Source organism: Suncus etruscus, chromosome 18, assembly GCF_024139225.1.
Source record: "Suncus etruscus isolate mSunEtr1 chromosome 18, mSunEtr1.pri.cur, whole genome shotgun sequence".
Taxonomy (NCBI): domain Eukaryota; kingdom Metazoa; phylum Chordata; class Mammalia; order Eulipotyphla; family Soricidae; genus Suncus; species Suncus etruscus.
Genome location: NC_064865.1, coordinates 34610982 through 34886937, shown reverse-complemented (window position 1 = coordinate 34886937; position 275956 = coordinate 34610982). Strand labels below are relative to the sequence as shown.

Here is a 275956-nt window from a genome sequence, read left to right as displayed (position 1 = left end):
ATTTGTTCCGTTTTGTTTCTTCACTTCAAAATAAGATATATGCAGTGTGCATAGGAATTTGTTCATAGTTTTATTTTTTTTATTTTATTTTGGTTTTTGGGCCACACCCAGCATTGCTCAGGGGTTACTCCTGGCTGTCTGCTCAGAAATAGCTCCTGGCAGGCATGGGGGACCACATGGGACACTGGGATTCGAACCAACCACCTTTGGTCCTGGATCGGCTGCTTGTAAGGCAAACGCCGGTTGCTATCTTGCCGGGCCCAGTTGTTTTATTTTTTAACTATAGTCCAGCCCTCCAACGGTCTAAGGGATATTGAACTGGTCCCCTGTTTAAGAAGTTTGAGGACCACTACTAGAGGTCTATGTTTGACCCCTGGCAACACATGGTCCCCTGAGCTCTAAGGGAGTAATCTGGATCTGACATGCATACCACGTGAGGACCTTAAACTAAAACTACAAGCCCCCCCAAAAAACATAAAAATTATTTTTCATTGATGTAAAATACATATAACATGAAATTTGGGGGGTTGGGTCACACCCGGTGGTGCTCAGAGGTTTCTCCTGGCTCTGCACTCAGAAGTCGCCCCTGGCAGGCTCAGGGGACTATTTGGGATGCCAGGATTCAAACCACTGTTCATCCTGGACTAAGCATGTAAGGCAAACGCCCTACCGCTGTGCTACTCTCCAGCACATAACATGAACTTTACCATATTAATAATTTTTTTTTTTTTTTTTGGTTTTTGGGCCACACCCGGTAATGCTCAGGGGTTACTCCTGGCTATGTGCTCAGAAGTTGCTCCTGGCTTGGGGGACCATATGGGACACCGGGGGATCGAACCGCGGTCCGTCCTAGGCTAGCGCAGGCAAGGCAGGCAGGCACCTTACCTTTAGCGCCACCGCCCGGCCCCATATATTAATAATTTTGAAGGATTTGTTAAATAGCAAATCCATTCACATTATCCAAACAAGGGGCCGGAGAGGTGGCGCTAGAGGTAAGGTGTCTGCCTTGCAAGCACTAGCCAAGGAAGGACAGCGGTTCGATCCCCCGGCATCCCATATGGTCCCCACAAGCCAGGGGTGATTTCTGAGCGCTTAGCCAGGAGTAACCCCTGAGCATCAAATGGGTGTGGCCCCCCCCAAAAAAACAAAAAAATATCCAAACAATTTCCTGAACTCATTATTTTTGAGAAACTGAAATTGTATACCCATTCAACTATGTCCCGTATCCCTCTCTCTGCAGCCCAATTCCCATTATTCTTTCTGCTGCAATGATTAGACTACTCTAGATACCTAATATTAGTGTATTATTCATGTTTTTTTCTTTTCTTGTTTTTTCTTTTTTTTTTTTTTTTTTTTGGTTTTTGGGCCACACCCGGTGACGCTCAGGGGTTACTCCTGGCTATGCGCTCAGAAGTCGCTCCTGGCTTGGGGGACCATATGGGACGCCGGGGGATCGAACCGCGGTCCGTCTCCTAGGCTAGCGCAGGTAAGGCAGGCACCTTACCTCCAGCGCCACCGCCCGGCCCCCTTTTCTTGTTTTTTCATTGTTGTTGTTTTTTGGGCCACACCTGGCTGTGCACAGGGGTAACTACTGACTCTGCACACAAGAATCACTCCTAGTTGGTCTGAGGTTTGTGTGTTATTGTTAAACTGTTTAACATTGTCTCCTGCTCACACCCAAGTTTGACTAACTGGGAAAAAAAAGGAATCACTCCTGGCTGGCTAAGGGGATCAATATGGAAAGCTGAGGATTGAATCTGGGTCTGCCACAAGCAAGTTTCCTACTCCCTACCTGCTTGACTCTCGCCAAAGCCCCCTACATGTTTTTAGATTTTTTTACTCTTTCTTACCACTTAACCTAATAACTTCAAAAAGGCATCAAAGATATAGCATGTGCTAGAAATTTCTTCCTTGAAAAAAAAAAAAGTCTTCCTTGGACGAGGACTGGGACAAAATGGTAACATTTGTGCCTTGATTAAACCTGAGCACACACACCCCTCCAAATTCATTTCTTCTAAGGGATGAGCAATATTTATTGACTGGAAATACCACATTTTGTTTATTCATTCAGTCCTGTTTGTACATTTACACTGTTTCCACCTTGTGACTATTATAAATATTATTGCCATTAACCTAGTATCTATGTCCCCTTTATAAAAAATAAAAATGAGCCACACCTGGCTATGCTCAGAGCTTACTACTGGTTCTGTACTCAAGAATAACTCCTGGGGGCCAGAACAGTGGCACAGCGGTAGAGTGTTTGCCTTGCACACGGCTGACCTAGGACAGACTACAGTTCGATCCCCCAGCGTCCCATATGGTTCTCCAAGCCAGGAGTGATTTCTGAGCGCATAACCAGGAGTAACCCCTGAGCATCACCAGGTGTGGCCCACACAAATAAAGAATAATCACTTCTGGCAGGGCTTTGGAGAACATATGCTATTAAACCACTAAGTCATCCACATGCAAGGCAGGTACCTTAATGCTGTACTATATCCTAACCCAACTGTCCCCTTTTCTTTTTCTCTCCCTCTGTCTCTCTGTCTGTCTGTCTGTCTGTCTCTCTCTCTGTTAACAACCAGCAGTACTCAGAAGTTACTCCTGGCAGGCTTGAGAGACTATGTGGGATGCCAGAAATTGAATCTGGGTTGGCTGCATGCAAGGCAAATGACCTACTCACTGTATTATGGCTTCAGCACCACACATTCCTTTTTAATGTGCTATGGACACAGAGATAGAAAAAGAGCAAGTGTGGATTTTTTTTTTTTGGTTTTTGGGCCATACCCATTTGATGCTCAGGGGTTACTCCTGGCTATGCACTCAGAAATCGCTCCTGGCTTGGGGGGACCATATGGGATGCCAGGGGATCGAACCACGGTCCTTCCTTGGCTAGCGCTTGCAAGGCAGACACCTTACCTCTAGCGCCACCTTCCTGGCCCCTAGTGTGGATGTTTTGCATGCAAGAGGCCTGAATTTCAACCTCCACACCACAAGCTCCCCCAAACACAAAAGAGGGATCCCTAAACAATATTCTAGGAGTAGCCCTACTAGGGCTATTAGGTATTGGCCTAAAGTTTATGTTTTGCATGTAGGAACCCTAAATTCCTGGCACCTCATGCCCCCCCCCCCCCAACAAGCATTAAGAGCAACCACTAAGAACTATGCTGGTAATAGCTTCTTGAGAATAGCCCGATGTGGTTCCAAAAATTGAGACTAGGGGCCAGAGTTGTGGCGCAGTGGTAGGGGATTTCTCTTGCAAGCGGTTGACCTAGGACCGACAGCATCACCGGGTATGGCCCCAAAAGCAAAAGCAAAACAAACAAACAAACAAAAGAAACCAACCAAAACTTGAGACTGGAGGGGCTGGAGAGTAATACAGTGAGTAGCGTGCTTATTATGCATGTAGCCAACCCAAGTTTCATCCCCAGCATCCTGCAAGCACTATAGGACTGATCTCTGAGTGCAGAGCCAGTAACTTCTGAGCATCTCCAGGTGTAGTAAAAAAAAAATTACAAAACTAAAAATTGCAGATGGGGGGCCAGAGAGATAGCATGGAGGTAAGGCATTTGCCTTTCATGCAGGAGGTCATCTGTTCAAATCCCGGCGTCCCATATGGTCCCCCATGCCTGCCAGGAGCAATTTCTGAGCCTGGAGCCAGGAGTAACCCCTGAGCACTGCCAGATGTGACCCAAAAACCACACACACACAAAAAATTGCAGATGGATATAGCTCAATAGTCTGAAGAATATACTTAGTATGTGGGAGGCCTATATTTGTTCCCTGGGTCAAATCGTTTCCCTAAGCATAGAGCCAAACCAGTACCTGAGCACCATCTAGCTGTAGGCATGGCCCCAAAAGTAACAAAGGCTATAAGAGGGCAGGGGGCTTTCAATTTCTTTTTATTTTCATTTTTTTTGGTTTTTCGGGCCACACACATTTGATGCTCAGGGGTTATTCCTGGCTAAGGCTCAGAAATTGCCCCTGGCTTGGGGGGACCATAGGGGACGCCAGGGGATCGAACCGCGGTCCTGGTCCTTGGCTAGCGCTTGCAAGACAGACACCTTACCTCTAGCGCCACCTCGCCGGCCCCAGCTTTCAATTTCTAATAAGTCAGACTCAACTGCCCAGTTCCTATATGTTATAAATATATTAATTGGGGGCCAGAGCGCGAGTAGAGTACTTGGCTTGTACATAGCTGACCCATGTTGTGATCTCTGTCTCTCCATATGGTCCCCTCAGCCTCACCAGGAGTGATCTCCAAGTACAAACCAGGAATAAGCCCCGAGCACTGTGAGTGTGGCTCAAATTTAGGAACATAATAAATACATAGATATATAAATTGGGAAAAGGGTATGCCTGAGGGACCAGAGAGATAGCATGGAGGTAAAGTGTTTACCTTGCATGCAGAAGGTCAGTGGTTCGAATCTCGGCATCCTATACGGTCCCCTGCACCTTCCAGGAGTGATTTCTGAGCAGAGCCAGGTGTAACCCCTGAGCGCTGCCGGGTGTGACCCCCCAAAAAACCAAAAAACCAAAAAAACAACAAAAAAAGGGTATGCCTGACAGAGGGGTTGTTATTCCAGGCTCAGTGTTCAGGGATTGCTTCTAGTAGTGTTCAGGTATTTACATGCAAATGAAGTGCCTTATTTTTGTTTGGGAGCCACACCCAGGGGTGCTCAAGGGTTACTTCTGGCTCTGTGCTCAGGAATTATTCCTGGTGAAACTTGGGAGACCATGTGGGATGCCCGGGATCAAACACAAGTCAGCTGCATGCAAAGCAAATACCTTACCCGCTGTACAATCACTCTGTGCCCTATTAATCTGGTCCTTATATATTTTTAATTATGAAATTGCACAGGTCTCCTGCTAAACTCAGGATTCATTATGCTCTAGTCATTTTAGGAGACAATCTCGGGTGAACTATCTTCCTGGACTCATTGCCCTCCATTAAGGATGTATGATAGAACTCAAATATGTCATGAACGTGGCTGCTTAAAACTTAATAACCTGGGGCTGGAGAGATAGCATGGAGGTAAGGCGTTTGTAATGTAATTAGGCCTTTTACCCTGAACATTGGCATAATGATTTGGCTCAGGTCTCAGAAAAATGGGCATAGCTCACACACACCTGAACTATGGAAACAACCACAATTGTCTTTAACACTCCCAGGATCCAAGCCTCTACAAGAGAAGACCTACCACTGCTTTGGCATTGACTTACTCCAAAGAGTACTCCCAACACCCAGGCGACTCAGCAACAGTCTGCATGCAGGGCAGATCGCTCTGCATTTAATGATATGCTGAAACTAGAGGATGCTCCACATCAGCCTGACATCGACGAAAGAAATGCACAGAATCCAGAGTCTTTAAATATAAAAGTCTGATACCAACTATAGCTAAAGTGTGCAAAAGTTTCACTGGGACCTTGAGAATGACTGGAGTTGGATAGACTGGTATGCCTGGAACCCAGAGTCTGTCTTATGCCAATAAACTTCTGGGGTAAGGCCTTTTTGTAATCAGGTCAAGGAGTTTTTTTCCATTTTCTTCATTTTTCTGGACCTATGCAAACATTGGCGATTGCCACTACCACACCTTTACTCTATTTTTTTACTCTTGTCCTTTAAGGAAAAAAATACAACTTACTGAACTTAAAAACAAATTACTGTACAGGTAGGGGATGGGAAGGGGGGAGGGGTAATGTTGCACTGGTGAAGGGGGGTGCTCTGGTTATGACTGTAACCCAAATATGATCATGTTACTTAAATAAAAAATATATTTAATAATAAAAAAAACTTAATAACCTGGGGCCGGAGAGATAGCATGGAGGTAAGGTGTTTGCCTTGCATGCAGGAGGAAGATGGTTCGAATCCCAGCATCCCATATGGTTCCCCCCCCCCCCAGCTTGGAGCGATTTCTGAGCATAGAGCCAGGAGTAGCCCCTGAGCACTGCCCGGTGTGACCCAAAAAACCAAAACAAACAAAACAAAAACAAAAACTTAATAACCCTCCTAAATTGCTCCGGCAATTGTTCCAAGCAATCTCTTTCTCTCAAATGAAGTTCTTTAGTGACGAATCATGGACAGACTAGTACATCAGGCAGAGCAATGGCCTGGCACAACGCCAACCCAGATGCTAGTAGTAGACTACCTATATAAACCCCAAAACCCCAACAGGAGTGATCTCTGAGAGCAGAGCCAAGAGTAAGCCCTGAACCCAGTTGGCTGAGGCAAAAAAATCCAAAAAAACAAAAAAAACCTATTTTTATCGAGCTCCCGACATGAAGCTCACTACAGAGATTGTTGGGTGCAGTCACAGAAATAATTTCACTGAGAACTATCATAACAAAATGTGACTGAATGAGGGAAGTAGAAAGTTTGTCTAGTACAGGCCTGTGTGGGGTGGGGAGGAGGGACGCTTGGGATATTGGTCATGGGAATGTTGCACTGGTGAAGGATTAAAAAAAAAAAAAATATATATATATATATATATACTATATCAGCACATGAAAATATAAAAAAAATCATATGATCATGTGAATATAAAAAAAGAAAAAATATTTTTAATTGAAAGAAAGAAAAAGGGTCGTTTGGTCTTTTACCAGGATGGAGGTTGGAGGTGATATGGATGAAAGAAGTAAGATGCAGGGCTAGCTAAGAATGTCATGCGAAAATGGTTAGCAGCCACATCTGTTGGCCAGGGTAATAAAGATGTTATCTCTCTGGAGAAAGAAAGAAAGAAAGAAAGAAAGAAAGAAAGAAAGAAAGAAAGAAAGAAAGAAAGAAAGAAAGAAAGAAAGAGAGAGAGAGAGAGAGAGAGAGAGAGAGAGAGAGGGAGGGAGGGAGGGAGGGAGGGAGGGAGGGAGGGAGGGAGGGAGGGAGGGAGGGAGGGAGGAAAGGAAGGAAGGAAAGAAGGAAGGAAGGAAGGAAGGAAGGAAGGAAGGAAGGAAGGAAGGAAGGAAGGAAGGAAGGAAGGAAGGAAGGAAGGAAATAACTGATTCCTCCACCGTAATCTCACAGTTCTGAAAAGTCCAGGTCCCTTTGCAGGACTGGCAGGCCCACTCAACACTTCTATTAAAATGGAGACCTTGGGTTTTTTCCTACTGTTTCCCTCCCACGCCTGACTCACCTGTTCTCTCTACGCCTGCGATCCAGTTTGAAAAGTTATGACTTTGGAGCCCCCCGGAAGCAGGGCCCCCCCTTTACTAGTAGTACCAACTGAGCAAGCCGGTGTCCCCCCCCCCCCCCTCCCTCCCTCCCTCCCCTCACAACTTTGAGCCGGCGACTGTCCGTCCAGTCGTCGTGACTCGATACAGGGCGTGAGGTCAAACAGCGGGTCCATTGTAACGCAAAGGGCTACGGCAGCAGGGCCCGGCCCCGCCCCGCCCCGCCCCGGTGCGCGCTTTCCTAGTTGAACCTCGACCTCCCTCCTCACCGCCTTCAAGGGCTGGCAAGTTCCAGAACAGTCAAGTGCAGGGAGGGTGAACACATAGAAATCTGGAAAGGTCAGGAAGAGGTCACCCCGAAGAACTAGTTAGTTACTAGCCGGTCTGCAGCGGACCAAAGCGAAACCGCTGGAATATTCCGGAGCCAGCCGCCCCACCGAGCTCGCTGATTGGCTGAGAAGAAAAAGGGGCGGGGCTGAAGGCGTGCTTAAAAGAGCGCGCGCGCCCCACTGCTGCCAGTCGGCCAGACTGGAAGCTGGGAGCAGTTAACGTCAAACTCCCCGTCAAGCCAGCAGCCTCTGCAGATTCTACATCGCGTTCATCTTGCCCATAAGGTCCCTCTTGGTGATTCCTGGCAGAAGAGAGAGGCGAGACAGCGACCATGTCTAAGGGTCCGGCGATCGGCATCGACCTGGGCACCACCTACTCGTGCGTGGGGGTGTTCCAGCACGGCAAGGTGGAGATCATCGCCAACGACCAGGGCAACCGCACCACCCCCAGCTACGTGGCCTTCACCGACACCGAGAGGCTCATCGGCGACGCGGCCAAGAACCAGGTGGCCATGAACCCGCAGAACACCGTGTTCGACGCCAAACGGCTGATCGGCCGCAAGTTCCACGACGCCGTGGTGCAGTCGGACATGAAGCACTGGCCCTTCCAGGTGGTGAGCGACGGCGACAAGCCCAAGGTGCAGGTGAGCTACAAGGGGGAGACCAAGGCCTTCTACCCCGAGGAGATCTCGTCCATGGTGCTCACCAAGATGAAGGAGATCGCCGAGGCCTACCTGGGCCACCCCGTGAGCAACGCGGTCATCACCGTGCCGGCCTACTTCAACGACTCGCAGCGCCAGGCCACCAAGGACGCGGGCGTGATCGCGGGCCTGAACGTGCTGCGCATCATCAACGAGCCCACGGCGGCCGCCATCGCCTACGGGCTGGACCGCAGCGGCAAGGGCGAGCGCAACGTGCTCATCTTCGACCTGGGCGGCGGCACCTTCGACGTGTCCATCCTCACCATCGACGACGGCATCTTCGAGGTGAAGGCCACGGCCGGGGACACGCACCTGGGCGGGGAGGATTTTGACAACAGGCTGGTGAGCCACTTCGTGGAGGAGTTCAAGAGGAAGCACAAGAAGGACATCAGCCAGAATAAGAGAGCGGTGAGGCGGCTGCGCACAGCCTGCGAGAGGGCCAAGAGGACCCTGTCCTCCAGCACCCAAGCCAACCTGGAGATCGACTCTCTGTCCGAGGGTATCGACTTCTACACTTCCATCACCAGAGCACGCTTCGAGGAGCTGTGCTCTGACCTGTTCCGGGGCACCCTGGAGCCGGTGGAGAAGGCTCTCCGAGATGCCAAGATGGATAAAGCCCAGATCCACGACCTGGTCCTGGTGGGGGGCTCCACGCGCATCCCCAAGGTGCAGAAGCTGCTGCAGGACTTCTTCAATGGCCGTGACCTCAACAAGAGCATCAACCCCGACGAGGCTGTGGCCTACGGGGCAGCGGTGCAGGCGGCCATCCTGATGGGGGACAAGTCTGAGAACGTGCAGGACCTGCTGCTGCTGGACGTGGCTCCCCTGTCACTGGGGCTGGAGACGGCCGGAGGTGTGATGACAGCACTGATCAAGCGCAACTCCACCATCCCCACTAAGCAGACCCAGATCTTCACTACCTACTCCGACAACCAGCCAGGCGTGCTGATCCAGGTGTATGAGGGCGAGAGAGCCATGACGAGGGACAACAACCTGCTGGGGCGCTTTGAACTCAGTGGCATCCCTCCGGCCCCCAGGGGCGTGCCCCAGATCGAGGTGACCTTCGACATCGATGCCAATGGCATCCTGAACGTCACCGCCACTGACAAGAGCACGGGCAAGGCCAACAAGATCACCATCACCAACGACAAGGGCCGCCTGAGCAAAGAGGAGATCGAGCGCATGGTGCAGGAAGCCGAGAGGTACAAGGCCGAGGACGAGGTCCAGCGTGACCGGGTGTCGGCCAAGAACGCGCTGGAGTCCTATGCCTTCAACATGAAGAGCACCTTGGAGGACGAGGGGCTCAAGGGCAAGATCAGCGAGAGCGACAAGAAGAAGGTGCTGGACAAGTGCCAAGAAGTGATTTCCTGGCTGGATGCCAACTCTCTGGCGGAGAAGGAGGAGTTTGAGCACAAGAGGAAGGAGCTGGAGCAGGTGTGTAACCCCATCATCACTGGACTGTACCAGGGGGCAGGGGGCCCCGGTGCTGGTGGCTTTGGGGCCCAGGCCTCCAAGGGGGGTTCTGGGTCTGGCCCCACCATTGAAGAAGTGGATTAGGTGTAGTCACTACAGAGACTGCAGGCACTTTGCCTTATACATCTGCCTTCATTCTCTCAACTTTGCAAGTTGTAAAGATAAATTATTTCTCTTTTTGGTAATGTTATGTATTTGTCTTATATCCTTGAGAGTTAAATTTGTGTTAGAATATTTTTTAAGTTTCCCTTTTTGTAATATGCATACCATATTTGGGGAAACCATTTAAATGATTCCTCAAAGTAAATAAACGAAAAATAGTTTCTGTTTTTTCTGCTTCTGTGTTTTATTTTGGCTACAAAAATAATAATACATATTGTCTTATCTGTTGATTTAAGGCAAATGATACCCTTTGGAGAATTTGGAATGGCAGAATTTGGCCACCAGTATTCAGGGACTATTTTGAGTCCTGTATTTAGAAATCAAATCAGGGTCATACTCATGCAAGTTCCTTGCCTTAATCTTTTACTCTCTCTCTCTCTCTCAGGATCCTTTGTGGTGAGAGCACAATAGTCCTATGAAGGGTTTACTCCTGTCTCTGAACTCAGGTGTCACTCCTGGCAGTGCTCAGGGGACCTTATGTGGTGCCAGGGTTCAAATCCGGGTAGGCCATGTATAAACTAGTGCTCTACCCACTGTGCTTCAGCAGCCAGAGATTGTATAGCATCAGGAGTGCACTTGCTTTGCATTCCTGGCTGACCCAGGTTCAATCCCCAGCACTCCATATGGTTCCCTGAGCCCTTCCAGGAGCCCCAATGATGGATGTACCCCACAACAAAAACTATTTTGCTGGCCAAAGCATGTACAGAGGACAAAGCCCTGAGCCTACCAAGATTGATTCCTGAGCACAGCTGAGTATGCCTTCCCCTCAAAAAGTGTTAAGGGGGTGGGTGAAAAAAAAAGTATTAAGGGATATTCACATGGTAACTTCGAAGTGGGCAAGGAGTTGACCACTTTGTAAGAATAACTTCAAGAAATGGATTTGGTATGTACCTAGAAAAGTAAGCCAAAAGTGAAAAGCAGATAGATGGAAATGGGGATTATTCATTCTTATAAGTACACTTGACATTTCAGAGCACAGTATGTAAACTAGACTCAAGATAAGTCCAAAATTGTTAGTAAAAATATGAGTTCAAGCACTGGTTTGCAAGTGATACATAAGTATATAAGTACTCTAATCCCTGATATCTCCTGCTTTTGTTTCTATTGATATTTGGATCACACTATCTGCTGGGGGAACTGTGCAGAAAATGTGTTCCAGACCTTTGAGCTCATCCAGCTTTGAAAATGCAACCTTATTTCTTTTTTGGGTGGGGGTTATTTCTGGCTCTGAGCTCAGGAATCTTGTAGTGAGTTTCAGAAACCATATGGGATGTCAGGGATAAAACCCAGGTTGGCAGTTTGCAAGGCAAGCGCCTATCTGCTGTGCTATCAGTTTGGCCCTTTGACCTTATTTCTAAGTTTAGTTTATAATTTTTTTTTATGAAAGGATGCTGAGATAGAGATGCCACATTCTGTGCCTGTAGCAATAGCACAGCTGGTAGAACATTTGCCTTGCATACCAGGCTAATCCCCAACATCCCATATGGTCCCCTAAGCACTGCCAGGAATGACCCCTGAACACAGACCCCCTGAGCACTGCCTGGTGTGACCCAAAAACAGAAAACAAGCAAAATAAAAATGCCAAAACAAAATTTTGTCTTGCTTGCTTTCTTCTTCCAAACCCATGTTCTCTCTTGAACACTTGAGCATTTCTTTCTCTTCTCTGCTTTCCTCCTTTCCCCTTATGAGAAGTTTGTGTTCTTTCTTTTCTATTTGTTTTTGGGTCACACCCAGCAGCGCTCAGGGCTTACTCCTGGCTCTGTGCTCAGCAACAGCTCCTGGCAGGCACGGGTGGGTTGGGGGGGACATACCATATGGGATGCTGGGATTCGAACCACCATCCTTCTACATGCAAGGCAAACGCTTTACCTCCATGCTATCTCTCTGGCCCCAAGAATGGGTAATTTTTCTTTTATAAGTGCAGGGCTTACTCCTGACCCTGCACTTAGGGATCATCCTGTCGATGCTCAGGATTATATGCAGTGTCAGGGATCAAACCTGGGTCAGCCATGTGCAAAGCAACTGCCCTGACCACTGAATTATCGCCCCAGCCCCCAGAATCAGACTTTTTATTCCAGAGCCTCCCTGTTTGATTTTAGCCTTTTATAGGGCAACTCTAGGCAAGTGTGCAAGAAATATGAACTAAAGTTGGAACCTTTGGGGAGATATATTTATTTGACTTAAATTTCTTTTTTAATATTCTGGTTTGAGGGGCATACCCAGTGAAGTATTCTTTTCTATTGTTCTTTATTTGGGGAGGGGGCACACCGAGCAGTGCTCAAGGATTACTTTTGGCACTATGCTCAAAAGGATCAGTCTTGATGGGGCTTGGTGTGGATGGGATGCTGGGGATCAAACCTGGATCTGCTTCTTCAAGGCAAATGTCCTACCTCTTGTACTATTGGTCTTGCCCCTCCTTGATTGGATTTTTTTGATAAAAGTATGTGTCAGGGGCTGGAAAGATAGTGCAGCGGAAGGGTGTTTGCCTTGCATGCAGAAGGACAGTGGTTTAAATCTCCGCATCCCATATGGTCCTCTGAGCCTGCCGAGGGTGATTTCTGAGCATAGAGCCAGGACAGGAGTGGCCCTTGAGCGCTGCTGAGTATGACACCAATACAGTACAGGAATACAAGTGTTGCCCCTCCAATCTATCCCCACATTAAATATGGTCCTTAGCACCAGTAGAAGTAGTCTTTGAGTGCAAAGCCAAGAGTAAATTAAGCACCACTGAGTGTAATTCCCTCAAAAAAGACACCCCAAAACTTAACATTAAAATGTGTGTATACTCCTGAGAGGGAGAGGCTCTCAATTTTATTATTTTTTTAAATTTAATTTTTTTCTTTAAGCACTCTCATCACAAACATAATCATAGTTGAATCTCAGCCACAAAAAGAACACCCTCCTTCACCAGTTCAACATTTCCACCACCAATGTCCCCAATTGCCCTCCTCCCTTCACCTGCTTTCGAGACAGGCATTCTACTGCTCTCACTCATTGACATTGTCACCATAGTTGTCAGTGTAGTCACTTCTCCAAATGCACTCACCACTCCTTGTGATGAGCTTCACATTGTGAGCCGGTTCTTCCAGCCCTCATCTCCACTCTTTGGGCATTATTAAAATAATATCTTTCACTTTTCTTTGGGGGGGTTTGTTTGTTTTGGGGGCATCACACCCAGCGATGCTCAGGGGTTACTCCTGGATCTGTGCTCAGAAATCGCTCCTTGCAGGCATGGGGGACCATATGGGTTGCCGGGATTCAAACCACCTTCTATCCTGGATCAGCTGCATGCAAAGCAAACGCTCTACTGCTGTGCTATCTCTCCGACCCCTATCTTTCACTTTTCTCAAAACGACTGAGACTATTCTGTTTCTATCTCTCTCCCTTTGACTTATTTCACTCAACATAATAGATTCCATGAACATCATGTATAGGAAAATTTCATGACTTCATTTCCCCTGACGACTGCATATTTCATTGTGTATATGTACCGGTTTCTTTAGCTATTCATCTGTTGAAGGGCATCTTGGTTGTTTCCAGAATCTGGCCATTGTAAATAGCGCTGCAATGAGTACTGGTGTGAGGAATGGATTTTTGAATTGTATTTTTGAGTTCCTAGGGCATATCCCTAGGAGTAGTAAGCTGGAACATATGGGAGCTCAATTTCCAGTTTTTTTGAAGAATCTCCATATTGTTTTCCATAAAGGCTGGACTAGACGGTATTTCCACCAGCAGTGAATGAAAGTTTCTTTCCACATTCCCACCAGCACTGATTGCTCTTGTTCTTTGTAATGTGTGCCAGTCTTTGTTGGCATGAGATGGATACTCAGATTTGCATCTCCCTGATGATTAGTGATGTGGAGCACTTTTTCATGTGCCCTTTGGCCATTTGTATTTTTAATTTGAGGAAGTGTCTGTTCATTTCTTCTCCCCATTTTTTGACGGGGTTAGATGTTTTTTCCTTGTTAAGTTCTGTCAGTACCTTGTATATTTTCGGTATTAGACCCTTACCTGATGGGTATTGGGTGAATAGTTTCTCCCATTCTGTGGTGGCTTTTGTATCCTAGGGACTGTTTCCTTTGAGGTGCAGAAGCTTCTCAGATTAATATAGCCCCATCTGTCATCTGTTTATTTCTGCTTCTACTTGTTTGGAGAGTGCTGTTTCCTCCTTGAAGACGCCTTTAATTTCAGTGTCATGGAGTGTTTTAACTTCGTGTTGTTCTATATACCTTATGATTTTGGGTCTGATATCCAGGTCTTCAATCCACTTGGATTTGACCTTTGTGCATGGTGTTAGATGGAGGTCTGAATTCGTTTTTGTGCAAGTGGCTGACCAATTGTGCCAACACCAGTTGTTGAAGAGGCTTTTCCTTCTCCGTTTTGCATTTCTTGCCCCTCTCTTTTCCTTTTAGTGCTGGGTCTCAAGGTGTGCTCTCAAGGTGCGCACTTTGACAATAAGCCACACCCCTAGCCCTTAGAAAACAAAAACTAAGTGTAACATAGGTTGAAAAAGTGTAGAAAGGGACCGGAGTGATAGCACAGTGGTAGGGCATTTCCTATGTATGTGGCTGACCCAGGATGAACCTGGGTTTGATTCCCATGATCCCATGTGGTCCCCTGAGCCTACTAGGAGCAATTTCTGAGCACAGAGGCAGGAGTAATCCCTGAGCACTGCCGGGTGTGGCCCTCAAAACAAAACAAAAATGTAGGAACACCCTGTGGGCTCAGTGGCTGCTCTGGGATAAATCTGGGTCTATCCCAAGCAAGAAATCCCCCATACTATTTTTGTTTTATTTTTGGGTGTAACATTCAGCAGTGCTTAGGGGCTACATGCAAGATGCCTTATCTGGCCCCATCAAAACTGAGTTTTCATAAACTTCCTGAGAGGGGGCCTACCCACAGTGGGTAGGGCATTTACTTGGCAAGCAGCCGACCAGGGTTCAATTCCCAGCATCCTATGTGGTCCCCAAGGCTGCCAGGAGTGATTTCTGAGGCTGGAGTAACCTCTGAATGCCACTGGGTGTGGCCAAACCAAACCAAACCAAACTAAACCAAAACAAAAAAACTTTTTTGGGGTGATGGGGGGAAAATGGGAAAGGTGATGTAAAGGAAGAGCTGGCTGGGCCAGAATGATAGCACAGACAGCACAGCAGGTAGGGCGTTAGCCTTGCAGGCTACAGCATCCCATAAGGTTCCTAGAGCCCACCAGGAGTGATTCCTGAGTGCAGAGTCAGGAGTAACCCCTGAGTACTGCCGAGTGTGATTCAAAAAAAAAAAAGAAAAAGAAAAAGAAAGAAAAACAAAAAACAGGGCCGGGAAGGTGGCGCTAGAGATAAGGTATGTATGCCTTGCAAGCGCTAGCATAGGACGGACCGCGGTTCGATCCCCAGGCGTCCCATATGGTCCCCCCAAACCAGGGGCGATTTCTGAGCGCCTAGCCAGGGGTAACCCCTGAGCGTCAAACGGGTGTGGCCCCCCACCCCCTCCAAAAAAAACAAAAACAAAAAAAAGGAAGTGCTGGGTGGAAAGATAGCAGAATGGTATAGGACGCTTGCACGTGAGCAACTGGGGTTCAATACCCAGCATCTCATCTGATCCCCCCAGGAATGATTCCATGTACCCAGAGGTACTCCTGTATTCCAGCTCCGCCAGGAATGATCCAGGAGCATCGCTGGGTGTGGCCCCAAAGGGGGAATAGAAAAATAAAAAAGAAAATGCTCTGGGCTTCATGTCTTGCCCTTCCCACACTCTTAGTAGGAAGTAGCTGTAGGGTGTGAACTATCATGCTATGGATTTGCACGGTCACAAGAAACGACCAAAACTCCAAGATGATTAAAATAAAGTTCTTTGCCAATCCTCCCTCCGATTCCCTAAACCAAAGTACAAGCAAAGCAGCTGCAAGTGAAAAGCCCCACAGACTTCAGGGCGGGAGCCGGGCTGCGCCTGCGCAGTGGGAGTCTCGCAGCGCGGAGCCAGTGGCGAATGGGAAAGCCACGCCCACTTCCGGGCCCTGCCCGGGTTCCACCCGCCCATCCCTGCTAGCCCAGCCTCGCGTGCGCGCCGGTTCTTTCCTCTGCGCCTGCGCGAGCCCGTCTCGCCCCGCGCGCGGGTTCGTGCTCGGGTTTCCGCGCGGCCTCTGGCCTGCGCCCCCCGGCCCACTTCTTGCAAGTCTGGCCTGCACTGCGCGGCGCGAGCACCATGGTGAGTCCCGCAGCGTCCTGGCGGTTTTGACAGTTGGGGGACAAGACGGGGGTCGCGGCTTTGTTCTTGGTTGGGGCCTAAGTTCCTCTGCCGCAAGGTTATTTATTTATTTATTATTTTTTGTTTTGGGGTCACACCCAGTAACACTCAGGGGTTACTCCTAACTCTACTCAGAGATCACTCCTGGTAGGCATTGGGGGAGACCATGTGAGGATGCTGGGATTCGAACCACCATCCATCCTGGACGGGCTCTTTGCAAGGCAAATGCCCTAACGCTGTGCTATCCGGCCCTGCACAAGCTTTTTGAGAAAAGCAGATGGGATTTTCCTTTCAGGGGGGAAAAAAAAAGTCCCCGAGAGATTTCGAGGGGGGGCTGAAACTGCTAGACCTGCAGGAGGTCTACGAGGTAGGGGTGGGGGATTTTCTGCCAGGGGCATGGACCCAGGGGCTCCTGGAGAGGAGGGCTGCAGGCTTAGGGCTTTTGGGCGCAGATGCTGGAACCAAGTGTGCCAGAGGCATGCTCTATGGCTGAACTGCCACCCGACCCCTCTTTTTTTATTTTTATTTTTTCCCCGGAGGTTCAAGAAAGTACGGAATTTTTGGGGCTCCAGCCCTTCTTACCTATTATCGACTGGAAGGCTCTGAAACTGGAGCACTGACTGGAGCCCAGCATCATTTGCTAATATTGGCTGGGGGACCGGCCTCCCTGGCATGTCCCTTCCCATATGATGGTTTTTCCCCCCTTTTTGCTCTTTAGCTCTTCTATTCCTTTTTCAAGTCTCTTGTGGGCAAGGACGTGGTGGTGGAACTCAAGAATGACCTGAGGTAGGTACTCACTGTTAAAAACAGCCTATCGTGCCCAGAGCTTTGCAACCACTTTAATTTGACGAGTATTTGGGGGCTGAGCAAGGTGGAAGAGAGGAGTAACATTTATGCCCTAAGTTTACAGATCAGCCGGCAGTTGTATCTTAAAACAATACAGAGAAGTGGATAAAGATTATTAAATACTAAAGAAGATAGAAGCAGCATATTTTTAATAGAAATGAGGTTTCCCCCTGATTAAATGATATACACCTTTGATCTAATTTCTAAAAACTTGTGAAAGATGTTTGTGCTTTTGTTTGGAATAGCTCCAGACTGGAAAGAAGGGGCCAGAGTGATAGTACAGCATATAGGATATTTCCCTTGCCTATGGCTGACCAGGGTTTGATCCCCAGCATCCCATAGGGTCCCCAAGCCTGCCATGAGTGATTTCTAATGCAGAGATAGGAGTAACCCCTAAGCTTTGCCAGGTGTCACCCAAAAACCAAAACAAAAACAGATGGGAAAGAAATGACCACCAATGGGAGTATATTAATATAAGATGCTTCCCTTTTTTTTCTTTGGCCACACCCGCTTGACACTCGGGTTACTCCTGGCTATGCACTCAGAAATCGCCCCTGGCTTGGGGCAGGTGCATGTGGGATGCCAGAGGATGGTCTTAGGCTAGCACTTGCAAGGCAGACACCTTACCTCTAGCGCCACTTCTCTGGTCCCAGATACTTCCCTATTTTTAATTTGCCACATAGATGTTGCAGACTATTACTTAAATCATATAATCTCCCTTTTAAAGAAAATGTAAAGATAGGGGTCAGAGCAATAGTACAGTGGGTACGGTGTTTGCCTTGCATACAGCATACCCGGGTTCAATCTCTGGCATCCCATATGGGTCCTAGAGCCTGCCAGGAGTGATTCTGAGTGCAGAGTCTGAAGTAACTCCTGAGCACTACTGGGTGCAGCCCTCCCCCCAAAAAATGGGTCAAAAATTAAGAAAAGAAAATGTAAAGCTAGCACCAATGAAGCTCCTCTGCTCTGTTTATACATTACCTGCCCCCATGTATCTTAGTTTCTAATCATTATGACTTGGATTGAATATTAAGTTCTTGGAGAGATCTTGTTTTTTTAACTCAAGTAATCCCAATGAGGACTTTGTTTGTTTTTCTGCCACACGTGGCAGTACTCCTGGCTAATTCCTGGCTCTGTGCTCAGGGATCACTCCTGGTAAGGTTTAGGGACCACATGTGCCTGGCTCTGTGCTCAGGGATCACTCCTGGTAAGGTTTAGGGACCACATGTGCTGGGGATCAAACCTGGGTCTGCCATATGCAAAATAAGTTCTCTTTCTTTCTTTCTTTCTTTCTTTCTTTCTTTCTTTCTTTCTTTCTTTCTTTCTTTCTTTCTTTCTTTCTTTCTTTCCTTCCTTCCTTCCTTCCTTCCTTCCTTCCTTCCTTCCTTCCTTCCTTCCTTCCTTCCTTTTTTTTTTGTTTTTGGGCCACACCAGGTGACGCTCAGGGGTTACTCCTGGCTATGCGCTCAGAAGTCGCTCCTGGCTTGGGGGACCACATGGAATGCCAGGGGATCTAACCGAGGTCAGTCCTAGGCTAGCGCTGGCAAGGCAGACACCTTATCTCTAGCACCACCACCCTGGCCCCACAAAATAAGTTCTTTACTATCACTCTGTTCCCAACTTTACTATTATATCTATACTTGCTCCAGGCTAAAAATCTTATTTGTTTTATTTACTTTTTGTATGTTGCTGGGGATCAAACATGGTCTCACACATACAAGACAAGTGCTCTGTGGCTACCAGCATTCTTGGCTCTCAGGATCAAAAGTTTACCGTAGTTTACCTAATAACTTGCATACCGTAACTTAATGTGGAGTTCAATAAGTCTGGGCTGAAGAAAGCAGTTGCAAGTACTTAAGAACCTCCTATTGCTGCTGCTTTGTATACTTCGTATTAACAACTTTAGTTCCCATCTATATGACGAATATTGTTCTTTTACACAGCGGAATGTGAAACATCAGAAAATTGCTCAGTGGAAATTATACATTGTTCACTTTCAGGGAATGATCTTACATTTTGTGAGACAGGAAGAAACTCCCAAAGTAGTGCTCAGTGGCCCCAGGTCCACCCTGATTATACTCAGCCAACAGGCCTGTTAGGTCCTGTGTCTTTGGGGAACCTCCAGGTCCACAATTCTGCCTGGAGAATCCGACGTTCTCCTTAAATTTAGTTTTCTCCCTCAATCAAAATACTTTCAAGTATATACATATTATTATGTAATATATATATATATGTATATATTTATTTTATTATTATTATTTTTTTTGGCTTTTTTGGGTCACACCTGGCTGCGCTCAGGGGTTACTCCTGGCTCTATGCTCAGAAATTGCTCCTGGCAGGCTCAGGGGACCATATGGGATGCTGTGATTTGAACCACAGTACTTCTGCATGAAAGGCAAACACCTTACCTCCATGCTATCTCTCTGGCCCTGTAATGTATATTTTTATACATATGGGGATTAGAGTAATAGTACAGCAGGTCAGGCTTTTGCCTTGCACATGGTATACCGTTAATGGTATTTCTACTACATGGTTAAAACTAATTTAACCTGAGCTGGAGAGATAGCACAGTGGTAGGGCGTTTGCCTTGCACGCAGCTGATCCAGGACAGACAGTGGTTCAAATCCCAGCATCTCATATGGGTTTTTGTTTTGTTTTTGTTTTGGGGTCACACCTGGCAGCATTCAGGGGATACTCCTGGCTCTACGCTCAGAATTTGTGCCTGGCAGGCTCGGGACCATATGGGATGCTGGGATTCGAACCACCGTTCTTTTTTTTTTTTTTTTTAATAATTATCTTTATTTAAACACCATGATTACAAATATGATGATAGTTGCATGATTACAGTCATGTAAAGAACACCAGTGCAACATTCTCACCACCAATTTTCCAGATTCCCTCCTCCCCACCCCACCCCACACCTGTACTCAAGACAGGCTTTCTACTTCCCTCATTCATTCACATTGTTATGATAGTTTTCAGTGTAGTCATCTCTCCAACTGCACTCATCAATCTATGTGATGAGCTTCATGTCATGAGTTGCACCTACCAGCCCTCATCTCTCTTGTCTCTGAGATACTGTTAAAAATGTCTTTCATTTTTCTTAAAGCCCATAGATGAGTGAAACCATTCTGCGTCTTTCTATCTCCCTCTGACTTCACTCAGCATAATAGATTCCATGTACATCCATGTATAGGAAAATTTCATGACTTCATCTCTCCTGACGGCTGCATAGTATTCCATTGTGTATATGTACCACAGTTTCTTTAGCCACTCATCTGTTGAAAGGCATGGTTGTTTCCAGAGTCTGGCTATTGTAAATAGCGCTGCAATGAATATAGGTGTAAGGAAGGGATTTTTGTATTGTATTTTTGTGTTCCTCGGGTATATTCCTAGGAGTGGTATAGCTGGATCGTATGGAAGCTCAATTTCCAGTTTGTGAAGAAATCTCCATATCGCTTTCCATAAAGGTTGTACTAGACGGCATTCCCACCAGCAGTGAAAAAGAGTTCCTTTCTCTCCACATCCCCACCTTTTTTGTTTTCCTTTTTTTTTTTTTTTTTTTTTTTTGGTTTTTGGGCCACACCCGTTTGACGCTCAGGGGTTACTCCTGGCTATGTGCTCAGAAATCGCCCCTGGCTTGGGGGGACCATATGGGACGCCGGGGGATCGAACCGCGGTCCTTCCTTGGCTAGCGCTTGCAAGGCAGACACCTTACCTCCAGCGCCACCTACCCGGCCCCGTGTTTTCCTTTTTTGTGATGTGTGCAAATCTCAGTGGCGTGAGGTGGTACCTCATAGTAGTTTTGATTTGCATCTCCCTGACGATTAGTGATGTTGAGCATCTTTTCATGTGCCTTTTAGCCATTTGCCTTTCTTCTTTTTCAAAGTGTCTGTTCATTTCTTCTCCCCATTTTTTGATGGGGTTAGTTGTTTTTTTCTTGTATAGTTCTGTCAGTACCTTGTAAATTTTGGATATTAGTACTTTATCTGATGAGTATTGGGTGAATAATTTCTCCCACTCAGTGGGTGGCCTTTGTATTCTGGGCACTATCTCCTTTGAGATGCAGAAGCTTCTCAGCTTAATATAGTCCCATCTGTTTATCTCTGCTTCCACTTGTTTGGAGAGTGCTGTCTCCTCCTTAAAGATGCCTTTAGTCTCAATGTCCTGGAGTGTTTCACCTACATGTTGTTCTATATACCTTATAGTTTCAGATCTGATATCAAGGTCTTTAATCCATTTGGATTTTACCTTTGTACATGGTGTTAGCTGGGGGTCTGAGTTCGCTTTTTTGCAAGTGGCTAACCAGTTGTGCCAACACCACTTAGAACCACCGTTCTTATGCATGCAAGGCAACCCCCCCTAACTCCATGCTATCTCTCTGGCCCCCCAAAAAGTAATTTAACCAAGACTAGCTAGAATCTCAGACTTTTTCTAGTTCTTAATGTCCTTAATAGTAAGGATATTAATATGCTGTACTTACATGCTTGTCTATATGTTTCTGTACATATGTGATCATATCTTTAGGAAAAATCCTTTCAATTGTGCATGTTTTTCTTTTGGGCCACACCCAACACTGTTCAGGGCCCACTCCTGGCTCTGCTCAGGGATCACTCTTGCCAGGGCTTGGGGACCACATTTGGTTATGAGGTTAGGTTGGTCATATGCAAGGCAAGTGCCCTACCTGCTTACTGTCTCAGTCCCTGCATTCTCTCTTGAATGCTTTACTCTCCCTCTCGCGGAATTTCCTAAGTTTGTGTACTACCTGCATACTCACCCACCCACCCTGGCACCTCATGATAATAGTACCTCTTGAGAATAGTCCCTGTCACTTTATGTAGCCCTAAAAGAGGTACCTACAGAAATCAAAACAATGCAACCTCACAGACCAGGGATACAGCTCAGCCATAGAACATCTGTCTTCCATGGGTGAAGCACTCATTTCACAACACTGCAAGACAACAGTGTCAGCTACTTAACAAATGGAACTCTGGTTCCCAAACAATAAATAGCTGATGATTCCAGTGGTCAGACAGACCTGGACAGGAAACCCTGATTTATCTGTTCAAAACTTGGGGCAACACACTGTAATCTGGTGGTGGTTTTATTTTTTTGGTGAAGTTTTATAAAGATTATAAATATTGGGATGTGTGAGATGACTTAAGAGTTGGTATGTATGGGGCTCCGTGTGTGCAGGAGCTTTTGCATACATGAGGTGGTTCTGTCCATGGCACCACACAAAACAAAAGTTGGAGGGGGCCAGAGCATAATATAGTATGTAGGGCACTTGTCTTGCACCTGGGTTTGATTCTTGGCATCCCATATAGCTCTCTGAGATTCCTGGGTGTAAAGCTAAGAGTGACTCCTAAACATTAGTGTGTGTGGCCCAAGAACCAGGACAAAACAAAAACAAAAATGTTGAGAGAACAAGGTGAGATCTTTTTTTTTTATTTGTTCGTTTTGGGGCCACGCCTGCTCAGGGGTTACTCTTGGCTCTGCGCTCAGAAATGTGTAGGGCAAGTAAGTGCTCTACTGCTGTGCTATTGCTCCAGCCCCTGTGATGTGAGAGCTAAGCATCATACTTCAAGCACCATCTTTTCAGCTCCAGGGTTTAAGGTTGTCTCAGTCTGGTGCCATTTCTTTTAACCTGTTTGTTTTTTATTTGTTTTTGGTTTTGGGTCACACCTGGGCAATGCTCGGGCTACTCCTGGTTCTGCGCTTAGGAACCACTCCTGGTGGGCCTAGGGGACCATATGGGATGCCAGAGATTGAATTTGGGTTAGCTTGTGTGGAAGGCAAATGCTCTACTCCCTGTACTATTGCTCTGGCCCTGTGAAATGTGATGACTTTGATATAAACTAATTTCTCCTTCCCTTTGACCCTGGCAGCATCTGTGGAACTCTCCATTCTGTAGATCAGGTAAGATACAACAAAGGCCCAGTGTCTGATCTTGGGGAAAAAAGGGGAGGGTTTGTTTGTTTGTTTTTCAGGGAGTAGGGTAGGGGTCATACCCAGGACCCAAGGGTCACTCCTAGCCATTCTGAGGCACAGTATATTAATAAGACCAGCGATTAAATCAGGCCAGGGATGACTGCATGTAAGGGTCGGTGCCTTACTGTCCATCTTTTGGCCGCAGGGAAGGAGAGCTTAAGACTTGTTTCCATGTGTCCTGTCCTTAGAGCTCATGGTGTTTTCTTTCTTTTCTTAGTATCTCAACATCAAACTAACTGACATCAGTGTCACAGACCCTGAGAAATACCCCCACATGGTGAGTTGTTGGGATGATAATGCTTAAGGAACCCCTCTAAAAGCCAGAGGTTTTTAAAGTTTTTATTTTCACATTTTAATTTTATTTAGTTATCGGTGAAGAACTGCTTCATCCGGGGCTCTGTGGTCCGGTATGTGCAACTGCCAGCGGATGAGGTTGACACACAGTTGCTACAAGATGCAGCAAGGAAGGAGGCGCTGCAGCAGAAACAGTGATGATCCTCTGCATCAGTGCCCTTTAACCTCATGCCCCAGGCAGGACCCTATTCCTACAGATTTTCCTACATATTTGAGGTGCTGTGTTTGATTCAGTAGAGAACGCTTTTTTAAAAAGGAATGAAGAAATGAAAGGAATAATAGTAGGGTGGGAGAAACTATCCTCTGTTGAGAAGGGGAGGATTGATCTAATGGGGTGGGGGGCTATAGTGCCTGCCCTATCCCCAGCACCTGCCCTTCTCGTTCTTCCTCTGGAGAAGGGGACGTTTCCCCTAGATCTCTTCAGGGCAGGAGGTGATTCATTTTTGGGGATGGAAAGAATCTGTCTCCCGCATCGGGAATAAAATTTATGATGCAAATTTGAGTTCTGGTTTGGAGTGTGTTTATGGAGTGAGGCTGAAGGGTGGGAGAGGAATGTTGAGTTCATCTAATAAACCCTCAGTAATTCAGTCAAAAAAATGCAGCTTATCCTAGCTTATCTGCCATGCTTTGTTGTATAAAATCTCAACTGAACTATACACATTTTTTTTTCTTTTTAAGTTATTTTTATTGTACTTGGGCGATATTATAGCAGGTGGGGCTTTTGTTTGGTATGTGGCCAATCTGGGCTCAATCCCAGCTTCCCGGTAGCCCCCAAGCACTGCTAGGAGTAATTCCTGAGTGCAGATCCAGGAGTTACCCTGAGCATCACTGAACATTTAAAAAATGTTATTTTTGCCTCTTTCCCTTTCCCTTCATAGATGGTATGGTTCTGGAGTGGAGTGTGAGGAGGGGTGGACATCACAGTCATGCTGAGTTGTGTTCACTTGGCTGTTGCACATCAAGTAGTAATGCTCTCGCACACAACTGGTGCTCACCACAGGTCACACTCTTCACGAACATTCTAATAATGCTCACACATCTTTTAGTTCTGACCAGGGATTGCGTGTGCGCACACACACAAACTGGCTGAGGGGTGGCCTGAAGTTGCTTATAATTTAGAAATTGTAGACTAGAGGATCAAGCAGATGCCTCAGGCTTGCATCCAGAACGTGTTGTACCAAGGATTGAACTCTCGGCTTCAAGCTTGCAAGGCAATATCCTAAGCCATTGAGCCACTCTCCTGGGCTTCCACTATGCTTCTTGAATACAATCTGTTCCTTATAGTTAATAACACCTGCTCAGTGTTTGCTGTCCTATCTGATGATGTTATGGAACACCAGTGAGTATTTGATGCTGGGTTAACCCTACTAGACAAATCAAATTTTGGGCTGGGTTGGAGGATGCTGGCAGAGTCACAGCAGGCAGTGCTTAGGACTTACTCCTGAATCTGTAGTCTAGGATCGATTCTGGTGGTTTTGAGAGACTATCAGGGGTGCCTGGGATCAAATCTGTCAGCTATTTGCAAAGCAAGCAAGTACTTTAACCTATTGTTTAAGGTTATTTAACCCCAATGTGACTTTTGTTTTGTTTTTGGGCCACACCTGGCAATGCTCAGTGGTTACTCCTGGCTCTGCTCAAGAGTCACACCTGGCAAACTTGGGTACCATATGGGATACCTGGGATCAAACCTAGGTCAGCCACACCCAAGGCAAATTGTCCTACTCACTATACTATGTCGCTCTGGCCCCCCATATGACTTATCTTAACATTGTTCGGGGCCTGAGAGATAGCATGGAGGTAAGGCGTTTGCCTCTCATGCAGAAGGACGGTGGTTCGAATCCCTGCACCCCAGATGGTCCCCCCGAGCCTGCCAGGAATGATTTCTGAGCGTAGAGCCAAGAGTAACCCCTGAGTACTCCCGGGTGTGACCCAAAAACCAAAAAAAAAAAAAAAGAAAACATTGTTCAGGGCCAGAGGAGTAGTACATACAGTGGGTAGGGTGCTTGCTTTGCACATAGCCATCCTGAGTTTGATCTCTGGCATCCCCAAGGCCCTGCCTGGAGTAATTCCTGAGTAGAACCACAATTAACCCCCACTGAGCATGTGTGGTAGGTGTGACTTAAAAACAAAAGAGCTCTAAGGTAAACTCATTGGGACTATAGCAATAGTACAGCTGGTAGGGCATTTCCTTTGGAGGCAGGTGACCTGGGTTCTGCATTCCCTGTGCTTCCCCAAACCTTGCCCAGTGCAAAGCCAGGAGTAACCCCTGAGCATCACTGCATCTCCCCAAAAGCCAAAAGATTACCAAAAAACATTGTTCATTGAGAACCTATGGTATACTAAGTATTGTTAGACATTATGGTAGCTGCTAAACACAACTGGCAATATCTGACATCAGGTTACTTAAAAAATGGGATGAAGTGTTCAGGGGGGGCCGAAGAGATAGCATGGAGGTAGAGCGTTTGCCTTGCATGCAGAAGGTCGGTGGCTCAAATCCCGGCATCCCATATGGTCCCCCAAGCCTGCAAAGAGCAATATCTGAGCATAGAGTCAGGAGTAACCCCTGAGTGCTGCCGGGTATGGCCCAAAAACCAAAAAAAAAAAAAAAAAAAAAAAAGAAGTGTTAAGGGGGAGCCAGAGAGATAGCACAGCGGTAGGGTGTTTGCCTTGCACGTAGCCGATCCAGGATGGGTGGTGGTTCGAATCCTGGCATCCCATATGGTCCCCGGAGCCTGCCAGGAGTAACCCCTGATCAGGCGCTGCTGGATGTGACCCAAAAACCAAAAAAAAAAAAAAAAAAAAAGGGTTTTAAGGGCAGGGCAGGGGATTATGGGAGAAATTTACTGCAACGAGTTTGCAGCAGTAGTGGGAAAACTTGCAGAAATATGCCACATAGCTGATCTGGTTGAGGAATGGGTGGTCTTCAGACAGGAGGAGGTGTAAAGACCCCGAAATGAGAAGGGGTAAACTGGGATAGGGAAGTATAAATATAGGAAATCTGGACTGCAAGGGACTGTAGCGATAACACAGTGGTATTGTGCTTGCCTTGTACTTGGCCAACCCAGAATGGACCTGAGTTTGATCCCTGGCATCCCATATTGTCCCCCTAAAAGTGGCTCCAAAACCAAAAATAAATAAGGTGCCTTCATGGGGCTGGATAGCACAGTGGCCTTGCACTTGGCAGACCCGGGTTCAATCCTGGCAATCCATATGGTGCTCCAGGCCTGCTGGGAGTAACCCAAGTGCCACGTGTTGTGGTCCAAAACTAAAAATAAAAAGGTGCTTTGGGGTGGATCGGTTACGGTATGTGCCTTGCATGCAGCTGAACTAGATTCAATCCCCAGCTTCCCATAGGGCTCCCCGATCCCCAGAGCCTGCCAGGAGTAATTTCTGAGCGCAGAGCCAGGATTAGGCCCTGACCAGCACCCTGTGTGACCCCAAAACAAAAAACCAAAAATACAAAAAGAATCCTGATTGCAGCCACAGTGAGTGAAATAAGTTTACTGGCGGGAACTCTCAGGCCAGAGCAAAGAATCCACATCATTTTTTAAAATACATTTTAATAAGCAAGTAACATTCTTACATAAAGGAAGTGGCAGCCAAAGCTAGGGTGGCCCTGAAAAACAGACATTCTTACACAAAACGAGTTCTCATGTGGCTGGCCTTGAGGAACTCTAAAGGGCTCTGTATTAATCGGGCTGCCTCAGGTGCCTTCATGCCCAGGAGAATGTCGTCGTCTCACGGCCCAGTTTTTCCTCAGTTTCCCTCAGAACACTGGCGGAGGGAAGCAGACACTGACAGTCTGCTGGAACTTCGTAGGCCTGCAACTCAACCATGAAGAGATTTGTAAAACACGGTGCTTTATAACAAAATAAAGTTAAATATAGAAAATGAGGCCTGTCAGAGAGATAGCATGGAAGCAGGGCGTTTCCCTTGCATGCAGAAGGACGGTGGTTTGAATCCCATGTGGCATCCCATATGGTTCCCCCGAGCCTGCCAGGAGTAACCCCTGAGTGCTGCTGGGTGACCCAAAAAAATAAAAATAAAATAAAAAAAAAATGAGTTCTCGATTCTGGGGTAGGCTAGACCCCTATTTCTTTCCTTCCCCTTCCTCCCTCCCTTCCTCCCTCCCTTCCTCCCTTCCTTCCTTCCTTCCTTCCTTCCTTCCTTCCTTCCTTCTTCTTTCCTTCCAATTTATTCGTTCATTCATTCATTCATTCATTCATTCAGGAGGTAGGAGTTCCCGCTACCATGGCAAGCGTGTGTCTCCACTGGGTGACCCAAAAAAACAAAAAAAATTAAAATAAAAAAATGGGTTCTCGATTCTGGGGTGGGCTGGACCCAACTTCCTCCCTTTTTTCCTCCCTCCCTTCCCTCCCATTCGAGTTCCCGCTACCAAGGCGAGCATGTGTCTCCACTGGAGGAGAACAAGGCTCTGGGCGGGGCGGGGCCTACAACTTCCGCCTCCAGAGCCCGCTCCGGACGCTTGACCCCTCCCGCGCCCCCGCCGCCGCCGGCCGCCGAGGACCCCACGCGGGTGCCCGCGGCGGTGCCTGACGGACATTCCGGGGTCCGGGCCGGGCTGCCCTTCGCCGCGCCGCGAGCAGGCGGAGCGCGGCCGCCCGAGCCAGGACCCGCCGACCCGGAAACGCTCCTGTCACAAAGGGGGAGGAACACGTGGGCACCGACGGCCCCAGTGGCCGGTGCTGGAATCTGGGGGTTGCCGGGAGGACCATCACCCCCCACGCCTGCCTGCCTGACTCCAACACCCCGGCCACTCGGCCGGCGTCCGGCTCGGCCCGAACTAACCTCCAGTACGTACCTGAGGCCGGACGCCGGGGACTCCAGGGCCGTGATGAGAAGCTTCCATCAACGCCCATATGCGACCCCAGGATGACCTCTCACCTCTGACCCCCCCTGGCCTAGATGCTGATTGTCATTCCATCACAGCGGGGGCTCAAGTGTCTATGGCAGTTAAGATCCCCTTTAGCACACATCTGAACCATTGAGGCAACCCGTTCTCTCTCCCCTGCAGGTCTTGGCCACCTGGTTCAGACCCCATCCATAGCCATGTCCATCCTCTACGTCTCCCCGCACCCGGACGCCTTCCCCAGCCTCCGAGCTCTCATCGCTGCGCGCTACGGCGAGGCGGGAGAGGGGCCCGGCTGGGGGGGAGCCCACCCCCGCATCTGTCTCCAGCCGCCCCCCACCAGCAGGACGCCTTTCCCCCCACCCCGCTTGCCTGCTCTGGAGCAAGGAGGGCTCGGGGGGCTCTGGGTGTGGGGAGCCACAGCTGTAAGCCAGCTGCTGTGGCCGGCAGGTTTGGGGGGCCCCGGGGGAAGCCGGGCCGCAGTGCTTGTCCAGCAGTGGGTCAGTTACGCCGACACCGAGCTCATCCCAGCTGCCTGCGGAGCCACCCTGCCAGCCTTAGGACTCCGGGTGTCTGCCCAGGACCCCCAGGTGAGTGGTGAGAAAAGCAGAGCAAGAATGGGGGGAGATTTAGTAGGGAGCAAAACTTGCTTGTCATTGGTATGGGAATTGGGCAGATCAAATTTCTAGATTGTCACCTGCTGTTGTTTAAAACTCTCAGGGTTTGTGGATTCCGCCATTGAGAACTTTCATTTTTCTCTGGAGATGAGATAAAATGATATGTGCAGGACCCGGAGAATGTACTGTTGTTAGTGCTCAAGCTTAGCATATGCCCGATCCATTCAGTCCTCAGCACCACATGGCCCCCACCTGCCAGTTGGTTGCCCAAGTAGTGCTGGAATGGCCCCCCGGATTCCGCAAGCTCAAGTTGGAAGGAGAAAGAGAAGAAGACACATCATTTATTATAGTCGCCTTTTGGTAGGGGCAACACCCAGCAGCACTCAGGGGTTATTCCTGGCTCTGTGCTCGGAAATCACTTCTGGTAGGCTCAGGAAACCATATGGGATGGCAGGAATTGTACTTGGTTGAATGCGTGCAAGACAAACGCCATACTATGATTCTGCCCCCTAGTATAGTCTCTTTAAACAGAAGTTTGTAGGAATTCAGAATCATCTGGAAACGATTTGAAGGATACATGCAGAGCATTTTATAGTAGTACCAGGCCCCTTACAGTAAGTCCCTGGAATTTTGTAAATCTAAAATTGATGAGGATAGAGGTTCCTGTGAATTATAGAAAAAGTCTACCCAAAGTAGAGGAGAAGCAGGTCCACCTGGAGAGATGACAGTGACTGGGAGATGAGGAGAAATGAAATGAGGATGGAATGGAGTGGATGGGTTAGGAAAAGGAATGATAATCCCCTCCACCCATTGTAATTCTATATCCTTCCAGAATGGAGCTGTGCTTCAGGATTATTCTAACACTGCCTCCTTGCAGAATACTGACCGCATGGCAGATGCGCTCTGTGAATGAATACATGAATGAAACATGTGACTTAGTTCCTTGCTTCCTTGTATCTTGATTACCCTATTTGACCGAAGCCCCTTTAAAATCCTTTTGCCCCCCTCAGCCTGGAGACTTCATAACACCTACAGAGAAAACTAGGACAGTGCATTGTAGGTTTGCACATCCATTGTCTCCTTTCCTAGAAAGTAAACTAGACCAGGGCAAAAGCTCCATCTGTTCAGTTATCTCCTTATTCCTGACTTGTACTTAAAAAGTATTTGTTAAAGGGCCGGAGCGATAACACAGCAGTAAGGCATCTGCCATGCACATGGCTGACCCAGGATAGACCTTGGTTCGATCCCCAGCATCCCATATGATCCCTGAGCCAGGAGCAACTTCTGAGCACATAGCCAGGAGTAACTCCTGAGCGTCACTGGGTGTGGCCCAAAAAAACAAAACAAAAAGTATTTGTTGAGCAATTACTATGATACCTCTTATTATCTTTATTCTACCTTCTTGTGCTTAATATCTTATACCTGATACATAGCAAATTTTCAGTGTCCTTTATTGAATGAATGGGAAAGTTGTTTTTTTGTTTTTGTTTTGTGGGGGTACACCTTGTGGTGCCCAGGTTTACTCTTGGCTCTATGTATACTCACCATTCCTGGCAGAGCTTGGGTGACCATATGGGGTGCCAGCAACCAAATCTAGATCAGCTGTGAGCAAGGAAAAGCCCCTTACCTACTATACTCTCTCCAGCTCCTGAATGGGAAGTGGTTGGTTTTTGGGGTTTTTGTTTGTTTGATTTTGGTTTTTGGCCACACATGCTCAGGGGTTACTCCTGGCTATGCGCTCAGAAATTGCTCTTGGCTTGGTATAGGATGCTGGGATTGAACCCAGGTTTGTCCAAGGCAAACACCCTACCACTGTGCTATTGCTCTGGTCCCTGAATGGGAAGTATTTTTATTTAATATATTTTAGTGAAGAATAAATTGGCCTCAAAGATAGTGATTATAGAAATAGAGTGAAGCTGGGCATGGTGGCTGGCATGCACCTGTAGTCCCAGCTACTCAGGAGGCTGAGGCTGGAGGATAGCTTGAGTCCAAGAATTCTGGGCTGCAGTGTGATATGCCGATCGGGTGTCCGCACTAAGTTCGGCATCAATATGGCGACCTCCCATGAGCGGGGGACCACCCGGTTGCCTAAGGAGGGGCGAACCGGCTCAGGTCGGAAACAGCAGGTCAAAGCTCCCATGCTGATCTGTAGTGGGATCGCGCCTGTGAATAACCACTGCACTTCAGCTTGGGCAACATAGTGAGACCCTGAAAGAAAAAGAAAGAAAAGAAAAAGAAATAGAATGGAAAAAGGCCACACAGTGGGGGCTAAGGGCCTGAGGGGGACCAAGCTATGCCTCTTACCCATTTGGTTCTTTCTAGGCCGCGCTGGGGGCCCTGGGTAAGGCCCTCAGCCCCTTGGAAGAGTGGCTTCGGCAGCACACTTACTTGGCTGGGGAGGCCCCCACTCTGGCTGACTTGGCAGCTGTCACAGCCCTGCTCCTGCCTTTCCGATACGTGAGTCATTGGGTCCTCGGGGAGGAGGGCAGCTCCCTTCGGCTCCCTACTGTGGAGTAGGGTGACCAAGGACAGTTCTTATCTGTTCCCCATCCTAGGTCCTGGACCCTGCTGCACGTCGGATCTGGGGTAATGTGACCCGCTGGTTTACCACTTGTGTCCAGCAGCCAGAATTCCGGGCAGTCCTGGGAGAAGTAGTTCTGTATTCAGGCACCAGGCCTGCCTCACAACCGGCAGGTGAGGATGGTGGGGACTGGAGCAGGGTGGTCCTCTAGGACTTATATAAATGCTCACTTCCTTTTCCTCTTAGGGATGGAGAATTATGAGTCTAGGGTTTAGGGATACTTGGGACAGGTTTGGGAGACCCTAAAGTTTGAAATAGCCTGTCAGAGTGGTTAACACCCCTACATTAGGTTCTAAGCAGTCTGTGCTTCTGCATCTCCAGGCCCTGAGGGTTCTGCACCCCCAAAGACAGCTGCTCAACTCAAGAAAGAGGCAAAGAAACGGGAAAAGCTAGAGAAATTCCAAAATAAACAGAAGATCCAGCAGCAGCAGCAGCCGCCTTCAGGGGAGGTAAGTGGCTCAGGGTGAAGCTAGGTGCAAGGGCCCCGGTAAATTGCCCCTTACTGGGCTAATAATTTTCTCTTCCAAGCAGAAGAAACCAAAACCAGAGAAGAGGGAGAAGCGGGATCCTGGGGTCATTACCTATGACCTCCCAACTCCACCTGGGGAAAAGAAAGGTACTAGGGCTGAAGCGATAGTATAGCAGACTGGGCCCTTCCCTTGCACAGGGCTGACTCGAGTTCGATCCCTGAGCAGAAAGCCAGGAGTAAGTCCTGAGTACTGCTGGGTGTGACCCAAAATCAAAACCAATCAAAAAGGTACTAGGAAGGGAAGCCCCCCCCCCCCTTTACTGAGTGAGGATTTGCAGCACCCTTCAGTCTTCCAGGGCAGCTTGTGATGTGTGCCCACAAGTCTAGGCCTTTCTCTATTGGCCCAGATCCCTTTTGCCACCTGTCAGCCATGGCATGAACCTCCCTGTTTTCTCTCTCAGATGTCAGTGGCGCCATGCCGGACTCTTACAGCCCTCAGTACGTGGAGGCTGCTTGGTACCCGTGGTGGGAGCAACAGGGCTTCTTTAAGCCAGAGTATGGGGTGAGTGGGCAATGTCCTTTGGGTCTGGCGAGGGAATGGGCAGGGTAGAGCTGCGGGCCACATGGCCAGGAGCAGCCTGGCTGAAGTGACAGGAGACCTTTGCATGCATCATCCTTCTCCCCTCACCAGCGTTCCAGCGTGTCAGCACCAAATCCCCGGGGCATCTTCATGATGTGCATCCCACCCCCCAACGTCACAGGCTCCCTGCACCTGGGCCATGCACTCACCAACGCCATCCAGGACTCTCTGACCCGATGGTGAGCCTCTGTCCCCACACCCTGCAGTTCCCTCTGCCCTCTCAGTTCTCTCCTGTTGCACCCTTCTTTTTTCTAGCCTCCCTTCCTTGTTGGCCCTCAGCTCTGACCCCTAGTGGTGGCAGATCTTTCCCCAGAGCAGTGGTCCCATCAGCTTTTTTTCCCTAATCAAGGAACTAGAATCCCATATGAAATCTCTCTTGCTTAGTAGCAAGATTGACACTTTGAATTAAGTAAGAAATCCGTAAATATATTCTTGTAAGAAATTAATGTCAGGCCTGTAGATGTAACTTGAGGTACTTGCCTTGTATGCAGTGATCTGATTCATCAGCACTGTGTAAGATCCTCCCACTCACTGTCAGGGGTCACTTATGAGTACCACCAGTGTACTTCCCCCAAAAAAAGAGGGAAGAAAAAGAAAAATTAAGGCCAGGTAGCTACACAGGAATTATCTTACTGTGTATGTGATTGACCCAGTTTTGATTCTTGGCACTGCTATATAATGTGTCCTTTTTTTATTTTTTCCCGTTTGACCCCTGGCAATGCTCAAGGCTCACTCCTGAGCATTACTCCTGTACTCAGAATTATACTTTGAATTATTTCTGGCCATGCTTAGGGTTGACCCAGATTGGCCGCATGCAAGGCAAATACCCTGTGTAGCTTCACTAGATGTGTTTTACACACACACACAAACTTGAAGTTTCCTGGTCTGGAACTGTCACACAGTGGGTAAGGTGTTTGCCTTGCACGAGGCCAACCTGGGTTCGATCTCTGGCACCCATAATGGTCCCCTGAGCCATTTTATTCCCTAGCATCCCAGTTTCCCAAGTACCATCGGGAATGATTCCTGAATGCAGAGCCAGGAGTAACCCCTGAACATAGCCATATATGACCCAAAAACAGAGAGGAGGGAAAAGGAGGGAAGAAAGGAGAGTGAGATATAAGAGAGGGACAGTTTATCTGGGCTGACAGAGAGAGAATTAGTTTATCTTAGCTTTCTTTCCTTGTTTCTATGCCTAGACTCACTTCCTTTGTTTTCACTGCTTTAATTATTTCAGTGTGAAATATAATACTATAATGGAGTCTTTTTATTTCTGTTTTACTTAAACCCTTCCCAGTGTACTGATCTTTCTCTTGCTAATCTCTTACTAATCTCCTAAACAAAGAAGTTGTATCTGGTTTTTTTTTTTTGTTTGTTTTTCGGCCACACCCGTTTGATGCTCAGGGATTACTCCTGGCTAAGCACTCAGAAATCACCCCTGGCTTGGGGGGACCATATGGGACGCCAGGGGATCAAACAGTGGTCCTTCCTTGGCTAGCGCTTGCAAGGCAGACACCTTACCTCTAGCGGCCCCTGTTATTTCTTTTTCTTTTTCTTTTTTTTTTTTTGTATCTGTTATTTCTGATAACGAGCAAACCTGTGTCATATTTATTTTTTTGAAGAGTTGGTTTTATATTTTCCTAATGCCTCATACTCTAAGGTGGGGCTGCTTGAAGGGGCTGCGGGGAACACTTGGTTCTTAGTACCCAGCCTAGGGCCTCTCACATTCAGGATGGGTGCTCCTATTCCTGAGCCACAATCCCATCCCTGTTGTCTTTTCTTTTTTTGTTTGTAATGTTAGGGTTTGGGGGGGGGGGGAACATCTCATGGTGCTTGGGGTGTTCTGCTGTGGTGGTCAGGGATTGCTTGGCTGGGCAGCCAGGTGGTAGATTCAGGTGGACCCAGCCATTGAACTCTCTCCCCGACCCCAGTACTTATTTTTATTCTTTTTGTGTTTTTTTTTTTTTTTTTTTTTTTGAGCGTTTGGGGGGTGGGTAGCACTGCTGGTGCTCAGGGCTTACTCTTGGATTTTTTTAAATAAATCTTTATTTAAGCACCATGATTACAAAAATGTTTGTAGTTGTTTCAGTCATAAAAAAGAACACCCTTGGGGCCGGGCGGTGGGGCTAAAGGTAAGGTGCCTGCCTTGCCTGCGCTAGCCTTGGACGGACCGAGGTTCGATCCCCCGGTGTCTCATATGGTCCCCCAAGCCAGGAGCAACTTCTGAGCACATAGCCAGGAGTAACACCTGAGCGTTACCGGGTGTGGCCCAAAAACCAAAAAAAAAAAAAAAAAAAAAAGAACACCCTCTTTCACCAGTGCAACATTCCCACCACCTTCCTCCTCCCCATCCCCTGCCTGTTTCAAGACAGGGATTTTACTTCTTTCATTAACATTGTCATGATAGTTGTTTGTATAGTTATTTCTCTAACTGCACTCATCACTCTTTGTTGTGAACTTCATATTGTGAGCCAGTCCTTCTTGCCCTCATCTCTGTTGTCTGGGCATTATTACAGTAATGTCTTTTATTTTGCTTAAACCCCATAGATAAGTGAGACTATTCTGTGTCTATCTCTCTCCCTCTGATTTATTTTACTCAGCATAATACCTTCCATATCCATCCATGTATAGGAAAATTTCATGACTTCACCTTTCCTGATTGGCTGCATAATATTCTGTTGTGTATATGTACCATAGTTTCTTTAGCCATTCAGCTGTGTTTTTTGTGTGTTTTTTGTTTTTTGTTTTTTGGGCCACACCTGGTGACACTCGGGTTACTCATGGCGATGTGCTCAGAAATTGCTTCTGGCTTGGGGGACAGTGGTCTGTCTTAGGTCAGCCACTTGCAAGGCAAATGCCCTACCGATGTACCACCACTCCTGCCCCGTTTTTTTTGGGAGGGTGGCCACACCCAGTGACACTCAGGGGTTACTCCTGGCTATGTGCTCAGAAATTGCTTCTGCCTTGGGAGATCATATTGGATGCCAGGGAATAGAACCATGGTCCATCCTAGGTTAGCATGTACAAGGCCAACACCTTACCACTTGTGCTCCAACTCCGGCCCCTGTACCACGGTTTTTTTTTTTTTTTTTTTTTTTTTTTGTTTTTTTTGTTTTTGGGCCACACCCGTTAGATGCTCAGGGGTTACTCCTGGCTACACGCTCAGAAATTGCCCCTGGCTTGGGGGGACCATATGGGACACCGGGGGATCGAACCGTGGTTCTTTCCTTGGCTAGCGCTTGCAAGGCAGACACCTTACCTCTAGCGCCACCTCGCCGGCCCCTGTACCACGGTTTTTTTAGCTATTCATCTGTTGAAGGGCATCTTGGTTGCTTCTAGATTCCAAGTACTGTAAATAGCGCTGCAATGAATATAAGTGTGCAGAAGGCACTTTTGTATTGCATTTTTGTGTTTCTGCTCTAGCTTTGTTATTTCCTTTTGCCTACCTATTTTTTATTCCTTTTGTTGATCATTTTCTAATTTTATAAGCTGTGTCATTAAGCTATTTATGTAAGCCTCGGGGCCTACTCTTGCCTCTTGCTTAGGTATCACTTCTGGCAGGACTTGGTGTTGTTCAAACTTGGGTTTGCCACATGTAAGTGTCCTCCCTGCTGTTCTATCACTCTAGATCCAACTTTTTTTATTTTTGAAAGAAGCAGGACAATGCAGCTGGAGAGAGAATAGTGGAGAAAGTGCTTTCTCATATGCAGCCCTCTGTGTTTGGTTCCTAGTACCACATAAGCCCTGCCCAGAGTAATCCTTGAGCATAACCAGGAATAAGCCCTGAGCATTGTAGAAAGAGAAAAAGAAAATAAAAGAGAGAGCATTTGATTTGTACGTGGGAGCCCCAAGTTCAGTATCCTTCATTGAATGTAGCCCAAAATAAAAATATTAAGTATATTTATTTAAAAGCAAATGAGGTTTTCTTTTGGGGTCTACACTTAGTGGTGCTCAAGTGCCACCTCTGGTTCTTTACTCCCAGACTTGGGGGGCCATATATCGGGCTAGCGATTGAACTGGGGTCAGCCGCATGGAAGGCAAGTGCTTTAACTTCTATACGGTCTCTTTGGCCCAGAAGTATTTTGGGGGGCCAGAGCAATAGTATAGCAGATAGGGCCCTTGCCTTATATGTGACCAACCTGGGGGTTCAATTCCCACCATCGATCCCTTAGCACAGAGCCATTAGTAAGCCCTGAGTATCACTAGGTATGTATGACCCAAAACCCAAAAGGGTAGGTCTTTTTTTCCCATTTTAAGTCATTAGTACCTAACTTACATATATGATGCCCCAGGTTTGATCCCTAACACTATATAAAAGTATTATAAACAAGTTTCTGTCTTTAGAAATCAGAGTTTTGGGCCCGGAGAGATAGCACAGTGGCGTTTGCCTTGTAAGCAGCCGATCCAGGACCAAAGGTGGTTGGTTCGAATCCCGGTGTCCCATATGGTCCCCTGTGCCTGCCAGGAGCTATTTCTGAGCAGACAGCCAGGAGTGACCCCTGAGTACCGCCGGGTGTGTCCCAAAAAAAAAAAAGAAAAAGAAAAAGAAATCAGAGTTTTTTATATTTTAATTTACTTTTTGTACCACCTAGTTGGTGCTTGGGACTCTAGTTCCATACGTAGTAGTGCTCAGAGAACTATTTGATGCTGAGGCTGGGACTCCAGACCTCATACTTAGAAGCTTGTGTTCCAGCTCTTTGAGTGCTCTGCCTAATTTTTTGTTAGTGTTTTACTAGATTGGGTTAGAAAATCTTACCTGGATATCAGTATATCACCTATTCTTGGCATTGGAGGGATAAAAGGTCATATTTAGATTCTGAAAGGAACTAGGGGAACAGATCCCCTCTTGGATATACTCTTGAGTCCCATGCAATGTAAGAGAACAAATGGGAATCCTGTTTGCAAAGCATGTGCCCCAGACCTTTTAGGCTACTCCAGGCCCTGAATTTTGCATTTTGCAAGGAATTTGAACCATTTGAGTACAATTATTTACATGAGAAAATCATCTTACCAAAGTCTTAAAGTAACAGTCGTTAAAAAAGATGTTAGTGAAGTGCTAGAACAATAGTACAGCAGATAGGGCATTTACCTAGCACGTGGTCAACCTAGGTTCAATTCCTGACATCCCATATGGTTCCCTGAGCTTGCCAAGAGTGAGCACAGAGCCAGGAATAACCTTTGAGCGCCAACAAGTGTGGTCCAGGGAGCCAAAAAAAGAAAGAAATTTGTAAGTAGGGCCTGAGAGATGGCACAGCAGATATGGCATTGCTTTGCACACAGCTGATCTGAGTTTGATCCCCAGCATCCCATATTGTCCCCCAAGCCTACCAGGAGTAATTTCTGAGTGCAGAGCCAGGAGTAACCTCTGAGCACCACTGGGTATGTCCCAAAAATACACTCCTCCCCCACCCCCCAAAAAAAAGTTAGAGCAGGAGAGAGCTCAATGGACTAAGCACATGCATGCAGAGGGCCTGGTTCCATCGCTGGCACTGCACCTGGTCCCCTGAGCACTACTAGAATATCTCCTGAGCACTAAATTGAAATAGACCCTGATAATGACCCAAAAACAAGCTAAAAAGCTCATTACTTAAATGAAACCTATTAGAAACTCATTACTGAGCTGGAGAGATAGCATAGATTCCTGTCTTTGCACTCAGGAATCACTCCTGGTAGGCTTGGGGGACCATATGGGATGCTGGAGGTCGAACCTGGGTGGTCCAGGTGCAGGGCATGCCCTACTTGCTCTGTCTTCACTTTTTAAATAGCAACACTTTGTAAGTAAAAGTAACATGAATTGGGGCCGGTGAGGTGGCACTAGAGGTAAGGTGTCTGCCTTGCAAGCGCTAGCCACGGAAGGACTGCGGTTCGATCCCCTGATGTCCCATATGGTCCCCCCAAGCCAGGGACAATTTCTGAGCACTTAGCCGGGAGTAACCCTTGAGCATCGAACGGGTGTGGCCCGAAAAACCAAAAAAAAGTAACATGAATTGTCTCCAACAATGGAATATTATAGTGACATATTTCTTTTTTCAATTTTCTTTTTGTCAAAGTTATATAGGCCCCAAAAGATAATTTATAGTGAAACAGGGCTGGAGAGAGTACAGCAGGCAAGGTACTTGCCTTTATATGAAGCCAACCATTGAACTTTACATGAGTTCAAGCCCACCAAGAATGACTGTTTTCTTATTGAAACAATTTTTGTTTGGAGGCCACATCTGGCTGTGTGCCACTATTTCTATCCCAGTGCTTGAGAATCACTCTCTGAGGTCTCAGGACCATGAGCACCAGATCTTTTTTAGTTTTTGTTTTTGTTTTGCTTTTTGAACCATACCATTGGTGCTCAGAAGTTACTCCTGGCTCTGTGCTCAGAAATTGCTCCTGGTATACTCAGGGGACCATATGGAATGCCAGAGGTCAAACTTGGGTCAGTCCTGGGTTGGCCACATGCAAGGCAAACACCCTACCACTGTGCTATCGCTCTGATAGCAACAGAGCAACAGATCTTTGAGTATATCTCTGGCTCTATCTTTATTTCCTATGCTTCCTTGGCAACATCTTTATAAAACATGTTCTCCTTAGGACCCAGAGAGATTTTTCGGTGGTATCACTGTTAGTACATTATTGTCCCTAAGGAGCCTTGAGCCCAGAGCTGGCAGTTACTAAGCACTGTTGGGTGTGTCCCTAACCCTCACCGACCCCAAAAAAAAAAAAAACAACAGACATGTCTATATGTTCTTGTTCATTACGACACGTAAACCACAATTCTGAGTGTCTTTGTCTGCAAGAGAATACAGTTTCTATGATTTCTGTCCCCTAGGAGATGTGAACATCATGGGGATAAACAAAATCTCCCAAGTAATGAATCCTGTACAGTTTGATGAGTCATTGAAGATAATTTATTAATACATCATTGTTGCATTTCTGTAATAATTTTCTCTCACCTGTATTAACATGTCTAGCGGTTCTAAAAGATCACAAATGTTGATTCATGTTTATTAGGGATTGTTTTGGGGGGAGTGTTAGGGCCACACTCAGTGGTACTCAGGACTTACCCCTGACTAAGTTTGAGGACGTTGGACAGAGACCGTATTAGCCTTTTATTTCTTGAGCCCCATGTGTTTTATTGCTTTATGTGCCATTTAGGATAAAGCTGAAGAATAAACTGTATTCGTTGCCCCCAAATGTGGCATTGGAGACTCATTCATCTCTGATTCGTTCCCCAGGGTAGTACCAGCTTCCAGTCAATTTCTCCAAAATAGTGTCTCACTTCTTTTATTTTTCACTTTTTTTTTTCACTTGTTGTTTCACTTTTGTTCTTTTATAATTTTGTTTGTTTTTGAGCCACACCTGGTGGGGCTCAGGGATTAGTCCAAGGATCATTCTGGTGGGACTTGGGGAACCATATGTGGTACTGGAAATCAAACCTAAGGCAGTCATCTTACTTACTGTGCTGTCTCTCCAGCCCCTTACTTGTTTTGTTTTCTGTTTTATTGTTGCTTATTTGTTTGGTTTTAGAGCCAGTGGTGCTCTGAGGTCATTCCTGACAGTGCTCGGAGAACCCTATGGGATATTGGGGATTAAATCCGAGTCAGCTGCATGCAAGGCAAATGCCCTACCTCCATGCTATCTCTCCGGCCCCAGAGCTTGTCCTTTTTTTAGTGATAGAAGTGTCATCTATGTGTCTCTCTCTGGCCCCTTTTTGCTCTCATGCCAGATTGTCTTGGCCTTTCTTGCACATATTCCTCCCATACAGTGAATTTAGATTTAAGAAGATCAGGGCCAGAGCCATTGTATAGCAAGTAGGTGCCTTGCATGTGGCTGGCCCAAGTTCATTCCTCAAGCACCACATATGGTTCCCTAAGCCCTACAAGGAATTCCCTGAATGCAGAGCCAGGAATAAGCCCTAAACTCTGCAGGATGTACTTCTCCCCAAAACAAAGCAACCAGAGTCAGGAAGGTCCCTTTCTTCCACCCCTATCTTTCCTTCATTGTGGACCCTCTTCCCAGAATCTCCACCCTTTGTGCGAGCTCCACAGGGCTGATCACTGTGCTCCTTTATGCTTCCCATAGGCACCGCATGCGTGGGGAGACCACTCTGTGGAACCCTGGCTGTGACCATGCGGGCATTGCCACGCAGGTGGTGGTGGAGAAGAAACTCTGGCGTGAACAGCGTGTGAACCGGCACCAGCTGGGCCGAGAGGCCTTTCTGCAGGAGGTCTGGAAATGGAAGGAAGAGTGAGTCTGGCATCCCTGAGGCACTAGGGCCCTTCCAGATGCGTGGCCGGTCCCCTTGCTGCCCATCAGACACCCTCGGTCTCCCTCTGGCCCGTGCCTGAGCATTGACCCTTCCTGTCTGGACACTTGTAGGAAAGGTGACCGAATTTACCACCAGCTGAAGAAGCTCGGCAGCTCGTTGGACTGGAATCGAGCCTGTTTCACCATGGACCCTGTGAGTTGGCCAGTCTTAGGCAGAGTAGAGGCATCTGGGCTCATAGGAAGTGACCTCTCAGACCCCACTTCCCTCCTTGTCTTCCTGGCTATCTGCTCAGATGCTGATACCCCTCCAGACAGCAGTGAGGGGCCTTCTGTCCTGTGGTGTCTGAGCTTCCAGATGTCTCTGCCAAGGGACTTGGGACTGTTGCTTCTGGCCCCCATTTCCCTGTCCTGAATAGCCATGGCCTGCACCCCTGTGAGAAGTTCTCTCCTTTAGCTTAAGAATGTGTATATTGGGGGCTGGAGAGATAGCATGGAGGCAGGGCATTTGCCTTGCATGCTGAAGGTTGGTGGTTCGAACCCTGGCATCCCATATGGTCCTCTGAGCCTGCCAAGAGTGATTTCTGAACGTAGAGCCAGGAGTAACCCCTGAGCACTGCTGGGTGTGACCCCAAAACAAACAAACAAACAAAAACAAAGAATGTGTATGTTGGGTAGGGGCTTCACACAGGCACCACCTCACCACTCTTTTGTCCCTCCTTCTCTGTATGACTCCCCTGCACTCCCAGAAACTCTCAGCAGCAGTGACAGAGGCCTTCATCCGACTCCATGATGAGGGCGTCATCTACCGTAGTACCCGTCTTGTCAACTGGTCCTGCACCCTCAACTCTGCCATCTCTGACATTGAGGTGTGTACCCACACCTATGCCTGACTCAGCCCCAGCCCCAACACCAGCCCAGAGCTGCTTCCAATAACCTCTTCTCCAGGTGGATAAGAAGGAGCTGACAGGTCGGACCCTGCTTACCGTGCCTGGCTACAAGGAGAAGGTGGAGTTTGGAGTCATCATCTCCTTTGCCTACAAGGTCCAAGGATCAGGTGAGGGCCGGGGCACCAGCATTCTGATCTGGGGGGTATGTGGAGGGATGGCGCCAGCACTCAGACCACAAGCCTCCTGTCACCCCAGACAGCGATGAGGAAGTGGTGGTGGCAACAACTCGAATTGAGACCATGCTGGGAGACGTGGCTGTAGCTGTGCACCCCAAAGATCCCAGATACCAGGTATGATGAGGATCCCCACAATTAGGGAAAGGTCATGGGCTAGGGTAGGCAGCGGCTCAACACAGGACACACTCGTCTCATGTGTGAGGCCCTAGGACCTGTTCCTGTAACTCCCAAAAGAAAAGAAGTTCATGGTTTGTGAGAGTGGATAGGAGGGGAGGATGTGCATCAGCATCTTTGAACTCTTCTATTCCTCGAGAAAGAATTGGGGTGCTTGGACATTCTGAGTCCTGACCAGGAGGAAAAAGGGCCCACCCCACCCCTCTGCATATTTGTAGCTCTTTTGGGGGACTACATCCTGCAGTGCTCAGGGGTTAGTCCTGGCTCTGCACTCAGGAATCATTTCTGGCGGATGTCAGAGATCGAACTGGCCCTATCCACTGAATTAATGCTCCAGCCCCTTTTGTAGCTTTTCTGTTGTGGTTATGGAGCCCACACCCTGGGCCTTACTCTGTGCTCTGCCCTGGCCCCACTTTGTGCGTCTTTGTCATCTGCCTTTTTCCCAGCACCTGAAGGGGAAGAGCGTGGTGCACCCATTTCTGTCACGGAGTCTCCCCATCGTCTTCGATGACTTCGTGGACATGGAGTTTGGCACGGGTGAGCCTCTCCAATGGCCAGGGGGAGAGGGTCTGCGGCAGGTCATCTTCCTTTCCAGAGGGAGGCGGGGAGGTTAGGGGGAGGTGGACTCTGTTGGAGGCTTGAGAGCCACATCCTTGACCTCAGTAGGGGGGGGTTTGCATGTGGAAGGGCACCTCACAAAGTCCCTTGTGTTCCCGGTACCCCACGTGCACCCCAGGTGCGGTGAAGATCACACCTGCACACGACCAAAATGACTATGAGGTTGGCCAGCGGCATGGACTGGAGGCCATCAGCATCATGGATGCCCGCGGGGCCCTGGTCAACGTACCTCCCCCTTTCTTGGTGAGACCTATGGCACAGGACCCACTCTGAACAGAGCAGGGCAGGGTGCATGGGCAGCCATGATAGGCCTGTCTCCTCCAGGGCCTGCCCAGGTTTGAGGCCAGGAAGATGGTTCTGGCAGAGCTGAAGGACCGGGGACTGTTCCGTGGCATTGAGGACAATCCCATGGTGGTGCCCCTTTGCAAGTAAGCTGGGAGGCACCTGGGTTGGAGGGGCTGGCTCCCTAGGCCCTAGGGCACTCATCAACTGGCTTTTCTTTGCTCATGGAACCTGCAGTCGGTCCAAGGACGTGGTGGAGCCGCTGCTGCGGCCACAGTGGTATGTGCGCTGTGGGGAGATGGCCCAGGCTGCCAGTGCTGCTGTAACTCGGGGTGACCTCCGGATCCTGCCTGAGGCCCATCAGCGGACGTGGCACGCCTGGATGGATAATATCCGGTGCGTCAGACTGCTCAGGGTGGCGGGAGGTAATGAGGGTTGAGCTGACACAGGCCTGCGCTGACCGCTCTGGCCACCCCTTTCTGCAGGGACTGGTGCATCTCCCGGCAACTGTGGTGGGGCCACCGCATCCCAGCCTACTTTGTCACTGTCCATGATCCGGCTGTACCCCCAGGGGAGGTGAGAAGTTGTCTCCAGGATCTGGGGGTTGGAGACAAGTAAGGCCGAGATACTCTTGTATATTGACTCTACCTTATGGCAGGACCCTGATGGCCGGTACTGGGTGAGCGGGCGCAGTGAGGCTGAGGCCCGCGAAAAGGCAGCTAAAGAGTTTGGAGTGTCCCCAGACAAGATCACTCTCCAGCAAGGCAAGGCGGGGCCTGGGTGTGGACCTACGTGAGCTCTGGTTCATACCACTATGTCCCCTGAACTCTAAACTTTGGCTTCAGATGAGGACGTATTGGATACCTGGTTCTCCTCGGGTCTCTTCCCCTTCTCCATCCTGGGCTGGCCCAACCAGGTAACTGTAGTGGCCTGCCTGGGGAGGCTAGAGATGTTAGAGGGGAGAGCCTGGCCCCCCCATCTCACCTGCTTTGTCCACAGTCAGAAGACCTGAGTGTGTTCTACCCGGGAACGCTGCTGGAGACCGGCCATGACATCCTCTTCTTCTGGGTGGCCAGGATGGTCATGCTGGGCCTGAAGCTCACAGGCAGGCTGCCCTTCAGGGAGGTGCGGACAGACATGGGGCTGGGAGTCTTAGGGATTTAGATTTAGATTTAGGGATTTAGTCTTTAGGGATTTAGTGTGTCCCATCACTGTGGATGTGTACTTAGTTTCCAGAGGAGAGGCGCATCCAATCACTTGAAGACGGTGGATGGGCTGGGCTGGCAAGTCTCTGAGAGACCTGAGGTTCAATAGGGGCAGACCAAATGCTATTGGGTCACAACTTCCTTTCTTGCATTGCAGGTCTATCTCCACGCCATCGTGCGAGATGCCCATGGCCGGAAGATGAGCAAGTCTCTGGGCAACGTCATTGATCCCCTGGATGTCATCCATGGGGTCTCTCTGCAGGTAGTGCAGGGGCTTGGTTGGGCAGAGCTGGAAAGGGATGTGGGGCCATGGCCACGGCCCCTGACCACCCCACTTTACCCTCAGGGCCTCCATGATCAGTTGCTGAACAGCAACCTGGATCCCAGTGAGGTGGAGAGGGCCAAAGAAGGGCAGGTACGGGGCAAGGGAGGCCAACCTGAGCTGGGGTGTGGGCAGTAGGGGTGGGTCAGGTTGGCTCAGGATGCTCCCCTGACCCCTCCCTGCAGAAAGCTGACTTCCCAGCAGGGATCCCCGAGTGTGGCACTGATGCCCTCCGCTTTGGACTCTGCGCTTACACATCTCAGGGTACAGATCCCCCATTCCTCTTAACTCTGCCCTTCCTCCATCCCTGACACCCCTACCTCCAAACTGATATAGATCCAAGGGATAATGAGGGAGACTCACCCTTTACCCCTACCCAGGTCGAGACATCAACCTAGACGTGAACCGGATCCTGGGATACCGGCACTTTTGCAACAAGCTCTGGAATGCCACTAAGTTTGCCCTCCGTGGCCTTGGGAAGGGCTTTGTGCCCTCATCTACCTCCAAGGTAAAGTCCTGGGCAGTGGCAGCCACATGAACTGCACCCCACCTTTCACATCATACATGTCCTTGACTGCTTCAGGCTTTCTTGACCATGGGACCAGGCCAATTTCTGCCCTCAGGAACCTTCATGTAGTTAGTTTGGGATTGCAGGACAAGTCCAGGGTGTGGACTATGCTCCCCAGAAACCTGGCTCTCCCTCACCCCCCTGCTTTCCCTTCTTCCCACAGTCTTAGAGCTGTGGTAGTTGCTTTGGACTGTCAGGCCCCATTAGTTCTGATTTGCCCATGGTTCCTGCCCCTGTGCAGTTCTCTCATGGCCCCCAGTTCATCTGTCCCCTTTCCTCAGCCTGGAGGTCACGAGAGCCTGGTGGACCGCTGGATCCGGAGCCGGCTGACAGAGGCCGTGAAGCTCAGCAATCACGGGTTCCAGGCCTACGATTTCCCAGCTGTCACCACTGCCCAGTACAGCTTCTGGCTCTATGAGCTCTGTGACGTCTACCTGGTGAGGAGGAGTCGCAGGGTGTTGAGCACAAGATTTGAGCCTTCTTGGACATGGTGAGGGTCAGAGGCTGGGACTCTTGCCTTCCTGAGCCATATGCCTGCCCTCCCAGGAGTGCCTGAAGCCCGTGCTGAATGGGGTAGACCAGGTGTCGGCCGAGTGTGCCCGCCAGACCCTCTACACCTGCCTGGATGTTGGCCTGCGGCTTCTCTCTCCCTTCATGCCCTTCGTGACTGAAGAGCTGTTCCAGAGGTTGCCCAGACGGACTCCACAGGCACCGCCTAGCCTCTGTGTTACCCCCTTCCCAGAGCCCTCAGAGGTACGGATATGGCCAGTGGACGCTTTCTGTAGCCCATTGCCTCTGCCTGTCTCACCCTCTCCTCCACCCCACAGTGCTGCTGGAAGGACCCTGAGGCAGAAGCCGCTATGGAGCTGGCCCTGAGCATCACACGAGCTGTGCGCTCCCTGCGAGCTGACTACAATCTCACCCGGATCCGGCCCGACTGTGAGCCTTCCCCTCCGCCCATCCCCACCGCTGTCCAGTCCTGTCTGCCGGGGACCAGGCCTCACTCTCCTTCCCCCACAGGTTTTCTGGAAGTGGCTGATGAGGCCACCGGCGCCCTGGCCTCGGCAGTGTCGTGCTACGTGCAGGCACTGGCCAGTGCAGGAGTGGTGGCCGTCCTGGCCCTGGGCGCTCCCGCCCCCCAGGGCTGCGCTGTGGCCGTGGCCTCTGACCGCTGCTCCGTCCACCTGCAGCTGCTGGGACTGGTGGACCCGGCCCGAGAGCTGGGCAAGCTGCAGGCCAAGCGTGGTGAGGCACAGCGGCAGGCGTTGCGTCTGCGGGAGCGCCGTGCTGCCTCAGGCTACCCTGTGAAAGTGCCCCTCGAAGTGCAGAAGGCAGATGAAGCCAAGGTGGGTGGGCATGTCCTGCCAGTCCTCAAACCCCCAGCTCAGACCTTCCTGGGAAACACGGAACCTTGGGACCCTTGAGCAGGAGTATAACCCCCACCCCCCCAGGCCTGGGGTCACACAGCAGGTGGAAGACGGTAGTCCCAGACCAGGTATCCACCCTCCTACCTAGTACCTGGAGCTGCTCGGACATTTCAGTCAGGGACTCATCAGGGAGGAACAGTGGGACTCACGAAGGCAAAAAATTCAAGTTGGGGCAAAGTTAGTTTTGGCATCTGAAGGCAGCCTCCTGGGAGGCTCAGGGGCAGGCAGTCTGTACCCTTAGTTTACAGAGTAAGGCCTAGGGCCTAACCCTGTGTCTCCTGCTCAGAAAGGAGCTGGTGGGGTTCCAGAGCATATAGGCTCTGGTGTCCTTGTGTCCTTGGGGACTGAGAGCTCTGGGAAAGGCAAGACCCTGGAGACCAGAGATACTGGAATAGAAGCTGGGGAGGGTTGTGGAGAATGGGCCAGCTAAGCACACCCTCCCCAAACTGTTCTTCCCATGACCTCCACCAACATTTCCATCTATCATTATGGGCATTTGGGGATTCTCACTATCTGTCATCCTTTATATGCCCCCAGCTCCAGCAGACAGAAGCCGAGCTCAGGAAGGTGGATGAGGCTATCGCCCTGTTTCAAAAGATGCTGTGATTCGCCCGACTCCAACCCTCATAATCCCCATGTCCACCAGGGGGATGGCAGCAATAAAATATTTTGCCACAAAAGCATCTTTCTTGTCTTATTCGTGTGTGTTGAGGGTGGGGAGGGGTGCGAGGGGTCGTGTTCCTGAGTTCTCAGAGAGGGCCAGTATAGGACGCAGGTCCTGGTGGGCAGAGAGGTGCCTGTGACTGGGTCTGTCCCTGGCACCTAGCCAGGCCTGAGTCACGCTGCTTGCTTGCTCCCTCCTCCCAGCTCTTCACTTACCTCTGCACTGCGCCCAAGGGAGGCCCGCCCTGCTGCAGTGCTGCCTGTGGCCTTGGACAGGCATGATCCGGGGGTCTAGGGCACTTGGCCTGCCACCCCACCACCCTGCAGGCCTCCCTCCCTCCGCTCAGTCCTGCTTAGGTTAATAATAACTCTGACCTAAGTGCCCTCTGACGCTACGCCTCGGCCCTACCGGAGACCCGGACACCAGGTAGGGGAGAAGCCTGGGAAAACTGAGTCTTCCTGTGCTGGGGTGTCACCCTGGGTGTGTATGGAGGGGTCTTGAGGGAGGAGCTTGAGCTGTTCTTGCAGGTGCCTGTTTATAAACCTGATAAGGCCTGAGATTGTTTGACAGGGGAGGGAAGCTGGGCTGGAGCACTTGAGCTTTCACGCAAAGGGAAAGAAGGGGCCAGAGCAGGTTGCCATGGAGACTAAGAGCCAAGCCTCTGACATCTGTCCCAGGTCCATGTCCCAGCGATGCTCCTGGAGCATTTGTCCCTGTCCCACCTGGGCCCCTCAGTTCTGCTGCTGCTGCTGCTACTGCTCCCCACATCTGCATTCTTTCCCAACATCTGGAGCCTCTTGGCTGCCCCTGGCTCCATCACACACCAGGATCTAACTGAGGAAGCAGCACTCAATGTCACCCTGCAGCTCTTCCTGGATCAACCACCTCCAGGGCGGCCACCCCTTCACCTTGAAGACTTCCTGGTGAGCATCCCTGCATCCTGTTACCTTCCAGTGTGATTCCCCATTTCCCTGGAACCTCTACAGGGGCCCTGCTTAGCAAGAGAATGGTCTCCCCACAATAGCCAGAGATCCTACCCTGAAACTGGGTCCATTCCTGAGAAAGGTTCAGGAATGACTTCACCTTACAGGGCTCAGCACTCTTGATTCTTTGGAGCCTTCCAGTCTTTTTAACTTAACATTTTGGTTTTGGGCCACACCAGTGATACTAAGAATGGTTCTGTGCTCAGGGATCATTTCTAGGGGGTTACCAGATAGAATCTGAACTAGGATGTGCAAGACAAGCACTTTACTCCTATACTATCTCTCTGTACCCCTTACCAGCAAAAGACCAGTAAAAAAATATTTTTAGATTATTTTCATCTTGTGTGTGTGTGTGTGTGTGTGTGTGTGTGTTTGGTTTTGCTTTGCTTTTATGTTTTTATTTGAGGGGCTATACCCAGCTATACTTGGTAGTTACTCTGTCTGTACAATTAGGAATGGGTCCTGGGAGGCTTGAGGGATCATATGGGATGCCGAGGATGTACCCTACTGGTTCTACTATCACTTTGACCCCAGTAAAATACTTTTAATTTAAAAATTAATATTGTTTTTCATTTTTTTGTTTTTGTTTTGGGGCCACACCCGGCAGTGTTCAGGGGTTACTTCTGGCTCTGCACTCAGGAATTACTCTTGATGATGCTTGGGGACCACATGGGATGCCAGAGCTCAATCAGGGCCGGAGCAATAGTACAGTGGTAAGGCGTTTGCCTTACACGCGGCTGATCCAGGACGGACCTGGGTTCAAACCCCGGCGTCCCATATGGTCCCCAAGCCAAGAGCAATTTCTGAGCACATAGCCAAGAGTAACTCCTGAGCGTCACTGGTTGTGGCCCAAAAATAAAACAACAACAACAATAATCAGGATTCAGAATGATAGAATAGTGGGTAGTATGTTTTTCTTACCTGTAGCTGACCCAGGTTCAATCCCTAAGCAAACAATAGGAGTGATTCTTGAATGTAGAACCAGAAGCATTGCCAAATGTGGTCCCAAAACTTAAAAAAAAAAAATCTCAATACCAAAAATCTGGTTTGGGGGGGTTGCATCCGATACTATTTGGGGGCTACAGCTGGCTCAATACATGTAGTACTGGGATTCAACACTAGTCCTAATTTTCAGTTGTTGAGGAAGTTAGGTATGGTCTGGTCCAAGGTATTTCCCTGGAGACCCTGTCTCCCCAACAACTCTTGACAGGGCCACACCCTTCTTGCTGATGACCTCTTTGCCGCCTACTTTGGGCCCGGTTCTCCTTCCCGACGATTCCGAGCGGCCTTAGGTGAGGTGACTCGTGCCAATGCTGCCCAAGACTTTCTGCCAACTTTCAAGAATGACCCTGATCTGCATTTTGATGCTGAGCGGCTGAGTCAGGGGCGCACACGCCTGGTGCAGACCCTGCGGGAGAGTCTGGCTGCAGCCCGTGCCCAGGACTACAATCTGGCCCGCCAGCGTCTTGGGGCTGCCCTGCATGCCCTGCAGGTGAGAACTGGGGTCGTGGTGAGAGGGTTCTTCATGTCTAGTCTCCCTGCCCAAAAGAATATTATGTTCCCCTCCTCTGAAGGGATTGAGGCACTGCCTGCAAATGGCCTGAGACCCTTGTTGAGTTTCCCACATGCAAACTGGCAGTACAGAGAAGTGGAGAGAGGGAGGCACCAAGCTCAGAGATGGTTCGGGAATGTCACTGAAAGACCTGGAGGGATCCCAGTGAGTCAGCAAGGAACATGGGCGAGTTCCTACTTGTGTTAGTTTGTGCTGGGCCCTGAGGAGAGCTGGGAGTGGTCTGGGGTGATTGACAGGAATGGGGGTAGGAAGAGCGTTTTAAGATGAGAAATAGGGATAGAGAGTCAATGCATGAGAGAGAACTGCAGGCAGTGTTCTTTTCTTGATGCTGCTGGCCTAGGTTTGATTGATTAATCCTGGTACTCCATATGGTACCCCAAACCCCGAGTGCAGAGCCAGGAGTGATTCCTGAGCCAGTAGTAAGTCCTGAGCAATGCTAGATGTGGCTCTAAAATAAAACAAAATGAATAAAGATGGAGAAGAATCAGACTAATGCCTTCCTCTTCTCCTGGAACCAGGATTTTTACAGTCACAGCAACTGGGTGGAAATGGGGAAGCAGCAGCCACACCCTCACCTCCTCTGGTCCAGGCAGGAACTCCAGAACCTGGCACAAGGTAAAGCCCTGGGTTCAGTGTGCTAATCACATGCCAGGCAAATATGCTTATTCTGGCCCCATGAACTCCAAATTATTATTTTATTTTGTTTTGGAGCTACACCTGGTGGTGCTCAGGGGGTTACTCCTGGCTCTGCACTTAGAAAGTACTCCTGGTAGGCTCAGGGACTTTATGGGATACCTGAGATGGAACTTGGGTAGGCCACATGCAACAAGCACCTTACCCACGGTGTTATGGCTCCAGCCCCATGTTTTTTCCTTTTTTGAACTGGAAGAGAAAGCTGAAGAACTTAGTCCTATAATGAATTTCTTCCCAACTGGGTGTTTCTTTTCCTTTCCCTTCTGCTTTTTTTTTGGGTGGTGAAGAATTGGGGGCTTGTGTGCTGCACCTGGCAGTGCTCAGGACTTATTCCTGGCTTTTCACTCAGGGATCACTCCTGGCAGGCACCCTACCCACTGTACTATTGCTCTGGCCCATGCCTTCTAATTTGTTTGTTTTGTTTTGTTTTGTTTTGGTTTTTGGGCCACACCCAGTAACGCTCAGGGGTTACTCCTGGCTATGTGCTCAGAAGTTGCTCCTGGCTTGGGGGACCATATGGGACACCGGGGGATCGAACCGCGGTCCGTCCAAGGTTAGCGCAGGCAAGGCAGGCACCTTACCTTTAGCGCCACCGCCCGGCCCCTGTTTGTTTTGTTTTGTTTTGTTTTTTTGTTTTTTGTTTTTTGGGTCACACCCGGCAGCACTCAGGGGTTACTCCTGGCTCCATGCTCAGGAAGTGCTCCTGGCAGACTAAAGGGACCATATGGGATGCTGGGATTCGAACCAATGACCTGCATGAAAGGCAAATGCCTTACCTCCATGCTATCTCTCCGGCCCACCTTCTAATTTCTAATATACCTTTCTATTTCAAAAGAAATAAAAAACACTGAAGATGTTGGAGTAGAGTGAGGATATTAGAATTATGGGTTCCAGATCTCAGCTTCTATTTTCCTTCTCTTCTTTTTCTTTTTTAAACTGATTCTTGATTTGAAGGGCTCACAGTGCTCAGAGACTCATTGCTGGAAATGCAAATTGCTCCTAGAGATGCTTAGAGAACCACATGGTGCTAGAGATCAACCCAGGTCTCTAGCATAGAAATATGTGCACTTGTTTGCCCTTTAAGCCATCTCCCCAACTTTGACCTTTGAACATGGATTACAACCCCATATGAGGCTATGGAACTGAATATGGAAGTCATGAAAAATTTGCCAACAGTAAAAATGTTTTGAGCACACAAGAACCCATAACTTATTAAGATCAACTGTGAAAGAGTCCAGAAAGCTAGTTAAAGCACTTGCCTGGCATGTGGCCCCCCCCAACCATGTGACTGGACCTGGCACCACATGGTTCCCTGAGCACTGCTGGGTGAAACCTCCAAGCATAGAGCTAGTATTGAACCCCAAATAATACTCCCACATCCCAAAATCAATCATGTAATGATTCAGAGGTGTTTCTGGTTGCAATCATCTGGGTTGATTTTATTTATTTATGTATTTATGTATGTATTTATTTATTTATTGGTTTTGGGGCTACAACGGTCAGTGCTCAGGAGTTACTCCTGGCTCAGCACTCAGAAATAGCTCCTGGCAGGCTCAGGGGACCATATGAAATGAATGCTAAGTTGGCTGCATGCAAAGCAACCCCTACTGCTATGCTATAACCCCAGCCCCTGCGTTGCATTTTTGTTTGTTTGTTGTTTTTGTTTTTTGGGTCACACCCAGCAGCACTCAGGGGTTACTCCTGATTCTGCACTCAGAAATCACTCCTGGGGCCAGAGAGATAGCATTTGTCTTGCATAAAGCTGATCCAGGACTGTTGGTGGTTGAATCCCAGTTTCTTTTTGTTGTTGTTGCTTGTTTTTTTGTTTGTTTTTGGGCCACATCTGGTGACTCTCAGGAGTTACTCCTGGCTCTGTACTCAGAAATTGCTCCTGGTAGGCTCGGGGAACCGTATGGGATGCCGGGAATCAAACCAGGCTCCATCCTGTGTTGGCCATGTGCAAGGCAAATGCCCTACTGCTGTGCTATCGCTCCGGGGCCCCCCTGGGTTGCATTTTTTAAGTGAAAAGGGATGAATGGGGCCCGGAGAGATAGCACAGCGGTGTTTGCCTTGCAAGCAGCCGATCCAGGACCAAAGGTGGTTGGTTCGAATCCTGGTGTCCCATATGGTCCCCCGTGCCTGCCAGGAGCTATTTCTGAGCAGACAGCCAGGAGTGATCCCTGAGCACCGCCGGGTGTGACCCAAAAACCAAAAAAAAAAAAAAAAAAAAAAAAAGGGATGAATGGGGCCCGGAGAGATAGCACAGCGGTGTTTGCCTTGCAAGCAGCCGATCCAGGACCAAAGATGGTTGGTTCGAATCCCGGTGTCCCATATGGTCCCCCGTGCCTGCCAGGAGCTATTTCTGAGCAGACAGCCAGGAGTGATCCCTGAGCACCGCCGGGTGTGACCCAAAAAACCAAAAAAAAAAAAAAAAAAAAAGAAAAGGGATGAATGAAAAATATTTAAGAAGCTCTGCTCTAGACTCATCCTTTGTCCACAGTGGGTGATCCCACCTGCTCCGACTGTGAAGAGTTAAGCTGTCCCAGGAATTTACTGGACTTCACACTCCTCACCTCTGGCTACTTTGGAACTCACCCTTCCAAACCTCCAGGTACTGACAGGAAGGCCTTTAGAAATAGTGGGGAAATACACTTCCTTTCCTTGCACCTTTCATGGCCATTTCAGTCTTGTAGGTTCCTTTGTCATATACCATTGCTCCTTGGAAGGAGAGGGTATTGGGAAAATGAGTGGGATGATAGATGGAAGGAGCTCACAGAAAGGCCATAATTATTAGGGTAGGGGCTGCAGCTTTGGAAGCTGGCAGAGGGTTCAGGACATCCACCATGTGCTGCAGGGACTGACTCTTCAGGCTCAACACAGATTTATCCTCTGCAAAATGCCACTGTTTCTTCTTGTTTTCTGGATTTCTGCCCATATATGATGGCGCAGTGCTGATGTACTCAAAATAACTCTCAGGAGTGCTCAGGAATTGAATTCGGTCTCCATGTACAAACATGTGCTTAGTCCATTGAGCCCTCTTCTCTCAAACTTTGTAATCATTTCTTATTAATACTTTGCTGAGGAGTGAGAGAACTAGGCAGGGAAGAAGGAACCTCCCTTTCTTAGGAGGCAGTGGGTTTTTTACCTCCACCCTCCAGATTCCTTTCCCCAACCCAGGGAAATGTAGCCATGGGGGCCATTTTGACCAGAGCAGCACTCAGCCACCACGGGGAGGCATTAATAAGGACAGCACAGCTCCAGGCTTCTCCCCGCACCATATGCTGCACCTCCAGGCTGCAAACTTGGCCCTTCTGGCATCCATCCAGGCCTTCAGCTTCCTGCGAAGCCACCTGGGAGACAAGAATTTCTCTAGGTAAGTGGTTTTCTATCAGTGAGCTTTGGGGTTGCTGAGAAACTAGGGGCTCAGGACAGAAGTACAGACCATTGATTTTCTTCCCAGGCTGCTGGACATCACCCCAGCCTCTGGCCTGAGCTTTGTTCTGGACACCACAGGTAGTATGGGTGAGGAGATCAATGCTGCCAAAATTCAGACTCTCCGCATTGTGGAACAGCGCCGGGGCAGCCCTATGGAGCCCAGTCACTATGTCCTGGTGCCTTTCCATGACCCAGGTAACTGGCTCTTCTGAGACAGTGAAGGTTTTAAAAGAAAGTCTTAGTCAAGTAATAAATGCCATTGATGATGAAGTGGGTCTCAGAATTGTACTTCCTTAACAAAATGGCAATACAGTTTATGGTTCAGAGGGAGCCTTTATTGATATTGAGATGCATCTAGGTCCTAGATTCTAGGAGATCATTAGCTACTTCTCCCATTTCCAAAATGATAGCACCTACTATAAGAGTTTCATCATAATTAATGTTTAGGTAAAGGTCTCTGCTTTCTTAGATTTCCATGCTAATAGCCATTTTCATTATCTCCATTTTCTGTATAATAATGATGGGGTGAAGGTAGATTCAGGTAACCATAACTGAAACATTCGATGACATTATTTTCCTTTCCCAACTAAAGTTTGATCTCTGGCCTAGATTTACAGTCTATTTTGGCTGTGTGTATGAGGGGGCCACACCCCATAGCCCCCTGGCTCTGTGCTCATAAATTCCCCTGGGCAGGTTCCAGGGACCATATGGGATGACAGATCAAACCTTGGTTGGCCACATGCAAGGCAAACACCCTACTTGCTGTGCTATCACTCTGGCTCCTGGGTTTATAGTCTTCCTATAGTTACCCAAACTCTACCTCAATTTCATCATTTGTGTAATGGTTCACTTACTTTATCCTACCTGTCTCCCAGGTTGAAATCATGATCAAATAAAAGATCTACTAAAGGTTGGAGAGATAGCACAGGGGTTAAGGTATGCTTAAGCCTTGTATGCTGCTAACCCTTGCTAGATCCCTAGTACCACATATGGTCCCTCAAGTACTGCTAGGAGTGATCCCTGAGCTCAGCTGGATGTGTTACCAGTTAATATTAGATGAAATAAAACAAAACAAGTACTATTATTTTTGTGACTTTTATGGTGAAGTGACAGATCCCAGGTGTTTTGCTTGTTTGACTGGTTTTGGTTTTGGGGCCACACCTGTTGGCGCTTAGGGGTTACTCCTGGCTCTTTGCTCAGAAATCGCTCCTGGCAGACTTCGGGGACCATATGAGATTCTGGGGATCGAACACGGATCCATCCCGGGTTGGCTGTGTACAAGGCAAATGCACTACTGCTGTGCTATCTCTCCAGCCCCCAAAGGCTTACTCCTGACTCTGTGCTCAGGAATCACTCCTATTAAGGCTCAGGGGACCATAGGTGGTAGCAAGGATCAAATCCATGTCAGCTGCATATAAAGCAATCAATCACTATGTTACATATACTTTCAAGAAGTATTGCCTTTTTGTTAAGGAAATTAAGTCTACATTCCCACTGAAGGCCTTGATTTTTCCTGATCAAATTGATATAAAGGAATTGTGTTATGTTGATGTTTTTCTACTCAGGAGTGCATGGACCTTGATTGAGGGGGTAGGCCTGGGTCAGGAGAACCTCTTCTTATTCATTTCAACATCCTTTTCTTCTCCCCAGGGTTTGGTCCTGTCTTTACAACCAGTGACCCTGACAACTTCTGGCAACAACTCAATGAGATCCATGCCTTGGGGGGTGGAGATGAGCCTGAGATGTGCCTGTCAGCCCTGGAGGTCAGCCTGCTTGCCTCTTCTCCCCTTCCCAGGCTTCACCTTGAAGGGAAGCTAGAGGTCTCTAACTTGGATCCCACTTTCCATTCTGCCTCTGGATCCTATCTCCACTAGCTTCACTTCAAGATTCCAGGCCCTATCTATACCTTTTCTGCCCTCCTTTCTTTCTTTACCCATGTCCCCACTATCAGCATTTTTATTTAGTTATGGCTCACCTGGGTCAGCACTCATGGTTTTCCTAGCTCTCTGCTCAGGAGTTCCCCCTGGAAATGCTTGGGTGCTGGGGATTTGAACCAGGGTTGGTCACGTACAAGGCCAGTATCTTACCTCCCATTCTATATCTCCAGACTGCTACCACCATGTTTAACATCAGCTCTTTCCCTCCCTGTCAGCTGGCCCTGCTGCACACACCTCCACTCTCAGACATCTTTGTCTTCACTGATGCCTCTCCCAAGGATGCCTTTCTCACCAACCGAATAGAATACCTGACTCGGGAGCGGCGTTGCCGAGTAAGCATTGCTGGGGGGGGGGGGGGGGGGACAGGGGCCCAATGAGCTGCCTAGGGATGTGAGAGTCATATACCAGAGTCCAAACAGTTTGGGAATGGGCAGAGGTGACTGATGAGTATAACATTCCCTAATCTAACAATACTTAATAATGCTGAACTTGTAGTTCAACCTGCTTCTGGTAAACCATTGACAAACTAGAGATCTCTAGTATCAAGTTGCTAATAATCCGCAATATAGATGCAATAGAATGAGCTACTGCTCTCTCAGACTGGAAAGCTGTGTCAATGGGAGTTGCTCCAGTTACATCCAGAGGGAGGACTTACCACTAATAATCAGCAATGCAGAAAGCTTAGGCACAGGAAAGCTTCGTCTACAACAGTCCGTAGCCTCAACACTTGCTAGCCTCAAGCACTGTTCTTCTCTTCTTGGGCACAGGTAACATTCCTTGTGACGGAAGACCCATCAAGATCCATCCAGGGCCGAGCTCGACGTGAGGTCTTGTCCCCTTCCCGTTTTGAGCCTTATGAAGCAGTGGCCATGGCCTCAGGAGGAGAAGTGATCTTCACCAAAGACCAGTATATTCAGGATGTGGCAGCCATTGTTGGGGACAGCATGGCTGACCTGGTAAATGTGGATCCAGAGACCTATGTCTTCAGCTCAGAACTGAGGCAATGGGTGATTGTATAGGAAATTCATTACTCTGTTGTCATTCTGGTCAGAAGGGTGGGAAGGAAGTTTTGTCCCCTCTACAGTCCACAAACCACCTTAACTTTGCTCCGTATTGGTACCATTGTATCTGTGTTCTGTTCCAGGGCTAGCACAGGAAGTTCTACCTTCATTTTTTTTTTATTTGTTTGTTTCTAATTTGTTTTTGAGCCACACCTGGTGGTGCTCAGGTGGTGCTTCTGTGCTCCAAATTACTTCTGGAAGAGCTCAGGGAACCATATAAGATGCCAGGGCTAGAACCCAGATTGGCTGTTACTTTTAAGGAAGACAGAATGATGACCTAATTAATCCCTTACCTTCAACTTTAACATTAATCATAACTTCATTCCTGTTCTGGTGCCCCTCATTCACTGGTATTCCTTAACCAGTTTCTTCTCAGTCTCACCTTTTTCCTATCTTTGTTTGCTCCTACCTAATCCCATACTTTATATTCTCTCCCAATTTCTGATCTTTTCACATCCCTCAAGGTGATCCTTCCCCTGGAACCTCCTACTGTGGTATCTAGGAGGCCACTTGTGTTCAGTGTGGATGGACTGCTCCAGAAGATCACAGTTCGAATCCATGGAGAAGTCAGCAGCTTCTGGATCAAGAACCCTGCAGGTATTTCCATGTGGCAGGGGGACAAACAGTGAATGGGGACTGGAGAATGAGGGTGAGTACAAAGGAAAGAGAAAGTTGTGTTCTATAACTTCTCTTGCCCCTTGCCCAGGAGTTTCTCAGGGCCAAGAGGAAGGACAGGGGCCTCTAGGTCTTACTCGCCACTTTGGAAAATTTTGGATGGTGACCATGAATGATCCTCCACAAAGGGGAGCCTGGGAGATAGTGGTTACAGCTAAGGGCACCCCTCAGGTGAGAGTGCAAGGTAAGGAGGTAAATCATCCTGGGAAGGGAAGAGGAGACTGCAAAGCTCAGAAATCAATATTCGTAAGCTCTTAGAATGATTTCTTTTACTTTTTATTTTTGGGAAAGGAGAGGATGTGGGTTGGGACACATTTAGTCATGCTCAAGTCTTATTCCTGGCTCTGCACATGGGGATCACTCTGGTAGGGTTTGGGGGATCATATTGGATGCTGGGGATCAGCCACATGCAAGGCAAATGCCCTATCCCCTATACTATCTCTCTAGCCCCTTGAGATGATTTCTGACTACCGTCATCTCCCCTCAGCTCAAACCTCCTTGGACTTCCTGTTCTACTTTGGAATTCCCATGGATGATGGCCCCCATCCTGGCCTCTACCCACTGACTCAGCCTGTCGCAGGTATATCTGTTTATTCCCTCCTGCATGCACATGATTCATTATATATATTTAATTTTTGGGTTTTAATTTATTTTTGGTTTTGATTTTGGGCTACACTCACCCAGTGGTACTCAGGGGTTACTCCTCACTCTGCACTCAGGAATTACTCCTGTGGTACTCAGGAGCCATATGGAATGCCAGGCATTGAGCCCAGGTTAGCCACATGCAAGGCAAATACTCTACCCACTGAACTATTGCTCCAGCCTCAATAAAGATTTTCTAGGGGTTGGTTCTGGGGATGGAATTCAGGGTCATAGATGTGCAAGATGTGCTCTCTACCACTGAAAGCAGTAAAATGTAATACAATAAAGCATTAAAATTTAAGTGTACTGGGCTGAAGCAATAGCACAGTGGGTAGGGTGCTTGCCTTGCATTTAGCTGATCTGGGTTTGAGCCCCAGTATCCCATATGGTCCTCCAGTCTGCCAGGGGTAATTTTAATTTCTGAGTGCAGAGCTAGGAGTATCCCCTGATCACTACTGGGTATGGCCTACAAACAAAAAAATATTAACTGTACAGCTAGATGGATTTTATTTAATAAACTATATAACCATAAATCAGTTCAAGATAAAGAACATTTGGGACTGGAGCAGGTAGAGAGTTTGCCTTGCATACAGCCTACCCAGTTTCAATCTCCGCCACCACATGTAATTCTCTATGCCTATGCCCTGCCAGGAGTGATCCCTGATTACAGAACCAGAGTAAGTCCTGAGCACTGCTAGGCATGCCCCCAAACAAACAAACAAACAAAACAGATTAAAATGAAGTATATTTATGGTGTCTCCTTTCTGATCCATCAATATCACTTAAGTATGACCCTATTTCCCTATCCATAGTCCCGGAAGTTAATCTAATCCCCATTCTGAAAGTCATCTATTCTCCTGTCTTTAACTGACTCTTATGTATCTCCCTTCATCCCTCAATTTCTGGTCCAGGTCTGCAGACCCAGCTCCTAGTAGAAGTGATTGGGCTTCCATCCAGAGGCAACTCTGAAGAGCCTCTGCCACATTTCTCCCATGTCATCCTTCGAGGGGTACAAGAGGGGGCTGAGTTGGGCAGAGTGTCTTTAGAACCCATCGGACCCAGGGAGCAGGGTCTCCTCGTGGCCTCGCTACCACTTCTGCCCACCCAGGAAACCTTCTCACTTGAGCTGACAGGCCAGGATGGCAAAGGGCGGGCCCTACACCGGGCAGCACCCCAGCCCTGCACTGTAGTTCCAGTCCTTCTGGAGGTGAGACAGTAATATGATATGTGCTGAGATACTCTGGCTGTTTCGGGGAGAGAACTGGAATAGCTCCTGCCCTGACCAACACTTCTCCACAGCTCTGTGGCCCTCAGGGTTTCTTGGCACCAGGCAGCAAAGCCCCACTCAGTCTCCGTATTGCCAGCTTTTCCGGTCCTCAGGATCTGGATCTTAATGCTTCAGTCAACCCTACCTTCGCTCTCACCTCCAACATCTCCAGGTGTAACCCCTGCTCCCTTCCTGCCCCATCTTTAGGGGGAGGGTAATCTGATTCTGTTCCTTAAATCCTGCCTCTTTCCTATTCTGATTGGATTTCAGATCCCTCACCTTTGGGACCTTCCCCCCCCTCCCAATGCTTGGCAGGGGCAGTTTGTCTCTAGTTTCTTAGAAGACTAGAACTCGAACAAGTTGTCTGTCTACTCCTTAGGGTTTTCCTAGAACCAAATGAATCTGCCTGGGGGCGCCTATGGCTGGAGGTCCCGGACTCAGCCACCCCAGGTTCTGTGGTGATGGTGACTGTTATTGCCACTAGTCGCAGCCCAGAGTCCCAGACGCATGCCTTCCTCAGACTCTTGGTGTTGATCCCAGCCCCACAGGTGAGGTGCACCAGTTTAAAATGTGGGGTATAAATAAATAAATAGAATAAAATAGAATAAATTCAGGGGCCAGAGAGATAGCACAGCGGTGTTTGCCTTGCAAGCAGCCGATCCAGGACCTAAGGTGGTTGGTTCGAATCCTGGTGTCCCATATGGTCCCCTGTGCCTGCCAGGAGCTATTTCTGAGTAGACAACCAGGAGTAACCCCTGAGCACCGCCGCGTGTGACCCAAAAAACTAAAAAAAAAAAAAAAAAAAAATGAATAAAATAGAATAAATTCAGAGTAGAGGGGAGAAGTGGAAATAAAATAAAATGCAGTTTTAGATCAGAGAGATAGTATGGTGGGGAGGGCATTTGCCTTGCACTTGGTCAACCTGGATCCTCTGAGCTCTGCCAGAAGTAGTCCATAAGATCAGGGTCAAAGTAAGCCCTGAGTAGTGCAGGGTATGCCCAAGCCCCCACCCTCAAAAATAAATAAAGTGCAGGGCTGGAGCAATAGTACAGAGGGTAAGGCTCTTGCCTTGTATGCAGCCTTCCTGGGTTCAATCCTCAGCACCCTACATGTCTCCAGAACCCACCAGGAATGGCCCCAAAATCAAAATTAATTAAGTGCAGGGTAGGAGGGCTAGAGAGATAACTCAAGGGACTAGAACAAATGTTTTGCATGCAGACAGTTGAGGTTTTGATCTCTGCTATTACATGATCTGCTACTATGTAGGCAAGGCCACAGGAGAAAGCAAGTTTAATTTGGCTTAAGCAGAATTAAGCTTAAGCAGACATATGTTTTTGTTTTTTGTTTTGTTTGGGCCACACCTGGTGATGCTCAGGGGTTACTCCTGGCTCTGCTCTCAGAACTCACTCCTGGCAGGCTCGGGGGACCATTGGGGGACAAATCCGGGATGCTAGGGATCGAACCCAGTCGTTGTGTGCAAGGCAAACGCCCTACCCACTGTGCTATTGCTGTTTCAAAGATACAGGCACCTCAACAAACTCTCCTTCCTCCCCAGGACCAACTTGCTATCTTGCCCCACTCACGTTTTCCTGCCCTCACCACAGCTAGCCCAGCATTTGGTCCTTCCTCTTTGGTGACTCTGGACAGGGCTGAAAGAGGACTAGCAGGCAATCTCTGGTGGAGCATAGCTGGAGGAGTGCTGCTGTTACTTGGCCTGGCCTCCTGGTGATACTACAGCCTCATTGTGCTGCCTCCAACACTATTTCCAGTCTTGCCCTATTGGTGAGAAGGTAATATGGGTCTCAGGAACCTTCCAGCTAGGATGGAGATGTCCCTTCTCAATAACTCATTCTTCTCTTCCTCAACAAAATTGGGACAGGGAGTAATGGATTTCCCACAGTGCACTTATCCTGACCTTTATAGGAACCAAGCCAAAGACTCATTCTTCGAGAAAGCTGCCTTCTATTTCTCTGGAGCATCTTTATTCCACTAATGTTTCATACTCTCTGAAGCTCAAGTAGATGGGGAAGAAGATGTGGCCACTGAGACTGGGAGTTGTGTAGGAAGTATCATTTATAGAACTGTTTTAATTTGTAATGCTGGAAAATTTATTTTATTTTTGTATTTAAAATTAAGGGACAGTTTCAATAAACATGTCTTCTCCCCAGGGATATTTAAAAATAAGATCTCTTAGGCACATCATGTTAGAAGAGTGAGAGTGGGGCCGGAGAGATAGCATGGATGTAAGGCGTTTGCCTTTCATGCAGGAGGTCATCGGTTCGAATCCCGGCGCCCCATATGGTTCCCCCGTGCCTGCCAGGAGCAATTTCTGAGCCTGGAGCCAGGAATAACCCCTGAGCACTGCCGGGTGTGATCCAAAAACCACCAAAAAAAAAAAAAAAGAAGAGTGAGAGCATAAAACACTGAGAAGATGAAATGAAAGTTTCAGGAGGAGGGGCTAGAGAGATAGTACAGTGGCAGGGCTTTTGCCTTACACACACCCAACCTGGGACAGACCCAGTTCAATTCCCAGCATCCCATATGGTCCCCCAAGCATGCCAGGGGCAATTTCTGAGCACAGAGCCAGAAGTAACCCCTGCGTACCTCCGGGTATGACCCAAAAAACAAAAACAAAAACAAAAAAGACTAGCTGACCCATCACATGGAGTCATGTAGCTGTTGAGTCAAGAAGTAGAATAAGGGGGCCGGCAAGGTGGCGCTAGAGGTAAGGTGTCTGCCTTGCAAGCGCTAGCCAAGGAAGGACCTTGGTTCGATCCCCCTGGCATCCCATATGGTTCCCCCCAAGCCAGGGGCAATTTCTGAGCACTTAGCCAGGAGTAACCCCTGAGCATCAAACGGGTGTGGCCCGAAAAACCAAAAAAAAAAGAAGTAGAATAAGGAGGCTGGAAGTTCTGTTTCAGACTCCCCAAATTATCATCTACAGGAAATGAGAATAGGCCTTAGACTTGCATTGGGATCCTCCTGTGATGGAGCCATCTTCCCTTTTGTCTACTGCCTTGACAACTCATGGAGATGAGAGTTAAACAATCTGAAAATTTGCTTCTCTGTCCCTCACAGGGCAAGGGCTTCTCCCCACCCTCTCATCCCCACTCCTACACTCCTCTAACCCCCACCATCTAAACATATAGTTTTCCTGTTACTGCCACAATTCTTCTTCCTTGCCTTATCTTTCAGTTCTGATGAGATAGAACTGGCAGTGTTTAAGAGAAGTGGAGAGCACTGGGAAGAAATTTCTGTTTTCTGTTATATAAACCAATGCTGACCCCCTCTCTGGCCCCACTTCACTAAAGTCTAAACTAAAACAATAAACTTACCTTTTGCTGAATCATATGTTCATATGTTGGTATTGACTGGAATTTAACTGCTTCTGAGTACAAATCTTTTAGAAAATTTAGAGGTTGGGGCTGGAGTGATAGCACAACAGGTAGGGCATTTGCCTTGCATGCGACCAACCAAGGTTCAATCCCTAGCATCCCAGATGTGTTCCCTGATGGTCCCCCAAACCTGCCAGGAGTGATTTCTGAGCCCAGAGCCAGGAGTAACCCCTGAACACCACCAGGTGTGGCCCAAAAACAAAAACAAAAAAAGAAAGAAAATTTCTAGAAATATTAAGGTATATATATTCTGATTATATATATATCTAAGGTAGATATATCTATATATAGAGAGAGATATAAGGTAATGCAGGCATAGGTCCCTCCTTCCATTCTTCTCTGGTCATCACAATCTATTCCTCCCTCCTGGATTTCTACATCTTAATACCCTTCAAGTGAAAAAAAAAAAAAACTACCACTTTACCTACATTTCTTCGTTGTTGTCTTGGGGATATAATGGCACTTCTCAGTAACCATGTAGTGCTAGGAATTGAACCTAAGCCTCCTGTATGCAGAGCTGCAAAATGTTCTCCTTTTTTTTTTTTTTTTTTGGTTTTTGGTCCACACCCGGCAGTGTGTTACTCATGGCTGTCTGCTCAGAAATAGCTCCTGGCAGGCACGGGGGACCATATGGGACACTGGGATTTGAACCAACCACCTTTGGTCCTGGATCGGCTGCTTGCAAGATAAAGGCTGCTGTGCTATCTCTCCGGGCCCAAAATGTTCTATTATCTCTCTGTCTCTCCTCACTCTGTCTCTCCCTCTCCCTTCCTCCCTCCCTCTCTCTCCCTCCCTCCCTCTGTCTCCCACTCCCTCCCTTCTTCCCTCTCTCTCCCTCTCCCTCCCTTCTTCCCTCTCTCTCCCTCTCCCTCCCTTCTTCTCTCTCTCTCTCTCTCTCTCATACACACACACACACACATACACACAAACAGTCCAGTTGCTCCATTCCCCTCAAATAGTACAGTACCCTTTCCCTACTCTATGGATTCTTCTTATCAGTCCCTAATCCATCTCAGTTAATTTATCCACAACTGGGTCTCTAAATAAAATGCAGAACCTTTCTATTCCAACAGTGAACACCAGCCAAACATGGAGTACCCTGTCATTGCAGTGCCACTTTTAATTCATGAGCCCTGCCCACTAATTCTTGCCTTTCCAGAGCGATCTCAAATGGTGTGCAGACATCTCTGTTCCCCTTGCACCATAGTATGTGGAACATTTTTATACTTCCCTGAGAGCTACCAGAGGCAACTGCTAATTCTGTGCCTCCCTCAGACCATGCCTGGCTGATATTGCAGCCCTACCCCTTGCCACATGGCATCCTGTTCCCTCCTCAGAATCTTTATCATCTAGCAGAAAAAGGCAAAAAGTAGAGACTGAAGTGATAGTACAGAGGGTAGGATGCTTGCTTTGATGTGGCTAACCTGGGTTCTATCCTCATCATTTCTTTATTTTTCTTTGGGGTTTTTTTGGGTCACACCCGGCAGTGCTCAGAAGTTACTCCTGGCTCCATGCTCAGAAATCACTCCTGGCAGGCACAGGGAACCATATGGGATGCAGGGATTTGAACCGATGACCTCTTGCATGAAAGGCAAACGCCTTACCTCCATGCTATCTCTCTGGCCCCTATCCTCATCATTTCATATGGTCTCCTGAGCCAGCCAGGAGTAATTCCTAAGTGCAGAGCCAGAAGTAACTTATGAGCATTGTTGGGTGTGAACCCCCCCCCCAAAAAAAAAAAAAAACCAAACAAGGCAAAAGGCAAAAACTGACTAGTTCAACAGTAGGCTCCAAATTATGTTCCTTTTAGGTTCACTGCTCAGAGTGAGAGCCCAGACTGGCCACCTGGAGGACAAGAAGAAGCAGTCAAAGACTTCTAAGCTGTTAAAATTTAGTAGAACAATTCAACTATGAAGGACTCTATAGATTCCAATTGTTTCAATAAAATAAAATTTTTAAAAAATAAGTATAGGGGCCTGGAGAGATAGCACAGCGGCATTTGCCTTGCAAGCAGCCGATCTAGGACCAAAGGTGGTTGGTTCAAATCCCGGTATCCTATATGGTCCCCCATGCCTGCCAGGAGTTATTTCTGAGCATACAGCCAGGAGTAACCCCTGAGCAATGCCGGGTGTGGCCCAAAAACCAATAATAATAATAATAATAATAATAATTATAATAAGTATAGGTGCCGGTGTGGTGGTGCAAGTGGTAGGGCATTTGCCTTGCATGTGCTAACCTAGGACAGACCACAATTTGATCCCCCAGCATCTCATATGGTCCCCCAAGCCATGAGCGATTTCTGAGTGCATAGCCCTGAGTGTCACTAGGTGTGGCCCAAAAACCAAAATTAAAAAAAAAAAAAGAAAAGGGGAAAAAATGAGTAGAACAATAACAGAGGGGTTGGAGCAGTGGCGCAAGTAGTATGGCATCTGCCTTGCCCGCACTAGCCTAGAACGGACCACGGTTCAATCCCCTGATGTCTCATATGGTCCTCCAAACCAGGAGCAATTTCTGAGCACATAGCCAGGAGTAACCCCTGAGCGTCACTGGGTGTGGCCCAAAAACCAAAACTAAACGGATAAAAAAAAAAATAAAAACAAAAAACAGGGGCCGGAAAGGTGGCACTAGAGGCAAGGTGTCTTCCTTGCAAGTGCTAGCCAAGAAAGGACCTCGGTTCGATCCCCCAGTTGGGGTCATATCTGAGTAGAGGAACTTCTCCTGGGTCCTCTTGTTAAACTAATACCCCCAGAGAAAGAGGTTCCAGGCTCATGGGTCTTGGAAGCTTGTCCCAAGTGTGAACAGCAGAATTGTTAAAGGGGACTTGCTCCAGAAGCAGCTCAGCAGAATTTTGGCTCCCTGTGGCTCTGAGGTGGGAAGGACAGAGCTAAACCCAGTGATCCCTTCTCTCCTTGCCTGGCACCCATTCCACTTACCTTTCAGACTCTTGAGCTTAGGGTCTTCCTACTTGAGAAAGTAGAGACCCAAAACAAAATATATTTCCCTAGGTAGAGACTGAGAGTCTCCTTACAACAAAGTTACTCTTTTTTTTCCTTTGCTCTATGATGGGGTTGAGGTCTTGGGGCTACATTCACAAGTGTACCGGAGTTAAGCTGTCCCCAAAGTCATCTTTATTTCTAACATGAAACAAAATTTCCAGAACTCAGTCTGAAGGAGCTCTGAAAGCAAAAAGGGCACTGGAATCTTTGGGTGAAGGGCAGGAGGGCTGAGGAAGGACTCTCAGAGGATAGTGGTTGCAGCAGACATCACTTCTTGATTCATGAAAGTGTCCAGGTCCACGTTGGGATCTTCCAAATCCAGCTTCAGAAACTTATCTACTAATGTCTGGCAACTGAGGGGATAGAGAATGGGATATTTATGGGTATTTATGGGAGAATGGATAATAAGGGAGATGGTATGACACAGGAACCTAGGGCCTTAAGAATTTAGGAGTTTAGGGGCCAGAGAGATAGCACAGCAGTATTTGCCTTGCAAGCAGCCGATGCAGGGCCCAAGGTAGTTGGTTCAAATCCCAGCGTCCCGTATTGTCCCCATGCCTGCCAGGAGCTATTTCTGAGCAGATAGCCAGGAGTAACCCCTGAGCATCGCTGGGTGTGGCCCAAAAACCAAAAAAAAAAAAAGAATTTAGGAGTTTAAATGTGAATAAATGAGGAAGTAGAAAGCCTGTCTCGAGTACAGGCAGAGGTGGGGTGGGGTGGGGAGGAGAGAGATTTGGAACATTGGTGGTGGGAATGTTGCACTAGTGAAGGGGGGTGTTCTTTACATGACTGAAATCATACAACTACAATCATATTTGTAATCATGGTGTTTAAATGAAGATATAAAAAATTATAAAATAGAATTTAGGAGTTTAAAAGTAAATTATGAGGGGCCGGAGAGTTAGCACAGTGGTAGGGCATTTGCCTTGCATGTGGCCAACCCGGGAGGGACCCAGTTCAATTCCCTGCATCCCATATGATCCCCCAGCCTGCCAGGGGCAATTTCTGAGTGCAGAGCCAGAAGTGGCCCCTGACACCGTCAGGTGTGGCCCAAAGACCAATCAATCAATAGATAAATAAAGTTTAAATAAATTATGGATTTCTAAAAAGCAGAGAGGCTGCCTGGCTCCATGAGAGGTGGAAAGGGACTGAAGAACACACTATAGAGAGGACCTTGAGCCACACACTCACCTTTTTATTTGCTTCTCTTTTAGCAACTCTTTGACAGGCTTAATGGGTTTTCCACTGCAGATTAAGTCTGAAACCTAAAAATAAGAAAGCAGGTGGAGGAAAAGTTGGGCTATAGGATTTAAGTAAGGAAAGAGAAAAAAGAAGTTTAGAAATCTCAGTGTTGGGCCCGGAGAGATAGCACAGCGGCGTTTGCCTTGCAAGCAGCCGATTCAGGACCAAAGGTGGTTGGTTCGAATCCCGGTGTCCCATATGGTCCCCCGTGCCTGCCAGGAGCTATTTCTGAGCAGACAGCCAGGAGTGACCCCTGAGCACCGCCGGGTGTGGCCCAAAAACCAAAAAAAAAAAAAAAAAGAAATCTCAGTGTCAACAAGTAAAAAGAAAAAGTGGGAATGGGGTGGGGTGGAGCAATAGTATAGCAAGTAGCGTATTTGCCTTACATGTGGCTGACCTGGGTTTGATCTCCAGCATCCTCTGAACCCACCAGGAGCTCCTAAGCACAGAGCCAGGAGTAACTCCTGAGCATCACTGGGTGTGGTGCAAAAAAAACAAAATGAAAACAAATCCCACATTGGGCCAGGGACATAAGTCAAAGGACTGGAGCACATGCTATGCATGAAGGAGCCCTGAGTTCAATCCACATGGTTCTTTTAGCACCAAACAAAGGAGCATCCCAAGCACCACAGACTATAGACTTAAAAGAAAAGAAAAGAAAAAGGAAGCAGAAGAAAGAAATGCCATAGGTCCAGAAACCCTGTTCCTACAAGGGTCAGTGAATGAAAGGGTGATACAGAGTCTATTACCTCCTTGCCACGAGCAATGAGTTTGCTGGGAAGCCCAGCCTGGGCAGCTGTGTGAGAGGCATGTGTGGCATTGGCAACACCTTCACAAATCTGATAGAAGAAGACAAGGTCGTTCCCATCCTCACATGTTTCCATGGTCTTAAAGAGAATAAAGGGGACAAGGTGTCATCATCACTATGCCTCTTGCCCTAAAGCGTTTGACCAGTCCTTGGGAATGAGAAGAGGAAGGGACATGACCATCAGAAGAGTCAGTCCTGACTCTGGAAAATGTTTGTCAGTGGGGACCCTAGAATCAGATTGGTTTCCTCACCAAATAATGCACAAGAGGTCCCTGTGGTAGCAGCTGTAACTGAACGAGGCTCAGGAAGTTGGTGGCAACAAAGATGTGGGGACACGTGGGTCCAAGTGCCAGCCAGTATTTGAGAACAGCAGCTAGAAGTGCCAACCCGTCCACCTGTGCAGAGAGCAATTTGAATGCCACACCATTGGCACCTTATATGACCCCCTTTTAAATTCCTTTCCCCTTTCAGCACTTTATTTCCTGTCCACATCTTTCTTTTCCAGAGTCCAGCATGCTCATCTTCTATGTCCCCTTTTTTAGTTCCTAGTAAGGCCCAGTCCCCCATCTCACCGTGTTGGTTCCCTTTCCAAATTCATCTATCAGGACCAGAGAATGCTCAGTTGCATTGTTCACAGCCTTTGCCATCTACAGAACACCAGAAAAACAAGGGGAGAATGTATTAGCAGTAGAGAGAAACCTGGAGTGTACTGACCACAATTGGCCTGTAAGTGAACCTGCTTATACATGTGTTTTTGTTTTTGGGTCACACCTGGCAGTACTCAGGGGTTACTCTTAGCTCTGTGCTTAGAAATTGCTCCTGGAAGGCTCAGGGACCATAGGAGATTCTAGGGATAGAGCCTGCGTTGGTCCCGGTTGGCCACGTGCAAGGCAAATGCTTTACCCACTATGCTATCACCCCGGTCCCTGCTTATACATGTATTAACTCTGCTGAGCTGTCATTCTTTAGTAGCAAGGCACAGGTTTTGTTCCTTTAGCATTGTCAACAGTGTGTCACACAGGCAAGAGGCTAATAAAGGCTCATGACAAGGAGATTCTTAGTTTCTGAACAAGATGTTCACTGCCCCTGGAGAGGGCATGTAGCAGGGGTATACTATCCTATTCTCATCATTTTTTAGATAATTCCCATGACTCCCGCTTCCCCATTCCCACCTCCCTTTGCTCTCCTTGACCTGGTTGAGATCCATCATGAAGGTGGAAAGGCCGAGGGAAACAGATTCGCAACTATGAATTCGGGTGAAGATGGCATCTATGGCCCCGATTTCGGCTTCCTCTGCTGGTACGAAGCTGCCCACCAGGGCCATGAATGTGATCAAGCCTACCTAGATATGGAAGGAGAGAGGGAATGAGATCTGGTTGCATGGATGAAAGTAAAGGTGGGCCCAAACTGAGGGGTAAATGATAGATCAGAGGGGATGACATAGGTTAAAAGACTCTCCAAAGGTGACTTCTCACCCCTGGGACCCTTCCCAAAAAAAAAAAAAAAAAAAAAAAGATTATAGCCTCTTGTTTTTACAGGGCTGGGGATGTAGCTCCGCAGTAGAATGCATACTTCAAATGATCTCAAACTTGAGCCCAACACTACACTTACCCACAGCTACATAAGAATCAGTGGAGGAGGATGGAGAGGACATACGGGGATGGGATAGCATGGCATTCGGAGGAGGAAAAAGAAATTTCAGACATACAAAATATATTATACATAGAAATTCTCTACCTTAAGTAGAAAATAAATACGAAATTGAGGAGTCTGAGTCCTTCCTTTTTCCTTCCCCTCATTTTTTTTTTTTTTTTTTTTTTTTGGTGTTTGGGCCACCCCAGCAGCACTCAGAATTTACTCGTGGCTCTTTGCTCAGAAATTGCTCCTTGCAGGCTCAGGGAACCAAAGGAGATGCCGGGAATTGAAGCTGGGCCCATCCAAGTCAGCAGCTTGCAAGGCAAAAGCCCTACCGCTGTGCTATCCCTCTGGCCCCTCATTTTTTCTTTTTTGTTCTTCATCACCTATGTTCAGGGCTTACTCCTGGCTCTGTGCTCAAGGCACCATATATGGTGCCAGAGATGGAACCCAGTTCAGCCACATACAAGGCAAATGCCCTATCACTGTACTATCACTCCAGACCTGCTTATGATCTTTCATAATAAATGGGGCTAGAATTAAAGTAAAAGAATGAAGGGACAGGGCTGTAATGATAGCACAGTGGTAAGGCAATTGCTTTGCATTCAACCAACACAGGATGGACGGCGGTTCAAATCCCGGCATCCTATATGGTCCACCGAGCCTGCCAGGGGTGATTTCTGAGCGTAGAACCAGGAGTAATCCCTCAGCATGGCTGGGTGTGACCCAAAAACCAAAATAATAATAATAAGAAACAAGAATGGAAGGGACTTGGGTTAGTAGGCACAAATGGGGGCTACAGATGATGGAGGCCCAATCTGTAAAGATTCCTACCTGTTTGAGGTATATGCTCTTTCCTGAAGAGTTAGGCCCAGTGATGACTTTGATCCTGCCTTTGTCCCCACTGCATTCTGTGGAGTTGGGCACGAAGGTCCGTGCACAGAGCTCCATCAGAGGATGTCTGCAGTGAGTGGAAAGGCATTATGCAGTTGGCTGTTAATGAACACCCTAGAATCAAGGTCTTTGGATACCTTGTGCTTTTGCCTCCAATTCCTTCTATTCTTACCTGCCATTCTTAATTCGTACCCCAAATAGTTGGTGGGAGTAACAAGGCCTTGAGTATCCATAGTCCCGTGCAGCACTGGCAAGGGCCAGCAGGACATCCAGGCGTGCGGCAAGGTCCAACACTTGGGTCAAGGAAGTTGCCCGTGCCAGCACCTGACACTGCAGCTGGTGCATCAGTAGGGTCTCCTGGTCTGAGAAGAGTGAGGAAGGATCTAGAGTTAGCTCCGGGGAAAAATGAGGGAGCAACAAAAATGTCAATAGAGGGACCTGGAAACATAGGTACAGTCTCAGGTACCTGAGGTATTCAGAGAGGAAGTTAAGGCAGAATAAGGAAAAGAGCAGCAAGAAAAGGGAGTTTTCTAGAAGCATCTCCAAACTACCCATTCCCTTCCAGTTATTCACTTCTTACCACGGATGTCACAGTGTAGATCCCCAAGCAATGCATCTAGCTCCTTGGTTCGAGCACTACGATAGTGCAGCTTTTCCTCCGAGAGAAACTAGGGATAGGGGTCAAAGCTTTTTATCTCATGATATCCCTATCTTCTTCCACATAACTATCCCATAAGCTTATTTTTCCTTTGGCTCAGAGTTGGCAAAGACCCAAATGCAGAAGAGAGGTCCCAGATTGGGTACTGTTAATGAGAAAAGGTTCTCTCTAAGCTGCTGGTTCATTTTCCTATCATCCTACTATAGAGGTTTATAATGGTCTTACCATAAAGTCCAATCCCTCAATCTCAAAGTCATTGGTTTCTATCATGGAAGGCAAACGGGGAATAGAAAGAAGGAAGCCGATCTGAAATTAATAGAGGAAATAAAGCAAAATGATATTTGGGGCAACTTTGCCCTCTCAAGAAATTCACCCCCCATATCCCCCAATGCTTCCCAAGGGAGCTGAATATCACCAATTTCACATTCTTTTTTTTTGGGGGGGGGGTTTGGGCCACACTTGGCAGCGCTCAGGGGTTACTCCTGGCTATCTGCTCAGAAATAGCTCCTGGCAGGTACAGGGGAGCCATATGGGACACCGGGATTCGAACCAACCACCTTAGGTCCTGGATCGGCTGTTTGCAAGGCAAACACCACTGTGCTATCTCTCCAGCCCCAAAAATTTCACATTCTTAAGCATTACCTGAAATCTCTTATGTACTAATTTGTCCTTCACAATTTAATATATTCCCTATAAAATCTCAGTCACAAGGTCATACAGATAGCCCAAAGGGCTGAGCACATGCATTGCTTGTTAGAATCCAGATTCAATTCCTGGCAATATCACATGGTCTCTTTAATTAGCCCTTGAGCACAACAGATGAAACCAAAACCAATATGTATATATAAACATATATATATGTATTTTAATAAATATTTTTTAAAAATTAGGGAGATAGTATAGAAGAAGATAGTACAATGCTTAAGTTGCAATCAAACAACATGGGTTCAGTCCCTGACATCCTATATAGTCTTCCAAGCCCACCAGAAGTGATCCTCAAAAACAGAATCAGGAGTAAACCCTTAGAAGTTCTGTATGTGCCAACCCCGCCAAAAGAGACCTCAGCTACCATGATGCCTCACCAGAGGAATGTAAATGACACTGCATGAAGGAATGCGTGAGTCCAGATTCTCCAGTTCCTTTCGAGCAACCTCAGTAAGAAAACTGGGAAGTCCCATCAGCCTTCGTTTCTCTAAGAGGGTAGAAGACATATGCATATCAAAAATAATTTTCTTGGGGGCCAGAATGGTGGTGCAGGCAGTAGGGCACTTGCCTTGCATGCACTAACCTAGAATGGACTGTCCCCCGATGTCCCATATGGTCCCCCAAGCCAGGGGTGATTTCTGAGCACAGAGCCAGGAGTAACCCCTGAGTATCACCAGGTATGGCCCCCCCCCAAATTATTTTTTCCTGCCCTTGTCTAGGATAATCACCAGGTGTAGCTGTCACTTCCTAAGGATGGTACTGCAGCACTGGATGAACCACACCCAATACTTACTCTCATCAATTTCAGGATCTATGTTGGGGAGGACCGTGAAGCGATTTTCAGCAAGACTGCGCTCAAAATCCACCTAAGGAACAAAGAATTAGTTTTTTCTCACCCAACACCTCTACATGGGTCCTATTACCCCTTCAGTGGGATATTAGCTTGACAAATTTTTCAACCACATCTGTGTATATTTTCCCCCCACCTATTCTTTTAACCTATTCTTTTTGGTTGTGTTGTTTTTTTGTGTGTTTGTGTATGGGCCACATCCAGTGATGCTCAGGGGTTACTCCTAGCTCTAGACTCAGAAATTGTTCCTGGTAGGCTCATATGGGATGCTGGGAATTGAGCCAAGGTCTGTTCAGGGTAGTCACGTGCAAGGAAAATCCCCTATTGCTGTGCTATCTCTCCAGCCCTAACTTACTCTTTTTCTTTTTCTTTTTCTTTTCCTTTTTTTTTCTTTTTTTCTTTTTTAACTTACTCTTTTTCTACCTCTGCTCACTTTACTTTTTTTTTTTTTGAGGGGCCATACCCAGCAGTGATCAGGGGTCACTACAGACTCTGCACTATGAATTACTTTTGATATGATGGTGCTTGGTAGTCATATGGGATGAAACCCAGATTGGGTTCGTGCAAGAAACCTGTCTTTCCAGCCCCTGATTTTAGACTTCTTTCTTAGTTATTCACTTCTTATTTTTAGTCATTCTATTGGCCCAAAGTCTCCCATGTTTCCCCATTTTATTATTTATTTGGGGGGCACCCCAGCAGTACTCAGGGGTTACCCCAGCTCTGTGTGCAGAAATTACTCCTGGGAGGTTTGGGGAACCATATGGGATGCTGGGGATTGAATCCGGGTCAGCTGTGTACAAGGCAAATGCCATAATGTTATGCTATTGCTCCAGCCCATTTCTCTATTTTCTTTTTTTTTTTTTTTTTTTTTTTTTTTTTTTTTTTTTTTTTTCTTTTGGGCCACACCCGTTTGACGCTCAGGGGTTACTCCTGGCTATGTGCTCAGAAATCGCCCCTGGCTTGGGGGGACCACATGGGACGCCGGGGGATCGAACCGCGGTCCGTTCCTTGGCTAGCGCTTGTAAGGCAGACACCTTACCTCTAGCGCCACCTTCCCGGCCCCCCATTTCTCTATTTTCTATACCACATAAGCCAGAGCCCAATCCTTCTTAATTTTCCAATCTTATTTCTGTTAGCCCTTCCTTAGCTTCCAAGAGGCTCTGCCTCTTTTCTTCTACTCACCACTTTTCCAATGAGGCTGGCAATGTGGTATAAATCATCAGAGAACTCTCGGGAAATATCTTGAAAGAGCTGAATGGATTGGGGCAAGGAGCGGCAGGCATCCCTCAAACCCAAGGCACTGTACACAGTCTAGAATAATGGAACAGAGAAAGGACAGGCTGAGATGAAGGAATAGGGTTGGACTGAAGATCAGAAATGAACAGGAAAAAAGACACAATAATAAAGACCAAAAAAATTGCTCTGCTTTTTTATATTTTCAGGACCACACACAGAAGTATGGCGGCTACTCCTGGTACAGGACTCAGAAGTAACTCCCAGTGCCAGTAATGGAACACAGGGCTCCCACAAGCAAAGCATGAAGCCCTTTTGAGCTAGTTCCCTCTTCCTAGAAAAAAATGTTATAGGTGAAAATTAATTAGTGAGGGGTCTTAGAGTTAGTAGAAATTAAGATATATATCTTGCATGTGGCCAACCTTAGTTTAATCTCCAGAAACATACAAGGTCACTCCTGAACACAGAGCAAGCAGTAGCCCCGAACACTGCTGATGTATGGCCCAAACACAAAAGAAAATATTAAATGGGATAAAATAATTGGAAATATATTTTCAGAAAAAAAGAAATGAATTGGATTTGAACAGTTATTCAAATGGGAGGTGTTCTGGATGAGGGCAAGAACTTGGGCCAAAAAAAAAAAAAAAAAGAACTTGGGCCAAACCAATTAATAGAAGTAGAAATACATTAACACTATTTTGTTTATTTTAGGCCACGTCTTGTGGTGCTCAGGGCTTACTCCTGGCTCTGTGCTCAGAGATCATTCCTGGAAGACTCAGAGGATCATATGGGGTGCCAGGGATCAAAACCATGTTGGTATGTGCAAGGTTCTACCCACTGTACTATATTGCTCCAGCCTTGCCAGGCAATATTCTAAACTTTCACAGGTTCCAATTTCATTCTCTCCTTGAATACATTGTCATATATGGAGACTAGCATTATGTCTACTTTATAGATAAAGAAATGGAGGTACAAAGAGTTTCCTCAATATATGTTTTTCTCATGGCATTACAGAAAGTAAATTGAAGATCTGGGATTTGAATTCAGGTGTCTGGCTTTTCTGATCAGGAACATAGTGGGGACTCCTATGTAGAGTACCTAAGTGTAATGATGGCCTACATGTAGAAATTTAAAAATTTTGGCCTGGGATATGGTTCAATGGTAGAATGCCAGTCCTTCAAGCATGATGCCTCAGAAATTTGATGCCCAATATCATCCTAATACTTCTGATCCTAGCACAATCATTTGTGTACCTCTGTGTAACAAGAAATTGAGAGCAAACATCACAACTAAGTATGTGCCCTTTGCTGAGCACCATAACCAACTACATGAGATATGTCGTTGTTGCAATACCAACAACAGTAACAAAGGAAAAGCGTTTTGAGGAATTTTTTTTACTGTACTGGGGATCAAACCCCAGACTTCACACATACAAGGCTCTATTGATGAGCTACTTTGTGATAAGAAAAATTCTTGTTGTTGTTGTGATTTCTTTTTTCTTTCTTTTTTTTTCTTTTTATATTTTTTTCCTACAACTGGCAACTACTCAGAACTTACTCCAGGCTCTGTGCTGAGGGATTACTTCTGATGGTGCTTGGGGGAATCATGGGGTGTTGGGAATTGAACCTGGGTCAGTCATATGCAAGGCAATGCTTCACCCACAGTACTATCTCTTCAATTCAGGAAAAAAGTAAATAAAAGAAAAACAATTATTAGGGCTATGTTTAAAAGGACTCTAAAGCCAACTTTATTTTGCTTGGTCTTTGTTTGGCGGCTACATCCTGCAGTACTCAGTGTTTACTTCTGGCTCTATGTACGTTGGTCATTCCTGAGAATGCTCTGGAGACCATTTGTGGTGCTGGAATAGAACCCAGGTTAGCTATATGCAAGTCAAGTGCTTTCCCTATTGTACTATCTCTCCAGCCTTTCTAAAACTAATAAAAAAAGGTTCACATGGTCTGTAAAAAAAAAAAAAAAGGCTCCCATGGGACATAGATGGAATAATTTGAACATGTATAAATATTTTAAATAAACCTGATTGAAACACATGTATAAATCTATGAATTTTAATAATACCAAAACAACTTATTTTCTATCATGGTATATATTAGGAAATTAATTTATTAATCTAATAACTATCAAATAAAGATGAAGGGAAATAATCAAGCAATTTTCTGTGATATAATCTGTATCACTAGGTAACAAAAAAACAAATAAGAGGAAAAATGTTACAGATGGTTCTGACTGGTACAGGAGGAAAGGACAATATTAAAATTATGATATTTTGTAATCCCTACAGAGCTAATGGACTTAGGTCTTAAACATAGACTGCTAGTATCTATCATAAAATGATACAGACATTGCAAACATGATATTTCTCAACTTATGAAACAGTATTCAAAATTCAAAAATTCAAAATTGAACCTGACAAATATTCTAGATTCAACTATTAGTTTTTAGGGGCAGGAGAGATAGAACAGTGGATAGGGTGCTTACTTTGAATGTGATTGACCAACATGCTATCCCTAGTCCCTTATATATTCCCTCCAAGTCCAACAGGAGTGATCACTGAATAAAGAGCCAAGAGTAACTCCTGAGCACTGCTAGGTGTGGTCAAAAAAAAAATAACAGGAGAAAATTAACTATCAATTTTTAGAAATTCTGGTAGAAACATGTAAAAAACCATACAGAAAATTAGCAAAATCCAAACTAACTCTTTAGGGAAAATAATTTAGTTTCTTCTACAAATGACTCTCAAAGAGGGGAATGAGAGTAAGAGAAGGAAATAATAATAGAGGGAAACTCAAAACAGGATGGATTATTCCATCATATAGATGAGTATATCTGGATACTAATGAAATTTAATTTTAAAATAGTTTGAATATATTATTATAAATGTAAAAATAATATACTCAAAGAATTATGATGAAAAGATGGAGCAATAAGAATAGGTATTTGCCTTGCATGCAGCCAACCTGGATCAATTTCTAGCATCCTATATGGTTCCCTGAGCACTACCAGAGTGAACCTAGAGTGCAGAGCCAAGAGTAATTCCTGAGCACTATCATCAAGTCTGGTCCCCCATCAAGAAAATAGAAAAAATGTATTAGGGCTGGAGAAATAGCACTGAAAGTAGGGAGCTTGCCTTTCATGTAGGTTCAATCCCTGGCAACATATATGTTCCCTGAACACAAACAGGAGGAATTTCTGAACACTATTGGCGTGGCCCATAAAAAAATAATAATTTGGGGCCGGAGAGATAGCACAGCGGCGTTTGCCTTGCAAGCAAAAAGGACCTAAGGTGGTTGGTTCGAATCCCGGCGTCCCATATGGTCTCCCGTGCCTACCAGGAGCTATTTCTGAGCAGATAACTAGGAGTAATCCCTGAGCAATGCCGGGTGTGGCCCCCCAAAAAACAAATAATAATAATAATAATAATTTTTATTTATAGGCTGGTTAGGAATGCATTGTAGCCTGTATAAGGACCTAAGTTTGCTCTCTAGCACTACATGATAACCCCCAAGGCATAGTCATGCCTCCAGTGGCCCCAGCACTGTTGGGTTTAGGTAGCATAGTACCAAGCATTGTACTCTCAGACTCAGCCAAGTATCACTAGAAGGGTGCCCTGGGCCCCTGAGCACTACTGGGAGGACAAAAAAATTTTTTCATTTAAAATTGCTCTGAAATATTAATAGGTGAAGGGTTATAATGACTTGGAATTGGTTTAAATTAATTCAGGAAGGGAACAGGGATTAGAGAGAGACTTGGATCAAGATTGGCATATGTCCTAGTGCTGGAGTTGCATGGTATTACTACCTCTAGATTATTTTGAAATTTTCAAACACCAACTTTTAAAATAAAGCATTAGGATAGAGTTAGATAAAATGACTATAGTATAAAGGGACAGTGTATATATGCTAGCAGATTTATCCTGGACTTCTGGGATTTAAGGGAGACTTTACCTTATAGAGTACATGCCAGTCGCTGACCTTGGTGTGGGACAACTTCATGCGTTTCAGAATAAGCTGTAGCCAGAAGAAGATAGACATTGTTTTCTCTTCCACGAAAATGCCCCTCAAAAAGCCCAATGTCTATCCAATACTAGTCTTCAACCTCCTTCCTACCACACTAGCACCCTCTCTGGGCTTACAGGTACATTCTTGATGTGACCCAGCAAACGATGCAGCATCTGAGCCATTTCCAAATTCTGGGGTAGCAGGAAAAACTGAATGACATCCAGACGCAAATTTAATTCCACCAGGTCCTGTGTTGGACGTGTGAACCAGAGCCTGGAAATGAGAGTTGAAAGGGAACCAGAAATTACATCTGTACTCATCATTGTCTTAATCCCAATTTGTGAAAATGTGTGTTTGGAGGTCTCAGGGCATACTGAATACACACACACACACACACACACACACACATACACACACACACACACACCCCTGGATTGACAATTACAATGTCCTATGTGGATATTTATATGCATATCTAATGAAAATCTCTGAATACAACTTTATATCTCTGTTTTGACAGATATGACCATGTGTCATTCCATGTGGATATGTGATAGAACTTGTCAATATTTAGAGGAAAAGCAGTGTGTTGAGTAATTTATATGCCAACATTCTAGCTCTTTCTGTGGTTGAGTAGGAGAGTATGAGTCAGAATGAGTTAGCATATCTGTATTTAGCTGTAAAAGTGTGTCTGGTTGTAAAGCACAGAAACGTATCTTTTTAGTTCTTCTGTGAATGTATATGCATTCACACATGGAATGATATGACCCCAATCCTCAATTCATGCCAATAATCATTTCTTTCTTTCTTTTTTTTTTTTTTGGTTTTGGGGTCACACCTGGTAGTGCTCAGGGGTTAGTCCTGGCTCTACGCTCAGAAATCACTCCTGGCAGGCTCGGGGGACCATATGGGATGCCGGGATTCAAACCACATTCCTTATGTATGTAAGGCAAACACCTTACCTCCATGCTATCTCTCCAGCCCTGCCAATAATCATTTCTTAGAAAAGAAAGACCTAGGGTCTTATGGTCTTATCTACTGCTGTTCTCTCTCTCTCTCTCTCTCTCTCTCTCTCTCTCTCTCTCTCTCTCTCTCTCTCTCTCTCTCTCTCTCTCTCTCTCTCCCTCCCTCCCTCCCCTTTCTCTCTCTCTCCCAATAATAAAATAATAACACTTATTTTGTTTTGGGGATTACACCCAGCAGTACTCAAGGGTTACTGCTGGCTCTGAACTCAGGACCATATGGGGGAAGCCAGGGATTAAACCTGGGCCAGTTGTGTGCAAGGCAAATGCCGTGTACCCACTGTACTATCACTGTGACCCTAATAACATTCTTTTTTTTTTTTTTTGCTTTGTATAGTTTTATTTTTTGAGCCACACACTTAGGGGTTACTCCTGACTCTACACTCAGAAATCACTTCTGTCAGACTTGGGGGACCATTCAGGAAGCCAATGATCGGACATTGGCTGGCCGTGTGTAAGGCAAACGCCCTACCCTCTGTATTATAGCTCCAGCCTGATGTTATTTTTAAACTTGCTGGAATCAATACAGATATTTATAATATTATTATTTTGGTGGGTTTTTTTTTTTTTTTTTGCTAGTTTGTTTTTGGGTCACACGCGGTGGTGGTGGTGCTCAGGGGTTACTCCTGGCTCTGCACTAGAAATCACTCCTGGAAGGCTCAGGGGACCATATGGGATGCCAGGATTCAAACCAGGGTCTGTTCTGGGTCAACCACGTTGACCATGTTGCAAACGCCCTGCCGTTGTGCTATCTCTCCAGCCCTAATATTATTATTTTGAAATTTTGTGCATTGAGGTATTTCTTCTTCCTCCTCCTCTTCCTCCCTTCTCCTCCTCCTTCTCCTCCTCCAATCCTTTCTTTTTCTCCTCCTCCTACTTTTTCTTCTTTCTATGAGTTTTGGGCCATACCCAGTGGTGCTCAGGGGTTACTCCTAGCTCTGCACTCAGAAATTACTCCTGGAAGGCTTGGATATCATATGATATATTGAGGATCAAACCCAGGTCAGCTGCATGCAAGACAAATGCTCTACCTGCTGTGTTATCACTCTTGCCCCAGAGATATTTCCTAAAATATCAATTAGTATAGGGGGGACAGAGACACCCCAAAAATCAATCAATAAATATATTAATATACAAAAATAAAGGTAGAGAGATATTTCTTTTTTTTTTTGGATTTTGGGCCACACCCAGTGACGTTCAGGGGTTATTCCTGTCTATGCACTCAGAGTCTATGCGCGCCTGGCTTGGAGGACCATATAGGATGCCAGGGAATCAAACCGCGGTCCATCCTAGGTCAGCCGTGTGCAAGGCAAATGCCCTACTGCTGTGCCATCGCTCTGGCCCCGAAAAGCTAGAGAGATATTTCAATGAGTTGAGCACATGCAAGGATATTTTATAAGGACCAGGCCCAGGTTCTAACCCTGGCACCATATGGCTCTCTAAGCACTCTGCAGTGACCACCAAGGACAGAGCCAGTATCTGCTGAGCATAAGGGTGCAGCCCCAAAACAAACAAAACAAAAAAATATTCCTCTATGTTCAAATGGCTCAGTCTCTGTACATCTGTGAAGAGTATGAGATTCTTTAAGTCTGTAATTGCTTATAATAATTCTTGTTTATATTACAAGTCATTGATTTATTGGGTGCATATCAGAGTGAATCATGATGAGCTGGGCATTGAACCTGGGGTTCCTATATGCCAAGTATGCACTTTGAGCTATTTCTCTGGTCCCCAACCTGAGTTTCTTTTCATTTATTTTCGTTCTTTTTTTTTTTTTTTTTTTTTTTGGTTTTTAGGCCACACCCAGAGTGGTCTGGATCTGTGCTCAGGGATCATTCCCAAAGGGGCTTTGGGGTACTATATGGGATACATGAGATCTACCCTGAGTGAGCCATGAATTTCTTGGAAAATATCTGGGTATCTGACTCATCTATTATACTGTCAGGAGAAAACTTAGTCAAGTGAGACTCTCTACTTTTATAATTAAGGAAATGAATCACTTAAAAGATAAGCAACTGGAGAAAAAAAAAGATAAGCAACCAGAGGTCAGAGCAATAGCACAATGGATTACGCTCTTGCTTTGCATATGGCTAAGCATCCTGGCATACCATATATAGCCAGGAATAATTCCTCAGTACAGAGCCAGGAATAAGCCCTGACCATTGCTGGATATATCTCTCCACACTTCCCCCCAAAAAGATAAACAATGTATACAGGGGCCAGAGCAATGACGCAGCAGTAGGGCATTTGAGTTGTACACGGCTGACCCAGGATGGACCATGATTCAATCCCCCGCATCTGATATGGCCCCCAAGCCAGGAGCGATTTTTGAGTGCATAGCCAAGAGTAACCCTGGAGTGTCACCGGTGTGGCCCAAAAAACAAAACAAAACAAAACAAAAAGTGTGAACACCAGAGCATAGCATTAAGGGTAAGGTATTTGCCTTGCATACACCACTGGGCACCACTAAGTATGACTCATAAACAAAAACAGAAATAAAAAATAGTTTATTCGGGGCCAGAGAGATAGCATGGAGGTAAGACATTTGCCTTGATGCAGAAGGTAGGTGTTTCAAATCCCGCATCCCATATGATCCCCTGAGCCTGCCAGGAGTGATTTCTGAGCACATAGCCAGGAGTAACCCCTGAACGCTGCCAGATGTGACCCAGAAGCAAAAAAAAAAAAAAAAAAAAAAGTTTATTCAAGAGCTTGCTGTACAAATTGACTAAAAATTCACTTTTCAGATTACATGAGCAGTGCCCTTCGTAGCATATTATGATATTCAGTGACATTGGTAGCTTGTCCAGAACATCTAGGTTCTTTGTTCATCACTCAAGTTATGGTTCTGGGCCCTGCTAGGTTCCATCCAGGGACTCTCTATTCCACCTTCATCTTTTTTTTTTTTTTTTTTTTTTTTTTTTTTTGTTTTTGGGCCACACCCTGTGACGCTCAGGGGTTACTCCTGGCTATGCGCTCAGAAGTTGCTCCTGGCTTCTTGGGGGACCATATGGGACGCCGGGGGATCGAACCGCGGTCCGTCCTAGGCTAGCGCAGGCAAGGCAGGCACCTTACCTCCAGCGCCACCGCCCGGCCCCTCCACCTTCATCTTTAACTCAGTTCTTTATTTAAGAGCGTTTCTTCCCTTTCATCCCTGGTTGATATTAAAGACTTGGAAATGAAGCTCTGGGAAATATGTAGGTAATTAAATCACCCCACAAATTACCTAGAGATGACCTCAAGATGATCTTAACCTCCAAATTATATACATTGCAAAGCAGATGTGCAGAAAGAACTGTGTGCCTGCAGTTTAGCAAAGTTTTCTGCTCCGCATTTATAAAAATAATGTGAATGGTGTGGCTAAACTTGTGTATTATGCTACTGTGTGCAAAGCCATGTGCCAGACATTGAGGTAATAGGAATAGCTGTCACACACAGTTTATATCAATGAAGGTAAGTGTAAAATATATCACACAAATTGTGAGATCACCTACACACAGTATCTTCAACCTCAGACACATGGGTCTGAAGCAGGTAGGATAGCCATGAACCAAGCCAGTCAGGAGAGAGTCAGAGAATCAGTCTGCTTTTCACCTTGTGGTATCTCTCTGAGCACTAAGCCAAAACTGACTTTTCTTTATTAACCCATTCCCAATTCATCAGGAGGCAGAAGGTCAAAAGACCAAAGTACCTATCCAGGTGGGCTTTTACATATCAAAGGACAAGGGTTTTTTTGTTGTTGTTGTTGTTAATTTTGTTTTGTTTTGTTTTGTTTTGTTTTGGGGCCACATCCGGTGACACTCAGGGGTTACTCCTGGCTCTGAGCTCAGAAATCACTCCTGGCTTGGGGGACCATATGGTATGTTGGGGGATCAGACCTTGGTCTGTCGCTCGCTAGCTCAGGCAAAGCAGACGCCTTTCCGCTTGTGCCACCACTCCGGCCCCAAAGGGTGAGATTTTAAGGAAAGAAGAAAGTAGGGGAATGCCTTTTTTTTTTTTTTTTTTTTTCAGTTTTTGGGCCACACCCGCCGTTGCTCAGGGGTTACTCCTGGCTGTCTGCTCAGAAATAGCTCCTGGCAGGCACGGGGGACCACATGGGACACCAGGATTCGAACCAACCACCTTTGGTCCTGGATCGGCTGCTTGCAAGGCAAACACCGCTGTGCTATCTCTCCGGGCCCGGGGAATGCCTTTGCTTTAGGTTAATAGCTTGGCATCAGCTTACAAGCACACAAATTTACTAACTGCTATTTTAAGTATGAAGTGATATTACAACTAAAATATATGAACAGACCCATTAAGAGTACATGAGAAGGCACTGTCAATACCTTTAGTAAATATAAAAGCTTTACAAGCCCTGGTATGTGAAAACATGACATAGGGGCCGGCGAGGTGGCGCTAGAGGTAAGGTGTCTACCTTGCAAGTGCTAGCCAAGGATCAGGACCGTGGTTCGATCCCCCGGCGTCCCATATGGTTCCCCCAAGCCAGGGGCAATTTCTGAGCACTTAGCCAGGAGTAACCCCTGAGCATCAAACGGGTGTGGCCCATAAAGTCAAAACAAAAACAAAAAAAAAAGAAAACATGACATAGGCATTAGGTATTTTCATTAGGTGTTACACCTCCAGGAATAATTCCTGAGCAATAGAGTCAGGAGAAACCCCTGAACACACCCACTGGGTGTGGTCCTCCAAAACAAAAATGAAATAAAAAGTGAGAGAGAGAGAGAAAAAGAGAGAGGGGGGGTTTGCTTTCAATCCCTGGCACCACATGGTTCTCCGAGCACCACCGAGAGTGACCCACTGGCACAGCTTATGGGAAGCTATTACTAGCATAGACCTAAAAGTAACACACTGGGGCTGGAGAAATAGTACAGTGGATAGGGCTGCATGTGGCCATGCAACCTTGATGCATGCTTGATCCCTGGCATGACATATTGTCCCCCAAATTGTGGCAGGAGTGTTTACTGAGCAGAGTCAGGAATATGCCCTGAGCACTGCCAGGTATAGCCCCCAAACAAAAGAATAGCCCACTCAACCAACACTGGGGCATGACCTTAATTTAAAAATGACGGTTTGGAGAAATAGTACAGTGGGTAGGGTGCTTGCCTTGCACATGGTTGACCTGGGTTCAATCTCCAACATTCTTTGTGGTCCCCCAAGCCAGTCAGGAGTGATCCCTAAGTGCAGGTCCAAAGGTAACCCCTGAGTACTGCCAATGTGGCCCCAAAACCAAAAAATTAAAAATTAGGGCCCGGAGAGATAGCACAGCGGTGTTTGCCTTGCAAGCAGCCGATCCAGAACCTAAGGTGGTTGGTTCAAATCCCGGCATCCCATATGGTCCCCCGTGCCTGCCAGGAGCTATTTCTGAGCAGACAGCCATGAGTAACCCCTGAGCACCGCTGGGTGTGGCCCAAAAATAAAAAATAAAAAATAAAAAATAATTTAAAATAATTTAAATAATAGGGCCCAGAGAGATAGCACTGCGGTGTTTGCCTTGCAAGCAGCTGATCCAGGACCAAAGGTGGTTGGTTCGAATCCCGGTGTCCCATATGGTCCCCTGTGCCTGCCAGGAGCTATTTCTGAGCAGACAGCCAGGAGTAACCCCTAAGCACGGCTGGGTGTGGCCCAAAAACAAAAACAAACAAAAAAAACAAATTTAAATAATAAGGACTTAGGAAGAGTTTAAAAGAGAAGCTCCAATTAATTAAAATTTATTCTTATTAGAATAAATAAATCTTAGTCATGGGAATAGGAAAACCTCCTGAGGTTTATGTTATCTTTTAAGACTTAATTTTTATTTTAAATGTAGAAGACAGATTAAAAAAAAAAAAAAGAAGTGCTTAGAGACAGAAAGATCAATCTAGAGACAATTTCAGTGTTCCTAGTTAGAAATGATGATGGCCAGAGTTAGAGTAATGGAAAGAGGGAGAAGGGGCCGACTAATAGACAATTCAGGATAGAATCAATAAGCCCTCATGAATAATTGAAAAGAAGGGGTGAGGGAGAAGCATCAATTTAAGGTTCAGAGCTTGAGAAGCTGTTTTCCAGTAATGCCATTAGCCTGAGAACAGTATGCTGGAAGAAGAACAGGTCCAATAGTATTGGTCTGGTTACAATGAATTTTAGCTGCCAGTGTAAATGCTGCCAGTGGCAGCATTAGTAATCTGCATGTGGAGCTCAAAACTAAAACACAAATTTAAATTTACCAGAGAATAGCTCAAATTCAAATATGCTTTTTATAACTGGAAATATTACCACAAATACTATGTTCTGTGCTTGTGTTTCTGCTGAGTATATGTGTACAAGACTTGGGATATGTAAATATATGCTGACAATATAAAATGAAAATACCTGCTAGCATATGAAGTTGTAGTAAAGATTAAATGCATTTCAGTATAATTCAGGAAATGAAATTAGGCATTTGAAAAAAATTATTGGGAGACTGGAGAGATAGTACAATGAGTAAGGTGTTTGCTTTGAAAGCAGCTGAGTTCAGAAGATCCCTGAGACCCACCAGGAATCATTCTTGAGCTTAAATCCAGAAGTAAATCCTAGATACAGGAAATGAGGGCAAGGGAGAGAAGAGAAAGGAATTGAAGGGAATGGTGAAGGAAAAAAAGAAGAAAATGAATAATAAAGGCTACATATGACAGTGCTGGGGTATGCCAGGAGAGGAAGCATGTGGCTTTAAGAATAATAGAACCGGGGCCGGAGAGATAGCATGGAGGTAAGGCATTTGCCTTTCATGCAGGAGGTCATCGGTTCGAATCCCGGCGTCCCATATGGTCCCCTGTGCCTGCCAGGAGCAATTTCTGAGCCTGGAGCCAGGAATAACCCCTGAGCACTGCCGGGTGTGACCCAAAAACCACAAAAAAAAAAAAAAAAAAAAAAAAAAGAATAATAGAACCTTGGGCTTTATATAAATAAGATATATGTTCCATCACTTTAGACACATACCTGGACTAGGGCAACTATTTTTACTTCGTGTAGTAGTTTGTAACATAGATATGAGACATACTCACCTGAGCAACTTCTCCCCTGACTTACAGCGGCATCTGTTGAGGATTCCTGTGGGGAGTAGAGGCAGGGAGAGATCTTGTTACAAGCTAGAAGTATAGGGCTCTGTCTAATCTGAAGCATCTAGGTCAGAGGTTTCAGTGTTGAGCAGACTGTCCTGAGTGTGTTACCCAATGACAAAGGTAGCCATAGCCAGTACCTGGTCACAAGTCTGAGTAGGATTATCATCTTACATTGACTTAATTAGGGTTAAAAATGGACACATACAGGCCAGGAGGGATAGCACAGTGGGTAGGGCATTTACTCTGCATGCAGCTGACCTAGGTTCAATCCATGGGTTCAATCTCATACAGTCCCCAGAGCATGCCAAGAGTGATTTCTGAGCACAGAGCCAAGAGTAATACCTGAACACCTGAGCACCATCAGGCATGCCCCCAAAACAAAAAGCAAACAAACAAAAAGAATGGACACATAGGAGTACTTAGCAGAAAAAAAATACACAGAGCAGACAAAGTTAGACTCACAACAAGCCCACTTACAACAAACCCAACACATATGTAAACATTAAACATAAACTATGAAGATATGCATAATGAAGCAATATGCATTGTCTATAATATGTCCTAGAGCCAAAGACAATTGATAAAGACCAGTAAATCAAACATGGGTCGTTATAAGATTATATATCTCTGATTTGTGTGTGTGTGTGTGTGTGTGTGTGTGTGGTACACACAACTATGCTCAGGGGTTGCTCCTGGCTCTGCAGTCAGGAATCATTCCTAAGGAAACTTATGAGGGTGAAAGGATTGAACTAAGGTCAACAGCATGTAAGGCAAAATCTCAACTCCCTCAAGTCCAATTGCAAAGAAAGAAAGTAAATGAATGAAAAGGAAGGAAGGAAGGAAGGAAGGAAGGAAGGAAGGAAGGAAGGAAGGAAGGAAGGAAGGAAGGAAGGAAGGAAGGAAGGAAGGAAAAGGAAGGAAGGAAGGAAGGAAAAGGAAGGAAGGAAGGAAGGAAGGAAGGAAGGAAGGAAGGAAGGAAGGAAGGAAGGAAGGAAGGAAGGAAGGAAGGAAGGAAGGAAGGAAGGAAGGAAGGAAGGAAGGAAGGAAGGAAGGAAGGAAGGAAGGAAGGAGACATCTGGAGAGAATAGAGAAGTAGGAATAGAGAATCTAAGATTCATCATTGGAGACAGCAGCTTTTCTGCAAGCTTTTTAGAGTGGGATAAGGGATAGAGCACACATACCAAAGAGACTGAGTCCCTCCTTTAATCCAGTGGCCACTTTGTACACTGAGGGGTGAGATTCACTCTTAAATATCTGCAGAACACTGTTGGGAATAAGTAGAGCAAGTTGAAGTAAATTGGACTTTTTGTTTTGTTTTGTTTGTTGGTCACATCTAGTAGTACTCAGGTTTCTAGCTCCTGGCTCTATGCTCAGAGATAACTCCTGCTAATGCTCAGAGTACTGGGAATAGAACGTGGGTCAGAGGAGGCAAGCCAAGAGTTTTATCTGCTTTACTATCTTTCCTATCCATAACTTAGATTTGGGGGGGGGGGGTCACACCCAGAAACGCTCAGGGGTTACTTCTGGTTATGAGCTCAGAAATCTCTCCTGGCTTGGGGAACCATATGGAATGCTGGGAGATCGAACCGAAGTCTTTGCAAGGCAGACACCTTACTGCTATCGGCACTGCTCCGGCTCCCATAACTTAGATTTTTTGTTTTGGTTTTTGGTTTTTGGGTCACACCCGGCAGTGCTCAGGGGTTATTCCTGGCTCCAGGCTCAGAAATTGCTCCTGACAGGCACGGGGGACCATATGGGGCACCTGGATTCGAACCAATGACCTCCTGCATGAAAGGCAAAGGCCTTACCTCTCCGGCCCCCATAACTTAGATTTTTAAAGAAAGTTGGGATGAACACTGGAAACATCCTAATGCCACTTTTTTTTTTTTTTTTGTATTTGGGCCACACCCAGTGATGCTAAGGGGTTACTTCTGGCTCTCCACTCAGAAATTGTTCTTGGCTTGGGGACCATATGGGACGCCAGGGGATTGAACTGTGGTCTATCTTGGATCAGCTGCGTGCGAGGTAAACACCCTACCACTGCACCACTGCTCCAGCCCCATAACATCACGTCTTTTTTGAGGGTGGGAATTGGGCAACACTTGTTCAGGGGAATCCAGCAGTCCTGGAGTCAGCTACATGCAGGTCTAATTTTAAGACCTGCACTATCTCTCCAGTCCCTGACTTCAAGTTTTTCTTTTTTAATTTTTATTTTAGGCACTTTAGTTTACTGTTATTGATAGGGTTTCTTTTGTTTTGTTTTGGAGACACACTTAGCAGTACTCAGGGGTTACTCCTGGCTCTTCACTCAGAAATTGCTCCTGGCAGGCTTAGGGGCCCATATGGGATGCAGGGGATCAAACCCAGGTCAGGTACATATAAGGCAAACACCATATCTATTGAACTACCACTCTGGTACAATTACAGGATTTCATGCGTAAAACATTTCAGCATCATACCCTCCCTCAGCATCCCTGATTCAAGTTTTTATTTTTCTTTTATTGGGCCACACCCGGTGACACTCAGGGGTTACTCCTGGCTATACACTCAGAAATCATCCCTGGCTTGGGGGATGCCAGGGATCGAACTGCTGTCCGTCCTAGGCTAGCGCTTGCAAGACAGATGCCTTACCTCTAGCACCACCTCTCTGGCCCCTGACTTCAAGTCTTAAGGTAAGATTCTCTTTGCTTCGGTTTTGTCCCTCTAGATTAGAGGAAGGTTTTTGTATTCTTCCTCCTTTTTCCCCTTTCCACATTCTCCTCCTTTCTTCAGAAAGTCTTAGGGGCCAGTGTGATAGTACAGCAGGTAGGGTGTTTGCCTTGCACACAGCTGACCCAGATTTGATCCCCAGTATCCCATATGGTCCCCAGAGAATGTCAGGAGTAATTTCTGAGCTCAGAGCCAGAAGTAATTCCTGAGCTCTATCAGATGTATTGCCCCACCGAAAACAAACAAAAACACAAAATAAACAAATAACAGAAAGTCTTAGGGTTGGGGAGATGGCTCAAAGGGCTGAGTGCAAATTTTGCATGAGGGATCCCCAAGTTTGATTCCTAGTACCAAATGGTTCCTGAACATTGTTAGGAGTTCAGGACCTGGTGATCCTGAGGGGACTGTACCCTCAAGACTATTGAGTGCAGCTCCCTCAAGAAAAATCACCTCTGGGCTGGAGAGATAGCACAGCAGTAGTGTTTTTGCCTTGCTCAAAGCCAATCCAGGATAGATGGTGGTTCGAGTCCCAGCATCCCATATGGCCCCCGTGTCTGTCAGGAGCAATTTTGGAGTGCAGAACCAGGAGTAACCAACCCCTGAGCACCACCAAGTGTGACCCAAAAAACAAAAAAACAAAAACAAAAAATCACCTCTAACGTGTCCAGAGAGGAAATTCAAGAGGCTAACTACATGCCTGCATGTAGGAGATCCCAGTTCAATCTCCAGCACTGCATTATCCCTGAGCACTGCTGAAATCCAGAGAGCTGTAGCTCCCCACACAGATGTATATAGCCCAAAGCCAAACAAATAATAAAAAGTACCCCATGTGCTGGAGCAATAGCACAGTAGATAGACCGTTTGCCTTGCATGTGGCCCATCCGAAGTGGACCTGGGTTCAATCCCGGCATCCCATATGGTCCTCTGAGCCTGCCAGGAGTGATTCCTGAGTGCAGAACCAGGAGTAACCCGTGATCACTGCCAGGTATGGCTCAAAAACCAAAAACAAAACAAAACAAAAAAAGCACCCCAAAACAAAGGTCTTAATTTACCAAAGAATTTAAAAAAAAAACTGGGATTTCATTCTAGTCCCAATTAAGCTTATTAGAGCATTAAATTCATCCTCTCTTCACAGAGCTATATTAATCTGTTTCCATGTTACCTGTAAGTGTCTTGATCTATGCTCACCAGGTGGGTTCTAAACACACAAAACAAGTAAAAAGAAAGGTGGCTAGGGTATGACAGTCTGAGTTCATTTCATAGTTCCACCATCTTTCCCTTTCCCCCGTCCTGAGATACTTCTATCTTCTCCTCAGTGTTCTATCCCCCTAGATGTTCCCCTGCATGTTCTATATCAGGGCTTCTTACAGTGTTTCTTCTTGTGATCTCTTGGTCTGATGTTTACATGACTCTAGGTATACAGGTATGTAGAATAGGTACACAGGCAAACATTACTGATTATATAATTATTAACAAAATTTAAATATTTCTTGCCATTCTAACACAGGACCCTATAGTTAAAGAAACTAAGTCATTATACACTTTATCCAATAGGTCATAGCTCTCCCCTGTACTTCTTCCCTGTCTTATTTTTTTTAGGTCCCTCAGCCCACCTTATTCTGATTGAGGGTAAAGAAAAACCACCTACAATACAAATTTCTTAAACCCTAGGATGGGAACGCTGACATTATAATCTTCCAGTTCAATCCCAATTCTTCTTCGACCAAGGAATTTGAGTAATCCTCCAAGTGCTCGAACCTGAGAGGGATCAGTAGTGGAGATGCAGTAAATCACAATGTGCTGAAGGCTGGACAATACTAAGGAAAACAATCATTTTTCAGGACTGAGCTACTAACTCCCAGGATTCAACTCTAGAACTGGGGGGCTGGAGCTTTTTTACAACCTGCTGCATTCTTGCCCTTATCTCCCAGTCTCCATCTCACCGTGAGGAGGCAGTCAAAGGGAATGATGGAAGAGAGAAAGAGGATTTTCTCAGTGGCTGTCATGGAGTCTGGAATAAAGGAGTAGTCTCCAGAAAGGAGGCGCTGCTTGCTTATTTCTAGACCTATTATAGGAAGGTAAGAAGGGTAAAGTTTATATACTTCAATTCTTCATCCCATTAAGAATAATACAGTAGGGGCTGGAGAGATAGCATGGAGGGAAGGCATTTGCCTTTCATGCAGAAGGTCATTGGTTCAAATTCCGGCATCCCATATGGTCCTATGAGCCTGCCAGGAGCGATTTCTGAGCATGGAGCCAGAAGTAACCCCTGAGCACTGCAGGGTGTGACCCAAAAACCAAAAAAAAAAAAAAAAAAGACAATAGAGGGCCAGAGCAATAGCACAAAGGTAGGGCATTTGCCTTGCATGCGGCCGACCTGGGATGGACCAGATTTGATACCCTGCATCCCATATGATCTCCCGAGCCTGCCAAGAGCGATTTATGAGCACAGAGCCAGGAGTAATCCCTGAGCACTGTCGGGTGTGGCCCCCAAACACACACACACACACACACACACACACACACACACACACACACACACAAACGAGACAATAGAAGCAGCAGAGATGATGTGAATTCCCAAGCATCCAAGCATACAACATCATTTATGGAAAGCTGAATAAAACAAGAGCCAAATTTTCAGTGCTAGGGAATTTTCAGTGCTGGAATACATGCTTTGCATATAGGAAATTACATCTCTAGTACTCCATAATACTTGAGCATTATTAGCTGGAGCCCAAAATAAAAATAAAATAAAATATTCAAAGAGAATTCTTTTGTTTTGTTTTGTTTTGTTGCCACTCCTTGCAAGGCAAGCTCTTTACCCACTGTAAAATTGCTCCAGCCCCTCAGAGAGAATTTTTTTTGTTTATTTTTTTTTGGCCTCAGGTAGTTGTGCTCAGGACTTACTCTTGACTCTGCACTCAGGGGTCACTCTTGGTGGTACTCAGATGACCATGTGGGATGCCAAAGATAGAACCTGAGTTAGCTGCATGCAAGATAAGTGTCCTACCTGCTTTGTTATTGCTCTGGCTCCCTCAGAGAGAATTCCTAATCTCTGTCATACACATAAAGTTATGTAGCATAAGCCAGGGAGATAGCTCCAGGGTTGGAGCATATGTTTGTATGCATTAGAGCCCCAGGTAGATTTATGGCTCCTCTGCTCTACTAGATGTAGCCAAGCACCACTGGGCCACAACACTAAAACATCAGTCCTGTACAACCAGTCTTAGTACTCCTGGGCTCCTTGAACATTATTTGGGAGGTCCAAAATAAGTAAATAAATAAAATTAAGTTATTTGGCTGAGGGTACAATCTGAGAAAGTTTATAAATGCCTCCTAAGAGTAAAATATATGGACAGGGGAGATAGCTCAAATACATGGATCACATGCTTTGTGTACAAGAGGCCCTAGTTCATCCTTGACACTGCATGATCCTGCAAGTATTTCTAGTATGGTCTGGTGGACTGCACTGCGTGCAGCCCCTCAAAAAAGAAAGGTGAACTGTAATTCTACCATAAATATTAATAAATGGAAATAAAAATATATATAAAACAACTATATATTTGAGCTAATTTTGGGGGGTAAAGAAGGGTTTGGGACCACACTTGACTATGCTCAAGACTTACTCCTGGCTCTACAGTCAGGAATTACTCCTACCAGGACTAAGGGAACCATATAGAATGCCAGAAGACTGAGGCCGGAGAGATAGCATGGAGGTAAAGTGTTTGCCTTGCATGCAGAAGGACGGTGGTTCGAATCCCGGCATCCCATAAAAACCAAAAAAAAAAAAAAAAAGGAATGCCAGAAGACTAAACCAATATTGAAATTGGGCAAGGCAAACACCTACCCCTATTGCTCTGGGCAATTTTTTGTTGTTGTTTTGGGTCACACCCAGAGGCATTCAGGGGTTACTCCTGGCTCTGCAATCAGAAATTGCTCCTGGGGGGCCAGAAAGATAGCATGGAGGTAGGGCATTTGCCTTGCATGCAGAAAGATGGTGGTTCGAATTCCAGCATCCCATATGTTCCCCTGAGCCTGCCAGGAGCGATTTCTGAGCGTAGAGCCAGGAGTAACGCCTGAGTGCAGCCGGATGTGATTCCCACCCCCCAAAAAAAGAAATTGCCTTGGTAGGCTTGGGGACCATATGCGGTGCCAGGAATCGAACCTTGGTCCGTCCCAGATCGGCAGCATGCAAGACAAATGCCCTACTGCTGCGCTATATCACTCTGGCCCCTTGAGCAATTTTTATGCTACGATAGTGAACTTTTGGGAGCTCTTCCTTTGGATACAAGGAAATAAACCACCAACAAAAACACCCTAATAATACGAATAATGCACTTTGAATTAAGCAGAAATAAAGATCCTGCTTTTTTAAAGGGGTGGGAGCTACCTCTGGCACAGAGCTAAAACGCAGGGCTCCTGCATGCAAAGTATGTGCTATAGTCCTCTAATCTTCTTTTTTTTTTTTTTTTTTTTTTTTGGTTTTTGGGTCACACCTGGCAGTGCTCAGGGGTTATTCCTGGCTCCAGGCTCAGAAATTGCTCCTGGCAGGCACAGGGGATCATATGGGGCGCCAGGATTCGAACCGATGACCTCCTGCATGAAAGGCAAACGCCTTACCTCCATGCTATCTCTCCGGCCCCTAGTCCTCTAATCTATCTCCTGGATCAATCCCTGTAATTTTTGGAAGATTATAGAAGTACTTTTTGGGTTAAGTGGGAAAATTATAATAAGAAATCTAAAAATGCCACCCTTCGAGGCTGAAGCAAGAGCACAGTGGGTCTTGCATGCAACCAATCTGGGTTTGATCTCCAGAATCCCATATGGCCCCTGAGCACCACCAAGAGTAATTTCTGAGCACAGAACCAGGAATAATTCCTAAGTGCAGAGCCCTTACCACAGTTGGTTGTGACCCAAAAAACAAACAATAAAAAATGCCACCCTTCTCAAAGAAAGCCTCATCCCTAGAGACACTGAAGTGGAGGGTTTCACATAAATTGCAGGTTATTAAAAGAGATAGCAGAGATTTTTTTGTAGGCTGATCTTAGAGCTAAGATAAAATAAGGCTAAAGGGGAGACTTCTGGTGATGAGTGCAGAGTTTGAAGAAAAGGTGGGAAAATCAGTATAGGGACTGGGAAAGCAAAATAAAATTGATACCAAAATCCACACTGGGCAAAAATACGATTTCAGGTCCCTTTGGCACTATGTTTTTTTCCTGGGAGCCTATGGAGAAAACAAAGAACCATCAGTCTGTATGTCCCATCTATTCTATGATCCAACTTTAGCTTCCTGATGTCAGACTAATAACAGTAAAGTGGGCAGGACAGTTGTCTTACATGCTGCCAACCCAGGTTTGACCCCATATGGTTACCAATTGCTACCAGGTGTAATCCCTAAGTGCAGAAACAGAAGCAAGCCCTGAGCACTGTTGGGTATTAAAAACATTTTTTTTTTAATTTGGTTAAAACCACTTTAGTTCTAGCTCCCTCCAAGGGCCTTTAGTCTCCTAGAATAATCTATACTTGGGGCCGGCGAGGTGGCGCTAGAGGCAAGGTGTCTGCCTTGTAAGCGCTAGCCAAGGAAAGGACCACGGTTCGATCCCCCGGTGTCCCATATGGTCCGCCCAAGCCAGGGGCAATTTCTGAGCGTGTAGCCAGAAATAACCCCTGAGCATCAAACGGGTGTGACCCGAAAAACCAAAAAAGAAAAAAAAAAGAATAATCTATACTTTAATCCTGCATTTTTACTCTCAGCCTTACTCAAATCTTACCAAGCTTTCCGAGAAACTGAGTCATACTTTCATCCTGTTTGGCACTGGTAACAATGGATCGAGGATTGATTTCTTCTAGAACTTTGAAAGAAGAATGCAGATCAAATTAATTAAAAATATTTATTCTTTGCGTAATAAGGAACCTATATTAAGAGAAAACATTGTTATCACCTGCATATTCCACAACCAGCAAACTCATTTTCCTCCCTCTAAGAGTAGGAAGTGCTTCACATATTAAGAGCATAAGTAGTAGTCAAGCATAAAATTTAAGAAAATAGAAAAATGGGGCCGGAGAGGTGGCGCTAGAGGTAAGGTGTCTGCCTTGCAAGCGCTAGCCAAGGAAAGATCCTGTTCAATCCCCGGGCGTCCCATATGGTCCCCCCAAGCCAGGGGCAATTTCTGAGCGCTTAGCCAGGAGTAACCCCTGAGCATCAAACGGTGTGGCCCAAAAATACAAAAAAAAAAAAAAAATAGAAAAATGGTCTACAGAAACAAGTTTTCCATATAGGGGAGATGAAAAGGTAGATAGTAGAAGGTTTAGGTTGAGGAGGGGAACATTCTGGAGGAGGGTATGGTATTGGAACACTGTATGCATGTAACCCTATCATTAACAGTTTTGTAAATATGTCTAAAATTTGTTTTTGCCTTTTTTTTTGGGGGGGGGTCATACCCGGCAGTGCTCACGGGTTACTCCTGGCTCTATGTTCAGAAATCACTAATGGGAGGCTCGGAGGACCATATGGGATGCCGAGATTCGAACCATCGTCCTTCTGCGTCTAAGGCAAACAAACGCCCAACTGCTGTGCTATCTCTCTGGCACTATGATGTCTAAAATTTAAAGAAAAAAATTGGGCCAGTACAGTGGGAAGGTCACTTGCCTTGCACACAGCTAAATCTGGGGTTCAATCCCTGGAGCCCCATATGGTTCCCTGGGCACCAGTAGGAGTGATCCCTGCGCACAGAGCCTTGAGTAAGCTCTCAGCAACAGTAGTTGTGAACCCAAAACAAAAATAAGAGGGCCGGAGTGATAGCATAATGGTAAGGTGTTTGCCTTGCATGTGGATGATCTGGGACAGACCTAGGTCCAATTCCTAGCATCCCATATGGTGCCCCTGAGCCTGCCAGGAGTGATTTGCCAGGAGCGCAAAGCCAGGAGTAACTCCTGTGCACTTTCGGATGTGGCCCCAAAACAAAAACAAACAAATAAAAAAAATGAAAAAGGGAAATTTAGGGGTTGGAGCAATAGGTAGGCATTTTTACCTTACCTTGCACATGGCAGACCTGGACGGACCCAGGATTGATCCCCAGCATCCCATATGGTCCTCTGAGCCTGCCAGGAGTGATTTTTGAATGCAGAGCCAGGAGTAACTCCTGAGCACCTCTGAGTGTGGCCCAAACCCCTCCCCCCCAAAAAAAAGAAAGAAAGGAAAAGGAAAGAAAAAAATTTAGGAAAAGACTAGTGAACACTGGAAGACAAAGAGATTCTTTTTTTGTTTTATTTCGTTTGAGGGGGGCACACCCATTGATGCTCAGGAATTACTCCTGGCAATGCGCTCAGAAATCGCTCCTGGCTTGGGGGACCATATGGGATGCCAGAGGATCGAACCCAGGTCCATCCTAGGCTATCGCTTGCAAGGCAAATGCCTTACTTTTAGTGCCACCGATTCAGCCCAGGAAGACAAAGAGATTCTGTAGTGATTATCCCATGACTGATTTGTCCAGGGCTACATAGCTATCCCCTGTTATAAGCATATCATAAATACCTGCTAAATGATTAAATAAATTCCTAAATACAACAGAGGGATTCTTTGGGAGTCAACTAATAAAACAGTAAGGTAAGGGAATCTAAGTGAAATATACTTTCAGGTCTGACCTCACCTCTCTGAAGAAGTGTGAGGCTGTCATGGTCTGGGGTATCTGGCATGAAATGGATGATGGAGTCACTGGTGTCATAGTAGGCCAGGCCCAGAAATCCTGAATTCCATAGCACACAGAGATGGATCTGTCCAGGAAAAAGGGAAATCAGTATTTGTTGGTTATGTTCTGTTGTCTTAGGGCCACACCCCATGGTGTTCAGGTTCTAATCTCACCACAAGAGACACTAGAGATTGAACATTGGTCACTCAGGTGCAAGGTATACTGTACTATCCATTGTGTTATTGCTCCTGTTGTACTCTCACTCCAGTTCCATGTTGGAGGATTCGTGTTTTGTTTTGGGGTCACAATCTGTAATGCTCAGTACTTACTCCTGGCTCTTTGCTTAGGGGGTCACTCCTGACAGTACTAGTTGTTGGGAGTGGAGAACAATGGGGGTATAAGTGCAAATTTGTGCCTGGCTAATTTGATTGGAATTATCTTTTGTTTTTTTTTCTTTGGGCCACACCCAGAAGTGCTCAAGAATCACCCCTAGAGTGGCTCTGGAGACCAAATGTGATGCTCTAAGTTAAACCTGCATTGGACATGTGCAAGACAAAAACGTTTGACATTGCTGTACTATCTATCACTCTGGTCCCTGACTGAAATTACTTCATCAAACCTCTCAGATGGGGCTTGCTTTGCTTGATGCGAACTCTGACTATGTAAACCTCATTCCTGAGCACAGATCCAGGAGTGACCCCTGAGCACCTCCAGCTTATGTGCCCCACTCCCCATCTCTCAATTTGACATCAGCCCCCATTCTGTAAACCTGAAAGCAGAGACTGGGTGAAGTTGACTCTCGGGGCTCTTTCCAACCTCTCTTATTCTAATTTTCGTACATTCCCATCAACTTGCAGATTCCAGCCCTAGCTCCCCTCTGTCCCCCAGAGACCTCTGCAGCCTGCTCTTCATCGTTGTCGTCCTCGCCCTCTGCTTCTGTCACCCTGGGATAGGGTTCTGGGGCCATGGGGCTGGGGAAACTGGCAGAGGCCTCCATGGGGCTGAGGCCCTGAGGTGTCCTGCCCAGTGGAATCGCTCCTGAGGAGGCCATGGCTCTGGAAGCCCTGAGGATGCAAAAAAAATTACAGGTTTCTTTTTGTTTCTTTGTTTTTGGGGGTCACATCCAGCAGTGCTCAGGAGTTACTTCTGGCTCTACGCTCAAATCGCTCCTGGCAGGCTCGGGGGACCATATGGGATGCTGGGATTCTAACCACTATCCTTCTGCATGCAAGAAATGCTCTACCTCCATGCTATCTCTCTCCAGCCCCAAAATTACAGGGTTTCTGAGGCCACTTTCCTTTCACCCAAGGGACCTGAGAAAGCACAAAAGCAAATCGACTCAGACTATTTTCCTTCAGCTGAGGCACCAGGCTGCAAAAGCTGTGGCAACATTTGACTCTAAAACATTTTGGGGGGCATTTTGATGGGCCAGGTCTCAAGCTGGTGCAATACTGCATTCGCCCCACCCTCATTTTTGTTAGGCACCGTCTGTGGTAGAGCTCTAACCCTGAGGGGCAAGTTGTCTCCTCTCTCCCTAGGCTCGCAGCCCCAATTTTCATTTTTTTTTGTTTTGTTTTTGTTTTTGGGCCACACCCAGCGATGCTCAGGGGTTACTCCTGGCTGTCTGCTCAGAAATAGCTCCTGGCAGGCACGGGGGACCATTTGGGACACCGGGATCCGAACCAACCACCTTTGGTCCTGGATCGGGTGCTTGCAAGGCAAACGCCGTTGTGCTATCTCTCCGGGCCCAGCCCCAATTTTCTTGAGGCGAGGAGTCTCCACTCTCCCTACGCTCGCAGCCCTAATTTCTGGGCTTCCCCACCCAAGTTGCTGAGACGTCTTCCCGCCTTTTCTGTCACTTTGGGGCTGCGACCAGCTGAAGGGAATGTCTGTCAGTCACTAGCAGCTTCCAGTCAGCCAGAGAGGCGTGTCCGGGGCGCGCGCGCACACGCCCCGCCCCTCGAGTCGCGTCACTCTGGAGAACCAATCCGGAGAGAGGGAGTAGGCGGTTGTCGAGAAGGCCAGACGCCGATTGGTTCATTCACCACTGTCAGGCCATTCAAACTTCCCGCCCTTTTCCGTTGCTAAGCACCCAAGCTTTGGGCTGTCCCATTTCTGAGTTTTGATTGACATGGCGGGATTTGTGAGAAGAGGAAAGACAATTGTCTTCCTAGACTCGAGTTTTTGAGGGTCTCTAGAGAGATTGTCGACTTCCAGACTAGAGGCGCTGTTTATGTTTCGTTTTAATTTTTTTCTAGATTGTGGAGCGAAATAACACTAATTCTATCTATACCTATACTATATATATGTATATATATAATTCTATCTATACTAATTTATACCAACAATTCTAGGTCACTATTAGTGTCCTCTGAGTTAATATTTATAAAACAATGCTTGGCAAATCTAAGAGCTACAGGAGATTTTAGTTTTTATTTTATTTTTTTAATTTTACATGTTTTAAATAAATAAGGCAGAAATAGGATTTTTTTTTGAGGGGGGGTGGGTCACACCCGGCAGCACTCAGGGGTTTCTCCTGGCTCTAGGCTCAGAAATCGCTTCTGGCAGGCTCAGGGGACCATATGGGATGCCGAGATTTGAACCGCCGTCCTTCTGCATGCAAGGCAAAAGCTCTACCTACATGCTATTTCTCAAGACTCTGATTTTTAATTTCCTTTTCGATTTCCTGGTTGCAGGGTAAGATCACACCTAGGATATGACTAAACAAGGACTTTATGAGGCCTAATTTAAAGTTTGTTTAGTTTTTTTTTTTTTTTTTTTTTAGTTTGGGGCCACACCCAGGAATGCTCAGGCACCTTGAATTCAGGGACCATAAATGCAGGACTCCTGGCTCTGCACTTAGGAAATCATTACTGCCAGTGCTCAGGGTGGACCACAAGGAATGTCAGGGATAGAACTTAGGTTAGCTGGTGTGCAAGGCAAGCACCTAACCCACTGCACTATCTCTCAGCTACCTTAATTTATAATTTTATTTTATTTTTTTTTATTTTTTTGGGTTTTTCGGCCACATCTGGCGGTGCTCTGGGGTTACTCCTGGCTATCTGCTCAGAAATAGCTCCTGGCAGGCACGGGGGACCATATGGGACACCGGGATTCGAGCCAACCGCCTTAGGTCCTGGATCGGCTGCTTGCAAGGCAAATGCCGCTGTGCTATCTCTCCGGCCCCTTAATTTATAATTTTAAACCTCCCAGGAGCAGTGGACATTTTCAAATTATACAAAATTTCAACAGAATGAGAAGTAGACCTGATAAGATAAACTGTACACCTATTGGGACATAGTCCTTGCCCCCCCCCCCCGCCCTCTTATGCAAACCTATACACACATCTTAGGACAGAGGGGTGTCATTTTTTGAGCAACCAACTACTATTTGGTGCCTGCTCTGGATCTAGGGTGGACTCAAAAGCAAGAAACAGCACCTGAAATCCCAACTCGGATTTGATCCCTGGTACCAAGCACCACCAGGTTGAGCATACAACCAGAGTATTGCCTGCATACCAGTAGGTATGGCCCAACCCTCCCCCCAAATAGCAATGAATATAATTAAGAATCTGTTCCATGAACCTTATTTTTGAATGTCTGTGAAGAGTCAGGGAGACAAATCAAGAAATAAATGTTTATACTTAAAATACTTATCCTTGAACTGGAATGTCATCAGGTCAATGGACTACCACACATCCTTTCCATATAGGAGGGTGTGTTTGAGGCCCAATTTTTTTTTTTTTTTTTGGTTTTTGGTTTTTGGGTCACACCTGGTAGCACTCAGGGGTTACTCCTGGCTCTGTGCTCAGAAATCGTTCCCAGCAGGTATGGGGCCCATATGGGATGCCGGAATTCGCACCACCGTCCCTCCTGGATCAACTACATGCAAGGCAAATGCCCTATCTCTGTGCTATCTTTCAGGCCCCTGAGGCCCAAATTTTATTCACCATAACTTCATGGCACAGGAATCAGGAGTGAACTCTAGACAGTCAGGTTTTCTAGGAAAAAAAAAAGAAGAAAAGAAAGGAAAAAAGGGCCGGAAAGGTGGCACTAGAGGTTAGGTGTCTGCCTTGCAAGTGCTAGCCCAGGACGGGTCGAAGTTTGATCCCCCAGCGTCCCATATGGTCCCCCCAAGCCAGGGTCGATTTCTGAGCTCATAGCCAGGAGTAACCCCTGAGCGTCAAATGGGTGTCCCCCCCCCCAAAAAAAAAAGAGAGAAAAGAAACCTTGAACACCTTTGGATGTAGTTCAAAAAAATAAAATGACAAAATTAGCTAACTAAATTAATCTTCCTGAACTTTGTTCTGAATTTTTTTTTTATGTTCTGAATATCTTAAAATGGAGAAACACTACCTAAGAAATTAGAAAAGACTGTGGGGAGGCCTGGAGAGATAGCACAGCGGTGTTTGCCTTGCAAGCAGCTGATCCAGGACCAAAGGTGGTTGGTTCGAATCCCGGTGTCCCATATGGTTCCCCCCCTCCCCCGTGCCTGCCAGGAGCTATTTCTGAGCAGACAGCCAGGAGTAACCCCAGAGCATCGCCGGGTGTGGCCCCAAAACCAAAAAAGAGAAAGAAAGAAAGAAAGAAAGAAAGAAAGAAAGAAAGAAAGAAAGAAAGAAAGAAAGAAAGAAAGAAAGAAAGAAAGAAAGAAAGAAAGAAAGAAAGAAAGAAAGAAAGAAAGAAATAAGAAAGAAAGAAAGAAAGAAAGAAAGAAAGAAAGAAAGAAAGAAAGAAAGAAAGAAAGAAAGAAAGAAAGAAAGAAAGAAGAAAAGAAAGAAAGAAAGAAGAAAAAGACTGTGGGGTAATCTGAGCAGCTAGCCAATAAATGAAAATCCTCTATATCAATAAGGGTGGGAGGAGGGGTTGGAGTACAGTGGGTAGGCTCTTTACTTGCGCATGGCCAACTCTGGTTCCATTCCTGGCATCCCCTATGTTCCGTCAAGCATTGCCAGGAGTAATTCCTGAGTGCAGAACTAAAAGTAACCCATCCATGAGCATTGCCAGGTGTGGCCATTAAAAAAAAAAAAAGTGGGAGAGGGCTGGAACAATAAATACATCAGCAGGCACTAGCCTTGCACTTGACTGACCCTGGTTCTAATCCCCCTGTGAGCACCACTAATTTCTGAGTGCAAAGCTAGGAGTAACCTCTGAGCATTGCCAGTTGTGGCTCCCCCTCAGAAAAAAGATGGGGGAGTGATTTAAGGGTTGAGTTAATAGTTACCCCTGGCAAACTGTTGAGCAATGGAGCTATGGAAACCTGGAGGAGGCTCTAAGGAGTGTTAGGGAGGAACACATCTTCCAATCTGGGGTGAGAAGAGATTAGCCACTGGTTTACCAAGTTGAGAAAGGAGGAGAGGGAGTGGAAGGAGGACAAAGATGTACAAGAGAAACTGAGATCGAATAAAAACAAGAATCAGGAGACGATCTAGAGAAGGTTTTTCTGATACAGGACTTGGGGGTGCAGGCCCTCCTGCAGATGGGGGGGGGGGCACTGCTGTATGGGACCAGGAGAGGGCAGCATGGCATGTCATCTGAGACGCTAAAGCCAAATACCACGTAGGTAACCATGCCAGCCAGCCAAAGTCAATATTGATGATCAAGGCAGCTGCAGCCAATAAAGCTGTAGAGAGAAGAGAGAGGCAGGAAGAAGCTGCTAAACCTGTTTGAGCTCAGAAAAGGTTGCAGTTGCCTGAGGCTTCTACCAGAAGGAAAATTTTTTGTCAGAGTCCCTATCAGATATTGACCACCTAGAGCCTAAGAGAACCTAGGGAGAAGGGTGCTTTGACCCACTCAGATAGAAGGGGCGTGGGGGCAGATTTTGTGGCTCACTCATGGAAGCGATCCCACCATCCTTTCCTCTACCCCACCCCTATATCTAAAATCATTCATTTTCTTCTATATGTTTCTATATCTTACTTTTTTTTTTTTTATCTTACATTTCAAGGAAGCAAATACCAACTAAAATGCCCCTCTGGGAAGGAGACATTCCATGGAAAAAGAAGTCTGAGAGGGGGACAAAGAGTATAGGGGTAGCATGCTTGTCTTACAGGGCTGACCCAGGTTCAACTCTCTGTCCTTTATGGTCACTCCACTCACACTATTATTCTGTCTGACCTTTACATTTTCCCAAACTATAGGAATAGCTATCACCACCCCCTATCCTGGGCCCCAATAACCTGACCCTTCCACTCTCTCCAAGGCTATTTGTCATAAAGAAAGGGCAAGGGGCACAGGAAGGAACCCCAGATGTGGAAACATGTGGAGGGTAAAGTGGAAGCCTTCAAGCTGCTAGGCAGCAGCGTGGCCTTCCCTAGAGACAAGGCAGCTTGGTTCTGCTTCCTGTTTCCTTAGCACCAGCTTGGCTTGGTTGTAAGTTCCCATCCCACCCCCTGCCTCTTCTTCGCTGTCTTCTCCCATCCTAGTTCCCCTACCAAACTCCCCCACCGGGCCACAGTCCCACCTACCCAAAATATGAACTGGATTCCAAAGGGGAAGGCAAGAACCGGAATAAATGAATACTTTCTGTCCTAAAGATTCTTTCTCAGGGGGCCAGAGAGCTGATCCCGGCTTAAGCCCTGGCAAGGACTAGAGGGATTAGCCTCTGGGTACCACCAGGTATGGCCCATCACCATAACCATAACGCCTCCCTCCAATTTTTAAAATAAAATAATAAAACAAAAGTCCCTTTCAGGAAGGACCACAAGGGTGGCTCTCTAAGGGGTGTCAAATTTCCTGTGTGAAAGTGAAGGGGGAGTGAAGAGAATGAGAGTCAAGTGGAAGTCCCGAATCTTGGGGACTTCTTATAACAAAGCAGGGAAACTGAGGCATTCCAAAAGACTTGTGTTCAAGAAAACCAGTGGAGAAACAGCTAAGTCCAAGAGATCTCTTTTCCTCAACACCCCATTCCGAGTCCCCCGGGAGACTTGAGGACCCACTCCCTAGATTGTGGAGTCCCTCCCCTCTCATCCCCTCCCTAGATTCAGGGCGGGACCGCCCTGTGAGTCAGCTACTCCCCGATTCTACCCGGGAACGGACAGGGCTGGTGGTACTGAGTCGGTGGCCGACGGTGGGTCCAGAGTGAACAGGTGTGCGGGGCTGGTGTGCGCCCAAGGCACAGCCCTAGGTCTGGGGGTGCGACTCCAGCCCGAGAGACCCGCCTTCCCCGGCCTCGCCCCTCCCAGTTCCCCCAAGCCACGACGCTTCCTGGCCCCGTCGCAACTATGGCTGAAGAGCAGCAACCCCAAGTCGAACTGTTCGTGAAGGTAAGAACTGCCCCTCTCCAGGCCACCCTCGGAATCCCTGGAAGGCGACTCTCACTTTTCACCACCTCCAGCCCCAACCCCCTTAATCCCTTCTTCCTTCCTTAACCCCCAGCCCCTTGGGCACTATTTGGGGGTGTGTGTGCGTGCGGGCAAGGTGGGGGAGGAGAAGAGGAAGGTGCAGGTAAATGAGAAGTCGTTAACTCCACTCGCAAAGTTGCTCAAAGTGAAGTTTCCAGCAGCCTGAAGGACTGGGGTGTAGAGGGGGACCCAGGATTGGAAATGGACTGGACTGGAATGGGGTTGGGGGAGCAGCCCGCAGACAGTCGTGGGTGGGGGAGTTTCGGCTGGGGAGGTTGAGGTGTTTTTGTGTGTGTGCACCCCAAGTTTCCAGGAAGAAGGTGTGGGGATGAAGTGATGGATGTGCGTGGGAAATCCCGGGCAATTGTGGAAACTCGAGAAAGGGAGCTGATGGCACGATGACATTTTAGCTGGTGCTGCTGCAAAGCTACCCTAGGGGAGAGCCACCAAACTCTAGACTAGAGGAAAGTTGGGTTAGGATGTTTAAGGTTTGGAGGTTGTAGAACTCCCCAAAATTCCTTCCCTCTGTGTGGGTGTGGTTGAGGAGAGGAGCCCCCACAGCCTTTGGATGGCACAGGCCCCTCTCCTCTAGGTCCTGCTTTCTCTCTCTTCCTATGTGACAACTCTGCCTCCTCCTCTGTCTGTGCCTCCTACTTTGCACATTCTCCCCACGCTTCACTTTCCTGCCGCCTTTCTCTCCACTTCCTCCCTTTTGTTCATCTGTGTGTGTTATAGCCAGTTTCTCCTTGGTTGCTTGGCCAGGCCTCCACTGGCAGCCTTTACCACTCTACTACTCGCAGCCAGACCAAGTCCAGCCTGCTGGATCCATCCCCCACCACTTTAGGTGTGGTCCCCAACTCGCTTTCACCCTAGCCTAAAGGGCTATTTTTACTCAAGGGTGAGGCTGTACTGTAGATTTTGGCCTGCCCAGTTATGAGGAATCCTCTGAATTCAGAGCCCTGGAGAGACCCTAACAGGGTCTGGGGAGGGTGGGAGTTAGAAGCTGGCTGGTGTTTGGGGGCAGAGACTGGGAAGTACCCAGACTGCCAAGCCTGCTGCTGCCTCTCAGGTCCCCACCCCCGCTCTTTGCCAGGAAGGAAGCTGCTGAGGCTGGAGCAGTGAGATGAATCACCCTCAGCTAAGGGGAGGTGTCCCTTGGGGGATGAAGTCACCACCTGCCAATTAGAGGACAGCCCCTCTGCAAGGCCCACTGTATCTCCAGGGCAAGGTTTAGAGACCCTGGACTCTCCCATCCAGGTACCAGCTTGGGTGAAAGGTGGAGAAGTCACTGGCTTTCAAACCCTACCCTCAGCAGTTGCTACTTCCTTCAGGAACCAAGGCCTCATCAGAGTATATATCTTTAGGGGTTATTCATAGATTGATGTGAAAATTAAGCAAAAATTTATATGTCAAGTGCTTAGATTAGTACATAGAAAATGAAGTATGCTATTTGTTCATTTTCTCTCTCTAGGGCCCAGATCCTCCCTGTTTCCTAACTCTGGTTTCCTCTGCCTAACTTGATGTCCTCACTTCTCTGAGGGCAGAAGAGGAAGTGTGCCTAAAGCTTCTGAATGATCCGCCCCTGGTGTGACCCAGTCCCCCATATGGGAGAACCTAGTTTTGGTGAGAGAGGTACTACTAGGCAAGAGTGTAGTGAAGAGACAAGGTGACATGAATGGATCAGAGAGAATGGCTAAGTAGTGAGGGTGGGTACACTGGCCTAATTTTGGGTGTGGGGTTGCTTTTCAGGCTGGCAGTGATGGGGCGAAGATTGGAAACTGCCCCTTCTCTCAGAGACTCTTCATGGTGCTCTGGCTCAAAGGAGTTACCTTTAATGTCACCACTGTTGACACCAAGAGGTAGGCCCTCTTCTGTTCCTCTGTGAACCCCTTGGGTGCACACATGTGCAGTCACACTCTCACCTTGAAGTTTTTATTCTGAAGCCCCTTTTTTCTTTCATCTTCTCTACCCCCATCTCCCATCTGATCCTCTTTTCCCAAACTCATAGTTGATCTTTTTTCCAGGCGGACTGAGGCAGTACAGAAGCTCTGTCCTGGGGGACAGCTCCCATTCCTCCTATACAGCAATGAAGTACACACAGACACCAACAAAATTGAGGAGTTCCTGGAGGCAGTGCTGTGCCCCCCCAAGTAGGTATAGGGTCATTCAGAAAGGGGAAGTGAGTAGTATGAGAGGGAGAGATAGAAAAAATGGCAAACAGGCAGTGGTGGACTGGAACGGAGTTGTTGAGTTCTTCCCCAGAAGAACTCTTATTCTGTTTCTCCATTGACTTACAGGTACCCCAAACTGGCTGCTCTGAATCCTGAATCCAACACAGCTGGACTGGACATCTTTGCCAAATTTTCTGCTTACATCAAGAATTCAAACCCAGCACTTAATGACAGTGAGTTTTTTGGTTCCTAAGAAGAATGGATGGGGCCGGAGAGATAGCATGGAGGTAAGGTATTTGCCTTGCATGCAGAATGATGGTGGTTAGAATCCCGGCATTCCATATGGTCCCCCAAGCCTGCCAGGAGTGATTTCTGAGCATAAAGCCAGAAGTAACCCCTGAGCACTGCCTGGTGTGACCAAAAAAACAACAAAACAAAACAAACAAACAAAAAAAAAAAACAAAAAAAAAAGAAGAAGAAGAAGAAAAAGAGGAATGGATAAGATTCAGATGTTGGGAAGCATTTCAGGCACCCAAAAATTGTTTTTAGATTGATGAAGTAGCTGTTGACAAACCACTACACCAACTCTCACTTTAATTTTGCTTAATTTATTGCAATTCCATAAATTCATGACTTATTTTTAGGATATGGAGCCCATACCCAATCCCCAGTTGTGGTTTGAGGACCATATTCTAGGAATCAAACTCAGACCTGCTCCAAACAAAGCACATACTCGAGCCACTTGAATAATTTCCCTTGCCTCCCATGGTTCATGATTCTTTAAGGCCTACTAGGCTCAAGGGACTTTATAGGATATTGGGGATCAAACCCAAGGCATCTGCGTGCAAGGCAAATACACTACCTGCTGTGCTATCATTCTGAAGGCCTGTGTTCTATCAATAAGCTACATCTCTAGCTTGAGTCATAATTTTTTTTATTTGGTTTGGTGCTCCTGGGGATCAAACCCAGGGCCTCACACATTCAAAGCAAGTGCTCTACCACTGTGCTACAACCCTAGCTCATGGGGATTATGACTTTTAAACCACTCTTTATTGCTCCTTAGTCTTTTCTGCCCCAGGGCACATTAGTTGGTGGACTGATAAAATAGGGATGTACTTATAAACAGTGATTCTAGATCCAGATTACTGAGCACAAATCTTCTTTGCTATGTGATTTTGTGTAATTATTATTATTGGGGGGGGGCAGCTCTCAGGGGTTCCTCCTGACTCTATACTCAGAAATCAATCCTGGCAGGCTCAGAGGACCAAATGGGATGCCGGGATTTGAACCACCATCCTTTTGTATGCAAGGCAAATGCCCTACCTCCATGCTATCTCTCAACCACTGTGCAATTATTTTTTAGCCTATCTGCAAATCCATTTCTAGATCTATAAAATGAGGATGACATTATTTTTATGGATTGATGTCAGAAGTGAGTTTTTATATATAAAGTACTTAGAATAATACTTAAGGGCCCGGAGAGATAGCACAGCGGCGTTTGCCTTGCAATCAGCCAATCCAGGACCTAAGGTGGTTGGTTCAAATCCCGGTGTCCCATATGGTCCCCCGTGCCTGCCAGGAGCTATTTCTGAGTAACCCCTGAGCACCACCGGGTGTGGCCCAAAAAACCAAAAAAAAAAAAAAAAAAGAATAATACTTAAAAAAAAAACTAATGACATTGTTCATTACTTTTTTTCTTTTTCTTTTCTTTCCCTTTCTTTGTTTTTGGTTTAGAGGTCACACTCCCTTTGCTGGAAGGACCATATTTGCCAAGGTTGGAACCTGGGTCTCCAGCAGGCAAAGCATATATACAGAACTTTAAACTATTTCCCTGGCTTTAGTTCCCCCACCCCACCCCCCTTTTTATTGTTGTGTTTTTTTTTTTTTTTTTTTTTTGTGGTTTTTGGGTCACACTCGGCAGTGCTCAGGGGTTATTCCTGGCTCCAGGCTCAGAAATTGCTCCTGGCAGGCACGGGGGACCATATGGGACGCTGGGATTTGAACCGATGACCTCCTGCATGAAAGGCAAACGTCTTACCTCCATGCTATCTCTCCAGCCCTTGTTTTTTTTTTTTGAGGAGGGTGGTGATGCTTTGGTCCACACTCAGATTAAACCCAGCTATTCCACATAAGCAGTTTGAGTTCAGTCTTTAGTACCATCTCTCTGACCCACCTCCTTTAAAAATACTTTTCTTTGTCTTTTTTGTAAATAATACTTTTTTTGGAAAAAAGAGGAGGGCTACACCCAGCAGTATTCAGGATTTACTCCTAGCTCTGCACTCAGGAGCCATTCCTGAGCCTGGGACCAAACCTGGGTTGGCCTTGTGTAAGACAAATGCCCTGGCCAGTGGACTATAGCTCTGGTCCCCTTTTTGTGTATATGTATATTTTTGTTATCATGGCTATAATAGTGTCAACTTTTTTTTTTTTTTTTTTTTTTGTGGTTTTTGGGTCACACCCGGCAGTGCTCAGGGGTTATTCCTGGCTCCAGGCTCAGAAATTGCTCCTGGCAGGCACAGGGGACCATATGGGGCGCCGGGATTCGAACCGATGACCTCCTACATGAAAGGCAAATGCCTTACCTCCATGCTATCTCTCCAACCCCCATAGTGTCAACTTTAATGGTTTTGATAAGTGAAATTATTAATCCCTCTACCACTGCCCAGCCCTCGCCCCCCCTCTTTTTTTTAGGACATACCCAGCAGTTCTAAGGGGTTACTCCTGGCTCTGCACTCAGAAATCATTCCTGGCAGGCTCAGGGGACCATATGGGATGCTGGGGATTGAACCTGGGTCCTTCCCGGGTCTTCCACATGCAAGGCAAATGCCCTACTGCTGTGGTCCTTTCCCCCACTTTTTGGGAGGGAATGGTGATCACACTTGGCTGTGCTCAAGGGTTATTCCTGGCTCTGCAATAAGCTATCACTTATCATACTTAGCTATTCAGATGTCTCAAGGTACCATCTGGGGTGCCAGGGATGAAACCCAGGTCACCACATCTAGGTAACCACCTACCCACTTTCTGGCCCCACCTTTTGAAATTATTATTATTATTATTATTATTATTATTATTATTATTATTATTAATTTGAGACCATACACAGCAATGCAGAGGTTTACTTCTGGCTCTGCATGCAAGGCAGGCACTTTACCTACTGAACTATCTCTCTTGGGCATAACTCAGTTTTGTCTATCTTCTGGTATTCTTTTTTTGTTTGTTTGTTTTTTGGGCCACACCCAGCGGTGCTCAGGGGTTACTCCTGGCTGTCTGCTCAGAAATAGATCCTGGCAGGCACGGGGGACCATATGGGACACCGGGATTCGAACCAACCACCTTAGGTCCTGGATCGGCTGCTTGCAAGGCAGACTCCACTGTGCTATCTCTCCGGGCCCTATCTTCTGGTATTCTTACCAATTCTCTCTTTCACAGACCTGGAGAAGGGGCTCCTGAAAGCCCTGAAAGTTTTAGACAACTACTTGACATCCCCACTCCCAGATGAAGTGGATGAAACCAGTGCTGAAGATGAGGGTATCTCTCAGAGGAAGTTTCTGGATGGCAATGAACTCACTCTGGCTGATTGCAACCTGTTGCCAAAGCTTCACATAGTACAGGTGGGTGGTCACTAGGGAAGATTGTGGCTCATGTGACTCTTTAGAAGCTCCGATTTGGGCTTCCTGTGACAACTACTCCACTTCCTTAAGATTTCTTAGAATGGGGCCCGGAGAGATAGCACAGCAGTGTTTGCCTTGCAAGCAGCCGATTCAGGACAAAAGGTGGTTGGTTCGAATCCCGGTGTACCATATGGTCCCCCGTGCCTGCCAGGAGCTATTTCTGAGCAGACAGCTAGGAGTAACCCTTGAGCATCGCCGGGTGTGGCCCAAAAAAAAAAAAAAGATTTCTTAGAATGTTACAGACATCACCTCATTTATCCATGACTGAATTTGCTGGAAATAACACTTATTTTAAATAATTTATTTTAAGCCATGCATATTAACAAATAGTGATATTATATGCCATGCATTTAAACCAGTGTCCTGGGATTTAGTAATAGCACAGTGGAGAAGGCATTTGCTTTGCATGCAGTCAGCCCCGGTACAATCCCCAGCATCCCATATGAACTTTGAGCCTGCCAGGAGTGATTTCTGAATGCAGTGCCAGGAATAATGTCTGAGCACCACTGGGTATGCCCCCAAAACAAAAAATAAAGTGTCCTAGCATTGCTTTCAAGAATGGTCTTCCTGGGGTCTGGGGAGAAAGCTCAAAGGGCTAACACATGTGTTTTTCATGTGGAGTTGTGGATTTGATCCTTAGCACAGTATGGTACCCTAAGCACCACCAGGAGAGACCTCTGAGCACTGATCCAGTAATAGCCTCTAAGTACCACCAAGTGTATAGTGACTACTTACCCAGAACAAAGTGGGGTGGTATAGAAACCAAGAATCTTTTTTCATTCCCTCCTGGAGCCTGTGGCCTGCTACTGCCACTGCAAGGAGGTTTCAGAGAGAAGGAGGGAAGAAAATTCATCAGCCAGAGGTTGGGGGTGGGGGGAGCTGAAGGGAGAAGGCGGGCGCTAGAGGGGAGGCCTGGGTTTAAGAGAGAGAGAGAGAGATATACAAAGCAGGCAGCATTTCACCAATGCTTTATCTCTGGCCCCCTGTTGACTAGCAGGTGCAGCTCTGGTCACTATCCTTCCCGGCCCTCCAGGGTCCAAATTTTTCCTTTTATACCCAGCATGACAGGGGGCATGTCCAAGTTCAACTGTCATTACAGTGGAGGCATCCAAGGGGTGTGTCCAAGTCCAACTGTTATTATATCAACAGAATATGGTACAAAAGCAAAAAACAGCCAAAGAGATAGCACAGTAGTAGGGTGTTTGCTTTGCACACAGCTGATTCAAGTGAGATGGTTTGAATCCCAGCATCCCATATGGTTCCCTGTGCCTGCCAGGAGAAATTTCTGAGCACAGAGCCAGGAGTAACTTCTGAGCGTCACCGGATGTGACCCAAAAAACAAACAAACAAACAAACAAAAAAAGCAAAAACAAAAAGCTCTTTCTGGATCTGGGAAATACATCAAAAGGCTAGAACTCATGCTTGGCATGTATAGGAGCTTGGGTTTCATCCCTAGTACTTCTATGGCCTCCTTGTCCTCAAGCATTGCTGCATGTACCCTTGGTGACTCCATTGGCAAGATCCCCCCACAAAGGAAAAAGTTTGGTGATTATGGACCAAATCTAACGGTGCTTAGGGATTATTACTTCCTGGCTCTGCACTCAGGAATCCCTCCTGGCAGGCTCAAAGGACCTTATGAAGTGCTAGGGATCGAACCCAGTTTGACCATGTGCAAGGCAAACACCCTTCCATTGTGCTTTCACTCTGACCCTGAAAGGAAAAGTTTTTTTTGTTTTTCTTTTAAATTTTTTTTTGGGGGGTCACACCCGGTAGCGCTCAGGGGTTACTCCTGGCTCCACGCTTAGAAATCATTCCTGGCAGGCTCGGGGGACCATATGGGATGTCAGGATTTGAACCAATGACCTTCTGCATGAAAGGCAAACGTCTTACCTCCATGCTATCTCTCCAGCCCCAAAAGGAAAAGTTTTAACTCGAGTCAAAACTTCTACTTCCTGTGTGTGTATGTAGGTGTGTTTGTATGTGTATACGCATGTTTGCACATGCGTGCATACACATTCCTGGCCATTTCTGGCCTTGTGGTGTGGGTTTTTCTATTTGGTGCTCAGGCCCAGGAGCTACAAGGGCCACAGCCAGTAATGCCTAAGAGTCACCAACTCAGAATTCTCACATGCTAGTCAGGTAAGGTGTTGCCTTCCATGCTGCTGACTTAAATTCTAATTCCTTTCACTGTATATGGTCCCCCAAGCACCAAGGGTCACTTTTGAGTATTCAGCTAGACATAGCCCCTGAGCACCTAGGTTATGACCCCAAACCAAAAATCTCCCATATTTTTATTAAGGCTTCAAAGCTATGGTTTTGATTATGAAACAGCCAAAAGGCAGTTTGCCACACAGCTATGTACTGAACATTTTTGTATAAACACAGAGTTTTGTTTTTGTTTTGTTGCCACACCCAGTAGTGTTCCTGGCCTTACTCCTGACTCTGCACTCCAGGAAAAATCCTGCTAGTTTCAAGGACCATATAAGATGGCCAGGGATTGAACTCAGGTCGGTGTGTGCAAGGCAACCCTACCTGCTGTACTATCTCTCTAGACTAGACTGAAACAAAGACGTGTGGTTAGTCCTTTCTTGTTCTCAAAACAACTAACATTTATTTATTTGAGAGCACACCTGAAAGGACTACTACTTTGGGCTCAGCATTGGTGGTACTCAGGGAATTATGTGGTATCAGGGATTGAGCCTTGGCTTCCTTTATGAAAAGCATAAAATCAATCTGATGAGTGCTTTCTCTGACCCATAATTTGATATCTAGACCAAACTTTTTTTTTTTTTTTTTTTTTTGGTTTTTGGGTCACACCCGGCAGTGCTCAGGGGTTATTCCTGGCTCCAGGCTCAGAAATTGCTCCTGGCAGGCACGGGGGACCATATGGGATGCCGGGATTCGAACCCATGACCTCCTGCATGAAAGGCAAATGCCTTACCTCCATGCTATCTCTCCGGCCCCTAGACCAAACTTTTATGACCTACTATTGTCTTTACAGAGTGGAAAAAAGTATTTTGCTTTAAAAAATAATTTAAAAAAAAAATAGGAGCTTTAAGCTCCTATTCAGTTGCATTAGAGGCTACCATTGATCATTCCCACTTCCTTACCCCCAATCTTTCTAGTGACATTGCTCCTGGGATGATTTTACCCACTTTGAAAAAGATTGGGGGCCAGAGAGATAGCATGGGGGTAAGGCATTTGCCTTGCATGCAGAAGGATGATGGTTTGAATTCCGGCATCCCATATGGTCCCCTGAGCTTTCCAGGAGCGATTTCTGAGTGTAGAACCAGGAGTAGCCCCTGAGCACTGCGGGTATGACCCAAAAACCAAAAAAAAAAAAAAAAAAAGAGAGAGAGAGAAAAAAAAAGACTGGTTTAATTGAAAAGATTAGACAATCACATGGTTAAAAGTCAAGGGAGTAGGGATCAGAGCAATAGTTCAGAAGGTAGGACTCTTAATTTGCATGCAGCTGACCTAGGTTTGATTTCTGGCATCTTATATGATTTCCCTGAGCCCACCAGGAGTGATCCCTGAGTGCAGAGTCCAGGAGTGATTTCTGTTTTGTTTTTTTTTTTTTTTTGGTTTTTGGGCTACACCTGGAGGTGCTCAGGGGTTACTCCTGGCTATCTGCTCAGAAATAGCTCCTGGCAGGCACGGGGGACCATATGGGACACTGGGATTCGAACCAACCACCTTTGGTCCTGGATCGGCTGCTTGCAAGGCAAACACCGCTGTGCTATCTCTCCGGGCCCCAGGAGTGATTTCTGAGCACTTAGCCAGGAGCAACCCCTGAGCATCAACAGGTGTGGCCCAAAAATAAAAATAAACAAACAAAAAATACAAAGTAAAACAGACCAAAGTTACCCAGGGGTCTCAAACTCAATTTACCTGGGGGCCGCAGGAGGCAAAGTCGGGGTGATCCTTGAGTGCAAAGTCAGTAGTAAGCCTTGAACATTGGGGGGTGTGACCCAAACAACTAAAACAAAACAAAACAAAAAAAGATTCTTCTAGGGCAGGGCCACAAAATGTACGGAGGGCCGCAAATGGCCCTCGGGCCGCGAGTTTGAGACCCCTAGACAGATAGCTCAGTCAATGAGTTGAGTTTTGTATCCTGGAGGTCCAGGATCAATCCCTAGTATCTCAGGATTCTGAGCACCACTGGGTATGTGGTCCCTCCAAAATAAACAATAAAAAAATCTGTAAAAACATAATTTTTTATGATTTGTGAGTTATATTTTAAAAGGAGAAAAAGTAGTACCATGGAAGAGGATGGTCTGAAATAAAGGCTGATTATAGTTGGCCAGGATTTCAGTAGAGAAGGAGGATATAGACATTATAAGACTGCAGGTAGGGGCCGGAGAGATAGCATGAAGGTAAGGCATTTGCCTTGCATGCAGAAGGACGGTGGTTCGAATCCAGGCATCCCATATAGTCCCCTGTGCCTGCCAGGAGTGATTTCTGAGTGTGAAGCCAGGAGTGATCCCTGAGCGCTGCCGGGTATGACCCCCAAAAAAACAAAAAACAAAAAAAGACTGCAGGTAGAGGTTTTTTTTTTATTGTTTTAGTTTTTGATTTTGAGGCCATACCCAGTGGTGCTCAGGGCTTACTCTTAGTTTTTGCATTCAGTGATCACTCCTGACAGGGCTTGAGGACCATATAGAGTTCTGGGGATCGAATCAAGGTCATACTCATGCAAGGTTGGTAAGAGCCTTACATACTAGTAAGGTAGTCTGGTACCTAGTGAGACCTAGCTGTCTCTTAGAGAAGATGATGAATATGGGAAGTAAGAAGTATAGAAGGAGGGTCTGGAGAGATAGCACAGCAGTAGAGCGTTTGCCTTGCAGCAGCTGAACCAGGACAGATGGTGGTTCAAATCCCGGCATCCCATATGGTCCCCTGTGGCTGCCAGGAGTGATTTCTGAGTGCAGAGACAGGAGTAACTCCTGAACGCCGCCAGGTGTGACCTCAAAACAAAACAAAAACAAACAAAAAGAATTATAGAAAGAGGGAAATAAAGGTTCTTGAATGCTTGGGCTAGAAAATATTTAATGTTTTTAATGTTTTAGGGGCCAGAGCAGTGGCGCAAATGGTAAGGCATTTACCTTACAGGCAGCTAACCTGGGACAGACTTCAGTTTGATCCCCTGGCATCCCATATGGTTCCCCAAACCAGGGGCGATTTCTGAGCACGTAGCCAGGGGTAACTCCTGAGCATCACTGGGTGTGGCCCAAAAACAAAATAAAAATAAAATAAAATAAAGTTTTTAGGGGCCGGTGGGGTGGCGCTAGAGGTGAGGTGTCTGCCTTGCAAGCACTAGCCAAGGAAGGACTGTGTTTCTATCCCCCGGTGTCCCATATGGTCCCTCCAAGCCAGGGGCAATTTCTGAGCACTTAGTCAGGAGTAACCTCTGAGCATCAAACGGGTGTGGCCCCCCAAAACAAAACAAAACAAAAAAAAAACAAAAAAGAAAAGAAATAATGTTATTTAAAAAAAAAATAAATAAAGTCATTAATGTTTTAGATTTGTGGCCACACACCTGACAATGCTCATGGGGTTACTCTTGGCTCTGACTTGAAATTACTCCAGGCAATGTGCAAAAGATCATATGGGATGTCAGGTTTGACGATCAAACCCAGGTTGGCCTAGTGACGGCAAGCACTCTAACCCCTATACTGTCTTTCCAATCCTAAGAACCAGAAAATACTTTAATATAAGCTTTGGGAAACCACAAGCAAGGCAGTCTTGTCTCTGTGAGGCTAACTTGTGCTACTCTTCTCTAACCCTAGGTTGTATGTAAGAAGTATCGTGGATTCTCCATCCCTGAGGCCTTCCGAGGGGTGCATAGGTACTTGCGAAATGCCTATGGCCGGGAAGAATTTGCCTCCACCTGTCCAGATGATGAGGAAATTGAGCTGGCCTACGAGCAAGTAGCCAGGGCCCTCAAATAGGGCCCCAGGGCTCCCTTGACCCCATCATTTTTTTCCACAAAGGCTCAGGGTAGTTTGCACATGGCTACCCAATGGACACACTCCAGAATGGTCAGTGGGCAGAGAATCCTGGAGCATTTGTGCAGGGCTGGCTGGGGGGGTGGTGGGAGGTGGCAGTGAAGAGAAAGGCTGAAGTTGTGGGTGGTTTTTATTGTGGGGTGGGGTGGGGTGGGTAGGACAATGTATTTCAGTAATAAAATACCGAAGGAAAAAATCTAGTGTTGCTTTTTTACACAAAGGGGGCTTGAAATGTGGGTGTCTCGGAATGAAGAGTGGTTCAGTGACCTTGCACTCAGGGCAGAAGCCTGGAATTAAGAAGAGGGGTGTTGGTGGTGGGGGCTACCATTTTCACAGCCGGTTCACTGTAAGCCACTGTCTTGTGATCCATGTCACATTTGCAGCCCAGCCGCCAGAGCTGGCTTTGCTCAGGGTGGGCCCGGGCAGCCTTGGAGAGGCGGGACCGAATTCAGAGAAAGGGGGTGCAGTGGGCGAAGCTTAGCTGGGCGGAATGGGCTTGGCCTGCGAGGCTCCGCCCCGTCCCAGCTTAGACAATGCCCGCTAGCAGCCAGACTGCCGCGCCCCCACCCCACTAGAATACTTGAGCTGGATTACTCTGCGACCCTTCAAAAACCAGAGCTCCAAGTTCCAAAGCTTGAAGCCGAGGACTCCTTTTTCCACCAACTCTTCTTGGGGGGTGGGGCCCCAGCCACGATCAGGCTGTAGGTGTGGCCGCAGGAGGTGAGTCTGGGATGGGAGGTGTCCCCCCTACAATCGTGCGTGCAGGAGCCAGAGTTTGGGAGTGTTGCACAGGGCAGAGTGCAAGGGGACAGCATTTGGCTGCAGAGCTGTGCGGGATGGGCTTTGGGAAATCGCTGGACAGGGAGATCCGGGGGCTGGGTCCAGTGTCCAGAGTGGTGCCAGCTCCCCAGAACCACGCCCCCAGCCCAGCTCCCGCCCCTCTGGGGTTCCTTATGGACCTCTCCCAGTCCTTGGGGACTGGGTCTGGTTTGTACTGGGTCGAGCTAAGGGTAGCATGACCGGGCCTGGGTGGGGAGAGATTTTTTTTTTAACTCTTGAGGTTTCTCCATCCTCTCTCCCGGACCTGCTCCTCCTTTCTTGTTTATCCATCCCTGACTTCCATCCCTCGGACCCTGGTACCCGCTTAGCGGTCTCCTGCCGTCCCAGAATCTCTGTGCCTCCCTCGCTGCACTTGGAGTCTCTCCTGTAGCAGGCGAGCAGCTGAGGGTTAAGGGGGTGGGATCGCTGCATTTTTGGGGAGTGAGCGCATCCTAGCGGCTGCCAAGAGGGGCGCGCGGCAGGGTCCCCACGAAGCCCCTGAGCTGGGCAACAGGTGTTGAGGAGATTAGGGCTCTAGATCTTGCTTCCAGGACTTCGTCTAAAGCCGCTGAGCTGCAAGGGTGCGAGCTGGAATTGGGCAGTGGGAGAGAAAGGCCTGGAATGGGTGGGCGGGGTGGAAGGAAGACTGGGGCGCTCTTCACCACCACCCATGCATGCCCTTTTTCTCTTCTCCGCTTGTCTCTTTTCTGTCTCCCCACTTTCTTTCTGTCCCTTCTCCCCAGACAGGTGAAACGAGAGAAACTCCCAGGACTGCACTGTCAGTGTGCATGGGATGGGGACGCCAGGGGAAGGGCTGGGCCGCTGCTCCCATGCCCTGATCCGGGGGGTCCCTGAGAGCCTGGCATCGGGGGAAGCTGTGGGAGCCGGTCTCCCAGCTCTGGACCTGGCCAAAGCTCAGAGAGAGCACGGGGTGCTCGGGGGTAAACTGAGGCAGCGATTGGGGCTGCAGTTGATAGAACTGCCTCCCGAAGAGTTGCTGCCGCTGGGACCACTGCTCGGTGACACTGCTGTCATCCAAGGGGACACAGCCCTGATCACGAGGCCCTGGAGCCCATCCCGGAGACCGGAGGTAATAGTCGGGGTGCTGTGGGGTGCAGGAGGGGAGGAAATGCCTATGGCAGGGGGTTGTTTAGAAACGAGGGTGATAATGTCTCGACCCCTGCCCTCCTGGCGCGAAGGTCGATGGGGTCCGCAAAGCCCTCCAGGACTTGGGGCTCCGGATTGTGGAGATGGGGGACGAAAACGCCACGCTGGACGGCACTGACGTTCTCTTCACCGGTGAGGCCGGGCTGCCTGGCCCTGGGAAGCAGAGGTTGGGAGAAGGGGCGCCCCAGAGTCTTGTTTCCAGCTGCCTCCCACCCACCCCTCTAATCTCCGGCCCCTCCACTCCTGCCTTCAGGCCGGGAGTTTTTCGTGGGCCTCTCCAAGTGGACCAATCACCGTGGAGCTGAGTTTGTGGCTGACACTTTCCGGGTGAGCAGCTGGACCGTCTTGGGGGGTGAGATGGGGCGCGGGGGTGGAGTGGGGTGGGGCTAGTAGGGATGGGGGCGTCCCTGAGGCGGCTGGACTGGAGAGAAAGAACAGCCGGTGTTTGTGGACATCTTCTCACCCCTCCGTCTGGGGAATTCTTTCTCTTGTTTTCTTTAGGATTTTGCAGTCTCCACAGTGCCCGTTTCGAGCTCTTCCCACCTACGTGGCCTCTGTGGCATGGGGGGACCCCGCACTGTGGTGGCCGGTAGCAGTGAAGCTGCCCAAAAGGCTGTCAGGGTGAGAGAGAATCCTGGGACCCATCGGAGGGGTGGGCGTGGTGGGGAGCCTGGCAGGAAGGGCAGGGCAGAAGGCTGGAGCTGGCAGGCTCAGTTACCTTCAAGCTGAGCTGTCTGTCCATCTAATGTTATGCCAGATTTTGTTGTGGGGGGGGCTCACTCCAGTAGTACTGAAAGGGTGGGCATCTCTACTCTCAGTTCTGTACTCCCTGAGGTGCTTGGGGACCATGTGGTACCTGGGATTGAATTATGCACAGCAGGCCGAAGCTGTCTCTGACCCTCTCCATTTAACATGAAGTTACTAAAAGGGCCAGGGAGCTGGGAGACTGGGGAACGGGGGCAATTATTATATTTTCCCTGTTCCAAGAAACTCTCCAGGGATGGCATCCAAACTCAGATGAAGGGGCTGGAGAGATAGATAGTACAGCAGGTAGAGGGAGCTTCTGTTGATGGCCTGGGTTCCGTCCTGGAACCCCATATGGTCCACCAAGTTCACCAGCAGTGATCCCTGAGCTCAGAGCCAAGAGTAAACCCTGAGCACAGCTGAGTATAAACCGAAAATAAAACTAAAACCAAAAGTAAACTCACATGAAGGTAAATTGGAAGATAGGTGGGGTTAAGGGGAAGAGGAAAGACAGTTGCAAGTAAGAGACAGTAAGGCGTTTTGCCTTGCATGTGGCTGACCCAGATTTGATCCCTGTCATCTCATATGGTCTCCTGAACACTGCCAGGAGTGATTTCTGAGTGAAAATCCAAAAGTCATCCCTGAGCATCATGAAGTGTGGCCCCAAAACAAAACAATTTTTAAAAATGCAGTTAAAAGAAATGCATGATGAGGCCAGAGCAATAGCACAGTGGTAGGACATTTGCCTTGCTCACGGCTAATACTGGACAGACTTCGGTTCAATTCCTGGCATCCCATATGGTCCCCCAAGCCTCCTGCCAGGAGCAACTTCTGGGCACAGAGCCAGGAGTAACCCTGAGCACTGCCAGTTGTGACCCCCCAAAAAAGAACCAAAAAAAATAAAATACATGAGTCTAAGGTGGATAGTAACAAGAGTAACTTTAGCTCTTAGAACATTTCCTGATATTTAGTAAGCAATAGTGTAGTGCTTACTATGCTATAGTTATTATTCCACCTGTGTAACTGTCCCCAGTGCTAGGGCAGCCAGACTCAATTGTGGAGAAATCCTAAGTCTTGAACACTCTTTTTTTTGAGGTGGGGGTGGAAGGAACCATACCCAGCAGTGCTCAGGGCTACTCTGGTAATATCAGAGGACCATTCAGTGCTGGAGATTAAACCCAAGCCTGCGGGAGGGGATTGGGCTGGGGCCAAGAGTTAATACAGTGGGTAAGGCACTTGCCTTGCATGTGGCTGACCCAGTTTTGATACCTAGTACCCCATATAAGCCTGGGGCTCACCAAGAGTAATCCCTGAGCACAGAGCCAGAATAACCCTGAGCAAAACTGGGTATGGCAAAAATATCCAAAAAAAAAAAAAAAAACAGCTTCCTGCATGCAAAGCTCTACCTTGTTGAGCCATTCATCACTTAAGGCCTTAAATGCTATCTTCTTCATTTCTTCCAGGCAATGGCAATGCTGACCGACCACCCCTATGCCTCCTTGACCCTCCCAGATGATGCAGCTGCTGACTGTCTCTTTCTGCGTCCTGGGTTGCCTGGTGCACTCCCATTCCTTCTGCACCGTGGTGGTGGAGACCTCCCCAATAGCCAGGAGGTGAGGGAAGGGAGAAGCTCCCACCATCCTAACCAGCCAGAATGCAAAGTTCGCCTTCTAGTAGGAGAAAGGAGGAAAATTAAGCTGCAACCAGGCTAAGCTGGTTGGAAGGGGTGGGAGGAGGGTCCTTGTGGCCTCCTGTTCTTACTTGCCTTTTCTCACTTTATATTTTCCCTGTAGGCACTACAGAAGCTTTCTGATGTCACCTTGGTACCTGTGTCCTGCTCAGAACTGGAGAAAGCAGGCGCTGGCCTCAGCTCCCTCTGCCTGGTTCTCAGCACTCGCCCCCATAGCTGACGGCCTGGCCTTGGGATCCTGGCAAACCAAGGGAAGAGCAACTTGAGAAGTAGAGGGGAAGGAGGGTTAGTTAGATAGGTAGTAAAGGGAGAGGGCCACAAATGGGGGAGGGCTTAGTATAGGAAAATGATAGAGACTACTGGGTGAGTCCTTTCTCCCAGAACTAATAAAAGAGAACTGACCTTTTAGATTGGGCTGTGATTGGTGTCTTTTTTACTGGAGCAGGAAGACATGAGCAAGGCTAAATAAAACCTGGGCTCAGTGCTGGGAAGGAGGCCTCTTTTGTGCATCAAACCCTCCCTTGTTAGGCACTTACTCATTACCCAGCCCCATCATAAATGCATGGGCACAAAATGGACAGACAAAATGTCTATTGTAGTGAACCTATATAGAGCAGAAAAGTGAAGATGAATGGATCACACACTGAATTTATCTAATAGCAGATGGAGTGGAAGAAATTATGTTTTCGGGACATTCATTTTCACTTAGCTTAGCAGTAAAATGAAAAGGGTCCATATCTAACTTTCAAGAAAGTTAGCAATTTAAAGCATAAAAACTGCTTATAAATTCTTATAGGTTATGATAAAATGGTTCACAGGAGTCTGTTATAAGAGAAATAAGGGTGCTTCTTAAGTATAAAAGCATATATTAGTGGGGCTGGAAAGATAGTAAGGCACTTGTCTTGCAAATATTAGACCTAGGTTTAATCCCTGGCACTCCATCTAATCCCATAAGCACCTTCAAAAGTGACTTCCAGGCAGAGTCCAGGAGTAAACACTGGGCATGTATGGCCAAAGTAAAAGGGGGGTAACATGTGTGTTGTCAGCATATGGACATGTTGTCTATACGCACATGCTGCTCTCATCTCCCTTCTTGAATAGTGGACTTTCATTTTGTGTGTGTGTGTGTGTGTGTGTGTGTTTTTTTGGGGGGTCACACCCAGCAGTGCTCAGGGGTTACTCCTGGCTCCATGCTCAGAAATTGCTCCTGGCAGGCACGGGGGACCATATGGGATGCCGGGATTCGAACCAATGACCTTCTGCATGAAAGGCAAACGCCTTACCTCCATGCTATCTCTCTGGCCCCAGACTTTCATATTTTAACTCTGAGATGTCTACCAGGGCTCTGTATGCCTTTGGAGAAACCCATACTTTCTCAAGTCTCTCTTTTGCTTTTTATCTTCACCCTCCCCTTCTTCAGAATAAAACCTGCTTTTACTTAAAAAAAAAAAAAAAAAAGGATGCAAGGGCTGGAGTGATAATACAGTGGGTAGGGCACTTGCTTTTCACGTGGCTGACTTGGGTTTAATCCCCAGAATCCCATATGATTCCAACCCAGGAATAACCTCTGAGCACAGCCAGGTGTGACCTAAAAAGAACAAGGTGCAAGGAAAAGTAAAGGGGGCAGAAATGGCATTAAGGTCCGGAAAGATAGCATAGAGGTAGGGTGTTTGCCTTGCATGCAGAAGGACAGTGGTTCAAATCCTGGCATCCCATATGGTTCCCAGAGCCTGCCAGGAGCGATTTCTGAGTGTAGAGCCAGGAATAACTCCTGAGCACCACCACAGGGTGTGACCCCCCCCCAAATAAAATAAAATTTAAAAAAAAGAAAAAAGCTACACTTAAAAAATATGCAAAAAAAGAGAGAGAAAGCTACACTTAAAAATATGCCCAGTGAATAAGAAAAAATTAGAAAAAATTCTAATTTTGCAGGGCCAGAGAGATAGCACAATGGTAGGGCATTTGCCTTGCATGCAGCCGATCCAGGAGGTTCGAATCCCAGCATCCCATATGGTCCCCTGTGCTTGCCAGGGGCAATTTCTGATGGCAGAGCCAGGAGTAATCCTTGAGAGCCACTGAGTGTGATAAAAAACAAACAAACAAACAGAAAGAGGGATGCAGAAGAAACTACAATGGGCAAAGGCATGCTTACAGATTAAAGAATTTCCCTTAGACTGACCTGGTACTTGCCTGAACAGTGACAAAGTGACTGAGCAAAGCCCCAATACTTTGTACCAAAGCCAAGACCAATGAACACAAAACTAAAGGTCAAGGAGAGAAAAGAACTGCAATTCTGAAATAGGGAAGATCTCTTTGGTTTTAGGGAGGATAGCCTTAGTCATCCTAAAATAAAGTGGGACTATTACTAATTCAAGGAAGAAATGAGGAAAGCACAATCAGATGTAGCACTGGGCATGACAAAGGTGTGGTTTGACACCAACATTAAAATAAGACATAAGACAAGGTCAGAGCTATATTAGTGGGTAGGGCACTTGCCTTGCCCTTGGTTAATCTCAGCTTAATCCCTGGCTTCCCCATATGAACCCTGAATCTGCCAGGAGTAATCCTGACTGCAGAGCCTAAGGACCACCAGATGTGGTCCCCAAACAAAAACAAAACAAAAGGAAACAGTCACGCTGGGAAGATGAGGGCTAAAGCACAGGCTTTCCATGTGGGACTCTAGGATTTAATTCACCATCACATGATCCCCCAAGGACCAGAGTGACTTCCTGAAAATCCCACTCATGCAACATTGCCCACCCACTCCAAGCACTACTGGGTGTGGCTCCCGTAGCATAAAATAGACAGTGTGGAAATAGACTCACAGTGTGGGAGTGACCAAGAAGGCATGCATGACTTCTGGTTCCTGGCATGAGTAATGAATTGATCAAGAGAAGTGCACCTAATGATTAAGTGAGTGGTTTAGGAGAGGACAACGGGTTGGATTTTGGACATGCTGTACCAAAATGTACAGGGAAAATAGGCAAGTATTTCCAGGGGACAATTGGGAAATCCCAGCCCTGAGGTCTGAGTGTTGGGTGAAGTTGCAGAGTTGAGGGCTGGGGACTAGTTAAGGATCACGGCTTCTCAGAAGAAGAGAAAGTCAGATAATGAAAGAGGCAAACCTAGGGCCAATGAGATATACAAAGGATTAGGAAATGCAGCAGAGGCCAACAACACAGTTTCAAGTCTTAGCACCATTAGGCATGGCCCAAGAGCACAGCAAGGAGTGGCTCTGCAACTATGACACTGCCAGCTATGGCACAAGAACAAAAACAAAAAATAAGGGGTCAACCTTGAATGGTGGGGAAAAATCTATGAGGATAGGGAACAAATAAGAGGCACCCAGAAGATGTTTTCATTAAAGAGAAGTATAATTTTGCGGGTTTGGGGGGGGGCATATCCTTGGGAGACAGTAAGTGATACCAGGGATCAAACCCAGGTTGGTCACATGCAAGGCAGTGCCCTAGGTGCTGTATTATCTCTCTGGCACCCCAAAAGTTTAACTTAACAGCAATCTAAGATCAAGCCAGATGAATGTTAAAAATGTCCACTGGTGTGTCCCTTCCATCACTGGTAATCTGGTAGAGAGCAGATGAGCAATTTCAGTAAATAAAAAGTGAAATGGTGGGCACCCAGAGAGATAGCACAGTGGGTGGGGCATTTGCCTTGCACAGAGCCAACCCGGTTTTAATCTCCAGCATCCTATATAGTTTCTGCCAGGAGTAATTTCTGAGTGCAGAGTCAGGAGTAATCCTGCTGCTAGGTGTGGCCCCAAAACCAAACCAAACAAGCAAACAGAAAGAAGTGGAATGATGGGAATAAAAGAGATATAAAACTCTTGGTTCAAACAGTTTTACTGTGGAGGGAAACAAAGAGATGGGGTGAGTTGCTGATTTCTTAGTATGTATTAAAAGATACTAAGTGAAGTATGTGGAGTGACTGATAAAGCAAGATCAGGGTCAGAGGTAGCCTGGAAGCTGGGTCTCCTGATTCCCAGTTTATTGCTCATTTCTATCCCCTGAGGCCTAATTTTTTTTTTTTGTACAAGTGTGGAGCCATGAGGGCCTGGGGGCAGCCCCCAGCCGGTGGAATTTGGAGGAAGAGTTTCCCTTCAAACCACAACGGTGGCATAGACGGTGGAGGCATCAGCAGGGGCTGAGGGGGACAGCCTGTAGGGCCTTCTGAGGGCCATCTGATCCAGGTCTGCATACAGCAGGCTCTGCAGGAGAGGAGGAAGGCAGAACCGGTTCACCCCACTCGACTAATGGGGATCCAGAATCTCTTTCAGGGATTCTGGCCAGCCCGCTTTCCATTCACAGTCCTTACCGGCTCCTGGTCCACCTCCTCTCGGTTCCTAGGCTCCTCCATCTCCTTTACTGGCCTCTGGGGCTCTTCCGAGAGTGGAACTATGTGGGGGGGATAGAGCTGAAGGATTGAGAGAAGGTGACCTACTTGTCTGCTCCCGGCCAGGGTTCAGACTCAGGAATCAAGTGCAGAGAATGTGGAGGAGGTAGGAAAAGGAAAGTGGGGTGGAGTTAGTCTCACCAAATTGGGGGTGTGGTGGAATCGGGTGCGGGGTCGAGCGCCTGTATGGGATACGGAGCCTTAGAGAAAGTGCTTGCACCAGCCACCACCTAGCAACTTGGGGACACCGACCCGCACAACAGCTTAGGCTCCACCCATTAGCCCTATGACTCGTCCCCAAATTCCAACGAAGCTTTCTTCCCCGCTGCCTCATTTCTTCAAACCACACCTCAGGGTTCCCGATCTAGCTTATCTGCCAGCCCAGGTGCCCTCCAGCCCCTTCCCGCTCTGGGTCCTGCAAACAAGGTCCTGCACCCCAAACTCACCAGAGCCGCCAGCAGACCACGCCCAACGCCCCGAGTCCCAGCACCAACCCGGCTCCCAGCAGCGGGATCAAGAGCTGGGGGTACAAGGACCCTGGAGAAAGATGGGGCCGGAAGGTGTGTTGGAGACCGAGGGAGGCGACAGCATTAAAGAAAACCAGAGTTTAAAGAAGGGAATGAGGGGCCGGAGAGATAGCACAGGGTAGGGCGTTTGCCCTGCAAGCGGCCTACCCAGGACCAACGGTGGCTCGAATCCCAGCATCCCATATGGTCCCCTGTGCCTGCCAGGAGTGATTTCTGAGCAAAGAGCCAGGAGTAACCCTTGAGCGCTGCCAGGTGTGGCCCAAAAATAAAGAAAGAAAGAAGAGGATGATCAAAGGCCAAGCCATTGATGAACCCCAAAAATGTCCAATGGTGATTCGAATCCCAGTATCCCATATGTTCCCCCGTGCCTGCCAGGAGCGATTTCTGAGCACAAAGTCAGGAGTAACCCCTGAGTGCTGCCGGGTGTGGCTCAAAAAAACCAAAAGAGAGAGAGAGAGAGAGAGAGAGAGAGAGAGAGAGAGAGAGAGAGAGGGAGGGAGGGAGGGAGGGAGAGGGAGAGGGAGGAAGGAAGGAAAGAAAGAAAGAAAGAAAGAAAGAAAGAAAGAAAGAAAGAAAGAAAGAAAGAAAGAAAGAAAGAAAGAAAGAAAGAAAGAAAGAAAGAAAGAAAGAAGGAAAGAAAGAAGGAAAGAAAGAAGGAAAGAAAGAAGAAAGAAAGAAAGAAAGAAAGAAAGAAAGAAAGAAAGAAAGAAAGAGAGAGAGAGAGAGAGAGAGAAAGAAAGAAAGAAAGAAAGAAAGAAAGAAAGAAAGAAAGAAAGAAAGAAAGAAAGAAAGAAAGAAGGAAAGAAAGAAGGAAAGAAAGAAGAAAGAAAGAAAGAAAGAAAGAAAGAAAGAAAGAAAGAAAGAAAGAAAGAAAGAAAAAGAAAGAAAGAAAGAAAGAAAGAAAGAAAGAAAGAAAGAAAGAAAGAAGATCAAAGGCTAAGCCATTGATGAACCCCAAAAATGTCCCTGGGTGTGGAGATGTGCGTAGCTGAAAGCAGAGCAGCAGCGTCCGCTAGAACAGAGACTCTCCACCTCCCCTCGACCTACCAGGCCGAGGGGTCCTGCAGTCGGGCCCGTCCCCCACGACGTGAAGCACCGTCCGACTCTCATCCTCCTGGCGGCCTCTGCAGATAAAGGTGCCCGAATCCCCGGCGCTCAGGAGCAGCTCCAGCCGTCGAATGCCCGGGTCCAGGGCGCGTAGGCGGCCCGCGAAGAGCTGGAGGGGAGCCACCGTGGGGGTCCCGCTCGATGAGGCCCACAGGATGGGGCGTCGACCTTTGGACAGACCCCTGCAGACTGGAAAACTCGGCGCCCAGACCCAGCGGATGGGGTGCGAGACGCCGACACAGGAGAGATTCACACGGTCCCCCGGGTGGCCGTCCAGTGCAGCTAGGGAGGCACAGGGCGGTGGTTAGAGCCAGCCCGCCTAGCTACAAGACCCCCGTTCCTCCCAATACATACACTGGTCTCTCCTCAGCTCTCCCATGGCCCACCACATTCCCTACATCCCAATACCACCAGAAGTGCCACCCCCTGCCTCAGTTTTTCCTCTATCAGGGTTTCCTCGGGGGTCATTTACTCCCAGGGTCCCCTGGATTCCTCAACAGCAAGAGTGGCAGCAGTTGCAGAAACAAGACCATGGCTGGGATGTGGTGGGTAGAGGCAGGAGAAGAACAGAGGGAAGCTGCGGGGAGAGAGTTGGGGACAAGGGGGGAATGGGAGAGGAAGAGGACAGGACATGGAGGGTATGTGGAAGCCGATAAGAACATAGGCGGGGCCACCAATTGCTTGGATCCTTCTAGAAAGCCTCAGGAACAAGTTTGGCCTTCAAAGAATGTCCCTTTAAAACTCTCTGTACATTCACTTTCTTTAACTCACTGGCTTTATGAACGCAGATCCTGATTACCCCACCTACTAGCTGCAGAATGTGGGCAAGTTGCTTAACTTGCTTATCTGGGCCTCTTTGCTTAAGAGTAAAATGAAATTAAATACTCCTACCTCATAGTGTGAGAATGAAATAAACAGAAAATGCCTAGAAGAGCACACAAGAGCACTGTGCCATTACTATTGTTCTATTCCTTTTTTCTTTTTTTTTTTTTTTTCTTTTTTGGGTCACACCCGGCAGCGCTCAGGGGTTATTCCTGGCTCTACGCTCAGAAGTTGCTCCTGGCAGGCTCAGGGCACCATATGGGATGCTGGAATTTGAACCACCGACCTTCTGCATGAAAGGCAAATGCCTTACCTCCATGCTATCTCTCCGGCCCCTGCTGTTCTTTTGTTGTTTTTTTTTTGTTTGTTTGTTTGTTTTTGGCCACACCTGGCGATGCTTAGGGGTTACTCCTGGCTGTCTGCTCAGAAATAGCTCCTGGCAGGCACGGGGGACCACATGGGACACCGGGATTCGAACCAACCACCTTTTGGTCCTGGTTCGGCTGCTTGCAAGGCAAACGCCGCTGTGCTATCTCTCCCGGCCCTGTTGTTCTATTCTTATTTTAGCTTCTACATCGCCTCTCTGTGCCCACGCTACGCTACTGGATCCAGTGTTAGATGCTCCACCCCAAACAGCAGGTTTTGATGGGGGAGGAGGCCCTTTTTTTTTTTTTTTTTTTTTTTGGAGTCCCACCCAGAAGTTCTCAGGCATTACTCCTGGCTCTGCACTCAGAAATCATTTTTTTGGGGGGTGTGGGGGGAGGTTGGGCCACACCCAGCGGTATTCAGGGTTTACTCCAGGCTCTATGCTTAGAACTCACTCCTGGCAGGCTCAGGGGATCATATAAGATGCCGGGGATCTCAAACCCAGGCCTGTCTGGGTCTGCCGCATGAAAAGTGAACCCCCTATCGATGTGCTATCTCTCTGGCCCCTCAGAAATAACTCTTGGTAGGGCCAAAGAGATAGCATGTAGAAGGTTGGTGGTTCAAATTCCGGCATCGGTGGTTCGAATTCCAGCATCCTATATGGTCCCCCCACACCTGCCAGGAGTGATTTCTGAGTGTAGAGCCAGGAGTAAGCCCTGAGTGCTGCCAGATATGACCTCCCCCCAAAAAAAAAATCACTCTTGGTAGACTTGGGGGAATTCCATGGGATGCCAAGGATGGAACCCAGGGTCAGCCACAGAGTAGGCCACAGGTAAGCTAACGCCCTACTCTCTGTGCTATCATTCCAGCCCTGAGGGGAGGCACGTTGGACAGTTGAATACACTCCAAACCAAGAATAGCAGAGACTCTCTCTGGTCTGGAGCAACTGAGTTTATGCCAGACCCAAGTAAAGCCAGAGCAAGACCAAGAACTTCTATAGAGACAATAGTTCCTCCTTAGCAGGCAGTCTTTGCAGCCATTACATCACAGAATCTCTTGGTGATATCTCAAACCTTATTCCTTTGTCCTGGAACTGAGTAGAGGTTGGGAAAACCTTATGGGGGCTAAGTCAAGATGAATACAGTCCCATTAAATCCTCAATTTCTTTTTTTTGTTTTTCTTTTTGTTTTTGGGTCACACCTGGTGACACTCAGGGGTTATTCCTGGCTGTGTGCTCAGAAATCGCTCCTGGCTTGGGGGACTATATAGGATGCCGGGAAATCTAACCGAGGTCCTTCCTAGGTCAGTCGCTTGCAAGGCAAATGCCCTACCGCTACGCCACCGCTCCAGCCCCTCAATCCTCAATTTCTGCTCATATAACCTCTGTCCTTAAGGGTCCCAAATTTGGCAGTCATTGTAGACCACACCCCACTGTTCACTTCCCAGGAAATACCTGTCAGTGTTCTGGTCTGAAACCAAGAACCAAAATGGAGTTGGCCACTTGTGCCCCTCCCTTTACCCCTCCTTTTTCTCATCCCCACAACCTCACCCAGTCTCAGCCTTCCCACCTCCCTGTGTCAGTCAGCTATATGTAAATGGAGGAGGGGCCACCTGATGCCGGGAAGGGAGGGACCATTAGGATTATAAATTCCCCAAAGACCTCTCAATTCTCAGAGCTGGGTCCCTGAAAATCTCCTCCTGAAGCTGCTCCAGTGTGACTATTCTCAAGACCCTCACCATGAAAGGTCTTCTTCTGCTCCTCCTGTTTTCTCTGCTGTGCTTGGTCTCAGGTAAGCACCGAGGTTCTGAAAAACTGGCTCCCTAGTCAGGACTTTTATACTCTGCTCAATTCTCTCCCTCACACCACCCCCTACTCAGGATTCCAACCAAGCTTTGGTACCCCAAAAGGCACAGCTCTTCTGTGTTTCCAGGACAGAGTCCTGTGATCCATTCCTCAAGGACTCTTATCTGGCTCATTCTCCAGAATCCTTCTCACCTCCAAGAAACTTCTGTTAGTTCTGTTAGGACTCCTGCTCTGTTTCCCACTACAGGGTCCACTTTCTTAGAAACTTGACAGCTAGTTCTGCCAGTCACACTCCAATACATTCATATCTCCCCAGGATTCTGCTTACCTGCTTTCTCCTCTCCTTGCCCTCAGCAGGACATCCACTCAGAATCCAAAGCCCGTTCCTCTTATCTGTTCCATCAGGTACTTTCTGTTCTGTTCCTCAGCAGTAGTTTTTCCTCTTCTGTCCCTGGGACTCATACCTGCCAGGGACACAAGCTTTCTGGAGGATTCCAATGACCTCTTAGAGACTCCTGGGGACTAGGAGATTTCTCCAGTCATCCAGGGAGGGATTGTTAGGCTGCTCATTCCTCTGGGTGGGGTGGATTTCACTGAGGTCCTTCCTCAGCAAAGGCTCCTCCACTCTTGCATTGCCCTTTCCTTCATCACACTTTGCACACCCAAGCCTTAAACTAGCTGAGGCAGGGGATTTAAGGTGCCACCTTCTACATCCACCCTCTGTTTTGGCATGGTGCCCAGATGGGATCTAGTGAGCTATCTCTCAGACACTACTCCTTTCTGTCAGAGACTTGCTGGGATGAGAGGATTCCATTGAGCTCCAATTCCTCTTCCCACGCTCTTGGCAGACCCAGAAAGTAAAGCATCCATTGCTCAAGCTGACCAAAGGTGACTTACTACCATTTCAAGTTGCAGACCATTTCTGCTTTTCTTGGAACCACCATGATTTTTAAGATTTCTTCCTCCTTCTAATCTCCATCTATGACTTCTGAATTTCTTTATTTTCTGTCTCATCTTCATCATTCCTTCAAATGATATCCTCACATTCCATCTCTCTCTAACCAGCCCCTCGTTATTATTGTTAGTCTTATCCTTCTGACTCATCTTCAGATGGGATAGAAGGAAAGAGGGCTTTTAGGGTGGGGCCATTCCTAGCGCAACAACTCCACCCTCACCTACTTCCACTTTTTCTGCATTACTCATCTGCCTACCAGACCAAACAGGTTGAAACACCTACAAAATTGGCTCTTCTCCACCTTACCCTTAAGCTCAGCTCATCTCTAGGTGGCTTAGACACCCCATCACCTCAGCTAACTTATATCTTTGCAGCTGACATTCGATGTCATTCCTGCTACAAGGTCCCTGTGCTGGGCTGTGTGGATCGACAGTCCTGTCGCCTAGAACCAGGACAAAAATGCCTGACAACTAATGTGTACCTTGGTAACATGGCTTCTATTATTTTTTTTGAAGGAGTGGGTACATTCAGTAGTAGCTGGGCTACTCCCAGCTCTGTGCTCAGGGTTTGCTCCTAGGGGTACTGGAGGAATAATGTCATGCTAGGAATGGGACAATTGAGAAGTACCCCTGATCCCAAAATTCCTTCTTTAGTGAGAAGAGGAGAATAGGAGACTAAGCCAACTGGGCCTAAAACCAAATAGGAGAAGAGAATTGTAGAAATGACAGTAGATGGCCAAGGGTGATTTAATATCAAGTTGTGTTCATAACTGCTCTATGATGTAGGTGTTATTATTGTTATACTGGGCAAACAACCTCAGAAGGGACAGTAACTGGGTCAAATTTGCATTGCCAGTAAGACAACGAGAGTGGATCTGGATAAAGGGCAGGAGAAGGAAGTGAAAGAGGAACGGGTTTGTGATGAGACAGAAGGACAGAGTAGGGAATGAACTGGAAGGAAGGAAGGAAGGAAGGAAGCATGGGTGGTTGGGTGTCTAGGATGGGGAGGTGAACATAGATATAACTCCACTACCCTCTCTACCTCTAGGTAAGATGTGGGTTTACTCCAACCTTCGATGTGGCACACCAGAAGAGCCCTGTCGGGAGGTCTTCAACCAAACCGAACGCAAGCTGGGTCTCAACTACAATACCACCTGCTGCGATAAGGACAACTGTAATAGCCCAGCCCCTCGGCCTACCCCTGCCCTGGCCCTTATCTTCCTTACCTCATTGGCTGGTCTTGGTCTCTGGCTCTTGCACTGAGATGGTCTCCATGACTGCCTCTCTTCCCACCTGCCTTAGCCTGAGCCTCTCTCCTAATCCCCTAGCTTTCCAGAAGGGTCTTACCCTAATCATTTTTGCTCTGAAAAGTGTTTTTTCAAATTCTTCACATTTTTTTAATTAGAAATTGGTCCCCCTGTCTACCTTTTTATTCCCTACCCTCTACTTTCCTTTACTCTCCCTTCCATTTCCCTCTAGACCACTTGAAATCCCCATTGCCTCCAAGAAAGGGCTCCCCACTTTGCCTCCTGCATCCTACTATGCCCTACATGGGGAGTGATTGGGTCTGACCCTGAAAGGGGGCTTCTCACCTGTCTCCATTGGAGGCTCCCAGGAAGAACCTGTTAGTTTGGAGTTGATTCCCCAAACTTGACTGCCAGTGTACTCCATTTCCATATTTACCTTTTTCCATTTTGAATAAAATTTAGTCTGTGTCTGAGAAATTGTGCATTTATTGTCAGAATACTCTGCCTGGAAACAAAAGTCAGTCCCTCCCTTCACCTCAGAATCCTTCAAGGAGTTTCCCTGGGAGGCCATGATGGACAAATAAAGAAACAAGTTTTTCAGGCCTTCCTTCCAGTGTCTCGGGGTGGCACATAGGTTCCAGTGTTTGGAGAAACAATCCTTATCCCAAATAGAGGCCACACCTCAGATGTATGACCAAGGAGGTACAGTTAGGCTTGAGAGCTTCCAGAAAGGATAAGAAAGCAGATGGAGATGGGTCTAAAACCCTGAGACCTGGGTTGGCTGCTGAACAACTATGTGCTTATCTTCTTGTTCTCTATTCAAAACAGTCTTTCAGAGGCCAAGTTACAAATTGAGGGAAAGGGGAACAAGTCTAAACAATCAGGCTGATAGAATCCTGGGGACACTTAACGCCCTTCCTCTCCTGTTACCCTCAATGAAATCCTTGTTACTAAGGTAAACTCCCTAGCAAATGGATTCAGGAATCATTTCAGACTTAATCTCACTTATTCTTAGTGAAGAAGTGCACTTTTGTAGGTAAACCCAGTGGTCTTTGATAATCCCCCAACTCAAGGATGATCCCCAATATTTTTCCCCTCAATCCTTACATGAAAAAATAGAAGGATTTTTGCCAGTCAGCTCTAGAGTGATCAATAGAATTTAATGACCCACAGAGTAGTATCTGTTGACTGCTCAGATGTTCTTTTCTTACCCTTCCCTTTTCCCTTCCCCAGCCCAGCTAGCCCAACCACAGTCCAGGCAAGAGGCATGCCAGTGCGGTTGCTGTCGCAGCCAAGATGCATGCAGGGGTCACAGTGCTTGACATGGCGCTGTTACATAGGTCTCCGATGCAGCAGTCTCTCTGGGTTGTATAAGTCACTTCGCCTACCAACTCTGTTTCCACTTGATTGCAATGATGGGAAGCCACACAGGCTGGATGGTGATGAATAGATGCCACTGAAGCTGAGAGAGAGAGAGACCAAAGTTAGACAGACTCCTGGCTTCAAGATTTGCTTATTGGCAAGAGGTAATTTCTGAGCAGATGTTAGTTTCAAAGAGCTTAAGGGAAATCTTCCTTCTCAACAAAACACCTTCCTGAAAAGACTTCTATGGAATTGTCAAAAACTCCTGATTTCAATCTAATCACAAGAAAATATCAGAAACATCCAAATTGAGAGACATTCTACCAAATAACTTTAAAGACTGGGGAGCTGGCTTAAAGGATTGCTGTGTATGCATTGCATACAAGAACACCCAGAGTGACCCCATTCACCAACCCTCCAGGTATGATCCAAAACACAAAAAGCTAAATGTGATTCGAAATTGTAATTTGGGTCCTGGGCCCTTTTCCCCTCCTACCCCCCCCAAAGAAAAAAGCTAAAAGTAAAAAACCTGGCAAAGGGCCGGAGTGATAGCAAAGGGGTAAGGCTTTTGTCTTGCACACGACCAACCCAGGACAGACCCAGATTCAATCCCCAGCATCCCACATGGTCTCCCAAGCCTGCCAGGAGCGATTTCTGAGCATAGAAGCAGGTGTAATCTCTGAGCGCTGCTAGGTGTGGTCCAAAAACCAAACCAAAACAAAACAAAACAAACCTGAATAAGGTCTGTAGAATATAATTTTTACATTATTATTTTCTCTCTTTTTGGGGAAAGGGGTCACACCTGGCGGCTCTCAGGGATTACTCCTGGCTCTGTGCTCAGAAATCATTCCTGGCAAGCTTGGGGGACCACAAGGGGTGCTAGGAACAAACCTGGGTCTATTCTGGTTGGCCACATGCAAGGCAAATGCCTTACCTATGTGCTTTCACTCTGGTCCCAACAATATTATTTTCTTTTAAGGTGGGGAGCCACACCCAGAGGTGCTCAGGACTTATTACTGGCTCTGTGTTAAAGATCCTTGCTGGAGGGTTGGGGCAGGGAGAACTACAGGGAGTGCTGGGGTTTGAACCCTGGTTTACTATATGCAAGGCAAATGCCCTACTCATTACACTATCTCTCTGCCCCCAAACAGTGTTCTTTTCTGATTTTGACTATTATACTCTATCTATGGAAGATGTTAATATTAAAGGAAGGGGCCAGCGAGGTGGCGCTAGAGGTAAGGTGTCTGCCTTGCAAGCGCTAGCCAAGGATCAGGACCGTGGTTCGATCCCCCGGCGTCCCATATGGTCCCTCCAAGCCAGGGGCAATTTCTGAGCCTTAGCCAGGAGTAACCCCTGAGCATTAAATGTGTGTGGCCCGAAAAACCAAAAAAAAAAAAAAAAAATATTAAAGGAAGTTGGGTGAAGTACATAAAAAAAAATAGAAGAGCACTGCAGTTTTTAAAAAACATTTCTGTCATGGGGCCAGAGAGATAGCACAGAGGTTGGGCATTTGCCTTGCATGCAGAAGGATGGTGGTTCGAATCCCGGCATCCCATATGGTCTCCTGAGCCTGCCAGGAGTGATTTCTGAGCATAGAGCCAGGAGTAACCCCTGAGTGTTGCCGAGTGTCACCCAAACAAACAAACAAAAATTTTTTCTGTCAATCTAAAATTATTTCAAGATAAGAGACAAAGAGACTGTACATTTGACTGGCCCTACTCTGTTTCTGAGCACTCTCAGGATTGATCCTAGAGACAGAACCAGGAGTTCTGTCCAATAGCTCCTAAGCACTGCTGGGTGTAGACCAAAACTCCTCCCCAAATTATTTCAAGATAAAAAAATTAAAACATGAACATGTTTTCCTGGTCCTTAGCTAATGCTGGAAAGATGACATTTGCTTTAATATTTGAGTCCCTACATTCAGAGGACATAGCATTATTCAATCATTTATGAGTGAAAGGGCCTAGGAGATTCTCTGTGAAGACTGAGGTGGGAGGTGGGAGTACATGGACTTGGGTTTCCAGAAGCTCAGTGCCAGGAGCCAGGTGTTCCAGATCACTCTTCTCTGATAGGGGCATCATCTGCCCAGAGCCAGAGTATGGAAGATTCTGCTCTTTCTTTTGGGGGGTGGGGTGAGATACCTGGTGGTTTTTAGAGGTTGCTGCTGGCTCTACATTCAAGAATCAATCCTGGTAGTGCTCAGAATATCATAGGGATGCTAGGGATAAAACTCAGACCAGCTTTGTGCCAGGCAAACCAACTCCTGCCCCTGACTGTGGAGGGTTCTGGAAGCCAGAAAGACACAAGAGGGAATAGACACAGGGAAGAGCTAGGATTGAAAAAATGACGACTCACGGTTCGCAGTCAGCTTGGTCTGTTCCAGGCCATGTTGGGGTTTTCGGTTCAGGAAGCCACAACGTTCCCCCTCACTACACATGATCACCGTCTCTTTGCAAGAGCTACTGGAGCCTCCACTGCAGTCATAGCATCGCATTCGATTTCCTAATGAGAGAAAAGAGAAGACAGTAGAGCTGGGCTCTCAAGGCTGCAGGGGGTGCCAAGCCTGTAGAGAAGCTAGAGAAGAGAATCGCCTTTGCCAGCCTGCCAGCTGGTCCCCTTACCCGAGGCAGCCCCCAGCAGGGCAAACAGCAGGATCAACCTAGGACTCATTGTGTCAGTCAGTGTCAGTAGAGGCGCTCCCTCCCTCCCACCCCCCTCCCTACCTTGCTCTCTGTCATCTTATATCCCCCTAGCTTGGGCTTTATAGGGCAATAAAAAGAGAAGGAAAGAGTCTTCTCCCAGCAGGCCCCAGGGGCCCCAGTGGGAACAGGGAGGGGCCCTTACTGAGAATGAGCTCTGGGCGGCCTGTGAAGTCCCCAAATGCCTTCATCCTGTACAGGGATTCTAAAACTACTCAGAACACCCAAAACTCCAAAGCTTCCTGTGGGTCTTTAGAGATCTTTCTTTACCAAACATGTATGTATGAAATCAGCTGTTTTACCAATACTTCCACCAAAGCAATCTGTCTCAGCAGTGCAGATATAGGAGCCAATAGGAAAAATCCAACATATTTTTGTTATTATTGTTGTTTTGTTTATTTGGTTTGGGGTCATCCCCTATGATTTTCATGGTTTACTCCTCATTTGTGCTCAGAGATCACTCCTGATAGGTTCAGGGGTTCATCTGGGATATCAGAGATAAAACTCGGGTAAGCTGCGTGCAAGGCAAGGGACCTACCTGTTATATAATGGCTCCAGACCTCCAGCATTTTCTATGAAGCCTGACATCAGATAGTTCCCAAAAGGCAGAACAATGTCATTCTTCTCACTGTGTGGTGGACAAACAAGTTATTTTTCACAAGATTTTTGGCAACATGCAACAGGTTGATTTTTGTTTTGATTGGGAGGCACATCAGGCAGTGCTCAGGGATTACTCCTGGCTCTGCTCTTAGGAATCACTCCTGGAGGCCTCAGGGGACTATATTGGTGGCTGGAGTTTGAGGTTAAACCCAGCCTGATGTCAAGAAAGGCAAGTGTCCTACCCACTATCTGTCTCTATGGCATCCAACAACAGGTTGATTATTTGATTATTTTAAATGAATCATTTACAATCTTCTGTTTTGATTTCTAACAGTAAAGAAAAGGCTGTGCCTTTTGTAATGCCGAAGAATATAAAGAGATATGCTGAAATTAAAAGGTTTCGACACTTCTGCTCAATGAATACCTGGTTCTGCTTGATTCCCCAGCCCTTTCTCCCCCCCTCCCCCACTCCTGCTACAGTCCTACCTGACTATAAATGCAGTCTCCTTCCTCCTCAATCTTTTTTGGGGGATGGATTTGGGCCACATCTGGCAGTACTCAGAGCTTACTCCTCGAAGTTAGCAGGGAACCAAATGCAGTGTTGAGGATTGAACTCCATGGTTGACCATGTGTAAAGCAAGTGCCCTACCCACTTTCCGGCCCCTCCAATTTCCAAATTCTACCAGCACCACCCCAAATTTTGATCTGGCAATCCTCTCCCAGTCTTTCTGTGTTTTCTTCCCAGTGGAAACACATCCATCCGACCCTCTGGCTCCACCTGTGATGAATTCTTTCCTCCAAGGTAATAAAGCTGTTAGGGATAATTATGGGGTAGGAATGTTGAGGCTTGGGGGAATCAAAGGGACCTGAAGCTGGGTGGGAGCCTCCCTTCCGGAGCTGGGCTTCGTGGGGGTAGGGGGAAGACATTGTTGTTTGTACATTTAAACATTACACTCAGAACTGGGTGTTCAGGCAGGTGACCTTGAGAGCTGCAAAAGCAGTGAAGTGGATTGGAGAAAGAACAAATGGGAGAGGAGTTGCGAGAGCAAGAAACAGCTTGTGTGAGGGGAGGGGGAGAGAAGTTTGGGGAAGGTGTCAGACACCACTCAGGAGTGGCAGACATAGCCAAGAGACAAACACTGCGAGAAAGAACAGAGAAGACCCTCAAAGTGGGGTGGGGAGGAGGTGTAAAGTGGGTGCGGAGTCAGGAGGAGGGCCTGGGCTAGGCAGGCTGGAGAACCCAGGTTCCGCCTCCCAGGATTCACTCCCTAGATGTGCTGCCTACTTGTCCCATCCTGTCTTAAATGCTTCAGCTCCTCAGCTCTCAGGATCTTGGGGTGCAGATCACAATCTCCTAGACTTCTGAACCCCAGGTTCAGCCATGGTTACCTCCAGCATCTTCCTCTTCAGCCTGTTCCTCTATGGGCCTCTGGGTAAGGGTCAGGGGGCAGGGAAGGTTGGGTGAACTGAGAGCTGGGGTGGGGCTTTGTGGACGAAACAGGGCTGAGCATGGAGAAGGGGCTAAGAAGAGGCCAAGAAGTGAACTAAAGGGACTTTAGAAAAAATATCTGCTGGGAAGGGACTCAGACCAGTCTGACAAAGGAGAACAGGATAAATCCTTTCAACGACATTTGCAAATAACTACCTCTTCTGTGGATCTTTGACCAGCTGCTGTCTCCTCTGTACCTTAGCTCACAGCTTGCTGCCTTGCTGGCCCCTCAGTTCATGTCAGTTCCTATTTTCTCATCTCTCCCTGGCATCATCTGTTTAACTTCTTCCTTCCCCTCCTGTCTGGCTTTTGGTGTCATTCTCTCAGCTCATCTCTGATTTTCTTTCCCTTACGTCTGTGCTTCTCTCACAGTTCCTGTATCCCTCTTGCTTCACTGTCCTTTTCTTGTCTGCTTCTTGTTTCCCCTCCCTCCTGTTCCTTTTTCTGTTTCTGTCTGCACTTCTTGACTCTGCCCCTTCCTCCCTCCATGTGTTCCAACTTTGTGCACCCATATTCCAGCTGATGTGGGCTTGGCCCTCACCGGGCCTGTTTGCTTCTCCTCCCTCCCTAAATCTTCTGATCTCACAGGCCTCACCACTTCCCCTGCATGGGGGCGGCTCCAGTGTTACACCTGCAGCTTTGCCAAGCCCTGCTATCCTATTCCCACTGAGTGTCAGGAAAATGAAGTTTGTGGCATCAGTATTGGCACATCAGGTAGGATCCTCGGGTCTGATGACCTCTTTGTAGATCCTTCCCCACTTCCCTTCAGCCTGCCTTTCCTCTAGTCACTGGACCTTGACCCCTCTATCCCCACCTCACTCTGTCTTTGCCCCATAGATCAGAATGAGATCATCCAGCGGAAGGGCTGCCTCCCACGAACCGAGTGTGCACTGCCTGGTCATACCACCTACTGGTTACGCTCATATGATCTGCAACACCAGTGTTGCGAGAAGGATCTATGTAATGCATCCACAAGGCTACAATGGCTCCCCAACCCCCTCCTCACTGCCTTGCTTTTCCTTGTGGCCAGCCTCACCTGGGGAGGCCACCTCCTTCACTAGCCTCCTGCCTTCAACCCGCAACTCCTCCCCACATGATCTTGAAAATACCCGCATGCCTCTTTGTTATGTGAGCAAAAACCCGATTTTGTACAGGGACCTCATAACTCCAACCCAACACCATCACAGACACTTCTCTTACGCCAGGCCAGTCTCATAAAGAATGAGTGTTCCTACAAATTGTTCATCATATCTGTGCATGAGCTGTATTCTTCACAGCAACTGAGCTCAGTTAAATGTAACAGCAGTAGATTATGATTAAGACGATTAAGACAAAAAGTTCCTCTAGTTAATTTTTCTCTTAATATAAGTGCCTGCCTGTTTGACCTAACTTTTACTGTTGTTAAATAAAGTTTGTATGTTGCATTAAAAAAAAAAAAAGAATGAGTGTTCCATGTCTTCTGCTATCGCTAGATGTCTATCGTGGAAGGTCTCACCAGTTCCAGATCTCTAGAAAGGCAGAGATTTGGTTTCTGGGACTAGCAAGGCAGTTCTGTTTCAATGGAACTGGAGGCCCCAGGAAGGGGATTGTGGGCACTGAGTATATTGTAAGTTGGCAAGGCTTGCTAGGAATAATAGTTTTGATAGGTCAGGACCTTGGGAATGAGGACTCAGGAAACTAGGAAGAGAAAAATTTAATAGAAGTGCTATTTGGGATCTGGTAACACTGCTCTTTTGCTATGAGTGTGCTCAGTGCCATTCATGCATTCATGTCCTCTCTCTGAAAACAGATTGACTTGGTGGGTGGAGCTGGAACCTGAATTGTAACTTTTGTCTAATTCTCCTGTGTCATTCACATCCTCCATCTTACCAATAGCTTAATTTAAGCTTGGATGAAACCTTGGAGAAAGCTTCTCTCTGGTGATACAAAACAGAAACACAAAAGGATAGCCACGAAGCAGACTTTGAGGGTGTGGCTGTGTGTCCAAGTCACTTCTGCCTGAGACTGGGGGCTGGAGGATGCTGGGAACTTCCAAGTCCTTCCTTTCTTCACTAGCCTAGACTTGTCCATGGTTCTCAAAGAGTGTAGCACAAGGGACCCCTTTACACACCCTCCAAGGGCTCTGTCCACTTGCTTCCCTGGGCTCCCTATCCCTGGGAGAGAGACTGTGACTCTTGGGTTTCTCAGGATGTCAGGATGCTGATAAGCCTTTTACTGCTCCGGAAGCTGCGGTGCAGTGCCTAGGATAAGGGGGCTGCCCTTGAGTGGGGGTAGAGTTTAGACCCCCCCCTCCTGACTCAGTCCCCCTTCTTTCATCTGAGGAAGTCTGATTAAAGCTTGTTTTGTCAGTTTTTCTTCCGTGTGAGAAAGCAGCCATCCTCTTCCCTTCTCTCCTCTTCAGTTTTCCCCAGGATGAATTCTTTTCCAAGTCTCTGGATTCTTCTCTACCCAGCCCCACCCTTTCTGGGTCCCCTGCCTGTTTCCCTTCTTCCCCTGGTGTGTAGAGCTCCAGCCACCCTGTATATCAGAAGCTCTAAGACAGGAGGCCACACTTTTTCTGGATGATGTCATAGAAAAGAGCTTCTTTGCAGGAGACACATTCAGGGGTTATTTCTCTATTCAGGAGTGATCCTTGGTAATGTTCAGGAGACTGGGGATTGGAACCAGGGTCAGGAGGATGCAAGGAAAGTTCCTTAACTCCTGTTAATTTATTTGACTACAGAAGCAGTGCCTTTTTTTTTTCTTTTATTTGTGTTGGGGAGGGGTTGGGCTACATCTAGCAATACTCAGGGCTTACTCCTGACTCCACATTCAAACACACACACACACACACATACATACACACACACACACACACACACACTCATACACACAGAGCTTGACTTCTTGCAACAAGTTGGACCGTGACAAGGCACAATGGACTCCCCCTTTCCAAGATTTTGGGGACTCCTTCAGGTTCCAGGATGGATAGGGAGAGCAAGTCACACTGCTCAGGAGAAAATGTCATGGAGACCTGGTCTTGAGAACAGGTGGGCTGTGGGTTCAATGACATAGAAAGAAAGACAGATTAAAGATACTTCTGTTCTTCACTTCAGGAGCTATCCCATGTCAACCCTACTCTTTGTGGGATTTCATCTTCTACTCTGTAGTTGTTACTTACCTTAGACGAGACAAATGAATGTTCTCATAGACCTGGATTTCGGGTTTGAACTGAGGGACTGATGGGGGACCTAATGGGATGTAGAAGAAAAGTTACTAGCTAACTTGAGCTTTGTTCCTTACTTTCTCCTCTCCTAGAGAAGATGGGGCAGAAAGGCAAGATGTGACCCCAATCCTTTTCTCACACCTTAATTCTTCTTCCCTCTGGAAGGGAGAGACTTACTTCTGCATTGAGTGCCATGGGCTCTCCGCCTCCAAAGCATAAAGCTGAGGGTCAGGATGATGAGCACCAGGCCTGCTAGAAGCAAGAGCACCATGATCCAGGGCACATCCCAGCCTGATGGGGCACAGATGACAGGAGAGGCATCCATGGAAGCTACAGTAAGACAAGAGGAGACAAATAAGAGGGGAGACAGGAGGGGATATATGTCCTTAGGCCCCCTAAAAAGTTCCCCCCAAAGTCAGGTGCTTTTTCCAAAAGGCTTTTTTTTTTTTTTTTTTTTGGCTTTTGGGTCACACCCATTAGCGCCCAGGGGTTACTCCTGGCTCTATGCCCGCTCAGAAATCGCTCCTGGCAGGCTCAGGGGACCATATAGGATGCTGGGATTCGAACCACTGTCCTGCATGCAAGGCATGCATAGCCCATGCTGTCTCTTAGGCCCCGCAAAAGTTTTTTTTTTTTTATCAACTTCTTTCCCCAATACTTACACCCCACTTGATTCCATTCTATGCTTCAGTTTGATTCTGTGAGTCACCATCAATAAAGAATGGTAATGCCCCTACAGCTAATTCCAGACCAGACATCATCATAACTATAATTTTTCCTTATGCCCTTCATAGTAATGATCGCTCTCAAGAACAATTCTGTGGGATGGAGCAATAGCACAGTGGTAGGGAGCTTGTCTTGCATGAGGCCAACCTGGTTTCTATCTATGGCACTTCATATGATCCCCTGAGAAGTTCCAGGGGTGATGCCTGAATATAGAGCCATAAGTAACATCTGAGTATCACCAGGTGTGGCCCCAAAATAAATGGACAGGAGCCGGAGAGATAGCACAGCGGTAGGATGTTTGCCTTATACGCAGCTGACCCAGGACAGACTGTGGTTCTAATCCTAGCATCCTATATGGTCCCTGGTGCCTGCCAGGAGCAAGTTCTCCTTTTCTTTCTTTCTTTTTCTTTCTTTCTTTCTTTCTTTCTTTCTTTCTTTCTTTCTTTCTTTCTTTCTTTCTTTCTTTCTTTCTTTCTTTCTTTCTTTCTTTCTTTCTTTCTTTCTTTCTTTCTCTCTCTCTCTCTCTCTTTCTTTCTTTCTTTCTTTCTTTCTCTTTTCTTTCTTTAGTTTTTGCTCAGGGGTTACTCCTGGCTCTATGCTCAGAAATCGCTCCTGGCAGACTCGGGGGACCATATGGGATGCCGGGATTCGAACTACCGACCTTCTGCATGCAAGGCAAATGCCTTACCTCTATGCTATCTCTCTGGCGATTTCTGAGCACAGGCCCAAAAACCAAAAAATAAAAAAAATTAATTAATTAAAAACAGACAAACAACAAAACTAACTTTGTGCCTACTATTTACTAATTCTTCCATTTATTTATTCTATTAACCTTCTGAATTTCGCACAAGGGGCCAGCCATATTTTACCTCTTAGAGGAAGTCCATGTTCTATCTCTCATATGTCAGCATCCCATGAGCACTACCAGGAGCAATCCCAGATCTCCAAATTGGGATTAGCCTCAGAGAGCCACTGAGCATGGCCCCAACACAAACAAATCTAAGACTCGATTGATTGCCGAATGTCAATTATCATATTAGGTGCTGAGGATGTGGAGGAAATGAAGAACCGCTGAGGGTGTAGAGGAAATTAAAAGTCGGTCTCTGCCCATTAACTGGCCTTTGCATACAAAACTCAAGGTCATTTGCTTCTCCCTCCTGACTTGTAAATGGATACATTCAACAACATGCTTTTTCTGTATAATAGATTTATTACATCTTCCATCCCCCAGTAAATGGGATTCAACCCAGGACCTCACACTTTGAGAGATGTTCTCTACCAGAGAACCATATCCCCAGTCCTATAATAGATTGTGTTGGAGGCTAGGAGGTATTGGGCCACATCCAGCAGTGCTTAGGGCTTACTTCTGACTCTGTGCTCAGGGATCACTCCTGATGGTTCCTAAGGACCATCTGAAGTGTTGAAGATTCCCTTGTACTATCCTTTCAGCCCCTATAATAAACTTTTTATTGCAAAACAATAAATAGGAGAGGACCATAGCAGTGGCTCAAGCTGTAGGGAGTTTACCTTGTACACGCTAACCTAGGATGGACATCGATCCCATATTATCCCCCAAGCCAGGAGTGATTTCTGAGCACCTAGCCAGGAGTAGCCCCTGAGCATCACCGGGTGTGGTCCAAAAGGCAATCAATCAATCAATCAATCAATCAATAAATAAGGGCTGGAGAGATAGCATGGAGTTGCATGCAGAAGGACGGTGGTTCCAATCCTGGCATCCCATATGGTCCCCCAAGCCTGCCAGGAGTGATTTCTGAGCATAGAGCCAGGAGTAACCCCTGAGCGCTGCCAGGTGTGACCAAAAAAAACTTACATAAATAAATAAATAAATAAATAAATAAATAAATAAATAAGGGACCATAGAGTGCTGGGGATAGAATCCTGGCTTTATGCTTTCACTATTAGTGGGCCATTATAACATGAGTGCTTTTTTTTTTGGTGGGGGGAGTCACACACGACAGCGCTCAGGGGTTACTCCTGGCTCTACAGTAAGGAATCGCTCCTTGGGGGCCAGAAAGATAGCATGGAGGTAAGGTGTTTGCCTTGCATACAGAAAGACTATGGTTCAAATCCCGGCATCCCATATGGTCCCCTGAGCCTGCCAGGAGCAATTTCTGAGCACAGAGCCAGAAGTAACCCCTGAGCGCTGCCAGATGTGGACCCCCCCAAAGAAAATAAATCACTCCTGGCAGGCTCGGGGGACCATTTGGGATGCTGGGATTGGAGCCTCCGTCCTTCTGCATGCAAGGCAAATGCCCTAACTCCATGTTCTCTCTCCAGCCCCAATATTAGTACATTTATATAGCTTTTCTTCATAAAACAACTCCCCCAGTAGTCATTCCTACTTTCTCTAAGCTAAGTGATATTCTACAAACATCATAGATTCTCCTTTTTCTGGTCTCCCCCATCCCAGTGCCAACATCTCGTACATTCAGGACACATGCTCTACTATTGAGAACTTTGCCCAGTTCCTCCAGATTCCCTTTCTCCCAGTCAAGTTCTAATCAGATCTGCCCTTGCTTAGCTTTCAAGATCAGAAAGTGTTCAGGGTGGCATGGCCATATGGCCACTAGATCCCCTATTTCTGGAACAGATGCATATTCCACCAGAATCCTTTTCTCTTTTGTTTGATTTTTTTGGTGGGGGGCCACAACTGGTGATCTCAGGGTCTGCTGGCTCTTCACTGAAGAATCACTCCCGGAGGGCTTGAGGACCCATATGGGATACAAAGGATCAAACCCAGCTCAGTCACATGCAAAACAAGGATCCTATCTGCTGTATTATCTCTCCTGGATGACATTCTATTTATTCTAGCAAAAAAGCTGACAGGGGGCCAGAGAGATAGCATGGAGGTAAGGCGTTTGCCTTGCATGCAGAAGGTCGTTGGTTCGAATCCCAGCATCCCATATGGTTCCCCGAGCCTGCCAGGAGTGATTTCCAAGCGTGGAGCCAGGAGTAACCCCTGAGCACTGCCGGGTGTGACCCCCCCCAAAAATAAAATAAAATAAAAAATAAAACAAAAAAGCTGACATAACCAACTCCCTTCTCAGCTATAGACTCAATCAGTGAGAGAAACAAAACAAAACGCTTCTCCTACAGAGGTTGTTTGCTCCACCAGCAATCACTGCCTCTAACTAGTCAATAATAGACTCACCGCCTCTCTCATCTGCTCTAGCCAACATGTGTGGGATGGGTTAAAGGCAACTTCCTGTCCCATATCTTCCCTTAATTTACCTGCCAGGCTAAAGCTGACCCCTGTGTTCTGAGGTAAGAGGCAGCGGATGATTCTTGGTCTACGGCCCCTGGACTCAGAAAGCTCATCCTCAGGACACACCAAGAGTAGGGCAGCCTCATTACTCCAGAAAGGCTGCACATGGCCCCTTACAGGACTTCTTCCCTCTAGCCAGGTCACGGAGTCCAGGCGTCTGGCAGGGACCACAGAACATAGGAGGACAGAGCAGAGGATTCCATCAGCAGATGTTGCAGAAAACTGGGATCCTGTGGAAAGAGGGACCCTCAATTCTTTGGGCATCCCGAGGCCCCAGCAGTTCCTGTTCCACTTGTTCACACTGACCTTTGAGCACAGAGATGTCATATATCCTCCAGTTCTGGTACTTGTAGCGCTGACCCAGCACAGCACACCAGTACCTCCCGGCATCACCATCCCTGGATGCATCCAGCCAGAGAGAGTAGTTTCCTAGGAGCCTGGGCCTGAACTCCCTGCCAGGCTTCCCAGGGTCTTCGACTGGCCTGGTCATTTGAACTTGGGCCACTAGGACAGTTGGGGAACTGGCTGCAGGACTGTGGAACCAGGACAGAAGCTCGTCCCCGTCCAGAGTGGGTGGTGAAGGACATGGCAGTTCTATTGTCTCCCCTGCGGCCACATACATGGACTGGATGTTGTCTGTGGGGAGGCAGTTGTGTGAAGTGAATGAATGCCCTCTGCCCTTCAATGCCCCATTTTCTATATCTTCTTCTGGGGTTCCCCAACACTAACCTGGCTGTGAGTACCTTTCTCAAGTGACAGTTACACAAAAGTTAGGTGGAGAGAAAAAGGTAAATGTTCTCCCACCACTTTTCCAGCAAGTGAGGAACTCTGTTAGCAGTCAATCAATGTGTAAATGCTCACATCTCTTTTTCTTGTTTCTCATTTTTTGGAAACACTAACTTGCCTGTATTTTTTTTTTTTTTTTTTGGTTTTTGGGTCACACCCGGCAGTGCTCAGGGGTTATTCCTGGCTCCAGGCTCAGAAATTGCTCCTGGCAGGCACGGGGGACCATATGGGACGCCGGGATTCGAGCCGATGACCTCCTGCATGAAAGGCAAACGCCTTACCTCCATGCTATCTCTCCGGCCCCTTGCCTGTATATTTTTTCTTTCTTTTCTTTCTCTTCTCTTTACCTTTTTCTTTTCTTTGCACAGGCAGTGCTCAGGATTATTCTTGCCTCTGCATACAGGTATCATTACTGGTTTGGGGACCATATAAGGTGCCCAGGTGATCAAACCCAGGTCATCCCTGTGCAAGGCAAAAGGCAAATCCCTGCCCACTGTATTATCACTCTGTCCCAACCTGTGTTTATTTTCTAAAATAAATACGACATGGGGTCGGAGAGTTAGCACAGCAGTAAGACATTTGCCTTAGATGCAGAAGGACGGTGGTTCGAATCCCGGCATCCCATATGGTCCCCTGAGCCTGCCAGGAGCGATTTCTGAGCATAGAGCCAGGAGTAACCCCTGAGCGCTTCTGGGTGTGACCCAAATAAATACATAAATATAACATGACAAAAATATTACGTGAATCCTCACTGTCTTTGGATCTTTACTACTTTTAGTGGCATAGGCAGCTCAATTGCATAAATCCACTGCTTTGCCCAGACAGCTAAGGAGAAACACTCCCTCTCAACCTCTTCAGTTACTGAAGACTCTCTGAACCCCACTCCTTACCTGCATTAGCCTGGGGGATCCCACATAGGAACAGGAGCAAGAATAAGACTGCCATGAGAAGAGCCTGCAAGTTCTCTGGCCCGGGACCTAAGGAGGAAACCCAGTCCAGATAAAGACCCACATATACTTCCTGGTCTGGAGTGACAATGAACTTCTTAAGGGCATGAGAATGCTGAGAAGATAAAGTCCTGTTGTATGTCAACTGGTGGGAAAGTGACTATCACCTTTTGTCCTGAAAAGACTGCTTTGAAGTTTTTCACCTTTCTACACCAGCTCAAGGCTTCAGACCCAAACCTTTTCATTCTTTTTGTTTGATTTTTGTTCGGGAGCCACATCTGGCAGTGCTCAGACATCACTTTTGGTGGTGCTCAGGGAACTATATGGGATGCTGGGAACCCAACCTGGTCAGCCACATCAAAGCAAGCACCCTACCCACTGTACTACCTCACCAGCCTGCAAGACTTTCCACTCTTTTTTTTTTTTTTTTTTTTTTTTTAAGTCTACAGCACCAGGTATTCCCATGCAGTCTCCCATCCAAGTACTAACCAGGCCCGACCCTGCTTAGCTTCCTAGAGCAGACGAGATTGGGCGTGAAGACTTTCCATTCTAAGCTTGCACAGAAGGGGGTCATGGCTGGCTACCTTTTTCTCTTCAGTCTGGAAAGGACATTCTGTGATCTCTCCTCCACCCCCAAAGAAAGACAAACCAAGGACCAGAGAGATGACTCAGTGGGCTGAGCACTTATCTGCATTTCGGAGGCCTGGGTTCCATCTCTGGCACAGCATGATTGTCCAGATGCTGCTGACATCAACTGCATAGCACAGAGCTGGAAAAAGCCCTTCAGCACTGCGAGGTATAGTTCCAAAAACCAAACAAAAAGAAATGCCAATCATGAATGTAAAGTTGAGTTAGTGAGGTTTCTTTTGCTTGTATTGTTTCATTGGGGAGGGGGGCACAACCAGCTGTGTGTAGGGCCTATTCCTGGCTTTACACTCAGGGATTACTCCTGGTGGGCTCTGGGGACCTTATGGGATACTAGGTATCAAATCTGGGTTAGCTATGTGCAAGGCAAATGCCCTACCTGCTGTCCTATTGGTCCAGCCCAGATGCTGAGTTTTTATATTAGTCTTCATGGAACCCAGTGCAAAACTACATAATTTGATTTATAATACTTCTCCCTGCCTCGGCCTAGTACCCTGCAGACTTTTCCTAAGCCTCTGAGGAGTTTATGAAGTTATTCCTCAAGGAGGTTAAAGAGACTCTGTACAATTCTCTGATTTATTTCCTTATCCTAGGCAAGAATATCTTATTTGGGGGAAAAGGGCACACCTAGAGTGCTCAAGGGCCACTACTTCCGGTGGTATTTGAGGGATTGTGAGGTCCCAGGTTTGGGTTCAGTGCTCCTACATGCAAGCTATCTAACTAACTATGGGCTCAGGCAGAATTCTATAAAGATTAAGGCAAATCTTTTTTTTTGTTTTTGTTTTTGGGTCACACCCGGCAGCGCTCAGGGGTTACTACTGGCTCTTTGATCAGGAATCGATCCTGGCAGGCTCGGGGGACCATATGGGATGCTGGGATTTGAACTGCTGTCCTTCTGCATGCAAGGCAAACGCCTTATCTCCATGCTATCTCTCTGGCCCCAAATTTTTCTTTTGTTCTTTCTTTGTTTGGTTTGGTTTTTTGTTTTTTTGGGTCACACCCGACAGTGCTCAAGGGTTATTCATGACTCTATGCTCAGAAATTGCTCCTGGCAGGCTCGGGGACCATATGGGATGCTGGGGTTCGAACCAATGGCCTTCTGCATGAAAGACAAATGCCTTACTTCCGTGCTATCTCTCCAGCCCCCAAGATTAAGGCAAATCTTTATCATGTAAATATATATTTACATACATATTTGTTTTGTTTTGAATATATGTACATATATATTTGTTTTGTTTTATTGGGACCACACCTGCTGGTGCTCAGGGCTTACTCCTGGCTCTTTGATCAGGAATCATTCCTGGTGGGACTCTGGGGATCATATGTGGTGCCAGGGATGGAACCTTGGTAACTGTAAGGTAAGTGCTATCTCTATAGCTCCTATATTTTTTGTTTTATTTATTTGTTTGTTTGTTTGTTTGAGTCATACCCAGAGGCGCTCAGAGACTCTGTGCTCAGAAGTCACTCCTGGCAGGCTCAAGGGACCATATGGGATGCCGGTATTCAAACTGGGGTCCATCCTTGTTGACTGCATGCAAGTCAAATGACTTATCGCTGTGCTATCACTCTGGCCCCTATTTTTTTTTTTTGTTTTAAAAGGCTATATTTTAGGTTTGCTTTTTGTTAGAGGCCACACCCAGTAGTCTCAGGGGATGATTAGTGGTGCCAAGTGATCAAATCCAGGTCAACTGTATGCAGGACAAGTACTTTACTAGCTATACTATCTCTCCAGCCCCAAGGCTATTTTTCAAAAGATTTTTGGTGTTTTTTTCTTTTGTTTTGTTTTGTTGTGTTGTGTTTTTTTTTTGTTTTTGTTTTTTTTTGGTTTTTGGGTCACACTTGGCAATGCTCAGGGGTTATTCCTGTCTCTATGCTCAGAAATCGCTCTTGTCAGGATCAGGGGACCATATGGGATGCTGGGATTAGAACCACTGTCCTTTTGCATGCAAGGCAAATGCCCTACCTTCATGCTATCTCTCCGGCCCCTCAAAAGTTATTTTTGATTAAATATTCCACCAAATATTTTATTACTTACTAAATCTGGTCTATTCACACAATGGACCACTAGTCTGCAAAGAGCAAGAAAAATACAATGAAATGTACAGTAGGTTGAATCTCACAAACATGACTAACGAAAAAGAAGTCAAAAATAAAGGACACATTTGTATGATATCTATAAAGTCCTGAAATGGACAAAGTAATCTGCAGTTGGAAATCAAGATAATGATTCTCTTGGGGCTGGAGCAATAGCACTGCAGGTAGGGTGTTTGCCTTGCACATGGTTGACTCAGGTTTGATTCCCAGTATCCTATGGTCTCTGAGTTCTCTAGGAAGAACCCCTGAGCACTGCTGGGTGTGTCCTTAAAAAAAAATCCCAATTAAAAAAAACTCTTTGGAGCCGGAGAGATAGCATAGCGGTAGGGCATTTGCCTCTAATCCAGGGCAGATGGTGGTTCAAATCCCAGCATCCCATATGGTCTCCCATGCTTGACAGGAGTGATTTTTGAGTGCAGAGCCAGGAGTAACCCCTAAGCACTGCCAGGGTTACAAAAACAAAAACAAAAAAAACCCTCTGTTTATTTCTTTCAATAATATACTCAAGGCAACTCTGGTTCTGTGCTGAGGATCACATCTGGTAGTGCTTGGGGCACCATATGCAGTGCCTGGGATCAAACTGGGACCAGCCATATGAAAGACAAGCATGTTAATGTCTTTTTTTGGGGGGGGGGCCACACCCAGCGGTGCTCAGGGGTTACTCCTGGCTGTCTGCTCAAAAATAGCTCCTGGCAGGCACGGGGGACCATATGGGACACCGGGATTCGAACCAACCACCTTTGGTCCTGGATCGGCTGCTTGCAAGGCAAACACCGCTGTGCTATCTCTCCAGGCCCGCATGTTATTGTCTTACTATCTTTCTAGTCCTTTAAAATTTTTTTATTTTTTGTTGTTAGATTTTTTTCCCTTTTCTTTTCCTTCTTCTACTGTGACACCCAGAAGTGTTCAGGACTTACTCCTGACTCTGTGCTCAGGAATCACTCCTGGCAGTGCTCAAGGGATCATATGTAGTGGCAGGAATTGAACCTGGGTTGGACACATATAAAGTAAGCTTTCTACCTGCTGTATTATTTCTTTGGTCCTTCTAATTTTCTTCTTTGTTGTAGGAGAACAACGTCATCATTCCAAAACCATCATCAAAATGACAATATCCCTCCAGAGAAGTTCATTAGCCCCTTTAAGCCCACCTACTGAACCACCTTGAGAATACCAGGCTATGGGTTTGTTTGCTTGCTTTTTGGGACAAACCTACTGGTGCTCAGGGTTACTTCTGACCCTGAACTCAGGAATCACTCCTGGAAGTGTTTAGGAAATCATATGGGATCCAGGGATAGACCCTGGGTCAGCTGTATACAAGGCAAATGTCCTACTATTCCTTTGGCCCATTAACCTGCTTTGTGGTCAGAGTCTCTGGGTGTTTTTCTTTGACTTTGTTCTCTTCTTTTCTTTATATGCTATGTATGATTGAGATCATTTGGTATTTATTTTATTTATTTATTTATTTATTTATTTTTTGGTTTTTGGGCCACACCCAGCAGTGCTCAGGGGTTACTGCTGGCTGTCTGCTCAGAAACAGCTCCTGGCAGGCACGGGGGACCATATGGGATGCAAGGATTCGAACCAACCACCTTTGGTCCTGGATCGGCTGCTTGCAAGGCAAACACCGTTGTGCTATCTCTCCGGGCCCCTATATTTGTCATTTGACTTATTTTACTTAGAACAATGTCCTCCATTTCTATTCATGTAGCAAAATGTAAGACTTTACCTTTCTAAGGGCTGAGGAACTATTCCACTATGTATATACCACATTTTCTTAATTATTTTACTTTTTTGGGTTTTGTTTGTTTGCTTTTTGGCCACTGTTGACCATGTTCAGGTCTTATTTCTAGCTTTGCATTCAGGAATCACTTCTGATAGACTCTAGGCTAGGGATTATATGGGGAATCAAACCTGGGTCAGGGACCAGAGGGATAGCACAATGGCAAAGCATTTGACTTGCACGCAGTCAATACAAGCAGATGATAGTTCAAATCCCGGCATCTCATATGGTCCCTCGTGCCTGCCAGGAGCGGTTTATGAGCGTAGAGCCAGGAGTAACCCCTGTGTGCTGCCTGGTGTGACCCAAAAAAACCAGAAAAAGAAAAGAAAAAAAAAAAAAACTGAGTCAACCATGTTCCAGGCAAGAATCCTACGTGCTATAGTATCATTCCAGCCCCTTTACTTTTTTGTTATTGTTTTGTTTTTGGGCCACACACAGTGGTGCTCAGGGGTTACTCTTGGTTCTGCGCTCAGAAATTGCTCCTGGCAGGCTGGGATGCTGAGGATCAAACCGGGTCTGTCCCGGGTTGACAGCGTGCAAGGCAAAGGCCCTACCGTGTGCTTTTGCTCGGTCCCTACTTTAATTTTATGATACCTCCCGCAGTGGTTCTTGGAAAGGATACTCGTTGAATACTTTGCTAGGGCGCACCCAAATCTGGGTGGGGCAATCATGCAGGGATAAAACACATGCAAGGCAAGCCTCCAACTAGCTCTAAACTATTTAAGCCATCTCTGCCTCATCACATCTTTCTCCATTCTTCTGCCTTGGGGTGGTTGGGTTGCTTCCCAGTCTTGGCTTTTGGAAAGAGTTTTGAAAATGTACATAAAAAAAAAAAAAAGAAAATGTACATAGGTGTGTACGTACATGTTTTCCAATCAGTGCAGTTTTGTTTTTTGCTTGTTTGGGGGAACATTTGTGTGTGTGTGTGTGTGTGTGTGTGTGTGTGTGTGTGTGTGTGTGTGTGTTTAAACTTGTTTTGTTTTGTTTGGGAGCCACACCTGGAGGTGCTCGGGGTTACTCCTGGCTCTGAACTCAGGAATTTCTCCTGGTAGGTTTGGGAGACCACATAGGAAGATGGGGATCGAACCTGAGTGGATTGATAGCAAGGCAAACTTCCTACCCATTGTACTATCTCTCATTTGTTTTTGTTTTTTGTTTTGTTTTTAGTTTTTTGGGCCACACCCGGCGATGCTCACGGTTTACTCAAGGCTCTAGGCTCAGAAATAGCTCCTGGCAGGCACAGGGGACAATATGGGACACCGGGATTCGAACCAACCACCTTTGGTCCTAGATCGGCTGCTTACAAGGCAAACACCGCTGTGCTATCTCTCCGGGCTCACTATCTCTCATTTGTATTATTTGATAAATACCTAGCAGTAGAATTTAAAGATCATTGATAGTTCTATTTATAATTATTTGGGGGGTTGTTTTTTTTTTGGGGGGGTCACACCTGGCGGCGCTCAGGGGTTACACCTAGCAGGCTCGGGGGACCATATGGGATGCTGGGATTCGAACCACCGTCCATCTTGGATTAGCTGCGTGCAAGGCAAACGCCCTACCACTGTGCTATCTCTCCGGGCCCAATTATTTGTTGTTGTTGTTGTTGTTGTTGTTTTAAACCTTTTTTGGTTTGTTTTTGGGGGCCACACTCAGCGATGGCCAGGGGTTATTCCTGACTCTGCATTTAGGCATCACTCATGGAGGTGCTCAGATCAAATCCGGGTCAGCTGTGTGCAAGGCAAATGCCCCTACCCTTAGGACTATCTCCCCAGAGAGATAGTGTTGGTTTGCACTACTCTCGGTAATACTGCGGAAGCAGGGCTGCTCCTTAGGCTGGAGGTGCTGCACCTCTTCGGTGCTTCTGCTGGCTGGGGGCTTAGGAGCCAAGGGACTGGGGAATCATGCAATGCCAGATATCCAAGGAATCTGCCAGCAGCATGCCAGGCAAGCGCTTTTGGCCACACCCAAGGGTGCTCTGTGCTCTAGTCGCTCCCTAGCGGTGCAAGGGGAACATAGTGATGACGGAGCTCAAAGCTGGGCAAGCACTTGGTTTTTCTTTTCCTTTTTTTGTTTTTAGCACTTGGTTTTTCATGTTTTGTTTGCTTGGGTGCCATATCCGGAGATACTCAAGGCTTCCGCCAGGCTCTGCACTCAGGGATCATTCCTGGCAGTGCTTGGGTCGGGAGGTAGGGTGAAAGGGAAATCCTGTGCTAAGCAAGCCCATCACTGTTACTGGAAAATCTGCCAACATCTTGTGTTTGGGGGAGGGGTAAATGCATTAATGCATTTTTTTTTTTTTTTTTTGGTTTTTTTTGGGCCACACCCGGCGATGCTCAGGGGTTACTCCTGGCTGTCTGCTCAGAAATAGCTCCTGGCAGGCACGGGGGACCATATGGGACACCGGGATTCGAACCAACCACCTTTGGTCCTGGATCGGCTGCTTGCAAGGCAAACACCGCTGTGCTATCTCTCCGGGCCCGCATTAATGCATTTTAACTCTGCAGAAGAACTTTCTTTTTTGTTGTTGGTGCAAATGGCAGGTTTTCATTTTTTATAGCTGTTAGAATTACATTGTGTATATATACAACTTTTATCCGTATTATACATTAAATGTATACATGTTAAAAATAAAAAATAAATAATAATAAAATAAATAATAAAATATCTATTTAAAATTTGTTTATAAATAATTTTGTTTATTTATTTAAAATAAAATAGTAAGATAAATAAATAAAAACAAAACAAAATAAATAATAATAAATAAAAATAAATGTTAAAAATGTCTTTTTGGGGCCCGGAGAGATAGCACAGTGGCGTTTGCCTTGCAAGCAGCCGATCCAGGACCAAAGGTGGTTGGTTCGAATCCCGGTGTCCCATATGGTTCCCCGTGCCTGCCAGGAGCTATTTCTGAGCAGACAGCCAGGAGTAACCCCTGAGCACCGCCGGGTGTGACCCAAAAACCAAAAAAAAAAAAAAATGTCTTTTTGTCTTTTGGGGGTCACACCCAGCGGCGCTCAGGGTTTTTTCCTAGCTCTGTGCTCAGAAATCGCTCCTGGCAGGCTCGGGGGACCATGTGGGATGCCGGGATTCGAACCACCGTCAGTCCTGAATCAGCTGCGTGCAAGGCAAAAACTCTTACCGTTGTGCTATCTCTCCGGCCCCCACCTGCGTAACTGTTTAGGCGCTTCCGACTAATTTTGTGCCATGGCCGCACCCGTAGATAGATCCGTAGCTGCGCGACAATCTTCCCCGGAAGCGCCAGGAAAAGTCTCGCTCGGCTCCGTCCTGGGCGGGGCCGTGCGTGATGACGTCAAGGGCGCGCCACGCCTTCGGGCCCGGACAAGGGCGGGGCCAGCAGGTGGACCCGCTGCCGAAGGAGCAGCGGCCCGAGCCGGGGCCATGGCGAAGCTGCTGAGCTGCGTCCTCGGCCCCCGGCTTTACAAGATCTACCGGGAAAGGGATTCTGAAAGGGCTCAGCCCAGCATCACTGAAACTCCAACTTCAGTTCCTAACCCCTCCTCCAGCTCCTGGGTGAGTCCTGGTCAAAAAAAAAACATGGTAGGGCCCAGCACCCCATTTGCGGCCTTTGCACCCCCAGAAGCGCCCATTAGTGGAACTGGGGGGAAATCTACTTGTCAAGAGAGTTGAGTGCAAGTCTGTGCGCTTTGTGTTTCCTAGGGAAAAGTCACTCCTCTGGTGGCCTGTTTTATCCCTATTAGCCACCGCATTCTCTCCTTGCTTTCTCCACTCAGATTCCCTCCACCTGTCTGTCGTGGCTCCATTGAAGGTCCCCCAGTTGACTCCCAGAGTCCTGGAAAAGATCCTGAGTGGATTGGGAAGTTGGTGATCTTGCCAATCAGTTCTTGGTTTCTTCATGCTCATGATCTCTCTCCCATCCCCCAACTCCATTTTCACTTTTCTCAACCTTAGCCTTGAATTGCAAAATGACATTTTTCAACTGATCATCCTCCCCCTGCTCCTCACCCACTCACTCCCCAAACACCCCTGGATACTCTTAACACCTTTTCGTTCATAAGAACTGAGGGCTAGCAATGGTAGGCCAGGCCCCTAAATAAATGGTCTCTTTTTGTTATAGTCTCAAATTTTGTTTATTGACCACTACAAACTGCCCACCCCAGTCATGTAGCCATCTTTAGTCAACCCACTATTTCTCGAGCTCTTTTCCCTTTTCAGGTTGTCCGTGTAGCCTTCCTGTTTTCTTAACCTCCCCATCTCAGATGGACATGCCCACAGCCCTTTTGAAACCAGTTGTAAAAATGGGGACTAAAAAAAAAAAAAAAAAAAAAAAAAAAAAGGGACTAAAGTCCTTCCCAACTGCTTTCACTTTTGCTCTCTCCCTGTATTTCTCTTGAGTCTGGTTTGGAGAGGGGGGTGGAAAATGTTTTCTTGGGAATGAGACACTCCAGGAGAATGTTGGAAATGAGAGGACACATCTCAGGACACATCTTCTGAAAGATACTGGACTAGTCCAATGGGCAGGGTTCAAAACTTGGTCATCTGTTTTGGCAGGATACATACTATCAGCCCCGTGCCCTGGAGAAACATGCTGACAGCATCCTGGCTCTGGTATGTCTGCCCTGGCATCTAGGACTGCATCTTTATAAACCCAGCTACCCTCCTGCATTTTCCCCAGTGTGGGAGGTGGTGAACCCCTGGGGGAGGGGGAGCTCTGGATTCACTCAGACACTGGCAATCACATAGCTATGGTGCTACCCTTTGGCCTGTGCACAGCTTTCTCTGCTGCTGAGCTTTGAGGAAAATGTGTTTACTTGGGGACCATCTGCAGGTACTGAGTCCTGCAGTCCCCAGTGACCTGTCCTCCCTGGCAACTAACCTCTTTGGCTGCAGAGACAGCTGTTCTCTCTGGCAGGGTTCCTATGGTGACATTTGCGCATCTCTTGGGGACCAGGCCAGGGGCTGTCTTGAGCAGGGTGGATTACAGAATGGGAAGAGTGGCCTTAGTTTTATTGTTTTTATTTGGGAGCAGAGGTTGGGCCATATCTGGTGATGCTCCAGGAACTCCCAAGTGCTGGGGTTTGAATCCAGCTCTACTGCTTGTAGCACAAGCATCTTAAGCCCTTTGGCCCAAGAGTTTCCATAAAATGTGATCAAGTTTTATCCACAGATGATTTGAAGAAGGAAAGAGAATCTACCAGCTTTTCCTAGAGTCTTTTATGCTCGGATACATGGCTTTTTTTTTTTTAATGATTTTGTTGTTATCGTTGTTATTTTAGTTTTGATTTTTGACCACATCCAATAATGCTCAGGCCTTACTCCTGGCTTTGCACTCAGGGATCACTCCTGACCAGCTTGGGGGACCATATGGGGTGCTTGGAATTGAACCCTGGTTAACCTACCTGCTGTACAATCATTCCATTCCTAACCTTTTACTAATTTTTTGTACCAGAGATTGGACCTACAGCCTCGTACATGTGAAGTGTGCTCTCTGCCCCGGAAGTACAACCATAGACCCCTGATACAATTATCTTTCAATAATCTGAGCCCTGCTGTACAGCCAGAGAAATAGTATAGCAGGGTCCACATATGGTCCTCTAAGCACAGCCAGGTGTGGCCCCAAGAACCAAAAAAAGTTTTGAGCACCTACTCTCGATCCATGATATCATACACAGACTAAGTACTTGAAAAGATATCCCTCCAGGTAGCCACTTTGTTTAGAGGCTAAGCCAGCAAATTGCAGGCCTGCGTGTGCCTTTATATTGATTTTTGTTCCTATCTTTCTGTGCAGGCTTCAGTCTTCTGGTCCATCTCTTATTACTCCTCTCCTTTGGCCTTTTTCTACTTGTACAGGAAAGGTCAGTGTGAATTTATAGAGGTGGTGGGCAAGAAGGGGCAGATTGTTGGCAGATGGGCTGCCATCAGAAAAAGAAGAAAGGGGATCTTTGAGGATGGTTTGGCTTTCCTCTTCTTCTGAGGGCATGGCTGTCCCCAAAGAGAGGGTATGGTGTGGATGTTGGGACAAAACTGGGAAGAGGGAGCCTAGAGGCAGCAGGGAGCACTTCTCACACACAATCCTTTTCCCTTCCCAGGTTACTTGAGTTTGTCCAAAGTAGTGCCATTTTCTCATTATGCTGGGACATTGCTACTACTGCTGGCAGGTGTGGCCTGCCTTCGAGGTAAGTGCACAGGGAACCTGTTTGGATTCTGCACATACACTTTTATTCAGGCCCTGAAAGGAAATCATTAAAAATGGCCAAGGGATCATGACCTTTTCTTTAAAGAGCTTGAGACAGAAACATGAACAAAAAATTAATAAAATATATGATATTGTCCTAAATATGGGTAGGCTCCAAAACACTTTCGTATTCATATATATGAATATATATTATATAATATATTATATAATTATATCTACATATAATTATATTTATTATATATATTATATATAAATATAAACTGAAGCCGCTACATGGCTGAGATGTACACTGGCGCTCTAGTCTAGAACCCTATACAGCTTTGCAGCTGGATCTCTTGTGAGATTGAATGACAAAAGCTGACCATCAAATAGCTGATGTTTGTAATTATGTATAAGGTTCCCATAGACTGTATCTATAATACTAAGGAAAAACATAGGTACTTTGTTTTCTTTCAGTCACACCCATTGGTGCTTAGGGCTTCCTCCTGGCAGATTCATGTGGGGTGCCAGGAATTGAACCCAGACCGGACACATACAAAGCAAAAGCCGTATCTGCTGTATTATCACTCCAGCCCCAAACATGGGTATCTTGTAAAAGCAGGTGGTTATTGGGAACAGCAGGGATAGGCTGAAAAGGATTCTTAGTGGGAGGTGACTTGTACTTTCTTTTCTTCACTCCCTTCCTTCCTGCTTCCCTCCCTCTCTCCTTTCCTTTCTCCCTTTTATTTTTTTGGGGGAAGGGGTGGGCACATCTGGTAGTGCTCAGCCCTCAGGGATCACTCCTTACTGGCTGGGGATGAGGAATCAAACCTAAGTTAGCTACTTGCCAGGCAAGGTGCCCTGCCCATTTTACAATCTCTCTGGCCTTATGCTCTTTCTTAACCTGAGTGATTTACATGAAAGATTGATTTATGTTTTGTTTTATTTATTTAAAAGAAATGGAGGTAGGGCTGGAGTGATATTACAGCAGGTAAGACATTTGCCTTGCAAATGCCTGGATTTAATCTCTAGCATCCCATATGGTCCCTCCATCATCACCAGGAATGATCCCTGAGTGCAGAGCCAGGAGTAACCCCTGAGCACCACTGGGTATGGCCCCAAAACAAAAAGATTGTCGGGGAGGAGAATTAGCAATGTTGGGCAGTGCACAGGGAACAAACCCAGCTTGTTTGGAAGTGGCTCCTGGTTTTATAGAGGAGACCACACAGTACTGGGATCACACCCAGGCCTCCTGCATCCAAAGCATGTCCAGCCCTTTGGGCCATCTTTCCAGCCTCCTGCTTTGTTTTTAGAATGTATGGGAATTTTTTTCTTTATTTATTTTTGGTTTTTGGGTCACACCCGGCAGCGCTCAGGGGTTCCTCCTGGCTCTATGCTCAGAAATCGTTCCTGGCAGGCTCAGGGAACCATATGGGATGCCACATGGGATTCGAACCACTGTCTTTCTGTATGCAAGGCAAATGCCTTACCTCCATGCTATTTCTCTGGCCCTCCCCTGAATGTATGTTTTATGCTCTATCTCACTACTTAAAAAATATACAAAAAAGAGAAACTCAGTCCTTGGGTCCCGCCTCACACACACAGGTGCCATGAGAAACACTATGTGGGGGGTTGCTGTGAGACAAAGACATGGAATGGGGTTCTGGCTGCCTGTGGCTATCCCAGTCCCAGTCAGGGCCTTATGTACACAGTGTTCTGCCTTCTGTTCTCAGGCTGGTCTCCTATCTCCCTGATCACTCCTGAGAGGAGATTTTACTTCAATTTTGTCTTCTTAATTTTATTGACTTTTAATTTGAAAAAAAAAAAAGTTTGGGTAAGTAAAGAAACAGAAAGCACTAAACTGTGTGTGTTACTTAATTTAAAAGAATTTTGTCAGTAAAATTCTAAAGCATTACAGAGCCAAAGAGATAGTATAGGCATGAAGGTACTGCCTTGCATGCAGCTGACCGCATTTTAATCACCAGCTTCTCATATGGTCCTCTAAAGCACTGTCAGGCATAATTCCTGAGCACAGAGCACAGTCATCCCTGAGTACCTTTTGGTATGAGCCAAACCCACTTCCCCCCAAAATTCTAAAGAATGACAGAGTAGGGTTGCATATTAGAATCTTCCCCAGTTCCTTGTTCATTTTTCCTTACAAATAACCATGGTCATGTGTGAGTTTTAGTTTTGTGTTATTCTGTTTTTTCCTGTTCTCTCTCTCTCTCTCTCTCTCTCTCTCTCTCTCTCTCTCTCTCTCTCTCTCTCTCTCTCTCTCTCTCTCTCACTCTCTCACTTTTTGTCTGTTAGTTTTTGTTTTTTGTTTTGTTTTTTTGGGAGGTCAAACCCAGGAGTTACTCCTGGCTCTGCGCTCAGAAATCGCTCCTGGCAGGCTCAGAGGACCATATGGGATGCCAGGATTTTAACCAGGGTCTGTCCTGTGTTGACTGAGTACAAGGCAAACACCTTACTGTTCTGGCCCCTCTGTTCTATATTTTTTTAGGTTTTGTTTGTTTGGGGGTGGGGCACACCCAGCATTGCTCAGGGATCACTTCTGGTATTCTCAGGGGACCAGTATGTGGTGCTGGGTAGGATGAAAGGCAAGCACCTTACCCACTGTACTATCACTTCGGCCCCCCATGTTCTTTTTTTGTTTTTGTTTTTGGTTTTTGGGCCACACTGGGCAGTGCTCAGGGGTTACTCCTGACTCTGCACTGAGAAATTGCCCCTAGCAGGCACGGAGACCATATGGGATGTAGGGCTTAAACCACTGTCTGTCCTGAATCAGCTGCATGCAAGGCAAAGGCCCTACCACTGTGCTATCTCTCCGGCCCTTCTCCATATTCTTATCCTTTTATACAATGTATACCTCATTGCATTAGATCTGAGCTATCATAAATTATAAATTTCACTCTGATTTTAGAGGATTGTTTTGTTTTGTAAAACAAGATCTTTTGGGGGCAGGATTACACCTAGCAGTGCTTACTCTTGGCTTTACTCAGGAATTACTCCTGTCAAGGTTGGGGTACCATACCAGGGCCTAGGATCAAACCCAGGTTGGCATTGGCTGCATGCAAGGCAAACACCCTAATTGCTGTACTATTATTCCAGCTCAATCAAGACAGGTTTTGTTTTTGTTTTGTTTGTTTGATTGGTTGGTTGGTTATTGGGTCACACCCGACTCAGGGGTTAGTCCTGGCTCTGTGCTCAGAACTCGCCCCTGGAAGGTTCAGGGGACCATATGGGTTGCCAGGAATCGAACCAGGGTCTGTCTCAGATCAGCCACGTGCAAGGCAAACACCCTACAACTGTGCTATTACTCTAGACTCTCTAGTTTTCTTCTTTTTATAAATGACAGAAGCAATTTATTTTTTTATTTGGAGGGGTTTGAGTCACACCTGGTGGTGCTCAGGGGTTACTCCTGGCTTCACGCTCAGAAATTACTCCTGGCAGACTCAGGGGACCATATGGAATGCTGGGAATCGAACCTGAGTCTGTCCTGTGTTGGCTTTGTGCAAGGCAAATGCCTTACACTGTGCTATTGCTCTGGCCTCTCTAATTTTCTTTTCTTTTCTTTTTTTGTTTGTTTGTTTTTTGGACCACACCCAATGACACTCAGGGGTTACTCCTAGCTATCTGCTCAGAAGTCGCTCCTGTCTTGAGGGACCATATGGGATGCTGGGGGATCGAACCACAGTTCGCTCTGGGTCAGCTGCACGCAAGGCAAGTGCCTTACCACTGCACTACCACTATGGTCCCTAGTTTTCTTTTCTTATTTGTTTGGGTCACACGGTGATGCTCAGAAGCTATTCAGTGGTTGGAGGGAGCTTCCATTGATGCCAGGGGATCCATGTAATGCCAGCCATCCAATTCAGGGTTGTCTCATGTAAAGCACAAGAGGCCTCTGCTTAAGCCATCTCCACACCCCTGGTTTTGTTTTTCTTTTTTGTTTGCTGGGGGAGAGGGTGTCAGGGCTACTAATGACTCAGTACTTCAGGGTCATTCGCTGCAGTGCTTGAGAAAACATGTGGTGGCAGGGATCAAATTTAGGTTTTCGGGCCCAGAGAGATAGCACAGTGTTGTTTGCCTTGCAAGCAGCCGATCCAGGACTAAGGTGGTTGGTTTGAATCCCGGTGTCCCATATGGTCTCCCATGCCTGCCAGGAGCTATTTCTGAGCAGAGAGCCAGGAGTAACCCCTGAGCACTGCCGGTGTGACCCCAAAAAAAAAAAAATTTAGGTTTCCTGCATGCAATGCATGCTCTCCAGTCCTTTGAACAGTTCCTTCAGTGCCACTAGTTTTTGTTTTTGGGCCATACCTGGTGGCACTCAGTGCCACTGGGTCTGTGCTCAGAAATTGCCCTTGACAGGCTTGTGGGATGTTAGGAATCAAACCCAGGTCTGCCCCTGGTTGGCCCTACCATTGTGTTATCTCTCCATTTCCTGGTTTTATTTTTTTAATAGCACACCTTTCTGGATTAGAATTTCTTGTGCTTATTTGCAGTTTCCCTGCATCCCTGTCCCCAGCATATGGTAGCGCGCGGGCACACACACACACACACACAGTCAAAATTTCAGCTCTCTGGGGCTAAAGTGATAGCACAGTAGATAGGGCACTTGCCTTGCACACAGCCGACCTGAGTTCAATCCCTGACATCCCATATTGTCCCCTGAACCTGCCAGGAGTGATTTCTGAGTGCAAAGCCAGGAGTAACCCCTGTATGCTGCTGTTATGTCCCAAAAGCAAAATAAAAAAAATTCCAGCTCTCTGAGGACCAGGGCCTGTGTATATCATTTCTTACTGTTTTCTCCATGTCAAAATAGTGCTCAATACATGACATCTATGGAAGCAGAGAAATCAGATTGGAAATACCTCAGGGAGGAAGAGGAGCATAGATAAATGCTGAGGAGAGGAGAGATGAGTTGAGAACAGTGTGTTTCAGGGAACAGAAGAACAAAAAGGGGCTGAAGGACAGTGGTAACTGAGGAGCAGGGTTAGGGTTAGGGTTAGGTGAGGAGCAGGAATTGGAAGGAGCCAAGGAAGCAGAGGAGGTATCCTCCAGGGACAAGAAGCATGAGGGGCACAGATGAAGAGAAAGAGGACAAAGGAAGGGGAACTGAATTCAGTGAGAACATAATTATGAGCAAGATGCAGAGCCAGGTAACAGGGAACAGAGCCATAGTACAACAGGTAGGGTGCTTACTCTGGTTCAACCCTGGCACCCCATATAGTCCCTAGGCACTGATAGGAGTAGTTTCACAGTGCAGAATCTGAGCACTAATGAGTGTGCCCCACTGGACACACACACCACAAAATACAACAAAACTGCCATGCAGCAGGATAATAGGGCATAAGAAAACACAACACTGGCAGCAGCAGCAGTGGAGAAGGTGGCAGAAGAGAAGCCAGATGTTAGCAAGAGCGAGCAGCCAAGAGGAGGGGGAGGAGGTGTGACTGTTTTGAGACTGGGGAGAAGAAATGTTCTGGAGAAGGGTTATAAAGCAGCTCAGGAGGGGTTGTGTGCTGCCCCAAGTTCTGGGTGAGAAGGTGGGTGTCACTTAATCTGGGTCCTTCCTCCTTTTCCTTTTCTACCCCCAATTCTCTTCCTGCAATCCACTTGTGTTGTTTTTTTCTAACACTTTCCTTTCATCTACAGGTATTGGCCGCTGGACCAATCCCCAGTATCGGCAGTTCATCACCATCTTAGAGGCCACACATAGGAACCAGTCAGTGGACAACAAGGTGAGAGGGGGCCAGAGCACTAGCACAGTGGGTAGGGCATTTGCCTTGCACACTACTGGCCCGGGTTCGATTCTCAGTGTCCCATATAGTCCCCCAAGCACCACCAGGAATGAGTCCTGAGTTGAGAGCCAGGAGTAACTCCTGAGAATTGTTGGGTATGGTCCCAAACACCCCATTCAAAAAGAAAACAAGGTGAGAAGTCCCAGAGAAGGTGCCAGATGAGGCCCCTGGCAGCATTGTCCTCCACTGTCACCCAAGAGCTCCTGATAAGGGCTTTGCCAGGTAGAGAAGGGAGTTGTGTTTGGTTTTGCACATTCTGTTCGCTTTGGACATTGCTTCTGGCCTCTGCAAGTATACTGTCGACCTACAGGATCTTTTTTCCTCCACTTCTAATGGAATATTCCACTGGAACAATCCTCCACCCTTCTCCCTTCCACCAAGAATTGTCTAGCTGGGGAAACATCTAGAATGTGGAAACATTCCACAATGTTTCTTACTCTGTATTACAGTGGTTCAGTTCTGTGCTTGTCTGTTTTTGCCACGTACATTGAATACCATGGTTGTTTCATCCAGGAATGGGACAAGATGGACAGTATATCCACTCTTGTGCCTGGGGGCACAGTGTGGCGCCAAGAGGGAGAAAAGCCAGGGCAGAGTGCCCTTGGAATTGTGCCAACCTCACCACTGCTAAAGTGTGATTATCTTTGAGAAGGAGCTGAGGGGCCCATAAAGTTCTTTCCGGTTACAAAGGGGTTTCTGGGATCAAACAGCTGTGAGCACCACTGTTGTATTTCTGGTTACTGCACACCGGCATTTAATGGGGCGCTGTAATGCTGCTCTGTCGCGATGCTGTCTCAGGCATTTTGCATCCAGTCTTTCTAATCCTCTCAAGAACAGTGTGGTGGCTTTATTACCCTCATTTAGATATCTGAGGAAACAGGCAAAAAGAGGTTAAGTGGTCAGAGTAGAATCACAGAGCAAGCAAGTGGCTAGTCTGGATTCACATCCAAGCCTAACTGAAATGGGCTTTTCTTCGGTTTGTTTTGTTTCGCTATTTACATTTCTGTACAAGTTGGCTCTTGATCTCACTTCATGGAGTTATTTTTGAAAACCTCGAAAATTTTTCTGGTGGAAAAAAATTAAAAACAATTCTCAAAATAGAGTGCTGGGAGCTCTGGGCGCAGTGGAAAGAATGCCGCAGAATGGAAGTCACAGCCCCCACTGCCTTCACCAAGCCTGTGGGTGAACACAGTGGGGTGGCCAGAGATGCAGATGGTCTTCTTGGTGAGCTCAGAGTTGAGAAAAGGGAGGCGACCATGATGGTCGAACAGTCAGAAGGGGCCTCGTGTGGATGACCCCCATGCTGAGGCACTTCTGTGGATGCACAATGTCCCTCTCCCATAATCTTCAGATCTTGGGGGTGGTCTAAGAACCCTGCAAATGAAAGACCTAGGGAGGGAGGGAACTTTACATGCCAGCAGGTCCCCTACCTCTGCCTCAACATGCCTGATTCTGGAGCAGCACAGGCCAGCTGGTCTGGGGGTCCAGTCAAGCCTCCTCTCTTGCCCAACTTCTGCCCCTGGAGAACCTGTGTGGTGTTGCCATTTGCTTGTCTCCCCACTGCTACACAATTCCCTACATTACAGTGGGGGGTGCTACCCTAGATCCCCACCTCATCTTATCCCTCTTTGCTCTCCCTGCCCTCCACAGAGGCAACTTGCCAACTACAACTTCGACTTCAAGAGCTGGCCCGTAGACTTCCACTGGGAGGAACCCAGTAGCCGGTGAGGCCCCGATCCCGCCCTCTCCTTCTTCCCTGCCCAGTGCCTGCCATCCAACACTGTCCTTTGCTGCCCAGCTTGCTACTCTTCACCCCTTCCTTACCGGTGTCTTTGCACTCCTCAGGAAGGAGTCCCGAGGGTGCTCTTCATGCCGGGGTGTGGCCCTGCTCCGCCCTGAGCCCCTGCACCGGGGAAAGGCAGACACGCTCCTCGACCGCGTCAAGAAGCTGCCATGCCAGGTCACCAGGTGCGTGGGCCCTGGGGGGTGGTGGGAAAATAGTGCCAGGGCTGGAGGGTTCTGTTGTAAAACTACACTTGTTCATTGACCCCAGTGCTATGTACTATTTATGATGACATTTTAATTTTATCTTTTTGTTGTTTTGGGGGGAGTCACACTCAACAGTAATCAGGACAATTCAGGAGGACCATATGGGGCCTGCATACAAGGCAAATGCCCTACCTGCTGTACTATCTCTCCAGCCCGGTTCTGAATCTATCTTTTTGTGAGAAAGAGGCTCAGAGGGGTCCAATATTTCACTGTGAATGAAGAGCGGGATGTTAGCACAGTTCCGTCTGACACAAAAGCTCTTTCAGTGAGGGTGAGAGAGGAGGAGGAGGAGGAGGTTGGGGTGGGTAGGGAGAGGCACAGCTGCCATCATGTGGCAGCCTGGGGGAAGCTGTGTCCTGGCGCCTCAGCTCCTGAGTTTTTGCACTTGGGGCAGCCGATGTGTCTGGGCTCCCACCCCTGGGGTTGGTAAGACAGAGGGAGGTGACATTCTGAAGAGCTTCCACCTTGTTCAGGCCTAGGGGCCGTTTGAGATCTCCTGGTGAAAACTAAGTAAATAAGCAGTTGGGGTACTAGTGATGTCAGCAGTGAAAACAGTAACTATTGCTTTCTCCTCCTGGAGCTTATACCAGGGGATTTTTTGGGGGGGAGGGGGCCTGGGTCTCAGATAACTAGGAAGGGGTGGTCTTAGTGGTTGGCTGCAGAGGGTGCTGGTAGCACAAGGTTGAGAGGAGAGTGCAGGAAGGTTGAACAAAGGCAATAGATCCTCCTTTGGATTGTTTTGTTTTGTTTCTGGACCACACCTGGCTATGCTCAGAATTTGCTCCCGGTGCTTCTTAGGGGTTCTTGGGGTCCCTATATAGTGCTGGGGATTGAAGTTAGATCGGCCATGTGCTTCTTATCCAGTAGTACGATCTCTCGGCCACCTCCTTTGGGATTTGTCTTTTGATTGTCTATTTTAGGAATAGCACCAACTACTACATCTTATTTTTATACGTTAGTTCGTTTATTCGGTCAATTTTTGTTTATTTGTAAGTCATACCTAGTGATGCTCTGGGGCTATTCCTGTTTCTATATTTGGGAATTTCTGTACTGAGATATCAAATCCAGACTTCCTCCATACACAGCATATGCTCAGCCCATTGGAGCCATCTTCCTCATTTTCCCAGCCCCTCAGTCTGTTTTTTAAGCCCCTATTTGGCACCCCACTCTAGTCACCTGTTGTGCAGCCATAACCATAGGACTGTCAGAGTGAACCCATGGCCATTTTTCCCCTGTGGAGTATTCAGTCTAGTTTGGCATCTGGCAGACTGGGTCTTAAACTATTGCTAAATCTTGAATTTTGGGGGTGGGGGGAGGGCACAACCAGCAGTGCTCAGTGCTTACTCCTGGCCCTGAGACTGGTAGGCTTGGAGGACTATATGTGGTGCTGGGATTGGACCCAAGTTGGCCTCATGTGAGGCAAACACGTACCTATTATATTACCACTCCGGCCCCAAAATCACTGTTTTGTTTTGGGGTCATACCCAGCAACATTCAGGGGTTACTCATTGCTCTGTGCTCAGAAATCGCTTCTGGCAGGCTCAGGGGACCTAATGGGATGCCAGGGATTGTACCCGGGTCTGTCTCAGTCATTCGCATGCAAGGCAAACACCCTACCATTGGGCTACCGTTCCGGACTCCTAAAATCCACTATTTTAAGCATCATTTTTGGGGAGCTATTAATAAGTTATATTTATACATTAAGAGAAGGACCCTATTACAGTCATAGTTGGAAATTATCACTCTAGACAAGAATTGGGTGCTGGGGCCGGAGAGGTGGCGCTAGAGGTAAGGTGTCTGCTTTGCAAGCGCTAGCATAGGACCAACCGCGGTTCAATCCCCCGGCGTCCCATATGGTCCCCCCCAAGCCAGGGGCAATTTCTGAGCTCTTAGCCAGGAGTAACCCCTGAGCGTCAAATGGGTGTGGCCCAAAAAAAAAAAAAAAAAAGAATTGGGTTCTAAAAGGAAGGAGGTAAAGTGATATGCATAATACCCCTTCAGTAACAATATTACAAACCACAGTATTTAAAAGAAAAGAAAAGGAAGACTGGGAGAGGGAGGATAGAGGGAAGGTGGGTGAGAGAGAACATGAGAGAGGGGGAAAGGGAGGGAAAGAGGGAAAGACAGAAAGAGAGAAAGAAGTAGCATATCTGCCATTAATCATGAACAACTTTGTAACTGTATCTCATGGTGATTAAATTAAAAAGAGAGGTTTGGTTTTGAGCCACTCCTGACTGTGCTCAGGACTTTTGACTCTGCTCAGGAATCTCTCTTGGCCATGCTCGGGGAACTATATGGGGTGTTGGGGATTGAACCCAGGTTTTAGCTATGTGCCAAGCAAATGTCCTACCCTCTTACTTTCACTCTGGCTTTAAGAATCATAGTTTGGGGCCTGAAGAGATAGCACAGCGGTGTTTGCCTTGCAAGCGGCTGATCCAGGACCAAAGGTGGCTGGTTCGAATCCCGGTGTCCCATATGGTCCCCCGTGACTGCCAGGTGCTATTTCTGAGCAGACAGCCAGGAGTAACCCCTGAGCAATGCCGGGTATGACCCAAAAACCAGAAAAAAAAAGAATCATAGTTGGTACTAGCTCTAGCTTTGCCTTTACTTATAAAGAAAGTGTTTCCGGGGGCCGGGCGGTGGCGCTAGAGGTAAGGTGCCTGCCTTGCCTGCGCTGGCCTTGGATGGACCGCGGTTCGATCCCCCGGTGTCCCATATGGTCCCCCAAGCCAGGAGCAACTTCTGAGCGCATAGCCAGGAGTAACCCCTGAGCGTTGCTGGGTGTGGCCCAAAAACCAAAAAAAAAAAAAAGAAAGTGTTTCCACACTTTTTAACTTAATGTATATGCTGATACTGTAGCAAATCTTGCAGAGGTGATGATAAAAAGTTTGAGATAGCAGCGTGATACATGTATTATTTCATTAAGTCGTGAAAGCTGAAAACGAAGTTGTAGGCTACATAGTCTGTGAGTACCAGATCTGGGACTGGGATTAACCCTATGTTCCCCACAGCTACCTGGTGGCGCACACTTTAGGACGCCGGATGCTGTACCCTGGCTCTGTGTACCTACTCCAGAAGGCCCTCATGCCAGTGCTGCTGCAGGGCCAGGCCCGGCTGGTGGAAGAGGTGAGGCTCCCCTGTGCTGACTGTCCTTAGCTCATATCCCGCTGGGCATGTGTCCTCCTGCTCCTCACAACTGAGCCTTTGTATCCCCCCTCTGCCCCCACTACAGAGCAACGGGCGTCGGGCCAAGCTGCTCGCCTGTGACGGCAATGAGATTGACAGCATGTTTGTGGACCGGCGGGGGACAGGCGAGCCCCAGGGACAGAAGCTGGTGAGAGGGAGCAGGGAGCCTAAAGGTAGAGTGTGAGACAGGAAGTGGAGGTTCTGGGTGGTCTCAGTTCTACAGTAGCACTGAGGAAGCACAACTGGGAATAATTCCAGCTCCTAGCTCCACCCTAGAGACCATTGGTGCAGGAAAACCCTGTGAGGGGATAAAAGAAGAGCCTTAGTTCTTTGAGGGGGCGGGGGTGTTGGGCCATACCTGTGACACTCAGAGGTTACTCCTGGCTATGCGCTCAGAAATCACTCCTCGCTTGGGGGACCATATGGGACAACCTTAGTTCTTAGCTGACATTAAAGGACTGAAAAAAATAAATTATTATAATAATCACCTAGACGCATTTACCAGATGCAGGGCATATACTTAATCCTTATAACCCTGCTGTGAGAGAGGTACTACTTACATCAGCCCATTTTACAGATGCTGAAACTGAAGCCCAGATCACACAATTAGTCGGAGACTGACTCCACTAAGGCAGCCTGGCTCTAAGCTCCTTGTGGGAGCTCCAGGAAAAGCTCTAAGCAAACAATCTAAAGCTTTGGGCTCAAGGTCCTGCTCTGTCAACTTCTCCGAGAGTCTCTGCAGGTCCTGGGCTTCTGCATCATAGAACTAGAGCTCATCCGCCACACTGGAGCTCCAAGAGGAAGAGTGGCAGGCAATCTGCATCCTGCACAAAAGAAACAGTCCCATGGGCTAAACTCAGTGTTAGAGCTCATGCATTATAGGGGTAAGGCTTTGGATTCACTCCTCAGCACCCCCCCCCCCAAAAAAAAGATCCAACGGGGCCAGAGATAGCATGGAGGTAGGGCGTTTGCCTTGCATGCAGAAGGACAGTGGTTCGAATCCCGGCATCCTATATGGTCCCCCGAACCTGCCAGGAGCGATTTCTGAGTGTAGAGCCAGGAGTAACCCCTGAGTGCTGCTGGGAATGACCTACCCCACCCCACCCCCCAAAAAAAAAAGATCCAAACACTAGGGAGAAAAAAACTCCATAATCTCATTCCTGAGAGATCCCTCCCAGTAGTTTTCCAGGGCGAAATAGACACTGCAGAGCGTCTGAGCAGCTCTGACCTCTATTCTTCCATCCAGGGCCCAGTTTGCTAAGCATTTGCTTCTCGACTTACGGCCCTTCTCAAATATTTTCTTCTCTGGAAAAGCTCCTAGGCCACCCTCCTTGTCACAAGGGGGAGTCAGCCCCAGCCTGGCTCCTTCCCACCCTCCCTCCTGCTCCTTCCCCAGGTGATCTGCTGCGAGGGCAATGCAGGTTTCTATGAGGTGGGCTGCATCTCCACACCACTGGAAGGTAGGTAGGCCCATGACCCAATCCACCTACCACTGCCTCTCCCCTCCTTCCCCTGCAGACACCACCTGCTCAGGTCTGCCTGCTTTTTCTGTGGGAACTGTGAGGAATCCCCATCTGCTCTGCAACTTGCACCCATCCCCTTAGTCTGTGTCCCCCAGCCTTCCCCTTCATTCTTTTCTCCTTCCCCTCATTTACATGTTCTTCCTCCTGCTGTCCTATAGAATCTTTGGACTCATTTCCCCATTCTGGGATGCCTTGGAGTTATTTGTGGGTGGGGGTCTTCAGAGCTCCTGGGTCCTGTTCCTCTTCCCCAGGGCTGGGGTGGGCTGTGGGGACTGTCAGATCTAATGTCTCTCCCCTATGACACAGCTGGATACTCAGTTCTGGGATGGAACCATCCAGGCTTTGCTGGAAGCACGGTGAGTCTCTGCTTTGACCCCCTTTTCCTAAATTATGAGCCATTTCCTGCTGCTCAGCCACAGAGTTAGAGAAAGGAGTGTATGCCCCTCACCATAGAGGTTGGCAGAAGGGGAGGGAGGTACCATTGTGAGTGGCTGGTTTCTGCACAGAATACCCATGGGGCCGGGAAGGTGGCGCTAGAGGTAAGGTGTCTGCCTTGCAAGCGCTAGCGTAGGACGGACCAGGGTTCGATCCCCCGGTGTCCCATATGGTCCCCCCAAGCCAGGAGCGATTTCTGAGCACATAGCCAGGAGTAACCCCTGAGCGTCAAATGGGTGTGGCCCCAAAACCAAAACAAAAAAAAGAATACCCTCATTTGCTGTCCCTGAGTGTTGCCAGGTGCTTATAGGAAGAGCCAATTCTGGGTAAGGGTGGCTGTTGAGCAGGTCTTGGTGCTCACACTTCTGTATTTCCTCCCACAGGGTGTGCCATTCCCGCAGAATGAGGCCAATGCCATGGACGTGGTGGTGCAGTTTGCCATCCACCGCCTGGGCTTCCAGCCCCAGAACATCATCATCTATGCCTGGTCCATTGGCGGCTTCACTGGTATCAGCCTCCCTCCTCCCCCACCACCAGAGGCCATTCATGCCATCTTCCAGATTTATGCAGAATTGGGGGACACACCGGTGACCCAGGAGTGGGATAGAGGCTTAGGGGAAAGGCATGTGCACACTTGGTGTGGCTTGGAAAAAGATTTCATATTTGCACACACATCTCATCTTCTAGCTTTAGTCCCAGCTACTTTAACAAGTAGGATACTGGGGAGATAAAAGAAGTGGCTGTTTCTCTGCACTTCATCTTCGATGCTCCTTGATGTCCTCTCTTCTCTCCCAAGCATGCCCTGGGTCAATGAAATGCAGGGTTAGAGAGTCTGGCAGGGATCAAACTTTAGCATTTGTGGACAGAGGGCAAGGGCGGTGACTGGGCCGCTCGATCCTCACTCTTTTTTTCTGTTCTGGAAACAGCCACATGGGCAGCCATGTCCTACCCGGACATCAGCGCCGTGATTCTGGATGCTTCCTTCGATGACCTGGTGCCCTTGGCCTTGAAGGTCATGCCAGACAGCTGGAGTGAGTACAGTTCCCAGGCCTGCCTTCCAGGGAAGGGGGAGGGCTCTGAGAACTGGGGTTCCCAAAACCCTTTTCCATGTGGAGAGTAGATTACCCCATGGTTGAGAAATAAGATGACCACCCAGTGTGGACCCACAGTTTTATCTTTCCAGGAACAATGAAGGGGATCTGGGTTGGCAAGGGACTTCCCTTCACTCTCTTCTTGCTCTAGGGGGCCTGGTGACCAGAACTGTGAGGCAGCATCTCAACCTCAACAACGCCGAGCAGTTGTGCAGGTGAGGCCTCAGCATCTGCGCTCAGTACCTCTCCGACCTCCCTCCTGGAAGGCACCACCAGAGGGTGGGTGGGGACTCTTTCTCTCTGCCATGGGCCTTTGGATAATTTTTTTCTTTTTGGATCACACCTGGCACTGCTCACAGGCTTCTTCTTGCTCTGCGCTCAGAAATTACTATTTAATAATTCAGGTTCTTAGGGTACATTTGAGATGCTGGGGATCAAACCCTGGTCAACCTTATGCAGGCAGATGCCCTACCTGCTATACGCTATATTATCACTCCAGCTCTCGTTGGACTTTTTTGATTGGTTGTTGGGCCACACCCAACTGGGCTCAAGGGTTACACCTGGCTCTACATCAGAAATTGCCCCTGGCAGGCTGGGGGACCAAAGGGATGCTGGAAATTGGACCAAGTCCCTCCTGGGTCAGCCACATGCAATGCCCTACCCACTGTGCTATTGCTCCAGCCCCATTATTCCCCATATTTTTGTTTTGTTTTGTTTCTTTCTGGGCCACACTCGGTAGTGTTCAGGGATTACACCTAGTTCTGCACTCAGAACTCACTCTTGGCAGGCTCGGGGATAAAATGGGATGCTGAGAATAGAACCCAGGTCCATCCTAAGTTAGCTGCATGCAAGGCTAACACCCTACTGCTGTGCTATCTTCTGGCACCCTCTCATTGGATATTTATAACATCATATGTGATGTACAATGCAGGCAGAACAGCTGCAAAAAGCCAATAAGAAACAGACTGTCGGGGCCGGGCGGTGGCGCTGGAGGTAAGGTGCCTGCCTTGCCTGTGCTAGCCTAGGACGGACCGCGGTTCGATCCCCCGGTGTCCCATATGGTCCCCCAAGCCAGGAGCGACTTCTGAGCGCATAGCCAGGAGTAACCCCTGAGTGTCATCGGGTGTGGCCCAAAAAACAAAAAAAAAAAAAAAAAGAGAAACAGACTGTCTTGTTGTGTACCAACGTCAGACCACAGGATTTCCTGGGCTCCTTATTATCCCACACACCCCCACCCTCATCTCCCAGTGTTCAAAGGCCAAAATTAGTACTCAAGTGCCAAATGGTAAAGGACTAGCCACATCCTCTGACTGATCCTCCTACCACCCAGCCGGCCTATCTGTCCCCACGTTCTCTGGGATCGTATACCTGAGGATTTGCTGTCAAAAGGTCAATGTCAGCTAGAGCAGGAGCTCCTAGAAAGCCAGACTTCAGCAGAGGCAGTGCAAGGACTGCTTTGGCTCTTTGTTGGGAGTCTGTCCCAGTTGTCCCCAGTTGGGGAGCCACACTGCTGGGAATCCATGTAGGCCTCTTGCATGCAAAGTATGCATACCAGTCTGTTGAGCTATTTCTCTACATACAAGGGCCATTCTGCAGTGTGCAGGGATCATTCTAGTGCTTGGGGGACCATGTTGAGTACTGGGGTTGTACACATGGAAGGTGAACACCATACCCTCTGTAGTATCTCCAGCCCAACTCATGGACCATTCTTTTTTTGTTTGTTTGTTTTGTTTTGTTTTTTGGGTCACACCCAGTAGCGCTCAGGGGTTACTCCTGGCTCTACGCTCAGAAATCACCCCTGGAAGGCACGGGGGACCATATGGGATGCCAGGATTCAAACCACCATCCTTCTGGATGTAAGGCAAACGCCCTACCTCCAGCTCAGAAATTGTCCCTGGCTTGGGGGGACCATATGGGATGCCAGGGGATCCAACTGTGGTCCTTCCTTGGCTAGCGCTTGTAAGGCAGACACCTTACCTCTAGCGCCACCTCGCTGGCCCCACCTGGACCATTCTTAAATGCACTGTCTGCCCTGTGTTAGCCTATGGGGTCCTGCTTCCACAGTAAACAAACGTCCAGTCATGGGTGGTGGCCAGTTGTCCTCTTTCCCTCTGAGTTCTGCCTCCTGATCTCGCTGTCCTCTGAAGGTTCCAGGGCCCTGTGCTGCTGATCCGAAGAACCAAGGATGAGATCATCACCACCACGTGAGTGCCAGGTGCCTCTGCCCACCAAGGTCCTCCCTTCCCAACCTCCAGCCCTGCACTGCCCATTCTTCTTATCCCTAGGGGTCCCGAGGACATCATGTCCAACCGAGGCAATGACCTCCTGCTGAAACTCCTGCAGCATCGGTGAGACTATGTGCATGAACGCATGCATGAGCATGGTGAGATTGTGTATGCGTGTCTGTCCATACGCAAGTGTGGCATGGAGGGAGGGAAGCAGGTTCTGGGAGGAGAGAAGGAGTTGGGTCCTGACCTCCTGTTCTGGTGCCCCTTTCTAGGTATCCCCGGGTGATGGCAGAGGAGGGTCTTCAAGTGGTGAAACAATGGCTAGAGGCCTCCTCACAGCTGGAGGAAGGTAAGGGGGGGCCCTCCTGGGGAAGCCTGGGACTGGGGTGGGGTGGCCAGGCTGCTGACAGCTCTCCTCTCCCTGCTGGCAGCCTCCATCTATAGCCGCTGGGAGGTGGAGGAGGACTGGTGCCTGTCAGTGCTCCGCTCCTATCAGGCAGAGCATGGGCCTGACTTCCCCTGGAGTGTGGGTAAGGAGGGCCTGGATGGCGATGGGGGACACAGATGGATGTGGGGTGACAGCCCAGGGATGAATGTTCAGGTGTCTGGCTGGTTTCTGAACCCCTCCTCTCTGCAGGGGAGGACATGAGTGCAGATGGAAGGCGACAACTGGCTTTGTTTCTGGTGAGCTAAGGGGTAGAAAGGGGGTACTTGAATGCCAGGGGGTTGTATGGATGGCTTGGTGGGTACCTTTAAGCATGGGAAGCGACAGCTTTTATAGAATTGGGGGGCCGGCCTGTGTAGGGTAGAAAAGTTGTGTTATGCTCCTATAGTGCTCTGTACTTATCCTGCGCTTTTTCCTCAGGCTCAAAAGCATATGCACAACTTTGAGGCCACGCACTGCACCCCACTCCCAGCCCCGAACTTCCAGCTGCCCTGGCACCTCTAGGGTCCACACCAAGATACATTCTGGAAGAATGGGTGGGAGGAGACATGAGAACAGACCCTCTTATTTGTGATTCTGTGTTCATGTTGCTGTTTATAGTTTGTGGAAAGTGGGGGACTATCCCCTTTATCACTGTTTTATTGCACGTTATATCACCAGTCCAGCAGTACATAACTTTCCCTGACATATGCCCTGCATTAAGTGAATGGATTATTCCTAATAATTAATAAAAAGGTATTTTTTCTACTCTCTGATTAACTGTGGGACACTGCCCCAGTGCATTAGGAATAAGGAGCTGAGGAGAACAATAGCCCCAACTGTACTTTAACCCTCTACCTCTCTGTTGCTGCCCTAGGCCTGTAAACCCCACAGAGGCTGTGCTCAGAAGTCAACCAGCCTCACTAAGCGTGTCTGCATTAAGCACTATGTAGCCTCCCCGGGGCCATGGCTGCCTCTCTTGATCACAACTCACAAGCTGTATTTCCAAAGTGCTTCCTAGTGCCTTTTAGTTTAGTGAAGAAATTGAAAAAGGGGGCCAGAGCGGTGACACAAGTGGTAGGGCGTGTGCCTTGCATGCGCTAACCTAGGACGAACCGCAGTTCGATCCCCCGGCATCCCAGCATCCCGTATGGTCTCCCAAGCCAGGAGCGATTTCAGAGCACATAGCCAGTAGTAACCCCTGAGCATCACCGGGTGTGGCCCAAAAAGCAAAAAGAAATAAAAGAAATTGTAAAAAATTCACTTAGATGTAAAGGACAGTGAAAGGAATATGTGTTCAAGAAAGAATACAGGCTTGAAAGAGCAAGCAAGCTAATTTCACTTGTTCCTTTCTTCTACCAGTTTTCCAGGTCCAGTCTGTGTAGTGTCACCATTAGCACCTACACATCTCCCTCACTGTGTCCAGTCTCTCGCCTCAGATATCACTTGCAGGACTGAGTCCTGGGGGTGTCAAGGACTCATGCCCCGCCATAGCCACACTTTGCCATTTTGTGGAAAAGTTATAAACAACACTCTTCATTGTTAAAAGAATATTCTTAGGCGTTTGCCTTGCATGTAGAAGGACAGTGGTTCGAATCCCGGGATCCCATATGGTCCCCCGAGCCTGCCAGGAGCAATTTCTGAGCGTAGAGCCAGGAATAACCGCTGAGGGCTGCCGACTATAACCCAAAAACAAACAAAATTCTTAGGGGCCGGAGAGATAGCATGGAGGTAGGGCATTTGCCTTGCATGCAGAAGGACGGTGGTTTGAATCCCAGCATCCCATATGGTCCCCCGAGCTTGCCAGGAACGATTTCTTTTTTTTTTTTTTGGTTTTTTGGACCACACCCGTTAGATGCTCAGGGGTTACTCCTGGCTACGCGCTCAGAAATTGCCCCTGGCTTGGGGGGACCATATGGGACGCTGGGGGATCGAACCGTGGTCCTTTCCTTGGCTAGCGCTTGCAAGGCAGACACCTTACCTGTAGCGCCACCTCGCTGGCCCCGAAACGATTTCTGAGCTTAGAGCCAGGAGTAACCCCTGAGCGCTGCCGGGAGTGAAACCCCCCCCCAATATATATATATATATATTCATTCTTAGGTTGCACCTGAGAAAATTTTCCTGAAAAAAAAGTTTTTCCTGAGAAAAGTTTTCCTGAAACTTCTACTTCCAGTTCTGGGACCTCACAGAACAGGATGAGTCCTGGCCCCACCCGTCAGTTCTCTGCCTGGCCACCTTCTTCCCTTGGAAAGCTTTTGATGAGAAACACCCCCAGGTTTACCACCAGGGACTGCTATTTTGAACAAGATGCTTATTGTGGGTGATTAAGTTCTGATGTCTTAGAAATAGTCTCAGCGTCTCCTCCAGCTGCTGTGTGGGAAGTTCTGCAGTTCCTACGGACAGAGGCTATATCCTCCTGCTCAAGTGACTTTGGGAGTCAAGAGTGGGGAAGGAAAGATCTGTGTCTCCACCAAAAAGCAATCAGAGATTTGAATTTATTATTATTAATTATTTTGTTTTGACCCACACTTGGCAGCTAGTTAGTACTCAGTATGGTTCCTGACAGGACTCAGGGGCCACAAGGTACTCAAGATTGAGCCCAGGTCCTTCCTTCATCAAGCAGGCACTCCAGACCTGTCTTTGGTGATGGTGGTGGTGGTGGTGTTTTGAGCCAAAATTGCCTACGCTCAGGACTTACTCCTGTCTCTGCTTAGGGATCATTCCTGGTATGGCTCTTAGATAAAACTGAGTTTGGCTGCATGCAAGGCAAGTGCCTTAAAGTTATGCTGTCACTCTCAGTGGCCCCTCTTGCTCTTTGAGCCATGACCCTGACATTTGAATTTAAAAGAGAGGAAGCAGGACAGAAGAGATGGCTCAAAGGGGAGAGCCCTGAATAGTGCTGAGTTAAGGCACTTTACATTTTTTACAAAAGTAAATAGCTGGGCCCGGAGAGATACCGTTTGCCTTGCAAGCAGCCGATCCAGGACCAAAGGTGGTTGGTTCAGATCCCGGTGTCCCTTATGGTCCCCTGTGCCTGCCAGGAGCTATTTCTGAGCAGACAGCCAGGAGTAACCCCTGAGCACCGATGAGTGTGTCCCAAAAACCAAAAAAACAAAACAAAACAAAACAAAAAGTAAATAGCACACGAGCTCCTTGAACCCATGTGTTGTTGCTGTACATGTGTGTGTTGTCAGCCATGCACATGGTCCTGAGCACATGTTCCTGCATTTTCCCTCTTGAAATGTGGACCTCCATGTTTTCTTACTTTCATTCTGGCATGTATACTGGGGCTCACTTCACCTTTAGAGAAGCCTCCACACTCTCTTGGTGCATTACTCTTTTTCATCCCTCCCTCTGTGTTTCTAAATAAAATGTTTTTACTTCAGTACATAAAAAATAAATAAGAATACTTGCTCTGTGCAAGAGCACAGTGGGTAGGATGGGTATTTTTGTCTTGCATGCGGCTGACCCTGGTTTGATCCCTGGCATTCCATATGGTCTCCTGAGAATGCCAGGAGTAATTTCTGAGCACAGAGCCAGGAGTTAACCCTGAGTACCACTGGGTGTGGCCCCAAAACCTAAATAAATAAATAAATAAAATAGAGGGAGGTGGGGAGAGTCCAGTGGATAAGGGCTTGCCTTGCACGCAGACTACCCAGGTTTGCCATAAAATATTGGCATTCCATATAGTCCTCGAGCCCACCAGGAATGAGTATCACTGAGTATGGCCCAAGAAGCAAAAAATTTAAAAAAGGTTGGGGGACTGGGGATGTGAGTGGTAGAAATTTCAAAGGGTTTTGGTTCCTGGCACAACATAATCACCCAAGCGCCAACTGGAACAACCAATGCCAAATGCGGTCCCAAAATGAAATGTAGGAGGAAGAAGTAAACTAGAAATGATTTAAGGACAGGGAAGGTGGAATATGACCCTGGATTTTTTGATGGTGGTAGAGGTGAAGTATTTTTTGTTTGTTTGTTTTTGGGCCATACCCAGTGACGATCAGGGGTTACTCCTGGCTATGCACTCAGAAATCGCTCCTGGCTTGGGGGAACTTGTGGGATGCCAGCGGATCCAGCTGCAGTCTGTCCTAGGTCATCCATGTGTAAGGCAAATGCTTACCGCTGTGCCACTGCTCAGACCCCGAGATGTAATTTTTTTTTATATCAATAACAAATTTTAACACTAGTAAACCACATACGTTTAAATAAAATTTTATTTTATTTTTATTTTGGGGCCACACTTGGCTGTGCTCAGGGGTTATTCCTGACTCTGCACTAAGAATCACTTCTGGTGGGCTTGGGGGACCATATGGGATGCAGGAAATCGAACCGGGGTCAGCTGAATGCAAGGCAAGCGCCTTACCCACTGTACTATCATTCTGGCTTCTAAATAAAATTTTAAAAAACAAATTGGGGGGCCCGGAGAGATAGCACAGCGGTGTTTGCCTTGCAAGCAGCCCATCCAGGACCTAAGGTGGTTGGTTCGAATCCCGGTGTCCCATATGGTCCCCCGTGTGGCCCAAAAAACAAACAAAAAAACCAAACAAACAAAAAAACAAATTGGGGACTGTAGAGATAGCATAGAGTGTAGGGCACTTGCCTTTACACCATTTACCAGACATCCCATATGTCCCTCAAGCACTAACAGGAGTGATTCCTGAGTGCAGAGCTAGGAGTAATCCCCAAGCAATGTCAGGTATGGCCTAAAAACAAAAAATGCACTTAGAGATATACAGTTGTGTTTTTCTTTTCTTTTTGGTTGTTTTGGGGCCACATGGAGTGGTATTCAGGACTTACCCTAGCTCTGCACTCAGGGATCACTCCTTCTGGACTTGGGGTAATATAGAATGCCAGGCATTGAACCCAGGCAAGCCACATGCAAAGCAAGCTCCCTACCCACTTAGGGGCCTTTCATATAATTAATAATATTATATACTATTGTAATAAGGTCTCAATATTCTAGAAATTAGAGACATAAAAATATACAAATAGAGGCTGGAGAGATAGTACAGTAAGTAGTATGTTTGCCTTGCATATAGCAGCTCTGAATCTACTTCCTGGCATCCTCTCTGATCCCCTGAGGACTGCCTGGAATAATTTTGAGCACAGGGTCAGGAATAAACCCTGAGCATCTACAAGTATAACAAAAAAAACCCCAAAAGTATATATATATATATATATATATATATATATATATATATATATATATATATAATATTAAATGAAAATAGAACTAACACATGATCTTCTGGGTATCTACCTGAAGAAAAGGAAAAATGAACTCAAGGGCTAGATGATAGTACAGTAGGTAGGGCTTTTGCCTTACACATGGGTTTGGTCCCCTGGCATCCCATATAATCCCACTAATCCACCAGGAGTAATTCTTGAGTGTAGAGCAAGAAGTAACCCCTGAGCACCACCAGGTGTGACAAAAAAAAAAAAAGAAAGAAAGAAAGAAAGAAGGAAGGGAGGGAGGGAGGGAGGGAGGGAGGGAGGGAGAGAGAGAGAGAGAGAGAGAGAAAGAAAGAAAGAAAGAAAGAAAGAAAGAAAGAAAGAAAGAAAGAAAGAAAGAAAGAAAGAAAGAAAGAAAGAAAGAAAGAAAGAAAGAAAGAAAGAAAGAAAGAAGAAAGGAAGGAAGGAAGGAAGGAAGGAAGGAAGGAAGGAAGGAAGGAAGAAAGGAAGGAAGAAAGAGAAAAGAAAAGAAAAGAAAAGAAAAGAAAAGAAAAGAAAAGAAAAGAAAAGATACAGCTGCAACCAGTTCTATATTCCAAACCCTGGAGACAATGCACTCCTTCCACTTCTGGGCCATGGTCATTTCTCTACTTCCACTCCGCCATTTCTGCACATACTATAGAGAATGAAATGTTACAAAAGACTGAACAGAAGTGGATGGGGAGAAAGGAGGTTCAACATGTGAATATTCAGCCAGAGAGACAGTACAGAGGTAAGGTGCTTGCCTAGCATAATGCCAACCTAGTTCTATCCCTGGCACACTATATGGTTCCTTGATCCCCTTCAGAAGTGATCTCTGAGCAGAATCAAGAGTAAGCCCTGTGGGGCCCGGAATGGTAGCATAGTGAACTCTGACCTCACCCAAGGATCTATCAGATTACTTTCTATTCCAGATAGCAAAGAGCAGCCATTCTGAGAACCCAGAAGACAACAGAAACCAGCTACCTATACACTCTCCACCCTAGCAAGTTGGGAGATGTAAGAAGGGCTAGAGTGTTTGCTTTGCCTTCTATCCCAGGTTCTTCATGGTCTCTTTGAGGTGGGGGGATGGATGGCAGCCATGGTATGCCCACCCCCCAAATATACATTGCAAGGTTCCAGCTAAGATCTGCTGGAACATCTGCTGGGGCTCTGGACCAGGTTTTCAAAGAGCTGAGCAATCTGGGAAGCAGGATTGAAGCTGGGAGAAAGCATCAGCACCTGGCTGGACCCTATCTTACTGGCCCTCTGCCCAGATATGCCTTCTGTGCACCTGGCTCTGGGTGGTTTTAGCCAGAGGGTTCAGTCTGAGAGTTCACAGCAGGCCTCCAGACATATTTCCTGCTTGTTGTCAGGAGGGTGAAGCTAGGTGAGCCCAGGGGAGTGTGATGGGAGTGAGGGAACTAGCCAGCTCCCTGTCTCTTCATCTATGCGGCCATCCAATTCATCAAGTTGTTCCAGGAATCCAGACATACATTTTAAAAATATTAGAGGCTGGGGCCGGAGAGATAGCATGGAAGTAAGGCGTTTGCCTTGAATGCAGAAGGACAGTGGTTCGAATCCCAGCATCCCATATGCCCCCTCCCCTGCCTGCCAGGAGCAACCCCTGAGCACTGCTGGGTGTGACCCAAAAACCAAATATATATATATATATTAGAGGCCACATGTTGTGCTGGGTAAAGTTGTGTTGGGGGTTGGGGCAGAATGCTTTGCATGGGGACTGAATTCAAGTCAGTAGGGCTTTGTACAAGCAAGTTTGAGACTTTGGTTCCTCTCCAGTCATCTTTTACATAGCAGCTCCCCTAACAATTTCACTAGTCCTCAAATATATATAACCCCTTTCCCTCAACTGTGAGGTTCGCCCCACCTCCTTTTTCATCAGGGTCCTTAATCCCAGGTATCCCTATCTTCATAAACCACTAACTGTCACCATGGCGACAGTTGCCTGCCCTGCCCCCTCATCCCTCCAGAAGTTCCACCCTTTCTCACCAAGGCAACTGGTGGTTTGTTTAATTCGTGGGGGAGGGAGAGACCCTGACAAATGTTGGGGGGCAGGGGTGATTCCTGGTTACTTAGCCTGGCTGTCAAACGGTTGGCCAATGCTCATCTGATTGATGTGATGATACTTGCTGCTCACACACAGCGGTGCCAGAAGTCACCAGGCCACACCCCAAGGCATTCTGAGGCCAGCAGGGCTGCACCTCATCACCTAAGGTTAGGAACTCTGGGACTCTGCCCTGTGGTCACGCCCTGGCACTGGACAGGGGAGGAGGAGCCAAGTGCACAAGGATGAGATGAAAGAGCCGGAGCCTCAGCACGGACACCACACCCCAGGCTCGCCTTGCTCACCTGGTGGCCACCTGCACCTTGAACTTTTATTTCAAAGAGGGGCTCAGGGGGGCGATGTGCAATTTCTTTCTGCTTGTGGCAGTGGCAAACATTTTCCTCTCGTGTTCCCCCACCACCACCAGTCCGTGTCCGTGGTGTTCTATCCTTTTCTCTGCAATCACCATCCTGAGGTGAGTTTTTTTTTTAATAATATTTTTTTATTTATTAAAGAAAATGCATCACCTAGTTGACATCACTAATGATAATGCAATGGTTTCAAGAAGACCAAAAGCAACATGATTTAAAAAAAAAAAAAGAAAGAAAGAAAGAAGGACCCAGAGAGATAGTACAGCGGCGTTTGCCTTGCAAGCAAGCCGATCCAGGACCAAAGGTGGTTGGTTCGAATCCCGGTGTTCCATATGGTCCCCCGTGCCTGCCAGGAGCTATTTCTGAGCAGACAGCCAGGAGTAACCCCTGAGCACCACTGGGTGTGGCACAAAACAAAACAAAACAAAACAAAATAAAACAAAAACAAAAAAGAAAAGAAAATTGAAAGAAAAACTAAAGAGATGGGAGAGAAAGAAAAGAAAATGTTCAGTGGCAAGTATATTTTTGAAAATTAGTGCTGAGGTGAGTTTTGAGAGTGTTGGGGACAGTAGCAGAGACCGTTACCTCAGACCTCGCCCCAAAGCTACAGGTTTTTGGTGTTTGGATGCGTTTTAGGGTCACACACTAGGGATATCCTCAACTCAGGGCTTGGGGTTCGTTCTTGGCGGGTCTCAGGGTGCAATGTGGTACTGGGGACCATGAACCTGGATCTCCTGGAGGCAAAGCAGATGCTCCAGCATCCTTGTGCTAACCCCCACGGCCCAAGTGCTTCGTTTGAAGGCGTGGGGGACATTACACACCCCGAGAACCTGGCCGGGCCAAGAGCAACCTGAGAGGAGGAGGAGCCCAAGAGGTCTGAGGTGGTGAGGAGGAAGTCCACCCAGAAGGCTGCGCCAATCTTGGGGCTCCCAGATGCAGGGTGGTTGGCCCCACAGCACCCCCTTCTGGAGGAATGTCCGAGTGTCCTGTCAGGCCTCTGAGGTGCGAACCCGGCCGTTGCTTCCCCTCTGTCCCCCTGGGAGGAGCAAAACTGTGAGATCAAGTTCACCTGACGAGACTGACTTTAGGCAGAAGGCGAAGGTGCTTTCCAGACACGGCTGCTGGACTGAGCAGAGCCTGGGGCAGGCTTATGTCCCTCCCTGCTTTAAGATTTCTGAGTGTTCCCCTTTTCCCTTAGGCAATGGTAGTCTCAATGCAAGTCTCTTCCCACTTCGTTCAAGTGTAGTGCAACTTCATTCTATATCTGGCCACGTCTTCCTTCTAAATCCAGCTCATGAGTTCACTCACTTTTCTTGGCTCTTTTGCTAGGCCAGGCCGCCATCTTGTGACTAAAGTTAGAAATGACGAAAACTAAGTCTAAACTTGGACTCCAGTGGACTACTTGTTTTCGGCCGACATGGAGTAGCTTTTGGTAGCCTGGTGCTGAGTAGTTTCTTAGAATTTTCAGTGTATCCCCAAGACTGAGTCACTGAAGATGGAAGAAAGATTCCCTTCAGATGCCTTGCTGTCCCTAAGCGAGGGTTTTGTGTTAATCTTGGCGGTCCTCAGGGGACCATATGGGATTAACCCAGACCAGCCACGTGTAAGGGAATTGGCCTACCTGCTGTACATCACTCTGGCTCCTACCTCCTTATTTTTATTTGCTGCCTGGCAAGCCACACTGAGCTGTGCTTAGAGGCTATTCCTAGCTCAATGCTAGGGGGCTGTGTGGTGCCCAAGATGGAACGTCGGCCTCCTGCATGCAAAATTAGCTCAGCTCTTTGGAATATCTCTAATATTTATTATGGCAAGTGCCTTACCCTATACTGTCTCCCTGGCTTAATCTTTTATGTTTTATGTTTGGGGGCCACAATTAGTGGTCAACTCAAGGGCAACTTCTGGCTCAATGCTCAGGGACTATGTGATGCTGAGGACTGAACTGGGTCCACCTGCATGCAAGATAAAGCACCTTGGGGTCAGAACGATAGCACAGAGGTAAGGTGTTTGCCTTGCATGCAGCCAATACAGGACGGATTCCAGTTCAAATCCCAACATCCCATATAGTCCCCCGAGCCTGCCAGGAGCGATTTCTGAGTGCAGAGCCAGGAGTAACCCCTGATCACGATCAGGTGTGACCCAAAAACCAAAAAATAAAATAAAAAGATAAGTACCTGGAGGCCGGAGAGATAGCATGGAGGTAGGGCATTTGCCTTGCATTCAAAAGGACGGTGGTTCGAATCCCGGCATCCCATATGGTCCCCCAAGCCTGCCAGGAGCGATTTCTGATTTCTGAGTGTAGGAGTAACCCATGAGCACTGCTGGGTGAGACCAAACAACAACAACAAAATGATATGCACCTTGAGCCCTGTACTTCCTCTCCAGCCTCTCAACCCCAGTTTAACCCCTGGAATCACATGGTCTCTGAGCACTGACAGAAACAACAACTGGGCCTCACTCTTCCCACCCCCATAAAAACAATGAAGAGAAGTTAATGTTTCCATACCAGCTTGTAAACAGCTTCCTGAGTATGTGCTCTCTATGTAGTTCTCCATAGCTTAGGCAGGTCCATGTCAATGTCTCATCCCATTATTGATAGGCCAACAAGCATGTCATATTTTACTTTTCTTTTTTCGTTTGTATTTGGGTCATCCAACTGTGCTCAGGGCATACTCCTGGCTCTGTGTTCAGGGGTCACTCTTGGTAGTGCTGGGGCACCTTTGGTAGTGCTGAGGATCAAGCCTGTGTCAGCCATGTCCAAGGCAAATGCCCTACCTGCTGTACCATTTCTCCAATCTCATCAACTTTTGACCTTTGATATATAAAATTTTAATGACAAACAGCTCCACAATACAACCTCAACATCTCCATGCAACTATTTCTTGTGTGATCCCATCTGATGGGTCTTTCGCACTTCGCATCATAAACCCCAATCCAGCCTGCTTCCATATCTCTATTTCAAATCTTTCCCACCAACCTTTTCTGGGAAACTAGCAGGCTTATGGGTGGTGACTCTGCTTTGGTGTGCAGACTGTCTGGTCTTCCTGGTGAAGGTGGAGGCTGAGGGAGGTGATCCAGCCTGTCTTGTGGGGAGGAGCATTGTACTCCTGCTATTGAGTTCTAGACACAGAAACATGAAAAGGCACTGGGGGCCAGAGTGATAGTACAATGGGTACAGCTCCTGCTTTGCACAGTGTTGCATCATAGATTTGGCCCTTATGGTCCCCAACCCCAGACAAGATCATAGAGCCAGGAATAACTCTTGCTGGAGTGGCCCAAAAACAAAACAAAAAAACTGGAAGCTTTGAGGCTGAGAGGTAGCATGGAGGTAAGGCGTTTGCCTTGCATGTGGAAGGACGGTGGTTCAAATCCCGGCATCCCATATGGTCCCCCAAGCCTGCAAGGAGCGATTTTTGAGCGTAGAACCAAGAGTAACCCATGAGTGCTGACGTTTGTGACCCAAAATCAAAACAAAATTGGAAGCTTTGCTATGCAGTAGGCAAAAAGAACAGTGAACCTTTTCAAATGCTATCAACTCCATAGATGTGTGGGGCTGAAGGGGAGACCTATGGAGGGGTGTGTTTTCTGGATTGTTTAGGGGAGATTTTTTTTTTGGGTCACACCCAGCAGCGCTCAGGGGTTACTCCTGGCTCTCTGCTCAGAAATCGCCCCTGGCATGCTCAGGGGACCATATAGGATGCTGGGATTCGAACCAATGTCCTTCTGCATGCAAGGCAAACGCCTTACCGCTGTGCTATCTCTCTGGAGACTTTTTTTTATGAAATGGAAAAGTGTGGTGGGAGAATTCCCTGTGGAAGAGATCCAGATTCAAGAAAAGGTGAACCCAGCAAACAGGAAACCCCAAGATAGTGCAAAGGTCTGGCATACATTCTAAGGACTTTTTTTTTTTTTTTTTTTTTTGGTTTTTGGGCCACACCCGGCGTTGCTCAGGGGTTACTCCTGGCTGTCTGCTCAGAAATAGCTCCTGGCAGGCACGGGGGACCATATGGGACACCGGGATTTGAACCAACCACCCTTTGGTCCTGGATCAGCTGCTTGCAAGGCAAATGCCACTGTGCTATCTCTCCGGGCCCCATTCTAAGGACTTTTAAGATCACTCCCTATGGCACTCAGGGACCACTCCAGTTGGGGCTAAGGGGCCCGTATGCAGTGCTGGGGATTGAACCTGAATTGGCCAGGTGTAAGACAAGTGCTTCATCCCCTGTGCTATCTCTTCAGTCCCTAATTCTATGGATTTTTTTTTAAAGACTCCCCCTCCCCAGGATTTTTACTGTGACACTGTGATTTACAAAATTGTTCCTAATAAAGTTGTTTCAGGAGCGGGAGTGATAATGTAGAGTGAGTAAAAGCATTTGTTTAGCATGAAGCTGACCAGGGTTTGATCTCCGGCATCCCATATGTTCCCACCAAGTACCATTAGGATTAATTCCTGAGTACAAAGCCAGTAAACCCTGAGCATCACCAAGTGTAGCCCTAAAACAAAGTTGTTTCAGGTATGTAATATTTTATAGAATATCCTTCATTTCTGTCATTCCTTTAGCGGGGGTAGTTTGGGCCACACTTGCTGCACTATTGCTTCAGTCCAAATATTTTTTATTTCAATTCATATTTTTTGTGCTTGTTGACTACCATGCTATTGTTTCTTTTATTCATTGATCATTCTTATTATCACTCAATACATTATCTGTGGATTTACTGAGTGGGGTGGTGGTTATGTCTTCAGTGATATTGTTTTCTCTCATTGAGCTTGGTAAGCTTCTATGCATTTTCCCCATTGTTTTTCTAGTATTCTTGCTTGTATTGGTTTGTGTCTTTGTTGTTACTCCTCCTGGAAAAATGCTGAGGGATTATGGTTATGCGTTATCGTTGTTTTGGGGCCACACCCAGCAGTGTTCAAGGGTTACTCCTGGCGCTGTGCTCAGAAGTTATTTCTGGCAGACTCGGGGTACTATATGTGATGCTAGGGATTGAACCCAGGTCGGCTGCGTTGAAGGCAAACACCCTACCCGCTGTGCTATTGCTATGGGCATGGCTACTCTATTTTTGGCTCATCCTGGGATGGTGGAACAGCAAGCAGGTCAGGAAGGAACTGTGGTGTGGTCTCTTTATATGAATTCTAAGGACTTTTTTTTTTTTTTTTTGGTTTTTGGATCACACCCAGCAGTGCTCAGGGGTTACTCCTGGCTCCACACTCGGAAATTGCCCCTGGCAGGCTCTGAGGACCATATGGGATGCCGGGCTTCGAACTACCGACCTTCTGCTTGCAAGGCAAACGCCTTACCTCCATGATATCTCTCCGGCCCCGAATTCTAAGGACTTTTATTGGCATTTGGGAAATGATAACACAGGTGTGAATCTTTGGTGTTTTGGGGCCATAGAGGCTCAGGGCTTAATCCCAGCTCTGTTTTGGGTCACGTCACAGCAGGTGATACTTTTTTTTTTTTTTTTTTTTTGGTTTTTGGACCACACCTGGTGATGCTCAGGGGTTACTCCTGGCTATACATTCAGAAATCGCCCCTGGCTCAGAGGACCATATAGGAAGCTGGGATCGAACCAGGTCCATCCTGAATCTGCCATGTGCAAAGTAAATGTCCTACCACTGTGCTATCCCACCAGCCCCCGCCAGGTGATAGTTAAAGGATCATGTAACACTGGAAATTTTGCATGCAAAGCATATGTTCCAGCCTACTATACCATCTCTCTAGCCGCTTTGAAAATTTCATTTCCTTCCCCACCCAATTTAGAAAAAAGAACAAAGGGGGAAAGGGCCAGAAGCCACTCCTGGTGTGTAAGGTGGGGTGAGGAGTGTCTCCTAAAGAGAATTCACTCTACAATACCTTATTTTATTGGCCACACCCAGCTGCTTTCAAGGGCTCAGGTGCTGTAAGGAGTGCTAGCAAATTTTTTTGTTTTGTTTTGGGTCACACTTGGCGGCAGTGCTCAGTGGTTACTCATGGCTCTGGGCATAGATATTGTTCCTGGCAGGCTCAGGGGATGCTGGGATTTGAACCACCGTCTGTCCTGGATAGGCTACGTGTAAGGCAAATGCCCTACGGCTGTGCTCTCTGCCCACAATGCTAGCAATTTTTTTTTTGGTTTTTGGGCCACACCCGGCGGTGCTCAGGGGTTACTCCTGGCTGTCTGCTCAGAAATAGCTCCTGGCAGGCACAGGGGACCATATGGGACACCGGGACTCGAACCAGCCACCTTTGGTCCTGGATCAGCTGCTTGCAAGGCAAACACCGCTGTGCTATCTTTCCGGGTCCAATGCTAGCAATTTTTAATCCAGGTTGGCTACATTCAAGGCAAGCCTCTAAAAACTCTCCAGCCCTTACAAAACCACTTTTTTTTTTTTTTGTCACACCTGGCAGTGCTCAGGTGTTACTCTTGGCTCTGCACTCAGAAATCGCTCCTGGCAGGCTTGGGGGACTATATAGGATGCTGTGGATCGAACCTGAGTTTGTCCCTGGTTGGCCGCGTGCAAGGCAAATGCCCTACCGCTGTGCTAAGGCTCTGAACCCTACAAAACCATCTAATGTTAACTTCTCTTTTGCCATATGGGTAGTTTCTTCTTTTTACTTTCCAATAAACTTTTCTACCTTCTTTAAAAATAAAAGATTCAAATATAAATAGGTTCCACCTGTGTACACGTGTTCCTACAGAATGTCTTTTTGTGGCCCTCCTCCCCTACCATCCCCGTTCTGCTAGGCATTCTACTTGACAGGTGACCAGTGAGGATGAGAGATGTATACTGACCCAAGTGGAAAGGAGCTGGGATTAGGTATCCCAGTTACAATATTGTACTACTTTCCAGGAAAAGGTATTTGAATTCCTATACTGGGCTGATTCAGACAGGCAAGACTCATATATTTGAGTTCTGGAGCTGGCACACAGGTCTGGCACACAGTAGAGTGTAACCAGAATACATGGAATGTATAAGAAAGGCCAAGTTGGAACGGAAGACAAGAAGAAACCAAGGACCCTCAGTACCTGGTGACTCTAAGATGCAGATCTAGGTCTCTTGGTTTGTTTCTGTTTGCTATACTCTGGGTCATTTAACATTCTGAGGTTTATAACGTTTAGGGGTTCCGATCCTTATTCTTTTGATCTCTAGCTGAGCACAGGTAGGATGGATGCAGGCTCTTCAGAGATAGCCAGGAGGAAGTTCAAAGTGCAAATGGAGTGGGCAGGATTCTGCAATTCTGCTTGAAATCTACACACAATAACTCAGCTGCCTACACCTGCCCACAACTGAACCTGATCCCAAAAAATCAATGTGAAAGACTTGTCTGTTTATTGCAGCTAGAAACCAGGGACTACGGAGAGCACAATAGATTCATTTCTTTTTTTTTTTTTTCCTTAACAGATTCATTTCTTCTCCTGAGCATCAGATATGGGTGTAGGGCCAAAGGAATGTGAAACAGGGCTCAGGATGTACGATAAGGACTGGCATTGATGGAGACACTGAAGCATAGTCATTGGTATATTAGGATATCTGTATAAGTGTACCTCTCATTCTTCTAATTCCAAGTCCAGTTTAGTATTGGGACTTGAGATAGGTCAGAACTCAATGAAGGTGGTAGGTGACCAGACAAAGAAGGGATTCAGAGAAAACCTCCATAATCCCCAGGTTCTTTAACAAGTCCATACTGAGCTGACAGACAGCACTAAAGTTTTGTTTTGGAGGGGTGGGTGTGGAGGGCTGGGAAACATGAAACCTGGTAATGCTCAGGGGCTACTCCTTGTGGTGCTTGGTGCCAGATTAAACCCAGGTCCACTGTGTGCAAGGCAAGCAAGCACCTTACCCACTGTACTATCTCTCTGGATCCAGTTGAGCTTCTAGTCTAGGAGGAAGAGTACTGTCTGCTGGTTGCTAGGAAGGGAATGAGACTAAAACATACGCTGGAAATACAAAAGAAATCAGAGAGCAGAGCCTGTTAATGGGTGAGAGAACGCAGTGCAGGATGCTGGGACATTAGGGGAAAAGAGTACAATCTGAAAAATAGTATCAAAGTCCAGTCTAGTGAAGAACCGAAAGTTGCAAATAAGTACATGCAGCATAGGTCAACAACAGACAGATCCAGGGGCAGGAGTGGGAAGATGAGGGAATCCAGGTCTAAGAGTTCTACCCCAGGTTAAGGGCTTAAGCGAGGCTTATAAACTTCCAGATTTGGGAGCTGGGCAGGTGCAGAGGCAGGAAGTTTACGCAGTGAGGTCTGGCATTGGGAGCTAGTCTAGGAGTTGCAATTATCAGACTGGCAGTATTGGGTCTGATATCTGTATAGTGATAAGAGGGTGTTGTGTTTTTCTTGGCAGTAGTTACAAATAGTACTGCCCAGTCTAGGATCAAGAAGCAAATTTTGGTATCTGAAGAAGGAACAACTTCTAATCTCTGCTATCATGCATCGAAAACCTCCCCTCACTCTCCCAGGCCCAACTTCTGTCCTAGACTTCTTTAGAAAAGTCCAGAAAAATGAGCTTAACTTATTCCTTACAACCCAGATCCCTTTCCTCTTTTCTTGTATTCCAGGCCCAAAGTAACTTTTTTTTTGGGGGGGGAGGGGGGTGGGCCACATCCAGTGACACTCAGGGGTTATTCCTGGCTATGAGCTCAGAAATAGCTCCTGGCGTGGGGGACTATATGGGATGCCAGGGAACAAACTGCGGACTGCCCTAGGCTAGCATGGGCAAGACAGCCACCTTACTGCTTGAGCCACTGCTCCGGACCCCTAAGTAACCATTATCTAAATACGGCAACCAGGCTGACCCACCAGGAGCCCCGGTTTTGGCACTTGACTCACTAGAGAAAATGATGATCACCATACATGGGGATGTTAGAAATAATAGTGGCCTCTCTTGCTTCTAGTCTAGAAGGTCTGTTCTCATGCTTCAAGGGTCCATGGATTAACATGTGTCTCTGGCACCATCTATTCCACTCACACAACAGGGTCAGTCCCCACCATTCTGAGAAAAAGAAACCAAAAAAAAAAAAAAAGTGTATTCCTAATTCCTAGCTTGCAGCGAGGAGTATGCCTCGGTTTCCCCAGTAGGAGGTGTACAGATACTACACCAAGTAGTAATTCCAGACCTTGTCTCTCTTCTCTATACCCTAAAAGCTTTGCTTTAGAACCACTTTCCCTGCAAAATCAAAGCAGAAAGTGTTACTGATTACTATATCAACAATGATAGGTGGCCTAAAAAGAACAAATTCTCTTTATATTTAAAATTTTTATTTTTCTCTAGATAACCCTGCATAGCCCACATACAATCTCAGTATCTGTTCTGCTCTCTACTAATACCATCATCCAAATCCAGTAGGAACAAATCTGTGCTGGTTTTCAGCTTGGGAAGGTGGCTGAGCCATGAGAATCCTTAGGGTTCAGCACAGCACTTGCCCTCCCTTACCCAATCCCAAGCACTGGCAGACTAGCTCATTGCCTTTTCTTCCATTTTATTTCATTATTCCCACCACAATAATAACTCCTTTAATTTAAACTAAAAACCATAAAGGGATCTGGAAAGGGTGCAGCGAAGAAATAGAGGTGTCAAAGACCAAGGGAACGGAAGGATAGGGGATCAGCGAATCGTCTTGACTGGACTCTTGAAGTTGCTGGCTGCTTGGAGCTGCAGCTGGTAGGCCATTGGATGGATCTTGAAACCGTAGAGCCTGAGCAAGGACAGAGGTCAGAGAGGAGAGCAGGGTGAGTGCCACCTTGGCCCTCTTGGGGTCTGCATTCCCACTTCTCCACCCCAGCATCTCCAAGGGCCTGCTCATGCTTTAGGGCAAAGGTTCCCAAACTGCTTCCCTCAATAATGCTTGGAAATGAATTTTCTAACCCCACTAAAGCTCCAAATTTAAATACAAATGTGCATGTATACAGATGTGTGTATATTAGTACTTGATTCAATATAAAACTTTTCTTCCCCATATTAATACTTGATTCAATATAAAACTTTTTTTTAAGGTAAATATGATGATGCTTCAGGAAGATTAGATAAATCATACTTGCACTGTGGCACCAAGACTGCCTAGCCAAAACTGAGAACCCAATACGGTGACAACAGCTACTGTTTATGATACTTTCACGCGTCAAATTGTACTCTAAGCACTTCACTTATTTAAAAAGTTTAAGGCAGAAACTATTACCCCAGTTTATAGGTAAGCAAACCAAGATATAGGCAACCAAAGAATTTTCCCAAGGTCCCTCAGCAAGGAAAGCCCTGGCTTTGGGCACAGCAGGACTCAAGAAAGAATCATGTCCTGTCCTCCCTTCTCTTCGGGGATCCCGGGAATATCCTTTGACCTTTGGTGACTCTGTCTCTGCTCCCCACCTGGGCACAAACTGGTTGGCGGGCCGCTTGGGCCGGTACTCAGGGTGCACCATGAAGAGCATGTGAGGGAAACCGGTGCCGAAGTAGGCGCCGTCCGTGTGGTGGTGCCTCGATGACTTGGGTGTGTACACGTCCATGCACTTGGGGCAGTAGAGCTTCACCATGGCCTCACCTGGGATGTCCGAAAGGCCTGGGAGACAGCCAGACTCAGCAGGCCAGGCTCCCCCAAACCTGCCCAACCTCCCTCCCGGTCTCAGGACCCGATCTGCTGAGCCCCAACTCCTTCCCAGGGGACCTGCCATACGTGACCCTTTTTTCTTTTCAGACACTCACCGATAGGAAGCATTGGCTGATTCTCACAGTACACACGAGGACAGTAGCCAAAGTCTCCCTGCTGGTACTTTTCCAACTGAGGTGAATAAAAGGGAAGCGGTTGGTGGGTAGATGTGAAGAGAAGAGGCAATCCCCTCCTTAGTCCAACCCACATCACTGTCCCCTACTCCTCCCGCCTCTGTCCAGAGGCTCCTTCTCTGGTCCAGATGGGTTCTTAAGACTCCTCCATTTAGGCAGGCTGCAGACGACCAGAGACATTCATTGCTTGTTCCCTAGGAAGAGGCAGTCTATAGCAACTTCCTGTCCAAGGTCATATTTCCCTCCCTGAATATATCCCATTCTGCACAAGCTCCAATCAGGATTAAATCTCCAGGCCTAGATTCTGGTGTTCTTTCCCTCTCGGCTAAACTATCTGATAGTTAGGCATGATACTTTAGTTGAAGGAACCTTTGTTTTCCTTACTGCCTCATAAGGAGTCAAGTGGGAATAGAGGCGCCTCACCATTTGGGCGATGCCTCGGTTGGTGAGGATATAGCGGGCGTGGATCAATCCATAAAGCATCTCAGCTGCCTGCTCGATCAGGTCGCTCTGGTTGGGGTTGTCCTCCAACTCTTCATCTGAAATATGGCCCGAGCTGAATGCAACACTTGTCTTACAACTTTATTTCATGCCTAGCCTACCTCCAGGGCTGCTGGTTACTCAGTTTTCCCAACATCATCTTTAGCCTCACAACACCCATCACATGGATATCTGACCCAGAAACTTGGGCCTCTGGCCCTTCCTCCAATTCAAGGCAGTTCTCCCTTCCTGCTACATCCCTCAGCCTCTGTGCTCTTCTCGACATCCCAACTCCCTCCCTAACACCTAAGTGCAAAGATGGTGGAACTTTAGAACTGAAGGTGCAATTTAGGAGACAGAAAATGAAACCCCTGAGAAAACTGGCATTACAGAATAAGAATGAATTATTAATTCATTCAAAAAAAAAAAAGAAAAAAAGAAAAAAAGCTTAAATCAATAACTAGATAAGAGTTGGGTGAAGAATCCAAATAAAGGGCCTGGAGAGATAGCACAGCGGTGTTTGCCTTGCAAGCAGCCAATCCAAGACCAAAGGTGGTTGGTTCGAATCCTGGTGTCCCATATGGTCCCCCGTGCCTGCCAGGAGCTATTTCTGAGCAGACAGCCAGGAGTAACCCCTGAGCACTGCCGAGTGTGGCCCCAAAACCAAAAAAAAAAAAAAAAAATCCAAATAAAGTTGGATGGGAAGTTTAGAATGAAGAAAATTATAGAGAAAAAAATTTAGAAAGTCAAGAAACAAGTGAATATGGATTGGCAAAGAAAAAAAGCATATACACACAAAATAACCCTGATAATGTCTTACCAGGTTCCAAGTCCAAGATCATGTCTAAAGCTTGTCGATAGTGAGGCACCTGCTCATTGAGTCCAGTGAGGTTGAATTTGTCCTGGATATAGTCTTCATCCACCTGCAAGCATGTGGGAGTCAAGAAGTAGGACATAGCAGAATCTTGTTTCTGAACTCTGAAAGATGCTCTGACAGGGGCTGGACTGATAGCACAGCAGTAAGGTGTTTGCCTTGCATGCAGCCAACACAGGATGAACCCCAGTTCAAATCCCAGCATCCCATATGGTCCCCTAAGCCTGCCAGAAGCAACTTCTGAGTGCAGGTGTGAGACTTCCCCCCCCCCAAAAAAAAGAAAGATGCTCTGACAGAGAAATGCTTTTATCCTCAAAACTTCTGTTCCCTTGTTCCCCCTCCCAAGTCTGTACTTGAACTAATTTTCCCACTTCATAAACACTATCTTTGGCTTTAATAGAATCTGAGCACTACTACTTTGATAGAATGGCTTTGATACACTACAACACAGAGCCAGGTGTGACCCCTCAGCACTTCTGGGTGTGGATCTCCACCCCCTCCTCCCAATTAAAAAAAAATAAAAAAAACTTTGGGCAGAAGGAAATATTATGTAGAAAAGTCTCTTACAGACCTATACATATGTCAAGAATGATAACATTAATAGCAATGGGTATTTTTTGAGTGTGCTGTAGGAATTCCAAGGGAGGGATTAAGGATAAAAATAAAACATGAGGGCCTGGAGAGATAAGACAGCGGCGTTTGCCTTGCAAGCAGCCGATCCAGGACCAAAGGTGGTTGGTTCGAATCCCGGTGTCCCATATGGTCCCCTGCGCCTGCCAGGAGATACTTCTGAGCAGACAGCCAGGAGTAACCCCTGAGCACCGCCGGGTGTGGCCCAAAAACCAAAAATAAAATAAAATAAAATAGGGGCCGGGCGGTGGCGCTGGAGGTAAGATGCCTGCCTTGCCTGCGCTAGCCTAGGACGGACTGCGGTTCGATCCCCCGGCATCCCATATGGTCCCCCAAGAAGCCAGGAGCAACTTCTGAGCGCATAGCCAGGAGTAACCCCTGAGCATCACAGGGTGTGGCCCAAAAACCAAAAAAAAAAAATAAAAAAAAATAAAACATGATGGGCTGGAGAGATAGCATGGAGTTAGGACATTTGCCTTGCATGCAGAAGGACGTAGTTCGAATCCCGGCATCCCATATGGTCCCACGAGCCTGCCAGGAGTGATTTCTGAGTGTAGAGCCAGGAGTAACCCCTGTTGACTGCCAGGTGTGACCCAAAATCCAAAAACCGAGGAAAAAAAAAAAAAAACCCACCATGAATATGTAAAAGAAAAAAAATAATTTGGGCAGGAAAGAAAATAAAGAGGTTAAGGTGCTTGCCTTACATGTGGCCTCCCTGGCTCAGTTGTCAATACAGCACTACATCTGGTCCCCAGAGCACCACTAGGAGAGACCCTTGAGCATAGAACTAGAAATAAACTCTATACACTATTAGGTATGTTCCCAAACAAAAAAATTCTGACTTTGGGTTGGAAAGATTGCTCAACAGGCTGAAAGCATGTGCTTTGTATGTAAGCAACTTGGTTTAATCCCCAAAATTGCATAGTCTCTTTGAGAGCTGCTAGAATGACCCCTGAACACTGCTGAGTATGTTCACCCCCCAAAAAAGAAAACTGGCTTTTCTTTTCTATGGAGACGCAAATAATTTTTGTTGTTGTTGGGTCACACCCGGTAGCGCCTAGGGGTTACGCCTGGTTCTATGCTCAGAAATCACTCCTGGTAGGCACGGGGGACCATATGGGATGCCGAGATTTGAACCACGGAACTTCTGCATGCAAAGCAAATGCCTTACCTCCATGCTATCTCTCCGGCCCCCAAAGACCCAAGTAATTTTAGACAATCTTTTCAAGAGCCCCACCCCTGTCTTGGCCATCTCTAAGAACCAGTTTTTCGGTGCTGGCTCAGGGAGGTGGAGGCTGCACAGCTTGTATTCTGAAAGCAATGGCATTCTCCTAAATTACCACATACCTTAGCACATTACAAAACTGTTTTTTTGGTGTTTGGTCTACACCCAGCAGTGCACAGGGGCTACTCTTACTACCAAAGAGTTGCTGAGAATTGTTCCAATCAGTGCTGGGTATTGAACCTGGGACTGTAAAGCATATAATTTAGCCCATTTGACCTTTCCCCCAGCCCCCACAAAAATAACAAATGGCTTGGGGCCGGAGAGATAGCATGGAGGTAGGGCATTTGCCTTCCATACAGAAGGATGGTGGTTCGAATCCCAGCATCCCATGTGGTCCCCCGTGCCTGCCAAGGGCAATTTCTGAGCGCAGAGCCTGAAGTAACCCCTGAGTGCTGTCGGGTGTGACCCAAAAACAAACAAAATAAGAAGTGGTACTGAGTCTTCTGTCCCTGAAAATGGCTATGTTCAGCACCTCTCGTTTAGAAAATACACAGAGTGACTTGTTCAAGGTTATGTTGCTGCAAAGTGGTAGGATCTGGACAAGGGCCTCGCTCTGATCAACTCACCACAGGCTAGTGGGAGGTTACTGTTACTGAGGGGGCCTCTTCCTTGGCAGGAAAGCTTCTATGCCAGCTTGTGAAGGATGCTAGCTGGCCTACGTGGGAGAAGAGCAGGCCAAAGAACATGTGATAGTAGGCTTTGAGGGAGGGAAACTCACTTCACAGAAGAATTCATTGCCACGGAGCCCACAGAACCAGGAGATCCAGGACACCTCCTCGGAGCTGCTCATCTTCACGCCAGCTAGAGAAAACAGGAGACGTGTTAGGAAAGCTCCAATCCTCCCTACCTCGAGTATCCTCCTCCCTCCCACAACAACTCCCATCATCGCAGCAGGCCTGAAGGAACCTTTTCTATTTTTCCTTTTTGGTTTTTAGGTCACACCGGGCAGCGATCAGGGGTTCCTCCTGGCTCTGTGCTCAAAAATCACTCCTGGCAGACTCGGGGGAACCATATGGGATGCCATATGGGATTCGAACCACCGTCCTTCTGCATGCAAGGCAAACGCCCTAACTCCATGCTATCTCTCCGGCCCTAGGAGGACACCTTTTCTAGAGGGTCCCAGCACCGCTTTCCAGCTCCTTTTCCATTCCGATCTCCAACCCCTGCTTTCTACAATTCCTCACCGAGAGGCATGGACCCAGCAGTTCTAAGCTAAACCCAGGGGTGCCCTGAAAACTCCACTCCATTTGCAAATCCGTTCGGACAGGGCCCTAGATCCAGGCTTCCTACCCTGGCAGGTTTCTGAAGGTGCCCGGCGCCGGCTCCAAGAAGTCTAAAAGTTTGTCGTTCACCAGCCAGAACTAGGCCCCACTTCTCAGGGCCTGGGGGCAGCAGTGAGGTCTCCCTTAGTCTTAGGAGTCCCCAACATCCCGCCTCCTCCCTCTTTTCGGGGCCAGGGCCGGTCACTTCCTTCCCCGCCCCCACATCGGGAGGCGCAGAACCCCCCATGTGCCGCACCCTGGGAGAGTGGGGGGACTCGCGGCGGCGGCGCCCCCAAACTCACCGACTGAACGGAGGGCCCGGTTTGGGGTGGGGGGAAGGGAGCTGCAGCCTTCGGGAACGGCGGGGACGCTACGGACCGACCGAACCGCGGTAGGCGAGGAGGGCTCGGGGAGGGGGGGGAGTGGAGATTGAGGGTGGAGAAGAGTGCAACGCGCAGGCGCCGAGGCCCTGGAGCCGCGTTGCACGCTGGGAAATGGAGTTTCCCAGCGGCGGGGAACTCGGCCGAAAGAGGGCGAAGCGAACTACGAATCCCAGAGTGATGCGCGCGCGACCGGCGGAGATGCTTGGGGGCGGGACTTGCGAAGCGCCACCGGAAGCGGAAGTTCGGGACGGCTCAACTAGGGGAGCCTGGAAGCTTGGGCAGTTAAGTCGTGTTGCTGATGATACCAGGACGAGACAAGGGGCGGGAAAAGATGCCCAACTGTTTTTCTCGCGCATCACTAAAAAGCTTTCAGCTCGGATGCATCTCTGCTTTCCAGAGGGCTGATCACATTCCCTAAAAACCCTCTCGCTTCCAGCCAGGGCCTCCATTGGAGGTCCCTAAGGAGGCCCATTTTTTCTCATCCCGGGTTCCAGCCTCTTTTAAACGGGAGGTGAGACCTGGGTGATGGTGCAAACTGGCCTGAAGTTGGAGATGGGCTAACTATTTGAATTTGCTAACCTGAAGTGGCGTCTGCCAATCTGCTACTCGTCCCCTTGGACTTCTCCATTTGCTGAGAGCTTGCACCAGGCCTGGCAGACACTAGCTGTGACCTTCGGGCCTTGATCAAGAATAATAGTGAAAGGCAGCGTGGCGTTATATTGCATTTTCACAGCACTTGGGCATGCTACAAGTTTTCTTTCTCCCAGGTTTCTCTGTACATTTCTTAATGCACAAAAAAAAAAAAGGTTTTCCCAGGTCCAAAAAATAATTTTTTTTTAACATGGAGCTGGGGGCCACGTTGAGAGAGGCGAAAGGCATTATGTAAAAAAGAACCTCAACCGACCGTTCCTCCATCCATGGACCTCGTGCTGTCCAGGCTCGCGACACACTCTGCGCTTATACGACGTGAAAAGCTTCCGGGGAGGGAAACTGACCCCATCGCTCTACGCCGTTCCGTAACTTCCCCCCCAGGTACGCATGCGTGTTGTGCCCACTCTGGGTCACAGCGGCGCCATCTTGCTGTACGGAAGCTTCAGCGCCCAGCTGAAAGCAGCGTCTGATTGAAATACGAGTGCACTTCCTGTTTCCGAAGAGTCAAGTCTGTTTTTGTGCGGGGAAAGGATACCACGAACGAACAGCGGAGGAAGATTTAAAGGGCCCGGCAGATTCTTAATGGTACATCTTAAAGGGTGGTAAAATAGTTGCAAGGTTGGTAAATTAATTGCAGAGAGGTGTCTTTGTTGTTGAGTACTGGGTGGAAGTGGAATGAATATTCGTCCTTCCTTTGCCTCATGGAATGTTTCCTTGTTAACTTCTTGGCTGGGGTTTTAAGTTCATTGCAGGGGCCGGAGCAATCGCACAGCGGTAGGATGTTAGCTTTGCACGTGGCAGACCTTGGACAGATCTGGGTTTGATTCCCCGGCATCCTATATGGTCCACTGAGCCCGCCAGGAGCGATTTCTGAGGGCAGAGCCAGGGGTACCCTCAGCGCTGCTGGGTGTCTCCCCCCCAAAAAAAAAAAAAGTTCAGGGGCAGGAGCGGTGGCGCTAGAGGTAAGGCATCTGCCTTGCAAATGCTAGCCTAGGATGGACCGTGGTTCCATCCCCTGCCGTCCCATATGGTCCCCCCAAGCCAGGAGCGATTTCTTTTTGTTGTTGTTGTTTTTTGTTTTTGGGTCACACCCAGCGGTGCTCAGGGGTTACTCCTGGCTCTACGCTCAGAAATAGCTCTTGGCAGGCTCGGGAGACCATATGGGATGCCAGGATTCGAACCTCCATCCTTATGCATGCAAGGCCTTACCTCCATGCTCTCTCTCCAACCCCTCAGGAGGGATTTCTAAGCGAATAGCCCAAATTTGTTTTGTGGCCCAAAAACAAAAAAAGAAGTTCAGTGCAGAGTTAGGAGAGATAGCACAGCGGGTAGCAGTGGTCGGCAACATTTTTTTCAACTGAGCCAAATCTCGCCAAAACCACGATTGAAATTTATTTTGAGAGCCACACAGGGCGCGCACTGACAGAGGCTAGGAGCAGAGTCCTGACTCCTGGAGCGGCCGCCTGGCACACAGAAGAGCCAAATTAAAAGTGTAAAGAGCCACATGTGGCTCGAGAACCGCAGGTTGCCGACCACTGGCGTAGGGCCTTTGTTTTGCATGCAACGAACCCAGGTTTGATCCCTGGCTTTCCAGATGGTTCTCTAAGTCCGCCAGAAACGATTCCTGAGCACAGAACCAGGAGTAACTCCTGAGCACCACTGGGTGTGGCCCAAAAACCAAACCAAACAGTTAATTGTGGGAGTGTTTTTCCATATGACTTATGGACATAGGCCCTTCGAGATAACTTTGGGGGCAGGAGGGATTTATTTATTCTAGTCACTGTAGGGACACTAGGGGGTTGAGTTGCCTTTCTTGTGTCATGTTTCCCTTGTCAAGTCTCATTTTCTTGGTTCTCACTAAAGCCATGTCCAAGCCCGCCCTCATCACCTTCACCCGGGGTACCAATACCAGCGACCTCTGGAAAGATGGGCAGCAGCAGCCACAACAGAAAGAAGAGTCGGAACCCGCTCTGGATGGGTCTGCAGTTCGTGCTTTCTATGAGGCCGTGATAGGGGATGAAAGCAACTCCTCTGAGCCCCAGAGATCTCAACCTGAGTCTGCTCGTGAGAGAAAGAGAAAGAAAAGAAGAAGAACGAGAGGGACTACAACAGAAACTGTGGCAGAAAGTATATCAGGAGAACATGAACAATGGAGGTCTCTTGAAGTGGAGGAAAAGATGACACAGTGGATACTAAAGGCAGCCCAGGAAGGAAACTTGGCAGAACTTAAAAGGCTATTGGAGCCTCGCGAAGCAGGTGGAGCAGGGGGGAATATCAACGCTCGGGATGCCTTCTGGTGGACCCCCCTGATGTGTGCTGCCCGAGCAGGCCAAGGGGCAGCTGTGCATTATCTCCTGGGTCGTGGAGCTGCTTGGGTAGGGGTCTGTGAATTGGGGGGCAGAGATGCTGCTCAGCTAGCAGAAGAAGCAGGCTTTCCTGAGGTGGCCCGCATGATTAGAGAGAGCCAAGGAGAGACAAGGAGTCCAGAGAACCGGTGAGGATAATAGCTCATGCTTATCTTTCCTTGTGTTTTGTTCTTCTGAGCCATACTACACCAGAATGGAATAAAGATGATGGCTCTTTCCTCATTCTCTAGAGTTGGCAAAGAATATAATATAGGGCTGAGTATATACAGCGATTAGGACACTTGATTTGTGCAGCTAACTTGGATTTGATCCCCAACACCACATATGGTCACCAGAGCACCATGAGGGTGAGAACCATTGGGGACTTTAAAAAAAAACAAAGTATAATGGGGGGCCGGAGAGATAGCATGGAGGTAAGACATTTGCCTTTCATGCAGAAGGTCATCGGTTCGAATCCCGACATCCCATATGGTCCCCTGTGCCTGCCAGGAGCAATTTCTGAGCATGGAGCCAGGAGTAACCCCTGAGCACTGACCCAAAAGCCACAGAAAAAAAAAAAAAATGTATAATGTGGCCGAAGAGATAGCATGGAAGTAGGACATTCGCCTTGCATGCAGAAGGACAGTAGTAGGACATTTGCTTTGTATGCAGAAGGACGGTGGTTTGAATCCTGGCATCCCATATGGTCCCCGGAACCTGCCAGGAGTGATTTTTTTGTTTGTTTGTTTGTTTTGTTTTTGGGTCACACCCGGCAATGCTCAGGAGTTACTTCTGGATCTATGCTCAGAAATCGCTCCTGACAGGCTTGGGGGACCATATGGGATACCGGGATTCGAACCACCAACCTTCTGCATGCAAGACAAACACATTACCTCCATGCTATCTCTCTGGCCCCTCTTTTTTTTTTTTTTTTTTTTTTTTTTTTTTTGGTTTTTGGGCCACACCCAGCGGTGCTCAGGGGTTACTCCTGGCAGGCACAGGGGACCATATGAGACGCTGGGATTCGAACCAACCACCTTAGGTCCTAGATCAGCTCCTTGCAAGGCAAACACCACTTTGCTATCTTTCCGGCCCCTGGGAGCGATTTCTGAGCACAGAGCCAGGAGTAATCCCTGAGCGCGGCCAGGTGTGACCCAAAACAAAACAAACAAAAATGTATAATAGAGGGCCGGAGAAATAGCATGGAGATAGAGTGTTTGCCTTGCATACAGAAGGACGGTGGTTTGAATCCCGGCATCCCATATGGTTCTCTGAGCCTGCCAAGAGAGATTTCTGAGCATAGATTCAGGAGTAACCCCTGAGCCCTGTTGGGTGTGACTCAAACAAAAATCAAACAGATAAAAAATGTATAATAGGGGGCTGGAGAGATAGCATGGAGGTAAGGCGTTTGCCTCTCATGCAGGAGGTCATCGGTTCGAATCCCGGTGTCTCATATATGGTCCTCCCGTGCCTGCCAGGAGCAATTTCTGAGCCTGGAGCCAGGAATAACCCCTGAGCACTGCCGGGTGTGACCCAAAAAAACCACAAAAAAAAAAAAATGTATAATAGAGTAGTTTGAGGGCCCGGAGAGATAGCACAGCGGCGTTTGCCTTGCAAGCAGCCAATCCAGGACCAAAGGTGGTTGGTTCGAATCCCGGTGTCCCATATGGTCCCCCATGTCTGCCAGGAGCTATTTCTGAGCAGACAGCCAGGAGTAACCCCTGAGCACCACCGGGTGTGACCCAAAAACCAAAACCAAAAAAAAAAAAAAAAAAAAATAGAGTAGTTTGAACATAAGCTCCCTGAGTTTAAAATCCTGACTCTGCTTAAGTAAGCAACTTAAATGTCTTATGTGCCTCAGTTTTTTTATATATAAATGGGTTAATAAGAGCATCATTTTTATATGAGTTTGTTTTATTTTGTGCTCAGGGATTGAACCTGGGTTAACCACATGCAAAACAAGCCCCCTAGGGACTGGAGAGATAGTACGGTAAGTAGGTAGGGCACTTGCATCTAGCCAACCCCGGTTTGATTTCCAGGTTCTATCTCTGGCATCCCATATGTTCCCCTGAGCCCTCCAGGAGAGCCATGAATAATCCCTGAGCACAACTTAGTGTGACTTAAAAAAAAGGGAGGGAAGAAAGAAATTTTCTTTTTTTTGCTTTTTGGGCCATACCCAGTGATACTCAGGGGTTACTCCTGGCTATGCACTCAAAAATCGCTCTTGGCTTGGGGAACCATACAGGATGCGAGGGGGGCGGGGGGGGGGGATCAAACTGCATTTGGTCCTAGGTTAGCATGTGCAAGGCAAATGCCCTACCGCTTGCACCACCACTCCGGCCCCAAGAAATTTGTCTTTAGTAGAAATTAGAAGGAACTTGTCCCAACCTGCCCCCTCCCCAAAGGTTTTACTCCTTCTTTCTCAATGCTCCTTCTCTCTCTGCAGGTTGCACACTCCTTCACCCCAGTACTGTGAGACCTGTGATGCCCACTTCCAAGACACTAACCATTGTACATCTACCGCTCACCTGCTGTCTCTGTCTCGTGGTTTCCAGCCTCACAACCTGTCCCTGGGGGTGCCCACCTCCAGCCCAGGCTTCAAGTTGCTACTGCGGGGCGGCTGGGAGCCTGGAAAGGGGCTGGGACCTCGGGGTAATGGTCGTGCTAACCCCATCCCCACTGTCCTAAAGAGGGATCAGGAAGGATTGGGCTACAGATCAACTCTCCAGGCTCGAGTCACGCACTTCCCAGCTTGGGATACCCGTGCAGTAGCTGGGAGGGAGAGGGCTCCTCGGGTGGCAACCCTGAGTCGCAGGGAGGAGAGGAGGAAGGAGGAGAAGGACAGGGCCTGGGAACGGAATCTAAGGACATACATGAACCTTGAGTTCTGACCTTACAGTGTCTGACCCTGAACTGTTGTTAAAATCAGAATTTGAGCCTCTGACGTTGGCACTTTGGTTTCTACTTCTTGGAGTCTCCCTAACTTCCAAAGCCTTAGATTTTGGTAAGACTCTTCCTCTGGAGAGGAGCTAGGAGTTGAGAAATAAAATAAACTGGGGTCAGAGTGATAGCACAGTAGGGCATTTGTCTTGTACCTGGTCAACCTGGGACGGATTCGGGTCCGATCTCTGTATCCCTCAGCCTGCCAGGGGTGATTTCTGAATGCAGAGCCAGAAGTAACCTCTGAGTACCACCTGGTATAGCCCAACAACAACAAAATCAAACGAGAAATAAAATAAACTTTTTCGTGTTTTTTTCAGTTTTGTGGAAGCTGTATCAGGGAAGCCAAACAAATTTAGAGGCAGATCCCACACAAGTCAGAAAGGTTAGCCCCACAGATGGTAAGACAAAGTCTTCTCCCTGTCAGTTGGGGTCATTTTCAGGCCCTCGTTCATCCTTAGAATGTTTTACCTATTCCCAAACTTTTTTTTGGGGGGGGCACTTGCCCACACCCAGAAATGCTCAGAATTTATACCTCTTATTCAGGACTCAGAATTTTGTATAAATTCAACGTTATCCAGCAGGTTACTGCAATAATCTGCAAGTTGGGGGGGGGGGCAGAGTGGTGGCACAAGCAATAAAGTGTTTGCCTTGCCAGCCAGCTCTAGCCTAGGATGGACAGCGGTTTGATCCTCTGGCGTCCCATATGGTCCCCCAAGCCAGGAGTGCTTTCTGAGCGCATAGCCAAGAGTAATCCCTGAGCATCACCAGGTGTGCCCCCCCCTAAAAAAAAAAAAAAAAGAAGCTAGTAGAAGCAGTCATAGATAATTTGCAAGTTTGGGGCCAGAGCAGTGGTATAATGGTAGGGTGTTTATTAGCTTTGCACACGGCCACCTATAACGAACCTTGGTTCGATCCCCCAGCATCCCATGTGGTCCCCCAAGCCAAGAGCAATTTCTTTGTGCATTTCTGAGTAACCCCTGAGTGTTTCCAGGTGTGGCCCAAAAACCAAAAAAAAAAAACAAAAACAAAAACTTCAACTCTGCCTGCTGCTCAGCTGCAAGGGCTCAAGGCTGCCAGGGTCCCTTGTTGCAAAGCTCTCTGGGGTCTGTGGGACCCGCTGCCAGGCAGGGCCTTGTGCTCACTTAGGGACACCAACCCTCTGATCTCTGATCTCCAGACTAAGAGAGAAGAGAGAACTAGAAACTAAGTATACTTTTTATTCCTCCTGGAATCAGACCTGGGGCAGCTGCTCTAGGGTTTCTGAGAAAGAGGGAGAGATAGATGGAAATTCATTGTACTGGTACAAGAAAGGGAAATAAAAAAGGATATAGATACAAAGCAGCCAGCATCTTGCTGATGCTTTATCTCTGTTTATCTGCTTTTTCTCTGTTTAGGCACTGTTCACCGGTTTGACAAGGGGGTCATGTCCAGGTTCAACAGTCATTACAGAGGAGGATATCCTAGAGGCATATCCAACTGTCATTACATCCAGAAATCTTTTTTTTTTTTTTTTTTGTTTTTTTTTTTGGGCCACACCCGGTGACGCTCAGGGGTTACTCCTGGCTATGCGCTCAGAAGTCGCTCCTGGCTTGGGGGACCATATGGGACGCCAGGGGATCCAATCGCGGTCCGTCCTAGGTTAGCGCAGGCAAGGCAGGCACCTTACCTCTAGCGCCACCACCCGGCCCCCAGAACTCTTGATGTTACTTATGAGCCCATATGGGATAGTGGGATTGAACCAGGGTCCTTTTTGTGTAAGACAAGCACCTTACCAATTCTCTCAGACTTTTGAGCCAGGCCAGAGAGAAAACAGTGGGTGGGGTGCTTGCCTTGTATGTGGCTGATTGGATTTAGTCCCCAGCATCCCATATGGTCCCTTGAACATTGCTGGGTGTGGTCCAACCCCCTGCCCCAAATACTTTAGTTTTGGGTCACATCTGTGATGCTCAGGGTTTTCCTGGCTTTGCACTCAGGAATTACACTTGCAGTGCTCAGGAGACTAAATGGGATGCTGGGCATCTAATATATGTTGACTATGTGTAAGGTCAGCATCCTACTCACTGTACTATCCAGACCCAAATAAACTGCTTTAATGAAGCAAGATAGTTTTTGGTTTGGTTTTTGGGCCACCCACTTGGCTCTGTGCTCAAAAATCACTCCTGGCAGGCTTAGGATACCTGAGCCTGGGATGCTGGGGATCAATGCCGTACTTGCTGCTTGCGGCTCTGCAAGATAGTTTTTTTTTTATTAAACTTAATTAGATGTGAGAGAAAAGAGAAGAATACATGTTGAGAACCTGGGCATCTCCAGAGTGGAAAAGGCAAAGAGAGACAAGTAGAGATATATGTTCAAAGAAAAGCAAAGGCTTGAAAAGCCAAAAAAATGTCCCAACTTTTTAAAGGCCTTGCTTGATCCAGGAAGTGTCTCCTACCATACTTTCACAGCTTCCTATTCTGTGCGGTAAAAGTGGAAATAAGATATTTCCAACCAGAGCCAGGGAGGCTGCACAGAAGTAGGGTCTTTGCCTTACACACAGCCGATCTAGGACAGACAGTGGTTCGAATCCCAGCATCCCATATGGTCCCCCTGCCTGCCAGGAGCGATTTCTGATTGCAGAGTCAGGAGTAACCCCTAAGCACGGCCGGGTGTGACCCCCCCCCAAAAAAAAAGGTATTTCGAACCTTCATGTTCTGCACAGCCGGAGGAGAAGGAAACAATGTTGTGACCAAATCAATATATGATGATAGTAGAAGGGAGGGAAGGTTCACCGTGGTGAAGATAGTAGTTAAGGTCCTGTAGGAAGAAACTATGTAGTCAAAGGGCCTAAAAATCCAGCATGCAGGCAGCTGAATTGTCAGAATTCTGGCTTCCCAAGTCAAAAGTATTTTCCTTTTGCTGCTGTTGCTGTTTGCTGAGGGTCACACACTTGGTTGCTCCACATGTTTGCATGGATAACACCATGCAAGTATGATCACACTGGCAAAACTACTCTGTTGCTGAAACGAAGCACGTTAAAAGATTAGTAGGCCAGAGAAATAGCACACTGGGCAGGGTGTTAGGATTGCATGCTGCTGTCTTGGGTTCCATCTCAGGCACCCCATTAGGTCTCCCCTGAACAGTAGTACCAGGAGTAATCCCAGTGCATAGTCACTCAGTGTGACTCCAAAACAAGCTCAGTATGTCCAAACTCAGAAATAAAATGTGTGCATGGAGGGTCAGGGGGTCACCTATTCTTGTGTGTGAGGCAGGCTGTGGGGAGTGATTCTCCCTACCACCGGTGGAAGGTTAGTTTATGACAGCTCAGGGGAAGGGCTGACTCTGGACAACCAGACCTGCAGGGATAAAGCGATGAAACCTCCTTGCCTCCTTGCATAGCTTTGTTTTTGCAAAATTTTGTCTAGTCCTGGACTTGAAGCGACGGGATCCGAGGGCTGAAGGTGCAAGAGCCGGCGGACGGGATCTCCTGGAGGTTGGATTTGCCCGCGCCGGGCCCAGCCAGTCCCTGGGCACCCGAGTACGCTTCGCAGACACGCACGAACGCGCGGGGGGCGGGCGATCGGAGGGTCCGCCCCGGGTCCGCCCCCGCCCGGCCTTCCCTTCCCGAAGCAGCTGCTTCCGGGCTCGGTGGCTGCCAGCGGCTCTGGAAGGCCGTGGCTGGGACTTGGGGCCCGGGAGGGGCCGCAGCGCAGAGTGCCCCGACCCTGGCCCCCCAGCAGGCCTGTACTTTGCTTTGTCCTCCTCGAATCTCCGCGGACATCTCCCGTCCTGATCTCGTGGGGGCCCGCGTCTCCGCTGCGTGTTGGGGGTCGCTTTGTAGAATTGATGGTCCCCTGAATCAGGGACCCCAGCACCCCCACCCCGACTCAAAGGAAGACTTTCCTCCTGAGCTGCCTCAAGGCAGCGGATCTGCTCTCCCTGGTCCTGGAGCGTCCCGGGCACCAGGCTACACTCCTGCCTTCTTGAATGGAGCAGCGCTTCCTAAGTGGAATGGGGCACCTTGGAAAGTGGCCTTGGTGAGTGAGACTTGGGGTGTTGTACTGGGAAGAAACCCGGAAGGACACTGTGGGGTGACCCCGGCCTTATCAGATCCCGAGACTCCTTGGAATCTTGTGTGTGGGAGAAGGTAAATAAATCTGGCTGTGATTCCCCTTTTTACCTTCAAACCGAAAAGAAAACAGCCAGTGGCCACTGAGTATCGGCCCTGGGAAGACACTTCAAACCAAGAAAGACTCAGCGAGCAGACACCTATTCTGTGCTGGACTGACTCTGACTTCAGAGAGGAAACCCCCTCAGGTCCCAAAACCCGAAGGCCAAGCTGTACCAAAGAGGGCTCCAGCATCTGGGGGTTCATAACACTCCAAATATGTTCTTGCGCCGGCTTGGTGGCTGGATTCCTCGGCCTTGGGGTCGCCGGAAGCCGGCAAAACCTGACCTGCCCAGCCGGGTGGACAGCTCCTCTGAGAATTCTGGGAGTGAATGGGATAGTGCCCCGGAATCCCTGGGAGATGTGGGGCCTCCCAAACACAAGGACACAGGGGCACGGAGGCGCCCTGGGGGTGCTTCAGAAACAAGTAGGGAGTCCCAAGTTGAGCAACTGGGGAGCCGAAGAATGGATTCCCTAAAGCGGGACAAGACTGTCTCTAGCACTCAAGAGTCTGGGAGACTAGAAGGGAAAAGAACCACTCCCAAACCAGGACGGGATCCTGTGGATGCCAGTGATTCCAGGAGATCTGGAGTGTCCCCTCAAGGAGGATTGAGTGCCCCTGAGTCTGAAGGCCCAGTGGAGAAGCCCGGCCGGCGTCAGAAACTGCTGGGCTGGCTTCGAGGTGCATCTGGCACGGGAGCCACAGCTGCCTCACCGTACCTGGGGAGCCGAGAGGAGAGTTTGCAAATCTCCACCAACCTGACCCTGCACTTGCTGGAACTACTGGCTGCAGCCCTTCTAGGACTGTGTTCCCGGCCTCTGCGGGCAATCTTGGATGCTGTGGGCCTGCGAGGACCCCTGGGTCTCTGGCTGCATGGGCTGCTCTCCTTCCTAGTTGCCCTGCATGGGCTCCACGCCGTGCTAAGCCTCCTTACTGCACATCCCTTGCACTTTGCTTGCCTCTTTGGTCTCCTCCAGGCCCTGGTGCTGGCTGTCAGCCTCCGGGAATCCAGTGGGGATGAAGAGGCCTCTGACTGGGAGGGTGAGAAATTGGAGAGAGAGGGTGAAAAGGAGCAACCCGGAGACTCAGGGAAGGAGCTGTGATCTTGGGTTGGGGAGGTATAACCCAGGCTCCCTCCATCATGGAGTAGGGGCAAGGGTGACAATTGTGGCCTTTAGGAGAAAAGTGAGGTTTGGTGACCTAGACTGTAAGCACAGAGATCTCAGGGAATTGGAAGAAACACCAGATTGGGACACAAGGCTCACAATAGAAAAGAGCCATTTAGAGTATTGATTGGGGGTGGGGGGGGCTCATCACCCTTGAATTCACCAGCTGTTAGTTCCGTTTGCTTTTACCTTTCTCCCATTTCTTGTTTTTGTTTTTCCATATTCACTTTTTTGGGAGGGTGGGTTTGGGGCCATGCTGAGCTGGCTATTCCCAGGCTGTGTCTCCCAGTGCCCAGGGACCATGTCATGCTGGGGGTTGAAATGGGGTTGGCTGCATGCAAGGCAAGCACCGTAACCTCTGTATTATCTCTGGCTCTATATCTTCACTTTTGAAAACAAACAAAAAGTGTGGTGATGGAGGATAAAGACTAAAGCATTCTCTTTCCAAACTCCCTGGGGGTGTGGGGTAGAGGAGGTAAGAGGCTAGGTAAGAGGGTGAGTGGGAACCACAGGGCCCCTCTTAGCCACCTTGGTAAGGGCAGGGATGTTAGGCTGGTGGATTAGGGATCTAGTTGGGGCTCATAGGTGACAGGTTTACATCTGTAAAGAAGATATAAGTATTCCTGGGAGTTCAAGGGAGTAGGATTGGGGAAACCATGCTGATAGCTAAAAATCAGTATGAAAAGATGCTCAGGCTTGCAGTTACCACTCATGGGGTTGGGGTTTTGTTTACTTAGCAACCATCACTGTCACTCCAAATCCTAAATATACCACTGGAAAGTGAGAGTCATTGCCACTCTGTCCTTCCTGACGTCGTCCAGCTGGGGGGGTTTAGATGGTGGAAGGTCTAGGGGAAGCACTTAAATGGGGGGAGAGAGGGTGAATGGGATTATTGTTTGAAGACAAACCCCTAAATGAATCCAAGACTGAAAACATATCTTTATTACCCTTGAAAGGGATCAGGAGTCTCTAGCGTCTCCCCACCACATTCTTCACTCTTGTAGTTTCCATCAAAGGCACAAAGGAAGCTGCAGCTCAATTACTGGTCAGGTTGCAGACCTCTGTGGTAGGAGGAGGGAGAGAAAGAGAGAAAAAAGGACATAAAAGAAGAAAATCCAGAGAGAGAGAAGCAAGGATGTTGGTTAGGGGTTAGGGGAAGAATGCATACCCTAGGACAAGAAAAGGAAGGTTTCTGAAGACCTTCCCCTCCATATTTGTCCTCTGACCTCTTTTTTTTTTTTTTTTTTTGGTTTTTGGGCCACACCCATTTGACGCTCAGGGGTTACTCCTGGCTATGCGCTCAGTAGTCGCTCCTGGCTTGGGGGACCATATGGGATGCCGGGGGATCGAACCGCGGTCCGTCCTAGGCTAGCGCAGGCAAGGCAGGCACCTTACCTCTAGCGCCACCGCCCAGCCCCTGACCTCTTTTTTCACTGCAAACTTCAGGAACTTTTCTTTCAAGAAGCTCGGAAGCCATCCTGGCTCCCCAGCTCTTGACCACTCCCTGTAGTGCCATTGCAGCCACAAGAAATGTATCAACACTGACAGTGTCAGCCTTTGGCCATCCTCTCTGATGACATCACTTGAGTTTCTGTGAGATAGTACTCACCGAAGACTTGGTGAGTCTTAGTCATTTTCTGTGGGACTTTACCCCCTCACCTTGCTTTCTGGGAGTCAGCAAGAAGGCCTTGGCATCCAGACAAGAGGTCAGGGACTGGAATTCCTCCACACATTTCTCCGGAGGGTGTGGTGAACGATCTGGAGAGGAGGACCAGGAAGACCAGGCCCATCAAAGCTCTTTCTCCTCAGCACAAGGCTTGGAAGCATCTATCCCTTCTTGGGATCATGTCACTGGGTCCAGAATGCCCCCTTGGGTACCTCCCCTTTTTGCCAGACATCCTCACTCACTGTATAGGAGGAAACGCTGGTAACCTTGACCCGTCTCCTTCAGCATGATTCCATCTGGGCATGAGCTCGAGTAAAGCTTGGTCAACATGTCAGGGCGGCCTGTCAGAGCAAGTTGGAGAAGTATAAGGACAGATGGAAAACCAAGTAAGTGCAGGGAACATGAGGTGAGGGTGAAAGTACTAGAAAGAACCAACCTTCAGTTCTGAGATCTGTGCTCCCCTCAGTTAAGTGGTAGACCCATTTTCTTGGTACACAGAGTCCATTTTTCCTGGCAAGGAGAAAAGACTGACTCTTTTTCTTTTTTTTTTGGGGGGGGGGCGCTTTTTGGGCCACACCCGGCTGTGCTCAGGCATTACTCCTGGCTCTGTGCTCAGAAATGGCTCCTTGCTCAGGGGACCATATGGAATGCTGGGAATCAAACCTACGTCCTTCCTGGGTCAGCACATGCAAGGCAGATGCCCTATTACTGTACTACCACTTCAACTCCTGAAGCTCCAGTTTCATTTGGGATTCAGCCTAGTGGTATTAGGCCCCTTTTTCCAGAGGGAAATTTAGTAGAATTGTTGAACTGGACTATTGTATACAATTGTAAAGATAACAGCCAGGACCCCAGCTCTTTGCCAGGTGAGTGATCACTTTTGGGCCTGAGACCACATTTACTGGTGCCTCTGCTTATTCATCACTTACATGCGGATGGTAGCACGAAGCTGGAGCTGCATGGAAGCAGAGCCTGCAGCCATGTTGAAGACAATGTTGTCCACAGGTTCAAAAATGGCCAATTCCTCCTTGGTGGGAGCTGCCCCTGCGATAAAGTACCACTGGCCAAGGTGGGGCTCTGGGAACTGGAGAATGAAGGGAGCAGAAGCAGAAGAAGATGGATCCCACTACAGGATCCATCCAACCTCTCCATCAGTCAGGACAGCCAAGACAGAAGCATTCTCATTCTCTTTCTAACTAGGGATTGGAAAGGAGCCATTAAACAGCTTCCTCTTTGCAAGTCAACCCAAGAAACTATCGCCCATACCAATTCATCCAATTGATAGTTTAAATTTTTTATTAGATTTTCTCATCAAAAGAGTTAATTCCATATTCCATTCCTCCTTTTCTAGATACCCACCAAGTCCCTGAGAGCCCATACATTCCCTGCCTCCCCATTCCTCCATTTTCAAGCCATACCTCTTTCCCATCCAGTCCTTGAGTTGTCAGTTGACTGTACTCAGGACATTGGTAGATGGAGTTAAGGAGAATACCATAGAGGTAGAAGAGAGCTGCCCAAATTTGTTGAAACATCTTCAAGGCAGGAAGGAGCGGGTGCTTTCTCAGTGGCTGGTACCTTAACTGCTCTCTCCCCTACTGGCTGCTAGGTCGGTCCACTGTTTCCAGCCCCCTTGCCTTGACCCTTGACCCTTTCCCCTGCTAATGAGTAACTTCAACTTTGTTTTCTAGCCCCAAGCTGGATTACAGTGTATAGGCCTTCCTCCCCCTCTTCTTCTTTCTTTTTTTTTTTTTTTTGGGCCACACCCCGCAGTGCTCAGGGGTTACTCCTGGCTGTCTGCTCAGAAATAGCTCCTGGCAGGCACGGGGGACCACATGGGACACCGGGATTCAAACCAACCACCTTAGGTCCTGGATCAGCTGCTTGCAAGGCAAACACCGCTGTGCTATCTCTCCAGGCCCCCTCCCCCTCTTCTAGTTGCACCCACTCCATACATAATACTCTCTGACATATTTAGGAGTTTCTCAGGAATAATGAAGGTTGAAATCTGTGGCGTTTGAATCCTTAATGGAGCTGGATATCTGCTGTATGGTATAGCATTTAAAAAAAAAAAGAGGTGCCACAGAGATAGCACAGAGGTAGGGCATTTGCCTTGCACGCAGCCGATCCAGTGCCACAGGGTGTGACCCAACCCCCCCTAAAAAAGGGTGGATTAATTCCTTGCATTCACTTAGCAACCTACTTAAGAGACATAGTTGTTTGCCAGGAACTAGTTAAGCCTCAAAGATATAAATAATGACAGTTCCTGGCCTTGAATAAATCAGTCTAAAGAAAACTTACTGTGTAAACAAATCATTGCAGTACAACCTGATTAAGAGCTTAGAACAGGTATGAACTAGGTAGGTGGATGGGAGACTTACTCGCTGAAATTTATTATTAGGGAAAACAACACAGGAAATTTCATTGACACATAAGTGAATTCATTTATACATTATTACAGAATGTATCCCCAAGTGGGTGATACTGTTTCCCCTGAAAAACCCAGGGTGGGGAAAATAGTAGTAGTTTTAGATACAGCTGATGGGCATCTGATGTGTTCTCTTTAAAAAATTTTTAGTGGGGCCCAGAGAGATAGCACAGCGGCATTTGCCTTGCAAGCAGCTGATCCAGGACCAAAGGTGGTTGGTTCAAATCCCGGTGTCCCATATGGTCCCCTGTGCCTGCCAGGAGCTATTTCTGAGCAGACAGCCAGGAGTAACCCCTGAGCACCGCCGGGTGTGGCCCAAAAACCAAAACCAAAAACAAACAAAAAAAATTTTTAGTGGTTGGGGCCAGAGAGATAGCACAGCAGTAGGACATTTACCTTGTATGCTCTGGACCCAGGATAGACCTGGGCTTGATTCCCAGTATCCCATATGGTCCCCCGAGACTGCCAGGAGTGATTTCCGAGTACAGAGCAAGGAGTAACCTCTGAGCGCTGCCGGGTGTGACCCACCAAAAAACAAAAAAATAAAACAAAAAACTTTGGTGATGGTGTGGAGAACACAGAACTATAGTGCATTTTTTGCCTTGGTGGCTGACCTGGATTTGATCTCTAGCATCTCATAATAGTGTTGCATTAATTATTAATTATAATTAATTATATAATTATAAAGTGGATGGAGGGATGGTGAGGCCTTCCTTTTTTTCTTTTTTCTTTTTTTTACTTTTTTTGGGTCACACCCAGCAGCACTCAGGGGCTACTCTTGGCTCTACACTCAGAAATCGCCCCCGGCAGGCTCGGGGGACCATATGGGATGCTGGGATTCGAACCACCGTCCTCCTGCATGCAAGGCAAATGCCTTACTGCTGTGCTTTCTCTCCAACCCCCTAAGGCCTTTCTTGACCCTGCCCGTTGCCTATAGCCCCTTTGGCCTGTGAGTCTGTGGGTTCAGGAGAACGGCAAGGAAATAATCCACAGGCAGAGATGAAGTTTCAGGAATCCTTCAGCTTTATTACAAGGCCCTAACTGCCATGTGCCTATTCACCACATGGCCTTTAAACTAAGCATCCTCTTTGTGTCCCTCCTGTATCTCTAATCTCCTTCCTAGCTGTGTCTGCCTCTCTCCCCTTGCCTCATCTCCCTTCACCCCTCTCCCCAGGCAACCCCTTAAATTACCAACCACAGACCCCCCCCCAGCTGTGAGAGGGTCTCACTTTCTAGGTGAGATAAGTAAGAAGTTGGGGGGAGGGGTAACATTTCAGGGGGGTAAGCTGAATAATTTTCAGAAAACCAGAGATAGTACAAAGGGTAGGATTTACCTTGAATTTGGCCACCCAGCTTTGACCCACTACCCAGTATGGCCCCTCAAGTCCCCTAGAACCCTGTGCACAGCTAAGTGTGGTTTAAAAATAGAATTTTCAGGAGCGTGCAGATTTTTTTTTCCTGAAAAGTGTCTGAGATTTCAATTAGTAAATTGTTTTCTCTCAGCAATGCTCAACTTTGTCCCTGGCTCAAGGCTACATATCTGGAAACAGAGAGATAGCACAGTGGTAGGGTGTTTGCCTTGTACAAGGCGAACACAGAAGACGGTAGTTTGATTCCTGGCATCTCATATGGTCTCCTCCTGCCAGGGGCGCTTTCTGAGCGCAGAGCCAGTAGTAAACCTTAAGCCCTGCTGGGTGTGACCCCCCCCCAATAAAAACCTAAAAAAAAGGGGCTATAAATTTCCTGTTAATAAGATTCTTTATAGGCTGGAACAATAGTATAGCAGGTAAGGCTATACATGAGGGCTATACTTGCCTTCCATGAGGCCAACTCAGGTTTGGTCCCTCACGTCTTATACTTTCCTCCCACACAGACACCTCCAGGAATGATTCCTTAGTGGAGAGTCAGGAGTAAGCACCAAGCACAGGCAGGTGTGGCCCCAAAACCAAAATAATTAAAAAAAAATAATATAGCAATGTTGTAAAGAATCTGTTTTTGGTGGGTAATAAGTTCTCAAATAGGAAGAAGGCTTGTCAAGAGGCTAGCATTGATTCAAATTGTGACAATGAAGCAGTTACTGCAAGGGAAAATTTGGGTCATCTCTTTTTTATATTGATTTTTTTTGTCAGTTAAGTTTTGTAATTTAAAAAAGCAAAAACTGGGGGCACAAAATAGTTTACAGGGCTGGAGAACATGCTTCATACGGAAGAGGCCAGGTCCAAGTACTGCAGGGAGTAGTTCCCTAGAGAACCACGGGTGATGTCATCAAAATGAAAAAAAAAATTTGACCCTGGGTATTCGAGGAAGTGGTAGAGCACAGAGAACATAAATTTAATTTCCAGACACAAATAAACTGTGTCCAAAACTGCAGTTGTAATCAGGGATCCACTCTCAGTCGGAGGAGCAGTGTCACCCAAATAGGAGTGGCTGAGCACTGCTGGGTGTGGGAAAAAAACCATTTGTAACATTTATAGTTTATACCATCTGAAAACATTTTTTTGGGGGGGAGGGGTTGGGGTCACACCCGGCAGCGCTCAGGGTTTAATCCTGGCTCTATGCTCAGAAATCTCTCTTGGCAGGCTCAGGGGACCATATAAGATGCCGGGATTCAAACCACCATCCTTCTGCATGCAAGGCAAATGCCCTACCACCATGCTATCTCTCTGGCCCACATTTTTTTTTTTTTTTTGTTATAAAATGCAGTTGGGGGCCCAAGTGATAGCATAGCGATAGGGCATTTGCCTTGCACATGACCAACCTGGAATGGACCCAGGTTTGATTCCCCCAGTTATCCTTTATGGTCCCGAGAGCCTGCCAGGAGTGATTTCTGACCACAGAGCCAAGAATAACACCTGAGCGCCGCCGGATGTGGCCCCCAAACAAGCAAGCAGCAATTTATTGGGGCACTGAAGCAAAAGTGTCTGAGGGGCTTGAGTACAGCAGTGGGGCACTTATCTCGAAGGGGACAACCTAGGTTTAATTCACCACCCCTTATTGTTCCCTGATCTCGGCTATGTGTGAGCTCCTAAACTCTAGGTGTGGCCCCAAACCCTAAAATAAATAAGTGCTTGACAAGGAGTCCTGTAGACCCAGATTTATTAGTTCTGCTGAATTTGTCCAGATGCAGTCCTTAATCTACAAAACAGATGAACTCTCAGATGTTGAAAGACATTCAATACGATAAAAAGAGATCTGAGCATCATCAGGAGTTGATCCCTCATCGCAGAGTCGGGTTAAGCTCTAACTAAGCACAGCGGGGTGAAGGCCCCCAAATCAAACAAACAAACAAAAAAATCAACAAATAGGACAAAAATTCGTAGCAAACTCTGGCACAGATGAAGCACTCCCTGCAGTTGATTATCAGCCCTTTGGATCCCAGAAAATCTGGGAAGCAGAGGCAGACATCAGTGCCTCTACAGATCAGGCTAGCAGGTAGTTCAAGGCGTGTGCCCAGGAGAGCTGGAGGAAGCCTGGCCTCCAGGGGAAGGTTCCATCCATTTCCTAGGGGTCAGTTCTGAGTTTGGCTCTCAGTGCCCCCAATTTCCAAAGTCGGGCAGGTTATCTTCCTTTGCAAAAACAAACTCCTGAAAAATAGCAAAATCAAGGCACGCTGTTAGCAAATTCAAGGCCTGGTGTTGTTATTTCTCGGCTCAGAACCACAGAAGAGGAACATGGCGCTCAAGGCCAGCAGTTGAACGCCCACCCGAACCAGGGTCAGGCCCAACGACGCGAGTAAACGTCAAAGAAGCTCGGGAGCCTCCTCCAACGGCCTTCGGAAGCCGACTTCCGGCAGGCGCCGAAGAAGTGGGCCTGCGAGGGCGCTGGTGAGAGCGAGGAAGGAGAGAACATTTCAGGAGGCATCCTAGAAGAAGCCTGAAAAAAAATCTGAGTCTGCCAAAAAAAAAAAAACACCCCTTAATGTAGATTCACGATGAAAACTCACTCCCTATAAATACTTCATAGAGATTAATCTTTAGTCACAAAATATATGATTACACAGCTGCTCTGTGTCTCAAGGCGGTTGCAATATCCCACTTTAAAAAAGAATTTTTTTCAGGCATTCTGCGCGGCCACCTCAACTTCCTAGCTTCCCCGGGCTCGCGCTCGGGTGGCAAAGAACGTGCCTGCGGGTACGGGGCGGGGCTGCGGGGTGTACGCATGCGCGTTGCGGCGAGCGCAGGCGCAGTACGGTCCCCCCTCCCCCGGGCTACGACGGCGGCGGCGGCGGCGGCGGCGGCGGCGCGGCAGTGGCGGCGGCTCTTCGGGGTGCTCGGCTCCCTCCCATCTAGGCCGGCCCCGGCCCGGTCTCATCACCCCTCCCCTCAGCAACTTTAGTCTTTGGGGCCGCGAACTTTCTCGTCGTGCCCGCCCCACAAAAGTAAACCTTGGGGAGGGGGGAGCCGGAAGTACCGCCTCGCGAGTCCCCAGATACGATCGGGGAAACGGAAGTGGCCATCGGGAGACCGGAAGTGACGGTACTGGGGCAGAAGGGGGCGGGGCTTCTGCTGGTGGTCTTGTGTGTTTCTGTCAATCTGTTTTTTTTCCAATCTGCGTCTCTTTTTGTTTGTGGCGTGGGTTGCTTTCCCTGCAGGGCTCCTCTACTCCCCAAGGGGCAGCAGAAGATGGGGGCAGTTAGCCAGAGTGGGCCCCAGTGAGTGTCCAATGCCTTAGGCATGTGGTCGATGGGGCGTGGTGGGTGCGAGGAAACCCCTTGCTTTGCAGTCTGGCATCACGAGCCATCCCCACGCGTCCAGGCCTTCCATGTTTTGGGGGTTCGCCAACCTCCTTGGGGCCTCCTGGATCCTGCTGAGCCTTTAAAGTGATGCCCCTGGTCTCGTCCTTCCTCCTTTTCCTGCTTCTTCCCGGCCCTCCCTTCTGGTGATTGGCATCGTGGAGCCCCTCCTACCTACCTCCCCTCCCTGTCCTCCCGGCTCCTGGAGGCCGGCCGTCTTGTTTCTCTTCTCTGCTTGCCCTTTGTGTTTGTTGCTTTGCTCTGCCCCCTGCCCCGGAATCAAAAAAGGAAGGGGGGATGGGGGCGGGCGTGAGAGCTTGTGTTTGTGTGGGAAACACTCTTTAAGTCTTGGGGAGGAGACTCGAGCCTGGGAAGGCTTCCTTCCGGGTATAGCAAATCGACTCCCGGGACGACAGCTGGCCTCCCCCTCCATTCTTCTTCAGAGAGCTCTCGGTCATGGAACCCAGTGATAGTACCAGCACCACCATGGAAGAACCTGACAGTTTGGAAGTGCTGGTGAAGACCCTGGACTCGCAGACTCGCACCTTTATTGTGGGGGCTCAGGTGAGACATCCCCACCCCACCCCTGCCTCCATCACTGCTGGAAACCTCCCCCCCCCTTAACTCTTCCTCTATTCGTCTTAAGCCATAAGCCCGAGTTCAGTTCTCTCCTTCATTTCTTTCTTCCTTTTGTTTTTTTTTTGGAAGGTTCATATTATAGATAGAACATTTTCTGATTGTCGTTGAGTGAGCTTTTGGGGTTCCTCCTGTTAAGTGAAGCAGGTTTTGTGCTATTTCACGTGAACCACCTTCGAGAACTCCATCAGAAGAAGATAGGAGGAAGTAGGAATTTGTGTACTAAATTATTCTTTGTGAATGAATCCCAGTCTTTGGAAAGAGAAACAACAGACCTCAATTGCAAGTGTGTCTTAAAATTGATGGGGTAGTTTTCTATTTTTTTTTTTAAGCCAGTCAAATTGAGCAGTGGGGGGTGTTATATACCAACTTTTGTGAATACTAACGTTAATAAGTTCTGATAAACCACTGCCATCGGACCAGCCGATGGTGTAGTATTTTTAAAAGACTGAAAAATTAGAATCCATAATGCACATAAAACTCGAGTCTGTTGACGGAGACTGCAAATATGTGTGGCTTAATTCGATTCTTTTGTACTTAATGACATCAGCACAACCCCGACATTATTTCTGTAATAATTGAGATAAAAATTTGAGGCATGCTTCCTTGGTTTTGTGTATCTGGTGTTGTATATGTTTAAATAAAATACAGACACTCAGCCAGAAAGGGTTACCTCCTATAGGGTTTGAATTTCCTTTTTTAGGATGGGGTCCTCTCTTTGGAGAAATTCACATTCCTGTTAGACTTTAAAAAAAATAAGCTAGTTTCTTTTTCTTTAAAACTTTTATTTAGAAAAAGATAAACCATATATGTTTTGTAACTGAATGTATGTTCACATCTAGTACTTTCTGTGGGTTGTCTAATTAGGACTAACTTTTTTTATTGTCTTGGTTGACTTTTCCTTGATTCTTCAACTCTTTTTAAATTATTTTTGGCATTGCTCTTAATTTTCAGTTGCTCCTTTTTGTTTGGGAAAGTGTCTCTGATACTTTTTTTTAGACAGTCCTTTGGGGGCCAGGCACAGAAGCAAAGGAGGGATTGTTACTTTCCTATCAGGTAATTTTTTTTCCCTAGGCCTATAACCTGAAAGGCATTTATTTTGTTGTTTGGATTTTTTAGGTTTTTGGATTATTCCTGCACTGTTTGGGGGAACATATGGTGTCAGGACTAAAACCTGGTGCTTTAGCATGCACAACATGTCCTCTAGGCTTTTAAGCTATCTCTCCAGCTCCACATTATGCATATTTTTATTTTGGGAGGAATTGTCAGGGATCTCATAGTTAAGAGAAGTGTGTAGTGATTTTTTTTTTTTATAATGGAATCGTTTATACCCTTTTACCTCATCACTGTCTTTTTTTTTTTTTTTTTGGTTTTTGGTTTTTGGGCCACACCTGGTGGTGCTCAGGGGTTACTCCTGGCTGTCTGCTCAGAAATAGCTGCTGGCAGGCACGGGAGACCATATGGGACACTGGGATTTGAACCAACCACCTTAGGTCCTGGATCAGCTGCTTGCAAGGCAAACGCCAGCCCGCTGTGCTATCTCTCCAGGCCCATCACTGTCCTTCCCTCCATTTATCATTCTAATTCTTTTTTTTTGTTTGTCTGTTTGCTTTTGTTTTGGGGCTACATCCGGAGGTACTCAGAGGTTATTCCTGATTCTGGGCTTAGAAATCACTACTTAAAAAAAAAAAATCACTCCTGGCAGGCTCGGGGGACTATATGTGATGCCAGGATTCGAACCACCATCCATTTTAGTTCAGCTGTATGCAAGGCAAACGCTTTACCTCTCCGGCCCTATCTTCTTAATCTAAACCTTTCTTTGCAGATGAATGTCAAAGAGTTTAAGGAGCACATTGCTGCCTCTGTCAGCATTCCCTCTGAAAAACAACGGCTCATCTACCAGGGTCGAGTTCTTCAGGATGATAAGAAGCTCCAGGAATACAGTAAGGGCATAGAGGAGGCAGTTTAGTAGTGAGACTTCTCTTCAGAGGAATGAGCTGACTGGATTTACCTCATGCAATGTTTTGTTATGTGTCTTGTTTTTGTTTTTTCTCTGCAGATGTTGGGGGAAAGGTTATTCACCTGGTGGAACGGGCTCCTCCTCAGACTCAGCTCCCTTCTGGAGCATCTTCTGGGACAGGGTCTGCCTCAGCTACTCATGGTGGGGGACCCCTACCTGGTACTCGGGGGCCTGGGGCCTCTGTTCATGACCGGAATGCCAACAGCTATGTCATGGTTGGAACCTTCAATCTCCCTGTAAGCTTGTGTTCCACATGTTTGGTTTGGAGGGAAGCTTGTGATGGTTGATGGTTGTGGTAGCAGCTTAGAGCTGAGATAGGGGTGTCAATCTTTAGATGGGGGTTGGAGAGCCTTGTGGTTTGATAGTGACTTCAGTTTTTATTGGTGGGCAGGGGCTCCAATGAATGAGTTGGAAGTAGGGGGGGCCTTAGTACTTGACTTCTCCCAGAGCAACTTCCCTTACCCTTTCCCCAGAGTGACGGCTCTGCTGTGGATGTTCACATCAACATGGAACAGGCCCCGATTCAGGTATCACAGGGCCTGGGAGGGTCAGGGAAGGCGATCTGGGAGAAGGAGGGCATGAGTGAGCAGAGGACAGACCTGACTGTGGAAATGACTGTTGTAGTAAGCGGTGGAGCTCATTGTTTCATCTCAGTCCACCTTGACTTTCCCTTTCTTATTGTAGAGTGAGCCTCGTGTACGATTGGTGATGGCTCAGCACATGATCAGGGACATACAGACCTTATTATCCCGAATGGAAGTAAGTGGGCAAGGCTGGTGCTTATGTCTTCCCATTCACCCTATCCTTTTTTCTTAGCTTGAGGGCATGACTGGTTACTTTTGCTGGATTCTGCATTTCTAATCTATTGTGTCTTACTGCTGTACTATCGTTCTAGTCCTAAAATAACTGACTCATGATAGAAAAAAGTTCTTTATGAGACTAGCTTATCCCAGTGGTACCTGATAGCTGGGAAGTTTGTTTCAAGCTAGTGAGATTAATACTTATTCGCCTGTGTCTTTATGTGCTTGTGTTTTGATACCAGAGATTGAACCCAAGGCCTTACACATTGTGTCATATATACTCTTTATCACTGAGCCACATCCCAAAGCCACCAGGCATGCTTTTGAGTTTTTTTGTTATTTTTGTCTTTGGGTCAGACATAGTATGCCCAGGGCTTATTCCTGGCTCTGTATTCAGAAATTACTCCTGGCAGTGCTTACGGGACCATTTGGGATTTGGGGGATTGAACTTGGGCTGGCTGCATGCAAGCACCCTATGCACTAGCCAGCCTAACCAGAGCCTAACCAGCCTCTGATTGTTTTTTGTGCCATGCCCAGCTGTGTTCAGGGCCTACTCCTGGCTCTGTACTCAGGGTTTACTCATTCATGGTGGGACTTGGGGGACTGTATGGACTACTGGGGATTGAACCTGGTTGAGTCTCTGTATTATCACTCTGGCCCCTCCGTGGCATGCTTTCATTTGCTGGGGCAGGGTAAGGTGGTGTAGGGGTTTTGAGACTGCATCCAGTGCTATTTGGGTTACTTTGCACTTGGAAATGACTCCTGGTGGTGCTTGAGCGACTATTTGAGATGCTGGGGATTGAACCCAGGTTGCCTACATGCAAGGCAAGCACCTACCCTCTGTACTAGTGCTTCAACTAACCCCTGGCTCTATGGTCAGAAATCGCCCCTGGAGGGCTCCGGGGACCATATGGGATGCCGGGATTCGAACAACCATCCTTCTTCATGCAAGGCCAACACCTTGCCGTTGTGCTATCTCTCCGGCCCCCATCTTTTTAACTTTTTAGTCATGATTTTTAATCATCATATTTGGTTAGTATGCTGTCCTACCTTCATTAATTGATTGTGGCTATAAATAAGCTTTTTCTGTGGAGATTAGGAAACTGCAATCCCTGTTTTTTTTCACTTATACTGGCTTTACATTACTCATCTAATTGATGGTAGTCTTGCACTGCTTACTAGGGAGTTAAGGGTATAGCTGCACAGCTCTGTCTTCCAGGAGCCTAGTTTGATCACCACCTCCACCCAGGCTTCTTGGGTCTCTCTAATTCTAATTTTCTGCAGCACTCTCATCCTGCCTTTGATCTCTCCTCTCTTCAGTGTCGAGGGGGGGCTCAAGCACAACATGGTCAGCCGCCCCCACAGGTACCACCTGTGGCCCCAGAGCCAGTAGCCTCAAGCTCACAAGCACCAGAACCTGTCGAAAGTGAAGTTTCTCCTCGGGAGCCCATGGAGGCAGATGAAGTGGAAGAGCGCACCCCAGCCCCGAGCACAGAGCCTACCCCTTCTGGCCCCACCCCCACGGCTCCCACATCTGCCCCAGAAACAAATGCACCCAAGTGAGAGACATGGAATCTTGGGGAGGGGCTTGAGGATCCTTAGTGAAGAAGGAAAACCAGGAAAGAAATGAGGGGTTAAGAATTCCTTGAAAGGGGCCGGGCGGTGGCGCTGGAGGTAAGGTGCCTGCCTTGCCTGCGCTAGCCTAGGACGGACCGCGGTTCGATCCCCCGGCGTCCCATATGGTCCCCCAAGAAGCCAGGAGCAACTTCTGAGCGCATAGCCAGGAGTAACCCCTGAGCGTCACAGGGTGTGGCCCAAAAACCAAAAAAAAAAAAAAAAAAAAAAAAAAAAAGAATTCCTTGAAGGGGGGCCAGAGAGATAGCTTGCAGGTAAGGCGTTTGCCTTGCTTGCAGAGGGACGGAGGTTCTAATCCTGGCATCCCATATGATCCCCCGAGCCTGCCAGGAGCGATTTCTGAGCGTAGAGCCAGGAGTAACCCCTGAGCACTGCTGGGTGTGACCCCCCCAAAAAACAAAAACAAAACAAACAAAAAGAATTTCTTGAAGGGGCTCTTTTGACCTAGTGTTGAGGGCAGGATGGGGATTGGCAGTAAAGTTAGGACTGGCTACTCACTGATCCTAAAGTACTGTTTTTCCTGTAGAATGCACCTGGTATTTCCAGAGCCTGTCAAGAATCTGCCATGTGAAAACATGCCCTGACTCTTTAGATTCTTCTTTAGAGGACTTTTTATACACTGTTGGCTCATTACTATGGTGTGGAGGAGAAAAGCAGTCGATTTTTCTCTTTTTGGACAGGGGTATAGAACAGGGCCTCTCAGAGATGAGGGGGAGATAAGGCAATAAGGCAGATGTGATGGTAAGCTGTGAGGTAGGAAAACTGAGAGAAACCTCAGTTCATTGCTTTCTGGGTTGTTCACAGTCACCCTTCTCCTGCGGAATATGTAGAGGTGCTCCAGGAATTACAGCGGCTTGAGAGCCGTCTCCAGCCTTTTCTCCAGCGCTACTATGAGGTTCTGGGTGCTGCTGCCACCACGGACTACAACAACAATGTGAGTCCCACCCTCAGTAAGACTGTTTGTATAGTCACCATATACAAGATGCCCACAGGTGGTTTTCCTTTTGTAAGCGATCCTTTTCTTCTTTAGGGATCCCTTTTTATCACACCTTTCAGTCCTCTAAGTGAATTTATTTATAAGTTTATGAAGTTAGCGAAGATGAATCGTTAGCTTACTGATTAACCATAGGGCCTCCTGACATAGTAAACTTTATAAATCAGTGTTTGGGCCTCCTGACATAGTAAACTTTATAAATCAGTGTTTGTTTACCAAGACCCATGTCTCTGTAGAAGCTTCCCAGGATAGCCCTTTGGCTACCCTTAGAGGAAGGAAGAGCTGTTCACAAAAGACATTGCTTTCATTGGGTGGGCGAAGTCCACTCTCATGATTGTCATTTTCTGGTTTGATCTGATGTCCACAGCAAGAGAGCCGTGAAGAGGACCAGCGGCTGATTAACCTGGTGGGGGAGAGCCTGCGGTTGCTGGGCAATACCTTTGTGGCATTGTCTGACCTGCGCTGCAACCTGGCCTGTGCACCGCCACGACACCTGCATGTGGTGCGGCCCATGTCCCACTACACCACCCCCATGGTGCTTCAGCAGGCAGCCATTCCCATCCAGGTAGGTGGGGAGAGGCCTGGCCTGGGAGAGAGTGGGCATCTATTGGTGCCTCAAAGGGGGGGGACACTCTGGAAACAGTGATGAAGATAGGGGAAGTTTGAGAAGTACATCATGAGGTGCTGTTGGGCTTGGCGCTCATGTTTTTCTCACTTCTGCCTCATCTGTCTCCTTCAGATCAATGTGGGGACCACTGTGACCATGACAGGGAATGGGACTCGCCCCCCCCCAACTTCCAATGTTGAGGCACCCCCCCCTGGTTCTGGGCAGGCCTCGTCCCTGACTCCTTCCACTACTGTTGAGTCTTCAAATGAGGGGGCTCCCCCGCCAGGGCCAGCTCCCCCCCCAACTGCCAGCCACCCGAGGGTCATCCGGATTTCCCACCAGAGCGTGGAACCTGTGGTCATGATGCACATGAACATCCAAGGTGAGTTGGGCTCGGGCACTGGGTACTGGAGCAAGGGTGGTCAGGGAGCCGTGGCTGCTGAGTGGCAGCCAGACCTGGAGCTAAAGCTTTTGTTGGGCTGAAGAGAACAGGTCTTCAGCTGCTTGCCTTGCATGTGGCTAACCCTGCTTCACTGTGTGGTCCCTGAGCCTGCCGTGAGTGGCCTTCCTCAGCGCAGAGCTGGGAGTAGCCCCCAAGCACTTCTGTGGCCCAGAAACAAACAAAAAAAATCGGTGCACCTGGGGTGGGGCAAGAAGAACTGCTTTGTCTTCAGATCTGTGTGAAGGGAGTGCCTTGTCCCTGCCTGCGGCTGGGGGAGTGGGAGCCTGAAGGACGCTGAACTCTGATGGATACAGTTAGGCCTTGCCCTGCCTGTCTCAGGGCCACTCTCTCTGTCTCCCTGCCCAGATTCTGGCACACAGCCTGGTGGAGTTCCGAGTGCTCCCACTGGCCCCCTAGGACCCCCTGGTCATGGCCAGACCCTGGGTAAGAGTGAGGGCATCAGAACAGGCTGAGTCTGGGTAGAAAAATGGGGTAGGGCCAAGTGGGTGGGTTGAAGGGGGTCCAGGTTCAAGGTTACATCAGACCCGCCCCCCAGGCTCCACCCTCATCCAGCTGCCCTCCCTGCCCCCTGAGTTCATGCACGCCGTCGCCCACCAGATCACTCATCAGGCCATGGTGGCAGCAGTTGCCTCCGCGGCCGCAGGTAATGACCTGGAAGGGTTGGCCGGGGAGGTGGGTCACGCTCCATGGTGGTGCGTGCTATCTGTTGGCAGGCAGGGGCATTGCCCTCAGCTCTCTTCGGTCTTTTTCTCTGCCATTCACAGGACAACAGGTGCCAGGTTTCCCAACAGCTCCAACCCGGGTGGTGATTGCCCGGCCCACTCCTCCTCAGGCTCGGCCTTCTCATCCTGGGGGTCCCCCAGTCTCAGGGCCACTGGTGAGTCAGGGTGGAGGGGGTTGCAATGGGGAAGATTTTGGAGAGAAAATCATTTTTACTGGAGTTGACATCCAGCAGTGTTCAGGAGCTACTCGATTGTATGCTCCATGGTTGTTCCAATAGTGATTGGGGAACAGTGCAGCTGTGGATCAAACTCCAGTCTCTGCACTCAAAGCATATATATGCTCTAGCTCTCTGGGTCTTCTCCCTGACCTTGGAGAAAGAACTCTCTGGTGAGGCATGGAAAGGGACAGCGCGGAAACCTCTCCTTTTCACCCTTCAGCAGGGCGCCGGACTGGGCACCAACCCCTCTTTGGCCCAGATGGTGAGCGGCCTTGTGGGGCAGCTTCTTATGCAGCCTGTCCTTGTGGGTGAGTTCTTGTTTTCTATCTCAGACAGGATAGTTGTGGTTGGAGAGTCCCACACTTCTGATTTCACCTTAATGCCTTTTGGCTCCTACAGCTCAGGGGACCCCTGGAATGGCTCCACCTCCAGCCCCTGCCACTGCTTCTGCCAGTGCTGGCACCACCAACACAGCTACCACAGCTGGCCCTGCCCCTGGAGGACCTGCTCAACCTCCACCTCCTCAGCCCTCTACCACTGATCTTCAATTTTCTCAGCTGCTGGGGAATCTGCTGGGGCCTACAGGGCCAGGAGCTGGAGGGCCTGGCATGGTTTCTCCCACCATCACTGTGGCAATGCCTGGTGTCCCTGCCTTTCTCCAGGGTATGACTGACTTCTTGCAGGTGAGTAGCCGGCCTTTCCCCTGGTCGTCCCCCCCCCCCCCCCTCCAACCCCAAGCCAGGCATTGTTGCCTTGTTATTGTAGCATCACTGGGCTACAATCTTGGGCTATGTTAATGAGAAGGAATCTGGGAATTCGGTGACACTGAACCAACACCACCTCACAGCCCCCCTTTTATTTAATGCATTTTGACCACATCTGGTGGTGCTCAGGGCTTACTCCTGGCTCTGCATTTATGAATTACTCTTGGTGAGTTTATGGGAGCATAGGGTATGCCAGGGATTTGGTTAGCTGTTTGCAAGGCAAATGCCCTACCCACTGGACTATGACTCCAGCTCCTCCTCCCCATTTTTGAGATGGGAAAAGGAGGCTTATACTGTCACTATTTTGTGACAATTCATTCAAATGAAGAGTAACTAGCTCTGCTGTTTCTCTTTTTGTTGTGGTTGTGGGTTTTTTTTTTTTGTTTTTTGTTTTTTTTTGGTTTTTGGGCCACACCTGGCAGCACTCGAGCTACTCCTGGTTTTGTGCTCAGAAATCACTCTTGAAAGGCTTAGGATATAGGGCCGGAGGAGTGGCACAAGCAGTAAGGCATCTGACTTGCCCACACTAGCCTAGGATGGACTGCAGTTTGATTCCCCTGCACCCCATATGGTCTCCCAAGCCAGGAGCGATTTCTGAGCGCATAGCCAGGAGTAACCCTTGAGTGTCACTGGGTATGCCGCCCCCCCCCCCCCCCAATAAAAGTTTAGGAGACAGTATGGAATCCTGGGGCTCAAACCCGGGTTAGCCTCATGCAAGGCAAAAACACCCTACCCGCTGTGCTATTATTCCGGTTCCATTAGCTTTACTGTTGAGCAACTACCCAGTATCGCACATTCTGCTTTAAGAAACAGAGCAGAATAAATACCCCATTTTCCAATCTCTGTAGGTGTGTGTGCTCTTTATATCCATTCACTCCTTATCTTCTTTCTTCCTTCTGTTTGTCAGGCAACACAGACGACCCCTCCTCCCCCTCCGCCACCTCCACCTCCACCCCCAGCTCCAGAGCAGCAGGCCACACCCACACCAGGCTCACCTCCTGGAGGTGCAGGGAGTCCCGGAGGCCTGGGCCCTGAGAGCTTGCCACTGGAGTTTTACACCTCTGTGGTGCAGGGTGTACTCAGCTCCCTACTGGGCTCTCTGGGTGCTCGGGCTGGCAGTAGTGAAAGTATCGCTGCCTTTATACAACGCCTCAGTGGATCCAGCAACATCTTTGAACCTGGGGCTGATGGGGCCCTTGGTGAGCAAGCAAATCGGGCAGGGTGGAGGGTGGACTTGTGACCTTCACTAGTAGCAGTCAGCCAAGGGCAAGGTGGCTATTGTTGACAGGGTGGATAACAGGTGGCAAAGGACACTGCTAATTTTTCCCCTGTCCCTAGGTTTCTTTGGAGCCCTGCTCTCTCTCCTGTGCCAGAATTTTTCCATGGTGGATGTGGTGATGCTTCTCCATGGGCATTTCCAGCCACTGCAGCGGCTCCAGCCCCAGCTTCGATCTTTCTTCCACCAGCACTACCTGGGTGGCCAGGAGCCCACACCTGGTAACATCCGGGTAAATGAAGACCCTGGATCCACACCCGGGGTGTCCTCATGCCCACTTGCCTACTCTTTAACTCTAGTTACCCATTACTGAAAGCTCCCACAGGTTCTGCCCAAGCCCTGGACTTGTTGGGGGTTGAGGGCAGGTTTAGATCTAAACATATGTTGTTCTCCCCATAGACGGCAACCCACACACTGATCACTGGGCTAGAAGAATACGTGCGGGAGAGTTTCGTGAGTAATCCTCCTCATCTCTCCTAGCTCTGTAGAGCTATTGTTCCAACTACTTCCCCAAGATTTACAGACTTGGGTTTTGATTTTAGGGTTCTTTGTCTTGTCTCAGTCTCTGGTGCAGGTTCAACCAGGTGTGGACATTATCCGGACAAATCTGGAATTTCTTCAAGAGCAGTTTAATAGCATTGCTTCTCATGTGCTTCACTGTACAGGTCAGGAGCCAGTGGAGGCTGGAGGGATCGAGGTGTGTTGGATGTTCTAAACCGTCAGGTATCCACATTCTGTTCTTATGTCCTGCCCACAGACAGTGGATTTGGGTCCCGTTTGCTAGAGTTGTGTAACCAAGGTCTGTTTGAATGCTTGGCACTGAACCTTCACTGCTTGGGAGGACAGCAGATGGAGCTTGCTGCTGTCATCAATGGCCGAATTGTAAGTGCTGCCCAGCCCATCTCCCCAATTGTTGCCTTAGGTTTCCATTCTCCTGATAACTTGCAGTTTTCATTTTTCATTAAGTCTCCTCCTTTTGGAAGCTGCTTTAGAGTGTTGTGTTCCAGGTCTGCTTTTTTTCCTCAGCGTCGCATGTCTCGTGGAGTAAATCCATCCTTGGTGAGCTGGCTGACCACCATGATGGGATTGAGACTCCAGGTAGTTCTAGAGCACATGCCTGTAGGCCCTGATGCCATCCTCAGATATGTTCGAAGAGTTGGTGATCCTCCCCAGGTAAGGAACCATGACACCAGCACTACCTTGGTGGCCAGGAGCCCACACCTGGTGTTAGGCATTTGAGGGACCTGGACAGATCTGACGGGGCCTTTTGTGTTCTCTTTCTCTCTTCCATTTTCATAGCCACTTCCTGAGGAGCCCATGGAAATTCAGGGATCAGAGAGAACTTCCCCTGAGCCTCAGGTACCAGTAAGAGGTTCAGGGACTAGAGGATATAGTTGGGACTATTTGAGGTATTAAGGGCTATAGAGGCTATAGACTGAGAACCTGAAACTGGATCTTTCTACTTTGAATCCCAGCGGGAAAATGCTTCACCAGCCCCTGGAACAACAGCAGAAGAAGCCATGTCCCGAGGCCCACCTCCTGTTGAGGGGTGCTCCCGAGATGAACAGGACGGAGCATCAGCTGAAACCGAGCCCTGGGCAGCAGCAGTCCCCCCAGTGAGTATCAGGTGGTGACCTAGTAGACCAAGGCAGCTGAAATTGGTGGGGATTATTACTTTCTAATCTTTCCTTTCTCAGGAATGGGTCCCTATTATCCAGCAAGACATTCAGAGCCAGCGAAAGGTGAAACCACAGCCTCCCTTGAGTGATGCCTACCTCAGTGGTATGCCTGCCAAGAGACGCAAGGTTGGTGTACCTCTTCCCTGAGGATCCGTCCTTCTGTCCAGATTCCCCTATAGTGCTTAGGGGAATTCTTCCTCCTTTAGTTTCTTCATTTAATTGATGAGAAAGTCTGGCACTCAGAGGGGTTCAGGGCTGTCACAACTACGTTTTCACACAGTTGGTTTGATTACCCAGTCTGGGTCCTTAGCTACCTAATCCTCAGGTGATTAGAGCCCACTTTCCTTAGGGCGGGTTTCCTCCTGTTGATCTAGTTAGCTCTGAATCCCAGATGGCTTATGCCATGTTGCCCCTCGGTATGGTATTGACCACAGCCCAGAGAATTAGAAAGGCATTTCTGCTGTCAAAACCACACATGGACTATTTCCCTTAACTCCGCTAGCATGGAGACTCAGTGGTTGACTCATGGAAAGGGTGAGATGGGTGGTGGCACTGGATCTGACGTTGATCCTCTTTTCCCTCCAACCCCCTGTCCCCCAGACGATGCAGGGTGAGGGCCCCCAGCTGCTTCTCTCAGAGGCCGTGAGCCGGGCAGCTAAGGCAGCCGGAGCTCGGCCCCTGACGAGCCCCGAGAGCCTGAGCCGGGACCTGGAGGCACCAGAGGTTCAGGAGAGCTACAGGCAGCAGGTGCCCCCACCTTAAAGCAGAATAGGGATGGTTTAGTGGGAGGGATTGGGCTAGGGCCCCTCTTCCTTGGATCTCTTCAGAGATGAAATGGTCCTCGATTTTTAGTGGCATTGGCATCTGGGAAGGCTCATTAATGCCACCTTATTGGGCTTTTGACAGTTTGTGGCTGGTGGGGATAGTTAGCTTCTGTGGGATGGTCTTGTTTGCTGGGATCCTAGGTACTTGGTTTAGTGCCCCTCCAACCAGCTTGCTCTCTTTCCCTAGCTCCGGGCTGATATACAAAAGCGACTGCAGGAAGATCCCAACTACAGCCCCCAGCGCTTCCCCAATGCCCACCGGGCCTTTGCTGATGACCCCTAGCTGTCTCTGACCTTCCTATGTCAGGGGACCATTTCCCCTCCTCTTCCTTCACAGTATTTAAGAAATAAAAAGTCAGATTTTCCTGGCTCTTTTGTCTCTAAAATTGTCTTCATTAAGTCCTTTTCCTTTTGTTTTTTTTTTGTTTTTGGGCCACACTCAATGAAGCTCAGGGCTTACTCCCGGCTGTCTGCTCAGAAATAGCTCCTGGCAGGCACAGGGGACCATATGGGACACCGGGAATCGAACCAACCACCTTAGGTCCTGGATCAGCTGCTTGCAAGGCAAACGCCGCTGTGCTCTCTCTCCGGGCCCGTCCTTTTCCTTTTGGGCCACACCTGACTGGTCAGTGCTTACTCCAGGCAGTGGTTCCAGGGATTGGGGGTCTACAAGCAAGGCAAGTGTCTTAACTGTCTACATTCCCTTCAGCCCTGTTTTGTGAAACATACTCGATAGTCCTAGGAATATTCACTCAGGGCAGAGCATCACCCTTGTAAGGCCTTTTCTACAAACTAGACCCACAGGAATCCAGGTGTACTGTAACAGCTGGCTTTTTATAAAATCTTACAGGCAGGGGCTGAAGAGATAGCACAGCGGTAGGGCGTTTGCCTTGCAAGCAGCCAATCTAGGATAGACGGTTCAAATCCCAACATCTGATATGGTCCCCCATGCCTGCCAGGAGCAATTTCTGAGCACAGAGCTAGGAGTAACCCCCTGAGCACCACCAAGTGTGACCGCTCCCCCCCCCCCCAAAAAAAAAGGAAATCTTACAGGTAGGGACAGGATGGTTCAGGTCAAACCTGGAGGTACCCAAAACCCTTTCCTTTGCAATCCCTGTATACAAAGCACGCACTCAGTCCTTTGTGCTCCCGCTGGGCCCTAAATGTCCATTTTCTTTTTTTTTGGTTTTTGGGTCATACCCGGCAGTGCTCGGGTTACTCCTGGCTCTACGCTCAGAAATCGCCCCTGGCAGGCTCAGGGGACCATATGGGATGCCGGGATTTGAACCACCAACCTTCTGCATACAAGGCAACCACTTTACCTCCATGCTATCTCTCCCGTCCCCCAGAGACAACTAACTCTTAAGTTTGACCAAACCAGATTTACCCAGTTCACATAAATTACCGTTTATGTCTGAACAGTGGAGACCTGACAGCTATAAATGCATTTACTTTGTCAACTGGACCCAAGTGACAAAGCTATTTTGTCTTTCATGTCTCAGAGGTATCATATGGAGATATTCAAGTATTTTCCCAGACCGTTCAGTCCTTTATTGCTCAAGAGATCGTGTGGTCCCAGGAATAGCAGCAGAGTTGGCTGCATGGAAGACAAGTGCCTTACATCCTGTAATCTCTCTCCCTTGCTTCAACGCCGCAAACTTTCAAGGGGGTGTGTGATGTGTTTCCCTGGTCACATCCAGCAGTGTCAAGGGCTTACTGCTAGCAGTGCACAGCAGTAAGCACCTTACCTGCTCTACTATCTCTGATTGCATGGTCCTAAAATGTTTTGCCTTTTTTTTGGTGGGTCACACCCAGCAGCGCTCAGGGGTTACTCCTGGCAGGCTCGGGGGACCATATGGGATAAAGGGGATTCAAACCACGTTATCTCTCCAGGCTCCCCCCCATTTTTTTTTTTTGGTTTTTGGGTCACACCTGGCTGTGCTCAAGGGTTACTTCTGGCAGGCACGGGGGATCATATGGGATGCCGGGATTCGAACCAACCACCTTAGATCCTGGGTCGGCTGCTTACAAGGCAAATGGTGCTGTGCTTTCTATCTCTCCAGCCCCAAAACGGGTTCCTCCTTTTCAATTTTTTTTTTTGGTTTTTGGGTTACATCCAGCTCAGGAGTTACTTCTGGCTCTCTGCTCAGAAATCGCTCCTGGCAGGCTCAGGGGACCATATGGGATGCCAGGATTCGAACCACCGACCTTCTGCATGAAAGGCAAACTCCTCACCTCCATGCTATCTCCCCGCCCTCCCTAAAATGTTTTAAATCTAGGTCAGACACTCCTCTTAAGACCTTCCAGAACATGATTTAAGTACCTGAAAGATCCAATGACTTTGTTTTTTTGGTTTTTGGGTCACACCGGCAGTGCTCAGGGATTACTCTTGGCTCTATGCTCAGAAATCGCTCCTGGAAGATTTGGGGGACCATATGGGATGCAGGGATTTGAACCACCATCTTTCTGCATGCAAGGCAAACGCCTTACCTTCATGCTATCTCTCCGGCCTCATCCAATGACTCTTTAAGACAGTGTTCCACAGTACCAGCCATGGCCATAAATAAATTCAGCTTCAGGATGCACAACCACACCATGCCACTTGGGCAGAAGCCCATTTGCTCAGGGAAGCAAGCCCTCTAATTCCTGGCCCCCAAACTTAACAGATCCTTCAAGTTTTTTTGTTTTTGTTTTCCGTTTTTTTGTGGTTTTTGGGTCACACCTGGCAGTGCTTAGGGGTTTTTCCTGGCTCCGTGCTCAGAAATTGCTCCTGGCAGGCACGGGGGACCATATGGGACACCGGGATTCAAACTGATGACCTTCTGCATGAAAGATAAACGCTTTACCTCCATGCTATCTCTCCGGCCCTAGATCTTTCAAGTTTTAAGGCGATGTTAGATTAGTAAAGTACTACAAGAGACTGGTAAACAACCCGTCCCCAAAATCATTTTGGAAAAATTTTTTTTAATCCTTTTATTATTCTTTTTTAACAAACGGCCCCAGGGATAGGGGATCAGGGGAAGGGGGAGGAGGGGAAGCGAGGCCCCAGCCCCACAACCCCTCCCCACCCACCCCTTTCCCCCTTATATATTTATAATCTATATACAAGCCCCGGGGAATAGGGGGGGACACAAAGGGAACTCCCTTTAGTGAGGTGGGGGCAACCCAGGCTCCTTGTCCCCTCTTGACCCAGGCTCCTCTGCCCTCCGGGAAGGCCCTTCTCGAGGAGGCCCCGTCCGCTCCCAAGGCTTCGGCATCCAGCGAAGGGCATCTGGTGGGGAGGCCTAGGGGACAGATATATTTGGGAGAATAAGTCATGCTGGGAGTTCAGGAAAGCAAAGATGTAAACTTTCTGAATTCACACTTGGGGTGAATTCACCTGCTGGTAGAGGTCAATGCGCTGGGTGCGGAAGACTCCACTGTAGTTAGAAGGTGGGGCCTTGAGACGGGAACTGATGCCGGAAAAAGACCTAAATAAAGGGAATTTTTAGACAAAACCTGCCACCCAGACAGACTGTAAAATGAAAAACCCAGGATATGGGCAAGTAGTCTGCATCCCAGTTCCCTTCTTACCTTCCAGCTGGAGGAGTCCGTGACGACCCAGGTCCCCCAAGGCTGCTGCTCAGTTTTCGATAATCCTGGAAGGGCTTTAGTTCCACTGGGTGCAGCTGAAGGAAAAACGTTTATGAACCTCTTGTTCTTCAACAAACTCTTCTTGAAACATTGAATCCTATACCCCAAACTCTTGGAAGCTTCCAAGCACTTCAGTTTCTATACCTTACCTCGGCTCGCCCCAAGCTAGGGGGAAAGGGCCTGGCAGGTGAAGGCAGCACCCGAGTAGCAGGAGCAGGTGGAGGCCGCACAGCCAGACTGGGAGGCTGCAAAGCTGGGCCCACAGGTAACAGAGAAAGAGGGGGCGGGGCAGGAGGTGGGGCTGGTGGCAGGGAGCCAAAGTTGACCACAGGCAGCTGTGAGTCCACCATGGGTAAAAGCATCTGCAACAAGAAATAGGCATGTACGGTTGGGGGTGGGAGGACTCAGAAAACCAGGGATAGGAAAAAGGGACAGAACTGAACATAGAATGAAGGGGAATATCAAGATTAAAGGTACCTGCTGAGCAGGGGCTCCTGAAGGAAGGAAGCCACTTTGGCCACCAGGTTGCAAAGGAGTAGAATAAAAATCTGAGGGGGATGGTAGATCCTGGCGCACCTAGAGAACAGGGACAGTATGTTAATAACACCCTCCCCCCCCACACCCCAAAGCATTCTTTCACACACAAGGCCAGTACGTGTGCCCTGCCTCTTACCTGAAGCAAGGGTGGATCAGGTAAAGGACTGGGGCAGAAAGCTGGAGAGTATACAAAGGAAGGTGGAGGGTAAAGAACTCCTCCAGCCGGCAACTTCCCCAGCTCTGTTGCTTGTAGTGCTGAGAAATCCAGAAACTGGCCCTTGACAGCTACCCCGGAGAGCAGTGCTGAGGGGGGTGCTGGGCCGGGGGGAAGGTACAGGGGCTGTGATCTGAAAAGGGTGAGTGTCAGAAAGCTACAATCATTTATTCCTCTAGTCTGAGGAGGCCCCTAAAACAATGCGACTTTTGGGACTCAAAGTCTTCCTTGGGCCAGTGTGATATAGAGTGGGGGCAGCATATGCCTAGGAGTGATCACTGAGTACTGTCGGGTATGGCCCAAAATAGAACACCCCAAACCAACAACAGAAAACTAGACTTCAATTACAACAGAATCGATACCCAATCTACAACAAGCCAGACACAGAGGGGACCACTTAAACTAGAAGCTGGGGGGGAAAGGAGGGGGATATGGGATGCATGCTGGGAACAGGAGTGGAGGGAGGGTAACGTTGGTGGTGGGAATGCCCGATTCAATGTCACTATGTACCTAAAGTATTACTGTGAAAGATTTGTAACCCACTTTGGTCAAAATAAAAATTATTAAAAAAAAAAAATGGGGGCTGGAGAGAGAGCATGGAGGTAAAGCATTTGCCTTGCATGCAGAAGGTCAGTGGTTCGAATCCCGGCATCCCCTGAGCCTGCCAGGAGCGACTTCTGAGCATAAAGCCAGGAAGTAACCCCTGAACGTGGCCGGGTGTGACCCCCCAAAACAAAAACCAACCCCCCCCAAAAAAGAAAACCTGGTCTTCCCCTTCCCACTCGCCTGTAATAAAGCTCCATTTCCTTATGAGTACCAAAGACATCTGGTCTTACCTATAAGGATGCAAAGAGGGAGTCCCAGGGCGGAAGCCTCCATTGTTGGGGTGTAACTGAGAATCCATGGTTCCTCCAGAGACCTGAATGAAGGTAAAGGATAGAATAGCTCCAGTTTATCTGGTTAAGAAAATCTTATCAACCCCATCAACCAGTTAGAAGCCAGAGGAAAATTATTTGAAACATGATAAATAAAAGTTTGACTTTAACAGACATGAAAGAAAAAATAATTGCATCATAAGGTTTTCAGGACCTACCTGAGAACTGGGAGGCCCAGGACTGCCATAGAAGACCTCAGGGTACAAGCGTTGACCTGAGATGGGCTCAGAACCACAGTGCCCAGAACTCAGGTTCTTGGATTGTGGCTCAGCTGAGGCAGAAGTACTGGGAAGCAGCTCCCAGTCACGGGATATAGGAATTGCCTGAAAAAACAGAAGCTCTGTGAAAGGGGAGCTCCGTCTTCTCCAGAAAGTAAAGGCTTTTTACCACCAACAAAGTTGCAGTCCCATTTACCTCAGTGACTGATGCTGTTAACTCTTTCTCTGCTTTTAAACCGTCTCCTACCACGAGATGCAAATCTGAGTCCTAAAATAAGGCAGGAGAGATCATCCCACGATTTAGACATGTGTCTTTTTTTTTTTTTTTTTTGGGCCACACCCAGCAGTGCTCAGGGCTTACTCCTAGCTGTCTGCTCAGAAATAGCTCCTAGCAGGCACGGGGGACCATATGGGACACCGGGATTCGAACCAACCACCTTAGGTCCTGGATCGGCTGCTTGCAAGGCAAACGCCGCTGTGATATTTCTCCGGGCCCGACATGTGTCTTTTTTGTCTACTTGCAGTTCTCTCCACCCAAATCTGATTATCCAAAAAATAGTTCATGCACACCTTGTCACTGGTGCCAAACTGGACAGGTGGGGGGCCAGGCCGATGGGAAGGAGCCAGGCTCTGGGCCCGAAGGGAGCCAGGCTCAGGGCCTCGCTCTGTCCGCTGCAATCGTTCTGTGCCAATGGGGTCAGGGGGCAGAGGCTGCTCCCGGGGCAGCTCCTGGGTGCAGGAGGGAGGGGGGTGATATTATAAAATGGGATTGGAGAAGGAAAGGAAGCCCACATTTGAGAAATCCAAAGAAGGAACAGAGGAAGGGTAAGACAATGGTACAACCCAAACAAGAGTCCCAAACACAGTCTTAACCCTTTTTGTTCTTTTACCTTTCTGTCCCCATCATGGGGGGCAGGTGGCCGTCTCCTAGGAGGTTCAGAGGGTTCAGAGCCAGGTGGACCCTCACCAGGAACAGCATTCAGGGGTGAGGGGCCTCCAGGCCGTTTGGGGGGCCCCTCTGCTGCCCCTTTGAGTCCTCCATCAGGGGAACTTCGCTGGCTGCAGGGACCTGATGACACCTGAGAATCCCCACTCAGGTCTACCCCACTGTCAGACTGACTCATCTGAGAGGGAGTGGAGAAGGAGTTAGTTAATCAGGGTAAAGCACCCCAAAACCTAACTGATGTACACACACAGATGGACTGAGACAACTATGAAAGCAATAGTCCTAGACTCAACCCAGAATAGGGGGGAAGTGCCCAATTAGTTCCCAGCTGAGATACTGTACCCCATTCTCACCTCTGTGCCAGCCACATCTTCAAAGGGATTCAGGGGCTCCATCCAAGGCTCCATGGACCCAGGCCTGTAACTCTTTCGACTAGTGGCTAAGAACAGCAAGAGTCAGGACAGTGAGTTTTGAGGTTCTTAGCATGCTGAGTCTTCTAATAGTCTTCTGGCTAGCTTTACTCACCAGTATGTAAACGATTCCAGATGTGAGGGGTCAGGGTTTCTGTTCCTGCATTTCTGGATTCTCCCTGAGGGCCTGAACCCTCAGACTTAGAGCCCAAGAATCCAGAGCTATGAGGAGGTGGCAAAGATTCCTAAAGGTGAGAAACCAGAGGCAAAATAAATAAGGTGTGACAGAATGAGCTGTTTGGGCAGTGAGGACATGGGAGATAAGCAGAAGAGTATGGACACCAATTGGTGTAAGAACACAATGACAAGAAAAATAAAGGGAAGAAAACATAAGCAAAACTTTCAAAGTCAAAGCGTAGTGAAGCACAATTTCCAGCCCCATCCATCCCTCACCTCCTGCAGCAGTTCTGGTTTTCTGGGAGGCCGTTCCCGACGCTTGAGAGGGAAGGAATTAACCCCGGTAGAATCCCGGGGAGTCCTGCCCATGCTCCTCACCACTGGCCCTTGCTCCTCGAAGTGGGGATCTAGAAGAAACCCCCCCCTTAGCACATGTCTTATTCTGATCAGTGACCACCCCACTTTGTCCTTATTCTACCCCACCCCCAATTCCAATGCTTCACCCTTATTCAGTGCAGTCAGGAAGTGTCAGGCCCACAGACTCCCAGTAGCACCTGACCCTTGGGAAAGGATGGTTCACTCGTTACTCCTCCAGCTTACCAGGACTGACACCGCTATTTGCCCTCTGGGGGTCAAATCGGGTTGGGGGCCTCGGGGAGGGTCCTTGAGGAGTTTGGGGAGGCCCAGGTTTTGTCCTTGGGTGGCCTCCTGGTACCGCTGCACTCCCCTGGCGGCTGCTGAGCTGAGCTAAAGCCTGTTGGATGCCAGCAGGGTTGCTATGGATAACTTGGTCCAGACGGAAGACAGCAGAACTACTGGGAGGTGGAGGAGGCAGAGGAAGCCCTGGGGCTCGCTCCTCTGGGGGCCTGCTGAAGAGAACAGAGTAAATCAGCTAATTCAGTTGATTAATTTCCCTGACAAATCATTTTTCTCTTCCAACCTATCCTCTTTTCTGCTTAAAATTTAACTTCCATTACTCTTTAAGGATCTAATGTATTTAGGACTACTCGGTGAAAGGAAATAACATAAATAACCAATTTTCAATTTGTTTTCCAATGATCTTGCTTAAACTAGCATATACAGAATAATGCAATTCACCCTCAGGCTTATACTTCCTTCTCCCCACACCCTACCTCAATTCTTTTAACTTAAAAAACAAAACTGGGCCAAAGCAATAGCATAGCAGCAGCTAGTGTTTCCTTTGCTTTGCACCTGGCTGTCCTGGGCTTGAACCCTAGCATGTCCACCAGCACTGCCAAGAATAACCCAAGTGCTGAACCAGGAGTAACCCATGAGCACTGCCATGTATAGCCCCAAACCCAAACCAACCAACAAAAAATTTTACCTTCGATTTTTGGGAGAGGGCCAACTCCTCTTGTCCCCTCGTCCTGGGCCGGTCCTCCCTCCAGGACCCCCACTGCCTCCTCCACTGCCACCACCACTGCTGCCAGTCTTGCCTCCTGGGCCCGGACGTCGGTTCTGCCTTTCCATGCCTGGCCGCTGACTTGAAAAGCTCCGCTTGCTCAAATCCTTGGCTCTATGGCTCAGATCTCCACGAGTCATGGATGGAATGCCCGGACCAGATCCACCTCCAGTGGTCCCAGGAGTTCCCACAGCTTTGGGGGTTAGCAGTGCTGGTGGGGGAGCTTCCTTATCTCCCCGACGCTCACTGGCAAAGTCACTACTTTCTGATGCAGTCTCCCACTCCTCATTGGCTTGGTCTGAGTTCTGATTTGAAAGATCAGGAGATTTGGCAGCAGCCCGGCGCGGTGGTGGGGGCACTGCCACGGTATTGAGAGCCTCCTCTGGCCCAGGAGTGGTTGCAGAAAGGGATAGGGAAGAGGGCTTGCCCTCAATCCCTCTGGCAGCATTCTCCCGTTCCTGTTTCAGCCTCCGGAAACGAGGTGGTTTGTCCTGCTGCTGTGCCCTCCCATGTCGTCTCCTTCGGGGCCGCTCCCCATCTTCCACACTCAAGCCCACGTTGCTATTTCCGTTGCTTGCCCCCCGAGCCACGGGAGAGAGGGGCCCTGGGATCAGCTTCTCTTTCAAAGGCTCCTTACTTGGTGGCAAAGGGCCTGTGGGTGGCTTCTTAGGAGCCAAGGATTTGGTTGGAGGGCTCCAGCCAGGGCAAATGGGTGGAGGCGGTCGCCCACCCCCTCGCCCCCTGCGTGATGGCACCCCTCTAGGAGTGAAGACTCGCCCACCTCGGGCTGTGGAAAACCGAGCTGGGGCTGGTGATGGAGGGGCTCCTGATGGTGGAGGAGCAAGAGGGATCTGGGTAAGGACCCCTTCCTTGGGTGGGGGGGCCTCCTTGTCCGAGGGAGCCAGGTCACTCTCATGGGTCTCACTGCCGGTTTCAGAGCCCCGCTGTCTGCGACGCTTAGGGATTTCCTCATACTCTGAACCCTCACTTCGAGTCTCACTGGCAGTTCGGCCTCGGGGAGCAGGGGGATGGTTTGGTCCTCCAGCCCCACCTCCCCGCCCATCATCTCCCCGGAACTCCCGGTAACTACGAAACTCTCTGCTTCGGGCACCTCGTCCCCGGCCTCCATAGGTCCCCCGAAAGCCCCTTCCTCTGGCAAAATACTCCCCTCGGCCCCGACCCCGACAAGAGGCAGGACCCACTCTTTCATAGGAATAATCCCTTCGAAGCCTTGGGGCAGGAGACAGATTCCCACTAGGTGGGGTCTCCTTGGAGCCCCCTATCTTTCCCTTAGCCATCTTGAGTGGGTCTGGCTTAGGGACCTTGGGAGTTTCATCCCCCTGTTCAAGGGGCTTGGGAGGCAGCTCTTCAACTTTTGTAGGTGCTGGGGGTTTCTTTATAGGTCCAGCCCGGCGAGGAGGGGCCCCTGCATCCTCTGGTGGTAGGCCACGACGACTGCTGCCTGGGCGAGGGCCCCAGCGAGTCTCAGTACGACTTTCTCTGCGAGGTGGCGGGGGGCCTTGGCCTCCAACTCCACGTGAGGGCTTCCGGCCTGTTTCTGACCCTGTCAGCTGTGGAGTCTCCTCTTTGGGGGTTTCTTTCTTGGGGAGCGTTTGTATCTTGGCTGCCTCATCATTGCTTTGGGGCCAGGGGAGTGGACGGGCCCCTGTAGGAGCTGGCTCTTCCAGAGGGAATCGAGGGATTGGGGGCCCAGGGGCTCCATTTTCAGGAAAGCCTGGGTAACTGGCCAGATAGGGTGGGGGGGGAGGTACTGGAGGGGTCTCACTCCTAAAAAGACAGAAAAGGTAAATAACTCAAAATAATGAGGTGGAAAAGAAAATACAACATGTCTTAAAGCACCTCTTCTAGCCTAAATCCCTTCACTAGGAACTAACCTGCATCTTCATATAGACTCACCTCATTGCCTTGTCATCCTCATCAGCAGCTTGGCGTAATGGTGAGGTAAGTGGACGCGGGTCAGCAGGTGTAGTGAAGACATCTCCCACCCAGGCCAACTTTGGATCCACTGGTGGAGTGCCTCGATCCCTTAACATTGGGGGTGCATGGCGCTCGAATGGCTCTGAGCTTGAGCCCCCACTGTCTGAGCGTTCCCGAGGAACTAAGCCTGATGAAACGATGACAAAAACATTTTATTTACAAAATAGCTCCCTTGTCAGTCAAGTCACTATCAGCTCTTCCTCCCATCACTAAATCCCTTAAGTAGGAGCCTTCCCTATTTTGCAATGTATTTGGGGATGTATGTATGTGTGTTTATGTTGAGCCACCCCCAATAGTCTTCAGGAAAAATTGTTTTGTGGTGGGACTCAGAACCATAGTGCCAAAAGATCAAACCAGGGTTAGCTACATGCATGTCAAGTCCTCAACTTCTGTACCATCCCTCCAGCCCTTTCCTGCTCTTTTATCATTTTATCATTCAGGTGTCCTAGAAATAAATCTTAGTCAATGAAGAATCACTGTTTATTTCCTCCCTAAGCCCATTCTTGCAATATATATATGCAATATATGTGCCCTCTCTCCCTTTACTGGTAGGCCCACAAAACACTAACAGTTACTTTCCAGGAAGAAGGCTCCCATCCCCCAAACTCCTTACCAGAGGGATGCACAGCAGGAGGGTAGAAATCCAGTGGTGGGCGGCCCTGGAGGAGCCTGGGATCTACGTAAGGAGGAATCATCATCCAGCGAGGATCGAAGTTCATTGGGGGCATGGGAGGAGGCCGGCCCAGAGCACCTGGGTAGAGAGCCTTGGGGGGTGGTGGAGCTTGTGGTGTTGGCACAGCTCCCATGGTCACAGGTTGTGGTGGTGATGGGGGTACTGGAGCAGGTGGGGCTGAGCCCTGTTGGTGCTGCTGCCACTGTTGCTGCTGCTGCTGTTTCAGGAGCTGCTCCTGGGAAGAACAAAAGATGAATAAAAGAAATCAGAGCTAATATATCTACAAGCACACAAACTAAATAGAATTTAGGGTAAAACTAGGCTGGTAGATGGGGCTGGAGATAGCATGGAGGTAGGGCATTTGCCTTGCATGCAGGATGGTTTGAATCCCAGCATCCCATATGTTTCCCCTCACCTGCCAGGAGTGATTTCTTTCTTTTTCTTTTTTTTTTTGTTTTTTTTTTTGGGCCACACCCGGCGGTGCTCAGGGGTTACTCCTGCCTGTCTGCTCAGAAATAGCTCCTGGCAGGCACGGGGGACCATATGGGACACCGGGATTCGAACCAACCACCTTTGGTCCTAGATCGGCTGATTGCAAGGCAAATGCCGCTGTGCTATCTCTTCGGGCCCAGGAGTGATTTCTGAGCGTAGAGCCAGAAGTAACCTGAGAGCTGCCAGGTGTGACCCAAAAATCAAAAGCAAAAAACAAAACGAAAAAATAACGAGGCTGGTAGAGACCAGAAGACCGATTATGTGCATGATCAAGTTAAATCTAGGGTGAAAGGCAGAGAAAGAATCTTTTAAGATTGCAAGAAATTATTTTACCTGCTGTTGCCTCTGGAATCGAGGAGGCAATGACTTCTGATATTTGGGGTAACCCAAACCCTGGCTAGGGGGCTGCCGGGTGGGACCAACACCATCACCCTTGGGTTCCACCTTTGGGGCTGGAGGTGTAGCAGGAGAAGGAATCTCTTCTGGTGGTTCAGAACTCTCTTTTGAGGGCAGTTGAGGTTCCACTGTATTAAAGATAAAAACCAGAGTAGGAGAAGTTCCATAAATATTTCATTAGTAACCCCATAATTTTACCTCTAGTTCCCGAGTTCCCTCTGAAGACAGGCCCCTTCCAGACTAAAGAAATAGTACAGAACACAGGTGCTTGTTCTACACAAGGCCAGCCCCAGTTCAATATCCAGCACTGCATATGGTCCCCCAGGAGTGATTTATGAACAGAGCCAGGAGAAAGCCCTAAGCACAGCTAGCTGTCAAGTCCACCCCTAAAAAATAGGGAAGTCCATAGACTTAGTATACATGCAGGTAGAACATTTGCCTCGCATGTGGGAGACCCATGTTTGATCCTTGGCATCCCAGATGGTCTCCCAAGCCTGCCAGGAGTGATTCCTGAGCCTAGAGCCGGGAGTAACCTGAGTGAGATCAACTGTGGGCCAAAAACAAACAAATAAAAAAAGGTCCTTTTGGGGCCAGAGAGATAGCATGGAGGTAAGGCATTTGCCTTTCATGCAGACGGTCATTGGTTCGAATCCCAGCATCCCATATGGTCCCCCGAGCCTGCCAGAAGCGATTTCTGAGCACAGAGCCAGGAGTAAACCCTGAGCACTGCAGGGTGTGACCCAAAACCAAAAAATAAAAAAGAAAAGAAAAAGAGAAAAAAAAAAAGATCCTTTCCATCTTTCCATCTAAAACCCATGAAAAGATTTCATGGCTTCTCAAGAGTCAATGATTGTAGTAGCATTAACTTCCCATGAAGTCACCAGATACTTTCTCCGACATCTTACTCCCCTTTTGGTCTAGAAAAGTGATTTTAGGGGGCTGACGAGGTGGCGCTAGAGGTAAGTTGTCTGCCTTGCAAGCACTAGCCAAGAAAGGACCGCGGTTCGATCCCCCGGCGTCCCATATGGTCCCCCCAAGCCGGGGGCAATTTCTGAGCGCTTAGCCAGGAGTAACCCCTGAGCATCAAACGGATATGGCCCGAAAAACCAAAAAAAAAAAAAAAAAAAAAAAAGTGATTTTAGGGCAACACTACTTCTGAAATTCAGCTAAGTTGCCCCCTATCCCCCCAACACACAATCCATATAAAAGCCTTTGGGGTGGGTGTTTTGGGCCACAACCAGTGATACAGGGTTTACTTGTGGCTCTGAACCCAGGGATCACTCCTAGTGAGGCCTAGGGGCCAAAGTGTGCACCAGCCATGTGCAAGGCAAAGCCCTACCCACTATGCCCTCCCTTCAGTCCCTATATAAAAGCTTTTTTTTCTAATCATTGAGAGTCCAATAAACCCAAACAACTGCCTTTATTGATTCTCATTCTTACCACCTGCATGCACCCTTGACCCAAGCAGAAAAGAGATCTAATACCTGGTAGTATCTAACCTCTAACTTCATACCTGGGCTGGCTTCGAAGCTGCCACTGCTGGTGCTACTGGTACTGCCACCACCACTCACCAGAGTGGGAGCTGGAGCCACACCTGGAGTGGGGGTGGACTGGGCAGGAGGGGCCTGTGCTGGCTCTTCTGGTTCTTTCTCTGGTACTGGGGCTGGTACTGATGGAGGAGCGGGAGGTGCAGGGAGTTCTTTGGGGACTGCAGGTGGTGGAGCTGGAGCAGGGGGAGCAGTTAGGACAGTAGGTGGAGCAGCAGGCTCTCCCTTGAGTCGCTTGTCAGGTGCCCCAAACTTCTCATCAAGTCGCTTGAGCTTCTCTGCACAAGCTGCCCTGCGCTCCTCCTGCATGCGTCGCTCCTCCTCTTCTCGGCGTCGCCGAGCCCGCTCCACAGCTAGGGATATCTCAGATGAAGACTGCTTGCGCCTCTGCCGCCACGCCTCGTCCTCATCTTCAGGAGCAGGGGGCTTGCAGGGAGGACCCCCACGATCCTGGTAATGAACAGACCCGGCAGGGCCAGGGACGTTAGTCATTAGGCCTTTTTCTCCAGGCTGATCACCGTTTTTAACTTTGAAACCAGGAGCCGGCCCTATAGTTAATGGCCCCATTGGGTTGGGACAAACATTATCCCAAACATATCTGCTTCCTCACCAACACCCCAATTTATCTTCACTCTAATCCCTTACTACCAGGGATATCCCAAATATTTAGAGGGAAGCACATAACTCTCCAACTGTTTTTGTTGTTTTGGGCCACAACCAGCCAATGAGTGTACTTCTAGCTTTGCATTTAGAAAATCAATCCTGGTGGTCTGGGGGACTGTAGGGAATGCTGGGGACTGAATCCAGGTAGGCCACATGCAAGGTAAACATCCCACCCCTAATGTACCATTGTTCCAGCCCTTCTACACCTTTTGTTTTGTTTTTGAGCCAAACCTATTGACGCTCAGGGGTTACTCCTGTCTATGTGCTCAGAAATCGCATCTGGCTTGGGGGGACCATATGGGACGCCCGGGGATCGAACCAAGGTCCATCCTAGGCTAGCGCTTGCAAGGCAGATGCCTTAACTCTAGCACCACCACTCCAGCCCCTCCCCCTCCACACCTTTTATAGACACTTTGACCCTTCTTCCAGCTTCTCTTATTACTACTACTGCTTCAATTACTCATCTGGCTCTGGTCTCCCACAAGTGACCCTCACAACCCTTATTATAGACACTCACTGGGTAGTCCCCAGGAGGGCCCCAGTTCCCGGCGGAGCCCCGATGCGGGGGTGGTGGGGGAGGCTTTGGGGCAGGAGGTCCTGGCTCTGTCTCTGGAGGCCGAGAGGTCTCTGCCCAGGCTGTCTTAGGAGGTGGCAGTTCGCTGCCAGGGGAGTTGCCCTTTTTGCCATCTGCTTCAGGGGGCCGTTCCTCACCAGCGGCTGATTGGGACTCCTTGCTGTAAGCAGATCAGCAGTAGATTAACATCATTGCAAACAGCTCCTTTAAGAGTATATCATAAGAGAAACCAAGCCTCTCTGCTCCCCAGGGACCCAACTCACTGGCCCTCAGCTCCCTCCTCATCTGAGTCTCGCCCATCTTCTTCATCACTGAACTTGAGCTTTTCAGTGTAGTCAACCTCCTCATGGGCTCCTGAAAGAAAAAGTTAATAGCAATAAACCAAGTATTCTATTTTCGAATCTGATATATACCAAGAATACATCCTCTAGAATAAAATGACAGGATACACCACCAGTATCAACCCATCTCCCTCCAAAATCTAGATTCTGACTTTTTATTTTTATTTTAGTTTTTGGGTCACACCCGGCAGCACTCAGGGACTACTCCTGGCTCTGAGCTCAGAAATCGCTCCTGGCAGGCTTGGGGGAAACCACTGTCGGTCCTGGATCAGCTGCTTGCAAGGCAGATGCCTACCGCTGTGCTATCTCTCCGGCCTGACCCCTATCTTCTTCTTTTTTTTTTGGGTCACACCCGGCAGCGCTCAGGGGCTACTCCTTGCTCTATGCTCAGAAATTGCCCCCGCAGGCTCGGGGAACCATATGGGACGCCAGGATTCGAACCACCATCCTTCTGCAAGCAAGGCAAACGCTCTACCGCTGTGCTAAATCTCCGGCCCACAACCTTATTTTCTTCTCATTTCTTTAATACTTAATTTTTGCATAGCTCCCATAAATTAATTCATTTATTTATTTGTTTTAGGGTCATACCCAGCGATGCTCAGGGTATGTGGGATGTTGAGCATAAAACTCAAGTTGACTATGTAAAAGGTAAGTGCTTTATCTGCTGTACAATTGCTCCAGTACTGAAACCATTATTTTTATCCTTATCAGAATGTTGTCTTTTAAAAACATTCAATTGATCCTTAATATCTACTTACCTGCCCAACCATCATCATTCTCCTGGTCCAACTGGTCAAATTCTTTGAGATTATCCTCTTTAAGGATGGAAGGCCGACCCACAGGCTCTACTAGGCGCATTGGTGGCCCTGAGCCCCGGGGGCCTGCCACACGTGGGAAACGGCTGAGTATGGAAAAGACAGACGGGAAAGAGTCAAGGGTGGCAAGGTGTATTACCACATCCAAGACTGAGCCTCCTGACTAGAAAATCATCTTCTCCCCCAGTAGTTTCCCCTTGACCCTAGCCACAAACCCAGGCCTGTTATTACTCACCTGGGCCCATCAGGAGTAGGATATCGATAAGGCCCCTGGGGTCCATAGGGAGGAGGGAACGGGAGATATGGGGGATACATCTGCAAAAGGGCCCAACAACAGCTGCTCAGAAGGAGAGTCAGATCACCTGGTCGGCTCCCTACCATTCTTCCCATCCTCCAAGCCACAGGTCCCTACCAACTGTCCTCCCTCCAATTACTAACCCCTCACTCCTAACTCAGCTACCCAGTCAAAACAAGGGTTCCAAACTTACGAAGGGCGGCATCATTCCGCGATAAGGAGGGAACTGGGGCGGGCCCGAAGGCTGCATCGCCCCCCGGGGATCATGGCCATGATGAAGTTTGGAGTCCGGGCCCTCCAGGTCATCAGGGCCACGCCCACCTCCGTCCCTCCAAGTTGTAGAATCTATGATTTAGGAAAGGCAGAACGTGAAAATTAAAAATGATTGAGAGGAAACTGAATAAGCTAGCACTTAACAAGGAGATGGCTGGACCAAAGGATAAACCACCCACTCACTCACAATTGATAGCCACTCACTTTGGGGGCGGAGGTTTGGTCCTGGCCCAGACAACTGTTCGGCAGACTCCCTTTCCTTGGCAGCCTTGTCCTGGTCGCCAGCCGCCTGCAGGGTCGGAAATTCCTCTCGAGAGAATCGTGACAGTAGGCTTGATGCCCTTCCACCTATTGGGTGAAGAGAAAACGTTTAATTTTCTGATGATAAACCACTTAAGAGGAAGGCTCTGAGAGTTACCAGTTCATCAGGACCTGCCTTCAAATTCATCCCCTATGTATAAGACACTTGTTCCTCAAGTAATATGTTATACTTTCTTCTCACCCTGATGTGGAGAAAAACTTGTTCAAGTACCAGATGAAATTAAATACAAAATTAAAAAACAATCAATAGGGGCTGTAGAGATCGTAGGGAGCTTGCCTTGCATGAAGCCAACCTAAGTTCGATTCCTGGCACCTCTACCACCAGGAGTAATTCCTGGGCACAGAGCCAGTAGTTAACCCAAGCATTGCCAGGTGTGGCCCAAACCCCACAACCAAAAAACAACCGCACCCCAAATCCTCAGTCAACCAAGTCAAGCACACTTCATTTAAGAACAGTGCCCAGAAAGTGCTTCCCAAATAGACCTACACTCACCATCTCCATGTGCTCCATGGGTGACGCTGGCTTGTGCCCAGGACTTTACCCCGCTTGGAACGGAAGGAGTGTTCTAGGAAACAAATAACAGTATGAATGAGGGAGCTACAGGTCATCTTGTTCCCACCACTTCAAGAAGGTCCTCTAGGTACCTCGGGGGCTGCTGGGGGTCGTTTCGGTTGGTTGGAGGCAGGCGTCTGTGAAGCCGGCAGTGGCTGCGATTCCGGCGGCTGAGCGGTTGAGGCATCGGAACTGAAGGGATGGCAGGATGGAAAGGTTATTTAGACTTTTAGCTGCCTCTCTTACTTCGAGTAGTGGAGAATCCGAGTTAACCCTATTCACCGTTTATAAATAAGTTATATTTATAAATTAATGTTATAAATTAAACAAATCACTTATAAATAAGCTATATTTATAAATAAATCTTTATAAAATAGACAAGAAAACTACAACTGAAGTAGGGGATGTATCAATGGCAGACAGCAGTTTCACATATTTGAGGCCCTAGATCCGATCTCCAGCCTCACTGTCCCTTCTCCTTCCCCTCTACTCTAATCATGACATTCTCCATAGGCTGTCATGTTGTTTTGTTTCAATCCACCTGACTGAAAGCTTAAAATCCATTCCTTATCCATCTAAAAAGGATTCCTAGAATAAAAAGGAGAGGGCTTCTGACTCTGGTTTCCATACAGCTAGGCTAACACAAGTTGATTAAGTTCAAAATTAAAAAATTATTCCTGTTCCCTAAAAACACTCTTTACTCCAGGACCCCTACCTCTTGGGGTCGGACTGGTCCTGTTTGCTTGCCCATCCTGTTCCGTCTTTCGGCACTAGTGAGACGTTGGGGTCATTGCCTTTGTTTTCGGCTTTTAGGCTTGGAAGATTGGCTGGGGGTGGCATACGCCGGGCAATGGCAACTTTCCCGAGACTCTGCAGGCCATGGCGAGGGGCAACTAAAGAAATGATGGAGAAAGGGTGAAAAATGCCTAACAAAGAAAATCTGACAGCCTCCTACTCGGTGTTCCATTTACACATCCACAGTGTCATTACCAAACTTTTCTTAGAAACCATCTTTTTGTTCTTGGTCAGCTCTGAAATAATATCTGGGAACTGAATTACATTATGGCAATGTGGGTCTGTTGATCTTGGGCCAGCAGGGAGCAAGTTAGCCCTAAATTTCTCCAGGTCCACATTTCTTTACCTCCGATTCTTACGTACCCAGAGACAGAGACCCATAGATACGCCTTTGTAGGAGGGTAATTGGTATTCACCCAAAGACCAACATCCTCTATGGTACCCAAGACAAAACTGGAAAATTGCTACTGTTCCTCTAGCTTATCAATAGCTGCACTCTAACTGTTGCCCTCCACAGAGCTCTAATGTGTGTGCGCTATTCAGATGCAGCCACCAACAATTAGGAAAATCTTTGCAGGACCCTCACCAGCGGGTTTCTGGATCTCTAAGGACTTGCCCTTATACGTATCAAACAGGTTGAGCGAGGAATACTTCTTTCCATCCTTCCCCTTGGCAGTCGGCCCCGAGCGATCGGACATTGCGCTGGAAGCTCATTGAGTACGTTGGGTCCTGCAGGCACCTCCCCCAAAACGTGCCGGAGCCTGTGGGCCAGACACCAAGTATCTCAGTCTCTGCAGCTTTTACAATCTCCAACAGAAGTCTAGAAACTCCCATACATTTTCACTAGGGGCCTAGATACTTGACCCCTTAAGATCTCTCCCTCTGGCCTAGCCACAGTACCTAGTCCCTTTAAGCCATCAAGTTCTACTTCTCACTACCAAGATCCCTTTAGGCCACCAAGATCTACTTACTACTCAGCCCCCGGAGTCCAAAAGCCTGTTGATTCTTTCCCCTTGCTTCTTGCCAAAGAAATCCAAATAAAATTTAGTATCCTGATTTAAACTCTCCCTCTTTGTGACAGTCTAAAAGGTGGCAGCTTCTTCATCACCACAATAATCTATTCTCTACTTCAGAGATCTTCAAAGAAATAGGGTAGGTCTGAGCCCAGAGAAACCCAGAAAGAGGCTCACAACTGCACCACAAAGGAAAGGAGCTTTAGCTTCACTACTTATTAAGACAATAACTCCCTAACTGTGCCCCAGGGCCCTGGCCCTAGGTTCCTTTCTCAGCAGCCTCACTCCCAGTTGGGGAGGGTTACAGGAAGGTAAGCTGGGAATTTAAGGATTTTTATGAGCTTGCTCAGCCAGACCTGGAGGGGGGGGGGGGAGGGCTGGTGCCAGAGAACAAGTCATGGAACAATGCAGGATCTATACATTCCCAAGCTATAGAACCCCAATCATTTGGAATACCCATCTCAGCTCCTGGGAAAAATAATCTTGTCTGATTTTGTCCACCAGATGACATACTGGTAGACTCTGGTTTACCCTCTGTAGATGTAAGAAAAACAAAAGCATTATAGAACCACCCTCATGCTGGGGCCAAGACCAGACCAACATCAGTATTCTATGCCCCTCCTTCAGCAGTCATTTCTTCTACTACCCCTTGCTCCCCAAGCAGGCCTTAAATGATCTGATCAGGCACTCACGCACAGAGGAAAATGGAATGAAGAAACAGAAGGTGGGGGTGGCAATAGCAGGGGACATGCATACAGGATCAGAATGGAATTGAAAACGATGAAAAACTTGAAGACAGGTCGGATGAGGGGACAAGAGTTTGCTCCATCCGGGTTTAAGGAAAATCAAGATTTAAATAATGCATCACAGCGGTTCTAAGGGTCGAGGTTGAAAAAGACTATGATCAAAGACGAAGGCAGGTGGAAAAAAAATGCACGTAAGCAGAAATCGCAGGTGAGAGTAAGGGAGTGAGTGCAGTGTGTCAAGGGAGCTGGGGAAGAAAAGGGGTAAAAAAGGGGGGGAGATATATAGGAAGAAAAAGGAGGGAGACTGAGGCATGGAGAAAGAGGCAGAAGAAATCCAATAAAAGCTGGATCCCAGAGTGGGGTGAGGTGAGAGTCCACGTAAAAGAAAGATCGTCAAGAATGGGGGGCCCCCCCAATCCAGATCTGGGTGATGGATGGGAGGGGGTTCAACATGGAAAGGGACGTCGGGCGCGGCCCATCCCAGGGCGACGGAGGGGCAGAGGGCCCAACAAAATAGGGGTGAGCCTATTTTCAGGATAGGAGCGGGCGGGGAGTCTGGGGCCTGGGGAACGGGGTCGCCCCAAGCGGCCTGCAAGGTGGGCGAGCAGGAGCAAAGTGCAGATTCCAACGAGGGTCGGAGGTGGAGGTGCAGGTCCCGGGGAGGGGGAGGGGGAGGGGCAGGCAGGCCCCGGCCGCAGGAGGACAAAATGGCGGCGGCTAATGGCAGCTTCTCCTCCCCCTCCGGGCCCGCCGCCGCCGCCGCCGCCGCCGCCGCTGTCGCCACAGCTCTCGCGCCGGAAAACAGGGCGTCAGCTCCTCAGCTCGCCCAGACTCACCTGGCCGGGTGCGCGGGGGTCCGGGACCGGGGCTTAGGGGCTCCCCGGGGTGGGATGGCGGTGGGGCGGGGGCGGATGGCGGCGGATGGCGCCGGGTTCGGCTCCTCCCGTCTCCCTCGCTCACTCCGCGGCTGGGCTCCGACTAACGGCCCATCCGGGCAACCGCCGCCCCCGGGAGCGTCTCCCCCCCACCTCCCGCCTCCCTCCGCGCCTAGACACGCCCCCTATTTACATAAAGGGCGGGGCAGTCCGATCCTAGCCTCCTTTGACTTCCAGGCCTGTCTCTTAAAAAAAAGCTGGACGCGCGCGAGTAGGCGGGGTTATTTGCATAGAGGAGGGGCTTACGAACCTCTAGGACGCTGATTGGCTGAGGAAGCGAAGCAGAGGCGGGACTTACAGGCCGCGAGGACGCTGATTGGCTAAAGAAACGAAGCGGGCCTGGGCGCGTCAGCCGTTGAGACGTGTGGAAGGAAGAGAGAGGGTGGGAGTTCGGCACCGTGCGGCCGGCGGACCGGGCGGACTGTGGAGGGGGGGGGACGCAGAATTTGCTCGACGTGTGGAGGGGATCAAGAGGCGGAGTGGAAAGATGGGAGCGGAGAGACGTAGGGACGCTCCGAAGTGGAAAGAAACGATGGAAGGGTTTCTAAGGGTCGCTTTCTGACAGAAAGAGAGTTCGCTGCCTAGAGCGGACCTTACGTAACGAGGGAAGAGCGTCCCAACTCGCGCGTCCTTTCGCGAGAGGTGAAAGCGCCCGCGGGGGCGGGGCTTCCGGTCATCAATCACGTCATGCTAATCGAGTGGTTAAAACGGGCCAATCCCGAGGCCCGACGGATTGTATCGCGGACGCCCCGGCCGCGCCGGCGTTCTTGGGTAGTTCCCTGGATTTGCATAATCTATGCAAATATTTGAACAAAGATAGGCTAGGCGTGACGACCTATTTTATTTCAGCACACTATTGGTAACCGTGAAATAAGACGGACGATCAATTTTATAACCTATCATTTTCACTAATCCATTTGTGCATCTAGTATTTAAATGTATGAATAAATGATAAATTTATTTGTAAATATTTATAAATTTATATGTTATCTTCACAATGGACTTCACTGCCATGAAATGCATCCTTTTCCATTTCCTTTTGGTTTGGGGGCCACAACCTGGCGGTGCTCAGGCTTTTACTAACCTGGTTCTGCCTTCAGGATCTCTTCCTGGCAAGGCTGGGGAGGAAGCCAATGGGGTGCTAATTGTATTTAGCTTTTGGGCCACACCCGGCGGGCTCCTAGAACCATATGGGATGCTGGGCTCGAACCCCCAAGTTCTTTCTTAAACCTCTCCCTTTCCCTTCATTGTATTTTCTTGCAAATGATATAGAGTTGCTTACTTACCCAGTTTTGGTATTCATCTGTATTGCTCGTCATATTATGGTGCTTACACATTGATTACAGTGTGTTTTTTACTGTTTTTTTTTTTTCTTTTTTGGTTTTTGGGCTGCACCCGGAGGCGCTCAGGGGTTACTCCTGCGCTTAGAAATTGCTCCTGACAGGCTCGGGGGACCATATGGGATGTCGGGGATCAAAGCCAGGTCTATCCCCGGCCGAGCGTGTGTAATGCCTTACCGGCTGTGCTATCGCTCCAACCCCCTTTGTGTGGGTTTTCTACTCTTAGTTGTGGGCCTTGCATCATGTGCTTGCCCAGGCTCCTCACATTCAGAATTGAGGCACAAATTTATGGCTGTGGCGGGGGAAGGAGCAGCGAGGCAGGTGTCCTTGCAATCTTCCCATTCGTGTTCACCAAAGGTTGCACCTGCTAGTGATAGCATTTGTAATTTTTTAAAGAAATTTTAGTTGTTTTGTTGTTGTTGTTGTTGTTACTATTATTATTTTGGTTGTGCTCAGTACTTACTCTGCTCAGGAGTAACCTACCCTTCTTGCTCTACTCAGGGATCACTGCTGGTGAGGATCAGGGGACAAATAATAGGGTGCTGAGGATTGGACCTAAATCAGTTATATACGAGTGCTTTATCCGTAGTATCCTGTCTTACTTGCACATCTTTGTTGTTGTTTTTAACTTGGGGCTGCACCCAGCTCCGCTCAGGGGTTACTCCTGGCTCTGCCCTTGAAATCACTCCTAGCAGAAACTGCAGGGGATCAAACTCAGACTCAGGTAGGTCTTTTTCCATGTGCAAGGCAGTCTCCTACCCACTATCCATGGGTCTGCAACCTTTAAGACATAAAGAGCCACTTGGACTCCTCCGAAGGGGAAAACATTCTGGGAGCCGCAAAACATTGAGACATTTAAAACAAACATAGCACTACATATATTGTTTCTTATCTTAATGCTATATACAAGATCGTGAAGTTAGCTGTCCATCTGAAGAAAAAAAGAACTTTTTCACTTAACAATGTAAAATATATTTGTGCAAATTAATAGCCAATTAAGATATTTAAGTAGTGCTGCTCCCTGCCCCCCTGCTATCAGTCCTAATGTCAGAGCCACGGCAAAGCTTCAAAAGAGCCACAGGTTACCAACCCCTGTACTATACTCCGGGACTCGTATCCCTTTTTGTGATGTTTGTGGTTCCTGCGGGTTCATAGGATTCAGAGAAATCCAGATAAGCTCAGCTTAATGTGGGACATAGAGAATTTGAACTTGTGACCCTATGTTTGAATGGCAGGTGTTCTAAGCATAGCATGCATTATTCCTCTGGGCTTCAGCAACTATGTTTTTTGTTTGTTTTGCTTTATGTTGGGGTCACATCCAGCAATACTTACTCCTAGCTTACTTCTAGCTCTGCACTCAGAAATCACTCCTAGTAGTGCTTGGGTAGCTAGATGGGATGCTGGGAATCAAACCCTGGTCAGCCTCATGCAAGGGTAGCATCCTATCTATTATACTATTGCTCTGGCACTGGTTAACTATGTTTTGAAGGCACTGATGATATGCACAAAATATTACATAAATAGAGGAACAGAAGGAGAGTTTCTGAAATGCTTTTGGAAAATATGACTTACTAAGATAGATGAAGAATTGTATACATGAGACGTGTGTGTGTGTGTGTGTGTGTGTGTGTGTGTGTGTGTGTGTGCCCCATTTACTGAGGGGCCAGAGCGATAGCACAGCAGTAGGGCATTTTTGTCTTGCACAAGGCCAACACAGGATGGACCCCGTTTTGATTCTCAGTATCTCATTTTTGTTTTTGTTTTTTTGTTTTTGGGCCACACCCGGCATTGCTCAGGGGCTACTCCTGGCTGTCTGCTCAGAAATAGCTCCTGGCAGGCTCGGGGGACCATCTGGAACACCGGGATTCGAACCAACCACCTTTAGTCCTGGATCGGCTGCTTGCAAGGCAAACGCCGCTGTGCTATCTCTCCGGGCCCAAGTATCTCATATTTTTGCCCAAGCCTGCCAGGAGAGATTTCTGAGTGCAGAGCCTGGAGTAACCCCTGAGCACCGCTGGGTGTGACACAAACAAAGTAAAAGGGGGAGGAAGGAAAAAGAAAGAAAGAAAAGGTGCTGGAGCGGTGGCGCAAGCAGTAAGACGCCTTGCCCGTGCTAGCCTAGGATAAACTGCAGTTTGATCCCCTGGCGTCCCATATGGTCCCCCAACCCAGGAGCAATTTTAAGCAATTCTAAGCGCATAGCCAGGAGTAACCCCTGAGTATCACCGGGTGTGGCCCACAAAAAAAAGTACCAAAAAAATAATAAAAAGGAAAGAAAGACAAAACAAAATAAAACAAAAAACACCAGGGTCTGGCATGGTGGCACAACAGTAGGGCATTTGCCTTGCACGTCCTAACCTAGAACAGACTGCAGTTCGATTCCCCGGCATCTCATATGGTCCCCGATGCCAGGGGCAATTTCTGAGCACAAAGCCAGGAGTAACCCCTGAGCGTCACCAGTGTGGCCCACAATCAAAACAAAAACCAACCAAACCAAAAAAAACCCACCATGTACTGAGAATTTAAGAGTGTGGGTATGGGGAATCTGTGCCCAGACAATAACTCTAAATGGCTTAGAATACCCACAGGTGTATGGGGCGGAGAGATAGCACAGCAGTAGGGTGTTTGCCTTGCTGGGAGGGACCTGCTTTGATTCCTGGCATCCCATATGGTCCCCAAGCTGAAAAGGAATGATTTCTGAGTGTAGAGCCAGGAGTAACCCCTGATCGCCTCTGGGTGTGACCCTAAAACCAATAAATACATAAAATAAAGTGTTAAATAAAAGAATACCAATAGGTATATAATTGCAAGTTCAATCCCCAATACTTTCTGTGCCAAACATGCAACTGGAAGCTTTACTGTTTATATTTGGCAGCTCTGCTATCTGTTATCTCCATCCCACAGGTGATTCCTAGCAGCTCTGCAGCCAGGTGTAAGCACTACAGAAGAGGTCTTTTCCCCAGCAACCCAGCAAGAATCATGGATAGTTAGATGAGCATAACAGTAAGGGAAATTTGACCCCTGGTGAACACCAGACTGAAGGATGTGACCTAAGTTTCCAGGAATATGCCCTAAGCACAGTTGGGTGTGGCAATAATAAGCAAAAGGGAGAGGGCTGGAAAGACAGTACAGAAGGCAAAGTGCTTGCTTGAACCTGGGTTTGAAATCTGGTACCACCCAAAAAAAACGAGAGAAAAAAACTACTTCCCTTAACATGCAAGCAAACACTACAACTTGATGTGATACTTGATGTGCACTAAAAGTTTTATTTTATTTTGGGGCCACACCCAGCTATGCTAAGGGCTTAGTTCTGGCTCTGTGATCAGCTATCACAGAGGGTGGACTTGGGGGACCATACTGGATGACAGGTTTCGAGCCCTACCCTCTATTATCTCTCCAATTCTAAGTGCCACAATTTAAAAACTGCTAAGTACTAATAGCAAGTATGTGTGTGACATCTTGCTTAATGAAACCACAGTGAAAGAAAGGAAATGTGGGGTCAAATTGAAAAAAATAATTGTGGCTGGAGCTATAGTACAGAAGATAGGGTACCCCTCTTGACTATTTCTAAAACATAAAAGGGTCACGTGTATCTCCTTTGTATATCTCAGATGTATTCCCTTAACATCTATAACTCTTGTCGAATATCCTCATATAGTGACAATTTTGCCCACTGGATTTGTTATTTGATTGTTTGATTTTCCCCCTTTGAGATCTGTTTTATAAGCAATACTGGTAGAAGAGTATCGCTGTATAGATTTCATGTTTGTACCAAGTTATGGGGAATTTTGGACTTTATTCGTCGGCCCCCAGATGCACCAACAATATCTTTTGGCATTGCTTCTCTTTTGCATAGGCACATTAAAATGGGAAAATAATACATATGCAAACAAGTTCTTATCTAATAGAGATGGAAACACAAATTTGGTAATGTAATTAGGCCTTTTACCCTGAACATTGGCATAATGATTTGGCTCAGGCCTCAGAAAAATGGGCATCGCCCACACACACCTGAACAATGGATACCATCTATGGAAACAACCACAATTGTCTTTAACATTACCAGGATCCAAGCCTCTACCAGGGAAGACCTACCACTGCTTTGGCATTTGACTTACTCCAAAGAGTGCTCCCAACACCCAGGCGACTCAGCAACAGTCTGCATGCAGGGCAGATCACTCTGCATTTAATGGTATGCTGAAACTAGAGGATGCTCCACATCAGCTTGACATCGATGAAAGAAATGCACAGAATCCAGAGTCTTTAAATACAAGAATCTGATACCAACAATAGCTAAAGTGTGAAAAAGTTTCACCGGGACCTTGAGAATGACTGGAGTTGGACGAACTGGTATGCCTGGAACCCAGAGTCTGTCTTATGCCAATAAACTTCTGGGGTAAGGCCTTTTTGTAATCAGGTCAAGGAGTTTTTCTCCATTTTCCCATTTTTCTGGACCTATGCAAACAATGGCAATTCCCACTATCACACCTTTAATATTTTTTTTTACTCTTTTTTTTTTTTTTTTTTTTTTTTGGTTTTTGGGCCACACCCGGTAACGCTCAGGGGTTACTCCTGGCTATGCGCTCAGAAGTTGCTCCTGGCTTGGGGGACCATATGGGACACCGGGGGATCGAACCGCGTTCCGTCCAAGGCTAGCGAAGGCAAGGCAGGCACCTTACCTTTAGCGCCACCGCCCGGCCCCGTTTTTTTTTACTCTTATCCTTTAAGGAAAAAAAAATACAACTTACTGAACTTTTAATTAAAAACAAATAACTGTAGTAGAATGCCTGTCTCGAATACAGGAAGGGGATGGGAAGGGGAGGGGGTAATGTTACACGGTGAAGGGGGGTGTTCTGTTTATGACTGTAACCCAACTAGGATCATGTTACTTAAATAAAAATATATTAAAAATTAAAAAAAAAAGAAGATAGGGTACTTACCTTGCATGTGGCAGACCGGGGTTTGATCTTCAGTACCCCTGAGCCCCTCCAGAAGAGATCCTTGAGTACAGAGCCTGTAGTAAGCCTGAACACTACAGGGTGTGACTAAAAACCAAAAATTAAAAATAAAGGGCCCGGAGAGATAGCACAGCGGCGTTTGCCTTGCAAGCAGCTGATCCAGGACCAAAGGTGGTTGGTTCGAATCCCGGTGTCCCATATGGTCCCCCGTGCCTGCCAGGAGCTATTTCTGAGCAGACAGCCAGGAGTAACCCCTGAGCACCACCGGGTGTGGCCCAAAAACAAAAACAAAAACAAAATTTAAAAATATAGCAGCTAAGAAATTCATCCTGAAGAGTCTTAAGATTGACTTTATAATCTATGGGGCCGGATCGATGGCACAGAGCACGCAGCTGACCTAGGATGGACCACGGTTAGATCCCCAGCGTCCCATATGGTCCCCCAAGCCAGGAGTGATTTCTGAGCGCATAGCCAAGAGTAACACCTGAGCATCACCTGGTGTGACTCAAAAACCAAAGGAAAAAACCCACACCAAGATTGACTTTATAATTGATATGACTTTATTTCCAACTGATTATTTTATTTGGTTTTTTTTTTTTTTTTTTGGTTTTTGGGCCACACCCGTTTGACGCTCAGGGGTTACTCCTGGCAATGTGCTCAGAAATCGCCCCTGGCTTGGGGGGACCATATCGGACGCCGGGGGATCGAACCGCGGTCCGTTCCTTGGCTAGCGCTTGTAAGGCAGATACCTTACCTCTAGCGCCACCTTCCCGGCCCCTATTTTATTTGTTTTTATTTGGGGTCATTACTGCTCCTCAGGTATTCAAGGGGACCACACAGTGCATGCAAAGCATGTTCTCCAGCCTATTGAACCATCTTCTGGGCCCTCAAAATGTGTTTTTTCTTTCTTTTTTATTTTTTCACCACTCCTGGTAGCACTCAGGGATTACTCCTGGCTCTATGTTTAGGGATCACTCCTGGCAGAGATGGAAATTGAACCTGGATCAGTCATTCATAAGGCAAGTGCTCTCTCTACTATACATCTCACTAAGGCCCCTCAAATATTTTCTTCTTCTCTATCCCTCTTTAGTTTTTTTTTTGGGGGGTGTGTCACACTTAGCAGTGCTCAGGGGTTCCTCCTGGCTTAGAAATCGCTCCTGGCAGGCTCAGGGGACCATCTGGGATGCAGGGATTCGAACCACCAACCTTCTGCCTGCAAGGCAAATGCCTTACCTCCATGCTATCTCTCTGGTTCTCCCTCTTTAGCTTTTTACCACAGCAGAATTTCTTGAAGCTTTTATGAGTTTGTGACATTGAATGTAGAGTCATAAAGCTGTGACACCAGAGACTAGAAAGTTATAGTACAGTGGGTGGGGTGCCTTGCATGTGGCTGACCTGGGTTCAATCTCCTTAGCATCTTGTATGTACCCTGAGCCCTGCCATAAGTGATACCTGAACTTAGAGCCAAGAGTAACCCCTGATCACCACTGGGTGTTACCCAAAAACTAAAAACATGGGGGAAAAATTGACAATAGTGAAAGATCACTATAGAATATTCTCACAATGATCAAAAATTGATTTAAAATCTTCCTTATAGGGCTGATGAAATAGGACCAGGAGTTAGGAGCACGTGCTTTGTATGTTTTTGCTAGTTTGATTACGTGTCAATGTATGGCTCTACAAGCACCAGCAGGGATGGCTTTGTGGCTATTCCTTAAAACATCATTGAAGTGACTCAAGAGGTACTGAGCACTATAGGGCAGTGCTCAGGCGGCATCATATCCTCCAGATTCCACCACTAAGCCACTGAGTCGGGTGGCAAGTTACACAGCAATACTTAGGAGGCCCATAGCCCCTCAAAAATCAACCATGTGGTGAAAACAAGGCATTTCTGATAGCACTCACCTGTGTCACATTTCCCAGATGACAAGGGGATGTGGGTGGGAAAAATTAAAAAAGCCTTGTGCTATTAGCCTCCTCTCATTTTCTCTTAAATTCTAGTCAACCCTCCCCTCTCACACTCCTCAAACAGTGGGTCTCATGACTTGAAATAGCACTTAGAACTGAGAACTCTCAAATGTCTATCTATCACAGTTTGGATCCCAAGCTCCAAACTCCAGCACAGCTATGTGCTTGGCATCATCTTATGAGTATGTAATAGATAATTTCAAATTTAGTATGATCAAAGCAAAATTTTTTTTTTCAGGAGTCCCATACCCTCACTTTCCTCTTGGCCTTCCTGCACCCCGAGGTGACCCAGTAGCTGCCTGTGTTTGCCTGCTGCATTCATAAGTGATGGGCAGCTCATGAGTGAGCTGCCCTTGGCCTCTGAGGAAGGTCAAGGCTCTCTTGGTGGGAGTGAGTGTAACTGAGGACTGTGCCCAGGTCCACATTCATGAAGGGCTCCCTTCATGGATAATAAGCAACCTGAGGCTGGAGTGATAGCTTAGCAGTAGGGCATTTGCCTTGAATGCTGTTGACCCAGGATTGATCCAAGTTTGATCCCTGGCATCCATATGGTCCTCCAAGCCTGCCAGGAATGATTTCTGAACAGAGCTAGGAGTAACTCCTGAACGCTGCCAGGTGTGCCCCCTCCCCCCCCAAAAAAAAGGCAGCCTGAGGCATGTGGTACAGTTTCTGGTGCTCCCCAGTGGCCCCCTTGTCCTGCCCCAAAGGAGACCATTGCCAAGAGGAGCAAAAGGATCACTGCCAGGGCCCAAGGGAGAGGACCAGCAATTTGAAAGAGGTGTGGGGTCAGGACACAGGGTAGAAAAGGCTGAGGGGGTCTGGGCAGGAGGCTGATTGGGCCGGGTCCAAAGTTAAATTTCACGTCCAGCTCCTCCCAACCTATTGTATTAATAGTCTTCACCATAATGGCTTATGGTAATTAAAACATTCTAGTTAAGAGTAACTGTTCTGGGGCCGGGCGGTGGCGCTAAAGGTAAGGTGCCTGCCTTGCCTGCGCTAACCTTGGACGGACCGCGGTTCAATCCCCCGGTGTCCCATATGGTCCCCCAAGCCAGGAGCAACTTCTGAGCACATAGCCAGGAGTAACCCCTGAGCGTTACCGGGTGTGGCCCAAAAACCAAAAAAAAAAAAAAAAAAAAAGAGTAACTGTTCTGAGAATTTTCTTCTGGCTCCTGATGATGTTCAGGGACCATATGTGCTAACTGTCCAACAAAGCTCTTTTCTCTTTCCTTTTTTCCTTCCCTCCCTCCCTCCCCCCTTCCTTCTGTTTCCTTTCCTTTTCCTTTCCTTTCCTTTCCTTTCCTTTCCTTTTCCTTTCCTTTCCTTTCCTTTCCTTTCCTTTCCTTTCCTTTCCTTTCCTTTCCTTTCCTTTCCTTTCCTTTCCTTTCCTTTCCTTTCCTTTCCTTTCCTTTCCTTTCCTTTCCTTTCCTTTCCTTTCCTTTCCTTTCCTTTCCTTTCCTTTCCTTCTCCCCCCAACTATTTACTACCCTTCTTTTTTGTTTTATTTTTGGACTATACCAATACTTGGAGTTACTTTCAGTAGTGCTCAAGGGATGCACTCAACAATGAGCACATATATATCTCTGACCTGGACTCCCCCACTTCCAATCAGACAGAAATCCTATTTTGAGAAAATATCAAGAAACCAACCTCTTCACTTCTATTGCTTTCCTCTAATCTGTTACCTGGGTTACAGCAGCCTCCTAACTGCTCTTCCCCTGCTCCTATAATCTGCACAGCAGCCAAAATAACCCTTTTCTCAAGGAGACTTATATTGGGTCTTAAAATGCCCCCCTCTTTTTTCTCAGAATAAAAGCCAAGTTCTTGTCTGCAAGACTCTAGAAACTAGAGCTTAGATCCTAGTTTCTTTTTTGTCAGGGGGAGCCACACCTGGCAATGTTCATGATTACATATAAATTCATTAGATATAATCAATTAATTATTAGAATATTAAATTGTCCTCATACATAGAATGTATGTAAGTTTCACAAAGGGTTTCACAAAGGCGAGGATCTTTTGTTTTTGTTTTTGGGGTCAAACCTGGTGGTGCTCAGGAGTTACTCCTAACTCTAGGCTAAGAAATCACTTCTAGCTGGCTTGGGGACCATATGGGATGATGGAGATTGAACCTGGGTTGGGCACAGGGCACAAGGCACAAGGCAAGGCAAATGCCCTTATTGCTGTGCTATTGCTCCTGCCCAAAAGGCAAGGATCTTTATGTTGTTCTCCCTTCTATCCCTAGCACCTAAAATAGGAAATAGCCAATTAATTTGGTGGGGGGTAGTTGGGTGCTGGGATTTGAATTAAAATTCTCATGCAAGACACTACCACTGAGTCAAATTCCTGCCCAATTAATGATATATATTTTTAATTTTGAGCCATAACTGGTTATGCTCACAGTTTACTCCTGGTTCTATGGTCCCCCAAGCCTGCCAGGAGTGATTTTTTTTTTTTTTTGGTTTTTGGGTTACACCCGCAGCATTCAGGGGTTACTCCTGGCTCTATGCTCAGAAATAGCCCCTGGCAGACTTGGGGGACTATATGGGATGCCGGGATTCGAATCACTGACCTTCTGCATGCAAGGCAAATGCTTTACCTCCATGCTATCTCTCCATCCCAGCCACGAGTAATTTCTGAGTGTAGAGCCAGAAGTAAGCCCTGAGCCCCCACCCACCCAATAAAAAGAATCACTCCTGATGGGGCAGGAAACCATATGTGGTACAGAGGATTGAACCTGAGTTTGACTACAAGGCCAACCACCTTCTCCACTGTTCTATTTCTCCAGCTCCTAACTTAAAACTTCTTTTTTTTAATTTTAGATTGAGGTTTAATTGCTTGCCTTGCACATGACCAATCCTGGCACCACATATTATTCCCCCAAGTGCCAACCAAGAATAATCCCCAAGTACAGAATTAGGAATAAGATCTGCACACCATGGTGCTGTGACCTAAAGTAAAAACAACTAATTGGGGGTGGGCACATCCTAGATTCAGGCTACTCCCCATTTGGTGCTGAGGGGTCACTCCTAGCAATATTTGGGGAACCAGGCAGTGCTGAAGTTCAAACCCAGGCCTCCTGCATATAAATCCTTCATCCCAGCCATTTCAACTATTTCTTCAGATTTATGTTGTTAAACTTTTCAGAGCCAAGGAGATGAGCAACCTCAGTTTTGTTCCCTGGTATATATATATATATATATATATATATATATATATATATATATATATATATATATATATATATATATATATATATATATTTGGTTTTTGGGTCACACCTGGCAGTGCTCAGGGGTTATTCCTGGCTCCAGGCTCAGAAATTGCTCCTGGCAGGCACAGGGGACCATATGGGGCGCCGGGATTCGAACCGATGACCTCCTGCATGAAAGGCAAACGCCTTACCTCCATGCTATCTCTCCGGCCCCTCCCTGGTATATTTTATATATAATTTATTTAAAATAAATATAAATAAAATGTCTTTTTCTATATGAATGTTTTGATGAATGTTCACAAACTGAGAACTATATGTAACCAAAAACAGTACTCCAGAAGGAGTCCATGAGTCGAGTGTTGTCACTGACCATCTCCCAGCTAACTCCAATCCTAACCTCCAGCAACATCTATTAGTGATTTTGATTTGGGAGGCCACCCCCTGTAGTACTTGGGGAAAGCTTGGTCTGAGCTCAGAAGTCACTCCTTGCAGTACTGTGGGTGGAGGAAACCCTGAATAGTGCCAGTAATCAAGTCAGGGCTGCCATTGGCAAGGGTAAGCATCTAAACCTCTCTTCTATCTCTCCAGCCCCAATAGCTACTAATTACTATTTTTTTTTGGCTCTGCTTTTGTGCTATAGGTACAACTGAATAGCAGTTGTGTAACCTGAAAAAATATGAAATATTTACTGCCTGACTCTACAGAATAACTGGCAAACCACGGTCTACAATATTTAGTGTTGTTATTTGTGTTCCAGCATATAATGTGTTGGGATAGTTGTTTGTTTTAATTGAGAGATGTTCTTGTTTTAGAATCTTTATCACCAGTGTATTAAGAAAGAGGGCAGGGCCCGGAGAGACAGCACAGCGCTGTTTGCCTTGCAAGCAGCTGATCCAGGACCTAAGGTGATTGGTTCGAATCCCGGTGTCCCATATGGTCCCCTGTGCTGCCAGGAGCTATTTCTGAGCAGACAGCCAGGAGTAACCCCTGAGCACCGCCGGGTGTGGCCCAAAAAAAAAAAAAAAAGAATAAAAGAAAAAGAAGCTAGTTGGAGAGGTGGTACTGTGTTAGGTAGGGCTCATGCAAAGATAGATCTATCTGTTCGGTTCAAACCCTAAATAAATAACATGGCATCAACATGTACTGATCCTCTGTCTAGTTAGCTGAGAATCATTGTGAGTGGCCTCAGACCCTTGAATACTTCTTAGGGTCTTCCCCCCATAAAAGAAAACAAAACTGTTGCTGCACAGTGGTAGCAAAGGAAATAATCGTTAATTTCAAATTGTTACAGCATAAAAAAGTACCATAAGTATGGATTGAGATTCTCTTATATACTATGGTTTATTAAATGAATTAGGCTGGAGAGATGTACCAAAGGGCTAGAGAGCCTGGTGACCCCTTGGAGATGATTCTTGTTGGTATTCTAGTGACCGTACAAAGCTTGTGCTCCAGTCCTTTGAGTCATCGCCCTAGTCCTGTTTGGTTTCCTTCCTTCCTTCCTTCCTTCCTTCCTTCCTTCCTTCCTTCCTTCCTTCCTTCCTTCCTTCCTTCCTTCCTTCCTTCCTTCCTTCCTTCCTTTTCTTTTTTAAGGGGAGAGCACAACATGGTCCCTTAATACCATAAATTATGATTTTGTTTCTTAAAAAATTTTTATTCTTGGGGCTGGAGTGATGGCACAGTAATAGGGTGTTTGCCTTGCACACTACTGATCCAGGATGGACCTGGGTTCGATCCCCGGCATCTTATATGGTCCCTTAAGCCAGGAGTGATTTCTGAGCGCATGGCCAGGAGTAATCACCTGAGCATCACTGGGTGTGGTCCCCTCCAAAAAAACAAAACAAAACCTTTATTCTTCAGGCCAGAAAGTATAGCATGCAGGGATCCCCCAAGCACTGCCAGAAGTGCCAGAAGCACTGAGCACAGAGACTGGATTAAGCCATGAATACTTTGGCGTATGGCCTCAAAACAAACTAAAATAGCTCCTGGCAGGCACGGGGGACCATATGGGACACCGGGATTCGAACCAACCACCTTTGGTCCTGGATCGGCTGCTTGCAAGGCAAACGCCGCTGTGCTATCTCTCCGAACCCCCATTCTTAATCTTTTTTTTTTTTTTTTTTTTGGTTTTTGGGCCACACCCGGCAGTGCTCAGGGGTTACTCCTGGCTATCTGCTCAGAAATAGCTCCTGGCAGGCACGGGGGACCATATGGGACACCGGGATTCGAACCAACAACCTTTGGTCCTGGATCGGCTGCTTGCAAGGCAAACACCGGTGTGCTATCTCTCCGGGCCCGATTCTTAATCTTTTTATGTTGTAATTTTTATTGTTTTAGGGCCACACCTGGTAGTGCTTAGGGGTTTCTCCTGTCTCTTGGACTCAGAAATTACTCCTGACTGGCTTGGGGGACCACATAGAATGGTAGAACATAGGTTGGCCGCAATCAAGGTCAAATGTCCTACCCACTGTACTATTGCTTTGGGCCTTCATTTTTAATATTTTGTTTTGTTGTTTTTGAGTCATGCCTGGGAGTGCTCAGGATTACTCCTGGTTCTATGCTCAATGGATTACTCCTAGAGAGTTTGGGATTGAACCTGGAGCAGCTATGTGCAAGGTAAGCACCATACATACCACTGTACTGTTGCTCTGGCTCTTTTTTTAATTGCTGGAACTGGAAAAATAACTCAAAGGAGTGGAATGTATGGTTTTTATCCAGGAGGTGTACTGTTGCTCTGGATCTTTTTTTTTTTTCTTTTTTTTTTTTTAATTGCCGAAACTGGTAAAATAACTCAAAGGGGTGGAGTGTATAGTTTTTATTCAGGAAGCCCAGGTTCCCTCCCTGGCTGAATTCTAAATTCTCTTTTAGACACCACTGGGAGAACCCCCCCCCTTTTTTTTTTGTTTTGGTTACACTCGGTAACGCTAAGGGGTCATTCCTGGCAGTGCTCAGAAAACCATATGGGGGCCCGGAGAGATAGCACAGTGGTGTTTGCCTTGCAAGCAGCCAATCCAGGACCAAAGGTGGTTGGTTCGAATCCCGGTGTCCCATATGGTCCCCCGTGCCTGCCAGGAGCTATTTCTGAGCAGACAGCCAGGAGTAACCACTGAGCACCGCTGGGTGTGGCCCAAAAACAAAAAACAAAAAACAAACAAACAGAAAACCATATGGGATGCTGGGGATAGAACCTGGGTCAGCCGCTTGCAAGGCAAACACCCTACCCATTGTGCTATTGCTCAGGCTCCATCCCCTAAGCAATAAGCTGGGAGTAGCCTTTGAGCACTGCCAAATATAGGCCAACAAATAAAAAAAATATATTCCTAATGACTCAGGACACACATAATGCTGTGGTACTGGCACCACAGTTGCTCTTTCTAGTTGTGCTACATACTTTCCTTATAATGTTCAGCAGGCTTCCACATATTTCTTTCTTTCTTTTTTTTTTTTTTTTTTGGTTTTTGGGCCACACCCTGTGACGCTCAGGGGTTACTCCTGGCTATGTGCTCAGAAGTTGCTCCTGGCTTCTTGGGGGACCATATGGGACGCCGGGGGATCGAACCGCGGTCCGTCCTAGGCTAGTGCAGGCAAGGCAGGCACCTTACCTCCAGCGCCACCGCCCAGCCCCTCTTCCACATATTTCACTGTGCTGTCAGAGATCCCAAGGAGCAGTGCATGCAATGAGTGTATAAGAGGTTGTGCTAGGAAGTAAACCTGAAGCCTTATGCTTGCAAGGCCGGCACTTTGCCTTTGTGCATTCTCAGAATACTGTTAATACTTTAAATAATTGGACAATCAGATCAAAGCATACAAACTATCCCTTTGAGCCATCTTCTAGCCTTAACAAAAATTTCTGTTAAAATTAATGAGGCCTAGGGGCCGGAGAGATAGCATGGAGGTAAGGCGTTTGCCTTTCATGCAGGAGGTCATCAGTTCGAATCCCGGCGTCCCATATGGTCCCCCGTGTCTGCCAGGAGCAATTTTGAGCATGGAGCCAGGAATAACCCCTGAGCAGTGCCGTGTGTGACCCAAAAACCAAAAAAAAAAAAAAAAAAAATTAATGAGGCCTTGAGGCCGGAGAGATAGCATGGAGATAGGGCATTTGCCTTGCATGCAGAAGGATGGTGGTTCAAATCCCAGCATCCCATATGGTCCACCGTGCCTGCCAGGGGAGATTGCTGAGCCTAGAGCCAGGAGTAACCCCTGAGCGCAGCCAGCTGTGACTCAAAAATCAAAAAAAAAAAAAAAAAAAAAGAAACCCAAAAAACTAATGAAGTCATGGGGCCAGAGAGATAGCATGGAGGTGGGGTATTTGCTTTGCATGAAGGACTGTGGTTTGAATCCCGGCATCCCATATGGTCCCCCGTGCCTGCCATGGATGATTTCTGAGCATAGAGCCAGGAATAACTCCTGAGCGCTGCCCGGTGTGATCCAATCAAAAATCAAAAACAAAAACAAACAAACAAACTAATGAGCCCAGGGCTAGAGTGATAGGACATTTGTCTTGCATGCGGCCAATCTGGGTTTGATCCGTGCATCTCATTTGGTCCCTAGAGCACTATCAAGAGTAATTTCTGAATGCAGAGACAGGAGTAATCTCTGAGTGTCACTCCTCTCTAGGCGAAAGGCTAATCTTACCTGATGGTCAGACCAGCCCACAGCTGGGAGGGGTCAATGGAAGGTAACAAAGGGGTTGCCTCAGGGGTGTAAGAGGGATTCAGCAGAGAGATTCTGCTGGAGAAGCCTCAGGAGAAAGCCTGGATGAAGAGATCAGAGATGATTGGATACGGAGAGGCCGTTTAGCTTAGAAGCCACTCATGGTGGTGGCTAGGGCCTTTAATAAAGCTTCATGTCTCCTGACTTCTTCTACTGATTGCTTGTGGGTCATTTCTTCGCTGCTACCCTGAACCCTCAGACCCGCCAGGCCAAAGAAACTGCAGGCGCCTGGCCTGGACAAGAAAGGTCTCACCATCCACTCCATCCACCATCATCCACCACCATCAAGGACTGTTATTTAATTAATTCTATACCTGAGCACAGCGGGATGTTGCCCAAAAACAAAAAACAAAAAACACACAGAAAAAGAATGAGGCCAGACAGACAGTTTAATAGGCTGAGTACGTTTCCACAAGGGAGGACCAGGTTCAATCCCCAGCACTGCATGACCTCCTGAACATTGCCAGGAGTGACTCTCAACCTCTGAGCACTACCAGATTTGGGCCAGAATACCAGCAAAAAGAAAAATAGAGCTGGGAAGATGGCTTAAAGTTCTAGAACACATGCTTGCATGCAGGAGCCTCTGGCACTACCTGGTTGTCCAGAATCACCAGGAGTGACTCTCCCCAAGCACACTGCTGGGAGTAGTCCCTGAGCAACATCAGGCAAGCAAAGCAAAACAAGAAGAATACAAATTTTTATCAGGTCAAGGGAAAGAGAGCAGAGGAATGGAGCCCAGGCTTAGCCTACTGGCACTCTGGGCTCAATCCCCAGCACCATCTGGTCTTCTGAGCCTACCCAGATTCAAACACACACACACACACACACACACACACACACACACACACACACACACACACATCACTATCCAGTGGTCACTACTCACTTTTGGGTTTTGTTAAGTTGATCCAACAAAGTAATTACTATAGAAGCTGAAGGAACTTGTGGGGATGGAAGAAGATGCTGAAGAAATGAACCAAAACTGTACTTATGCTGCTCTCAGCCTTTAGTTCTAAGAGATTTTTAATTCTTTTTTGTTTGTTTGTTTTTGTTTTTTTGGGTCACACCTGGCAGCACTCAGTGGTTACTCCTGGCTCTATGCTCAAAAATCGATCCTGGCAGGTTCAGGGGACCATATGGAATGCCAGGATTTGAACCACCGACCTTCTGCATGCAAGGCAAATGCTCTACCTCCAAGCTATCTCTCTGGCCCAAGATTTTTAATTCTTTTTCTTCATTAGAATACCAATATTAGGATTTCTTAAATATTTGGATCTTGGGAAAGGGTTTCATGATTATTTTACTTTTTTTTGTTGTTTATAGGATATTTTGTGTAAATTTAGCCAGTATAATTTTTTCATTTCCTTCCTTCCTTCCTTCCTTCCTTCCTTCCTTCCTTCCTTCCTTCCTTCCTTCCTTCCTTCCTTCCTTCCTTCCTTCCTTCCTTCCTTCTTACATTTTTCTTTTTGTTTGTTTGTTTGTTTTTTGGGCCACACCCAGTGGCACTCAGGGGACCATATGGGATAGTGGGGGATTGAACCTGGATCCGTCCCGGGTAGTCATGTGCAAGACAAATGTCCTACCGCTGTGCTGTCTCTCTGACCACTTTCTGTTGTTTTTAGATACTACATGATGACCTAGACATCAGGGAGTATCAAGTCCTAGATGTTCCCTAGCACTGCTGGCCCTGAGCACCACAGTGCCCTAGGACAGCTGCCTCCTTATGCCTAGGCATAGAATCACCTAAGTGATTCAGGAGGTCCCCAGAAATCAACTAAAAAGTTACTAAGTACCAGGCCAGAAAGATATCATAGCCTCCGTGTTTGCCTTGCAAGCAGCAAATCCAGGGTGGATGGTGGTTTGAATCCCAGCATCCCATATGGTCACTGGTGTTTGCCAGGAATAACGCCTGAGCATAGCCGGGTGTGACAAAAAAAAAAGTTACTAAGTATTTATGATATGTTAAATAATGACAGAACATACTATTCTCAGTTTCAAATGAAAGATTCAGAGAAGCAAGGGATTTGTTGATTCACAAAGATGATAGTGTTGGAGAATATTGGTTTTGCTTTTGGGATTTGGGACCTTACCTGAGGGTGTTCAGGGCTTGCTACTGATTTTATGCTCTGAGAATACTTTGGCAGTGCTTGAGGGATCATATATGGTGCTGGGGATTAAATCCAGTCAGCTAAATGCAAGGCAAATGGTCTGGCCTCTACACTATCTCTTCAGCACCTCCTTTTTTTGGGGGCCACACCCAGTGACACTCAGAGATTACTCCTGGCTCTGACTCAGAAATTTCTCCTGGCAGCTTAGGGAACCATATGGGATTGAACCTGGGTTGGCCACATGTAAGGCAAATCTCCTATTCACGATCCAGCATCTCTTTTTTGGGAGGGAGGGTTTGGCCTCCATCCGGCAGTGCTCAGGGGTTACTCCTAGTTCTGTATTCAGAAATCACTCCTGTAGGGGCCAGAGCATTACCTTGCACGTGGCTGACCCATGACAGATCTCAGTTTGACCCCCGGCATCTCATATGGTCCCTGAGCCACGAGCGATTTCTGAGCACATAGCCAGGAATAACCCCTGAGTATAACTGGATGTGGCCCAATGCACCCCATTTTTTTTGGTGGAGAATATAAGCATTGATCCCCTCAATTTTTTTTTTAAATAAAAGAAACTTACTTCTGTCAGTTCAAGGAACCTAATGGGATGCCAGGTACTGAACCCAGGTCAGTTGCATGCAAGGCAAATACCCTACTCGCTATGCTATCTCTCCAGTCCCAGAAGCACCATTTTAATTTTTGATTTTGGAATACACTCATCAGGACTCAGGTGACTCCTAGCTCAGTACTCAGATTTTATTGCTGGTGATGTATGAGTGACCATGTGGCAATGGGAATGGAACCTGGGCCACCCACATGCAAGATCTGAACTCTAGCCTTTGGAGTCATCTTACTAGCCTCCTAAGAATACTGATTTAAGAAGCTAGAGTGGTGGTGCAAAACAGTAAGGTGTCTGCCTTGCCTGCACTAGCCTAGGACGGACCATGGTTCGATCCCCTGGTGTCCCATATAGCCAGAAATAACCCCTGAGCATCACTGGGTGTGGCCCAAAACAAACAAACATAAATAAAAAAAGAATACTGATTGAAGGTAATTCTTGCTCTTTATCATGGGCCTAGATGATTTGGGGTGTATGTGCACACTATATGTTTTTTTCTCCAGCAAAATTATTTCAGGTCAAAGCTATACATTATTTTAAACAATTGATATTCCCCCACTCCCAACTTCTTACAATACAAAACCATCTGCTGTAACTGCTGTAACACTACAGCATATGGGACAGATTGCTCCTTTGGGCAAATCCTTGCAGCTCTTACTTCAACAATCTAATTTCTTCCCAAACTGAGGGAAAAACATTTTTCTCAAAGACACCATACTGACTTGATCTGATGAAAGGGGAGGATTTATTTAATTTAATTTTATTCTGTCTTACAACATTGCCATCTTTTTCCATGTTGATGTCCTTAGCGTCACCTTCAATCCCACAGTTTCTTTGACAAATCAGGGCAGCTCCGTGATTGCTTTTTTGGCTGGAGGACCCACTGGCTTCTCCTGTTCTCTAGCTTTCTCCTCATACATCAAGATCCTGGTTTAGAGGGGGAAGAAACACATGGATAAGGAGCCTGGGTAGTTTTAAGAAGAGAATAAATCTTAGGATACTGTAAAAGTTTGAGAAGAGTTGGAATTTTGATGGTGGCTGGAGGGGAGGAAGGGCAGAGGTGGGAAGTACTGGGTACTATGGGGACCAGAGCTCTAGGGATATGGGCAGAGACAGGACCTTAATACTGTCCTGACAAGACAGTAGAGGATTCTGGGTCATGAGAAGAACATGAGGCTGGGGCCAGGAGTGAGGTGGTGAGAAAAGTAGGTCTCACATTTTCAAAATGGCAGATCTCTTGCCCAGCATCATCCTGAGAAAGTCAGAGTAGCTGAAAGTCTCTCCAGAGCCACCTGACACCTCCTTGATGAGCTTTTTTAGCTCCAGGTGGGTCTTGGGAACCCCAAGTTTCTCCAGCATTCGCTTCAGGGACATGATATCTGGAGGATGTAAGGAGAGGAGTGAGCAGAGAGGGAATCTCATTGTGTCTTTCTCTTCCCACATCTGTTTCCATCTCCCATCCTTTGACTGGTCTGCCAGCCCTGAAAGAGCACTGTAAGAGAGAGCTCCTCCCTCTCCCAGAGCTCCACATGCCCCACTTCACTATTTTCTCACCAATATCTCCATTTCCATTCAGGTCAAACTCCATGTATTTTTCTGTGATGAAAAACAGAAGGTAATATGAACTGGTCAGGGCATCAGACAGGAGTGGTCAAGGAACTAAATGGGAAAGGGAATGCTGACCTGTGCTAACTGGGGGACTGTTGATTAATTATTAATTATAAAATCATAGTGTTGTTGGATGGATGGATGGATAGTGAGGCCTTTCTCAGCCTGGCCCAGTGCCTGCAGCTCTTTCGGCCCACAGGTCTGTAGGTAACGGCCGAAGAAATGATCCACAGGCAGTCAGATGAAGTTTCAGGAGTCATTCAGCTTTATTACAAGGCCGTAACAGCCATGTGCATATTCCTTACATGACTTCTAAGCTAAGCAGCCTCTCTGCCTCCATCCTGTGTTTCTGATCTCTTTCTTTGCTGCGTCAGCCTCTGTCCCCTTGCTCCATCTGCCTCTCCCCTTCTTCCAGGCAGCCCCTTAAATTAACAACCACAAGGGCTGGAGAGATAGCCTGAACCAGGTAGTGCATTTGCCTTGCATGCAGAAGGACAGTGGTTCAAAACCCAGCATCCCATATGATCCCCTGAGCCTGTCTGCCAGGAGTGATTTCTGAGCCTAAAGCCAGGAGTAGTAACCCCTGAGCACTGCCGGATGTGACCTAAAACCCACCCCCCCCCACACACACAAAAAAAGACCAACTATGGACCCCTCTCAGCTGTGAGAGGGTCTCACCATTCAGATAAATTAGGCAGAAAGTTGGTGGAGGGGTAACATTTCCAGGTTCTTTTTTTTTTTTTAAAGAAAAAAAATGAGACCCCCCAAAGCCAAATGATAATCTTATCTGGATGGTGAGAACCTCCCACAGCTGGGAGGGGTCTGTGGTTGGTAATTAAAAGTGGCCCGGGAGGACCATTGAGAGGTAGATGTAGCAGGAAGGAGATCAGAGACACAGGAGGGAGGCCGAGATGCTGCTTAGCTTAGAGGCCATGTGAGGAATATGCACATGGCAATTAGGGCCTTGTAATAAAGCTGGATGTCTCCTGAAACTCATCTGCCTGTGGATCATTTCTTTGCCTTTACCTACAGACCCTCGGGCCGAAGGGGCAGGCAGACACTGGCCAAGCAGAGAAAGGCCTCAACACCATCCATCCACCCAAACCACACTAGGACTCATTAATTAATAATTAATTCAACAGGGGAGGAGATATAGGGCACAGGAAGTTGGGGGTGGGTAATTTAGGGGCCATGTTAAGGTGCAGGGCACTGGAAGGGCATGTTGGGAGGGGGTGCAGAGGGATGGACAAGAGAGGTGCCCTCTCTCTTCTACTATAGAGGCCATCTCATGTCTGCTGTCTCCTCTGTTAGGAAAATCCAGTCCCCCAACAGCAACCCCACCCCTTATTTCCCCTCACCCTTGAAGGCTTCCAGTTTGGAGGGCAGGTCTTCATCATCGCTGTATTTGGGGTCATCCCGGAATTGCTGGGAAGGGAATAAGAGCAGGAGTCAGCCCCTGTGTTTGGATGTTGGAGGGGGAGTCTTTCTCTCCCACCCTGCCCCCTTAATTCGTTTTTATGGGGGACCACACCCAGTGATGCTCAGGGGGCTTACTCCTGGCTATGCGCTCAGAATTTGCTCCTGGCTTGGGGAACCATATGGGACGCTGGGGGATCAAACCACGGTCAGTCCTAGGTTAGCAAGTCAGACACCCTACCTCTTGCACCACCGCTCCAGCCCCTTAATTCTTTTACCTTGTTGATTTCTTCCAATCTCTCTTCCTGTTGGGCCTTCAGCAACCCAAAAGCTTTACCTCCTGAGGGGGCAAAAGTTAGTGTATCTTTTTTTTTGTTTGTTTGTTTTTGGGCCAAACCCGGTGGTATTCAGGGGTTACTCCTGGCTATGCGCTCAGAAATCACTCCTGGCTTGGGGGACCATATGGGACTCCGGGGGATTGAACCACAGTCTCTCTGAGGCTAGTGCGGGCAAGGCAGACGTCTTACCGCTTGCACCACCGCCCAGGCCCCAAATTAGTGTATCTTTACCCCCTTCTTTCCTTTCCTCATCCCTACTCCCAGCCACTAGTCATCCACATTTCTGTCATTCTAGGCCAGTTAAGAGTTTCCCCAGTCCCCACTCTCCTGATCCCTTATCAGGTTTCTGCCTTTTTCTCTTACCCTACCCTGTAAATTCCTGGTTTGGCTCATAGTTCAGCAGGCACTGGTGGGGGACAGGTCGAGCTGTGGTCTCTGTCTGCTGCCTTCTTTCTCCCACCAGCCTCTTTGGAGGCCTCCTTCCCTCCCAAACTTCCCCTTTCTCCTCATTCCCCATTCTCTAGGGCCCAGATCCCACTTCCCCATCAACTTCTGCTTACATTAGCACTCCAGTAAGAAGGGGGAGCCCAACATAGAATGAAAATGAGAAAGTAGCTGCTTCTCCCAAATTTCTCTTAAGAGAGTGTGGCTTGTGTGTGAAGAAATAGTAAAGAAGGGACCGGAGAGATAGCACAGTGGTAAGGCATTTGGCTTGCATGCAGAAGGACGGTGGTTCGAATCCTGGCATCCCATCTGGTCCCCTGAGTCTGTGGGGGGCGATTTCTGAGTGTAGAGCCAGGAGTAACCCCTGAGCACTGCCGGGTGTGATCCAAAAAAGAAATAATAAAGAAGTGACAGAGAATGCTAGAGGGTAGGCAGTAGGACCCCAGGATGTTTATTCCTAGGCTTTGAATAGGTGCAGAGGTTCAGGTCCCTCTCAGGCTTTGCATTTTGTACAGGCTCTTGAGTCTTGTGGGCATCTGAGTTTGTGCTGAGTTTCTCACACTGTGGCCAAGAGAAGGCTCTCTTGTTAGTGCAGGATCTAGAATGGGAAAAAAAGTTTCACCACCACCCCAGCAAGTCCCCAGAGGCCCTTAATATATGAAAATGTTTAAGGATGACATCTCTGTCTGTTTTAGGATGTGAAATTCAACCTCCCTCATCTTATTTTCTTTGAAATCTTGAGTAAAAATCTACAGGCTTAAGGAACTCTTGCCGGACACCCTCTCAAGGTACAACCTGCACCTCCTCCACGCCTGTTTGGCTAGTTGCTTCTAGCCATGAGAAAAACATCAGGGCCCCCTCTCTGAAACGCCCAAGTCCAAGCCCCACTTCCCCTTGCCTGCATGAGGCACCCCTTTCTTTCTCTCCTTCCCCATCTGTTTCCCCTTCTGCGGCTGGGAGCTGTACTTCTCCCTGCACTGTCTGTGTTTCAGGCAGGTGGAGAGATGCTGGGAACTCTGGCTCCTTCAATTTCTTTGACCGTGTTTGCTTCTGTTGCTGTCCTGTTGCTGAGAAGCTGTGCTCCCAGTGTGGCAGGAAGATTCATTTCCTTAGTCCTGCATTCATTCAACTATTACTTCTTTTTTTTTTTTTTTTTTTTTTTTTTGTGGTTTTTGGGTCACTCCCGGCAGTGCTCAGGGGTTACTCCTGGCTCCATGCTCAGAAATTGCTCCTGGCAGGCACGGGGGACCATATGGGACGCTGGGATTCGAACCGATGACCTCTTGCATGAAAGGCAAACGCCTTACCTCCATGCTATCTCTCCAGCCCCAAACAACTATTACTTCTTAAGACTTGCTGTATGTGAAAAGAAAATAATGGTTGATGATACTTCACAGGTAGCTTGGGGTTTGGGCTGATACCTATGTGGCATTCTCAGAGTGGGTGGGACAGATTCCTCTTTCTGCATGAACTACAACAGCCCAACAGCACTCCTTACACCCTCCAACAGAAATAGCCCAACTCTACAACTTAACCTTATCAAACTGCCAAACGCCAAATTTGTTCAGGTCTATAAATCTTGGACACCTCAATATCTTTTAGTAGTGTCAGCTCACAGGACATCTGATGGGAAAATTATATAGCAATCTACCAAGCTCAGTGAACCTAAACAGTAACACAGAAGGCTCATCTAGCACCAATAAATCCTTAGTAACACCATGGAGAGACGTAACAGTCATTTCAGATTGACCTTTGTTGATCTAAGTTTGGTAGTTCCATTTGCCTCTGTGTTGTAACATGCAATATGAAGTAAATTTGTTTCTGCTTGTGTGTAGGCAAATAATGGTAGTGGGTTCGAGAGATTGGGGACAATGGTGAAGGAAAGGTCAGACTGCTGGTGGGATTGGTGTTTGGACATTTATTGCCTGAAGTGACTATTATGAACAATTTGATAAATCACAGTGTTATAATAAAAATAATGGGAAAAAGAGAGTAAGTTACAACAACAACAAAAGACTTGCCATATGCTTAGTGGGCTTCTTGGCCCAGTGAGCCAAACACCCAAATTCTTTTCCTTCTCACTCAATTCACCTAATTGTTGCCATGATGATGATGTAACAACCTGGGTTTGCACTCAACCTAGCTATGGGCCTCCACCATTTTCAGCTGTGTTGCACTCTGGGAGTCTCATATCAGTCTGTGGTCCCTGTGTGCTCAGCTTCAGTGCCAGTGAGGGCTACACTTAGCTACAAGTTGTAGTGCTTGCATGCATACTTGCTAGGGACTTCACTCTCATATAACATGTATGATTGTGCAGGGCCAGAGCAGTGGCGCAAGCGGTAGGGCATTTGCCTTGCACGCACTGACCTAGGATGGACTGTGGTTTGATCCCCCAGCGTCCCATATGGTCCCCCAAGCCAGGAGCGATTTCTGAGAGCATCGCCAGGAGTAAGCCCTGAGTGTCACCGGGTATGGCCCCAAAACAAAACAAAAAACAAAGCAAAACGAAAGAAGTGCTTAGGCTGAGTGCGCAAAAAAACCCAACAAGCACATCTAACTGCAGAGGCTCCACAACCAAGCTTGTATGTGATCTCTGGATATGGCAACAATAACAGAGTTGAGGAAAGTAAGAAATGAGTGACCATGGACCATAGTAATAGTACAGCAGTAAAGCATTTGCCT

At 47.7% G+C, this 275956-nt stretch overlaps 18 protein-coding genes and 1 non-coding gene across 35 annotated transcripts; 11 read left to right on the top strand and 8 right to left on the bottom strand.

The window, feature by feature from the left end:
* Positions 1-7695: 7695 nt before the first annotated feature.
* On the top strand, positions 7696-9982 carry LOC125996188 (heat shock 70 kDa protein 1-like). Its single transcript, XM_049765133.1, has one exon. It carries the CDS (start codon positions 7823-7825, stop codon positions 9746-9748), a length of 1926 nt encoding a protein of 641 aa, XP_049621090.1. The 5' UTR covers positions 7696-7822; the 3' UTR covers positions 9749-9982.
* Positions 9983-15915: 5933 nt separating this feature from the next.
* Positions 15916-23759, top strand: LSM2 (LSM2 homolog, U6 small nuclear RNA and mRNA degradation associated). The gene is made up of 5 exons (XM_049765145.1): positions 15916-16027; positions 16785-16852; positions 22801-22831; positions 23121-23180; positions 23270-23759. Exons 1-5 carry the CDS (start codon positions 16025-16027, stop codon positions 23393-23395), a joined length of 288 nt encoding a protein of 95 aa, XP_049621102.1. The 5' UTR covers positions 15916-16024; the 3' UTR covers positions 23396-23759.
* A 4150-nt stretch (positions 23760-27909) lies between these two features.
* On the top strand, positions 27910-47086 carry VARS1 (valyl-tRNA synthetase 1). The gene is made up of 30 exons (XM_049765146.1): positions 27910-28071; positions 28293-28717; positions 31067-31201; positions 31300-31438; positions 31647-31774; positions 31854-31941; positions 32256-32356; positions 32486-32613; positions 40502-40666; positions 40799-40880; positions 41434-41553; positions 41633-41741; positions 41830-41924; positions 42431-42521; positions 42721-42845; positions 42927-43030; positions 43122-43280; positions 43370-43460; positions 43543-43648; positions 43730-43800; positions 43884-44009; positions 44247-44351; positions 44436-44504; positions 44597-44675; positions 44792-44919; positions 45261-45416; positions 45526-45732; positions 45807-45918; positions 46000-46325; positions 46944-47086. Exons 2-30 carry the CDS (start codon positions 28328-28330, stop codon positions 47010-47012), a joined length of 3804 nt encoding a protein of 1267 aa, XP_049621103.1. The 5' UTR covers positions 27910-28071; positions 28293-28327; the 3' UTR covers positions 47013-47086.
* Positions 47087-47275: 189 nt separating this feature from the next.
* On the top strand, positions 47276-61503 carry VWA7 (von Willebrand factor A domain containing 7). The gene is made up of 17 exons (XM_049765147.1): positions 47276-47496; positions 47748-47993; positions 49264-49545; positions 50145-50241; positions 52820-52930; positions 53497-53692; positions 53780-53949; positions 55405-55517; positions 55907-56023; positions 56459-56647; positions 57217-57349; positions 57459-57611; positions 57915-58007; positions 58981-59276; positions 59369-59508; positions 59716-59884; positions 60892-61503. Exons 2-17 carry the CDS (start codon positions 47763-47765, stop codon positions 61063-61065), a joined length of 2664 nt encoding a protein of 887 aa, XP_049621104.1. The 5' UTR covers positions 47276-47496; positions 47748-47762; the 3' UTR covers positions 61066-61503.
* Positions 61504-65968: 4465 nt separating this feature from the next.
* MSH5 (mutS homolog 5) lies at positions 65969-97317 on the bottom strand. 3 transcript variants are annotated; one of them, XM_049765130.1, is made up of 26 exons: positions 97159-97317; positions 96228-96351; positions 94350-94430; positions 93737-93802; positions 90519-90640; positions 90446-90460; positions 90224-90375; positions 89738-89773; positions 87048-87130; positions 85810-85855; positions 77903-78041; positions 77715-77777; positions 73702-73830; positions 72463-72535; positions 72047-72156; positions 71190-71270; positions 70887-70974; positions 70479-70668; positions 70247-70373; positions 68970-69119; positions 68514-68516; positions 68350-68424; positions 68029-68172; positions 67797-67856; positions 66919-66992; positions 65969-66080 (listed from the first exon to the last, which is right to left on the bottom strand). In XM_049765130.1, the coding sequence occupies exons 1-26, from the start codon at positions 97315-97317 to the stop codon at positions 65969-65971; spliced, it is 2502 nt and encodes an 833-aa protein (XP_049621087.1). The 3 variants fall into 3 exon arrangements, with proteins under 3 accessions (XP_049621087.1, XP_049621086.1, XP_049621085.1); XM_049765129.1 differs by lacking the exon at positions 90446-90460 and having other exon boundaries at positions 67719-67856; positions 90224-90333; XM_049765128.1 differs by lacking the exons at positions 68514-68516; positions 90446-90460 and having other exon boundaries at positions 67719-67856; positions 90224-90333.
* Positions 97318-103336: 6019 nt separating this feature from the next.
* Positions 103337-115572, top strand: CLIC1 (chloride intracellular channel 1). Its single transcript, XM_049765142.1, has 6 exons — positions 103337-103530; positions 105358-105467; positions 105633-105758; positions 105906-106012; positions 109209-109390; positions 115240-115572. The coding sequence occupies exons 1-6, from the start codon at positions 103489-103491 to the stop codon at positions 115399-115401; spliced, it is 729 nt and encodes a 242-aa protein (XP_049621099.1). The 5' UTR covers positions 103337-103488; the 3' UTR covers positions 115402-115572.
* Positions 115573-115920: 348 nt separating this feature from the next.
* Positions 115921-120286, top strand: DDAH2 (dimethylarginine dimethylaminohydrolase 2). Of its 2 annotated transcripts, none has more exons than XM_049765140.1 (7): positions 115921-116178; positions 117021-117367; positions 117477-117576; positions 117698-117771; positions 117946-118065; positions 119652-119801; positions 119982-120286. In XM_049765140.1, the coding sequence occupies exons 2-7, from the start codon at positions 117071-117073 to the stop codon at positions 120096-120098; spliced, it is 858 nt and encodes a 285-aa protein (XP_049621097.1). In that variant the 5' UTR covers positions 115921-116178; positions 117021-117070; the 3' UTR covers positions 120099-120286. The 2 variants fall into 2 exon arrangements, with proteins under 2 accessions (XP_049621097.1, XP_049621098.1); XM_049765141.1 differs by lacking the exon at positions 115921-116178 and adding an exon at positions 116820-116858.
* Positions 120287-124235: 3949 nt separating this feature from the next.
* MPIG6B (megakaryocyte and platelet inhibitory receptor G6b) lies at positions 124236-129291 on the bottom strand. 2 transcript variants are annotated; one of them, XM_049765143.1, is made up of 5 exons: positions 126392-126452; positions 125860-126201; positions 124741-124822; positions 124427-124485; positions 124236-124306 (listed from the first exon to the last, which is right to left on the bottom strand). In XM_049765143.1, the coding sequence occupies exons 1-5, from the start codon at positions 126450-126452 to the stop codon at positions 124236-124238; spliced, it is 615 nt and encodes a 204-aa protein (XP_049621100.1). The 2 variants fall into 2 exon arrangements, 1 of the variants encoding a protein (XP_049621100.1); XR_007491229.1 differs by lacking the exons at positions 124236-124306; positions 124427-124485; positions 124741-124822; positions 126392-126452 and adding an exon at positions 129240-129291 and having other exon boundaries at positions 126104-126201.
* On the top strand, positions 128846-131128 carry LY6G6C (lymphocyte antigen 6 family member G6C). Its single transcript, XM_049765144.1, has 3 exons — positions 128846-128897; positions 130241-130351; positions 130914-131128. Exons 1-3 carry the CDS (start codon positions 128846-128848, stop codon positions 131126-131128), a joined length of 378 nt encoding a protein of 125 aa, XP_049621101.1.
* Positions 131129-132350: 1222 nt separating this feature from the next.
* On the bottom strand, positions 132351-146338 carry LY6G6F (lymphocyte antigen 6 family member G6F). The gene is made up of 6 exons (XM_049765139.1): positions 146156-146338; positions 144786-145115; positions 144446-144709; positions 140645-140797; positions 134830-134976; positions 132351-132574 (listed from the first exon to the last, which is right to left on the bottom strand). The coding sequence occupies exons 1-6, from the start codon at positions 146208-146210 to the stop codon at positions 132351-132353; spliced, it is 1173 nt and encodes a 390-aa protein (XP_049621096.1). The 5' UTR covers positions 146211-146338.
* Positions 146339-154041: 7703 nt separating this feature from the next.
* Positions 154042-174390, top strand: ABHD16A (abhydrolase domain containing 16A, phospholipase). Its single transcript, XM_049765180.1, has 20 exons — positions 154042-154262; positions 155262-155318; positions 156499-156565; positions 156800-156886; positions 162541-162626; positions 164337-164410; positions 164532-164654; positions 167747-167861; positions 167968-168069; positions 169318-169381; positions 169751-169800; positions 170263-170386; positions 170806-170910; positions 171122-171185; positions 173118-173174; positions 173256-173318; positions 173471-173547; positions 173630-173728; positions 173836-173882; positions 174064-174390. The coding sequence occupies exons 1-20, from the start codon at positions 154131-154133 to the stop codon at positions 174145-174147; spliced, it is 1677 nt and encodes a 558-aa protein (XP_049621137.1). The 5' UTR covers positions 154042-154130; the 3' UTR covers positions 174148-174390.
* A 16101-nt stretch (positions 174391-190491) lies between these two features.
* Positions 190492-196969, bottom strand: CSNK2B (casein kinase 2 beta). Of its 2 annotated transcripts, none has more exons than XM_049765193.1 (7): positions 196843-196969; positions 195997-196079; positions 193310-193412; positions 192433-192548; positions 191932-192007; positions 191599-191788; positions 190492-190933 (listed from the first exon to the last, which is right to left on the bottom strand). In XM_049765193.1, exons 2-7 carry the CDS (start codon positions 196066-196068, stop codon positions 190843-190845), a joined length of 648 nt encoding a protein of 215 aa, XP_049621150.1. In that variant the 5' UTR covers positions 196069-196079; positions 196843-196969; the 3' UTR covers positions 190492-190842. The 2 variants fall into 2 exon arrangements, with proteins under 2 accessions (XP_049621150.1, XP_049621149.1); XM_049765192.1 differs by lacking the exon at positions 196843-196969 and adding an exon at positions 196463-196656.
* Positions 196970-198077: 1108 nt separating this feature from the next.
* Positions 198078-202989, top strand: GPANK1 (G-patch domain and ankyrin repeats 1). The gene is made up of 3 exons (XM_049765157.1): positions 198078-198159; positions 199438-200068; positions 202366-202989. Exons 2-3 carry the CDS (start codon positions 199440-199442, stop codon positions 202808-202810), a joined length of 1074 nt encoding a protein of 357 aa, XP_049621114.1. The 5' UTR covers positions 198078-198159; positions 199438-199439; the 3' UTR covers positions 202811-202989.
* Positions 202990-206477: 3488 nt separating this feature from the next.
* On the top strand, positions 206478-208606 carry C18H6orf47 (chromosome 18 C6orf47 homolog). Its single transcript, XM_049765194.1, has one exon. The coding sequence runs from the start codon at positions 207226-207228 to the stop codon at positions 208108-208110; it is 885 nt and encodes a 294-aa protein (XP_049621151.1). The 5' UTR covers positions 206478-207225; the 3' UTR covers positions 208111-208606.
* A 589-nt stretch (positions 208607-209195) lies between these two features.
* Positions 209196-211446, bottom strand: APOM (apolipoprotein M). Its single transcript, XM_049765155.1, has 6 exons — positions 211258-211446; positions 210769-210923; positions 210276-210349; positions 210082-210180; positions 209833-209931; positions 209196-209234 (listed from the first exon to the last, which is right to left on the bottom strand). The coding sequence occupies exons 1-6, from the start codon at positions 211369-211371 to the stop codon at positions 209209-209211; spliced, it is 567 nt and encodes a 188-aa protein (XP_049621112.1). The 5' UTR covers positions 211372-211446; the 3' UTR covers positions 209196-209208.
* A 5052-nt stretch (positions 211447-216498) lies between these two features.
* Positions 216499-230004, top strand: BAG6 (BAG cochaperone 6). Of its 8 annotated transcripts, none has more exons than XM_049765167.1 (26): positions 216499-216739; positions 217440-217560; positions 219458-219575; positions 219692-219888; positions 220126-220179; positions 220337-220411; positions 221773-222011; positions 222892-223021; positions 223449-223646; positions 223821-224070; positions 224497-224574; positions 224687-224794; positions 224916-225028; positions 225312-225399; positions 225491-225774; positions 226763-227054; positions 227194-227363; positions 227531-227584; positions 227694-227796; positions 227889-228013; positions 228158-228304; positions 228431-228490; positions 228607-228747; positions 228829-228936; positions 229411-229557; positions 229822-230004. In XM_049765167.1, the coding sequence occupies exons 2-26, from the start codon at positions 217453-217455 to the stop codon at positions 229915-229917; spliced, it is 3483 nt and encodes a 1160-aa protein (XP_049621124.1). In that variant the 5' UTR covers positions 216499-216739; positions 217440-217452; the 3' UTR covers positions 229918-230004. The 8 variants fall into 8 exon arrangements, with proteins under 8 accessions (XP_049621124.1, XP_049621126.1, XP_049621128.1 ...); XM_049765169.1 differs by lacking the exon at positions 216499-216739 and adding an exon at positions 216857-216915 and having other exon boundaries at positions 223914-224070; XM_049765166.1 differs by lacking the exon at positions 216499-216739 and adding an exon at positions 216859-216915.
* Positions 230005-232596: 2592 nt separating this feature from the next.
* On the bottom strand, positions 232597-251042 carry PRRC2A (proline rich coiled-coil 2A). 5 transcript variants are annotated; one of them, XM_049765163.1, is made up of 31 exons: positions 250459-250616; positions 248450-248624; positions 247784-247961; positions 247161-247260; positions 247009-247081; positions 246399-246542; positions 246115-246266; positions 245862-245941; positions 245570-245712; positions 244734-244824; positions 244414-244630; positions 243200-243683; positions 241624-241814; positions 240739-241033; positions 240045-240252; positions 238050-239915; positions 237305-237570; positions 236981-237111; positions 236643-236772; positions 236471-236556; positions 236062-236295; positions 235742-235900; positions 235368-235439; positions 235112-235276; positions 234855-234937; positions 233941-234151; positions 233745-233843; positions 233417-233629; positions 233208-233302; positions 233014-233104; positions 232597-232918 (listed from the first exon to the last, which is right to left on the bottom strand). In XM_049765163.1, exons 2-31 carry the CDS (start codon positions 248559-248561, stop codon positions 232781-232783), a joined length of 6507 nt encoding a protein of 2168 aa, XP_049621120.1. In that variant the 5' UTR covers positions 248562-248624; positions 250459-250616; the 3' UTR covers positions 232597-232780. The 5 variants fall into 5 exon arrangements, with proteins under 5 accessions (XP_049621120.1, XP_049621121.1, XP_049621118.1 ...); XM_049765161.1 differs by lacking the exon at positions 250459-250616 and adding an exon at positions 250856-251042 and having other exon boundaries at positions 232598-232918; positions 237305-237573; XM_049765160.1 differs by having other exon boundaries at positions 232598-232918; positions 237305-237573.
* Positions 248135-248265, bottom strand: LOC125996877 (small nucleolar RNA SNORA38). The gene has a single exon (XR_007491538.1). It is a non-coding gene; the product is annotated as a small nucleolar RNA SNORA38 (small nucleolar RNA).
* A 19160-nt stretch (positions 251043-270202) lies between the features above and the next one.
* Positions 270203-273276, bottom strand: AIF1 (allograft inflammatory factor 1). Its single transcript, XM_049765159.1, has 6 exons — positions 273199-273276; positions 272771-272832; positions 272435-272501; positions 271023-271064; positions 270685-270847; positions 270203-270395 (listed from the first exon to the last, which is right to left on the bottom strand). The coding sequence occupies exons 1-6, from the start codon at positions 273221-273223 to the stop codon at positions 270311-270313; spliced, it is 444 nt and encodes a 147-aa protein (XP_049621116.1). The 5' UTR covers positions 273224-273276; the 3' UTR covers positions 270203-270310.
* Between the last annotated feature and the right edge of the window lie 2680 nt (positions 273277-275956).

Coding starts and splice junctions, on each gene's coding strand:
- LOC125996188 (XM_049765133.1), top strand. CDS start 7,823: ATGTCTAAGGGTCCGGCGATCGGCATCGACCTGGGCACCACCTACTCG.
- LSM2 (XM_049765145.1), top strand. Junction 16,853..22,800: donor GAACTCAAGAATGACCTGAG/GTAGGTACTCAC, acceptor TGACCCTGGCAG/CATCTGTGGAACTCTCCATT. Junction 22,832..23,120: donor CTCTCCATTCTGTAGATCAG/GTAAGATACAAC, acceptor TTCTTTTCTTAG/TATCTCAACATCAAACTAAC.
- VARS1 (XM_049765146.1), top strand. CDS start 28,328: ATGTCCATCCTCTACGTCTCCCCGCACCCGGACGCCTTCCCCAGCCTC. Junction 43,801..43,883: donor TCCTGGGCTGGCCCAACCAG/GTAACTGTAGTG, acceptor CTTTGTCCACAG/TCAGAAGACCTGAGTGTGTT. Junction 44,352..44,435: donor TCCATGGGGTCTCTCTGCAG/GTAGTGCAGGGG, acceptor CTTTACCCTCAG/GGCCTCCATGATCAGTTGCT.
- VWA7 (XM_049765147.1), top strand. CDS start 47,763: ATGCTCCTGGAGCATTTGTCCCTGTCCCACCTGGGCCCCTCAGTTCTG. Junction 49,546..50,144: donor CTGCCCTGCATGCCCTGCAG/GTGAGAACTGGG, acceptor TCCTGGAACCAG/GATTTTTACAGTCACAGCAA. Junction 57,612..57,914: donor CCCTCAGGTGAGAGTGCAAG/GTAAGGAGGTAA, acceptor ATCTCCCCTCAG/CTCAAACCTCCTTGGACTTC.
- MSH5 (XM_049765129.1), bottom strand. CDS start 97,317: ATGGCCTCCTCAGGAGCGATTCCACTGGGCAGGACACCTCAGGGCCTC. Junction 90,334..90,518: donor CCTTTGACTGCCTCCTCACG/GTGAGATGGAGA, acceptor GATCCCTCTCAG/GTTCGAGCACTTGGAGGATT. Junction 68,173..68,349: donor TTGGAAAGGGAACCAACACG/GTGAGATGGGGG, acceptor CTCTCTGCACAG/GTGGACGGGTTGGCACTTCT.
- CLIC1 (XM_049765142.1), top strand. CDS start 103,489: ATGGCTGAAGAGCAGCAACCCCAAGTCGAACTGTTCGTGAAG. Junction 103,531..105,357: donor AAGTCGAACTGTTCGTGAAG/GTAAGAACTGCC, acceptor GTTGCTTTTCAG/GCTGGCAGTGATGGGGCGAA. Junction 106,013..109,208: donor AAACCCAGCACTTAATGACA/GTGAGTTTTTTG, acceptor TCTCTTTCACAG/ACCTGGAGAAGGGGCTCCTG.
- DDAH2 (XM_049765140.1), top strand. CDS start 117,071: ATGGGGACGCCAGGGGAAGGGCTGGGCCGCTGCTCCCATGCCCTGATC. Junction 117,368..117,476: donor GCCCATCCCGGAGACCGGAG/GTAATAGTCGGG, acceptor CCTGGCGCGAAG/GTCGATGGGGTCCGCAAAGC. Junction 117,577..117,697: donor CACTGACGTTCTCTTCACCG/GTGAGGCCGGGC, acceptor TCCTGCCTTCAG/GCCGGGAGTTTTTCGTGGGC.
- MPIG6B (XM_049765143.1), bottom strand. CDS start 126,452: ATGGTCTTGTTTCTGCAACTGCTGCCACTCTTGCTGTTGAGGAATCCA. Junction 124,823..125,859: donor CTGCAGGACCCCTCGGCCTG/GTAGGTCGAGGG, acceptor ATCTTTCTCCAG/GGTCCTTGTACCCCCAGCTC. Junction 124,486..124,740: donor GCGTTGGGCGTGGTCTGCTG/GCGGCTCTGGTG, acceptor ACTTTCTCTAAG/GCTCCGTATCCCATACAGGC.
- LY6G6C (XM_049765144.1), top strand. CDS start 128,846: ATGAAAGGTCTTCTTCTGCTCCTCCTGTTTTCTCTGCTGTGCTTGGTC. Junction 128,898..130,240: donor TCTGCTGTGCTTGGTCTCAG/GTAAGCACCGAG, acceptor ATATCTTTGCAG/CTGACATTCGATGTCATTCC. Junction 130,352..130,913: donor GACAACTAATGTGTACCTTG/GTAACATGGCTT, acceptor CTCTACCTCTAG/GTAAGATGTGGGTTTACTCC.
- LY6G6F (XM_049765139.1), bottom strand. CDS start 146,210: ATGGCAGTCTTATTCTTGCTCCTGTTCCTATGTGGGATCCCCCAGGCT. Junction 140,798..144,445: donor GGTCAGCTTTAGCCTGGCAG/GTAAATTAAGGG, acceptor GTCTTACTGTAG/CTTCCATGGATGCCTCTCCT. Junction 134,977..140,644: donor CCATGGCACTCAATGCAGAA/GTAAGTCTCTCC, acceptor TTCTCTCATTAG/GAAATCGAATGCGATGCTAT.
- ABHD16A (XM_049765180.1), top strand. CDS start 154,131: ATGGCGAAGCTGCTGAGCTGCGTCCTCGGCCCCCGGCTTTACAAGATC. Junction 156,566..156,799: donor TTTCTACTTGTACAGGAAAG/GTCAGTGTGAAT, acceptor TTCCCTTCCCAG/GTTACTTGAGTTTGTCCAAA. Junction 173,729..173,835: donor TGACTTCCCCTGGAGTGTGG/GTAAGGAGGGCC, acceptor TCCTCTCTGCAG/GGGAGGACATGAGTGCAGAT.
- CSNK2B (XM_049765192.1), bottom strand. Junction 192,008..192,432: donor ACCGAGGCATCGCCCAAATG/GTGAGGCGCCTC, acceptor TATTCACCTCAG/TTGGAAAAGTACCAGCAGGG. Junction 191,789..191,931: donor TCAGCCAATGCTTCCTATCG/GTGAGTGTCTGA, acceptor GCTGTCTCCCAG/GCCTTTCGGACATCCCAGGT.
- GPANK1 (XM_049765157.1), top strand. CDS start 199,440: ATGTCCAAGCCCGCCCTCATCACCTTCACCCGGGGTACCAATACCAGC. Junction 200,069..202,365: donor ACAAGGAGTCCAGAGAACCG/GTGAGGATAATA, acceptor CTCTCTCTGCAG/GTTGCACACTCCTTCACCCC.
- C18H6orf47 (XM_049765194.1), top strand. CDS start 207,226: ATGTTCTTGCGCCGGCTTGGTGGCTGGATTCCTCGGCCTTGGGGTCGC.
- APOM (XM_049765155.1), bottom strand. CDS start 211,371: ATGTTTCAACAAATTTGGGCAGCTCTCTTCTACCTCTATGGTATTCTC. Junction 210,350..210,768: donor CTTCGTGCTACCATCCGCAT/GTAAGTGATGAA, acceptor TCTCCTTGCCAG/GAAAAATGGACTCTGTGTAC. Junction 209,235..209,832: donor GCTGACTCCCAGAAAGCAAG/GTGAGGGGGTAA, acceptor CTCCTACCACAG/AGGTCTGCAACCTGACCAGT.
- BAG6 (XM_049765166.1), top strand. CDS start 216,887: ATGGGGGCAGTTAGCCAGAGTGGGCCCCA. Junction 224,795..224,915: donor AGTTGCCTCCGCGGCCGCAG/GTAATGACCTGG, acceptor TGCCATTCACAG/GACAACAGGTGCCAGGTTTC. Junction 228,014..228,157: donor CTGTCATCAATGGCCGAATT/GTAAGTGCTGCC, acceptor TTTTTTCCTCAG/CGTCGCATGTCTCGTGGAGT.
- PRRC2A (XM_049765161.1), bottom strand. CDS start 248,561: ATGTCCGATCGCTCGGGGCCGACTGCCAAGGGGAAGGATGGAAAGAAG. Junction 247,962..248,449: donor AGAGATCCAGAAACCCGCTG/GTGAGGGTCCTG, acceptor TCATTTCTTTAG/TTGCCCCTCGCCATGGCCTG. Junction 237,574..238,049: donor CCCTCTCCCAAAAATCGAAG/GTAAAATTTTTT, acceptor TGTTCTCTTCAG/CAGGCCCCCAGAGGAGCGAG.
- AIF1 (XM_049765159.1), bottom strand. CDS start 273,223: ATGAGCCAAACCAGGAATTTACAGG. Junction 272,502..272,770: donor GATTGGAAGAAATCAACAAG/GTAAAAGAATTA, acceptor TTCCCTTCCCAG/CAATTCCGGGATGACCCCAA. Junction 271,065..272,434: donor CAAACTGGAAGCCTTCAAGG/GTGAGGGGAAAT, acceptor TTTTCATCACAG/AAAAATACATGGAGTTTGAC.